General features: G+C 44.8%; 4 protein-coding genes across 4 annotated transcripts; 1 reads left to right on the top strand and 3 right to left on the bottom strand.

Moving 5' to 3' along the window:
- Nucleotides 1–31,621: 31,621 nt before the first annotated feature.
- Nucleotides 31,622–32,263, bottom strand: LOC134949925 (olfactory receptor 6C74-like). Its single transcript, XM_063938612.1, has one exon. The coding sequence runs from the start codon at nucleotides 32,261–32,263 to the stop codon at nucleotides 31,622–31,624; it is 642 nt and encodes a 213-aa protein (XP_063794682.1).
- A 40,988-nt stretch (nucleotides 32,264–73,251) lies between these two features.
- On the bottom strand, nucleotides 73,252–74,190 carry LOC134949924 (olfactory receptor 8D1-like). Its single transcript, XM_063938611.1, has one exon. It carries the CDS (start codon nucleotides 74,188–74,190, stop codon nucleotides 73,252–73,254), a length of 939 nt encoding a protein of 312 aa, XP_063794681.1.
- A 66,830-nt stretch (nucleotides 74,191–141,020) lies between these two features.
- LOC134949923 (olfactory receptor 6C74-like) lies at nucleotides 141,021–246,555 on the bottom strand. Its single transcript, XM_063938610.1, has 2 exons — nucleotides 246,046–246,555; nucleotides 141,021–141,980 (listed from the first exon to the last, which is right to left on the bottom strand). Exons 1-2 carry the CDS (start codon nucleotides 246,553–246,555, stop codon nucleotides 141,021–141,023), a joined length of 1,470 nt encoding a protein of 489 aa, XP_063794680.1.
- Nucleotides 246,556–266,527: 19,972 nt separating this feature from the next.
- Nucleotides 266,528–267,481, top strand: LOC134949921 (olfactory receptor 6C3-like). The gene has a single exon (XM_063938609.1). The coding sequence runs from the start codon at nucleotides 266,528–266,530 to the stop codon at nucleotides 267,479–267,481; it is 954 nt and encodes a 317-aa protein (XP_063794679.1).
- Nucleotides 267,482–288,358: the final 20,877 nt, after the last annotated feature.

Raw genomic sequence — 288,358 nt, 5'->3', positions numbered from 1 at the left:
GGGTGGCGAATGCTCCACGTTAAGACTACAGTGCTGAATACAATGCTGTGGCAGTAAGCAGTGATCTGTGAGAGGCTGGCCAATCACGTTCCTCCCTTTATGAAAAAAATCCCTTTCCACAAAATACAATGCCACGCTGCCGCCCTGTTCAGTCAATTAATTTTTTCGTTACGTTGTGTACACAATGCCGGGTAGCATTAATATGACTCCCAGATGGTCTCCAGCCATGCTGCTGCCCGTTCACGCTAGCTATTGATATTGTCGTTACAGTGTGTACAAAATGCCGTTTTTTTAAACCACTCAGATACAACACATCACATATACACCCGGAGGGCCTGCCTGTACCATGGTTGGCTGTAGCCTAACGAGTACAGTGTCCGCCTGTGATGCTTGCACTCCCGGGTTCAATACACAGTTCGGCGCCCAATTATTATTTTAATGTATTTATTTATTTATGTATTTATTCTTTTTTAATACAATAAAGTTATTTGGTGTGTTGCTACTTTTCTTTATATAAAAAACAGTCAGCTTCTACAAAATACAAGGCCACGCTGCCGCCCTGTTCACTCAATTCATCTAGTCATTACGTTGTGTACAAAATGCCGGTTAGCATTAGCATAAGCAGCATTCATATTTCGGACATCTTTTCCAGTTCTGTTGCTTCAAATGGGCAGATATATTGAATGCAAAGTGCAACTGGGTACCTACAGTATCTCATGAATGTATGACTACCAGAAGGTCTCCAGCCACACTGCCGCCCATTCACGCTAGCTATTGATAGTGTTGTTATGTTGTGTACAAAATGACGGTTAGCATTAGCATAAGCAGCATTCATATTTCGGACAGCTTTTCCAGTTCTGTTGCTTCAAATGGGCAGAAATATTGAATGAAAAGTGCGACTGGGTCCCTATCTCATGAATATATGACTACCAAATGGTCTCCAGCCATGCTGTCGTCCGTTCACGCTAGCTATTGATATTGTCGTTACAGTGTGTACAAAATGTCAGTAGCATTAGCATAAGCAGCATTCATATTTCGGACTAGCTTTCTGTTTCAGTTGCTTCAAATGGGCAGAAATATTGAATGCACAGTGCACTTGGTCCCTACTGTACCTCATGAATATGACTACCAGATGGTATCCATTGCTGGCGTATTCAATCCGTTTTTTTAAAGCACTCAGATACAACACATCACATATACACCGGGAGGGCCTGCCTATACCATGGTCGGCTGTGGCCTAACGAGTACAGTGTCTGCCTGTGATGCTTGCACTCCCGGGTTCGATACACAGTTCGGCGCACAATTATTATTTTAATGTATTTATTTATTTATTTATAAATTTTTAAAACAATAAAGTCATTTGGTGTGTTGCTACTTCTCTTTATATAAAAAAAGTCCGCTTCTACAAAATACAAGGCCATGCTGCCGCCCTGTTCACTCAATTCATCTAGTCGTTACGTTGTGTACAAAATGCCGGTTAGCATTAGCATAAGCAGCATTCATATTTCAGACAGCTTTTCCAGTTCTGTTGCTTCAAATGGGCAGAAATATTGAATGCAAAGTGCAACTGGGTCCTTATCTCATGAATGTATGACTACCAGATGGTCTCCAGCCACGCTTCCGCCCGTTCACACTAGGTATTGGTATTGTCGTTACAGTGTGTACAAAATGTCGGATAGCATTAGCATAAGCAGCATTCATATTTCGGACTAGCTTTCTGTTTCAGTTGCTTCAAATGGGCAGAAATATTGAATGCACAGTGCAATGGGTCCCTACCTCATGAATATGACTACCAGATGGTATCCATTGCTTTTCCGACACTGTAGGTGTATTCAATCAAGTTGTTTTTTTTAAAGCATTCAGATAATACACATCACATATATACCTGGAGGGCCGGCTTGTGTCATGGTCGGCTGTAGCCTAACAAGAACAGTGTCCGCTTGCAATGCTTGCACTCCTGAGTTCGATACCCATTTGTGCTTGATCATTGTTAGGGACAATGTTAAAGCTGTGGCCAGTTCGTCGACCAATTTTTATTTTAATGTATTTATATAGTCTTTTTTAATACAATAAAGTTTTTTGGGGTGTTGCTACTTCTCTAAATATAAAAAAAGCTTCTATAAAATACAAGACCACGCTGCCGCCATGTTCAGTCACTTCATTTTGTCCTTACGATGTGTACAAAATGCCAGAGAGCATTAGCATAAGCAGCATTCATATTTCAGACTGCCTTTCTGGTTCAGTTGTTTCAAATGGGCAGAAATATTGAATGCACAGTGCACTGGGTCCCCATCTCATGGATATGACTACCAGATGGTATCCATTGCTTTTCCGACACTGTAGGCATATTCAATCTGTTTATTTAAAAAAAAAAGCAATCAGATACAACACATCACATACAGTATACATCCGGAGTGTCTGCCTGTACCATGGTCGGCTGTGGCCTAATGAGTACAGTGTCCGCCTGTGTTGCCTGCGCTCCCAAGGTTGGCACCCAATTATTATTTTATTTTAATGTATTTATTTATTCTTTTTTTAATATAATAACGTTATTTGGTTTGTTGCTACTTCTCTTTATATAAAAAAAAAGTCTGCAGTGCCACTGGGTCCCTATCCCATTAATATGACTCCCAGATGGTCTCCATTGCTTTTCTGACACGGCTATTGGAAACAGGGGTTTGGAATAGTCGGATTCAATCTGACAGTCAGAATCTGACAAACTTTGGGGTGTATTCAATAGCTGTCGGAAATGGCACAGTTTCCGACAGCTTTCCATTCCGACAGGACCTGACAGGACCTGGCAGTCAGAATCAGTGACGTGGGGTATTGCATCATGTGTGGTTGGGGTGTTTGGTGCACTTTGGGGTACTTTGAATTTGTTTTGGGCGTGGTCTTTTCACAAAATACAGTAGAGGCTGATGGGTTCTTTCATGGATGTAGGGTTGCCTAATTTGAGATGGGGGTGTAATTTTTGAGTGTTTGTTTTTTTTCTTTATTTTTTTATTAAATTGTTTTTTTTACATTTATATATATATATATATATATATATATATTTATTTTTTCCGTCTTACAACAGAAATGTTCACAGACAAATGACCACGTGCTCCCCCTTCCCACCACTCCTCAGAAGAAATCGGCCACGTCCTCAACAAGCAAGGCCAAGTCAGGTACTTACAAAGTCACATTCTATACTTGCAGCCGGTCATAATAAATTACACTTTGTCACACCCACAGAAGTTTGCACACAGTCAGGCACACTCGCATACCAGTAGGCACACCCACAGGTCATTTTTTTATTTTTTTTATTTCCCCCCTAAAAGAGAAGTCGTCGAGAAGAACCATCCGATGATGATGGTACACCAGAAGAACCCGGAATAAAGACTCAGAAGATACCATGATACAGCGAATCGGAGAGCTGTGCCTTGGTCGAAGCTGTGAACAGATCATACGACGGGCTCTATGGACCAAGGGCACAGAGCACAGCACCCCATGTGAATAGGAAGATCTGGAACAAAATTGCCGACAGAGTGACTGCAGTTGCTGGAATACGTTGGGACTTCCGGAACTGCATGAAGAGATACAGCGACTGCAGAAGACAAGTCAAGAAAAAGATGGGAATGCAGCATTGCTATGAGATAGGAACCAGAGGTGGCCCCAAATTGAACCTCCTTTGGACATCCTGGGAGAACACAATCTGAAGAAGAATCAACCCCATCATGGTTCAAGGAACATCAAGAAATGTTGTGGAGGAGGAGCCAACAAGAAAGTTATCAAAGAAGACAGCACGAGCACAGAGGACAGGTACACAACCATCTGCCACCGAGGATCAAAGAGACACCAGGAGGGAACAGCATGTTTCCAAAGACCCTCCTGCAACAGCCCTGGATGAAATCGTGACACTGTTTGAGACCACAGGAGTCACGGAGGACACTTTCTAGGGATTTTAAGCCAGCCAAATGTATCCAGCTTCATTCCCTAGCAGAAGAGAATCTGTTTTGAACAGATGAAATGCCACAAAGCAGCTCCGGATTGGCATCAGGAATTGGACTGCACTTCAGACCAGACCTACTTCTGGAAGATTCGGATGAATCGGATGTGGACCCTCAGCCAACTGCTTCCACACCTCTTTGTGAGTAATTAGTATATAGACATGTACATGGACGGATTAAGCCGTGGGCATGCCCGGGGCACTTAAGACAGGGGGCACCGATGAAAGGTGGGAGATGTACAGTATATTAGATTGTGCATACTGTACCTCCCAACATGTCCCATTCCAGGAGGGTCAAAATGCTCTCTGCCTGGACTTCCCCAGGTGATTGGCATCACCTGTCTAAAACTTACAGTTATAATTGATAAGAAAAGTACAGTACTTTAACACAGGTGTTTGCAATCATAAATTAAGAAGGAAGTCCAGGATACAGTGCATTGTGTCCCTCCTTGAATGGGGTGTATCAGTTTAAACTAGAAATGTGTGTGTTTGGTTTTATGCGGATTTCCCGGGATCTCAAAATGGCATCTTATTGGCTCACAGATGTTATGTGTTTTGGATAGCCAATAAGAAAACTCAGCATTAAACCGAACTTCCGATAATTCTGGTGTTAAGAACCTGGTACTGTAAATACAAACCCGCTCATCTCTAGTTTGAACTAATAGTGTAATAATGCCTGAGTATCTCCGCCCTGGTGGTGGAACTATCAAAAGGTACAACTGAGAGAACAGAGTTGAAAAGGCCACCAAGGAAGGGGAGAAGGATTGACTGAATTTAAAAAAAAAAAAAAATGCAGGAAGTCAATCAGGAGTGTGAGCTGAAGTATTTTTTTAAAGAGTTGATAATCGATTCAATTTCCACAGAAGTAATTGGCTTTTAGGAATCATAATGGGACTGTTGGAGCTAGCAGGGAGGTCATAAAGACTTTGGTAAAAGTTTCTGAATCTACAGGCAATATTTGGAAGATCATAGGTTAGTTTCTATTGGGTATCTTTGATCCCCAAGATTCTGTTATGCTGTCTCTGGGCATGTAATCTGGAAGCTAACAGGGAGTCCGCCTTGTCACCTTTATCATAGAAGTAGTGCTGTAGCCAGCGAATAGTTTCAGCAGCTTCACTGATAAAATCTGATGAAGCTGACCCTTCAGAGATAAAAATTTCCTATAAACAGAGCAAGAGAAAAATGATGTATAACGGTCAAATCCTGCTACAGTATATTGTATTTTATGATGGGCACCACAAGGTTAACCTCTATTAACCTTGTGGTTTCCATCTTTATGGTCCTGTGGTTCACTCATTTTTCCCCTTGTATTTTTTAACCAGGACCGGCTCACACACTGATCTGTGCAGGCTTTTTGTGTTTTGGAAGTGTTTGGTTGACAGCAAACATGGCAGCCAAACATGAGCACATACAGTACACCATTGGAAAACATGGTTAACTAAAACATGGGAACATAAACGTAAACCTCCATGTTTTAGTTTGAAAAAATCACCAGTGTCCAATTAATCTCACCTGTGTTTAATCTCAGGCAAACACGGGAGAGATACGATTCTTAGTAAATTTACCTCTAAGTGCATGGTCAATAAGGATGGTCGCTTTTAAGCTGTAACATAGTCTCAGTCATAGAGTTGTCAATGCCTTTCCCTTACAAAAAATCTTGAGACCTGATAGGAGGCTAACCAGAATGGTATGTCAGCTGTAAAGTTGGTCATACACGTAAAGATTATCTTTCCTACCATGGAATGAAAATCTGGAAATGTATGGGATCAAATCACAATCTACCATTTTCTCCCAAATACCGTAAAATTGCTGGAAATAGTAGTTCAGACCAGTTGGTTAAATCAGGATGTAGTCATTAGGTCGACTTTAATAATGTTGACACCACAATGTCAGCAGTTATGATGTTGACATTGTTAAAATGTCAACAGGCAACATGTTTATATGTAAAATGTTGATATTAGGGTTAGGCTGGGTAATGGTTAGCCACTGGGAGAGGTTAGAGTTAGCCACTGGGAGAGGTTAGGGTTAGGCACTGGGGAGGTTATGGTTAGGCACTAGGAGAGGTTAGGGTTAGGCACTGGGAGAGGTTAGGTTCAGGTTGGAATTTACGGTTAGGCACTAGGAAGATGTTAGGGTTAAACTAGTGAGGGGAGGTTATTGTTAGGCAGTAGAGGGAAGGTTAGGGATAGGGATTAGTGATAGGTGGACTGTACTTTACAGAATGCAGCTACATCGGATCACTCCCTGGAACGGATGTTCACATAACCATCAGGACACGCAAGCCACCACTGTAGCCGTCTGCAGCAGTTAAGCAGTGATGTGCGGTCAAGTTAGGCAGAAGAGGCAGAGTGTCACTTGTCATACTCCAGTGTACTCCAGAGTTTTGACTAGAAAGTAGGGATGAGCGGGTTCGGTTCCTGAGGAACCGAACCACCCCGAACTTTGCAAGATCCGAGTCCGGCTCTGGACATCCTGCCTTACTGGGATCCCAAAACGAGGCAAAATAACATCATCCCGCTGTCGGATTCTCACTGGTTTTGGATTCTATACAAGTCCCCGGTGATCAGCGCCATCTTCACTCCAGCATTGAAGAGTGTACTGGATGGACGTACAGTGGGGATTGAAAGTTTGGGCACCCCAGGCAAAAATTTATTTTAATGTGCAAAAAGAAGCCAAGGAAAGATGGAAAAATCTCCAAAAGGCATCAAATTACAGATTAGACATTCTTATAACATGTCAAAAAAAGTTTGATTTTATTTCCATCATTTATACTTTCAAAAGAACAGAAAATAAAAAATGGCATCTGCAAAAGTTTGGGCATCCTGCAGAGTTAATATCTTGTACTGCCCCCTTTGGCAAGTATCATAGCTAGTAAACGCTTTTTGCAGCCAGCCAAGAGTCTTTCAATTCTTGTTTGAGGTATCTTCGCCAATTCTTCCTTACAAAAGTCTTCCGGTTCTTTGAGATTCCTAGGCTGTCTGTGATGCACTGCTCTTTTAAGGTCTATCCATAGATTCTCAATTATGTTGAGGTCAGGAGATTGTGAAGGCCATGGCAAAACCTTCAGTTTACGCCTCTTGATGTAATCCATCGTGGATTTTGAGGTTTAGGATCATTATCCATTTGTAGAAGCCAGCCTCTCTTTAACTTCATCTTTTTCACAGATGGCATCAAGTTAGCATCCAAAATTTGCTGGAATCTTATTGAATCCATTTTTCCTTCTACTCGTGAAATGTTGCCTGTGCCACTGGCTGCAATACAACCCCAAAGCATGATTGATCCACCCCCATGCTTAACAGTTGGACAGAGGTTCTTTTCATTAAATTCTGTGCCCTTCCTTCTCCAAACGTACCTTTGCTCATTCCGGCCAAAAAGTTATATTTTAACCTCATCGGTCCACAGAACTTTATTCCAAAATGCATCAGGCTTGTCTATATGTTCATTTGCAAAGTTCAAACGCTGATTGTTGTGGTGAAGACATAGAAGAGGTTTTCTTCTGATGACTCTTCCATGAAGACCATATTTGTACAAGTATCTCTTTATAGTGGAATAGTGTACCACAACTCCAGTGTCTGCCAGATCTTCCTGGAGGGATTGTGCAGTCAAACATGAATTTTGACTTGCTTTTCTCACAATCCTGCGAGCTGTTCTGTCTGATATTTTTCTTGGTCTTCCAGATCTTGCTTTAACTTCCACTGTTCCTGATGACTGCCATTTATTAATTACATTCCGAACAGAGGATATGGGCATCTGATAACGCTTTGCTATCTTCTTATAGCCTTCTCCTGCTTTGTGAGCATCAACTATTCTCAGTTTCAGTGTTCTACACAACTGCTTAGAGGAACCCATGGTGCTGATTGTTGGAGCAAGGTCAGATGAGTCTGGGCTTTTAAAACCTTTGAGATTGACATCACCTGGTCTTTCAAGACGATGATTAAGAACAATCCATGACACTGCCAGGTCTCAGCTGCCAAAGGGGGCAGTACAAGGTATTAACTCTGCAGGGTGCCCAAACTTTTGCAGATGCCATTTTTGTTTTCTGTTCTTTTGATAGTGTAAATGATGGAAATAAAATCAAACTTTTTTTGACATGTTATAAGAATGTCTAATCTGTAATTTGATGCCTTTTGGAGATTTTTCCATCTTTCCTTGGCTTCTTTTTTGCACATTAAGATGAATTTTTGCCTGGGGTGCCCAAACTTTCGATCCCCACTGTATCTGTCTCCAGTACTGTGCCTGGAGTGGTGTGGGGTCTGCTGTATCTGAAAGGGGTGCTCTGTCTGCTGTAAATGAAAGGGTGCCTTGTCTGCTCTATCTGAAAAATGGGTGCTCTCTCTGTCTGCTGTATCTGAAAAAGGGGTGCTCTCTCTGTCTGCTGTATCTGAAAAAGGGGTGCTCTCTGTCTGCTGTATCTGAAAGGGGTGATCTGTCCATCCATCCAGGGGCTCTGCCCCAGTGTAAAATTAAAATAATAAAAGCTAAAAACAAAAAGCACAAAATTATAATTACAGAAAATATATATTTTTTTGTTTGTACTATGCCCCAGTCTACTATACAATTTTTATTTTATTTTCATAAGTACTGTGACACTGATGGTCAGACCGTAGCATATTTTTTCCTACTCATAAAAGTATTGTGCGACGCTGTCAGTGTAGTCAACTGCAGTGTGTAATTATTATATATATTTTTGGCTCATTTGTGCAACACTGTAACCACAGTGTGTGATACAAAAAAATAATATATATGTATATATATATATTATATATATATATATATTATTTTTTTATTTCAATTTATATTTTGTGCCGTGTCACCCCAGTATACATCCAGGGACTGAAGTTGCTCCATCCATCTAGGGGTGTTTTGTCAATCCACCCAAAATTAAAGACATATTTTTTTTTTTTTATATTTTGTGCTGTATCCTCCCAGTATACATCCAGACGTGCTCTGTCCATTTCAGGGTGCTGTGTACGTAGCTCATATTCTTATGTTATACTTATTGTCCTATTTTCATAATTCTTCTTATCACCACATTGTGATTCATTCAAATTGATATTCTTATCATTAATAATAATTTTTGAAATACCGTATATACTCGAGTATAAGCCGACTTTTTCAGCACATTTTTCTATGCTGAAAAAGCCCCCCTCGGCTTATACTCGAGTCAATGGCTGCAGCAGACGCCGTGGGCTGTGTGGGCGTCCGCTGCAGCCGGCTCCAGGACAGACACTAGAGGTCATTATTGACCTCTAGTGTCTGTGCGCGTTGCTATGGGAGAGACGTCATGACGTCTCTCCCATAGAGATGATCGGGTGCCGGGGAGCGGGCGGCCGGACAGAGCGGCGGCCGGACGGAGCGGACGGACGGACGGAGCGAGCGGACGGACGGAGTGGAGCAGCGCAGCAGCAGAAGAAGCGGTCGGGAAGCAGGAGCGGGGCAGTGGTAAGTATTGTTTTTGTGTGTGTTTGTGTGTTTGTAAGCGGCGACGGGGGCACTGCAACAGGGGGCAAAGAAAGAAGGGGGCACTGCAACAGGGGGCAAAGAAAGAAGGGGCACTGCAACAGGGGGCAAAGAAAGAAGGGGGCACTGCAACAGGGGGCAAAGAAAGAAGGAGGCACAACTACTGGGGGCAATGAAAGGGGGCACAACTACTGGGGGCAATGAAAGGGGGCACAACTACTGGGGGCAATGAAAGGGGGCACAACTACTGGGGGCAATGAAAGGGGGCACAACTACTGGGGGCAAATAAAGAGGGCATAACTACTGGGGGCAATGAAAGAGGGGGCACAACTACTGGGGGCAAAGAAGGGGCATAACTACTGGGGGCAAAGCAACGGCGGCATGTTTTTATCTGGCACTGTGGGGGGATATCTGTTACTGGGGGTATATGTGGCACTGGGGGCACAACCCTAGCAACAAGCATTACCCCCTGGCAACAAGCATAACACCTACCGCATGAAACCCCTGGCAACGAGCATGACACCCTGAGCATGAAAACCCCTGGCACCGTACATTTCCCACCCTAGGCTTATACTCGAGTCAGTAATTTTTCCCAGTTTTTTGTGGTAAAATTAGGTATCTCGGCTTATATTCGGGTCGACTTATACTCGAGTATATACGGTACATTATTTTATTCAATGTTTTGTCCTCCCAGTATATACAGCCAAGGGCTGCTGCTGCTCGGTGCAACCTTTTGGCCTAAACTGGATAAAAACAATATTGTGAGCTGTGAGGTGTTCAGAATAGTCTGGAATAGAATGTTATTGAGGTTAATAATACTGTAGGAACAAAAACAACCCCAAATTCTGTTATTTTAGCTGTTTCTATGACTATTATTTTTTAAATCTAGATAAAAAACCAAAACCTGCAAGGGGCGGTTTTGGCACAACTAATACAGATCCAAAACCAGCACAAACCCCGAAAAATGGCCCTGCGCACACCCCTACTAGAAAATGATTAGAATAATACAAAGAGGATATTTATAACTTATATCTATGTATTATTCTATATAATACAATCATCTTTGCATTATTTGAATAATTTTCATAGTCCTACTAGTATTATTCTAATAATTTTTTTGTGTGTAAATATAGCTATGATACTAACCAGTGCCTCCCATGTCCTCACCACACATCACTTCAGGTAAGTTACCTCTAGACCAACGGGGATGAGATATCAACATTCTGACATAGGCATTCCCAAACCTCGGTCTTCAAGACACACTAAAAGTCCAGGTTTTAGCAATATCCTTGCTAGAACACAGGTGACTAAATTAGTACCTCAGTTATTTTGATTTAATGATCTGTGCTGAAGGCTTGATATCACAAATACCTGCCCTGTTAGTGAGCCTTGAGGACCGAGGTTGGAAATGCCTGTTCTAACATGTTGACATTTCTTTAGTATCTACATCAGAGGTTCCCAAACACGGTCCTCAAGGCACCCCAATAGTCCAGGTTTTAGGTATATCCATGGCTCAGCACAGATGGTTAAATCAAATTGACTAAAGTGCTAATTAAGTCACCTGTGGCCAAGCATGGATACATTTAAAACCAGGACCGTTGCGGTGCCTTGAGGACCGCGTTTGGGAACCTCTGATCTATATGATAAATGCTGACATTATAACCATGTTGACATTATGACTGTCTACATATCATTCCACACCCAGTTAAATCTGTTTGATTTACTCATTTTCAGTGTGCGGAAGGGAATTTGGGGGTGGGGATTTGCACCCCCTTCCTCTTTGTTTGTTGTTTGATTTACTAACTTGTCTGAAGGACAGTTTTTGGGAGCAAACGGCTGATTGTCACACAACCAGTTGCTCCACCTGTGAATCTTTTAAAATGTGTCAGTTAGTACTGAGTACACCTGTGCACCTGCTAGCAACCTGTAAAACATGCGCTGTTTGGGGTCCGGAGGACCGAATTTGAGAACCACAGGATTATGATATTACTGTAAGCACAATAATGTAAATGAGTTTATACTTTGGTACTTTCTGCTAATTTCCTGCTTATATTACAGCCATGTCAATGTCTGATACCTATTGTTTAGCTACAATATGATGTATAACCACTACTGTAAGCCAGGATGAATTTATGTGGCCGGCGGTCAGGAGACCGACGGTCACATAAGCTCCTCCAACATCCCGCTCTTTCACAATCCTGATGGTCGGCATGCAGACCAACAGGGACTTTTTCCACTTGATGGTGTCCATGACAACCATAGAGTGGGAATAGAATCAGTGGCAACCACAGGTCGCCACCAAGCCCGCAAGGTGCTTGCTGCACTCGCCCCCCCCCCCCTGCCGGGATTCCGCTGATGGGATCCCGGCGTCAGTATGCTGACCAGTGGTCTCCTGACTGCCGGTCAAGCATACCACACCCCTGTTAGCCAGGTAAACTAGTGAGACAAAGATAGTAATTCTGTTTAATATTTTTTGCCAGTTATTATACTGTATGTAAATATAGAATATCTGTATGGTACACTGCCAGTACCGTAGGATTTCTTTTAGTAGCCAGTAATACTATATAACAAATGGAAAAAAGAGGGAAAAAGGCGCCTCCCAGAGCTTATGTTGAAATGCTGCTCGCTGCTCTCAGGGGAATAGGGTATTAGCAATCCCTAAACAAGAGAAAACAGATAAATAGAGAAAAGAGAGCGCAAGCAGACTCCTAAAATTAACAGTTTTTAATCATAAAATATGCACAATCATCACATGGTAAAATGGTATAGATATACCTAAAAATACAAAATTGTAGCCAATGAATATTAGAACAGGATCCGTAATAAACTTCCTATACTTCCATAATACCAGTGCACTAATAGATCATAGATAGGAACCGATACAATGATAATCTTCTATAATGGAACCAGCATGTCCCTTGATTGATCCAAGAAATGACAGCTGACGGTTACTGCTGACAGTTTTGTGTTTTATCCACAGATCAGTCCCATAATAGAACGTATAACAAGTGCACTGTTATTTGTTTTTCGTGAAGTACCAAATACCGCACCAGTTCAATCTGTTATTCTGATTAATGTAGCAGCGTGTTGGGATGATCCCGCTTACCACTTCCTCGATGGATGTAACAACGGCACTGACAGGTGCTTAGATGCCGCTAACTCCAGAGGCTCAGTCTCACACTTTCTCCCTGCCACAGCGGGTCAGACCATTAGCCGCTTGTCGCCTCCAGAGAAGCATCCAACGGCGCTGTGAATGTCCAAAAACCCGCTGGCCTGGGGAGATGATTTTATAGCCACGGTCCCTGTATTGCAAATGGGACCAATGCAGGTGGCTTTACTTGGGCAAATTCAGCCCGACATTAGATGGAAGCTGAAGCAAGTGGAGATCGTGGATGGTGGAAGTAATCAGATGGAGATAGTCGGATCCTGAGTCCAGCCCTGATGCGTTTCTCGACCGGCAGTGTCTGGTCATTTCCTCAGAGGGTTAGAATGATCCCATCCTTCTAGTTCACCATATTTAAAGGGATCATGAAATACTCATTAGTACAGGCACCTGGATAGCACCTGTATGGCTCACTATTAAGAGTGTGTGCATATAGAGTAACAATCATCTCTATATTTAGATCCAGCAGTCTCAAGTATATATATATATATACACATTTACTGATAGCAGAGACGTTTCATTATCATACATAAACAATAAATACCACAAGATCATAAAATACCATAAACTCAAACTTATAAATATTGTTAATTCATCATCAGCATTGCTATTATTTGTGGAGAAGGAGACAGCAGTATAGAGATATGAAGGATGTATACATGTATGGTAGCATCATAATGTATGGTAGTATCATAAAGATTGGAAAAATATGTTTCAAAGTGTTCCAGGATACGTGATGTCACTGTGTCAATTGATGTCGAATTTGGGTCTTTAATAGCAGTAATCAATCTTTTTGGGGCATGTAATTTAGACATAGTGGCTAGTAAACGGCCAGTTTTGTTGCCCCATCGAAAGTACTTAGATTTTGAAAATGTCAGATCACGCTGTGCTTGAGATAATAGGAAATCGTCCAGTAATTGACGTGCTTGTGTGTATACAAACTGGGTATCTGGGGAAGGGGAGTTTATATAAGTACTTAAAGCAACCGTTAATGAGGCATGAAGAGTCTGATACTGTGCTGCGGCTTTTTTTTTCTGTTTGGAAACATACTCTATTATGCAACCTCTCATGGTAGCCTTAGAGGCTCCCCAAAATATGGACGGTTGCTCCCAGTAGTCGATATTATCATCAGTAAAAGTCATCCAGCTGTTCATAAGAAATAAACAAAATTCTTCTGAATTATATAGATAAGCCGGGAATCTCCATTGTTTGAAATTTCCAGCCGATGTAGATCTCGTGAGATGAAGTGTAATTGGGGCATGGTCAGAAACCAGAATAGTATGGATGTCTGTTTTTAAAACTTTTGAGACCAAAGAGTCACTTATGAGAAAAGAATCTATTCTAGACCAGGAGCCATGTACTGCTGAAAAGAAGGTGAAAGAGTGGTCAGTTGGGTTAAAAAGCCTCCAAATGTCACTAAGTTGTAGTGTTGTTCTTAAGAAGTGTCTTTGTTTGCAAGAAGACAATAAAGGATTTTGTGGAGTAGGCTGTTTATCAATCATGGGGTTATCGACTGAGTTAAAATCACCCGCAACAATTAGAAGACCGTTTTGCCGTTGTGCCAAGGTTTGTGTTAAAGTTTGTAAAAATTCAGCGGTTGAGACATTAGGTGCGTATATATTAACCAGGGTGTAGTTCATTCCCCATATAGTCGCATCTAAAATTATAAATCTTCCTTCTGAGTCAAGTATGGAGTTAGTGATAGAGTATTGGACATTTTTCTGAAACAGAATGGACACTCCCCTAGTTTTTCTATGAAATTTGGAGGAGACACATTCCCCTAACCATGGAGCCCGTAGTGTAGAGTCACCTTCCGCCTCCCAATGTGTCTCCTGTAAAAACATAACGTCTGGATGAAATTTACGCAAATGGTTCACCACCCTTTTTCTCTTGATGGGGGAATTGAGGCCCCCCACGTTCCAGGGTATTAATTTCAGAGGAGCTGCAGAAGCTGAAGGGGGAATAGGCTGAGAATTAGGATGCATTATCCAACACCCAATTTAGGGAACCAACCTGTCAAGATGTATGTGCAATTTGGAGGAACCCCCCCCGTCCCAGCCATCGGGAGGGATCCAGCACCCAGGGGGGCGGGGAGAGGACACAGGCACCGGCAACAGCGACATCACATACCAACAATGCTTCAATCCACTTTTTCTACATTTTCCATAACCAAACATTGTAAGGATGGTCAACACACTTAGAGTGGTGACACCCACGAACATATACCAAAGAAACATGAAAAAAATAAAAATAAAAAATAAAAAACAAAGAAGCAAAAAATACCACAAGAAAAAAGGAAAGAGAAGAAAAAAGACAGTCATATTGAGTAGCCTTATAACATCCAATGACATTACATCTCAGTGTGTATAAGTATATATAAGGATATGGATTTAGTGATTAAGGGGTCCCACTGCATTAAGCGCCCTGTTAAAGTGAGTTTTAGCAAGTATTGGATCAGAGAAAAAAATATCACGACCATTCTCCTGTACCCGCAGTTTAGCCGGATACAGTAGTTGGAAGCGTGTACCATTGTCATGGAGTAGTTTGCACACCTCCACAAATTCCTTTCTTTTTTGGGAGACCGAGGCCGAAAAATCCTGGAAGACTAAAATCTTCGACCCCTCCACCTCCAAGCGTGGGATCTTGCGATAAGCTCCCAGAATCGCCTCTTTCATACGGTAGTCCAAATACTTAGCTATAACAGGCCGTGGTCTAGTTGCAGAATCAGCCCTCTCCGGACCCAGCCTGTGTGCACGTTCAATATGTGATAAGAAGGGGGGATATTGGGCCCGTAATTCCCTAGGGAGGGCAGTTGTAAGGAATTCAAGGAGTTTAGGACCCCTTACTGTTTCGGGAATACCAATGAAACGGAGATTGTTTCGTTATGACGATTCTCCATGTCATCTACCTTGGCCTGGAGGTTTTGAATAGAGGTAGTTTGGGTATCGACTAACTGTTGTAATGCGTTAGTACGATCTTCGGAATCACTTGTCCTTTGTTCTAGAGAAGCGATTCGGGTAGTATTGGTGTCTATTTTAGTTAAAGCTGCATCAAATGCAGTTTGTAAGGTTTCCAGCTTTTTATCGATTAACGGCATAATGATTTTTGAAATTTCTTGAGCTGTCTCAGCGGCCGATGGAATTTTTGAGGCAATGATGGGAGAGGAAGGGGCACTTAAAGAATCTTCCTCTTCTGAATTGCGTACCGGGGAAGAGGGCGCAGTAGACCGTCCCTGGTTATTTTTAGATTTCCCCGCTCTCGTACTTGAGCTTTGGGACTTTTGGGAACTGGTTCTGTTGTAATATTTATCCATTTTCCCCCCCTTTCTCCTCTACCTTCTATTTTAGATCAGTAAATGCCTTTTGTTACAGCAAGGGCTTGCAGGTTTGGAAAAGGCTACTCAAAGAGATAGATTAAACCAACATTCAGTACAGTAATGCTACAAAGTACTCGGAACAGTCGTCAAAATTAACTTACAACGGCATCGGTAATTGTGTATTCAACAGTATACGTAGATATCCACTATTATATCAAGGAACGCTTAGTACCATTAAGAATAGTTTCCAGAGAGAGGAAAAAATAAATAAAAAAATAAAAATATATAATAACCAAACTTGCAGGCCTAGCCGGGTCATCCAATAGGTGAAATCAAGTATCTTCAAATATTATAGAATCGCAGGCCTAGCAAGGCCACTCCAGAGGTATAAACGCACCACGTGGGTGATTTAAAAGTGCAATATACTTATATTCAGTGTTTGAATTAATCCCCAGGTTGAGAGCACGCTCTGTGCAGCAAGAATGCAGGGCGCGTAAATGGTATAAAGTAAAACAAACAGGTACCAAGCTATCTTCACTTTCTTGTACTCTCTAGCCGATAAATTGTACAACAATGAAACAACAGCTGCCGTGTTATGCCTATAATACTGAAAACAGGGGCATAAACAATAGATGGGAACTGAAAAGATCTAAAGGTAATATTGTGCCCACGTCAGAGGATCATCAGTATTCTCCTCATAAAAAATAAAAGAAAAAAAACTAATACATTGAAATATCTGGGGAGGATTGCTCAAAACAAATGGAGCGAAAAATACCCTGCAATGTGAAAAATTAGGAAACGAAAGAGTCACAATGTAGAGGTTCAGACCCTTAATGAATCTAAAAAACACAATCAATTATTTAACCGAGTATGGTGTGTGAATACAAAGCTACCAGAAAGGCAGAAGTAACATTGGTTAGGAATTCAGAATATTAGCTGAACTGTAAAACTACAAGCCACTAGATGGCGCTGTTGCATAAGTTATAAGCACTTCTTATACCAGGGGTGGCCAACCAGTCAGAGACAAAGGGGTAAATTTACTAAGATTCGTATTTTCCAGATTCAGGTCAAAGTTCAATCACGAATGACATCGAAAGTGTAAAACTGCAACTTTTTGAATTGATTACGACTAATTTACTAAGCTGTCGTATTCGGGTTTTTCTTTTGTTCCGATGTCGATGTCATTCGTGGTTTTTTTTCTATTTTTACGGCAGTGATTAGCAAAACACTGCCGACTTTTTTTACAATCAATCTCGGCCGGATCTGTGTGATCCGTGCTGGGGTTTATTTTTTTTTTTTTTTTAATTAAACACTGTAAAATAATAAAAAAAAATGCGTGGGGTCCCCCCTCCTAAGCATAACCAGCCTCGGGCTCTTTGAGCCGATCCTGGTTGCAAAAATATGGGGAAAAAAATGACAGGGGTTCCCCCATATTTAAGCAACCAGCATCGGGCTCTGCGCCTGGTCCTGGTCCCAAAAATACGGGGGACAAAAAGAGTAGGGGTCCCCCGTATTTTTAAAACCAGCACCGGGCTCCACTAGCTGGACAGATAATGCCAAAGCCGGGGGTCACTTTTATATAGTGCCCTGCGGACGTGGCATCAAAAATCCAACTAGTCACCCCTGGCCGGGGTACCCTGGGGGAGTGGGGACCCCTTCAATCAAGGGGTCCCCCCCCCAGGGTACCCCGGCCAGGGGTGAAGCCCGAGGCTGTCCCCCCCCATCCAATGGGCTGCGGATGGGGGGGCTGATAGCCTTTGTTGTAAAAGAAAATATATTGTTTTTAGTAGCAGTACTACAAGTCCCAGCAAGCCTCCCCCGCATGCTGGTACTTGGAGAACCACAAGTACCAGCATGCGGCGGAAAAACTGGCCCGCTGGTACCTGTAGTACTACTACTAAAAAAATACCCAAAAAAAGACAAGACACACACACCGTGAAAGTATAATTTTATTACATACATACACACATACATACATACTTACCTTAAGTTCCCACGCAGGTCGGTCCTCTTCTCCAGTAGAATCCAAGGGGTACCTGTTGAAGAAATTATACTCACGAGATCCAGGGGTCCAGGCTCCTCGGGAAATCCAGGGGTAATCCACGTACTTGAAAAAAATAACAAAACGGTGTCCCGACCACGAACTGAAAGGGGACCCATGTTTGCACATGGGTCACCTTTCCACGAATGGCAGAAACCCACTCTGACTTCTGTCTAAGTGGGTTTCTTCAGCCAATCAGGGAGCGCCACGTTGTAGCACTCTCCTGATCAGCTGTGTGCTCCTGTCCTCACTGACAGGCAGCACACGGCAGTGTTACAATGTAGCGCCTATGCGCTACATTGTAACCAATGCTGGGAACTTTCTGCCCTGCGGTTGACCTAAAGTGACGTCACCGCTGAGCAGAAAGTTCCCATCATTGGTTACAATGTAGCGCATAGGCGCTACATTGTAACACTGCCGTGTGCTGCCTGTCAGTGAGGACAGGAGCACACAGCTGATCAGGAGAGTGCTACAACGTGGCGCTCCCTGATTGGCTGAAGAAACCCACTTAGACAGAAGTCAGAGTGGGTTTCTGGCATTCGTGGAAAGGTGACCCATGTGCAAACATGGGTCCCCTTTCAGTTCGTGGTCGGGACACCGTTTTGTTATTTTTTTCAAGTACGTGGATTACCCCTGGATTTCCCGAGGAGCCTGGACCCCTGGATCTCGTGAGTATAATTTCTTCAACAGGTACCCCTTGGATTCTACTGGAGAAGAGGACCGACCTGCGTGGGAACTTAAGGTAAGTATGTATGTATGTGTGTATGTATGTATGTAATAAAATTATACTTTCACGGTGTGTGTGTCTTGTCTTTTTTTGGGTATTTTTTTAGTAGTAGTACTACAGGTACCAGCGGGCCAGTTTTTCCGCCGCATGCTGGTACTTGTGGTTCTCCAAGTACCAGCATGCGGGGGAGGCTTGCTGGGACTTGTAGTACTGCTACTAAAAACAATATCTTTTCTTTTACAACAAAGGCTATCAGCCCCCCCATCCGCAGCCCATTGGATGGGGGGGGGGACAGCCTCGGGCTTCACCCCTGGCCCTTGGGTGGCTGGGGGGGGGACCCCTTGATTGAAGGGGTCCCCACTCCCCCAGGGTACCCCGGCCAGGGGTGACTAGTTGGATTTTTGATGCCACGGCCGCAGGGCACTATATAAAAGTGACCCCCGGCTGTGGCATTATCTGTCTAGCTAGTGGAGCCCGGTGCTGGTTTTAAAAATACGGGGGACCCCTACTCTTTTTGTCCCCCGTATTTTTGGGACCAGGACCAGGCGCAGAGCCCGATGCTGGTTGCTTAAATATGGGGGAACCCCTGTCATTTTTTTCCCCATATTTTTGCAACCAGGATCGGCTCAAAGAGCCCGAGGCTGGTTATGCTTAGGAGGGGGGACCCCACGCAATTTTTTTAGAAAAAATAAGCACTTTCCCACCCCTTCCCACTGATATACATGCACGGATCTCATGGATCCGTGCATGCCTATCTAATCACGGGGAAAAAAAAAAGGTCTGTTTTTTTTTAGCACTTTTTTACGAGTTGTAATTTTTCACGGCAGTGTTTGTTTTTTTTTTGCTTTGCACTTCTTAGTAAATGACCGAGATTCATACTTAAACAGCCGCGTTTTGACCGATGGTGTATTCATTCGTAATTTTTTACTTGGACTTGCAAAAAATTACGAATGCCCTCATCTCTGCCGTGATTAGTGTTTAGTAAATTACCGAGATGACACTTTGATGAAAAAACGGCATCTCGGTCAAAATCGGGAGCTTAGTAAATTTCCCCCAAAGAGCCAAGATATCTTGTTAGGTACATCAAAGAGCCGACTTCGAGCCGAAGGCACACTTGCAAAAATGGGGTGTGACCTTGTGCCTGCTAGGCCACGCCCCTGGTATAAAATACATTGAAAAAGCCATATCCAACATAAAATACAATGAAAAAGCCACTTCTACATCAAATAATTGAAAAGGCCAGATCTGCATAAAATATATTGAAAAGCCAGATTCACATAATGCACTTCCGTTCCCTCCTGTGTCACTCCAGCTAGCACCCTCCTGTGTCACGCCAGCCAGCACCCGCCTGTGTCACTCCAGCCAGCACCCTCCTGTGTCACTCCAGCCAGCACCCGCCTGTGTCACTCCAGCCAGCTCCAGCCAGCTCCCCCATGTGTCACTCCAGCCAGCACCCTCCTGTGTCACTCCAGCCGCCTGTGTCACTCCAGCCAGCTCCCCCATGTGTATTTGGCTCCCTCAGTTCTCAGTCTACGTAGTGCTGCTGCATGTCTGGCTGGAGTGCGGCAGTCTACATATCTCTAGTGGTGATGTGACTTTTAGTGTTGGGAGCCACATTTGAATACAGAAAGAGCCGCATGTGGCTCAAGAGCCACGCGTTGGCCACCACTGTCTTATACAATAAGCACAGCACCTGAGCATATAAAATTGATGCATGTAAAACATTTTTACCTCCAATGCCAGCTTATACCAATAAGTGAATTGATGTAATTTAGGACTCAAGACACATTTAAAGATCCGTTATGTACAACTCCCCAGAGAATTATGTCCACCATTAACTGCTGTGCATAAGTGAGTAAAGTCTAAGTCAAAAACATCCAGACTCAGGCAGCCTGGACCAACTCTTGTTAGTGAAGTTATATGTAGCTCAAGCTATTCCTAAAGTAAAGTCACCGAAAGATTATATGTTCAAGGACTAGCTGTGGGCACAGTTGTCTCCCTACAGAGGAGGAAGACCCAGTTGCCTGTCCCGGGGCGCCTAAAGTATTTTATTGGCTCAACAGTCAAAATGTGTCCAGGCACAGGCTCGAGCCAGGGAAGCAGATGTTTAAGTCCAGGAACCTGAGAAAGTGGGGAAGGCAGCAGGGAGGGAAGATAGAATATTTGGTAAGGGGGTGCAGGGTGGGATATGGAATACACAATAGGGGGGAGGTTCAAAGAAATGGGAAGGTTAAAGAAGGGATGTTAGTTAAGAAAAAAATGGGGATGTACAAACAATATTAGTACCCTTCGGGGGGAGGAATGCAGCCAGGTGACCAGGGTCCCTCTCGTGTTCAGCGGCACGGCTCCAGCTCCAAGTTCCAGCAAGAAGACACCGGAGGACGATTCAGATCCGGGCTAAGATGAAGGCAAACGGCTCATCCCCTCCACTTCAGCTCACGCTCAGCCCAAGGATCCCTACAGAAGCCGCTTGCGGGGTTACTATCCTGCACGGTGTGAGAGGAGATCCTCCAAGGCCACTCTCCGTCAATTGGCTTCTCCGTCCGTTCCGGGATCCACCGCCGCGCACCACTCCCACGGGGCCGCCCGGACAGAGCCGCTCAAGTGCGCCGCACCGTCAGTTCTCCCGGGGAGGAAGAACAGCAGACCCAGGACTCATGCGGCACAGACAGTGCGGGGAACCGCTCCGGCTGTATCTCCGACAAGGGCTCTCAGCGGCTCCAGCCAATTCACCACAGGAGAGGGGAGTCAGATCGCGGGCCACCCGTCACAAGGCGCCGACGACGATCAGCCCCACAAGTCCAGCCACTGATGCAGGCAGAACGCGGGAGGGCAAAGGGCTCGGTAAGTGGCTTAGGTAAAACTGATCTTTGGGCAATGGCGCGAGACCACGCCACCAGGGCCCGGGGAGGCCTGACTCTTTGCAGGCAGGATTCCGGCGTGAATAGAGCCCCAGACACCCCAATAGATAGCTCTTCAGGCAGAGCAAGACCCCCTCTATAAAGCTAAGATTCAGAGTCCGGTCCTACAGGGGTCTAGCCAGGTGATGGGGATGGATTTTACCTAGGGGAGACGGAGCCATCGTAAAATGCGGCCATCATGATGCGCCGCCCACCGGAAGTCGCCCGTGCCATCCTGTCTTGATTGACACTGCAGTGCCACTCCTAGATGGGCCAGGTGTTTGTGTCGGCCACTTGTGTCGCTTAGCTTAGTCACACAGCGACCTTTGTACGCCTCTTTTTTTCTTTGCATCATGTGCTGTTTGGGGACTATTTTTTTGAAGTGCCATCCTGTCTGACACTGCAATGCCACTCCTAGATGGGCCAGGTGTTTGTGTCGGCCACTTGTGTCGCTTAGCTTAGTCACACAGCCACCTTGGTGCGCCTCTTTTTTTCTTTGCATCATGTGCTGTTTGGGGACAATTTTTTTGAAGTGCCATCCTGTCTTGATTGACACTGCAGTGCCACTCCTAGATGGGCCAGGTGTTTGTGTCGGCCACTTGTGTCGCTTAGCTTAGTCACACAGCGACCTTGGTGCGCCTCTTTTTTCTTTGCATCATGTGCTGTTTGGGAACTATTTTTTTGAAGTGCCATCCTGTCTGACACTGCAATGCCACTCCTAGATGGGCCAGGTGTTTGTGTCGGCCACTTGTGTCGCTTAGCTTAGTCACACAGCCACCTTGGTGCGCCTCTTTTTTTCTTTGCATCATGTGCTGTTTGGGGACAATTTTTTTGAAGTGCCATCCTGTCTTGATTGACACTGCAGTGCCACTCCTAGATGGGCCAGGTGTTTGTGTCGGCCACTTGTGTCGCTTAGCTTAGTCACACAGCGACCTTGGTGCGCCTCTTTTTTTCTTTGCATCATGTGCTGTTTGGGAACTATTTTTTTGAAGTGCCATCCTGTCTGACACTGCAATGCCACTCCTAGATGGGCCAGGTGTTTGTGTCGGCCACTTGTGTCGCTTAGCTTAGTCACACAGCCACCTTGGTGCGCCTCTTTTTTTCTTTGCATCATGTGTTGTTTGGGGACAATTTTTTTGAAGTGCCATCCTGTCTTGATTGACACTGCAGTGCCACTCCTAGATGGGCCAGGTGTTTGTGTCGGCCACTTGTGTCGCTTAGCTTAGCCATCCAGCGACCTCGGTGCAAATTGTAGGACTAAAAATAATATTGTGAGGTGTGAGGTGTTCAGAATAGACTGGAAATGAGTGGAAATTATGGTAATTGAGGTTAATAATACTATGGGATCAAAATGACCCCCAAATTCTATGATTTAAGCTGTTTTTTAGGGTTTTTTGAAAAAAACACCCGAATCCAAAACACACCCGAATCCGACAAAAGAATTTCGGTGAGGTTTTGCCAAAACGCGTCCGAATCCAAAACACGGCCACGGAACCGAATCCAAAACCAAAACACAAAACCCGAAAAATGTCCGGTGCACATCACTAATATATATATACACATGTATATACATACATACATACATATAAACACACACAAATATGATATATATACATGTGTATATAAATATATATATATGTGTACTGTATATATATATATATATATATATATATATATATATGCATGTTTAATATGCTATGTATATGTGAATATATATATATATATATATATATATATATACATACACACACACACACACACACATATATATATATATATATATATAGGTGTATATACGGTATATATATGTGTAGATATGTGTGTATGTATATATATATATAGTTATACACATATATATACACACACACACACACACACACACACACACACACACACACACACGAGGTCATTCCGAGTTGTTCGCTCGCAAGCGGATTTTAGCAGATTTGCTCATGCTAAGCCGCCGCCTACTGGGAGTGAATCTTAGCATCTTAAAATTGCGAACGATGTATTCGCAATATTGCGATTACACACCTCGTAGCAGTTTCTGAGTAGCTCCAGACTTACTCGGCATCTGCGATCAGTTCAGTGCTTGTCGTTCCTGGTTTGACGTCACAAACACACCCAGCGTTCGCCCAGACACTCCTCCGTTCCTCCGGCCACTCCTGCGTTTTTTCCGGAAACGGTAGCGTTTTTTCCCACACGCCCATAAAACGGCCTGTTTCCGCCCAGTAACACCCATTTCCTGTCAATCACATTACGATCGCCAGAACAATGAAAAAGCCGTGAGTAAAATTACTAAGTGCATAGCAAATTTACTTGGCGCAGTCGCAGTGCAAACATTGCGCATGCGCATTAAGCGGAAAATCGCTGCGATGCGAAGATTTTTACCGAGCGAACAACTCGGAATGAGGGCCACAGACACACCTAGTTTTACGGACCCAGCATATACTGAGTCACCTTAGTTCCCACCCCCGTGATTGGCTCCACCCAGTTCTGTAAACCCCCCATGCAAATCCTGCGTTTGCCACTGGTATGCATGTCCTCTGTGTATGAATATTATGTATATGTATGGTGTGTGTGTATTTAAGATGTGTGTATGTGCTACTGTATGTGTGTTTATGTATGCCTCTGCATATGTATGTACAGATGTAATGTATGTACATGTCATGTGTGTATACACTGTGTGTGTGTGTGTGTGTGTGTATATATATATATATATATATATATATATACTGTATATTTATATAGCGTGTAGATAGAGGCGGCACTCATCAGACTTTTAATGCGGTGCAGAAAATGTAAGTTATTGGTCCAATAAACAACATCTTCTTCACCGCAGTATGATGAGTGCCGCCTCTATCTACACACTATATCGGGGTTGCCCGAGGAAGACACCGGAGATAGATATATATATATATATATATATATATACATACACACACACACACACACACACACACACACACACACACACACATCTCTGTACATCATACATACATGTATGGAAATCGCCCCATGAAAATCCTGCGTTTGCCACTGTGAATGGCTGCTTATCTATCGTATAAGTGGAATGTAACCATTTAGACAAGTATTTTTCAAACTTAGGGATTTCCTACTACCCTGCTGTAGACAAAACCTTCATGTGCTATAGAGGAATTGACTAAAACATTCCATTCATGCAGAGATGGAGAAGAGGAGCCACCCAATATCTAGCGACACACACCTTAGCCAGCATACTGTACATAAAAGTTTTACTTATATTAAGAGTGCAGTTGGCAGGGAAAAAAATACATGTCCCTGAGTTTATCAGAAGAAGCTGTATGTGTGTGTGTTTATTGTGCAGTTTGTGACAGTAGACCAAAATAAGGAGAGAGAAGGACAGGCCCAAAATAAGTGCTAGAAATAAGCTCCAAGGGCCCCACAATTAGGACAAGAAGTGAATGCACTGTACACCTGCCAATCTTTGAAAATCTAACCAGTGTCCAATAAACTCTGTGCAGAATGTAAATTTGTATCTGCTTAAACCTTGCAGAGAAAAAAACACATTTTGTTTCCCCCAGCACCCTGAATAATAGCAGTAACCAGATATAAATCCCATACAGTATCTTAGAATTCAGAGATCTTGGTTACAAATATCTACGCAAATGTATGTGTAAGCACCCAAGCCTCGTCAAGTCCTCTCTGTATATATATTGGGGGTCCCTATCGCTATATCTAGGTGCAGGGCGTGGCACCCAAAAAAAATCAGCATAAGCCAGACAGCCCAGGGCAGCATACCAGTTAAAAACTATAATGTTAATAGATTAGTGTTTAAGAAACCGAAGCTATAGAGAAAGTGATACAAAAATCAGATGTAATCAAGATAAGAAATAGTGTTCAAGAAATTAGTATGTAATAAGTGTTAATGTAAGGGTATGTCACACTAAAGCCATCCAGCTCTGCCAATTCAGGGGCACCACATCCCACACCTCCACAACCCCAATCTGGATCTATGTTTAACCAGCAAGGCGCCACATGATAAACCTTGCAGAGGAAGGAGCCCTTAGAGGTGACGCCAAAACAAGGCCCCAGTCACCATCAGTCAATGTTCCAAAATCATTTGCAAGCTACACAAAGACAATGCCATGCTTGTGGATTTGTCTGTACCTAGACTGTGTTGGGTGCCCGGAGTTGGGCTAAGAGCTACATGCAGGCAGATAGGTGGCTTAATTAGATTCCTTTGCATAGAGTGAAGGATTTGGTACTGGATAGGATTAGCTGAATGCAAAGGAGGTCTACAGGATGAGGATGTCACTTGAGATAGCTAGGTTAGTAGAGCAGCAAGTGGGTGGTCTGACTAAGCTTAGGTGACTAGGCTGGGACCAGTGATGCTGACGGGGCTAAACCTGAAATGCAGACCGGCTATTACCGATAATGTGGACAGGGCTAGGACCAGTGATGCGGATTATCACTGAAACCAGTAGAAAGAGCTTGACTGGTTGAAGTGATGCAGATAATACTGGAATACTGGAATTAGATTGCTGCACCAAACTAGCACAGTCCAAGGCTTAATGACAACCGCAAACAAGGTATAGGAAAGTGGCCACTCCCACCTAGTGGCCCTAATATGGGAGCAATAATTTGTGACAAAGCCGCTGTCATAGGCCCATGCTACTGGATTTGAATACAGCAATTTAATACACCAAAGAAAGGTTAGGCCATCACCAATTTACTGAAGCACTTCCCTAAAACAAATTAAGCTAACGTCATGCAACATCACCACCACAGCATCATTAAGTGGATATAGTAGCCAAGATTTTTGTAAATATTTTTTGCATGATTGTACAAAGTTCATAATTCATAATTCAAATATCTGTAATGTCTTCTGTGAACAAATTAACTTCTAAAATTTTATTTTTACAAACATTAGATTTAAATAAAAAACAACTTAATATTCATAAAACTTGTTGGATTATTTTTATTTTATCATTCATAAATAATTAGTTACCAGCCCGTCGAAATGATGGAACACATTTCCCTTTCTCACCTCTGTAGTAACATATCTCCCTCCACCTCTGTAGTAACCCATTTCCCTTTCTCACCTCTGTAGTAACATATCTTCCTCCACCTCTGTAGTAGCACATTTACCCCTCTCACCTCTGTAATAACATATCTCCCACCCCACCTCTGTAGTAACACATTTACCCCTCTCACCTCTGTAATAACATATCTCCCTCCCCACCTCTGTAGTAACACATTTACCCCTCTCACATCTGTAGTAACATATTCCCCTCCCCACCTCTGTAGTAACACATTTACCCCTCTCACCTCTGTAATAACATATCTCCCGCCCCACCTCTGTAGTAACACATTTACCCCTCTCACCTCTGTAATAACCTATCTCCCTCCCCACCTCTGTAGTAACGCATTTTCCCTTCTCACATCTGTAGTTACATATCTTCCTCCCCACCTCTGTAGTAACACATTTCCCCCTCTCACCTCTGTAGTAACATATCTCCCTCCCCACCTCTGTAGTAACGCATTTCCCCCTCTCACCTCTGTAGTAACATATCTCCCTCCCCACCTCTGTAGTAACGCATTTCCCCCTCTCACCTCTGTAATAACCTATCTCCCTCCCCACCTCTGTAGTAGCACATTTCCCCTTCTCACATCTGTAGTTACATATCTCCCTCCCCACCTCTGTAGTAACGCATTTCCCCCCTCTCACCTCTGTAGTAACATATCTCCCTCCCCACCTCTGTAGTAACGCATTTCCCCCTCTCACCTCTGTAATAACCTATCTCCCTCCCCACCTCTGTAGTAGCACATTTCCCCTTCTCACATCTGTAGTTACATATCTCCCTCCCCATCTCTGTAGTAACACATATCCCCCTCTCACCTCTGTAGTAACATATCTCCCTCCCCACCTCTGTAGTAACACATTTACCCCTCTCACCTCTGTAATAACATATCTCCTTTCCCACCTCTGTAGTAACATATCTCCCTCCCCATCTCTGTAGTAACACATTTCCCCCTCTCACCTCTGTAGTAAAATATCTCCCTCCCCATCTCTGTAGTAACACATTTCCCCCTCTCACCTCTGTAGTAACATATCTCCCTCCCCATCTCTATAGTAACACATTTACCCCTCTCACCTCTGTAGTAACATATCTGCCTCTCCATCTCTCTAGTAACACATTTCCCCTTCTCACATCTGTAGTTACATATCTCCCTCCCCACCTCTGTAGTAGCACATTTACCCCCTCACCTCTGTCGTAACATATCTCCCTCCCCACCTCTGTAGTAACACATTTCCCCCTCTCACCTCTGTAATAACATATCTCCCTTCCCACCTCTGTAGTAACATATCTCCCTCCCCATCTCTGTAGTAACACATTTCCCCCTCTCACCTCTGTAGTAACATATCTCCCTCCCCATCTCTGTAGTAACACATTTCCCCCTCTCACCTCTGTAGTAACATATCTCCCTCCCCATCTCTATAGTAACACATTTACCCCTCTCACCTCTGTAGTAACATATCTCCCTCTGCACCTCTGTAGTAACACATTTCCCCCTCTCACCTCTGTAGTAACATATCTCCCTCTGCACCTCTGTAGTAGCACATTTATCTCCTCACCTCTGTCATAACATATCTCCCTCCCCACCTCTGTAGTAACACATTTACCCCTCTCACCTCTGTAATAACATATCTCCCTCCCCACCTCTGTAGTAACACATTTACCCCTCTCACCTCTGTAGTAACATATCTCCCTCCCCACCTCTGTAGTAACACATTTACCCTTCTCATCTTTGTAGTAACATATCTGCCTCTCCATCTCTCTAGTAACACATTTCCCCTTCTCACATCTGTAGTTACATATCTCCCTCCCCACCTCTGTAGTAGCACAATTACCCCCTCACCTCTGTCGTAACATACTGTATCTCCCTCCCCACCTCTGTAGTAACACATTTACCCCTCTCACCTCTGTAGTAACATATCTCCCTCTGCACCTCTGTAGTAACACATTTACCCCTCTCACCTCTGTAGTTACATATCTCCCTCCCCATCTCTATAGTAACACATTTACCCCTCTCACCTCTGTAGTAACATATCTCCCTCCCCACCTCTGTAGTAGCACATTTACCCCCTCACCTGTCGTAACATACTGTATCTCCCTCCCCACCTCTGTAGTAACACATTTACCCCTCTCACCTCTGTAGTAACACATTTACCCCTCTCACCTCAGTAGTTACATATCTCCCTCCCCATCTCTATAGTAACACATTTACCCCTCTCACCTCTGTAGTAACATATCTCCCTCCCCATCTCTGTAGTAACACATTTACCCCTCTCACCTGTCGTAACATATCCCCCTCCCCTCTTCTGTAATAACCGTCTCCCTTTCACTTTTGAAGAAAAGATCCCCTACCCACCCCTTGTCCACATTTAGCAAAACTGTCTTCTATTTCTATCCTGTAGCAACTTATACCCCCTATACCCTCTGTAATAGCATACTGAACCCTCTCCAACCTATAGTGACATGTTCTCCTCTCTGTATTACCATATTCTCCTTTCTACCACCTGTAGTAGCATATCCTCCACTCTACAAACTACTGTATGGCAAACCCATTCTCCCCTCTGTAATAACTATTGTACATACTGTGCTTCTGTCTCCCTTGCTGTAACCCTTTGTACTCTCTCCCCATTACCAACACATTCTCCCCTGTAATAATGCCATAATCCTGTCTCCCCTTCTGTAATCCTTTCTCCCCTCTCCCAAATACTAAAACAGTTTCCCCTTTGTAGCAACTTCCTACTCATGTTTCCCTTGCTGTAACGCTTTTCCCCCTTTCCCCCATACCAACACATACTCTCCTCTGAAATACAGTAACTCCATATTCCTGTCTCCCTTGCTGTAGCCCTGTCTCACCTCTCCCCCATACTAAAACATTTTCTTCTTTGTAGCAACTCCATTTTCCTGTCTCCCTTTGCTATATAAACCTTTCTCCCCTCTGTAGCAACTCCATACTCCTGTCTCCCTTGCTATAACCCTTTCTCCCCTTTCTAGTAACTCCATACTCCTGTCTCCCTTGCTATAACTCTTTCTCCCCTTTCTAGTAACTCCATACTCCTGTCTCCCTTGCTAAGACCCTTTCTAGTAACTCCATACTCCTGTCTCCCTTGCTATAACTCTTTCTCCCCTTTCTAGTAACTCCATACTCTTGTCTCCCTTGCTAAGACCCTTTTTCCCCTCTGTAGTAAGTACTCCTGTCTCCCTTGCTATAACTCTTTCTCCCCTTACTAGTAATTCCATACTCCTGTCTCCCTTGCTATAACTCTTTCTCCCCTCTGTAGTAACTCCATAGTCCTGTCTCCCTTGCTATAACCCTTTTTCCCCTCTGTAGTAACTCCATAGTCCTGTCTCCCTTGCTATAACCCTTTCTCCCCTCTGTAGTAACTCCATACTCCTGTCTCCCTTGCTATAACCCTTTCTCCCCTCTGTAGTAACTCCATACTCATGTCTCCCTTGCTATAACCTTTTCTCCCCTCTGTAGTAACTCCATACTCCTGTCTCCCTTGCTAGAACCTTTTCTCCCCTTTCTAGTAACTCCATACTCCTGTCTCCCTTGCTATAACCCTTTCTCCCCTCTGTAGTAACTCCATACTCCTGTCTCCCTTGCTAGAACATTTTCTCCCCTTTCTAGTAACTCCATACTCCTGTCTCCCTTGCTATGACCCTTTCTCCCCTTTCTAGTAACTCCATAGTCCTCTCTCCCTTGCTATGACCCTTTCTCCCCTCTGTAGTAATTCCATACTCCTGTCTCCCTTGCTATGACTCTTTCTCCCCTTTCTAGTAACGCCATACTCCTGTCTCCCTTGCTATGACCCTTTCTCCCCTTTCTAGTAACTCCATAGTCCTCTCTCCCTTGCTATGACCCTTTCTCCCCTCTGTAGTAATTCCATACTCCTGTCTCCCTTGCTATAACTCTTTCTCCCCTTTCTAGTAATGCCATACTCCTGTCTCCCTTGCTATAACCCTTTTATCGACTCTCACCCATACCAACACATTCTCCCCTCTGTAGGGTATGCGGTCAATATGCCGGCTTCCGGGATTTCGGCAGTCGAAATACCAACGCCGGAATCCCGATACACATTTGAATACCAATGTCGGAACTCCAAAAGAGACAGAATCCCAACAGCTGGCATCCCGACCATAGCAACACACGTGGCGGATTAAGTTTATGGAAAGGTGGGGGGGGGTTAGATTTAGCTGCCACCCAGGGGTTAGGGTTAGGCTGCGGGGGGGGGGAGAAAGTTAGGGGTAGACTGCGGGGGAGGGTGGGCTAGGTTTAGGCTGCGGGGATGGGGGTTAGGTTTAGGCACCTAAGGGGGGGGGGGTGGTTAGGCTCAGGCACTAAAGGTGGCGGATAAGTTTAGGCTGTAGTCACAGAGGGTTAGGGTTAGGTGAGAGGAGGAAATACCCAGGATTCTGAAAATCGGAATACCAGCGTCAGTATTATGCACGCCAGGATCCCTAGTGCGGGCAGATCCTATTGAACCCCTCTGTAGTAACTCCATACTCATATCTCCCTTGCTGTAACCCTTTCTCCCCTCTCCCCTATACCAACACATCCTCCCCTCTGCAGTAACTCCATACTCCTGTCTCCCTTGCTGTAACCCTTTCTTCCCTCCCCCCCTACACCAACACATTCTCCCCTCTGTAGTAACTCCATACTCCTGTCTCTCTTGCTGCAACCCTTTCTCCCCTTCCCCCTCTATACCAACACATTCTCCCCTCTGTAGTAACTCCATACTCCTGTCTCTCTTGCTGTAACCCTTTCTCCCCTCCCCCCCTATACCAACACATTCTCCCCTCTGTAGTAACTCCATACTCCTGTCTCTCTTGCTGTAACCCTTTCTCCCCTCCCCCCTATACCAACACATTCTCCCCTCTGTAGTAAATGAAACACTTATGTAGAAGTGGAGGCATTGTCTCTGTACTGAAAAATGCTTCCCTAAAAAATAGTCTAGAACACAATGACTTATATGTCTTTTCTCCAGCTCCTTTTCAGAGCTTTTTTCACATCTTTGTTTTTTAAGCTGTAGATCAGTGGGTTGAGCATGGGGACAGCAGCTGTGTTGAATAATGCATAAAGTTTTGTGAACTCCAAGGTGCTACCGAGGTTTGGTGTCATGTACTGACTGAAAAGTGTTGTGTAGAGCAATATGACCACCGTGAGGTGTGAGGAGCACGTGTAGAAGGCTTTACGTCTGCCGATTCCAGATGGGATCTTCAGTATGGCAACTATAATTAAACTGTAAGGAACAAAAGTGAGAACAAATTGAGTGAGAATTGAAGGTAACAATCCTACTATGAAGAACAAAAGTTCCACAACAGAAGTGTCATCGCAGGAATTTTTCATCACCGGAACAATGTCACAGAAGTAGTGGTTGATTTCAATGGATAAATAACAAGAGAAGCTGCTTACAATAGCAGCAGGAGGAAGGTTTTGTAAAAACCCCAGCAGCCAGCAGGCAGAAGCCATTATAGCACATGTTCTAGTGTTCATAACCATGTGATAGCGCAAAGGCTTACAGATGGCCACATAGCGATCATAACTCATGGCTGTGAGTATTAACAGCTCAAGACCTCCTAGGGACCCAAACATGTACATTTGAGCCATGCAAGCAGAAAATTAAACGGTGTTATCACCGGTAATGAAATTGAGAAGAATTTTATGCAAAGTGACTGTAGAAGAACAGATATCTACTATGGACAAATTGCCCAGAAGAAGTACATGGGAGTATGGAGATGAGGGTCCCGGCAAGCAAGAAGAATGGTGATGTTTCCACAAAGGGTGATGAGATACATGAGAAGAACCAGAAGGAAAATGTCAATCTGCATTTTTGGGTCATCTGTTATCCCTTTAATGATGAAATATTTCACACCTGTGTGATTTGTGTGCATTCTCAAGACCAAACTCTGATATCTGATTTCTGAAAGAGAACCCACAAACATAATGTCAAATAATACAATTTATGTTCTTTTCCACGGTAAAGTACATTAAATCGATGAAAATGCAGAGCCAATTCTGACATGATAATTTTTCTTTCAATCGCAACCAATTTAAAAAAAAAAATCAAAATATCCTCTGGTAAGACAGAAATTTGTTGTGGACTGATAGAAATGCCAATAACCTCGTCAGTCTGTGCGTGAAGTCATCATTTTGGGAAATACTGTATACAGTGCAGCCCAATTGTTCAACAGTTTGGTCTTTATATATGTCTCACTTTTTGGCAGTATTGTTTAGAGATGTGAGGTTCAGTTCTACAGAAACCAGAATTTACACAAATTTTGTGGATCTGAACCAAGCCAAAACCCGGTACGGATCTCACGGGGAGATCTAATGCGAACGGAATTCTGGTTCAGACCTTCCCACGTTTGGAATTTGGATTATAAATCCTAATTTCAGGTTTTGTATTGCAATAATTACATGATTTTAGCTGTTTTTATCCATTTTTATTGATTTTATTATTAATGATTATCAATTTTTTTATTGATTTTATTTGTAACCAAACCGAACCAAAATACTTCAGGGTGGTTTTACCAAAACAAAACAGATAATATATTAGAAGCAAAAGCAAAACATGGGGGTCCACTTCTTTAGTATAGTTAGATATCCAGAGCAGTTCAAGCTTTAGATATAGTAGAATGGGCTGGAATCTTTCAACCCATCTAAAGGGGTTTATTTCTGTAACAGTGGCATGGAAAAGCTGCAGCTTCTCCACATATTTAATCCAGAAATGTAAATGATCAATGCTTTTACTAGCAAAGAATCATGTGTTTTGTTATTAAAAGCATTGTCTTTTTTATTGTTTTCAGTTTTGGAAGCCGTCACTAAGTAAATAAACCCCTATACATCAATCATATTGTCTAATAATGTTAGTGCATGCACAGTACAGTAGTCACTATTACAATAGTAGCTGATATGCTGGTTTGTAGTGGGTAGGTGTTTCACTACCATGCTAAGGGTTCTATTTATGAAACAGTGAAAAGAGTGGAGAAAAGGACCAGCTTTGACGGAAGTCTTTATCAAGTACATTCCATAAAATGTAAGGCAGATGCTGATTGGTTGCCATGGGTAACTTCACCACTTGTCTGTTTCTCCACTCTTTTCACTGCTTCATGAATAGACCCCTAAGGGTGAGAGAAATTGAGCTATATTTATGGGCCTATTTATAAAAAATAAACATTGTGGCATATAACCCAGAAATACATGTTTTTCAGAGATATCTGTTGTGATTCCCCATTTTTGATTGCAAAATTAGCCCCCATAGGTTTCTTAATTTCTGAATTTAACTACAGTATATAGCCTACACTCCACAATAGTTTCCGGGAGAGGTATCTGTAGGACCACTCCCTATGACACTCATATACAGTATGTGTGGTCAGTAGACGATGCATGCTCAGTAGTTTGGCTGGCACTGGTAACTGAAAGTAAAGTGATAGCATCTGCACATTGTAGGGACTGTGGGCCTAATTTATATTTGTATACTAATGCCTATGCAGCTGCAATTTTGCAGGCTATGGAATTGTTAATCATCGCAAGTGAAGCTGACTCCTAGAAAAGGAGATAGACGTCCAATAGAGCGATTGCAAAGTCCTCAGCAACTGCGTACACATAGGGCCATATTCAAGGTTGATTGCAAAATAACATTTTTCTCTAATGGGCAACACAATGGTGGTCATTCCGAGTTGTTCGCTCGTTGCCGTTTTTCACAACGCAGCGATTAGGTGAAAAATGCGCATGCACATTGTATGCAGCGCGCATGAGTTTAGCAATTTAACACAAAGCTTAGTAGATTAACACAAGCTCCAGGGACGTTTTTTCAATGCTCGAGTGATCGTAGTGTGATTGACAGGAAGTGGGTGTTTCTGGGCGGCAAGATGGCGTTTTCAGGGAGTGTGCTAAAAAACGCAGGCGTGCCAGGTAAAAACGCAGGAGTGGCTGAAGAAACGGGGGAGTGACTGGCCGAACGCAGGGCGTGTTTGTGACGTCAAACCAGGAACTAAATGGACTGAGGTGATCGCAATCTGTGAGTAGGTCTGGAGCTACTCAGAAACTGCAAAGAATTATTTAGTAGCAGTTTTTCTAATCTTTCGTTCGCAATTCTGCTAAACTAAGATACACTCCCAGAGGGCGGCGGCCTAGCGTGTGCAATGCTGCTAAAAGCAGCTAGCGAGCGAACAACTCGGAATGAGGGCCAATGTGCACTGCAGGGGAGGCAGATATAACATGTACAGAGAGAGTGATATTTGGGTGGCTTATATTGCTTCTGTGCAGGGTAAATTCTGACTGCTTTATTTTTTCACTGCAATTTAGATTTCAGTTTGAACACACCTCACCAAATCTAACTCTCTCAGCACTTGTTACATCTGCCCCACCTGCAGTGCACATGGTTTTGACCATTAGATTAAAATGTTGTTTTGCAACCAACCTTGAATTAGGCCCATAGGCTGCATCAACACAGTAACGAGAAACATCAACTCCCCCCGAGTGAGTCTATGGTCATGCCAGGGCCGTAACTAGGTATGTCTATATACATATGTCTATATTAGACAGGTGACAAGTGACTGTCAGCTCCGCCTCTCTCCTCCTCCTTCCCTCCTCCCAAGCTGGAGCTTTCAGTGCAGATGTGGGAGGCCGTGAGTAATGCCCGCCCCCTGCGTCTTGGTAACACTGAGTCATGATCATCTCCGCCTCCTCTCCCAGCCAAGCCGGAGCTTATAGTGCAGCAGCACAGGAAGCTGTGATTAATATCCGCCCCCCTTATCATGTTTACACTGAGCTGCGTGAGCTTATTGCCCGACCCGCCCACCCGCAGAAGCTTAAAGCAGTGCCGGGAGACTCCCTCTGTACAGAATGATGATCTGGATATTTTTTTGGGGGGGAGGGGGAGGTTATATATATACCGTAATGTGTAAAAGGGGACTCTTCTGCCGTAATGTGTCAGAGGGGATTCTACCTGCCGTAATGTGTCAGAGGGGATTCTACCTGCTGTAATTTGTAAATGGGGAGTCTACCTGCTGTAATGTGTAAATGGGGACTCTACCTGCTGTAATGTGTAAATGGGGACTCTACCTGCCGTAATGTATAAATGGGTACTCTACCTGCGATATTGTGTAAATGGGAACTCTACCTGCCATAATGTGTAAAAGGGGGACTCTGCCTGCCGTACTGTGTAAAAGGGGACTTTACCTGCCGTAGGGTGTAAAAGGGAGCTCTGCCTGCTGTGATGTATAAATGGGGACTCTGCTGCCATAATGTGTAAAAGGGGAATCTGCCTGGCATGATGTGTAAAAGGGGACTCTACCTGCCGTAGGGTGTAAAAGGGAGCTCTGCCTGCTGTGATGTGTAAAACGGAGCTCTGCTGCCATAATGTGTAAAAAGGGACTCTGTCTGGCGTAATGTGTAAAGGGTACTCTACCTGCCGTAATGTGTGATAGGGGCCTCTTCCTGGCATAATGTGTGATAGGTGGCGTAATGTGTAAGTGGCACTACTGTTTGGCGTAATTTGAATAATGGAGACTACTGTGCAGCGTAATATGAATTGGTATTATTTTGTGGTCACGCCCCTTCCCCATGAAGCCACACCCCTATATTTTTGGCACACACCTATGACGTGCACTGGCCCTGTTTTGAATATTGGGGGGGCGCTGATGCTGTTTCTTGCACACAGTGCTAAAATGTCTAGTTACAGCACTGGGTCATGCAGACTGGTTGTGGCAATAGTCAAGCCGGAAAGCCGGAGCCATGTTTTTCTGCGTACATGATCGCAACCGAGGGCAGATACATGCCCTGAAAACGGCCATGACACACCGGCATTTTTTTGCCACCACTCCCCTTTACCTTCCCCAAATGGCCCCTTCCTGTCAATCACTCTGTGTTCAAAATCTCATTGCGAGCACAGTCTGCCAATAATCTCTCATTGCGTGAACATTGGCATTGCATACAAACATGAATTAGGTTCTGTGTGTATATTATTATACATTCAGGTACTGTAGGTGGTACATATTATATTATATTATATTATTGCTGCAATAAGTGACAATAAGTATTTCCAATTATTTGGTGTAAAACGCAGAGAAATGGACCCCTTAGTAACACAGCAGCAGTCATGGTTGAAATTGACAAATACAGTAATCAACTTTCCAATATAGTCAAGGCTTTCAAACAGGGCAGTTATAGTTTGTGACAAAGGAAGAATAATTACTGTTGTGTCACAGTATGATCCATATTACCCCTATCACCTCTTTTCAAATGCAATGTGCCCAAATATTGTTCCAACGTAAGGAAATAACATTTAATGCTGTGCCCTTTTTTCAAATTCACTTCTTAACCACTTAATGACATTTTTTTCCTTCGAAACCGTTCATAACATTGTCATTTTTATTTTTATTTAATATTGATTAAAAAAAGTATTTTTTTTTCAAATATTTAAATATTATGTTATGCATATCTGCAGAATGGATCTCCTTGTCAAAAGCAGGGGGGGCAGTGGTCGCATGTGATCTGACTATGCCAGTTAAGTGGTTAATATGAGGGAGAGAGAAAAACCCACTAAAATTACATTTATTTGTACTTTTTATTGCAGAACAACTTCGCAGAACCCAACAGTGTGGTTCATTTCGAGTTGATCGCATGCTGCCAATTTTTGCTGTGCTGCGACCAGATCTCTACTGCGCATGGTTATGCACCGCAATGCGCACGCGCTTCGTACGGGTACAATGCAGATCGTTGCTGAACTATGGATTTAATGAAGGATCCATTTGCACAGATGATCGCAAGGAGATTGACAGAAAGAGGGCGTTTATGGGTGGCAACTGACTGTTTTCTGGAGTGGTAGGGAAAACGCAGGCGTGTCCGGGCGTTTGGAGGGCGGGTGTGTGATGTCCATTCCGGCACCAAAAAGGCTGAAGTGATTACAAGGGCTGAGTAAGTTCAGACCTACTCTGAAACTGCACAAAATGTTTTTGCAGAGCTCGGCTGCACAGGCATTCACACACTTGCAAAGCGAAAATACACTCCCCCGTGGGTGGCATTTGCCTGGCTGCTAAAAACGGCTAGTGAGCAATCAACTCGGAATGACCCCCAGTGTTCTTATATTATAGATATGGGTGGAAATAGATAATTAAAAAAATAAAAATTATATATATATATATATATATATATATCATACTTGCATACTTTTGAAAAAGGATTTCATGGAGATTGTGAAAGTAACACCTATCAGTGCAGGCGCGTACTCAGAGCCGGCCTTAGCTATAGGCAGGCTAGGCATTTGCCTAGGGCATCCAAGCATGTCTAGGGGCATCCAAGCATGTCCCTGCAGTATCTCATGCTGGGAAGGACAGTCTGCAAACTAACTGTTACTTTCCAAATGTATTCAATCAGTACTTGTATACACTGCTGTTTACATTTGTAAAAAAAAATGCACACTGTGCCTTAAACTTCCTCTGACATGCTTGAATGCCCCTGACTTGTGAGACCTCAGACAGACAGCAGAAGCCAAGTAAATGCAATTCCTGGACCTGTGACATTTTCACTGACTATATAAGGTTATTACTGGATGGCTTCTATAACACATGTGTATTTTGGAAGACTGCCATCACCTATACTGCTTGTGCACATGGGGGAGGGGGACCCTGCCATCCTGTGTGTGCCCCTTATCCCTGTGCAAACCCCAGGTGTCTGCAGGGACATAACATGGGCAATGTTCTCCCCACACTTTATTTCCTAGTCAGTCCATGCCGTAAAATTCCCCTGCCACCCAGCACTGTAACGTGGTCAGTAAGTTGCGTTGTGCTTTTCTATATGAAACATCAGTGCTGCATGATTTTCGGACACATCAGACTGGAGGGCAGAGCATATCACTCCCACAGTATAAAGTAAAGGGCATGCAGTAACAGACACCAGCAAACACACTGAATAGTGAAGAGAATGGACAGTTTCTACATGTTTGATACTGGTCTTTTTGTATAACCAGCAAGTGTGGCAGTATCTGTGGCAGTATATGTGTATTATGGGCATTACTAATGTGGGGCATATGTGTAAGGTGCATTACTGTGTGGCATTATGTGTATTATGGGCATTACTGATGTGGGGCATATGTGTAAGGTTCCTTTACTGTGTGGAATTATATGTATTATGGTCATTACTGTGTGGGATTGTGCAGAGTTGAACTGGCCCACAGGGTAACCCCCCGGTGGGCCCCACTACCTGAGCGTTGCAGGTACAGATGCAGAACTAGCGGCGGAGCTAGGGGGCACCAGACAAAATTTTGCCTAGGGCATCAAATTGGCTAGGGCCGGCTCTGCGCGTACTGCTACATCGGAGAGGCGTGTCATAAAAATCACTTACATCCAAATGTAAATGAGCCCCAAAGTTAATAAGATCTACTTGTTGAAGAAAAGACTTATATTTTGCAGGATTTGTTTGTGTATTGTGTTTTACAAGAGATTCCATATACTGTAAGTGGCCACAAGAAACCTTTAAAACGCATGTAGCCAAAAGGATCATTGTGCCTTATAACCAATATAGGGAAATGGCACTGATAATACCATTTAAATGTATATGTATCTATGAGTTCTTTTTTTCAGGGAGATTGGGGGACCATTCAGGGAGTGAGGGAGATTGCTACTATTTCAGGGAGTCTCCTGCAGAATGAGGGAGGGTAGGCAACTATGATATATATATATATATATATATATGTATATAAATGTTTTATTATGCTGGTCAAAGCTAAACAGGTAAAAAAAAATCAGAAGAACATTAGGCTGTAAAGGTTGTGCATCTGGGTCAGCAGCCACCTGATATCTGTGCAGAACAAGTCCCAATTATCCCAAGAAGTGAAGGTGTTGACAATTATTTTTTGAAGCATATTCCTTGTTTTTCGCTTAAATTATATGGACTCGAAAGATATGACAACATATTTAAAAAAAAAACATTTTTTTACATGTTAAAAATAATCAGTCCCTATACTAAAGTAATAACCAATACCAGTCCTCTCACATTCCAGTGTAATGGTAAAAGAAGTTTGGAAGTCTTTTGCCCAGGAGAATACACGCACAGAGAGCAGATCTCCTCCTCTTCTTATGTTACAAACTACTAGAAACAATTATAAGTTGGCTAGTGTGATTTCATGGAGACCTGCCACAAGATATCACCATGCATCATGGAAAGCATTCAGTAAATGTTTTTAATAAACTCAGTGTGTATTATGTACATTTTGCAGAATATGTCTCTACTAAACCAAAGACTATCAACTGTATAATTTAATATTTTAACGACTCTTGTGTCCATAGCTGCTGGGGAAATTTGTGAAGTCCCAGGAATTGGAATTTATAACAAAAATTATAATTAAATCTGCATAACATGTGATCACCCTTAAAATAGCAGCCAAACCAGGAGCCTTTGTGTTAGGCTGATTACTTGTACAGATGGGTCTATGTTTATCTTGACCTTTAATAGGATTAACTAAAGCAGGGCAGTTGGACTTAATCCCCTACTGTAATGATATAATCCCCTGCTGTATTGTTCTCTGTATTGTATTGCAGCTGAGAACAATAGATGAAGGATTTATGTTCATAAACCATGTTGTGCCTAGGCGCAGGAAACTAGCCAAGATAACTGTGGACCCATCTGTATTAGCAGCAATATTTTACTCCCACCACTTATCTCAAGGCATCAGTCATCAGGTGACAGAAAAGAGGCAGCCCCAAAAGGAGGCAACTACTCCCTCTCACTCTGTGATCCCTATTTCATGAAAAATGTAAATATTATATATTGTGCATAACCCAGTGTCCACTGTGATAGCCATCAAGAGTGTACCATGATTCTGAGTAAACCCCCATAATCACAGCAGTCATCTCCTGTGCTACTCACACAAGGAAGATTGCTTTCAGATGATTCTGTGAAACAAAAAGTTACAGTAACAGTCCCTCTTACTAATTATGATCTGCCCAAGAACTAAAAAACGATGTGGTGTTTCCTGGGCACCCTTATTAAGCCGTGGCTATAAAACCAAGAGGGACCCTTGAGATCAGTGGCGGTTCTTGCCACGGGAAAGCGGTACTTTTGCCCGGGGCGCCGCCTTCCGGAGGGCGCCGCACCAGGGCAAGATCCGCCACTGTTCCCCCCGCAGTGCCCTGCTGTGCCCCCCCGCTTTGATGGAACCAGACACGTAGCGTCTAGTTTCCCTTCATTGAGAGGACCTTAGTTGTGCGGTGCGCGATGACGTCATCGCGCACCGCACAGCAAAGGTCCTCTCCATGAAGGGAAACTAGACGTTACGGTCTAGTTTCCCTTCGTGTAGAGGACCTTTGCTGTGCGATGCGCGATGACGTCATCACGCACCGCACAGCATAGTGGCACAGACACTAGGGGTCATAATTGACCTCTAGTGTCTATGCTGTTCTATGGGAGAGACGTAATAACGTCTCTCCCATAGATCGAAGAGAAGAGAGAGGGGAGAAGAGCGGTGCCGCCGGCGGAGGGGGTCTGGATCAGGAACGGGGATGGTAAGTATTCTTTTTATTTATTTATTTTCTTACAGCGTCGTGACCACGCCCCCAATTGAAGCCACGCCCCCATATTTTGCCCGGGGCGCCACAACTTTTAGAATCGGCCCTGCTTGAGATGTAGCTTTCATGCCTCCTTACAAGGGATACACACATGGGTTTCTTGGAGTCTGTTATCCATTACATAGCAGCCCCTGCACTACGCAATCAGGGCTGCTGAACATGGGCCCTCATTCCGAGTTGTTCGCTCGTTATTTTTCATCGCATCGCAGTGAAATTTCGCTTAGTGCGCATGCGCAATATTCGCACTGCGACTGCGCCAAGTAACTTTGCTATGAAGATAGGATTTTTACTCACGGCTTTTTCTTCGCTCCGGCGATCGTAGTGTGATTGACAGGAAATGGGTGTTACTGGGCGGAAACACGGCGTTTTAGGGGCGTGTGGATGAAAACGCTACCGTTTCCGGAAAAAACGCAGGAGTGGCCGGAGAAACGGGGGAGTGTCTGAGCGAACGCTGGGTGTGTTTGTGACGTCAAACCAGGAACGACAAGCACTGAACTGATCGCACAGGCAGAGTAAGTGTGGAGCTACTCTAAAACTGCTAAGTAGTTTGTGATCGCAATATTGCGAATACATCGGTCGCAATTTTAGGATGCTAAGATACACTCCCAGTAGGCGTAGGCTTAGCGTGTGTAACTCTGCTAAATTCGCCTTGCGACCGATCAACTCGGAATGAGGGCCATGGTCTGTTCTAAACCACAACATGCAGTTACTATTTCATTCAAAGTACTTTTTCTGCTGCTTGCTGTTAAACTACATATTTTTATTGGATAGGGAGAAAAAAAAGCGAGTTCCCTTCTGCTAACTGCAACCTAGCACAGCTCTGAAATGTATCCTTCAGTGGTGCTATTTATAAAAAGAAATAAACCTTTAAACAATGTCTATTAAGCCACCTACAGATGGAGCCATGCCATGCTTATCTAGGCTTCTCTGCTGCAAATAGGTGCACCATTCATCTACTGTTCTCAGCTGCAATACAATACAGAGAGAACAATACATCAGGGGATTAAGTCATTACAGCAGGTGATTAAATCCAACTGCCATTGCTCAGTTAATCCTATTAAAGTCAAAGATGAGGAGGGTTCTGTATGTAGGCTACATAATCAATATTAATTATTGAGTCTATTGAAACAGATGCATCACGATGCAGCCTATGAGCTAACCAACCCGTTCTCACTACCATGATTTGGGGATGAAAAGAATTATTCATTTAATTTAATATTATTATTATTATTATTATTATTATTATTATTATTATTATTAGAGATGTGCACCGGAAATTTTTCGGGTTTTGTGTTTTGGTTTTGGATTCGGTTCCACGGCCGTGTTTTGGATTCGGACGCGTTTTGCCAAAACCTCCCTGAATTTTTTTGGGCGGATTCGGGTGTGTTTTGGATTCAGGTGTTTTTTTTTTTTTTCAAAAACCCTCAAAAACAGCTTAAATCATAGAATTTGGGGGTCATTTTGATCCCATGGTATTATTAACCTCAATAACCATAATTTCCACTCATTTCCAGTGTATTCTGAACACCTCACACCTCACAATATTATTTTTAGTCCTAAAATTTGCAACAAGGTCGCTGGATGACTAAGCTAAGCGACCCAAGTGGGCGGCACAAACACCTGGCCCATCTAGGAGTGGCACTGCAGTGTCAGACAGCATGGCACTTAAAAAAATTAGCCCCAAACATCAGATGATGCAGTGATAAATAAAAAAAATAAAAGAGGTGCAAGATGGAATTGTCTCCGACCCACCCTTATGTTGTATAAACAGGACATGCACACTTTAACAAACCCATCATTTCAGCCGCAGGGACTGGCAATTGCTGGTGAATGTCTCCACGGAGGAATTGATTATAATTAATTTTGATGAACATCATCTTCTCCACATTTTCCCGGCTGCACTAAACAGCAATTTAGGTAAAATAAAGCCAGTTTGTGCAAGTGCCTCCAAATTGCCTCTTTTTCCTGCCAGTATATGTACCACTTGGATGCGGTCACTCATATAATCCTCCACCATTCTTTCAATGGTGACAGAATCATATGCAGTGACAGTGGACGACATGTCAGTAATCGTTGGCAGGTCCTTCAGTCCGGACCAGATGTCAGCACTCGCTCCAGACTTCCCTGCATCACCACCAGTGGGTGGGCTCGGAATTGTTAGCCTTTTCCTCGCAGCCCCAGTTGCGGGAGAATGTGAAGAAGGAGCTGTTGATGGGTCACACTCCGCTTGACTTGACAAGTGTCTCACCAGCAGGTCTTTGAACATGTGCAAACTTGTGTCTGCCGGAAAGAGAGATCCAACGTAGGCTTTAGACCTAGGATCGAGCACAGTGGCCAAAATGTAGTGCTCTGATTTCAACAGATTGACCACCCGTGAATCCTGGTTAAGCGAATAAAGGGCTCCATCCACAAGTCCCACATGCCTAGCGGAATCGCTCCATTTTAGCTCCTCCTTCAATCTCTCCAGCTGCTTCTGCAAAAGCCTGATGAGGGAAATGACCTGACTCAGGCTGGCAGTGTCTGAACTGACTTTACGTGTGGCAAGTTCAAAGGGTTGCAGAACCTTGCACAATGTTGAAATCATTCTCCACTGCGCTTGAAGCAGGTGCATTCCCCCTCCTTTGCCTATATCGTAGGCAGATGTATAGGCTTGAATGGCCTTTTGCTGCTCCTTCATCCTCTGAAGCATATAGAGGGTTGAATTCCACCTCATTACCACCTCTTGCTTCAGATGATGGCGGGGCAGGTTCAGGAGTGTTTGCTGGTGCTCCAGTCTTCGACACGCGGTGGCTGAATACCGAAAGTGGCCCGCAAATCTTCAGGACACCGACAGCATCTCTTGCATGCCCCTGTCGTTTTTAAAAAAAATTCTGCACCACCAAATTCAATGCATGTGCAAAACATGGGATGTGCTGGAATTTGACCACATGTAATGCACGCACAATATTGGTGGCGTTGTCCGATGTCACAAATCCCCAGGAGAGTTCAATTGGGGTAAGCCATTCTGCGATGATGTTCCTCCGTTTCTGTAGGAGGTTGTCAGCAGTGTGCCTCTTATGGAAAGCAGGGATACAAAGCGTAGCCTGCCTATGAACGAGATGGCGTTTGCGAGATGCTGCTACTGGTGCCGCCGCTACTGTTCTTGCTGCGGGAGGCAATACATCTACCCAGTGGGCTGTCACAGTCATGTAGTCCTGAGTCTGCCCTGTTCCACTTGTCCACATGTCCGTGGTTAAGTTGACATTTGGTACAACTGCATTTTTAATGACACTGTTGAATCTTATTCTGACTTCTGTGTACATTCTCGGTATCGCCTGCCTAGAGAAGTGGAACCTAGATGGTATTTGGTACCGGGGACACACTACCTCAAGAAATTCACATGTTTAACACCAACACAGCTGCCAAGGCTGAGTTATCAGCTTTCCTCGCAAAGGACTGTTGGACAGTCAATTGCTTACTGGAAGTAGTACAAGTGGTCTTCCGACTTCTCCTCTGGGATGACAATTGACTCCCAGCAGCAACAACAGCAGTGCCAGCAGCAGTAGGCATTACATTCAAGGATCCATCGGAGGAATACCAGTTAGGGGAGGACTCATCAGACTTGCCAGTGATATGGGCTGCAGGACTATTGTCGTTCCTGTCTAAGGAGGAAATTGACACTGAGGGAGTTGGTGGTGTGGTTTGCAGGAGCTTGGGCACAAGAGGAAGGGATTTAGTGGTCAGTGGACTGCTTCCACTGTCACCCTAAATTTTTGAACTTGTCAATGACTTCTGATGAATGCGCTCCAGGTAACGTACAAGGGAGAAGGTTCCTAGGTGGTTAACGTTCTTACCCCTACTTATTACAGCTTGACAAAGGCAACACACGGGTTGACACCTGTTGTCCGCATTTCTATTAAAATATCTCCACACCGAAGAGGTGATTTTTTTTGTATTTTGACCAGGCATGTCAATGGCCATATTCCTCCCATGGACAACAGGTGTCTCCCCGGGTGCCTGACTTAAACAAACCACCTCACCATCAGAATCCTCCTTGTCAATTTCCTCCTCAGCACCAGCAACACCCATATCCTCATCCTGGTGTACTTCAACAGTGACATCCTCAATTTGACTATTAGGAACTGGACTGTGGGTGCTCCTTCCAGCACTTGCAGGGGGGGATGCAAATGGTGAAAGGCGCAACCTCTTCCCGTCCAGTGTTGGGAACGTCAGGCATCGCAACCGACATTCTCCTTGGGGATTTGTGATTTAGAAGAACGCACAGTTCTTTGCTGTGCTTTTGCCAGCTTAAGTCTTTTCATTTTTCTAGCGAGAGGATGAGTGCTTCCATCCTCATGGGAAGCTGAACCACTAGCCATGAACATAGGCCAGGGCCTCAGCCGTTCCTTGACACTCCGTGTCGTAATTGGCATATTGGCAAGTTTACGCTTCTCCTCAGATGCTTTTAATTTAGATTTTTGGGTCATTTTACTGAACTTTTTTGGGGGGAATTTTACATGCTCTCTACTATGACATTGGGCATCGGCCTTGGCAGACGACGTTGATGGCATTTCATCGTCTCAGCCATAACTAGTGGCAGCAACGTCAGCACGAGGTGGAAGTGCATCTTTATCTTTCACGTTTATCTGGCACTGTGGGGCAACGTGTATCTGGCACTGTGGGGCAATGTGTAGGCAACGTGTATCTGGCACTGTGGGGCAACGTGCATCTGGCACTGTGGGGGTCATATGTGTATCTGCCCCTCCCCCATATGTGTATCATGCCCACATTTTCATTGGCCACACCCCATATGGAATTTGACCACACCCGTTTTTTGGTTCACGCACACAGTACCTGTAAGACATTTTTTCTGCTTGCACCACTGACTGCTGGTCACCAAAATGTTGCACTGTCCTACTATATACTGCTCACAATAATGCAGCACAGAGATAGTATACTTGACACAGAGCTGCAAGATACAGCAATGGCCTACTGTACTGTACTATATATGTATACTACTTGTCACCAAAATGCTGCACTGTCCTACTATATACTGCTCAAAATAATGCAGCACATAGATAGTATACTTAACACAGAGCTGCAAGATACAGCAATGGCCTACTGTACTGTATATGTATACTGCTGGTCACCAAAATGCTGCACTGTCCTACTATATACTGCTCACAATAATGCAGCACAGAGATAGTATACTTGACACAGAGCTGCAAGATACAGCAATGGCCTACTGTACTGAACTACTATAATTATATATTGGTGGTCCCCAGTCCCCACAATGCAGCACACTGAGCACAGATATTTACAGCACACTGAGCACAGATATGGACCGTTTTCAGGCAGAGAACGTAGATATTTTCAGCACACTGAGCACAGGTTATTTGCAGCACACTGAGCACAGATATTTGCAGCACACTGAGCACAGATTACAGAGCTTTTCAGGGAGAGAACGCAGCCACGTCCTCTCCGTTCAATCTCCAATGCACGAGTGAAAATGGCGGCGACATGCAGCTCTTTATATAGAATACGACTCTCGCGAGAATCCGACAACGGGATGATGACGTTCGGGCACATTCGGGTTAACTGAGCAAGGCAGGAAGATCCGAGGCTGCCTCAGAACAGTGTAAAATAGGTGAAGTTCGTGAGGGTTTGGATCTCGGAGAACCGAACCCGCTCATCTCGAATTATTATTATTACTTATTATTATTTTTGTAAGTTCTGTACTAAACTTAAGCAAACCCATCAAATACATTATTTATACTCTCTCTCTCTCTCTCTATATATATATATATATATATATATATATATATAATATTTATATATGTAATTGATTTAGTTAAATAAGTTAAAAATGTGGGTGGAGCCCGCTGTAAAACGGTTACTTGAAATAAGGACTCGTAAGGTAGGCATCCGGTAAAACACAATGTCCTTTCTGGCATCAGAAACTGAATATAGCATACACAGGCTTAGAACTGGTCACACAGGTACATAACTTAAAATGAACAAACGAAAGAAAATGTCTTAGCACTCCCCATGCTCAAAAGTCATTCTGCTGCAATGACCTGCAGCCACCATCCACCATGCTCTTCCTGGCACAGCCAACATCCACAGTCCCTGGCACGATAAAACTGCCGCCTACTCGCTGGCACCTAACAGGCATCAGTGTAATCTGCAGTGGGTGTATGGGAGTTTTAAATAGCTCTCCTGCTTCTGACTTCCTGCTGGCTCTGGGTAAGCTGGAAAACACGGACTTCTATGTTTCCCCTTGGAGCTGTGCAATCCATAGTTCCAAATTACTACTGCAGGTGCAGAATGGGCAGGTCTTGTTTTCCTGTCTCTTGAAGGGAGCTGATACCACAGAAATGTTGTCAGTTGTGGTGAGACACAAGCCCTTTCGCCACATCGCCCACATCCCCCTGACGACCGATTGTAATGATACGTTGTCTAAAACCTGACTGGGTAAATTACCTATGTAATGGTGAAATCCGCATCGCAATTGGTTCAGGGGTTGCAGAATTTATTGTAATCAGAAAAACAAATAAACAGATGTTCTAATTTATAAGTGGAACACATTTTGCAGCGATTAATTCTATGATTAAAATTATTACAAGAACAGCTCTTGTAAATAAAAAAAGTTATGTGACATATTAATATGCAAATATACCACCTATATATACCAACTATGTAAATGTTCAGTTACCTGCAGTAAGTGATGAGGAAAGTGCAATTTACCTCTTAATATAATGACTCAAACCAGAAAAAACAATATAGCATCACTGCACTCAGTAATAAAAACAACAAAATAATCTGATGCTTATCATGCAAAACAAGTAAGCTTATAAATATGGTAACTATAACGTTAATATATGATGCGAATCCAAGACATATTACTAACAAGACAATAAAAATATATTATAAAATATTATTGATAATCCTGCACAACATCATATATACTGTAGTAGTCGGTACTGAAATAAATAAATAATGCCCTAAGATATCAAGATGAAGGTAATGAAAATAACAAGATGTTAGTAAAAAAAACAACAAGATGTTAGTAATAAAACAATGTTAATCATGCACATTTGACTGTTAGTTGCAGTTGTGAGTAACCCACAACTGTAACATAGAAACAACTTGGATTTAGGGAAAACACTTCCCAAGATTTTCACAGTTCCAATAAAAGCAATTGTTTATGAATATAGCAGAATAAGGCAAAATACCGGAATGGTGTAATAGAAGTCCCATACTATGAATGACAGTGGGATCAGCCAAAGGGGGTCATTCAGATCTGATCACTGCTGTGCGTTTTTGCACAGCGGCTGATCGGGTACTAACTGCGTATGCGTATGCACCGCAATGCACACGCGGGTTGGACAGCGATCAGATCTGAATGACCACCAAAGTAAACTTCCTCGTTATCAATTTTCCCTAATTCCAAGTTGATTCTATATCACAATTGCGAGTTTCTCATAACTGCAACTAACAGTCAAATGGTTACCAAATATTATATATCCTGCTGGGCAGGGCGATCAATAATATTTTATAATATATTTTCAATGTCTTTATAGTTATATGTATTGTGGACCTTATTCAGCTAGGATCGCTATTGAGACTGAAATTGCTATTTTCTCAATACTGCTTCTGGTAAAATCACATGTGAAGAGCCGCCCAGAAAGAAAAAAGATACCCACTGATGCTGTCGCAAAATTGAGTATGCAGTTGCAGAACTGCGATGCAAACGCAGAAATCAAGCACCATCGACAGTTGCGGATGACCCAGGGCTACTCAGAATACTGAGAATGCAGTTGTACCGTGCGCCATGTTTTTAATCGCAGCATTCGCAGCTGACATCAGATGCACGCTCTAAAAACGGTCATGAATGCCTGCATTTCCACAACCACTCCCTGCAAACGCCATGCGTACGCCCACCGCCTCTTAATCAAACTGCAATTACATCCCGGAAAGATGCGCAATCATACGATAATTGCCCGATTTGCGATTTAGCAAAATTGCAATGGAAGCTGAATAAGGCCCAGTGTTTGCAACATATACTTAATTTATACTGTAGTTACCATATTTGTAAGCCTTCTTGCTTCTCATGATAAGCTCCAAATGTTTGTTTTTATTACCATTAAGAGAAGTGGTGCTCTCTGCTTTTTACATATTAACGCATGCACATATTTATCACATACATGCAGTACCTGGTTATTGCTGTGTAACCACCTCTTTTTAATAATTTTCCTCCTCCTATGCTGGGTTTGGTTCTAATTAAGGCTTTCTTCTACACCTATATTGTTAATAATATTATTTTTTATTATTATTATTATTTATTAACAGTTATTTATATAGCGCACACATATTCCGCAGCGCTTTACAGAGAATATTTGGCAATTGACATCAGCCCCTGCCCCAGTGAAGCTTACAATCTACATCTCCTACCACATGTACACGCACACATATTCATGCTAGGGTTAATTTTGTTGGGATCTAATTAACCTACCTGTATATTTTTGGATTGTGGGTGGAAACCGGAGAACTCGGAGGAAACCCATGCAAGTACGGGGAGAATATACAAACTCCACACAGTTAGTGCCACGGTGGGAATCAAACCCATAACCTCAGTGCTGTGAGGAAGTAATGCTAACCATTACACCATCTGTCAACTTAAGGTATAGCAAAAAGTAATCACATACTGTACTTAAACACCGTAAGTACAGTATGTGATTACTTTTTGCTATACACACACAGTGCAATAGTCAAAATCGTAAGAAAAGTTAGCACATGTCGCGCCGTGTGTATACAGCTTGTTATTCAAATGCATGCTCTCGCTGGGTCGGTATCGCAAGAAAAAATGTGCAGGCAGGTAAATTTTGACTAGAAAGTGTACAATCTAGTTTCTAGTATAGTCAAAATTGTACATAGCCAAAATTGCAACGTGTGTACAGTCAATATCGGTGGTTCTGGGCTCCGTGGGAGTTCAAGGGAAATCGCAAAGTTAAAATCAGCCTTTAGCCAGAATCTCACCTTGTGTAGGCCCCTTTAGACCGTTGTTCTCCTACAGTAAACCAAAATCTTCCATCATAGGGAGAAAGCAGAAATCTTTGAATACATTTGATATCATATGCTACTCACATGCTACTCACCTGCCATTAATCATTTGGAATCCTCGTACAAAATGCGGTTCCTGATAAATATCATAATATATATAGTTTCCTACCTGCTAATTAATCCCCCATAGCTTTTGCTAATGGTGACAAGAGTGCCTTAATTGGTACCTAATACATGTTTGCATATTACATGTACACACAATTAGAGATGAGCGGGTTCGGTTCCTCGGAATCCGAACCCGCCCGAACTTCAGCTTTTTTTACACGGATCCGAGCGACTCGGATCTTCCCGCCTTGCTCGGTTAACCCGAGCGCGCCCGAACGTCATGACGCTGTCGGATTCTCGCGAGGCTCGGATTCTATCGCGAGACTCGGATTCTATATAAGGAGCCGCGCGTCGCCGCCATTTTACACGTGCATTGAGATTGATAGTGAGAGGACGTGGCTGGCGTCCTCTCCGTTTAGAGAAGAAATAGATAGGAGAGTGAGAGTGAGACAGTGACACTTCATTTACTGGAGCTTAGGAGGAGTACTCAGACAGAGAGTGCAGAATTTTGCTGATAGTATTAGTTAGTTATACTAGTGACAGAGTGAGACAGTGACACTTCATTTACTTGAGCTTAGGAGGAGTACTCAGACAGAGAGTGCAGAATTTTGCTGATAGTATTAGTTAGTTATACTAGTGACTGACCAGTGACCACCAGTGCAGTTTTATATTATTTAATATAATCCGTTCTCTGCCTGAAAAAACGATACACAGTGACTCAGTCACATACCATATCTGTGCTCAGCCCAGTGTGCTGCTGCATCATCTATGTATAATATCTGATTGTGCTCACACAGCTTAATTGTGGGGGAGACTGGGGAGCAGTTAGGTTATAGCAGGAGCCAGGAGTACATATTAAAAAATTAAACAGTGCACACTTTTTTTCTGCAGGAGTGCCACTGCCAGTGTGACTGACCAGTGACCTGACCACCAGTATATAGTATACTATATTGTATTGTGAATGTCTGCCTGTAAAAGTTAAACACACGTCGTGTGACTTGTGTGGTGTTTTTTTATTCTATAAAATAAAAAACTCATTCTGCTGACAGACAGTGTCCAGCAGGTCCGTCATTATATAATATATACCTGTCCGGCTGCAGTAGTGATATATATATATTTTTTATATCATTATTTATCATCCAGTCGCAGCAGACACAGTACGGTAGTTCACGGCTGTAGCTACCTCTGTGTCGGCACTCGGCAGTCCATCCATAATTGTATACCACCTACCCGTGGTTTTTTTTTCTTTCTTCTTTATACATACTACATCTCATTATCATCCAGTCTATATTAGCAGCAGACACAGTACAGTACGGTAGTCCACGGCTGTAGCTACCTCTGTGTCGGCACTCGGCAGTCCATCCATAATTGTATACCACCTACCCGTGGTTTTTTTTTCTTTCTTCTTTATACATACTGCATCTCATTATCATCCAGTCTATATTAGCAGCAGACACAGTACAGTACGGTAGTCCACGGCTGTAGCTACCTCTGTGTCGGCACTCGGCAGTCCATCCATAATTGTATACCACCTACCCGTGGTTTTTTTTTCTTTCTTCTTTATACATACTACATCTCATTATCATCCAGTCTATATTAGCAGCAGACACAGTACAGTACGGTAGTCCACGGCTGTAGCTACCTCTGTGTCGGCACTCGGCAGTCCATCCATAATTGTATACCACCTACCCGTGGTTTTTTTTTTCTTTCTTCTTTATACATACTACATCTCATTATCATCCAGTCTATATTAGCAGCAGACACAGTACAGTACGGTAGTCCACGGCTGTAGCTACCTCTGTGTCTGCACTCGGCAGTCCGTCCATAATTGTATACCACCTACCCGTGGTTTTTTTTTTCTTTCTTCTTTATACATACTACATCTCATTATCAACCAGTCTATATTAGCAGCAGACACAGTACGGTAGTCCACGGCTGTAGCTACCTCTGTGTCGGCACTCGGCAGTCCATCCATAATTGTATACCACCTACCCGTGGTTTTTTTTCTTTCTTCTTTATACATACTACATCTCATTATCATCCAGTCTATATTAGCAGCAGACACAGTACAGTACAATAGTCCACGGCTGTAGCTACCTCTGTGTCGGCACTCGGCAGTCCATTCATAATTGTATACTAGTATCCATCCATCTCCATTGTTTACCTGAGGTGCCTTTTAGTTGTGCCTATTAAAATATGGAGAACAAAAATGTTGAGGTTCCAAAATTAGGGAAAGATCAAGATCCACTTCCACCTCGTGCTGAAGCTGCTGCCACTAGTCATGGCCGAGACGATGAAATGCCAGCAACGTCGTCTGCCAAGGCCGATGCCCAATGTCATAGTACAGAGCATGTCAAATCCAAAACACCAAATATCAGTAAAAAAAGGACTCCAAAACCTAAAATAAAATTGTCGGAGGAGAAGCGTAAACTTGCCAATATGCCATTTACCACACGGAGTGGCAAGGAACGGCTGAGGCCCTGGCCTATGTTCATGGCTAGTGGTTTAGCTTCACATGAGGATGGAGGCACTCAGCCTCTCGCTAGAAAAATGAAAAGACTCAAGCTGGCAAAAGCAGTAGCACCGCAAAGAACTGTGCGTTCTTCAAAATCCCAAATCCACAAGGAGAGTCCAATTGTGTCGGTTGCGATGCCTGACCTTCCCAACACTGGACGTGAAGAGCATGCGCCTTCCACCATTTGCACGCCCCCTGCAAGTGCTGGAAGGAGCACCCGCAGTCCAGTTCCTGATAGTCAGATTGAAGATGTCAGTGTTGAAGTACACCAGGATGAGGAGGATATGGGTGTTGCTGGCGCTGGGGAGGAAATTGACCAGGAGGATTCTGATGGTGAGGTGGTTTGTTTAAGTCAGGCACCCGTGGAGACACCTGTTGTCCGTGGGAGGAATATGGCCGTTGACATGCCTGGTGAAAATACCAAATAAATCAGCTCTTCGGTGTGGAAGTATTTCACCAGAAATGCGGACAACAGGTGTCAAGCCGTGTGTTCCCTTTGTCAAGCTGTAATAAGTAGGGGTAAGGACGTTAACCACCTCGGAACATCCTCCCTTATACGTCACCTGCAGCGCATTCATAATAAGTCAGTGACAAGTTCAAAAACTTTGGGTGACAGCGGAAGCAGTCCACTGACCAGTAAATCCCTTCCTCTTGTGACCAAGCTCACGCAAACCACCCCACCAACTCCCTCAGTGTCAATTTCCTCCTTCCCCAGGAATGCCAATAGTCCTGCAGGCCATGTCACTGGCAATTCTGACGAGTCCTCTCCTGCCTGGGATTCCTCCGATGCATCCTTGCGTGTAACGCCTACTGCTGCTGGCGCTGCTGTTGTTGCTGCTGGGAGTCGATGGTCATCCCAGAGGGGAAGTCGTAAGACCACTTTTACTACTTCCACCAAGCAATTGACTGTCCAACAGTCCTTTGCGAGGAAGATGAAATATCACAGCAGTCATCCTACAGCAAAGCGGATAACTGAGGCCTTGGCATCCTGGGTGGTGAGAAACGTGAATCCGGTATCCATCATTACTGCAGAGCCAACTAGAGACTTGTTGGAGGTACTGTGTCCCCGGTACCAAATACCATCTAGGTTCCATTTCTCTAGGCAGGCGATACCGAAAATGTACACAGACCTCAGAAAAAGAGTCACCAGTGTCCTAAAAAATGCAGCTGTACCCAATGTCCACTTAACCACGGACATGTGGACAAGTGGAGCAGGGCAGGGTCAGGACTATATGACTGTGACAGCCCACTGGGTAGATGTATGGACTCCCGCCGCAAGAACAGCAGCGGCGGCACCAGTAACAGCATCTCGCAAACGCCAACTCTTTCCTAGGCAGGCTACGCTTTGTATCACCGGTTTCCAGAATACGCACACAGCTGAAAACCTCTTACGGCAACTGAGGAAGATCATCGCGGAATGGCTTACCCCAATTGGACTCTCCTGTGGATTTGTGGCATCGGACAACGCCAGCAATATTGTGTGTGCATTAAATATGGGCAAATTCCAGCACGTCCCATGTTTTGCACATACCTTGAATTTGGTGGTGCAGAATTTTTTAAAAAACGACAGGGGCGTGCAAGAGATGCTGTCGGTGGCCAGAAGAATTGCGGGACACTTTCGGCGTACAGGCACCACGTACAGAAGACTGGAGCACCACCAAAAGCTACTGAACCTGCCCTGCCATCATCTGAAGCAAGAAGTGGTAACGAGGTGGAATTCAACCCTCTATATGCTTCAGAGGTTGGAGGAGCAGCAAAAGGCCATTCAAGCCTATACAATTGAGCACGATATAGGAGGTGGAATGCACCTGTCTCAAGCGCAGTGGAGAATGATTTCAACGTTGTGCAAGGTTCTGATGCCCTTTGAACTTGCCACACGTGAAGTCAGTTCAGACACTGCCAGCCTGAGTCAGGTCATTCCCCTCATCAGGCTTTTGCAGAAGAAGCTGGAGACATTGAAGGAGGAGCTAAAACGGAGCGATTCCGCTAGGCATGTGGGACTTGTGGATGGAGCCCTTAATTCGCTTAACAAGGATTCACGGGTGGTCAATCTGTTGAAATCAGAGCACTACATTTTGGCCACCGTGCTCGATCCTAGATTTAAAGCCTACCTTGGATCTCTCTTTCCGGCAGACACAAGTCTGCTGGGGTTGAAAGACCTGCTGGTGAGAAAATTGTCAAGTCAAGCGGAACGCGACCTGTCAACATCTCCTCCTTCACATTCTCCCGCAACTGGGGGTGCGAGGAAAAGGCTCAGAATTCCGAGCCCACCCGCTGGCGGTGATGCAGGGCAGTCTGGAGCGACTGCTGATGTTGACATCTGGTCCGGACTGAAGGACCTGACAACGATTACGGACATGTCGTCTACTGTCACTGCATATGATTCTCTCAACATTGAAAGAATGGTGGAGGATTATATGAGTGACCGCATCCAAGTAGGCACGTCACACAGTCCGTACTTATACTGGCAGGAAAAAGAGGCAATTTGGAGGCCCTTGCACAAACTGGCTTTATTCTACCTAAGTTGCCCTCCCACAAGTGTGTACTCCGAAAGAGTGTTTAGTGCCGCCGCTCACCTTGTCAGCAATCGGCGTACGAGGTTACATCCAGAAAATGTGGAGAAGATGATGTTCATTAAAATGAATTATAATCAATTCCTCCGCGGAGACATTGACCAGCAGCAATTGCCTCCACAAAGTACACAGGGTGCTGAGATGGTGGATTCCAGTGGGGACGAATTGATAATCTGTGAGGAGGGGGATGTACACGGTGATATATCGGAGGATGATGATGAGGTGGACATCTTGCCTCTGTAGAGCCAGTTTGTGCAAGGAGAGATTAATTGCTTCTTTTTTTGGGGGGGTCCAAACCAACCCGTCATATCAGTCACAGTCGTGTGGCAGACCCTGTCACTGAAATGATGGGTTGGTTAAAGTGTGCATGTCCTGTTTTGTTTATACAACATAAGGGTGGGTGGGAGGGCCCAAGGACAATTCCATCTTGCACCTCTTTTTTCTTTTATTTTTCTTTGCGTCATGTGCTGTTTGGGGAGGGTTTTTTGGAAGGGCCATCCTGCGTGACACTGCAGTGCCACTCCTAGATGGGCCCGGTGTTTGTGTCGGCCACTAGGGTCGCTTATCTTACTCACACAGTCAGCTACCTCATTGCGCCTCTTTTTTTCTTTGCGTCATGTGCTGTTTGGGGAGGGTTTTTTGGAAGGGCCATCCTGCGTGACACTGCAGTGCCACTCCTAGATGGGCCCGGTGTTTGTGTCGGCCACTAGGGTCGCTTATCTTACTCACACAGTCAGCTACCTCATTGCGCCTCTTTTTTTCTTTGCGTCATGTGCTGTTTGGGAAGGGTTTTTTGGAAGGGCCATCCTGCGTGACACTGCAGTGCCACTCCTAGATGGGCCCGGTGTTTGTGTCGGCCACTGGGGTCGCTTATCTTACTCACACAGTCAGCTACCTCATTGCGCCTCTTTTTTTCTTTGCGTCATGTGCTGTTTGGGGAGGGTTTTTTGGAAGGGACATCCTGCGTGACACTGCAGTGCCACTCCTAGATGGGCCCGGTGTTTGTGTCGGCCACTAGGGTCGCTAATCTTACTCACACAGCTACCTCATTGCGCCTCTTTTTTTCTTTGCGTCATGTGCTGTTTGGGGAGGGTTTTTTGGAAGGGACATCCTGCGTGACACTGCAGTGCCACTCCTAGATGGGCCCGGTGTTTGTGTCGGCCACTAGGGTCGCTTATCTTACTCACACAGCGACCTCGGTGCAAATTTTAGGACTAAAAATAATATTGTGAGGTGTGAGGTATTCAGAATAGACTGAAAATGAGTGGAAATTATGGTTTTTGAGGTTAATAATACTTTGGGATCAAAATGACCCCCAAATTCTATGATTTAAGCTGTTTTTTAGGTTTTTTTGAAAAAAACACCCGAATCCAAAACACACCCGAATCCGACAAAAAAAATTCGGTGAGGTTTTGCCAAAACGCGGTCGAACCCAAAACACGGCCGCGGAACCGAACCCAAAACCAAAACACAAAACCCGAAAAATTTCAGGCGCTCATCTCTACACACAATCCATTACACCCATGGGATCATTAGACATTAATCATGTTATATAATAAACAAACTTTAATCAGGTTCAATCTGTATGTTTTTAAGCGAAATGTTTCACAAAAACTGATTAAAATTTTCATTGATTTGGCAATAGATACTGGATTGAAGATTGTAGATCTTTCGTAAATCATACTTTTGTTGATTCTTTAACATATCAAAACACAATGAAAATGGAAGAGTGAATTGTAACAGAGTAGATCAAATGTATTATATAAAGTGCGGGTGTTTTCTCTACAGTGGGCCCATTTAACTTAGGGGGAGATGTACTAAGCCCTGGAGAGTGATAAAATGGAGAGAGTTAAAGTGGAGAGAGGTAAATAGATATATTTACTAAGCCTTGCATGGAGGTAAAGTGGGCAGAGATAAAGTACTAGCCAATCAGGTCCTAACGGCCATGTTTCAGGCTGTGTTTGAAAAATGACAGTTAGGAGCTGATAGTTGGTAGTTTATCTCTCTCTCAGCCTTATCTCTCTCCAAGGCATAGAAAAATTTTCCCGTAGTTCGGTGGTTCTCAAACTGGGTGCTGTGGCACCTTGGGGTTCTTCAGGACACTTGCAGGGGTTCCTTGGATTGGTGTGCCAAATTATGTATGGTCAATGTAATAGGCAAAACAAGTGCTGGTGGCTGCCAATCATAAAATATGTGGACAAACAGAAGCTGATCTTGCCCTTTACCACATAACTGAACCTATGAATGACATATAATTATAAACACAATTTACTTCATTTAATATTTATATCTAAATTTGTCAATAAGAAACTTGTGACCTAGGGGTGCCGTGAAAAAAAAATCTGATAATCTATGGAGCAGTGATTAGAAAATGTTTAGGAACCACTGTTATAGTTTATTATTAGAATCCTTACACTTCAGCATTACACTAAAGATCACTTTAAACCTGCAAAGGCTGTTTTGTGATGTCAGACAGCAACTACACCCTTTGTTACCAGATAGTCTAAAGGGTTTTAAGTAGAGATGAGCGGGTTCGGTTCTCAGAGAACTGAACCCCCCCGGACTTCACGTCACAAGCCCGGATCCGAGTGAGGCTCGGGTTTTCGAGCATGACTCGGAAACCAGAACGAGGCAAAATGTCATCATACCGCTGTCAGATTCTCACTGGGTTTGGATTCCATATAAGGAGCCGCTCGTCCCTGCCATTTTCTTTCCGGCATTGGAGAGTGTAGCGAGAGGACATGTCTCCGTCCTCAGTGTCCTTAGTGGTAGTGTCTTGTGCTGCATCTGTCCAGTCACAGTGGTTGTGTCCTCTGCTGCCATATGTCCAGTGCTGCTGTATAGGGTGCTGTGTTGTGCTGCATCAGTCTAGCGGTGGTGTCTTGTGCTGCATCAGTCTAGCGGTGGTGTCTTGTGCTGCATCAGTCTAGCGGTGGTGTCTTGTGCTGCATAAGACCAGTCACAGTGGTGGTGTCCTCTGCTGCCATATGTCCAGTGCTGCTGTATAAGTCCAGTCCATTGCAGTGCTGCTGTGTTGTCCTGCATCAGTCCACTGGGGGTGTCCCTGTGCTGCTGTATATGTCCAGTGATACTGCAGTATATGTCCAGTGATCCTGCCGTATAAATCCAGTGGTACTGTGGTATAAGCCCAGTCCAGTGATACTGCCGTATATGTCCATTGATACTGCCGTATATGTCCAGCAGTACTGCCGTATAAATCCAGTGATCCTGCTGTATTTTTCCAGTGGTACTGGCCTATAAGTCCAGTCCAGTGATACTGCGGTATATGTCCAGTGATACTGCGGTATATGTCCATTGATACTGCCGTATATGTCCAGCGGTACTGCTGTATAAATCCAGTGATACTGCCATATTATTCCAGTGGTACTGGCATATAATTCCAGTGATCCTGCCGTATAATTCCAGTGATCCTGCAGTATAATTCCAGAAGTACTGGCGTATAAGTCCAGTCCAGTGATACTGCCGTATATGTTCATTGATACTGCCGTATATGTCCAGTGGTACTGCTGTTTATGTCCAGCGGTACTGCCGTATTATCCAGTGATCCTGACGTATAATTCCAGTGGTACTGTCGTGTGTATATATATATATATATATATATAGCCGGTTGCAAAGCGGATTACTGATGCCATAACAACTATGCTGGTGTTTGACGTGTGTCCGGTATCCGCCATAAGTGCAGTGGGACTGCAGTGCCAACCCTAGATGGGCCAGGTGTTTGTGTCACTTAGCTTAGTCATACAGCTACCTCACTGCACCTCTTTTACTACTTGGCATGATGTGCTGTTTGGGTACTATTTTTCTTTAAGTGCCATCCTGTCTGACACTGCAATGCCACTCCTAGATGGGCCAATTGTTTGTGTCGCTTAGCTTAGTGTGCAGCAGAGCGCCTGCAAACACATTTTGTGCAGAACAAGACCAGCCCTGTAGTTACTTATTCTGTGCGATGATTGCTGCGATTGAGTAATGCAGTAATGACGTCAGATACCCACCCAGCAAACGCCCGGCCACGCCTGCGTTTTTCCAAACACTCCCAGAAAACGCTCAGTTGCCACCCAGAAACTCCCACTTCCTGTCAATCTCCTTGCGTCTGCCAGTGCGACTGAAAGCGTCACTAGAACCTGTGCAAAACCACATCGCTCGATGCACATTGCGGTGCATATGTATGCGCAGTTTAGCCCCATTTTTCCATGATCGCTGCGCTGCGAAAATACCATAGCGAGCGAACAACTCAGAATAAGGGCCAATGTGCACTGCAGATATGGCAGATATAACAGGTGCAGAGAGAGTTAGATTTGGGTGGGTTATGTTGTTTCTGTGCAGGGTAAATACTGGCTGCTTTATTATTACACTGCAATTTAGATATCAGTTTGAACACATCCCACCCAAATCTAACTCTCTCTGCACATGTTATATCTGCCCCCCCCCTGCACTGCACATGGTTTTGCCCAACTGCTAACAAATTTGCTGCTGCGATCAACTCTGACTTAACCCCCATGTGTGGTTTTGTTTTATTCCTTATCCCTTATTGTTTTCTTTTTTTCGCTGATTAATTTTTTTTTACTACTTCTGGCTGTGTATTATGTTTATTTTTGGGTATACATGGAATTATTGATACATAGCACATACAGCCTCTGTGGTATACAGTTGCTATGACAACAACTCTTTTTTTCCATATAGGACGCTCTCATCCGGCACTTGGGAACTCTTATCCCGTCCCCTGCAACATGCTCTTGAATGCGGGGTCCAGCCTCTGACATCACGTCTGTGGCACTGCCACCACATCGGGACAATGGCGGCATAGCTGGAGGAGATCACAGTATTGCCGGAGGGTGACAGGGAACACTGAATCTGTACATGAGAGGATTGTCATCTTTTGTTTTATCCTATGCATATACTCTATTCATCATCTGTTATGCGCCTGTCAGGGTGATTTGGAGGAATGTTTCCCTCCCACGCTGCACTGTACTGCTGCCTGATGCATATAATGTATTCTGCCATATTCTACCTGACCTGAGCAATTTATAATGGCATACCCTTTTATGAACTATTAAATTGTCGCATTCTGGTTTTAACTATTTATACAGCAAAAGGAGAAATTCCTGTTTCTTAGGCGCACAAAGAAGAATACATTTTACTGTGCTGAAACTTAACTTTTAATACATTTGTTTAATAAAATATTGTTATTGTTACTTCTATGGGGGTAATTCCAAATTGATCGCAGCAGGATTTTTGATAGCAATTGGGCAAAACCATGTGCACTGCAGGGGAGGCAGATATAACATGTGCAGAGAGAGTTAGATTTGGGTGGGTTATTTTGTTTCTGTGCAGGGTAAATACTGGCTGCTTTATTTTTACACTGCAAATTAGATTGCAGATTGAACACACCCCACCCAAATCTAACTCTCTCTGCACATGTTATATCTGCCTCCAGGGACGGACTGGCCCACAGGGGTACCAGGGAAACCACCGGTAGGCCCCACTGCCTGAGGGTCCACTCCTTCCTCCTGGTAACAGGTTCCAGACTGTGCACTTGTATTATACATGGTACATGTTGCATTACACTGCACTAAACTATTGTGTATTTTAAGCCTCTGTGGAGGCTGGTCACACCCCCTTTGTAGGCTGGCCACACCCCTAAGTATGGCTCGCTATAACTGCATTTCCCCGGTGGGCCCTTCATGCCCCAGTCCGACCCTGTCTGCCTCCTCTGCAGTGCACATGGTTTTGCCCAATTGCTAAAAAAAAAATCCTGCTGCGATCAACTTGGAATTACCCCCTATATCAGTTGAGTGTTACAGTGAAAAATAGAGGTTAAAATCACTTGGACAATAACATACAAATGAGTGAAAATGAAAATTAAAGAGTATGAAATAAAGATTAAAAAATAGGTGTCCACTTGTTGTTACTATCATTGATATATCTTATAATTAGTCTCTGATTGGACGTACTGTATAGTCATGAGGTGGCTATGGCTATTGCCTTCTATGTGAGCAGTTGAGCGTCTGTGTATACAGCCACTTTCACCGAAGCACTTGCGTCACTCCCATAACGCTCCATTAATACATTCCATCTCCTTGTGTGTACTTGTTATGCACACCAGTGCCTGCAGGAAAGTACTGGTGTCAGAACTGTTATGCACTCCAGTGTCTGCAGGAATGTACTGGTGTTTGAACTGTTATGCAAAACAAATGGACTCACAGACAAACTGGGGAATATGACATAACGTACACAGAAGGTGATAGGGTAACAAAATACACACAAAGTGAACAGAGAAGCCCAGAGGCTAAGGAACTGGGTATCTCCCTTGTATTAGAACTGCTCAGATGGAAAAAGCGAGATGTTGTGTTTTAATACGTAGAGAACCCGAAATGCTGTTGCTAAGGGCAACAGCAAAACCCTAAAGGGTTACCAACGGGTGTGGCAGTAAACTCCTTGGTCAGAGATGGAATGATAGACACAAGGAGAGTCTCCACAATCCTAATTCTCACTTGCAGTGCACAGGTTTTAGCTTACTGCCACTAAACTGACCCCTGACACCTAGCACAGTGAGACAGGATTAGACAGGCAAGTCTTAGAATACAGCCGCAAACTTGCTAAGTTCACAGAGTAGTAACAGAACCCCAGCAAGCTAAACGACTGACTCCAGTCTTACTGCTAGGTCTGGATTGGCAGAGTGTAATACCAAATCCCCAGGCCTATTTGCAGTAAGCAACAAACAAATACAAAGCTACACAGTACTGGCTAACTTTCATGAACTGACTAACCAACAAAGATTCAGCAGCATCTGCTTACCCTGAAAAGAGGCCTTATAAAGCAGGTGCTGTCCACGCCCCACTCAGACCTCACAGACTGTGAGCACAAAAACCAGCACCGGATCCCCTGCCGTGCACAGAGCCTATAACCACTGCACAGCAAAAGACCCGAACCGGAGTATCAGCTGCGCTCAGGTTACTCCACTAGCACTTGTCTCCCGGTTGCCATGACGACGTGGCAGCACAGGGCAGGAGACCCTAACAGTACCCCCCCTCTGACGAGGGGTCAAAGAACCCCTACCACCGGGTTTATCGGGGAACTGCGAGAAGAAAGAGCGTATCAGTCTGGGGGCATGAAGATCACAACTGCGCACCCACGACCGCTCCTCCGGGCCATACCCCTTCCAGTGCACCAAAAATGACAGCCGACCCCGAACCACCTTGGAGTCAAGAATCCTTTCAACAACAAACTCCCTCTGGCCACGTATCAGAAGAGGGGAAGGTCTTCCACTGGAAGAAGGATTACTAATCGCCCGTTTTAAAAGGGAACAATGAAATGTTTTATTGATACCCAAAGAACGGGGCAGATCTAACTGAAATGCCACCGGATTGATAACCCTGGTGATCTTATAAGGGCCGATGAACCGGGGCCCTAACTTATGAGATGGCTGTCTCAACTTCAAATTCTTGGTAGACAACCAGACGAAGTCTCCTAATTTGAAGCTGCAGGGTCTTTTCCGCTTATCAAAAACCCTTTTGGTCACTAATGACACAGACACAAGGGCTTTCTTCACTTTCCGCCAAATACCTCTAAGGACCGAAACCACAGAGGAACCACCAGGCGTGGAGTCCAGGGGGTCAAAAGAATTGGCCTTAGGATGATGCCCATACACACAAAGGAAGGGAGAGATCCCTGTAGCAGAGTGAGCCGCGTTGTTATAGGCAAACTCCGCCATGGACAGATGAGCAACCCAGTCAGTCTGACACTTGGAGACATAACACCTGAGGAACTGCTCCAAGGACTGGTTCACCCTTTCAGTCTGCCCATTAGACTGCGGATGGTAGCCTGATGACAAGCTGACAGAAATCTGGAGATCGGAACAAAATGCCCTCCAGAATTTGGCCACAAACTGGGATCCGCGGTCAGAGACCACATCAAGTGGCAACCCGTGGAGACGCACAACATGCAGCATAAATAATTCAGACAGGCGTCTGGCTGATGGCAGCCCAACCAGTGGAACGAAGTGCGCCATCTTCGAAAACCTGTCAACGACAACCCAGATGGCTGTCATCCCCGAGGATTTGGGCAAGTCCACCACAAAATCCATTGAAATGTGGGTCCATGGCTTAGATGGGATAGAGAGTGGATGTAATGGGCCAACAGGAACCCCTCTAGGAGTCTTATTTCGGGCACAGATGTCACATGCCCGAACCCACTGATCCACATCCTTAGCCACCGAGGGCCACCACACCGCCCTAGATAGCAACTCCCGAGTTCTGGCAATACCCGGGTGACCTGCCGACTTCTTGGCATGGAATTCCAGGAACACTCGCTGTCTTAACCTAGGAGGCACAAACAAAAGACCTACCGGAAGGTCTGGAGGAGCCTGCTCCTGTGCTCTAAGGACTAATGATAAGAGGTCCTGGGTAATGCCCACTTTAATACATGATGGGGAAACAATGGGCAACGGCTCCTCGGTGGTCTCCTGAATTGGAGCAAAACTCCGCGAGAGCGCATCAGCCTTGATGTTTTTTGACCCAGGGCGATATGTTATCAAAAAATTAAAGCGAGCAAAAAACAAAGCCCATCGTGCCTGCCTGGCATTGAGACGCTTCGCTGACTCTAAATATGCCAGATTCTTATGGTCAGTGAGAATTGAGACCACAAACTTAGCCCCCTCAAGCCACTGTCTCCACTCCTCGAGTGCATCCTTAATAGCCAACAATTCCCGGTTACCCACGTCATAATTCATCTCGGCAGGCGAAAATTTACGGGAAAAGTAAGCACAGGGATGAAGGCGATTATCAGACACTCCCATCTGAGAAAGCACTGCCCCAATACCCATCTCAGAGGCATCCACCTCCACCACAAAAGGACGCTCTGGATCTGGGTGTCGCAGCACCTTGGCCGAAACAAATGCCCTTATGAGACGGGCAAAAGCCGCTTTAGCCTCACAAGACCAGTGAGCAACATCCGCCCCTTTCTTAGTGAGTGCCACCAAGGGCGCCACTATAGACGAAAATCCAGCGATAAATCGTCTAAAAAACGCTGAAGCGCCTTCAAACTAGTGGGCTGCACCCAATCCAGGACTGCCTGTACCTTGGAACCCTCCATTTGGAAACCTTCTGGGGAGATAATATATCCTAGAAATGCGATTTGCTGAACTTCAAATTCGCACTTCTCCAGCTTCGCCCCAAGCCGGTGGTCTCTGAGTTTCTGGAGGACTAAGCGTACATGCTTCCGATGTTCCTCCAGGGAATGGGAGAAGATTAGGATGTCATCTAAGTATACAACTAAGAATCTATCCAAATATTCCCTGAGCACATCATTCATGAAATCCTGGAAGACTGCCGGGGCATTACAGAGCCCAAAAGGCATCACCAAATATTCATAATGCCCTGAGTGGGTATTAAAGGCAGTCTTCCATTCATCCCCCTCTCTTATTCGGATTAGATTGTATGCACCGCGTAGGTCAATCTTAGAAAAAATGGTGGCAGTACGAAGCTGGTCAAACAAGACCGAAATGAGAGGCAGTGGGTATGAGTTTTTAATCGTGATACGGTTCAATTCCCTGAAATCGATGCAGGGTCGCAACGAACCGTCCTTTTACCCACGAAGAAGAACCCCGACCCAACTGGAGACTGTGAAGGTCTGATAAATCCCTTAGCCAAGTTCTCCTGAATGTACTCTGCCATAGCCTGAGTCTCAGGACGTGACAGGGAGTACAACCTGCTCTTGGGAAGCTTAGCATTTGGCAACAAATCAATGGCACAGTCATAGGGGCGATGGGGAGGTAGTACCTCTGCAACTTTTTTGGAGAACACGTCCGCAAAATCTGCATAACACCCTGGCAATCCTGGCAAACTTAGCTGCGAGAGCCTGACTGGAAGGCTCAAGCAACTCCTGAAACAATCAGTACCCCAACTAAGAATCTCCCCAGAGACCCAGTCAAATTGAGGATTGTGGGCCCTTAACCAGGGTAACCCCAACACCAATGGGGCAAAAGTACAGACAGTCACATAAAAGGACAATTTTTCAGAGTGTGTGGCTCCAATAAACAAAGAAATCTGGCTAGTGCAAGAGGTAATTTTACCTTGGGATAATGGTTCCCCGTTTAACCCACAAATCTCAATTTCCGATGCCAAGGGTACTAAGGGAACAGAGTGTTTCAGGGCGAATTGGCGGTCCATAAAAACCCCGTCGGCCCCACTGTCCACAAAGGCCTCAGTCTTGACAGTTTGACCGAGGATCTTCAAGGTCACCGGAATGATAAAAGTCTTCTTGGGAAATTCTGACTTCTGGCCTGACAGGATATTTCTAAGCAAGAAAAAAAGCCATTTGTTTCCCCCAGCACCCTGAATCATAACCGTAACTAGATATAAATTCCACATGATAACAGAATTCAGAGATCTTCGTTACACATATTTGCGCAAATGTGTGAATAAGCCCCAAAGCCGCATCAAGGCGTCTCTGTATATTTGGGGTCCCTAGCGCTACATCTAGGTGCATGGTGTGGCACCCCAAAACACCAGTATAAGCCACATGATAATGTTAGTAAGGAGACATTATCATGTGGCTCCTTGCTGGTTAATCCTAGACCCAGATTGGGGTAATGGAGGTGTGAGGTGTGGTGCCTCTGGACTGGCTGAGCTGGATGGCCTCAGTGTGGCATACCTTTACATTCTATTAACACTTTTCACTTATTAATTTCTTAACACTATTTCTCTATTTTAATTGCATTTCATTTTGTATCACTTTCTCTATAGCTTCGGCTTCCTAAATACTAATTTATTAACACTATAGTTTTTCACTGGTATGCTACGCTGTGCTTTCTGGCTTATGCTGGTGTTTTGGGGTGCCACACCATGCACCTAGATGTAGCGCTAGGGACCCCAAATATACAGAGACGCCTTGATGCGGCTTTGGGGCTTATTCACACATTTGCGCAAATATGTGTAACGAAGATCTCTGAATTCTGTTATCATGTGGAATTTATATCTAGTTACGGTTATGATTCAGGGTGCTGGGGGAAACAAATGGCTTTTTTTCTTGCTTAGAAATACCCCTCCCTTTCGAGCACCTGAATGATATCACTAAGCTAATTGAGCATCTACCAATATATCTGACAGGATATTTCCCATCACCCTCAGGCCCTGAAGTTTTCCGGCTTTTCTGGGCATGATACTACCACATGACCTTTATTCCCACAGTACAAACACAACCCCTGCTGTCTCCTCCGCGTCTTCTCACGCGAGGAGAGGCGGGTAGCCCCAATCTGCATAGGCTCCTCAGAAAATTCCTCAGAGTCTGAGGTTCCCTTGGGAAGGAAGAAAATCTCAGTCTCCCTTTCAAGCCTACGCTCTCTCAGCCGTCTATCCACCCGGATGGATAACTGCATGAGCTGATCCAAGCTATCAGGCAAGGGATATTGTACCAGTTGGTCCTTTATCTGGTTAGAAAGACCTCTTCGGTACTGGTGTCTCAGGGCTGGGTCATTCCACTGGGTATCATGGGCCAACATCCGAAACTCCGTACAGTAAACCTCAACTGGCCTTCGCCCTTGCTTAAGGATCGAAATCTGAGCCTCGGCTGAGGCCGTCTTGTCAGGGTCATCATACAACATGCCCAGTGCCGTAAAAAAAGCATCAGCACTTTTAAGCGACGGACAGTCAGGCTGCAACCCATATGCCCAGACCTGTGGGTCTCTTTGTAGCAAGGAAATCACTATGCCCACCCGCTGAATCTCCGACCCAGAAGACTGAGGCCTAAGCCGGAAGTATAGCTTGCAGCTCTCCTTGAAACAAAAGAACTGCGAGCGATCTCCAGAAAAACGATCCGGGAGATTTACTTTCGGCTCCTTAACCCCTGCAGGTGCTGCTGCTGCGGGAGCTCCGCCAGCAGCCTGGGAGGTGTGCATTTTAATGGACAAATCATTAAATTGTCGAGTCAGGACCTGCACCTGATCGACCACCTGTTGCAACGTATTTTGAGGGGTATGCTCCATATTCCGACAAAATTTCAACAGGAGTATTAGGCTGCTGAATATGTTATGCACACCAGTGCCTGCAGGAAAGTACTGGTGTCAGAACTGTTATGCACTCCAGTGTCTGCAGGAATGTACTGGTGTTTGAACTGTTATGCAAAACAAATGGACTCACAGACAAACTGGGGAATATGACATAACGTACACAGAAGGTGATAGGGTAACAAAATACACACAAAGTGAACAGAGAAGCCCAGAGGCTAAGGAACTGGGTATCTCCCTTGTATTAGAACTGCTCAGATGGAAAAAGCGAGATGTTGTGTTTTAATACGTAGAGAACCCGAAATGCTGTTGCTAAGGGCAACAGCAAAACCCTAAAGGGTTACCAACGGGTGTGGCAGTAAACTCCTTGGTCAGAGATGGAATGATAGACACAAGTAGAGTCTCCACAATCCTAATTCTCACTTGCAGTGCACAGGTTTTAGCTTACTGCCACTAAACTGACCCCTGACACCTAGCACAGTGAGACAGGATTAGACAGGCAAGTCTTAGAATACAGCCGCAAACTTGCTAAGTTCACAGAGTAGTAACAGAACCCCAGCAAGCTAAACGACTGACTCCAGTCTTACTGCTAGGTCTGGATTGGCAGAGTGTAATACCAAATCCCCAGGCCTATTTGCAGTAAGCAACAAACAAATACAAAGCTACACAGTACTGGCAAACTTTCATGAACTGACTAACCAACAAAGATTCAGCAGCATCTGCTTACCCTGAAAAGAGGCCTTATAAAGCAGGTGCTGTCCACGCCCCACTCAGACCTCACAGACTGTGAGCACAAAAACCAGCACCGGATCCCCTGCCGTGCACAGAGCCTATAACCACTGCACAGCAAAAGACCCGAACCGGAGTATCAGCTGCACTCAGGTTACTCCACTAGCACTTGTCTCCCGGTTGCCATGACGACGTGGCAGCACAGGGCAGGAGACCCTAACAGTACTCTAAGTCACATCCCTGTCCCTGGCCAGGAATACCCATTATATTTCCATAAAGTCAATTTCCCCCTTCTCCCTCTGACATCTGGCAGGGGAAGTCGCTGGTTAATCTCAGTCTGTGTGCTTCCACTCCAGCCGCGGTGCACTCTGTCTCCCTTCTCACAGGTTAGCTTGGAGAAGCAATGCCTCAGCAGCTGCTGCCCTTTCCCTATGTAGGGCCCTCATTCCGAGTCGTTCGCTCGGTATTTTTCATCGCATCGCAGTGAAAATCCGCTTAGTACGCATGCGCAATAGTTGCACTGCGACTGCGCCAAGTTATTTTGCTAAGAAGATAGTATTTTTACTCACGGCTTTTTCTTCGCTCCGGCGATCGTAGTGTGATTGACAGGAAATGGGTGTTACTGGGCGGAAACACGGCGTTTTAGGGGCGTGTGGATAAAAACGCTACCGTTTCCGGAAAAAACGCAGGAGTGGCCGGAGAAACGGGGGAGTGTCTGGGCGAACGCTGGGTGTGTTTATGACGTCAAACCAGGAACGACAAGCACTGAACTGATCGCAGATGCCGAGTAAGTCAGAAGCTACTCTGAAACTGCTAAGTAGTTTGTAATCGCAAAATTGCGAATACTTCGTTCGCAATTTTAAGATGCTAAGATTCACTCCCAGTAGGCGGCGGCTTAGCGTGAGCAACTCTGCTAAATTCGCCTTGCGACCGATCAACTCGGAATGAGGGCCTATATCCTTTGTGCTTCTTTCCTGCTCACCCCATGTGCTTCTCATCCATGTTCCTTGTGTGGGCCATCTTAAAGGTTCTTGCCTCATAGCACCTATAAAGTCTTTTCTTAAAGCCCCATGTGAGCAAAGCCTCACATTGGCCCTCATTCTGAGTTGATCACTCGCTAGCTACTTTTAGCAGCCGTGCAAATGCATAGTCGCTGCCCACGGGGGAGTATATTTTCGCTTTGCAAGTGTGCGAACGCCTGTGCAGCAGAGCGGCTGCAAACACATTTTGTGCAAAACAAGACCAGCCCTGCAGTTACTTAACCTGTGCGATTATTGCCGCGACGATTGACGCGGTAATGACGTCAGATACCTGCCCAGCAAACACCTGGCCATGCCTGCGTTTTTTCAAACACTTCCAGAAAACGGTCAGTGGCCACCCAGATGCTCCCACTTCCTGTCAATCTCCTTGCGTCCGCCAATGCGACTGAAAGCGTCGCTAGAACCTTTGCAAAGCCACGATGCTCATTGTACCTGTACACCGCGCATGCCCATTGCGGTGCATACGCATGCGCAGTTTTGCCGTTTTTTTAAATGATCGATACGCAGCGAACAACGGCAGCTAGCGATCAGCTCGGAATGAGGGCCATTATCTCACCACTTAGACATAATATTATTTGGTGTACCAATAACATTAACATGTTTGTTTACATAGCCAGATAATACATATTATTCTTATATATATTAACAGTAATACATTAACATTAATAGACAGGAATGAAAATAGTTTATTTGCACAGTCCATATTACATATTACATATATATTTCAACCCTACTGTTAACATAAATAAATGTAACCAAGGCACTGTTATTCTGAATAAACCTCCAAACCTGCTTAAGGATAAACTGCCTGGCCTAAATTTAATTTCACATTCCTGTGGTGCCTATTCTTCTACACCAATAGGACATAACATCAACACAGGAGGTTAATTAGACCTGAGGGGAGGGAAACCATAGCACACATTACAGCAGACAGAATCCCCCTTTTTAAACATTACGGCAGCCAGTCCCCCTTTTTACACATTACGGCAGACAGCATCCACTTTTTACAAATTACGGCAGACAGAGCACCCTTTTTTACACATTACGGCAGACAGCGTCCCATTTTTTCACATTACGGCAAACAGCGTCCCCTTTTTACACATTACGGCAGCCAGCCCCCGTTTTGACACATTACGGCAGCCAGTCCCCCTTTTTACACATTACGGCAGACAGAATAGATAGATAGGTTGATAGATATATACTGTAAATAGATAGATAGATAGATAGATAGATAGATAGATAGATAGATAGATAGATAGATAGACAGAAAGACAGAAAGATTAGATTATACTATCTCTCCGCTAGCTCAGGCAGTCAGGCTCCTCAGTGCAGGCAGTCAGGCAGATCCCGGGCAGGGGAGAAGGAGGAGGAAAGAGGAGGACTCGGGAGCCGCAGCAGCGCAAGGTAATTGGTGGCGGTGCCGCTGCAGCTGTCCCTCCTTCCACATAGGCTGCCCGCCGCCGCTGTGATGAGGGAAGCGCATCCCAGCATTCACAGCCGCGGCGGCCAGCCTATGTGGGTGGTACTTTATCTCCAGCGACTTTATCTCCATCCTAGGCTTATTAAATAGACCCCCTAAGTCTTGTGTGGGCCACAAGAAAAAGTCTTATATGCAATTTTGAAAGATTTATTAGAAAAACCAATAATAAAGTATAATCAAAGAGAGGTCAAGTATCGCAGAGAAAACAACTTAAATAGTGTGAGCTGGGAGCTGTGGTTTTCCCCCTCATATCTCACTGTGCAGTCCCCTTTCCTTTACATATTAATAATACCACATACTGTATCAGGGACATCTTAACAGCAGTGTAGGTCCCTGGGCAGAGCACTGCACTGGGCCTCTACCCATCCTCCAGCAGTAGAGATGGGGGGTGCTGTCAGCAGCAGCTTTGATGCCCCACAGGCGGTAGGGGGTGTTCTATCTTCCACTCAACATGTAGGACCTGGAGCAGTAATTTCTGCTAATTACTCCTTTACTGCACTGATGGTGGGAGATGGGACGGCAGGGAGTACACTAAGGTGTAAAAGAGGGTATTGGGCTGAATGAAGGGGCCAGGTAGATGGCTTCCAGGCTGGTGGTAGGAGATGTTTAATACGCAGGGTAGGGGTGGATAGTGGAGTGGGCTTAATATTCATCATTTTACAGTGGAAGGGCAGCTTGCGTGACTGCAGATATCTCCGGTTCCTGGAAACAGATTTCTTAGCTTTCAATTAGATAAAAACTAGAGAGTCCCCCCTTTCAGGAGGTTTCGGGGGCTTGGGGATCAGAGTTCAGGACCCAGAGCAATCCACTGACAAAAGTATAAAACTGCATACAAGTCGTGTGGAGCTGGAGCAATGACCAGCTGCTGGAAGGCTGATGTTCCTGGTTCTGGGCGTAGTAGAGACAACCTGCCAGGGTTCACAAAAAGATTAGAGTCCCAGCTTTTGGATTATACCCTCAGAAAAACTCTAAGTCAGACAGAACCCAAGATATCTGGCTGGGAAGAGCAATTAACAGGCTCATATGGGAACCACTGCTTTCCCGGTTCCCCAGGGCCGATTTTAAAAAATGTGTTACCCCCTGGAAAGAGGGGACCCTCAGCTATCAGAAAATATATATATATACACCTGGGGCCCTTGTGCAACTGCTCATTGACCCCATACAGAAAGAAGGCCCTGACACATATCAGTGTGATCTGGGAGCTGTGTTATTCCCCCTCATATATCACTGTGTGGTCCTCTCTCCTCTATAATACATATCAGTGTGAGCTAGTAAAATGTGTCACTTCCAGTTCCCCTCTGTCCCTCCAGTCTAGTCATATGCCCCCTGGTATCCCCTCTTATTCCTTGTGTCCCCTCCAGCCACAAGACCTCTGTGCCTCCTGTGTCTATACAGCCTCCAACCTCTGTGCCAGCCCACTCCAATTTACCTTCTTCATTGAGAGACATTTTTCTGTCCAGATTCTAGAGGAATCCTCCTGCAATTAGTGCAGCTGGATACACAGGGCAGTCAGGCACACACACCTACAGGGTGTGACAGCTACAGTGCTAATGGCGCTGAGCAGATGGGATGTGGCTGGGGCAGAGCTTTGCAAAGGCAGCCGTTCATGCACAGCAGCTCCCCCAGTGGACATTTTCCCCATCTCTATCACTATCTTCTCACGCATGTGCAGAATGGTAAATGCTGCCCGATCAGAGCTAAGCTCCAGTCATGGCAGATGGGGCAACAGTAACTCATCCAGCGGCCTCATTCCATTGATTTTAAAGAAGCTTGGGCCGCAAAAGTATGTGTTGTGGGCCGCAAGTTTCACATGTCTGCACCAGATGCTGCAGCTGAGGAGTAGACATAACTGGGGAGAGGGAGGGGGTGGGGCTTGGAAGGGGGCAAGGAACATGGGAAGGGGGTTGAGACTCTGGACTTGCTGATGGCAGCATATTGGTGGATGATGCTTCCAGGGGATAACCCAGCTCTCTGTATTGGTGGTGCTGACTATGAGTAAGAATAGGGTAAGAGACAACATGGAGAGAGAAGGACAGGTGTAATAATTATGTGAGAGCTACATACAGATGTAGCCATGCTCATCCAGCCTGCCACTTTTTGTATTCACCACAATCCAGGCGCGGCAAGCATGCGTCCTAATCTGCAGTTTGGCATACTAGGTCGCAAATGCCCCTCTACCAGTGTGGCTGGGCCGCAGGCTGGATGAGTGTGGCTACATCTGTTTGCATGATGCTGGCAGCCAGTACGCCCCCTTTCCCTGCAGGGGACGATGACGGATGACACACACCCACTACCAGCACCATCTACATATACCTCTCACATCCTTAAGGGTAGTGTATGGCTGACTGAGGGAGAGGGCCATCCCCAGAGGTGGCCTGGGTCCCATATCAGTTGCACCCTTTGCACCTACTGTAGCTATGTATATGTGCTGTACCATTATATATATACTGTATATATATATATATATATATATATACAGATTTGTAGTATTTACTTCTTGTAAAAGAGGAAATGCTGTCTTTTTAATTAACTTCGAGCTTCCTTAAGCCCTTTTTCAACACTTTTTTCACATCTTTGTTTTTCAGGCTGTAGATCAGTGGATTGAGCATGGGCACGGCAGCTGCGTTGAATAGAGCATACATTTTTGTGACGTGCAAGGTGCTGCTGACGTTTGGTGTAAGATATTGACTGAAAAGTGTTGAGTACAAAAGTACGACGACCATCAGGTGTGAGGAACACGTGTAGAAGGCTTTACGCCTGCCAAATCCAGAACGGATCTTCACTATGGCCACTATTATGAAAACGTAAGGAATGAAAGTCAGGACAGATTGAGTAAACATTGTAGGAAACAAAGCTTCTACGAAGAGCAGCATTTCTAGAAAAGACTTGTCGTCGCAGGAGATTTTCACTAAAGGGACAATGTCACAGAAGAAGTGGTCGACTTCATTTGATAAATAGCAAGAAAAGTTAAATACAATAACAACAGGAGGAAGGATTTGCATAAATCCCAGCACCCAGCAGACAGAAACCATTATAGCACATGTTCTAATATTCATTACCATGTGATAATGTAACGGCTTACAGATGGCCACATAGCGATCGTAACTCATGAATGTCAATAGCCACAGCTCAATACCTTGAAAGGAGCCAAACGAGTACATCTGCGCCATGCAAGCAAAAAATGAAGCAATGTTATTTCCAGTAATAAAGTTTATAAGAATCTTATGCAAAGTGACTGTAGAAGAACAGATGTCTACTATAGACAAGTTGCCCAGGAAGAAGTACATGGGAGTATGGAGAATGGGGTCACGGCAAGCGAGGAGAATAGTGAGGTTAGCACATAGGGTGATGAGATAAATCAGAAGAACCAGAAGGAAAATAGTAAACTGCAATTTGGGTTCATCTGATATCCCATTAATGATGAAATATTTCACATCTGTCTGGTTAGGATGTGTTGCCATGATCAAATTCTAATATCTGAAAGATAAGACACAGAAAATATGGTAAGATCAGGCAATTTGTGTTTTTTCCTTAGTAAAGTATAATGAAAAGAAAAGAGAAGAAAAGAAAAGAGAGGGCAGTATTGCATAATGGGACACTCATTACATAAAGTGATATTAAACTACATTTTTATCATAATTTACATAAAATACTAAATTCTAAAACGCTGATGATGTGAATTATAAGGGCTGATTTATGTGCGAGATTTATCATACGCAACAAGTTTCTTAAACTCATTGCGTATGATAAATGGTGCTTCAGCCAATCAGCTCCCAACTGTCATGTGTTTGAAAAATGAGCTGCTAATATAAATCTTAACTGTTATATATACTGAGGGGATAAATTCCAAATACCAGCAGCCGCGATCTTCACAGTCAGAAGACTGACAGAGGGATCCCAATGCCCATAATCCTGACATATGCTGTAAGTACAGGAGTTGGGGATAAGTTTAGGCACTAGGAGAGAGGGTTAGGGTTAGGCACTAGGGGGAGATAGAGGGCTAGGCTGTGAAGAGGTGGGGTAAGCAGGGCTGTCATCAGAAATTGTGTTGCCTGGGACTGATTAAATAAGCAGGGCCCCTCATATCTGTCTCCATCTCAAAAACTAATCTCGTACTACACAAACTACACTGGTGCAGGGATCCGATGGTCAGGACAATGTTTGCCACAATGTGTAACTCCCAATTACTTGGCATCTCCAGTATTATAATTAGAGATGAGCGGGTTCGGTTCTCAGAGAACCGAACCTTACCGGACTTTGCGTTCCGAGTCCGGATCCGAGCCAGGCTTGGATTTTCCCTCTTGACTCGGAAACCCGAACTCGGCAAAACGTCATCATCCCGCTGTCGGATTCTCGCGGGATTTGGATTCCATATAAGGAGCCACGCTTCCCCGCCATTTTCACTCTAGTCTCAGAGAGTGAATAGAGAGGACGTGTCCTCAGTGTTCAGTGTCTGTGTGTTAGGGCGGGAAAGTGCGGTGGCAAGTGTTGTGCTGCTCAGTCCAGTCCAGTGTAGTCACTCAGTGTATTGTGCTGCATCAGTCCAGCCAATCACAGTGTTGGTGTTCTCTGCTGCCATATATCCAGTGCAGCTGTAAAGTGGTGCTGTGTTGTGCAGGCCAGTGGTAGTGTCCTGTGTCATCAGTAATTCCAGTGACGATTAGAGATGAGCGGGTTCTGTTCATCGAGATCCAAACCCGCCCAAACTTCACATGGTTTATACGGGTCCGAGGCTGCCTCGGTACTTCCTGCCTAACACGCAAAACCAGAACGGGGGAAAATGTCATCATCCCGCTGTCTGATTCTCGCGAGATTCGGATTCCATATAAAGAGCCAGGCGTCATCGCCATTTTCACTCGTGCATTGTTGATTGAGCGGAGAGGACGTGGCTACGTTCTCTGCCTGAAAAGCTCAATATCTGTGCTCAGTGTGATGTATTGTCATGACCACCAGTACTATATAGTAGTACAGTACAGTAGGCCATTGCTGTATCTTGCAGCTCCGTGTCAGACTCAGTTCTAGTATCCTGATCAGTGCTCAATATCTGTGCTGCATTGTGGTGACCAGTATATAGTAGAGATGTGCACCGGACATTTTTCGGGTTTTGTGTTTTGGTTTTGGATTCGGTTCCGCGGCCGTGTTTTGAACTCGGACGCGTTTTGGCAAAACCTCCCTAAAAATTTTTTGTCGGATTCGGGTGTTTTTTTCCCAAAAACCCTCAAAAACATCTTAAATCAAAGAATTTGGGGGTAATTTTGAGCCCATAGTATTATTAACCTCAATAACCATAATTTCCACTCATTTCCAGTTTATTCTGAACACCTCACACCTCACAATATTATTTTTAGTCCTAAAATTTGCACCAAGGTCGCTGGATGATTAAGCTAAGCGAACCAAGTGGGCGTCACAAACACCTGGCCCATCTAGGAGTGGCACTGCAGTGTCAGACAGGATGGCACTTAAAAAAAAATTAGTGATGTGCACCGGACATTTTTCGGGTTTTGTGTTTTGGTTTTGGATTCTTTTCCGCGTCCGTGTTTTGGATTCGGACGCGTTTTGGCAAAACCTCCCTGAAATTTTTTGGGCGGATTCGGGTGTGTTTTGAATTCGGGTGTTTTTTTACAAAAACCCCTCAAAAACAGCTTAAATCATAGAATTTGGAGGTTATTTTGATCCCATAGTATTATTAACCTCAATAACCATAATTTCCACTAATTTTCAGTCTATTCTGAACACCTCACACCTCACAATATTATTTTTAGTCCTAAAATTTGCACGAGGTTGCTGGATGACTAAGCTAAGCGACCCAAGTGGCCGACACAAACACCTGGCCCATCTAGGATTGGCACTGCAGTGTCAGACAGGATGGCACTTCAAAAAAATAGTCCGATTGCTGACAAGGTGAGCGGCTGCACTAAACACTCTTTCGGAGTACACACTGGAGGGTGGGCAACTTAGGTAAAATAAAGCCAGTTTCTGCAAGGGCCTCCAAATTGCCTCTTTTTCCTGCCAGTATACGTACGGATTGTCTGACGTGCCTACTTGGATGCGGTCACTCATATAATCCTCCACTATTCTTTCAATGGTAAGAGAATCATATGCAGTGACAGTAGACGACATGTCAGTAATCGTTGGCAGGTCCTTCAGTCCGGACCAGATATCAGCATTCACTCCAGACTACCCTGCATCACCGCCAGCGGGTGGGCTCGGAATTCTTAGCCTTTTCCTCACACCCCCCAGTTGCGGGAGAATGTGAAGGAGGAGCTGTTGACGGGTCACGTTCCGCTTGACTTGACAATTTTCTCACCAGCAGGTCTTTGAACCTCTGCAGACTTGTGTCTGCCGGAAAGAGAGATACAACGTAGGTTTTAAATCTAGGATCGAGCACAGTGGCCAAAATGTAGTGCTCTGATTTCCACAGATTGACCACCCATGAATCCTGGTTAAGCGAATTAAGGGCTTCATCCACAAGTCCCACATGCGTAGCGGAATCGCTCTGTTTTAGCTCCTCCTTCAATGTCTCCAGCTTCTTCTGCAAAAGCCTGATGAGGGGAATGACCTGACTGGTAGTGTCTGAACTGACTTCACATGTGGCAAGTTCAAAGGGTTGCGGAACCTTGCACAACATTGAAATCATTCTCCACTGCGCTTGAGTCAGGTGCATTCCCCCTCCTTTGCCTATATCGTAGGCAGAAGTATAGGCTTGAATGGCCTTTTGCTGCTCCTCCATCCTCTGAAGCATATAGAGGGTTGAATTTCACCTCGTTACCACCTCTTGCTTCAGATGATGGCAGGGCAGGTTCAGGACTGTTTGCTGGTGCTCCAGCCTTCGGCATGCGGTGGCTGAATGCCGAAAGTGGCCCGCAATTCTTCGGGCCACCGACAGCATCTCTTGCACGCCCCTGTCGTTTTTTAAATAATTCTGCACCACCAAATTCAATTTATGTGCAAAACATGGGATGTGCTGGAATTTGCCCACATGTAATGCATGCACAATATTGCTGGCGTTGTCCGATGTCACAAATCCCCAGGAGAGTCCATTTGGGGTAAGCCATTCTGCGATGATGTTCCTCAGTTTCCATAAGAGGTTGTCAGCTGTGTGCCTCTTCTGGAAAGCGGTGATACAAAGCATAGCCTGCCTAGGAACGAGTTGGCGTTTGCGAGATGCTGCTACTGGTGCCGCCGCTGCTGTTCTTGCTGCGGGAGGCAATACATCTACCCAGTGGGCTGTCACAGTCATATAGTCCTGAGTCTGTCCTGCTCCACTTGTCCACATGTCCGTGGTTAAGTGGACATTGGGTACAACTGCATTTTTTAGGACACTGGTGAGTCTTTTTCTGAGGTCTGTGTACATTTTCGGTATCGCCTGCCTAGAGAAATGGAACCTAGATGGTATTTGGTACCGGGGACACAGTACCTCAATCAAGTCTGTAGTTGCCTGTGAATTAACGGTGGATAACGGAAACACGTTTCTCACCGCCCAGGCTGCCAAGGCCTGAGTTATCCGCTTTGCAGGAGGACGACTGTTGTGATATTTCATCTTCCTCGCAAAGGACTGTTGGACAGTCAATTGCTTACTGGAAGTAGTACAAGTGGTCTTCCGACTTCCCCTCTGGGATGACAATCGATTCCCAGCAGCAACAACACCAGCACCAGCAGCAGTAGGCGTTACACTCAAGGATGCATCAGAGGAATCCCAGGCGGGAGAGGACTCGTCAGACTTGACAGTGACATGGCCTGCAGGATTATTGGTTTTTCTGTGTAAGGAGGAGATTGACACTGAGGGAGTTGGTGGTGTGGTTTGCAGGAGCTTGCTTACAAGAGGAAGGGATTTAGTGGTCAGTGGACTGCTTCCGCTGTCATCCAAAGTTTTTGAAGTTGTCACTGACTTATGATGAATGCGCTGCAGGTGACGTTTAAGGGAGGATGTTCCGAGGTGGTTAACGTCTTTACCCCTACTTATTACAGCTTGACAAAGGCAACACATGGCTTGACACCTGTTGTCCGTATTTCTGTTAAAATAATTCCACACCGAAGAGGTGATATTTTTTGTAATTTGAGTCAAATTACAAAAAATATCACCTCTTCGGTGTGGAATTATTTTAACAGAAATACGGACAACAGGTGTCAAGCCATGTGTTGCCTTTGTCAAGCTGTAATAAGTAGGGGTAAAGACGTTAACCACCTCGGAACATCCTCCCTTAAACGTCACCTGCAGCGCATTCATCATAAGTCAGTGTCAAGGGCCATATTCGTCCCACGGAGAACAGGTGTCTCCCCGTGTAAACAAACCACATCACCATCAGAATCCTCCTTGTCAATTTCCTCCTCAGCGCCAGAAACACCCATATCCTCATCCTGGTGTACTTCAACAGTGACATCTTCAATTTGACTATCAGGAACTGGACTGTGGGTGCTCCTTCCAGCACTTGCAGGGGGCGTGCAAATGGTGGAAGGTGCCACCTCTTCCCGTCCAGTGTTGGGAAGGTCAGGCATCGCAGCTGACACAATTGGACTCTCCTTGGGGATATGTGATTTAGAAGAACGCACAGTTCTTTGCTGTGCTTTTGCCAGCTTAAGTATTTTCATTTTTCTAGCGAGAAGATGAGTGCTTCCATCCTCATGTGAAGCTGAACCACTAGCCATGAACATAATCCAGGACCTCAGCCGTTCCTTGCCACTCCATGTCGTAAATGGCATATTGGCAGGTTTACGCTTCTCCTCAGACGCTTTTAATTTTGATTTTTAGGTCATTTAACTGAACTTTTGTGTTTTGGATTTTACATGCTCTGTACTATGACATTGGGCATCGGCCTTGGCAGACAACGTTGATGGCATTTCATCGTCTCGGCCATGACCAGTGGCAGCAGCTTCAGCAGGAGGTAGGTAGAGCAGTGGCCTTCTGTACCGTACTCCTATATATTATATACTGGTGGTCAGCAAAATTTTGCACTGTACTCCAACTATATACTACAATGCAGCACAGATATGGAGCGTTTTTAAGGCAGAGAACGTATTATACTGGTGGTCACTGGTCAGCAAATCTCTGCACTGTACTCCTCCGTTATAATACTGCTGGTCCCCAGTCCCCACAATAAAGCAGTGGGAGCACAGATATATGCAGCACACTGAGCACAGATATGGAGCGTTTTTCAGGCAGAGAACGTATAATACTGGTGTTCACTGGTCAGCAAAATTCTGCACTGTACTCCTCCTATAATACTGCTGGTCCCCAGAATAAAGATATTTGCAGCCCCCTGAAACAAAGTGAGAGGACGCCAGCCACGTCCTCTCACTATCATTTCCAATGCACGAGTGAAAAATGGCGGGGATGCACGGCTCCTTATATAGAATCCGAATCTCACGAGAATCCGACAGCGGGATGATGACGTTCGGGTGCGCTCGGGTTAACCAAGCAATACTGGAGTATCCGAGTATGCCTCGGACCCGTGTAAAATGGGGGAAGTTTGGGGGGGTTCGGATTCCGAGGAACTGAACCCGCTCATCACTAAAAAAAATTGGCCCCAAACATAACATGGGCCCTCATTCCGAGTTGATCGCTCGCAAGGCGAATTTAGCAGAGTTGCTCACGCTAAGCCGCCGCCTACTGGGAGTGTATCTTAGCATCTTAAAATTGCGAACGATGTATTCGCAATATTGCGATTACAAACAACTTAGCAGTTTCAGAGTAGCTTCAGACTTACTCGGCATCTGCGATCAGTTCAGTGCTTGTCGTTCCTGGTTTGACGTCACAAACACACCCAGCGTTCGCCCAGACACTCCCCCGTTTCTCCAGCCACTCCTGCGATTTTTCCGGAAACGGTAGCGTTTTCATCCACACGCCCATAAAACGCTGTGTTTCCGCCCAGTAACACCCATTTCCTGTCAATCACACTACGATCGCCGGAGCGAAGGAAAAGCCGTGAGTAAAAATACTATCTACATAGCAAATTTACTTGGCGCAGTCGCAGTGCGAACATTGCGCATGCATACTAAGCAGAAAAACGCTGCGATGCGAAGAAATTTACCGAGCGAACAACTCGGAATGAGGGCCATGATGCAAAGATAAAAAAAAAAAAAAAAGATTTTACTCATCGGTAAATCTATTTCTCGTAGTCCGTAGTGGATGCTGGGGACTCCGTAAGGACCATGGGGAATAGACGAGCTCCGCAGGAGACAGGGCACTCTAAGAAAGAATTAGGACTACTGGTGTGCACTAGCTCCTCCCTCTATGCCCCTCCTCCAGACCTCAGTTAAGGAAACTGTGCCCGGAGGAGCTGACATTACAAGGAAAGGATTTTGGAATCCAGGTTAAGACTCATACCAGCCACACCAATCACACCGTATAACTTGTGATAACTTACCCAGTTAACAGTATGAACAACAACAGAGCATCAGACAATGTGATGCAAACATAACATAACCCTTAGTTAAGCAATAACTATATATAAGTATTGCAGAAGAAGTCCGCACTTGGGACGGGCGCCCAGCATCCACTACGGACTACGAGAAATAGATTTACAGATTAGTAAAATCTTATTTTCTCTAACGTCCTAGTGGATGCTGGGGACTCCGTAAGGAACATGGGGATTATACCAAAGCTCCCAAACGGGCGGGAAAGTGCGGATGACTCTGCAGCACCGAATGAGCAAACACAAGGTCCTCCTCAGCCAGGGTATCAAACTTGTAGAATTTTGCAAACGTGTTTGAACCTAACCAAGTAGCCGCTCGGCAAAAGGTGTAATGCCGAGACCCCTCGGGCAGCCGCCCAAGAAGAGCCCACCTTCCTTGTGGAATGGGCTCTTACAGATTTTGGATGCGGCAATCCAGCCACAGAATGAGCCTGCTGAATCGTGTTACAGATCCAGCAAGCAATAGTTTCCTTTGAAGCAGAAGCACCCAGCTTGTTGGATGCATACAGGATAAACAGCAAGTCAGTTTTGCTGACTCCAGCCGTTCTGTCTACATAAATCTTCAAGGCCCTGACTACATCTAGTAACTTGGAATCCTCCAAGTCACGAGTAGCCGCAGGCACCACAATAGGTAATTCTGCCCTGTCCATATGGAACACCAGATAGGGGCTTCTACATGACAAAGTCGCCAATTCTGACACACGCCTAGCCGAAGCTAAGGCCAATAGCATGACCACTTTCCACGTGAGATACTTTAACTCCATGGTCTTAAGTGGCTCAAACCAGTGAGATTTCAGGAAACTCAACACCACGTTAAGATCCCAAGGTGCCACTGGTGGCACAAAAGGGGGCTGAATATGCAGCACTCCCTTTACAAACGTCTGAACCTCAGGAAGAGAAGCCAGTTCCTTTTGAAAGAAAATGGATAGGGCCGAAATCTGGACCGTGATGGAACCTAATTTTAAGCCCATAGTCTCTCCCGACTGTAGGAAATGAAGGATGCCGCCCAGCTGGAATTCCTATGTAGGGGCCTTCCTGGTCTCACACCAAGCAACATATTTTCACCATATACGGTGGTAATGTTTTGCTGTCACGTCCTTCCTAGCCTTTATCAGCGTAGGAATAACTTCATCCAGAATGCCCTTTTATGCTAGGATCCTGCGTTCAACCGCCATGCCGTCAAACACAGCCTCAGTAAGTTTTGGAACAGACAGGGCCCCTGTTGCAACAGATCCTGTCTGAGAGGCAGAGGCCATGAGTCCTCTGTGAGCATTTCTTGCAGTTCCGTGTACCAAGTCCTTCTTGACCAATCTGGAACAATGAGTATTGTTCTAACTCCTCTTTTCCTTACGATTCTCAGCACCTTGAGTATGAGAGGAAGAGGAGGAAACACATAAACCGACTGGAACATCTACGGTGTCACCAGTGCGTCTACAGCTATCGCCTGAGGGTCTCTTGACTTGGCGCAACACTACTGTAGCTTTTTGTTGAGTTGGGATGCCATCATATCCACCTGTGGCAGTTCCCACCGCCCTACAATCTGCGCGAAGGCTTCTTGATGAAGTCCCCACTCTCCCGGGTGGAGGTCGTGCCTGCTGAGGAAGTCTGCTTCCCAGTTGTCCACTCCCGGAATGAACACTGTTGACAGTGCTCGTACGTGATTCTCCGCCCATCGAAGAATTCTGGTGGCTTCCGCCATCGCCACCCTGCTCCTTGTGCCGCCTTGGCGGTTTACATGAGCCACTGCGGTGATGTCGTTTGATTGAATCAGCACCGACTGGTTGCGAAGCAGGGTCTCCGCTTGACTTAGGGCATTGTATATGGCCCTTAGTTCCAGGATATTGTGGAAACTTCTTCCCTGAGTGACTGTCCCCCACCCTCAGAGGCTTGCATCCGTGGTCACCAGGACCCAGTCCTGAATGCCAAACTTGCGGCCCTCGAGAAGGTGAGTACTCTGCAACCACCACAGAAGAGACACCCTGGCCCTGGGGGACAGGGTGATCAGCCGATGCATCTGTAGATGCGATCCGGACCACTTGTCCAACAGATCCCCTTGAAAAGGTCCTCGCATGGAACCTGCCGAAGGGAATTGCCTTGTATGACGCCACCATCTTTCCCAGGACTCTCGTGCAGTGATGCACCGATACCTGTTTTGGTTTTAAGGGGTCACTGACCAGTGTCATGAGTTCCTGAGCCTTCTCCGTCGGGAGAAAAACCTTCTTCTGGTCTGCGTCCAGAATCATGCCCAGGAAGGGCAGATGCATCGTAGGAATCAGCTGCGACTTTGGAATATTCAGAATCCAGCCGTGCTGTTGTAGCACTTCCCGAGAGCGTGCTACACTAATCAGCAACTGCTCTCTGGACCTCGCCTTTATGAGGAGATCGTCCAAGTATGGGATAATTGTGACTCCTTGCTTTCGCAGAAGCACCATTATTTCTGCCATTACCTTGGTAAATATTCTCGGTGCCGTGGACAGACCAAACGGCAACGTCTGGAATGGGTAATGACAATCCTGTACCACAACTCTGAGGTACGCCTGATGAGGTGGATAAATTGTAACATGAAGGTATGCATCCTTTATGTCCAGAGACACCCTAAAATCCCCCCCTTCCAGGCTTGCGATGACCGCTCTGAGCGATTCCATCTTGAACTTGAACCTTTTCAGGTATATGTTCAGGGATTTTAAATTCAATATGGGTCTGACCGACCGTCCGGTTTCGGTACTACAACATGGTCGCATAATAACCCTTTCCTTGTTGAAGGAGGGGAACCTTGACCACCACCTGCTGAAGATACAATTTGTGAATTGCAGTTAACACTGTTTCCCTCTCTTGGGGGGGAAGTCGGCAGGGCCGTCGGCGAGGGGGCATCTTCTCAAAGTCCAGCTTGCATCCCTGAGACACAATATCTATTGCCCAGGGATCTAAAAGGGAGTGAACCCACTTGTGGCTGAACTTACGCAGGCGTGCCCTCACCGGGCCTAGCTCCGCCTGTGGAGCCCCAGCGACATGCGGTGGATTATTGTAGAGGCCAGGGAGGACTTCTGTTCCTGGGACCTAGCTGTGTTGTGCAGCTTCTTTCCTCTGCCCCCGCCTCTGGCAAGAAAGGACGCACCTCGGACTTTCTTGTTTCTTTGTTCTAAAGGCTGCATTTGATAATGTTGTGCTTTCCTAGGCTGTGCAGGAATATAAGGCAAAACATCAGAATTACCAGCTATAGCTGTGGAGACCAGGTCCGAGAACCCTTCTCCACACAATCCTCAGCCTTCCATATGCCCCTTAAGTCGGCATCATCTATCCATTGCATATTCTACAGGACACGTCAAGCAGAAATCGACATAGCTTTGTCTCTAGGACCCAGTATACTCATGTCTCCTTGGGCATGTTTTATATATATATATATATATATAAATCTCTTAAGACAGCATTAATATATATATATATATCTACAAATACAAACAGAGAACCCAGCACTCACCAAAGTAAACTCACTTATCCTCAACAATTCAATAAATAAATGATGGGGGTTTAGTTGGTGGATTGGCCAATGCACGGAAGCCTGTATACCGATTCAAGGTACCCCACCTTCATACAGGTCCTACACTATCACAGAGTCTTAAAACCTGACTACCATACATATATCTATATATCTACATACTAGGGTCTCAATCTCTGCTGATAAGGTACCTGTCCACGCTGCCCCAGTGCTATAAACCCATGCCGACACAATCGCCGGTCTGAATAGTGTACCAGAATGTGCACGCTATCTGCAGGATCCCTGAGAATAGCTATTACGACAGGTTACCTTTTGGGCAAACGTGACCCCCTAGGGGAAGAATCCCATCGTATCCTGGCCCTAGTGGGGAAAGGATACTGCCTGAGAATTCTTTGTGGGAAACTGCAGTCTCTTGTCTGGAGATTCCCGCTCTTTTTCCTCATGAGAGGAGGGAAATTTACCTCAGCTTTCTTCCCCTTAAACATGTGTACCATTGTGTCAGGGACAGATGAGTCAGTGATATGCAAATCATCTTTTATTACAATAATCATATATTGAATACCTTTCTGCCATTTTGGCTGTAACTTTGCATTATCGTAGTCGACACTGGAGTCAATCTCCGTGTCGACATCAGTGTTTATTATTTTGGATAGTGAGCATTAAGAGACACTGAAGGTCTCTGCGACAGAGTGACAGACATGGGTAGATTTCCTGTCTCTTCTCTAATCCTTTGTGCAATAAATTTATCTTAGCACTTAATTACACATATCCAACAGGTGTCGGCGTTGTCGACGGAGACACCCTCACACATACATATTTGCTCTATCTCCTCCTTAGGGGAGCCTTTTACCTCAGACATGTCGACACACACGTACTGACACACCACACACACAGGGGATGCTCTATTTGAAGACAGTTCCCCCACAAGGCCCTTTGGAGAGACAGAGAGTGAGTATGCCATCACACACCCCAGCGCTATATGACCCAGGAATCACACAGTAACGTATTGTTGACCCAGTAGCTGCTGTTTATATTGTTTTTACGCCAATTTATGTGCCCCCCTCTCTTTTCACCCTCTTCTATCATCCTTCTGCAGGGGAGAGCCTGGGGAGCTTCCTCTCAGCTGAGCTGTGGAGAGAAAATGGCGCTGGTGAGTGCTGAGGAAGAAGCCCTGCCCCCTCAGCGGCGGGCTTCTGTCCCGCGATTTTGTGTAAATTAATGGCGCGGGCTCATGCATATATACAGTGCCCAACTGTATATATGCTGCTTTTGCCAAGAGGTACCTACTTGCTGTCCAGGGCGCCCCCCATGCACCTTGCACCCTACGGTGACCGGAGTGTGTGGGTTAGTGTGGGAGCAATGGCGCACAGCTGCAGTGCTGTGCGCTACCTCATATGAAGAAAGGAGTCTTCTGCCACCGATTTTGACGTCTTCTTGCTTCACTCGCCAGCTTCTGTCTTCTGGCTCTGCGAGGGGGATGGCGGCGCGGCTCTGGGAACGGACGACCAAGGTTAAGTTCCTGTGTTCGAACCCTCTGGAGCTAATGGCGTCCAGTAGCCTAAGAAGCGCAACCTAGCCGCAGTTAGTAGGTTTGCTTCTCTCCCCTCAGTCCCACGTAGCAGAGAGTCTGTTGCCAGCAGAAGCTCTCTGAAAAAAAAAAAAACCTAACAAAAATACTTTCTTATTAGCAAGCTCAGGAGAGCTCACTAAAATACACCCAGCTCCGTCCGGGCACAGATTCTAACTGAGGTCTGGAGGAGGGGCCTAGAGGGAGGAGCCAGTGCACACCAGTAGTCCTAATTCTTTCTTAGAGTGCCCTGTCTACTGCGGAGCCCATCTATTCCCCATGGTCCTTACGGAGTCCCCAGCATCCACTAGGACGTTAGAGAAATAGGGGTTATGTTGTATAAACAGGACATGCACACTTTAACAAACCCATCATTTCAGCGACAGGGTCTGCCACATGACTGTGGCTGAAATGACTGGTTGGTTTGGGCCCCCACAAAAACAGAAGCAATCAATCTCTCCTTGCACAAACTGGCTCTACAGAGGCAAGATGTCCACCTCCTCCTCATCGTCCGATTCCTTACCCCTTTCACTGTGTACATCCCCCTCCTCACAGAGTATTAATTCGTCCCCACTGGAATCTATCATCACAGGTCCCTGTGTACTTTCTGGAGGCAATTGCTGGTAAATGTCTCCACGGAGGAATTGATATAATTAATTTTGATGAACATCATCTTCTCCACATTTTCTGGAGGCAATTGCTGGTAAATATCTACACGGAGGAATTGATTATAATTAATTTTGATGAACATCATCTTCTCCACATTTTCTGGAGGTAACCTCCTACGCCGATCGCTGACAAGGTGACCGGCTGAACTAAACACTCTTTCGGAGTACACACTGGAGGGGGGCCAACTTAGGTAAAATAAAGCCAGTTTGTGCAAGGGCCTCCAAATTGCCTCTTTTTCCTGCCAGTATATGAACGGACTGTCTGACATGCCTACTTGGATGCCGTCACTCATATAATCCTCCACCATTCTTTCAATGGTGACAGAATCATATGCAGTGACAGTAGACGACATGTCAGTAGTCGTTGGCAGGTCCTTCAGTCCGGACCAGATGTCAGCTATCACTCCTGACTGCCCTGCATCACCGCCAGTGGGTGGTTTTGAAAATTTTATCCTTTTCCTGGCAGCTCCAGTGGTGGGAGAAAATGAAGCAGACACCTCTTCCCATCCAGTGTTGGGAAGGTCAGGCATCGCAACCGACACAATTGGACTCTCCTCTGGGATTTGTGCTTTTGCCAGCTTAACTCTTTTCATTTTTCTAGCGGGAGGATGAGTGCTTCCATCCTCATGTGAAGCTGACCTACTAGTTATGAGGAACATAGTAGAGGGCCTTAGCCGTTCCTTGCCACTCCGTGTCGTAAATGGCATATTGGCAAGTTTACGCTTCTCCTCAGACGCTTTTCATTTAGATTTTTGGGTCATTTTACTGAACTTTTGTTTTTGGGATTTTAAATGCTATTTACTCTGACATTGGGCATCGGCCTTGGCAGACGACGTTGATGGCATTTCATAGTCTCTGTCATGACTAGTGGCAGCAGCTTCAGCACTAGGTGGAAGTGGATCTTGATCTTTCCCTATTTTACTCTCCACATTTTTGTTTGTAATGATGATGACCTATGCACAGAGACAGGACACTACCATAGCACCCTACAGCAGCAAGATGCAGCACAAGACACTGGACTTTAAGTCACCACAATGCAGCACTGACACTGAGCACAGATATTAAGCACTGTTCAAGATACTAGAAGTGACATGGAGCTGCAAGATACGGCAATGGACTACTGTACTGTACTACTATATACTGGTGGTCACCACAATGCAGCACTGTACTACTATATACTGGTCACCGCAATGCAGCACAGATATTGAGCACTGATCAGGAGAATAGAACTGAGTCTGACACGGAACTGCAAGATACAGCAATGGACTACTGTACTATACTACTATATACTGGTGGTCATCACAATGCAGTACTGTACTACTATATACTGGTATACACAATGCAGTACAGATATTGAGCACTGATCAGGAGAATAGAACTGAGTCTGACACGGAGCTGCAAAATACAGCAATGGCCTAAGGTACTGTACTACTATATACTGGTGGTCACCACAATGCAGCACTGTACTACTATATACTGGTCACACAACAATGCAGCAGATATTGAGCACTGATCAGGTGTTAGGGTAGCCTGCCCTGTGCTGCCACGTCGTCATGGCAACCGGGAGACAAGTGCTAGCGGAGTGGCCTGAGCGCAGCTGATACTCCGGTTCGGGTCTTTTGCTGTGCAGTGGTTACAGGCTTTGTGCACGGCAGGGGATCCGGTGCTGGTTTTTGTGCTCACAGTCTGTGAGGTCTGAGTGGGGCGTGGACAGCACCTGCTATATAAGGCCTCTTCTCAGGTTAAGCAGATGCTGCTGAATCTTTGTTGGTTAGTCAGTTCCTGAAAGTTAGCCAGTACTGTGTAGCTTTGTATTTGTTTGTTGCTTACTGCAAATAGGCCTTGGGATTTGGTACTACACTCTGCCAATCCAGACCTAGCAGTAAGACTGGAGTCAGTCGTTTAACTTGCTGGGGTTCTTTTGCTACTCTGTGAACTTAGCAAGTTTGCGGCTGTATTCTCAGACTTGCCTGCCAAAATCCTTTCTCACTGTGCAAGGTGTTCTGGTGTCAGTTTAGTGGCAGTAAGCTGAACCAGTGCACTGCAAGTGAGGACTAGGATTGTGGAGACTCTCCTTGTGTCTATTATTCCATCTCTGACCAAGGAGTTTACTGCAACACACGTTGGTAGCCCTTTAGGGTTTTGCTGTTGCCCTTAGCAACAGCATTTCGGGTTCTCTACGTATTAAAACACAACATCTTGCTTCTTTCCATCTGAGCACTCCTAATGCTAGGGAGACACCCAGTTTCTTAGCCTCTGGGCTTCTCTGTTCACTTTGTGTTTATTTTGTTACCCTATCACCTTCTGTGTACGTAATGTCATATTCCCCAGTCTGTCTGTGAGTTCATTTGTTTTGCATCCCTCTCCGTTCAGACACCAGTACATTCCTGCAGGCACTGGTGTGCATAACTTATTCAGCAGCCCAATACTCCTGTTGAAATTTTGTGGGAATATGGAGCATACCCCTCAAAATACTTTGCAACAGGTGGTCGATCAGGTGCAGGTCTTGACTCGACAATTTAATGATTTGTCCATTAAAATGCACACCTCCAAGGCCGCTGGCGGAGCTCCCGCAGCAGCAGCACCTTCAGGGGTTAATGAGCCAAAAGTAATCTCCCGGATCGTTTTTCTGGAGATCGCTCGCAGTTCTTTTGTTTCAAGGAGAGCTGCAAGCTATATTTCCAGCTTAGGCCTCAGTCTTCTGGGTCAGAGATTCAACGGGTGGGCATAGTGATTTCCTTGCTACAAGGAGACCCACAGGTCTGGGCATATGGGTTGCAGCCTGACTGTACGTCGCTTAAAAGTGTTGATGCTTTTTTTACGGCACTGGGCATGTTGTATGATGACCCTGACAAGACGGCCTCAGCCGAGGCTCAGATTTCGATCCTTAAGCAAGGGCGAAGGCCAGTTGAGGTTTACTGTACGGTGTTTCGGAGGTTGGCCCATGATACCCAGTGGAATGACCCAGCCCTGAGACACCAGTACCGAAGAGGTCTTTCTAACCAGATAAAAGACCAACTGGTACAATATCCCTTGCCTGATAGCTTGGATCAGCTCATGCAGTTATCGATCCGGGTGGATAGACGGCTGAGAGAGCGTAGGCTTGAAAGGGAGACCGAGGTTTCCTTCTTTCCCAAGGGAACCTCAGACTCTGAGGAATTTTCCGAGGAGCCTATGCAGATTTGGGCTACCCGCCTCTCCTCGCGTGAGAAGACGCGGAGGAGACAGCTGTTATGATTCCAGTACTCCTGACCAGAGGAGATCTCATGGCAATGGCCAGAGTACTGGAAGGGAATGCTGGTTACGGGAGCTGGAAAGACTAGTTGCCCCTGGCGCCATAACTCTATTGTCTCACCCGTGCTATCTGAAATCCCTTGCGAGACTATGGTTTCTTGAGCCCCTGGCAGCCACGTTTGAAAGGCGGATTATGTCTGCCCAACTCCGGTGCCCCCGGTCTTAGTGAGAGACAAAGGGAAATCCGAGGCAGGATGATGACAAGAGGACCTCTGACTGACAACAGGCCAGGGGCAACAAGCTAACTAACCAAACCAGAAGTATGCGCGGAAAAACCGCCAGATAAAAAGGACAACCAAAATCCACTAGTCCGTTACTCCTACCCAGCACCACTGGATACCAGAGTGGATCTGTGGGAGCGGAATCCTCCGCAAAAGCTCCGAAACACAAATAATAAATAATAAGTAAATAAAGCGGCCAAGCTGCAACACACGGCTACGCCGCGACTCACGAACACCACTGGATGTTTAAAGGTGCTCAGTCGGGACTCCAGAAACAGATGACGACTTCTGAGTACAGGACAACTGAGGACAGGAACGACCGGATAAAGCAGGACTGGAAACACTCTCAGCAAACAGATACAGCATGCAGGAAGCTATTACCGGCGTCTGTGAGAAGCCCTGGGAGTGTACTTAACAGGGAGTCCTCCAATCAGCTGATTAGAGGGTGATTGGACTAAATGCTGTGCAGCTGCCTTGCTGCACGGCAAGGGAAACAGGTGCCCTTACTGATCAGAATGGACCCAGCAACGGGGAACGCGGTCCGCCAGTGGCGTCCCCGTTGCTAGGGTCCGTGCGGCTCCGTGCGCCCGGCGTCTAGCGTTGCCAGGGAGCCGGCGGCTGTACGCACACAACGTCCCTGGTTGCAAGGCGCCGGGCCGCACCGACGAGCGGACCCCGGCGCCTAACAGTACCCCCCCCTTGAGGAGGGGTCAAGGAACCCCTAAAGCCAGGTTTCTGAGGAAATTCCCGAAAAAATGCCCTCTTGAGCCTCGGGGCATGAAGATCCTTATCCAGGACCCAAGACCTTTCCTCTGGACCATAGCCTTTCCAGTGCACCAGAAAATAAAGCCGACCCCGGGACAATTTGGAATCGAGAACCTTCTCCACCAAGAACTCCTGTTGTCCCTGTACATCTACTGGTGATTTCCCCTGAGAGATCTTCCGAGGAAATCTACTGGAAGAAACGTATGGTTTCAATAGGGAGCAATGGAACGTATTTCCGATCCGGAGAGCTCTTGGTAAACGTAACCGGAAAGCAACTGGGTTGATTTTTTTAATAATATGAAATGGTCCAATAAATTTGGGGCCCAATCTCGCTGAGGTTTGTCGAAGTCTAATGTTACGAGTCGACAACCATACCCTGTCTCCCACCTTAAAAGTGCAAGGACGCCGGAGCCTGTCAGAAATTTTTTTCTCTCGAAATGCCGCTTTTCTCTGAGCAAGGTGCACTTTTTTCCAAATGACTCTGAGATGAGAGGTTAAGGTTAGCGAGGAAACAGAAGAATGTTGAAAAAAAGAATTAGCTCTGGGGTGAAAACCAAAAACTGAAAAGAATGGAGACACATTAGTGGAGGAATGACAAGAATTGTTGTAAGCAAACTCCGCCAAAGGAAGAAACTCGGACCAATCATTCTGGAGTTTGGCTGAGTACAAACGCAAATACTGTTTTAATGATTGATTAACTCGCTCGGTCTGCCCGTTGGATTGGGGATGATAGCCGGATGTTAAAGACAATTTCATCTTTAATAAGGCACAAAAAGACTTCCAGAATTGTGCAATGAATTGTGTACCCCGATCAGAAACAATATCAGTGGGCAACCCATGAAGTCTGAAAACATGGCGGAGAAACAAAACAACCAATCCCTGGGCAGATGGCAGTCGGGGAAGAGCAATGAAATGGGCCATCTTGCTAAAACGGTCCACTACCACCCATATGACTCGGAATCCGGCCGACAGAGGGAGGTCTACCACAAAATCCATGGAAATATGAGACCATGGCCTGAGCGGAACATTTAAGGGCATAAGTTGCCCGATAGGCAAGGAACGGGGAACCTTATGCTGTGCACAGACCTGACAAGAAAAAACAAACTCCTTAATATCTTTAGAAAGACCAGGCCACCATACTGAGCGGGAGACTAATTCCAAAGTCTTAGAGATCCCCGGATGCCCGGCAACTTTGCTATCATGAAACTCAGTCAAAACAGTAGCTCTCAAAAACTCAGGGACGTAAAGACGACCAGCAGGAGTATTTCCAGGAGCTTGATGTTGAAGCTGCTTTAACTGGGTAAATAAATCTTGTGTGAGGCCTGCCCAAATGACTGAAGACGGAAGTATGGGAGTAACAGGACTGTTATTATGAACTGGAAGAAAACTGTGTGACAGGGCATCCGCCTTGGTATTCTTGGAACCTGGCCTAAAAGTGATAATAAACTGAAATAGAGTAAAAAATAAAGCCCAGCGAGCCTGCCGGGCATTCAGCCGCTTAGCTGATTCGATGTACTGCAGATTTTTGTGGTCAGTCAATACTGAAATGGTATGTGTTGCTCCCTCAAGCCAATGCCTCCACTCCTCGAAAGCCCATTTAATAGCCAGTAACTCCCGGTTACCAACATCGTAGTTGGATTCAGCGGATGAGAATTTCCTGGACATAAAGGCACAAGGATGTAGTTCCAGAGAGTCCGGATCCTTCTGAGATAGGATAGCCCCCACTCCAACCTCCGAGGCATCAACCTCAACAATGAAGGGCAATTCTGGGTTGGGATGTCTGAGGACTGGAGCTGAGACAAAAGCTTGTTTCAAGGCCTGAAAGGATAACTCGGCTTCACGTGACCAGCTGGTAGGATCTGCTCCCTTCTTAGTCAGTGCCACAATGGGAGCAACCAGGTCGGAAAAAGAATTAATAAATCTTCTGTAATAATTCGCAAACCCTAAAAAGCGCTGAATTGCTTTTAAGTTGGTGGGTTGCGCCCAACTAAGGATGGCTTGGAGCTTCTTAGGTTCCATGCAGAATCCCCGAGGGGAAATAATGTACCCTAAAAAGGATACCTCCGTGACATGAAACTCACACTTCTCCAGCTTGGCATATAGATGATTTTCACGTAATTTGTGAAGAACCTGACGCACCTGGGTAACATGTTGTTCAATTGAGTCAGAATAGATCAGGATGTCGTCTAAGTAAACGACCACGAATCTTCCAAGAAAATCACGGAGCACATCGTTAATGAGATCCTGGAAAACCGCCGGAGCGTTGGACAAGCCGAACGGCATCACCAGATACTCGTAGTGACCTGACTGAGTACTGAAAGCCGTCTTCCACTCATCTCCCGACTTGATTCGGATGAGGTTATACGCTCCCCTCAGGTCAATTTTAGAAAAAATCACAGCCGAACGCAGCTGATCAAAGAGGACAGAAATCAGCGGCAGAGGGTAAGTATTTTTAACTGAGATCTTATTCAGAGCTCTAAAGTCAATGCAAGGTCTGAGTGATCCATCTTTTTTCTCCACAAAGAAAAAGCCTGCACTTAAAGGGGATTTAGATGGCCTGATAAATCCTTTCCCTAGGCTCTCCTTAACATACTCATTCATGGCCGCAGTTTCTGGCCCGGATAATGCATACAACCTTCCCTTTGGCAATGTGGCACCAGGAATTAGCTCAATAGCACAATCATAAGGCCGATGGGGAGGCAGAATGTCCGCATTGCCCTTGGAAAACACATCAACAAAGTCCTGGTATTCCACGGGAATGAGTTCGGGAATGGCAGCAGCTATTCTGACGGGAAACGTAATACATTCCTTATTACAGATGGTACCCCATTGTGAAATCTCCCCCGACTGCCAATCAATGGTGGGATTATGAAAGGCCAGCCAAGGGTGACCCAGAACCTCTGGAACTGCTGGGCAATGGGTAAGGAAAAACTCGATCTTTTCGGAATGAAGAGCTCCTACCGTAAGTAGTACAGGGGGAGTACGGAGGGAAATAACCCCATTGGACAAGGGACTCCCATCTAAACCATGCATGGTGATACACCTACCCAAGGCTAACTGAGGAATACCTAAGGCCTTGGCCCAAGTTAAGTCCATAAAGTTCCCTGCAGCTCCACTGTCAACAAAAGCCGACACCGAAGAACTGAGGCTGCCAAAGGAAACTTTAGCTGGGACTAAAAGGGAGTTATTCGAGGATATAAGCTGCAGACCAAAGTGAACCCCCTCACAATTCACTTGGTCGAGGCGTTTTCCCGACTTGATCGGACAATTACGGGCAAAATGTCCCTTACTCCCACAGTACAAACAAAGACCAGAGTTTTGCCTTCTGGCTCTTTCTTCTGGAGACAGCCGGGAGAGACCCATCTGCATGGGCTCCTCTACGTCCTCAGGAATAGAAAATACACATGGAGTAGACCTGACAGATGCTCCTTTTTCAGCCCTCCGCTCTCTGAGACGACGATCAATCTTAATAGAAAGCTCCATGAGTTTATCGAGAGTCACAGGAGCGGGATACTGAAGGAGACTGTCTTTTATAGACTCTGATAAGCCGAGGCGAAACTGACTGCGCAGGGCTGGGTCATTCCAGCCACAGTCGTTCGACCAACGGCGAAACTCTGTACAAAAAACCTCTGTGGGATTTCTACCCTGTCTGAGAGCGCGTAACTGACTCTCAGCGGATGCCTCTCTATCAGGGTCATCATACAAAAGCCCTAAAGACCCAAAAAAGGCGTCTACTGATAACAACGCCGGATCCTCTGCTTTTAAACCGAATGCCCAGGTCTGAGGATCCCGCTGGAGCAAAGAAATAATAATTCCGACCTGCTGAGATTCAGTACCTGAGGAGATCGGTCTTAAACGAAAATAAAGTTTACAGGATTCTTTAAAATTAAAAAACTCCTTCCTATTACCAGAAAAACGGTCAGGCAAGTGCATTTTTGGTTCAGGGACTACCCTCGGGGAAGTTCGTAAAAGATCTTCCTGCGACTTCACCTGAAGGGAAAGATCCTGAACCATCTGAGTAAGTTCTTGAATCTGGCTGATTAGGAGCTGACCAGGATTTGGCCCTAAACCTGTGGGATTCATGAGGCCGATAACTCTTACAAAACTAAATAAGGAAAAAATTAAACCCTGTTTAATTTTAAGTTTTGGTATGGCCGGTAATAATGTTATGATTCCAGTACTCCTGACCGGAGGAGATCTCATGGCAATGGCCAGAGTACTGGAAGGGAATGCTGGTTACGGGAGCTGGAAAGACTAGTTGCCCCTGGCGCCCTAACTCTATTGTCTCACCCGTGCTATCTGAAATCCCTTGCGAGACTATGGTTTCTTGAGCCCCTGGCAGCCACGTTTGAAAGGCGGATTATGTCTGCCCAACTCCGGTGCCCCCCGGTCTTAGTGAGAGACAAAGGGAAATCCGAGGCAGGATGATGACAAGAGGACCTCTGACTGACAACAGGCCAGGGGCAACAAGCTAACTAACCAAACCAGAAGTATGCGCGGAAAAACTGCCAGATAAAAAGGACAACCAAAATCCACTAGTCCGTTACTCCTACCCAGCACCGCTGGATACCAGAGTGGATCTGTGGGAGCGGAATCCTCCGCAAAAGCTCCGAAACACAAATAATAAATAATAAGTAAATAAAGCGGCCAAGCCGCAACACACAGCTACGCCGCGACTCACGAACACCACTGGATGTTTAAAGGTGCTCAGTCGGGACTCCAGAAACAGATGACGACTTCTGAGTACAAGACAACTGAGGACAGGAACGACCGGATAAAGCAGGACTGGAAACACTCTCAGCAAACAGATACAGCATGCAGGAAGCTATTACCGGCGTCTGTGAGAAGCCCTGGGAGTGTACTTAACAGGGAGTCCTCCAATCAGCTGATTAGAGGCTGATTGGACTAAATGCCGTGCAGCTGCCTTGCTGCACGGCCAGGGAAATGATCAGAATGGACCCAGCAACGGGGAACGCGGTCCGCCAGTGGCGTCCCCGTTGCTAGGGTCCGTGCGGCTCCGTGCGGCTCCGTGCGCCCGGCGTCTAGCGTTGCCAGGGAGCCGGCGGCTGTACGCGCACGGCGTCCCTGGTTGCTAGGCGCCGGGCCGCACCGACGAGCGGACCCCGGCGCCTAACAACAGCAGGGGTTGTGTTTGTACTGTGGGAATAAAGGTCATGTGGTAGTATCATGCCCACAAAAGCCTGAAAACTTCAGGGCCTGAGGATGATGGGAAATATCCTGTCAGGCCAGAAGTCAGAATTTCCCAAGAAGACTTTTATCATTCCGGTGATCTTGAAGATCCTCGGTCAAACTGTCAAGACTGAGGCCTTTGTGGACAGTGGGGCCGACGGGGTTTTTATGGACCGCCAATTCGCCCTGAAACACTCTGTTCCCTTAGTACCCTTGGCATCGGAAATTGAGATCTGTGGGTTAAACGGAGAACCATTATCCCAGGGTAAAATTACTTCTTGCACTAGCCAGATTTCTTTGTTTATTGGAGCCACACACTGAAAAATTGTCCTTTTATGTGACTGTCTGTACTTTTGCCCCATTGGTGTTGGGGTTACCCTGGTTAAGGGCCCACAATCCTCAATTTGACTGGGTCTCTGGGGAGATTCTTAGTTGGGGTACTGATTGTTTCAGGAGTTGCTTGAGCCTTCCAGTCAGGCTTTCGCAGCTAAGTTTGCCAGGATTGCCAGGATGTTTTGCAGATTTTGCGGACGTGTTCTCCAAAAAAGTTGCAGAGGTACTACCTCCCCATCGCCCCTATGACTGTGCCATTGATTTGTTGCCGAATGCTAAGCTTCCCAAGAGCAGGTTGTACTCCCTGTCACGTCCTGAGACTCAGGCTATGGCAGAGTACATTCAGGAGAACTTGGCTAAGGGATTTATCAGACCTTCACAGTCTCCAGTTGGGTCGGGGTTTTTCTTCGTAGGTAAAAAGGACGGTTCGTTGCGACCCTGCATCGACTTCAGGGAATTGAACCGTATCACGATTAAAAACTCGTACCCACTGCCTCTCATTTCGGTCTTGTTTGACCAGCTTCGTACTGCCACCATTTTTTCTAAGATTGACCTACGCGGTGCATACAATCTAATCCGAATAAGAGAGGGGGATGAATGGAAGACTGCCTTTAATACCCACTCAGGGCATTATGAATATTTGGTGATGCCTTTTGGGCTCTGTAATGCCCCGGCAGTCTTCCGGGATTTCATGAACGATGTGCTCAGGGAATATTTGGATAGATTCTTAGTTGTATACTTAGATGACATCCTAATCTTCTCCCATTCCCTGGAGGAACATCGGAAGCATGTACGCTTAGTCCTCCAGAAACTCAGAGACCACCGGCTTGGGGCGAAGCTGGAGAAGTGCAAATTTGAAGTTCAGCAAATCGCATTTCTAGGATATATTATCTCCCAAGAAGGTTTCCAAATGGAGGGTTCCAAGGTACAGGCAGTCCTGGATTGGGTGCAGCCCACTAGTTTGAAAGCGCTTCAGCGTTTCCTGGGCTTTGCAAATTTTTATAGACGATTTATCGCTGGATTTTCGTCTATAGTGGCGCCCTTGGTGGCACTCACTAAGAAAGGGGCGGATGTTGCTCACTGGTCTTGTGAGGCCAAAGCGGCTTTTGCCCGTCTCAAAAGGGCATTTGTCTCGGCCAAGGTGCTGCGACACCCAGATCCAGAGCGTCCTTTTGTGGTGGAGGTGGATGCCTCTGAGATGGGTATTGGGGCAGTGCTCTCTCAGATGGGAATGTCTGATAATCGCCTTCATCCTTGTGCTTACTTTTCCCATAAATTTTTGCCTGCCGAGATGAATTATGACGTGGGTAACCGGGAATTGTTGGCTATTAAGGATGCACTCGAGGAGTGGAGACACTGGCTTGAGGGGGCTAAGTTTGTGGTCTCAATTCTCACCGACCATAAGAATTTGGCATATTTAGAGTCAGCGAAGCGTCTCAATGCCAGGCAGGCACGATGGGCTTTGTTTTTTGCTCGCTTTAATTTTTTGATAACATATCGCCCTGGGTCAAAAAACATCAAGGCTGATGCGCTCTCGCTGAGTTTTGCTCCTATCCAGGAGACCACCGAGGAGCCATTGCCCATTGTGTCCCCATCATGTATTAAAGTGGGCATTACCCAGGACCTCTTGTAATTAGTCCTTAGAGCACAGGAGCAGGCTCCTCCAGACCTTCCGGTAGGTCTTTTGTTTGTGCCTCCTAGGTTAAGACAGCGAGTGTTCCTGGAATTCCATGCCAAGAAGTCGGCAGGTCACCCGGGTATTGCCAGAACTCGGGAGTTGCTATCTAGGGCGGTGTGGTGGCCCTCGGTGGCTAAGGATGTGGATCAGTGGGTTCGGGCATGTGACATCTGTGCCCGAAATAAGACTCCTAGAGGGGTTCCTGTTGGCCCATTACATCCACTCTCTATTCCATCTAAGCCATGGACCCACATTTCAATGGATTTTGTGGTGGACTTGCCCAAATCCTAGGGGATGACAGCCATCTGGGTTGTCGTTGACAGGTTTTCTAAGATGGCGCACTTCGTTCCACTGGTTGGGCTGCCATCGGCCAGACGCCTGTCTGAATTATTTATGCTGCATGTTGTGCGCCTCCACGGGTTGCCACTTGATGTGGTCTCTGACCGCGGATCCCAGTTTGTGGCCAAATTCTGGAGGGCATTTTGTTCCGATCTCAAAATTTCTGTCAGCTTGTCGTCAGGCTACCATCCGCAGTCTAATGGGCAGACTGAAAGGGTGAACCAGTCCTTGGAGCAGTTCCTCAGGTGTTATGTCTCCAAGTGTCAGACTGACTGGGTTGCTCATCTGTCCATGGCGGAGTTTGCCTATAACAACGCGGCTCACTCTGCTACAGGGATCTCTCCCTTCCTTTGTGTGTATGGGCATCATCCTAAGGCCAATTCTTTTGACCCCCTGGACTCCACGCCTGGTGGTTCCTCTGTGGTTTCAGTCCTTAGGGGTATTTGGAGGAAAGTGAAGAAAGCCCTTTTCGTCTGTGTCATTAGTGACCAAAAGGGTTTTTGATAAGCGGAAAAGACCCTGCAGCTTCAAATTAGGAGACTTCGTCTGGTTGTCTACCAAGAATTTGAAGTTGAGACAGCCATCTTATAAGTTAGGCCCCCGGTTCATCGGCCCTTATAAGATCACTAGGGTTATCAATCCGGTGGCATTTCAGTTAGATCTGCCCCGTTCTTTGGGTATCAATAAAACATTTCATTGTTCCCTTTTAAAACGGGCGATTAGTAATCCTTCTTCCAGTGGAAGACCTTCTCCTCTTCTGATACGTGGCCAGAGGGAGTTTGTTGTTGAAAGGATTCTTGACTACAAGATGGTTCGGGGTCGGCTGTCATTTTTGGTGCACTGGAAGGGGTATGGCCCGGAGGAGCGGTCGTGGGTGCGCAGTTGTGATCTTCATGCCCCCAGACTGATACACTCTTTCTTCTCGCAGTTCCCCGATAAACCCGGTGGTAGGGGTTCTTTGACCCCTCGTCAGAGGGGGGGTACTGTTAGGGTAGCCTGCCCTGTGCTGCCATGTCGTCATGGCAACTGGGAGACAAGTGCTAGCGGAGTGGCCTGAGCGCAGCTGATATTCCGGTTCGGGTCTTTTGCTGTGCAGTGGTTACAGGCTTTGTGCACGGCAGGGGATCTGGTGCTGGTTTTTGTGCTCACAGTCTGTGAGGTCTGAGTGGGGCGTGGACAGCACCTGCTATATAAGGCCTCTTCTCAGGCTAAGCAGATGCTGCTGAATCTTTGTTGGTTAGTCAGTTCCTGAAAGTTAGCCAGTACTGTGTAGCTTTGTATTTGTTTGTTGCTTACTGCAAATAGGCCTTGGGATTTGGTACTACACTCTGCCAATCCAGACCTAGCAGTAAGACTGGAGTCAGTCGTTTAACTTGCTGGGGTTCTTTTGCTATTCTGTGAACTTAGCAAGTTTGCGGCTGTATTCTCAGACTTGCCTGCCAAAATCCTTCCTCACTGTGCAAGGTGTTCTGGTGTCAGTTTAGTAGCAGTAAGCTGAACCAGTGCACTGCAAGTGAGGACTAGGATTGTGGAGACTCTCCTTGTGTCTATTATTCCATCTCTGACCAAGGAGTTTACTGCCACACCCGTTGGTAACCCTTTAGGGTTTTGCTGTTGCCCTTAGCAACAGCATTTCGGGTTCTCTACGTATTAAAACACAACATCTTGCTTCTTTCCATCTGAGCACTCCTAATACTAGGGAGACACCCAGTTTCTTAGCCTCTGGGCTTCTCTGTTCACTTTGTGTTTATTTTGTTACCCTATCACCTTCTGTGTACGTAATGTCATATTCCCCAGTCTGTCTGTGAGTTCATTTGTTTTGCATCCCTCTCCGTTCAGACACCAGTACATTCCTGCAGGCACTGGTGTGCATAACATATTCAGCAGCCCAATACTCCTGTTGAAATTTTGTGGGAATATGGAGCATACCCCTCAAAATACTTTGCAACAGGTGGTCGATCAGGTGCAGGTCTTGACTCGACAATTTAATGATTTGTCCATTAAAATGCACATTTCCAAGGCCGCTGGCGGAGCTCCCGCAGCAGCAGCACCTTCAGGGGTTAAGGAGCCGAAAGTAATCTCCCGGATTGTTTTTTTGGAGATCGCTCGCAGTTCTTTTGTTTCAAGGAGAGCTGCAAGCTATATTTCCAGCTTAGGCCTCAGTCTTCTGGGTCAGAGATTCAGCGGGTGGGCATAGTGATTTCCTTGCTACAAGGAGACCCACAGGTCTGGGCATATGGGTTGCAGCCTGACTGTCCGTCGCTTAAAAGTGTTGATGCTTTTTTTACGGCACTGGGCATGTTGTATGATGACCCTGACAAGACGGCCTCAGCCGAGGCTCAGATTTCGATCCTTAAGCAAGGGCGAAGGCCAGTTGAGGTTTACTGTACGGAGTTTCAGAGGTTGGCCCATGATACCCAGTGGAATGACCCAGCCCTGAGACACCAGTACCGAAGAGGTCTTTCTAACCAGATAAAAGACCAACTGGTACAATATCCCTTGCCTGATAGCTTGGATCAGCTCATGCAGTTATCGATCCGGGTGGATAGACGGCTGAGAGAGCGTAGGCTTGAAAGGGAGACCGAGGTTTCCTTCTTTCCCAAGGGAACCTCAGACTCTGAGGAATTTTCAGAGGAGCCTATGCAGATTGGGGCTACCCGCCTCTCCTCGCGTGAGAAGACGCGGAGGAGACAGCAGGGGTTGTGTTTGTACTGTGGGAATAAAGGTCATATGGTAGTATCATGCCCAGAAAAGCCTGAAAACTTCAGGGCCTGAGGGTGATGGGAAATATCCTGTCAGGCCAGAAGTCAGAATTTCCCAAGAAGACTTTTATCATTCCGGTGACCTTGAAGATCCTCGGTCAAACTGTCAAGACTGAGGCCTTTGTGGACTGTGGGGCCGACGGGGTTTTTATGGACCGCCAATTTGCCCTGAAACACTCTGTTCCCTTAGTACCCTTGGCATCGGAAATTGAGATCTGTCTGTTAAACGGGGAACCATTATCCCAGGGTAAAATTACCTCTTGCACTAGCCAGATTTCTTTGTTTATTGGAGCCACACACTGAAAAATTGTCCTTTTATGTGACTGTCTGTACTTTTGCCCCATTGGTGTTGGGGTTACCCTGGTTAAGGGCCCACAATCCTCAATTTGACTGGGTCTCTGGGGAGATTCTTAGTTGGGGTACTGATTGTTTCAGGAGTTACTTGAGCCTTCCAGTCAGGCTTTCGCAGCTAAGTTTGCCAGGATTGCCAGGATGTTATGCAGATTTTGCGGACGTGTTCTCCCAAAAAGTTGCAGAGGTACTACCTCCCCATCGCCCCTATGACTGTGCCATTGATTTGTTGCCGAATGCTAAGCTTCCCAGGAGCAGGTTGTACTCCCTGTCACGTCCTAAGACTCAGGCTATGGCAGAGTACATTAAGGAGAACTTGGCTAAGGGATTTATCAGACCTTCACAGTCTCCAGTTGGGTCGGGGTTTTTCTTCGTAGGTAAAAAGGACGGTTCGTTGCGACCCTGCATCGACTTCAAGGAATTGAACCGTATCACGATTAAAAACTCATACCCACTGCCTCTCATTTCGGTCTTGTTTGACCAGCTTCGTACTGCCACCATTTTTTCTAAGATTGACCTACGCGGTGCATACAATCTAATCCGAATAAGAGAGGGGGATGAATGGAAGACTGCCTTTAATACCCACTCAGGGCATTATGAATATTTGGTGATGCCTTTTGGGCTCTGTAATGCCCCGGCAGTCTTCCAGGATTTCATGAACGATGTGCTCAGGGAATATTTGGATAGATTCTTAGTTGTATACTTAGATGACATCCTAATCTTCTCCCATTCCCTGGAGGAACATCGGAAGCATGTACGCTTAGTCCTCCAGAAACTCAGAGACCACCGGCTTGGGGCGAAGCTGGAGAAGTGCGAATTTGAAGTTCAGCAAATCGCATTTCTAGGATATATTATCTCCCCAGAAGGTTTCTGAATGGAGGGTTCCAAGGTACAGGCAGTCCTGGATTGGGTGCAGCCCACTAGTTTGAAAGCGCTTCAGCGTTTCCTGGGCTTTGCAAATTTTTATAGACGATTTATCGCTGGATTTTCGTCTATAGTGGCGCCCTTGGTGGCACTCACTAAGAAAGGGGCGGATGTTGCTCACTGGTCTTGTGAGGCCAAAGCGGCTTTTGCCCGTCTCAAAAGGGCATTTGTCTCGGCCAAGGTGCTGCGACACCCAGATCCAGAGCGTCCTTTTGTGGTGGAGGTGGATGCCTCTGAGATGGGTATTGGGGCAGTGCTCTCTCAGATGGGAATGTCTGATAATCGCCTTCATCCTTGTGCTTACTTTTCCCGTAAATTTTCGCCTGCCGAGATTAATTATGACGTGGGTAACCGGGAATTGTTGGCTATTAAGGATGCACTTGAGGAGTGGAGACACTGCCTTGAGGGGGCTAAGTTTGTGGTCTCAATTCTCACCGACCATAAGAATTTGGCATATTTAGAGTCAGCGAAGCGTCTCAATGCCAGGCAGGCACGATGGGCTTTGTTTTTTGCTCACTTTAATTTTTTGATAACATATCGCCCTGGGTCAAAAAACATCAAGGCTGATGCGCTCTTGCGGAGTTTTGCTCCAATGCAGGAGACCACCGAGGAGCCATTGCCCATTGTGTCCCCATCATGTATTAAAGTGGGCATTACCCAGGACCTCTTGTCATTAGTCCTTAGATCACAGGAGCAGGCTCCTCCAGACCTTTCGGTAGGTCTTTTGTTTGTGCCTCCTAGGTTAAGACAGCGAGTGTTCCTGGAATTCCATGCCAAGAAGTCGGCAGGTCACCCGGGTATAGCCAGAACTCGGGAGTTGCTATCTAGGGCGGTGTGGTGGCCCTTGGTGGCTAAGGATGTGGATCAGTGGGTTCGGGCATGTGACATCTGTGCCCAAAATAAGACTCCTAGAGGGGTTCCTGTTGGCCCATTACATCCACTCTCTATTCCATCTAAGCCATGGACCCACATTTCAATGGATTTTGTGGTGGACTTGCCCAAATCCTCGGGGATGACAGCCATCTGGGTTGTCGTTGACAGGTTTTCTAAGATGGCGCACTTCGTTCCACTGGTTGGGCTGCCATCGGCCAGATGCCTGTCTGAAATATTTATGCTGCATGTTGTGCGCCTCCACGGGTTGCCACTTGATGTGGTCTCTGACCGCGGATCCCAGTTTGTGGCCAAATTCTGGAGGGCATTTTGTTCCGATCTCTAGATTTCTGTCAGCTTGTCGTCAGGCTACCATCCGCAGTCTAATGGGCAGACTGAAAGGGTGAACCAGTCCTTGGAGCAGTTCCTCAGGTGTTATGTCTCCAAGTGTCAGACTGACTGGGTTGCTCATCTGTCCATGGCGAAGTTTGCCTATAACAAAGCGGCTCACTCTGCTACAGGGATCTCTCCCTTCCTTTGTGTGTATGGGCATCATCCTAAGGCCAATTCTTTTGACCCCCTGGACTCCACGCCTGGTGGTTCCTCTGTGGTTTCGGTCCTTAGGGGTATTTGGAGGAAAGTGAAGAAAGCCCTTGTGTCTGTGTCATTAGTGACCAAAAGGGTTTTTGATAAGCGGAAAAGACCCTGCAGCTTCAAATTAGGAGACTTCGTCTGGTTTTCTACCAAGAATTTGAAGTTGAGACAGCCATCTTATAAGTTAGGCCCCCGGTTCATCGGCCCTTATAAGATCACTAGGGTTATCAATCCAGTGGCATTTCAGTTAGATCTGCCCCGTTCTTTGGGTATCAATAAAACATTTCATTGTTCCCTTTTAAAACGGGCGATTAGTAATCCTTCTTCCAGTGGAAGACCTTCTCCTCTTCTGATACGTGGCCAGAGGGAGTTTGTTGTTGAAATGATTCTTGACTCCAAGATGGTTCGGGGTCGGCTGTCATTTTTGGTGCACTGGAAGGGGTATGGCCCGGAGGAGCGGTCGTGGGTGCGCAGTTGTGATCTTCATGCCCCCAGACTGATACGCTCTTTCTTCTCGCAGTTCCCCGATAAACCCGGTGGTAGGGGTTCTTTGACCCCTCGTCAGAGGGGGGGTACTGTTAGGGTAGCTTGCCCTGTGCTGCCACGTCGTCATGGCAACCGGGAGACAAGTGCTAGCGGAGTTGCCTGAGCGCAGCTGATATTCCGGTTCGGGTCTTTTGCTGTGCAGTGGTTATAGGCTTTGTGCACGGCAGGGGATCCGGTGCTGGTTTTTGTGCTCACAGTCTGTGAAGTCTGAGTGGGGCGTGGACAGCACCTGCTATATAAGGCCTCTTCTCAGGTTAAGCAGATGCTGCTGAATCTTTGTTGGTTAGTCAGTTCCTGAAAGTTAGCCAGTACTGTGTAGCTTTGTATTTGTTTGTTGCTTACTGCAAATAGGCCTTGGGATTTGGTACTACACTCTGCCAATCCAGACCTAGCAGTAAGACTGGAGTCAGTCGTTTAACTTGCTGGGGTTCTTTTGCTATTCTGTGAATTTAGCAAGTTTGCGGCTGTATTCTCAGACTTGCCTGCCAAAATCCATCCTCACTGTGCAAGGTGTTCTGGTGTCAGTTTAGTGGCAGTAAGCTGAACCAGTGCACTGCAAGTGAGGACTAGGATTGTGGAGACTCTCCTTGTGTCTATTATTCCATCTCTGACCAAGGAGTTTACTGCCACACCCGTTGGTATCCCTTTAGGGTTTTGCTGTTGCCCTTAGCAACAGCATTTTGGGTTCTCTACGTATTAAAACACAACATCTTGCTTCTTTCCATCTTAGCACTCCTAATACTAGGGAGACACCCAGTTTCTTAGCCTCTGGGCTTCTCTGTTCACTTTGTATTTATTTTGTTACCCTATCACCTTCTGTGTACGTAATGTCATACTCCCCAGTCTGTCTGTGAGTTCATTTATTTTGCATCCCTCTCCGTTCAGACACCAGTACATTCCTGAAGGCACTGGTGTGCATAACATCAGGATACTAGAACTGAGTCTGACACAGAGCTGCAAGATACAGCAATGGACTTCTGTACTGTACTACTATATACAGGTGGTCACCACAATGCAGCACTGTACAACTATATACCGGTCACCACAATGGAGCACAGATATTGAGCACTGATCAGGAGAATAGAACTGAGTCTGACACGGAGCTGCAAGATACACTAATTGACTATTGTAGTGTACTACTATATACTGGTGGTCACCACAATGCAGAACTGTACTACTGTATACTGGTCACCACAATGCAGCACAGATATTGAGCACTGATCAGGATACTAGAACTGAGTCTGACACGGAGCTGCAAGATCCAGCAATGGACTACTGTACTGTACTGTACTACTATATACTGGTGGTCACCACAATGCAGCACTGTACTACTATATACTGGTCAACACAATGCAGCACAGATATTGAAAACTGATCAGGAGAATGCAAGGAAGTCAGGAGTGAAAGCTGACATCTGGTCTGGACTGAAGGACCTGCCAACGATTACTGACATGTCTACCGTCACTGCATATGATTCTGTCACCATTGAAAGAATGGTGGAGGATTATATGAGTGACAGCATAAAAGTAGGCATGTCAGACAGTCCGTACATATACTGGCAGGAAAAAGAGGCAATTTGGAGGCCCTTGCAAAAACTGGCTTTATTTTACCTAACTTCCCCCCCCCCCCTCCAGTGTGTACTCTGAAAGAGTACTTAGTGCAGCCGGTAACCTTGTCAGCGACTGGCGTAGGAGGTTACTTCCACTAAATGTGGAGAAGTTGATGTTCATCAAAATTAATTATAAAGTCCTCCGGGAAGACCTTTACCAGCATTTCCCTCCAGAAAGTACACAGGGACCTGTGATGGTGGATTCCAGTGAGGACAAATTAATACTCAGTGAGGAGGATGTACACAGTGAAAGGGGTGAGGAATCGGAGGATGATGATGAGGTGGACATCTTGCCTCTGCAGAGCCAGTTTGTGCAAGGAGAGATTGATTGCTTCTTTTTTGGTGGGGGCCCAAACAAACCAGTAATTTCAGCCACAGTCGTGTGGCAGATTGCTGAAATGATTGGTTTGTTAAAGTGTGCATGTCCTGTTTATACAACATAAGGATGGGTGGGAGGGCAATTCCATCTTGCACCTCTTTTTCTTCTTTGCATCATGTGCTGTTTGGGGACTAGTTTTTTTAAGTGCCATCCTGTCTGTAACTGCAGTGCCACTCCTAGATGGGTCAGGTGTTTGTGCCGCACACTTGTGTCGCTTAGCTTGGCAATCCAGCTACCTCATGGCACCTCTTTTTCTTCTTTGCATCATGTGCTGTTTGGGGCCTATTTTTTTTAATCTGCCATCCTGTCTGCCAGGGCAGTGCCACTCCTAGATGGGCCAAGTGTTTGTCCCGCACACTTATATCGCTTAGCTTAGTCATACAGCCGCCTTGGTGCAACTTTTAGGCCTAAAAACAATATTGTGAGGTGTGAGGTGTGAGGTGTTCAGAATAGACTGGAAATGAGTGGAAATTATTGCTATTGAGGTTAGTAATACCGTAGGAGCAAAATTGCCCCTAAATTCTGTGATTTTAGCTGTTTTTATGATTTTTTCCAAAAATCATCCAGATCCAAAACCAAAACCAAAACACGAAAATGGAATTAGAACGAAAACCAAAACACAAAACACAAAAAGTGCCCGCCGCACACCTCTAATTATAATAATGCCAAATTAACTTGGTTAATAATAAACTAATTTATATAGCTGCTCCAGTTAGTTGATACTAATAAAATGGCTATGCATTAACTGAAGTGTGCTAGATAAATCACCCTGCTGGCTTGCTTCTTCAACGTTAGTCACTACCAAGTGACCCTGTGTCCTATAACCAGGCTTGGACTGGCCCACAGGGGTACAGGGGAATCCACCGGTGGGCCCCACCTCCTGCTCTAAGGATCAGGTTCCAGACTATGTACTTGAATTATACATTATACATAGGTTCAGGGGTTAAAGTGAGCCGAATCGGGGCGGAACTGCATTCCGTCAGTTCAATTTGGAGATGGAACGCAGTTCTGCCTCCTCCGGCTCAACTCACCCCATGTGTCCCCGGCTCCGCAGCGCAGGCAGATGACGGGCACCCGCTGAGATTGTGTTACCAGCGGGCGCCCGTCTCCCTTTACAGCGGCAGCCAGAGGCAGGAGCTCAGTACTGAGCTCCGGCTTCCGGCTCTGTCATTGCGCGCTATGGGAGAGACGTCATGTTTCTCCCATAGTGCCGAGGAGCGGACGCTCAGAAGACGGCAGCGGCTGGACACGGAGCGGGGCTTGGTAAGTATGGTGTGTGTTGTGTTTGTCTTTTTTTTATGTGTGTAGCAGCGCATCGGGGGGGGGGGGGGGGGCAAACTACTGAGGGGGCATTACTACTGGGGGGGCAAACTACTGAGGGGCATCTGCTGGGGGCAAACAACTGGGGGGGGCATTACTACTGGGGGGGCATCATCTGAGGGCAAACTACTGGGGGGGGCATTACTACTGGGGCAAACTACTGAGGGGCATTTACTGGGGGCAAACAACTGGGGGGGGGGCATTACTACTGGGGGCAATCTACTGGGGGCATTACTACTGGGGGCAAACTACAGGAGGGCATTACTACTGGGGGCAAACTACTGAGGGGCATCTACTGGGGGCAAACTACTGGGGCGGCATAACTACTGGGGGCATTACTACTGGGGGCATCCTACAGGGGGCAAACTACTGGGGGCAAGCTACTGGGGGCAAATTACAGGAGGGCATTACTACTGGGGGCATAACTATGGGGGCATTACTACTGGGGGTGTAACTACAGGGGCTAAACTACTGGGGGCATTACTACTTGGAGGCATTACTACTGGGGGCTGAACTACAAGGGGGCATAACTACAGGGGCTAAACGACTGGGGGCATTACTACAGGTAACATTACTACTGGGGCAATATTACACAGGGGCATTACCATTAAGGGCATTACTACTGGGGGCACTACTAATGAGGGCATTGTAAAGGGGGCACTTCATAAGCGGCATCACTCCTGGAACATAAGGGGCACTGCTATTGTGGGCATTGCATAAGGGGCACCACTACTATGGGCTCTATATAAGGGGCACTACCACTGTGGGCATTGTATAAGAGGCGCTACTGCTGTGGGCATTATGTGTATTATGGGGTGCTACTACTGTGGGCATTATTACTATTGTGTAACACGTCCCTTTTGAGACCAGTCCCCCTTTTGTCGACATGCGCCTACTGCGCACGCAATACCTTTGTTACATTGGCGCCATGGGGGTGAGTTCCACCACCTCTCTAGGACCACTTTAAGCACTGCATAGGTTACCATATTTTGGACTATGGTGTATTTTCTACAGTGCATTGCTGTTATTAATCTGTTATTAATCTGGTACATTATCATGCATGCAGCAGCTGAATATACTGTATATATTTATGAAGGGGCCCAGACGTTGCACTCTCTAATGGTTAGTCAAACCAATGAGGTGGAAGGCCACACCCCCTCTGCAGTCTGGCCACGCACCTACATGGGCCCCTAACACTGCATTCCCCCGGTGGGCCCTACATACCCCAGTCCGACACTGCCTATAATCACAATACACCATTGATCCATACCATCGATCTGATCGATTAACTAATGAGTTATCAAATCTGGGTTATCTAGTGGATATTGAAATCATAATATCCAGTTGTAACCACCATATAATGGAACGCTGGTCTGACAATAAGTATGCACATGACAGAAGCTTTGTTCTTATACTTTATAAATAACCAGGAGAAAACTGATACAGTGTCCAGTTTGCTTAGATGAGGATAGCTGATGGAAGGCAGTGATACCTTCACTATCTATTTTTCTGCTAACACTCTGCCACATTTCACTACGCTTGGCGTCATAGATCCTGCTGAGATCTGATCACAATTCTCTAGACCAGCGGTGGCCAACCCGCGGCTCTTTCATCCGCCGCATGCGGCTCGGTCAGCTACTGGCCACCGCTGCTCCCTGCCCGAGACACATGCACGCCTCTCAGGCGGCGGTGTCTCTCTTCATTCGGCGCCGGCCCGTGAGCCAATCAGAGCTTGTGGACCAACAGCTAAGGCTCCTGATTGGCTGTCGGACTGAGAGCTTTGATTGGCTCACGGACCGGCGCCTAATTCAAGTGAGACACCGCTGCCCAAGAGTGAGCAGCAGCAGCGCGGTGAGCAGAGAAGAGGAGGAAGAGAGGGGCGCACTGTGGGGACACGTATCTACACTGAGGGCATAGCTGTCACTGGGGGCATAGCTGGCACTGGGGGGGACATGTGTATCTGCACTGGGGACATATCCGGCACTGGGGGCATAGCTGGCACTGTCGGGACTTATGTATCTGCACTGGGGGCATGTCTGGCACTGGGGTATATCTGGCAATGGGGTACATGTGTTTCTGGCACTGGGGGCATAGCTGGCACTGTGGGGACATATGTATCTGCACTGGAGCCTTATCTGGCACTGGAGGCATAGCTGGCACTGGGGGGACATGTGTATCTGCACTGGGGACATATCCGGCACTGGGGGCATAGCTGACACTGTGGTGACATATGTATCTGCACTGGGGGCATGTCTGGCACTGGGGTATATCTGGCAATGGGGGACATGTGTTTCTGGAACTGGGGGCATAGCTGGCACTGTGGGGACATGTGTATCTGCACTAGGAGCATAGCTGGCACTGTGGGGACATATGTATCTGCACTGGAGACTTATCTGGCACTGTGGGAACATGTGTATCTGGCACTAGGGGCATAGCTGGCACTGTGGGGATATATGTATCTGCACTGGGGGCATATGTGGCACTGTGGGGACATGTGTATCTGGCACTGGGGCATAGCTGGCACTGTGGGGACATGTGTATCTGGCACTGGGGGCGTATCTGCACTGGGGGCATAGCTGGCACTCAGGGACGTGCCTCCCCTGTGATTAATTATTAAAATAATAAAAAGAAGATACTTATGACACATATTCTGTGTCATAAGTATCTTCTTTATTGAATCCTAATATTTTTTCTGCTTTAAAGTAGTTTGGGAGTTACTGATAGCAGTGCCTCCCGTGGATAATGGGAACGGGGACAGTGCGGGGGGGGGGGGGGGGGGGGGGGGAGCCTAGCACTGGGCTGTAAAGGCCCATGAAAAAAGATAGGGAAAGTGGCACATATCCAAGTGACACCACCCCCATGTCAGCGAGGCACCTGTGATTGGACAGCGGATCCAGGGCTGGATCCGCTTGTCCAATCACCCACATGCGGCACTAAAGGCGACGGGTCCCAGCGTTGATGATAGCCGGGAGTAGCGGTGGGCCTTTAGTCTGTGCGGCTCCCCCCCCCCCCTTCCTCCTCCGCCGGCTCCCGACGCTCACCTCACTACCAGCAGCGGTGCTCTTGCAGAGCGTGCAGCTCTCCCCCCGTTCTCCCCCGGTGGCTTCGTCCTCCCGGCTCTCACTCAACTGACAGGCAGCTGCGTTGGCCGTGCAGTATGTGCAGCTGTCCTCCTCCGCCGGCTCCAGCTGCAGCAGGTTAGTTCGCGTGTCTGTTTCTGTCTCTCTCTCTCCTTTCCTCCTCCTGTGGATATGTCAGTATCATTTTCATTTTTACAGGTACCCCTTTTGGATTCTACTGGACAAGTGGATGTGATCGGCGTGGGATGTAGGTAAGTAATCTCTCTCTCATTTTTATAGGTACCGCCCTATTGGATTCTACTGGACAAGTCGACGTGACCGGCGTGGGATGTAGGTAAGTATGTGAGAGTGTTTAAATGTGTTTTAATAAAATTTTACTGTCACGGTGTGTGTGTTGTGTTTTTATTTGGGTATTTTTTTGTTGTAGAACTACAGATACCAGCAGGCCCTTTATTTCCCCGCATGCTGGTACTTGAGGTTCTCCAAGTACCAGCAAGCGGGGAGGCTTGCTGGGCCTTGTAGTTCCACAACAAAAAACAATATTATTTTTTTACACACATGGCTATCAGCCTTGTACCCCCGCCCAGGGGTGCTGGGGACAGCCTCGGGCTTCACCCATGGCCCTTGGGTGCCTGGATGGGGGGACTCCTTAATTTAAGGGGTTCCCACTCATCCAGGAAACCCTGGCCAGAGGTGACTAGTTGGGGGGGTAATGCCACGGCCGCAGGGACCTACATAAAAGTGTCCCCCGGCTTTGGCATTATCTCCCTGGCTAGTGGAGCCTTGTGCTGGTTGTCTAAATATGGGGAACCCCTGTACAATTTTTTCCCCAGTATTTAGTCAACCAGGACTGGCTCCAAGAGCCCGAGGCTGGTTATACTTAGGAGGGGGGACCTCACGCATTTATTTATTTTTTAACCCATTCAGACCCTTCTCCATTAAGTTAATGGAAGCCCTGGACAACAAAATTGCATTCATGTCCTCCTCCCACTCCCTTCCCAGTCCCAAACACTAATTTTAATTTTTCTATAAAAATGTACAATATATCACAAGTATGATAAGCAGGCAGGAAGCGGGCATTGGCAGCATCAGACTGAGATAGAAATTAGTGGCGGAGGGCTGGGTCAGTTGATTGTGGGCGAGTTTGTAAGTCATTGGCGGTGGTAGCGGGTATCGGCTCAGAGGCAGTAGCAGGCATTGGCTAGGGGACATCGGCAGGATTTGGTGGACATTATGGATGTGGTGCCTCACCAGCCACTGACCTCACCGCACGCCACTGCTGGCACTGTGGGGACATCTATATCTGCACTGGAGGCATATCTGCCACTGGGGGCATAGCTGGAACTGTGGGGACATATTTATCTGGCACTAGGGGCATAGCTGGCACTGTGGGGACATGTGTATATGGCACTGGGGGCATAGCTGGCACTGTGGGGACATATGTATCTGCACTGGGGGCATATCTGGCACTGGGGCATAGCTGCACTGTGGGGACATGTGTATCTGGCACTGGGGGCATAGCTGGCACTGTGGGGACATATGTATCTGCACTGGGGGCATATATGGCACTGGGGGCATAGCAGGCACTGTGGGGACATATGTATCTGCATTGGGGACATATAAGTATCTGGCACTGTGGGGACATGTGTATCTGGCACTGTGGGGGCATATATGTATCTGGCACTGTGGAGGCACCCATTTTTTGGCATTTTTATATGTACTGTTCTGGGGCATTATATGTATGTGGCACTGTACAACATGACGAAAAAACGGGGTTATGATATGAGGTCTAACTCCTACAAACATCATACCGAAAGGTGTACGCACAAAAATGGGGTGTGGCTTTGTGACAACTATGCCACGCCCCCATTTTTGTGCGTGCTATGGCGCGCGCATGATAGTGGCTCTTGCTCTTGACTACAGATCTTTTCTGGCTCTTTGCTTCTGACTGGTTGGCCACACAGACAGAGACAGCACAAATGTATAGCATAAAATAAACAATGATTTGCAAACTGCCTACATACAATCAAATTCATGCACAATTTAGTTAATATTGGCCCAAATGTATTAAGCCTTCACAAGAGGTAAACTGGAGTCGGATAAAGAGATATAAAGGACCAGCCAATCAGCTCCTAACTGCCATGTCACAGACTGTGTTTGAAAAATGACAGTTAGGAAGCTGATTGGCTTGTCATTTATCGCTCTATGGGGGTCATTTCAACCTGATCGCACGCTGGCTATTTTTTTGCAGCGCTGCGATCAGGTCAAAACTCTGCAAAACTGCGCATGCATATGCACCGCAGTGTGCAGGCGCGTCGTACGGGTACAAAGCGGATCGGTGCTGGGCGATGGATTTTATGATGAATCCATTCGCATAGCCGATCGGAAGGAGATTGACAGGAAGAAGGCATTTGTAGGTGTCAACTGACCGTTTCCTGGGAGTGTTTGGAAAATCGCAGGCGTTTGCAGGGCAGGTGTTTGACGTCAATTCCGGACAAGAACATGCTGAAGTGATCACAGCGGCCGAGTAAGTTCTGAGCTACTCAGAAACTGCACAAAACTTTTTGTACCGCTCGGCTGCACATGCGATCGCACGCTTGCAAAGCAAAAACACACTCCCCTATGGGCGGCGATTATCTGTACGCAGCGCTGCAAAAATAGCTAGCGAGCGATCAACTCGGAATGACTCCCCTTTATCCGTCTCCACTTTATCTCTTGTTAAAACTTAATACATTTGGGCCATTGAGAGACATGTCACTCCCCATCTAGGGAGACTTATGCACGTTTTGCATTGGATGTGCCGCACTTACTCGCAAGTGTGATATAATCACACCTAATTGAATCCCGCCAAAGACTTATTACTGCATGGCCTAGCATCCAAAGGATTAAAACAGTGGTTTACAAGAGTATTCAATCTCCTTAAAAGTCAAGAGGTTTGTATTACAAAATGACCTTTACGCTTTGTCCTAGGCAGTATTTTTATTGTGACCCGTAGGCTCCTACAGCAAAATTTGAAACTTATATCTCATCTGACTGAATATTTTATATAAATATGAATAAAACGAAAAGATGCTGATTGCGTAAGTATTGACTTTGGGGGTAATTCCAAGTTGATCGCAGCAGGAAATTTTGTAGCAGTTGGGCAAAACCATGTGCACTGCAGGGGAGGCAGATGTAACATGTGCAGAGAGAGTTAGATTTGGGTGGGGTCTGTTCAATCTGCAATCTAAATTGCAGTGTAAAAAAAAGCAGCCAGTATTTACCCTGCACAGAAACAAAATAACCCACCCAAATCTAACTCTCTCTGCAAATGTTATATCTGTCTCCCCTGCAGTGCACATGGTTTTGCCCAACTGGTAAAAAATGTCCTGCTGCGATCAACTTGGAATTGCCCCCTTTGTGCAGACCAGAACCCCATTTTGCGGCAAATAAGAGCTTTTGTGGAGAGTGCATGCGCCCCCCGGGAGCCCAGTGAGATGCTAAAAGCATCTCAGGGCTGCGATCGTCTCTGCCTGATTGACAGGCATTAGAACACCGTCGGCGGGGGATGGTCCGTACAACGCAGGTGTGTCCGGACCGTTGGGGGCGGGCCACAGAGGCTGTGTGACATCACACGCAGCCTCTGCGACCCGGAACAGTGGGTAGCTCCCTGCCAGAGCGCAGGAGCTGCTCAGGCAGGGAGCTACTCGCCGGGTGCAAAAACATCACTGTCGTGCATTGCTTTTGCACCACTGCGGGGGTGGGGGCAGACACCCGCATGTCAGAGAAAATGATCGGAGATGTGCTAGATATAGCACATCTATGATCAGATCTGAATTAGGCCCTAATGCCCACTACACATTCGGCGATATGCCGCCAAGCTGCCCGACGGCATATATGGCCGACGGGCGACCCGGCGGCAGTGAAGTTCTTCACTCACCCAGTCACCCAGCTCTATAGCAGTGCATGCTAATATGGACAATCTCGTCCATATTGGCCTGCATGCATAAGCGACTGGGCACCAACGATGAACGAGCGCGGGGCCGCGCATCATTCATCATTGGTTTATTAATGAACGAGAACGTTCATATCGTTTAGTAAAATCTATTAGTGTGTAGGGCCCTTTTGTCTGTTGGGGTAAGTTTCTGCCAGGTTTTCACTCTTGTGTCCCCCGGAAATGTTTTGGGTTTTGTGTTTTGGTTTTGGATTCGGTTCCGCGGCCGTGTTTTGGATTCGAACGCGTTTTGGCAAAACCTCCCTGAAAATTTTTTGTCGGATTCGGGTGTGTTTTGGATTCGGGTGTTTTTTTACAAAAAAAACCTCAAAAACAGCTTAAATCATAGAATTTGGGGGTCATTTTGATCCCATAGTATTATTAACCTCAATAACCATAATTTACACTCATTTTCAGTCTATTCTGAACACCTCACACCTCACAATATTATTTTTAGTCCTAAAATTTGCACCGAGCTCGCTGGATGGCTAAGCTAAACGACACCAGTGGCCGACACAAACACCTGGCCCATCTAGGAGTGGCACTGCAGTGTCAGACAGGATGGCACTTCAAAAAAATAGTCCCCAAACAGCACATGATGCAAAGATAAAAAGAGGCGCACCAAGGTTGTTGTGTGACTAAGCTAAGCGACACAAGTGGCCGACACAAACACCTGGCCCATCTAGGAGTGGCACTGCAGTGTCAGACAGGATGGCACTTCAAAAAAATAGTCCCCAAACAGCACATGATGCAAAGAAAAAAAGAGGTGCAATGAGGTCGCTGTTTGACTAAGCTAAGCGACACAAGTGGCCGACACAAACACCTGGCCCATCTAGGAGTGGCACTGCAGTGTCAGACAGGATGGCAGATTTAAAAAAATAGTCCCCAAACAGCACATGATGCGAAGAAAAAAAGAGGTGCAATGAGGTAGCTGTGTGACTAAGCTAAGCGACCCAAGTGGCCGACACAAACACCTGGCCCAACTTGGAGTGACACTGCAGTTCTCTAGCGAGAGGATGAGTGATTCCATCCTCATGTGAATCTGAACCACTAGCCATGAACATAGGCCAAGGCCTCAGCCATTCCTTGCCACTCCGTGTCGTAAATGGCATATTGGCAAGTTTACGCTTCTCATCAGACGCTTTAAATTTTGATATTTGGGTCATTTAACTGAACTTTTGTTTTTTGGATTTTACATGCTCTCTACTATGAAATTGGACATCGGCCTTGGCAGACGACGTTGATGGCATTTCATTGTCTCGGCCATGACTAGTGGCAGCAGCTTCAGTACGAGGTGGAAGTGGATCTTGATCTTTCCCGATTTTAACCTCCCCATTTTTGTTCTCCATTTTTTAATGTGTGGAATTATATACCAGTATCAATAGCAATGGCCTACTACTATATATACTGCGCACAACTGAAATGCACCACAGGTATGGATGGATAGAATACTTGACGACACAGTGGTAGGTAGAGCATTGGCCTTCCATACCGTACTGCTATATATACTGGTGGTCACTGTCAGTAAACTGCAAAACTAAAATGCACCACAGGTATAGAATCTAGGTGGATAGTATACTTGACGACACAGAGGTAGGTAGAACAGTGGCCTTCCGTACCGTACTGCTATATATACTGGTGGTCACTGTCAGCAAACTGCAAAACTAAAATGCACCACAGGTATAGAATCTAGATGGATAGTATACTTGACGACACAGAGGTAGGTAGAGCAGTGGCCTTCCGTTCCGTACTGCTATATATACTGGTGGTCACTGTCAGCAAACTGCAGAACTAAAATGCACCACAGGTATAGAATCTGGATGGATAGTATACTTGACGACACAGAGGTAGGTAGAGCAGTGGCCTTCCGTACCGTACTGCTATATATATTGGTGGTCACTGTCAGCAAACTGCAAAACTAAAATGCACCACAGGTATAGAATCTAGATGGATAGTATACTTGACGACACAGAGGTAAGTAGAGCAGTGGCCTTCTGTACCGTACTGCTATATACAGGTGGTCACTGTCAGGAAACTGCAAAACTAAAATGCACCACAGGTATATAATCTAGATGGATAGTATACTTGACGACACAGAGGTAGGTAGAGCAGTGGCCTTCCGTACCGTACTGCTATATATACTGGTGGTCACTGTCAGCAAACTTTAAAACTAAAATGCACCACAGGTATAGCATTTAGATGGATAGTATACTTGATGACACAGAGGTAGGTAGAGCAGTGGCCTTCCGTACCGTACTGCTATATATACTGGTGGTCACTGTCAGCAAACTGCAAAACAAAATGCACCACAGGTATAGAATATAGATGGATAGTATACTTGACGACACAGAGGTAGGTAGAGCAGTGGCCTTCCGTACCGTACTGCTATATATACTGGTGGTCACTGTCAGCAAACTGCAAAACTAAAATGCACCACAGGTATAGAATCTGGATGGATAGTATACTTGACGACACAGAGGTAGGTAGAGCAGTGGCCTTCCGTACCGTACTGCTATATATATTGGTGGTCACTGTCAGCAAACTGCAAAACTAAAATGCACCACAGATATAGAATCTAGATGGATAGTACTCTTGATGACACAGAGGTAGGTAGAGCAGTGGCCTTCCATACCGTACTGCTATATATACTGGTGGTCACTGTCAGCAAACTGCAAAACTAAAATGCACCACAGGTATAGAATCTAGATGGATAGTATACTTGACGACACAGAGGTAAGTAGAGCAGTGGCCTTCTGTACCGTACTGCTATATACTGGTGGTCACTGTCAGCAAACTGCAAAACTAAAATGCACCACAGGTATATAATCTAGATGGATAGTATACTTGACGACACAGAGGTAGGTAGAGCAGTGGCCTTCCGTACCGTACTGCTATATATACTGGTGGTCACTGTCAGCAAACTGCAGAACTAAAATGCACCACAGGTATAGAATCTGGATGGATAGTATACTTGACGACACAGAGGTAGGTAGAGCAGTGGCCTTCCGTACCGTACTGCTATATATATTGGTGGTCACTGTCAGCAAACTGCAAAACTAAAATGCACCACAGGTATAGAATCTAGATGGATAGTATACTTGACGACACAGAGGTAAGTAGAGCAGTGGCCTTCTGTACCGTACTGCTATATACTGGTGGTCACTGTCAGGAAACTGCAAAACTAAAATGCACCACAGGTATTTAATCTAGATGGATAGTATACTTGACGACACAGAGGTAGGTAGAGCAGTGGCCTTCCGTACCGTACTGCTATATATACTGGTGGTCACTGTCAGCAAACTTTAATACTAAAATGCACCACAGGTATAGCATTTAGATGGATAGTATACTTGATGATACAGAGGTAGGTAGAGCAGTGGCCTTCCGTACCGTACTGCTATATATACTGGTGGTCACTGTCAGCAAACTGCAAAACTAAAATGCACCACAGGTATAGAATATAGATGGATAGTATACTTAACGACACAGAGGTAGGTAGAGCAGTGGCCTTCCGTACCGTACTGCTATATATACTGGTGGTCACTGTCAGCAAACTGCAAAACTAAAATGCACCACAGGTATAGAATCTGGATGGATAGTATACTTGACGACACAGAGGTAGGTAGAGCAGTGGCCTTCCGTACCGTACTGCTATATATATTAGTGGTCACTGTCAGCAAACTGGAAAACTAAAATGCACCACAGATATAGAATCTAGATGGATAGTACTCTTGATGAGACAGAGGTAGGTAGAGCAGTGGCCTTCCATACCGTACTGCTATATATACTGGTGGTCACTGTCAGCAAACTGCAAAACTAAAATGCACCACAGGTATAGAATCTAGATGGATAGTATACTTGATGACACAGAGGTAGGTAGAACAGTGGCCTTCCGTACTGTACTGCTATATATACTGGTGGTCACTGTCAGCAAACTGCAAAACTAAAATGCACCACAGGTATAGAATCTAGATGGATAGTACTCTTGATGACACAGAGGTAGGTAGAGCAGTGGCCTTCCCTACCGTACTGCTATATATACTGGTGGTCACTGTCAGCAAACTGCAAAACTAAAATGCACCACAGGTATAGAATCTAGATGGATAGTATACTTGATGACACAGAGGTAAGTAGAGCAGTGGCCTTCTGTACCGTACTGCTATATACTGTGGGTCACTGTCATCAAACTGCAAAACTAAAATGCACCACAGGTATATAATCTAGATGGATAGTATACTTAACGACACAGAGGTAGGTAGAGCAGTGGCCTTCCGTACCGTACTGCTATATATACTGGTGGTCACTGTCAGCAAACTGCAGAACTAAAATGCACCACAGGTATAGAATCTGGATGGATAGTATACTTGACGACACAGAGGTAGGTAGAGCAGTGGCCTTCCGTACCGTACTGCTATATATATTGGTGGTCACTGTCAGCAAACTGCAAAACTAAAATGCACCACAGGTATAGAATCTAGATGGATAGTATACTTGACGACACAGAGGTAAGTAGAGCAGTGGCCTTCTGTACCATACTGCTATATACTGGTGGTCACTGTCAGCAAACTGCAAAACTAAAATGCACCACAGGTATATAATCTAGATGGATAGTATACTTGACGACACAGAGGTAGGTAGAGCAGTGGCCTTCCGTTCCGTACTGCTATATATACTGGTGGTCACTGTCAGCAAACTTTAATACTAAAATGCACCACAGGTATAGCATTTAGATGGATAGTATACTTGATGACACAGAGGTAGGTAGAGCAGTGGCCTTCCGTACCGTACTGCTATATATACTGGTGGTCGCTGTCAGCAAACTGCAAAACTAAAATGCACCACAGGTATAGAATATAGATGGATAGTATACTTAACGACACAGAGGTAGGTAGAGCAGTGGCCTTCCGTACCGTACTGCTATATATACTGGTGGTCACTGTCAGCAAACTGCAAAACTAAATGCACCACAGGTATAGAATCTGGATGGATAGTATACTTGACGACACAGAGGTAGGTAGAGCAGTGGCCTTCCGTACCGTACTGCTATATATATTGGTGGTCACTGTCAGCAAACTGCAAAACTAAAATGCACCACAGATATAGAATCTAGATGGATAGTATACTTGACGACACAGAGGTAGGTAGAGCAGTGGCCTTCCGTACCGTACTGCTATATATATTGGTGGTCACTGTCAGCAAACTGCAAAACTAAAATGCACCACAGATATAGAATCTAGATGGATAGTACTCTTGATGACACAGAGGTAGGTAGAGCAGTGGCCTTCCGTACCGTACTGCTATATATACTGGTGGTCACTGTCAGCAAACTGCAAAACTAAAATGCACCACAGGTATAGAATATAGATGGATAGTATACTTAACGACACAGAGGTAGGTAGAGCAGTGGCCTTCCGTACCGTACTGCTATATATACTGGTGGTCACTGTCAGCAAACTGCAAAACTAAAATGCACCACAGGTATAGAATCTGGATGGATAGTATACTTGACGACACAGAGGTAGGTAGAGCAGTGGCCTTCCGTACCGTACTGCTATATATATTGGTGGTCACTGTCAGCAAACTGCAAAACTAAAATGCACCACAGATATAGAATCTAGATGGATAGTACTCTTGATGACACAGAGGTAGGTAGAGCAGTGGCCTTCCATACCGTACTGCTATATATACTGGTGGTCACTGTCAGCAAACTGCAAAACTAAAATGCACCACAGGTATAGAATCTAGATGGATAGTATACTTGATGACACAGAGGTAGGTAGAACAGTGGCCTTCCGTACTGTACTGCTATATATACTGGTGGTCACTGTCAGCAAACTGCAAAACTAAAATGCACCACAGGTATAGAATCTAGATGGATAGTATACTTGACGACACAGAGGTAGGTAGAGCAGTGGCCTTCCATACCGTACTGCTATATATACTGGTGGTCACTGTCAGCAAACTGCAAAACTAAAATGCACCACAGGTATAGAATCTAGATGGATAGTACTCTTGATGACACAGAGGTAGGTAGAGCAGTGGCCTTCCATACCGTACTGCTATATATACTGGTGGTCACTGTCAGCAAACTGCAAAACTAAAATGCACCACAGGTATAGAATCTGGATGGATAGTATACTTGATGACACAGAGGTAGGTAGAACAGTGGCCTTCCGTACTGTACTGCTATATATACTGGTGGTCACTGTCAGCAAACTGCAAAACTAAAATGCACCACAGGTATAGAATCTAGATGGATAGTATACTTGACGACACAGAGGTAGGTAGAGCAGTGGCCTTCCATACCGTACTGCTATATATACTGGTGGTCACTGTCAGCAAACTGCAAAACTAAAATGCACCACAGGTATAGAATCTAGATGGATAGTATACTTGACGACACAGAGGTAGGTAGAGCAGTGGCCTTCCGTACCGTACTGCTATATATACTGGTGGTCACTGTCAGCAAACTGCAAAACTAAAATGCACCACAGGTATAGAATCTAGATGGATAGTATACTTGACGACACAGAGGTAGGTAGAGCAGTGGCCTTCCGTACCGTACTGCTGTATATACTGGTGGTCACTGTCAGCAACACTCTGCACTGTACTCCTCCTATATAATACTGCTGGTCCCCAGTCCCCACAATAAAGCAGTGTGAGCACAGATATATGCAGCACACTGAGCACAGATATGGAGCGTTTTTCAGGCAGACAACGTATAATACTGGTTGTCATTGGTCGGCAAAACTCTGCACTGTACTCCTCCTTTATAATACTGCTAGTCCCCAGTCCCCACAATAAAGCAGTGTGAGCACAGATATATGCAGCACACTGAGCACATATATGGAGTGTTTTTCAGGCAGACAACGTATAATACTGGTGGTCACTGGTCAGCAAAACTCTGCACTGTACTCCTCCTATATAATACTGCTGGTTCACAGTCCCCACAATAAAGCAGTGTGAGCACAGATATATGCAGCACACTGAGCACAGATATGGAGCGTTTTTCAGGCAGAGAACGGAAAAAACTGGTGGTCACTGATCAGCAAAACTCTGCACTGTACTCCTCCTATATAATACAGCTGCTCCCCAGTCCCCACAATTAAGCAATAAGCACAAATATTTGCAGCAACATTAATAAACGTAGAGGACGCAAGCCACGTCCTCTCCCTAACATTTCCAATGCACGAGTGAAAATGGCGGCGACGCGCGGCTCCTTATATAGAATCCGAATCTCGCGAGAATCCGACAGCGGGATGATGACGTTCGGGCGCGCTCAGGTTAACCGAGCCATACGGGAGAATCCGAGTATGCCTCGGACCTGTGTAAAATGGGTGAAGTTCGGGGGGTTCGGTTTCCGAGGAACCGAACCCGCTCATCACTACTTTTTATGTGTTGTCAGTGAACATTCCTCCTTGCAGATTTGCTTCATGTTGTACAGGTTGGTTGGATGACGGTTGTGGACTGCTATTATCAAAAAATGCCACAGATTCTCAATTGAATTGAGATCTGTGCCATGGGGTCTATTTACTAAGACTTGGAGAGAGACAAAGTGGATGGAGATAAAGGGGGATATTTACTAAGCAGTGATAAGAGCGGAGAAGTGAGCTAGTATAGTATGCAAATCTATCATTTGCATACTATAAAATTATACAGAGCTGCTGATTGGTTGATGGGGCAACTTCTCCACTGGCTCGCTTCTCCGCTCTTATCACTGCTTAGTACATGTCCCCCAAAGTACCAATCAACCAGCTCCTGTCATTTTTCAAACACAGCCTGTGACATGGCAGTTAAGAGCTGATTGGCTGGTACTTTATCTCCATCCACCTTATCTCTCTCTGAGGCTTACAGTAGTACATAGACCCTTTTGGCCTGACCTTCCAGTGTTTCTTTTGCCTTCTGCTTGGGAATATGGGCCCTCATTCCGAGTTGTTCGCTCGCTAGCTGCTTTTAGCAGCATTGCACACGCTAAGCCGCCGCCCTCTGGGAGTGTATCTTAGCTTAGCAGAATAGCGAACGAAAGATAAGCAGAACTGCCACTAAATAATTCCTTGCAGTTTCTGAGTAGCTCCAGATCTACTCCTAGATTGCGATCACCTCGGTCCGTTTAGTTCCTGGTTTGACGTCACAAACACGTCCTGCGTTCGGCCAGCCACTCCCCCGTTTCTCCAGCCACTCCTGTGTTTTTACCTGGCACGCCTGTGTTTTTTAGCACACTCCCTGAAAACGCAGAGTTGCCACCCAGAAACAACCACTTCCTGTCAATCACACTACGATCACTCAATCGTTGAAAAAACGTTGCTCGAGCTTGTGTAAATCTACAAAGTTTTGTGTTAAATTACTTAGCGCATGCGTGCTGCGTACTATGCGCATGCGCATTTTCCACCTAATCACTGCTTTGCGAAAAACGGCAACGATCGAACAACTCGGAATTACCATCATTGTCCTTCTGAAAGGTAAACCTTCTCCCAAGTTTTAGTTTTCTAGCAGACTGAAGCAGGTAATCTTGCTGTATCGCCAGCAATGTTCTTTTATGTGGTTTAACTTCAGTAATGGCTTATTTTTAGGCACCATCCCATACAGGTAAAGTTATATGCAGAGCCCTTGATATTATTGTCTTCTTGCTCTGATACTGTGTTTTGAAGGGCAGCCTCATCTAAATCGATAATACTTGAGTGGTATTATACAGCTTCCATTAGCTCGCAATTGATCCAACATTGCTTAATGGGAAATAAAAACACTCCCGTCTGGATGTAATGGTGCAGGATGTTGGGTGAACTCAGACATTTTTTTTAAAGGGGCAGTCACTTACAAGCCAAAACCATGCCTCGGAAGTGATTGCTCCTTTAAAAAAATGTCCGAGATTGTCCGACATCCCGCACGGCCGCCGAACTCAAGCTTTATTACATCTGGCCCCTGGATATGATTTTGGGGGATTTTTCTGTCATGTCTACGACTTTAATTTTTTTTTTTACGTTGTTTGTTCTTTTTTTCACAGCTTCTCCTGAATTATGGAGTCTTTTATCTATAAAAGCTGACATATTTTATAATGATTGGCAGGATAATTGAAAGTCAATTGTTAGGGCAATGGGAGTGATTTAGAGGTGATCGTAGCTGTGCTAAATTTATCACAGCTACGATCAGTCACACTGACATGCGGGGGGACGCCCAGCACAGGGCTAATCCGCCCCGCATGTCAGTCACTGCCCCGTCGCTGAAGTACAAAAGCATCACTCAGCGGCGATGCTTTTGCACTTCAGGAGTAGCTCCCGGCCAGCGCAGCTTTTGCGTGCTGGCTCGGAGCTACTCGTCGCTGCCCGGGTCGCAGCGGCTGTGGGTGATGTCACGCTGCCGCTGCGGCATGCCCCCCGCACGGTCCGGCCAACGCACCCACAAAATGGTAGCCAAACGCCACTGTGCCACCCCCTCCCGCCCAGCGTCCGCCTGTCTGTCAATAAGGCAGAGGGGATAGCTAGGCAATGACAGCCATTGGCTGTCAACCATGCGCCGGTGCATGAACGGCAGGGTGCAATCAGGTCAGAATGACCCCCCCCCCCAATATCTTCCCTCTGTTTATACTTGGAGCTACACAACAGAGGAGTTGCATACCTATTCAAGCAGCATTTTTTTTAACAAATGTATATATTTAAAAAAAAAAAATCTACATGCAAATGAATTATGACTTTAAAAAATGTACTTTAAGAGACTGCTTGTTCACATTAAAATACTGTCTGGAACAATCCGTGTAAGTGCCATTTTGAATACAAATTTGTTGATTATTTAGGGCAGAGGTTCTCAAACTCGGTCCTCGGGGGCCCACACAGTGCGTGTTTTGCCGGTCTCCTCACAGAATTGCAAGTGAAATAATTAGCTCCACCTGTGGACCTTTTAAAATGTGTCAGTTAGTAATTAATATACCTGTGCACCTGCTGGGTTACCTGCAAAACATGCACTGTGTGGGGTCCTGAGAACCGAGTTTGAGAACCTCTGATTTAGGGGGATGAATACTTTTGCAAGCCACTATATATCACACTCTAGCAGTAGAAGGTTTTAGAAATGAATTAACGCTTCTCTTCATAAAAGTCTTTAATAGAGAAACTTATTATATTTCAGATTTAATATTAAAAAATATAGTGCCTTTATATACAATATTACAAAATATAAGACAAACGGATATACAAATTGAAACAATAATAGATACAATATAATAGATATAAAAATATAGATACATTACAGACAATAGAACATTTATTGTACATATAACTGTGTCATCTCTATACCAAGTAATGACAAAGTAGACAGATGACACTTCGATTAATCTCCGCAAGACTGGCCTTTAATCATTATTTAAAATAGATTTTTAAGAAACTATCCTGCATTAGCCATCTGTGATATATTTGTAGGCTACTATTATGTTAATAAAATTTGGACCACACTTTATAGTCAAAGGCTGTGTAGACATACTGTGTCGTTATCGTTAACTGAAAGCCTTATTCCCTACATCATCTTGCCAAGTGATACAAATATCCTTAACAAAACATTAACTTATATCAGGGATGGCCAAAGTGTCGATCGTGGTGGACTTTCTGCAGGAGCCAACAAGGATCAGGCTGCTTCGTATTGGTTAGCTGCGCCAAACTGAAGCCACAGCCGGTTGAAGCTGCAGCTAGCTGAAGCCATGGCTAGCTCTGTATCTTGTCACTGTGACAGCAATAGCCAACAGGTATCTGACTGTGGGTGTCATTCAGATCTGATCGCTGCTGTGCATTTTCGCACAGCGGGCGATCAGATCCGAACTGCGCATGCATATGCACCGCTATGCGCAGACGCATTGGATGGCTACAACGTGCATCGGTTGTTAGCGACAGGATGGTGCAAAGAATCCATTTGCACGGGCGTTTGCAAGGTGATTGACAGGAAGAGGACATTTGTGGGTGGCAACTGACCGTTTTCAGGAAGTGTCCGGAAAAACGCAGGCGGGCTCAAGCGTTTTGAAGGAGGGTGTCGGACATCAGCTCCGGCCCCGATCAGCAGGATTCTATCACACTGGAAGAGTAAGTCCTGGGCTGCGCAGAGACTGCACAAGCAGCTCAGCTACACATGCGATCGCACACTTTCACAGCGAAAATACACTCCCCCTGCAGGCGGCGACTATCTGATCGCAGGGCAGCAACAAACGCAGCACAGCGATCAGATCTGAATTAGGCCCAATGACAGTCCTATCCACCTGTTCTACAGCCAGTGGGACGGGTTAAGGGGGCAGCATAGGGGCAAGTGCAGTGTAGCTGATGTCAGGGCCCTGGACCAAAACTGACAGCATCATGGTAACCGCCGGAGCCCCACCTGAACAGTGTTCTGGAGTCTGCCCTGAGGCTGCTGTTGAACTGCCATGGCTGAGTGCAATACCCGTTTTATACCAAGCAAAAAACACGGGTTATTCCTGTGTCGACTTGGGTTGGCCGTCAGTGTAAACGGGTCCCCAAAACAAAATAATCATCCAACCCGGGACTCAACCCAGGTTGAACATGGGTAGGTCCCGGGTCATCACTAGCGGTTCTTGCCACGGGCAAGTAAGCTTTTTGCCCGGCGTCACCGCTGTCCCCAGGGCGCCGCCGCAGTGGCAAGAGCCGCTACTGATCCCCGCTCCCCGGCTGCAACAGGCGCCGTGGACTGTGTAGGCGCCCGCTGCAGCCGGCTCCACTGACAGACTCTAGAGGTCATAATTGACCTCCAGTGTCTGTGCGGCGCTGCTATGGGAGAGACGTCATGACATCTCTCCCATAGAGAGGAGCCGGCGGCCGGAGACGGAGGGCAGCGCAGCAGCGGTTCATAAGCAGGAAGAGTGGCTGGTAAGTATTGTGTAGTTGTTTTTTTTTTATTGTGTGTGTTTGTAAGCGGTGCTACTGGGGCACAGCTACAGGGGTCACAACTACTGGGGGCAAAGCTACTGGGGGCACATCTACAAGGGGCACAACTACTGGGGGCACTACTATTGGGGGCACAGCTACAGGGGCAGAACTACTGGGGCACAGCTACAGGGGACACATCTACTGGGGGCAATGCTACTGGGGGCAAATCTACTGGGGGCACTACTACTGAGGGCACAGCTGGGGGGCACAGCTACAAGGGGCAAATCCACTGAGGGCACAGCTACAGGGGGGCATAACTAATGGGAGCACAGTTACAGGGGACACAGCTACAGGGGTCACAGCTACAGGGGGTACAGCTACAAGGGCACAACTACTGGGGCACAGCTACAGGGTGCACAGCTACAGGGGGGCACAAGTACAAGGGGATAACTGTGGCCACACCCCTATTTTTGGCACGCACCAGCTCTATTTAACTAGGGAGTGGGGGGGGGTGGCACCACAGGAAACTTTCACCCTGGGCGCCACAAGGTCTACAACCGGCCCTGCGGGTCATGCAGCTGTGTAAATGGAAGCGTGACCCAGGTTAGGTGGCGAGAGTCACACTTCTACATGGTGATTGGAGCTTCTGGGACACTGGCAGGTGAGGAAGAGAGAGGAGAGAGATGCATGGGATATCAGAACGGCGCTGACACTGGGCACAGACAGCCTGAAGCACTCACAGCTGGCACCCAGCCTTTCTTGCACAGGCTGCCAACACCCTGTTCATCGCCTGCAGTGCAGCCCAGGCAGAAAGGCAGCCACAAACATCCCTTTTATTGCCTTTTGTGACCTCATCATTGTCAGCCCCTAAACAAGTACATTTTTAATGACATCCATAGGGAAAAGGAGGACTGACCTGAGTTCAGTATAAACGGTGTCGAGTCGGGAACAACCGGGGTTGACGTGCAGTGTAATCGGGGTCTCCATCTTTAAGTATTGCTCAGTGTTAGCAGAACTAGTGTACAGTATGAACATGACCAATACTACATAGAATATTATTAATTTACTTTACAAAATTAAAGAATATATCTAATGCTTGGTTCAGTTGAAGAAACTCAGCCTAAACATGAATGCACAATACACAAAACAGATATAAGCCACCAAAAAGAAAGGATTAGTATAATTCTGAATGAACGTACATAATCTAGATAAAAATACGACAGACAGAGGTCCTATACGAGTGACTCTTGCCAGGCATTATGCTTATTTTGCTACTTTATACCAATTCCTTTGCCGCAAAATATAGTAATCCTAAATACAGTCCTTAGGGGTCTATGTACTAAGATTTGGAGAGAGATAAAGTAGATGGAGCTCAAGTACCAACCATCTCCTATGTGTCACTTTTCACACCCAGCCTGTAACACGGCAGTTAGGAGCTGGATGGCTGGTTTATCTCTGTCCACTTTATCTCTCTCCAAGGCTTAGTACATAGACCCCTTGGTACACTATGGGGGAGATGTACTAAGTTTTGGAAAGGGATATAGTAGAAAGATATGGGCCCAGATTTATCAAGCCTTGGAAAGTGATAATTAGCACGGGGATAAAGTACCAACCAATCAGCTCCTAACTGTCATTTTTCAAACACAGCCTGTTTAGGAGATGGTTGGTTAGTACTTTATCCCCATACAATTTATCACTTTCCAAGGCTTGATCAATCTGGGCCATCGTGTACCAACCAATCAGTTCCTAACTGCCATGTTACAGGCTGGGTTTGAACAACAACCTTTAGGAGCTGATTGCTTATTGCTTTATCTCTCTCTCCGCACTTTCTTAAATAGTTTATCTCTCTCCACGTTATCACTCTCCAAGGCTTAGTACATCTGCCCCAATTAGCGAATTCAGATGCAAAATTTGCAAAAAATGACTTAAACAAACAAATCACTGCCTGTGGCGGAGCGTCTAAGCCGTGCCAGAGGTCTCACGTCGTACTGCGCACAAAGGATAGGTGTATAAGGATTAAGGACGCATGTGTGAGTCATGCCGCTTAAAGAAACCTGCGCATTACAGAACATTTTCTTATTCAAAATTCTGGGACGCATATTTCTAAAGATATCAATTTAATTTAGATTATTTGGAACTTGTAAATTTGTTCAATTTAATTATCAGTATACAGGTTGAGTATCCCATATCCAAATATTCCGAAATACGGAATATTCCGAAATACAGACTTTTTTGAGTGAGAGTGAGATAGTGAAACCTTTATTTTTTGATGGCTCAATGTACACAAACTTTGTTTAATACACAAAGTTATTACAAATATTGTAATAAATGACCTTCAGGCTGTGTGTATAAGGTGTATATGAAACATAAATGAATTGTGTAAATGTAGACACACTTTGTTTAATGCACAAAGTTATTAAAAAATATTGGCTAAAATGACCTTCAGGCTGTGTGTATAAGGTGTATATGTAACATAAATGCTTTCTGTGCTTAGACTTAGGTCCCATCACCATGACATCTCATTATGGGATGCAATTATTCCAAAATATGGAAAAATCCCATATCCAAAAATACCTCTGGTCCCAAGCATTTTGGATAAGGGATACTCAACCTGTATAATAAACACATTTATTATCTACATGCCTAGTCTGCAGCTGTATACCCACCTCTTACAGTTATTTACCCGTGCTGCTCTTGGTTTATAATGAAGATTGTTCCACTACTAATTGGCTGCAATAAACATACTGTACAATGGATAAGATGTCCTCTTCAAATGAAGTAGAAAGTAATCACCTACTGCACTTTAGTTAAATTCTATTCTTCGAAATCAAAGACTTCAATCATTCCGTGAAAGCAAAAATCTTCATGCCTAATGCATTTCCTCGCTCGTCAGCATATATATAGATTCCTATCTGGTAATTAATCCCTGTAGTAGTAGTTATTATTAGTAGCCTTACCAGTGTATTTTAATTGGTAATTAAGGCATGTTTACATATTATAGATACACATATTTTAATTAGTTATTGTGAATGGTACACATGTTTTTTTTTTAATTAGGTTATACAAACTCTTGGTGGTTATAAAAGAAATCATCAGAGAATAAATCATCTTCAGAAGAAGGGATTAAGAGACAATGAAGTTTGAAGCTACAAATTAATTTTAATGTGTTTTATAGAAAGAAAAAATCATTTCTCACATTGGGGCTGATTCAGGGGAGGAGGCAGAAGCATCTGCAGCTGTATCTAGTGGCGGTCCCCTGTCTGCGATATTATGCAACTGCAGCTGCAAAGCTTCTTTTTTGTACATCCATGCGTTAGAATGTGATGGTTTCTTACCATTTTATCTTGATTCCGGGGGCCTCATTTAGCGTAGAATTCATTTGTGCTCTGACCAAGGGTGTAGCTACCATAGGTGCAGGGAGTCCAGCTGCTGTGGGGCCCAGAGCTGAGAGGGGTCACCTTCCCTGTCACAGTCACATGTGTTATATACAAGGGCGTAGCTACCATAGGTGCAAAGGAGTGCAGCTGCTATGGGGCCCAGAGCTGAGAGGGGTCACCTTCCCTGTCACAGTCACATGTGTTATATACAAGGGCGTAGCTACCATAGGTGCAAAGGAGTGCAGCTGCTATGGGGCCCAGAGCTGAGAGGGGCCACCTTCCCTGTCACAGTCACATGTGTTATATACAAGGGCGTAGCTACCATAGGTGCAGGGAGTGCAGCTGCCATGGGGCCCAGAGCTGAGAGGGGCCACCTTCCCTGTCACAGTTACATGTGTTATATACAAGTGTGTAGCTACCGTAGGTGCAGGGAGTGCAGCTGCTATGGGGCCCAGAGCTCAGAGGGGCCCACTTTCCCTGTCACAGTTACATGTGATATATACAAGTGTGTAGCTACCATAGGTGCAAAGGATCGCAGCTGCTATGGGGCCCAGAGCTGAGAGGGGCCACCTTCCCCATCACAGTCACATGTGTTATATACAAGGGCGTAGCTACCATAGGTGCAGGGAGTGCAGCTGCTATGGGGCCCAGAGCTGAGAGGGGCCTGCTTTCCTTATCACAGTTACATGTGTTATATACAAGGGTGTAGCTACCATAGGTTCAGGGAGTGCAGCTGCTATGGGACCCAGAGCCGGATTAAGGGGGGGGGGGGGTCCCGGGTATACGTACCCCGGGCCCCCCTTTCCAAAAGGGCCCCCTGCCACACCACAGATCGGATCTTTCTTCAATCCGATCTGCGGTGCAGCGCTCACGAGCCCCGGCTCCCCGCTGCCCTGTCCCTCCTCCTCCTTCAGTACAGCGTGCGGCCAGTGCCGTTTAGCGGCGAGCGGCTCACTTTGTGACTACTTATCTCCTCCCTCTCTCTCCCCCCGAGCGCTCTTGCTCGGGGGGCGGGGCTTCGCGAAATGACGCGTTTGCGTCGTGACGTCACGACGCAAACGCGTCATTCCGCGAAGCCCCGCCCCCCGAGCAGGAGCGCTCGCGGTGGGAGAGAGAGGGAGGAGAGGAGATAAGCATCGAAGGAGGAGGCGGCCGGCGCGAGGGACGTGAGTCGGCGGGACCCGAAGAGCGGGAAGATGTAAGTATTTTTTTTCTCTCTCTTTCTCTCTCTCTCTTCCTCCCTTCCTCCTCCCCACTTGACACCTGCCTGCCGCACTATGTAAAATGAGGATACCTTCCGCACTGTGTAAAATGGGGGCACCTGCCGCACTGTGTAAAATGGGGATACCTTCCGCACTGTGTAAAATGGGGATACCTGCCGCACTGTGTAAAATGGGGATGCCTGCCGCACTGTGTAAAATGGGGATACCTGCCGCACTGTGTAAAATGGGGGCACCTGCCGCACTGTGTAAAATGGGGATACCTGCCGCACTGTGTAAAATGGGGGCACCTGCCGCACTGTGTAAAATGGGGGCACCTGCCGCACTGTGTAAAATGGGGACACCTGCCTGCGTACTGTGTAAAATGGGGACACCTGCCTGCGTGCTGTGTAAAATGGGGACACCTGCCTGCGTACTGTGTAAAATGGGGATACCTGCCGCACTGTGCAAAATGGGGATACCTACCGCACTGTGTAAAATGGGGACACCTGCCTGCGTACTGTGTAAAATGGGGACACCTGCCTGCGTACTGTGTAAAATGGGGACACCTGCCTGCGTACTGTGTAAAATGGGGATATCTGCCTACCGTACTGTGTAAAATGGGAACACCTGCCTGCGTACTGTGTAATATGGGGACACTTGCCTGGTGTAATGTGTAAAAAGGGGACTTTTTTATTTTTATTTTTTCCCCCTGTGGTGGGTGTGATGATATCAGACAAGGCCGCGCCCACTTTAATGAGACCACGCCCATTTTAATCAGGCCACACACCCTTGTCGGGAGCGCGCGCGCATGCTTTTTATTTTTCTGGCTATATGGGGGGGGGGCTCGCAAATTTTTTTTATAGCAAGGGGGGGGGGGGGGCGCATTTTGAAATCTCGCACTGGGAGCCAAATTGTCTAGAAACGGCCCTGCGTGCGGCGCACTAATGACGGAGCCGCAGGCTTGCTGAGCCGGACAGCAATTGGACAACTGAGCCGTCGCTCAGCTGCGCTGACTACAGCTCTAAGAAGAGTGCTCTAACAGCTGTAGTCAGGGCAGCTGAGCGACGGCTCAGCTGTCCAATTGCTGTCCGGCTCAGCAAGCCTGCGGCTCAGTCATTGGCGCGCCGCACGCTGAACTGAAGGAGGAGGGATTCTTAGATAAATTATATATATATATATATATATATAAATCCCTCCTCCTTCAGTGGACTAAAAAACTAATAAAAAAAAATAATAATAATAATAATAAAAAAAAATATATATATATATATATATATATATTTTTTTTATTAGTTTTTTAGTCCATGGGGGCCCCCTGCAATTTAGTACCCCAGGCCTCCCGGGGCCTTAATCCGGCTCTGATGGGACCCAGAGCTGAGTGGGGCCACCATCCTTGTCACAGTTAAGATGGATACACACTATTAGATTATCTGTCCAATCTTTCTGGTTGGAACAAATATCTGGTAATGTACGGGAGCAATTGACTATCAACTATTTGCTCCCAAAAGCCAGAAAATGGGCGAAAATGGTCATTCGGATAAATTGGTTAAATCAAATGGATTTATTCAATTTGTCTAAACATCCATTTTTGTCTTTTTTCCAATGTTTGGGAGCAAATGGTCAATTGTCATTTGCCCCCAGACATTACCAGATTTTTGTCCCAACCAGAAATGGGGCCCAGAGCTGAGAGGGGCCGACCTTCCCTGTCACAGTTACATGTGTTATGTTCAAGGGCGTAGCTACCATAGTGCATGGAGTGCAGCTGCTATGGGGCCCAGATCTTAGAGGGGCCCACCTTCGCTGCCAAAGTTACATGTGTTGTATACAGTTTTCATCATTGGATGGTACATAGAGGCCCGTGCAAACGTTTTCTTTGGGGACTGCAATATATCTAGTTACGCACCTGGTACTACTCATTGTAGTGTGGTATAAAATTAACTGGTGGGCCTTATAATGTTGCATTATATGAATTGGGACACTACAATGTGGCACAGTATGAAGTGGAGGCACTGTAATGTGGCCTAATATGAACTGGAGGCACTGCAATGTGACAAAATATGAACTGGGCATATTGTATGTCATAATGTGAATTGAGAGAACTGTGTTGCATACTGGGGGTGATTCCGAGTTGTTCGCTCGCTAGCAGATTTTAGCAGCATTGCACACGCTAAGCCGCCGCCCTCTGGGAGTGAATCTTAGCTTAGCAGAATTGCGAACGAAAGATTAGCAAAATTGCGAATAGAAATTTCTTAGCAGTTTCTGAGTAGCTCCAGACCTACTCACAAATAGCGATCAGTTCAGTCAGTTTCGTTCCTGGTTTGACGTCACACACACGCCCAGCGTTCGCCCAGCCACTCCCCCGTTTCTCCAGACACTCCCGCGTTTTTCCCTGAAACGCCTGCGTTTTTCCACACACTCCCAGAAAACGGCCAGTTTCCGCCCAGAAACACCCACTTCCTGTCAATCACACTACGATCAGCAAAACGATGAAAAAACTTTGTTAGGCCGTGAGTAAAATACCAAACTTTTGTGCTAATTTACTTGGCGCAGGCGCGCTGCGTACATTGCGCATGCACAGTTTGTGACTAATCGCTCCGTAGCAAAAAAAAATAACGAGCGAACAACTCGGAATGACCCCCACTGTGTAGTGGCTGCCCTACAATAAGACATAAAGTGAACTAGTGCAATACTATGGTTGATAAAATAACTAGGACACTAATATGCGGAATTACATTAACTAAGGTATTACTATGTTTTAAAAAATAAACTAGGGCACTATTATGGTGCATAAAATAACAACTGCTGTGGAGAGGTGTCTCTCTAGAAACATTGGGACCGGGGGCACCTTCAGTATGTTACTATGGGGCCCACAAAGTTCTGGCTACACCCCTGGCTCTGAACATACTCATAAAAACACGTGTGCACTAAAACAAAAACAAAAAATATAAATGGGTAAATTGAGCTGAATGTACAGTATCTTAAGACACTTTCAACTCAAACCAGCTGTATTTGAAATTGTGATAGGCTTAAAAGTTTGATTTCTTATGCTTAGTAATAAGAAAACTGACCTAACATACTGAAGAAACTGGTTTAGAAAGTGATTTCCTAATTATTAGCTTAACAATTCATTCAGTCGATAGTCAGCATCAGAGAAAACTTTGTTTAACTTTCTTTTTAAACTTTGTAAGGCAATGATTGCCTAAAGGGTGCACCAACATGTGTAAATGGATGAATAATTGGGGCAGATGGTTTGTGTGTAAGGCAATGATTGACTAAAGGTTGCACCAACATGTGTAAATGGATGAATCATTGGGGCAGATGGTTTGTTTGTATAGTCCCAGTCATTTTCTTTGTATCTCTTTCACATCTATGGAAGCAGGGTCAGACTGGCCCATAAGGCTACAAGGGAAGCCTCCGGTGGGCCCTGCTCCCTGAGGGTCCAGCCCTTCCGCTAGGGATTAGGTTCCAGACTGTGCATTTGAATTATAAATATACATATTTTACATTATACTGCACAGGACTATGATGTATTCTCTACAGTAGATTGTTGTTTTTAATCTGGTACATTATAATGCATGCACTAGCAGTATTTTCTATATCTATAAAGGGGCTTAGATCATGCACTATCTAATGGTTAACCAATCCTCTGTGGTGGCTGACCACACACCCTCTAGAGGCTGGCCACACCCCTAAACATGGTCCCCTTCCACTGCAGTCCCCCGGTGGGCCCTTCACTGTGTGGAAGTCATAAAATAGTCAGGTAATCTCTATGAGCACAGTAGGCTGCCAAAGGTCCCATAATAGGCTCAGTCTTGGGTCCTCTGCTTTTCTCTATCTATACCTCATCTCTTGGTAAACTAATCAGCTCTTTTGGTTTTCAGTATCATCTGTACGCAGATGATACTCAAATCTACCTATCCTCCCCTGACTTGTCCCTATCTGTACTGGACCGTGTCACTGAATGCCTTTCTGCCATCTCATCCTGGATGACATCTCGCCACCTCAAACTTAATATTTCAAAGACAGAGTTAATTATATTTCCACCGGCCAATAGTAGGTACCAACCTGATATCTATATCACTGTTGAAAACTCGACTATCTACCCTACCCCACAAGCTCGCTGCCTAGGTGTCATCCTTGACTCTGATCTGTCCTTTGTTCCCCACATTCAATCTGTCTCAAGATCATGTTACATACATCTAAGAAACATATCCAAAATACGACCATACCTTACACAAGACACTGCTAAAACTCTAATCCACGCTCTCATTATCTCCCGCATTGATTATTGCAATAGTCTCCTAACTGGTCTTCCCAAAACAAGACTCTCACCACTACAATCCATTCTGAATGCAGCGGCGAGGCTTATCTTCCTCGCTAGACGTTCATCGTCTGCAGATCCACTCTGTCAGTCCCTCCATTGGTTACCTGTACTCTACCGCATTCAATATAAAATACTTTTACTCACACACAAGGCCATTAACCAAACTACACCAACGTACATCACTTCGCTTATCACAAAATATCTCCCAACCCGACCTCTTCGCTCTTCACAAGATCTGCGTCTCTCATCCACACTCATTACTTGCTCCCACTCACGACTGCAGGACTTTCATTGGGCTGCACCCACCCTGTGGAATGCCCTACCACACACAATAAGACTCTCCTCTAGTCTCCAAACCTTCAAGCGTTCCCTCAAAACTCACCTCTTTAGGCGAGCGTATCAAATTCCTGAACCGCCCACATAACTTTCATAAACCTTCCTATCAAATTACATCCACTCTTTACAGTCCACACATATCCTCACATATCTTCTCATTCTATGCAATAGATAGCACCTTTCCTTGTGTACATATGCCTATTTCCCTATAGATTGTAAGCTTGCGAGCAGGGCCTTCCTACCTCTATGACTGTTATCACCCAGTTTGTTATTGTTATTTCATATTGTAAAGCGCAACGGAATTTGCTGCGCTATATAAGAAACTGTTAATAATAATAATAATAATAATAATAGGTGAATATTGTCCAAACACATTATCAGGAGGATTTTAACTGACTGTGAATGTTGTAAAGTCCATTTATCTGACAGTATTAAATCCGTACGTGTACAAAGTTGACATTGGTACCCACAGAATTTGATGCACTTTCCCTTGAGATCTCCTCCCACCAGTAATGATCTGGTAATGCAATGCGGATCCTACTGACACCAAGATGTTTCCCTAGATGTAACAGAAATAGTATGTAGGTTTTGGTTCTGATTTGTCTGCCGGTTTTGGTTTTGGAAATATGCTGTACCTGGTTTTGGTTTTGTATTTTTATTTTTGAAAATTGACAACAAAAACTAAAATTGCATAATTTGGGCCCTTTTTTGTTCCTACAGTATTATTAACCTCAATAACATTAATTTCAAGTAATTTCCAGTCAATTTTGACCACTTCATAGCTCACAATATTGTTTTCATCTAGTTTAGGTTAAAGGCTGAAGTCATCTTGCTGGCTACCAAGCGACAGAGCAGCGGCACAAACACACAGCAATTTATAGCACATCTGGGAAACATTACCACACAGCAGTGTCAGAAATTAAAAGTGGTGCAAGTTGGAATTGTCTTGGGCCTTTCCACCCACCCTTATGTTAGATATTAAAAAGGACATGCACAGTTTAACAAATCAAGAACTTTAGTGACAGGGACTGACACTTTTGTGGCTGAAGTGCTTGGTTTGTTTGGGCTCCCACAAAACAAGCTACCAATGGACTTAAGGCAGCTAAGATAACAGCTCTGCAGTGGCAATATGTCATCATCACTACCATCCTTATCCTAACCCTCATCAGTGTGTATATCATCCTGACACAATGTTAATTCATCCCCGCTGGAATCCACCATTACAGAAGTTTCTGTACTTTGATGTAATGGACGGTAAAGGTCTTTCTCATGGAATTTGTAGTTCATTTTGATTAATTCAAAGGGCTTTTATATGTACATGAATAATAAATGCATATGGGTACAGTACATCAGAACAGAACAAACAATAGAACAATATACTGTGGCAATTCAAAAGACTTCCTTTAATATGTACATGAATAATAAATGCACAGGGCTACAGTGCATACAGGTTGTACAAACTTAAAAGAATACTTTTTTTTACTTTTTAATTTTTTAGCTTGTTTTTTACTTATTTTTTTTACTTTTTTTCGTAACTGGCAACAATACACACTATAGTGCTGCTTATATGTGAATGCACAGCCACTTAGATGGACAAAGCACAGTCAATTGCATGGAGTCTGGAGTCCACAGCACAGAAACTTGTATAAGCAGCACAACCACTATGAGTCTGGATGCAGCACAGCCACTTGTTTGGAGTCTGGAGTCCACAGAACAGCCACTTGTATATGCAGCACAGCCACTATGACTCTGGACACAGCACAGTCACTTGCATACTATGGCACAGCCACTCATATGAGTCTGGAGTCCACAGTACAGCCACTATGAAGGTTAGCCGGATAGCCACTATATATATATATATATATATATATATATAAAACAGAAGATCTAGCACTCACTGCTTAGTCAGTAACTGAACCCCATTGCCATCTATACACACAGAGCAGACGTGCCACTCCAATTGATACACAAGCCAGACTGGTGGCACTCTGAAATAATTAAGATACTTGGATCACCAGAGTGATTCCAACATTTCAAAGTTGAGGCTTTTTCATCAGGGCCCTGTATATATATGGAGTTGGGTTCATGTGACGGTTCACCATACCGCCATGGACACCCACGAGTGGGAATAGTCCCTATTGGTCGGCAGGCTATTCAGCATTTGGGATCCCGGCATCGGTATTGTGACCAGTGGTCTCCCGACAGCCGTTCCCATACCGCATCTCAACACATATTTGTCGAAGGACAAATTGTCTTTTTTCAACCTCAGAAACTATGTTACTACTGTATGTGTTTTATATATATATATATATATATATATATATATACACTGCTCAAAAAAATAAAGGGAACACTTAAACAACACATCCTAGATCTGAATTAATGAAATATTCTTATTAAATACTTTGTTCCTTACATAGTTGAATGTGCTGACAACAAAATCACACAAAAATTATCAATGGAAATCAAATTTGTTAACCCATGGAGGTCTGGATTTGCAGTCACACTCAAAATTAAAGTGGAAAAACACACTACAGGCTGATCCAACTTTGATGTAATGTCCTTAAAATGAGTCAAAATGAGGCTCAGCAGTGTGTGTGGCCTCCACGTGCCTGTATGACCTCCCTACAACGCCTGGGCATGCTCCTGATGAGGTGGCAGATGGTCTCCTGAGGGATCTCCTCCCAGACCTGGACTAAAGCATCCGCCAACTCCTGGACAGTCTGTGGTGCAACGTGGCTTTGGTGGATGGAGCGAGACATGATGTCCCAGATGTGCTCAATTGGATTCAGGTCTGGGGAACGGGCGGGCCAGTCCATAGCATTAATGCCTTCGTCTTGCAGGAACTGCTGACACACTCCAGCCACATGAGGTCTAGCATTGTCTTGCATTAGGAGGAACCCAGGGCCAACGGCACCAGCATATGGTCTCACAAGGGGTCTGAGGATCTCATCTCGGTACATAATGGCAGTCAGGCTACCTCTGTCGAGCACATGGAGGGCTGTGCGGCCCCCCAAAGAAATGCCACCCCACACAATTACTGACCCACTGCCAAACCGGTCATGCTGGAGGATGTTGCAGGCAGCAGAACGTTCTCCTTGGCGTCTCCAGACTCTGTCACGTCTGTCACATGTGCTCAGTGAGTACCTGCTTTCATCTGTAAAGAGCACAGGGCGCCAGTGGCGAATTTGCCAATCTTTGTGTTCTCTGGCAAATGCCAAACGTCCTGCACGGTGTTGGGCTGTAAGCACAACCCCCACCTGTGGACATCGGGCCCTCATACCACCCTCATGGAGTCTGTTTCTGATCGTTGGAGTAGACACATGCACATTTCTGGCTTGCTGGAGGTCATTTTGCAGGGCTCTGGCAGTGCTCCTCCTGCACAAAGGTGGAGGTAGCGGTCCTGCTGCTGGGTTGTTGCCCTCCTACAGCCTCCTCCACGTCTCCTGATGTACTGGCCTGTCTCCTGATAGCGCCTCCATGCTCTGGACACTACGCTGACAGACACAGCAAACGTTCTTGCCACAGCTCGCATTGATGTGCCATCCTGGATGAGCTGCGCTACCTGAGCCACTTGTGTGGGTTGTAGACTCCATCTCATGCTACTACTAGAGTGAAAGCACCGCCAGCTTTCAAAAGTGACCAAAACATCAGCCAGAAAGCATAGGAGCTGAGAAGTGGTCTGTGGTCACCACCTGCAGAACAACTCCTTTATTGGGGGTGTCTTGCTAATTGCCTATAATTTCCACCTGTTGTCTAATCCATTTGCACAACAGCATGTGAAATTGATTGTCAATCAGTGTTGCTTCCTAAGTGGACAGTTTGATTTCACAGAAGTGTGATTGACTTGGAGTTACATTGTGTTGTTTAAGTGTTCCGTTTATTTTTTTGAGCAGTGTGTATATATATATATATATAAAACATAGTAACATAGTAATATCATATTTGTTTTCCATTTTTTTTAAAGGGGCGGGGGTACACCAAACTCTAGCTTCCCTCTGGGCGACTGGGGTAAACTTAGGCCACTGCTTCCACCTACACTATTCCCATTGCTAGATCTTCACTGTAGGCTCAAGCTCCATTTTGAGTCACAATCGTAGCTCTTGTCTCATACAGTATATGCCATTTTCTCTAGATTGCAAGCTCACATAATCAGAGACCTCCCTACACTTTCTTTTAACACATGCACTTATTTTATAAGTTTATATTTCATCCATGCTTGTTTTCCTCACTCTCCAGGGTATGCGGTCAACATGCCAGCTGTCGGAATACTGGCAGCCGAAAATACAGACACTGGAATCCAGACACCCGTTGGAATCCCGACGTCGGAACTCTGAAAGGGTCAAAAGACCAAATCCAGAATTCCAACAGTTGGCATCCCAACCATAGAATCAGCCACGGCGGGTTAGGCTTAGGGACAGGAAGGGGGGTTAGGTTTAGGTGCCACCCGGGCGGTTAGGGTTAGGCTGCAGGGGAAGGCGGGGTTAGGGTTAGGCTGAGGGGAGGGAGGGTTAGGTTTAGGCACCCCCGGGGGAGGTTAGGTTTAAGCTGCAGGGGAAGGGGGTTAGGTTTAGGCACCTTTGGAGGGGTGTTTAGGGTCAAGCACTAAAGAGGGAGGTTAGGTTTAGGCTGCGGGCCCAGAGTGTTAGGGGGTAGAGGAGAGGGGGGAATTCCATTTATTCACACCTGTCAGGCTTAACACCATCAGGATTCCAGCATTGGTAATATGAGCGCTGGGATCCCGTGCACCGGTAATATGTACTGAATCCCTTTCTCGGCAGTGTGGAGTGCTATGGAGCCTTACAAATTAATGAAGATAAGGAGAAATGTTAAGAAATTGCTCTAATCTTCCCTAGTCTCCATCGGAGAGATGTTATAACAGATTTATTTTTCAAACTGTAAATTAGTGGATTGAGCATGGGGACAGCAGTTGTGTTAAAGAGAGCGAAAAGTTTCTTGGAGTCCAAGTTGCTTCTTAGGTTTGGTGTCAGATACTGACTGGCAAGAGTTGTGTAGAGCAATATGACAACTGTGAGGTGTGAGGAACATGTGTAGAAGGCCTTACGCTGGCCAATAGAAGATGGGATCTTTAGTATGGTGCTTATTATAAAAATATAGGGAATAAAGGTGAGCACAAATGGGGTTAGGGTAAAAAGACACAATCCTTCCATAAAAAACAACATTTCTAAAGTCGATGTATCATCACAATACATTTTTATCAGGGGAACAATATCACAGAAGAAGTGGTTAATTTCAATAGATGTATAACAAGAAAAGCTGCATAGTATTACAAAAGGAGGAATGATCTGCAAAAATCCCAACAACCAGCAAGCAGAGGCCATCAGACAACATGTTCTAGCACTCATTATCATGTGATAATGTAATGGCTTACAGATGGCTACATAGCGATCATAACTCATGGCTGTCAGTATCAATAGCTCGTGACCGGTTAACGATCCAAAAATGTACATCTGTATCATACAAGAAATGTAAGATACCGTATTATCATGAGTAATGAAACTCATAAGGACCTTATGCAGACTAATAGTGCAACATGCCATATCAACTGTGGATAAGTTTGCTAGGAAGAAATACATAGGAGTGTGGAGATGATGATCCAAACAGACCAGTAGAAAAATGGTCACATTACCACCAAGAGTGATGAGATAAATCAGCAGAACCAGGAAGAAAATTGGACCCTGCAGCTCTGGGTCATCTGAGATTCCCTTTATGATGAAGTATTTTACATTGGTTTGGTTTGTATAGATTTGTTGACCTTGATCTAAGACCTGAAAGAGAGAATGGATGTACACATTAAAATTCGGGTTGGTCAGTCACCATCCTGACAAACAGAATGCCGGCAGAGGAATCTTAATATTCAAAATACCAATGGATTTTGATGAGTATTCAAACCCTAATCATAACCCTAACCCACCCCTCCTGCAGCCTAACCCTAACCCACCCTTCCCACAGGCTAACCCTAACAATCCCCTTTGGCAGCCTAACCCTAACCATAATACTCATCTTCGGGATTCTTCTGTATTTTGACTATCAGTATTACACTGCTGGCATTGTGATAGTCGTGATGGTGAGTGCAGGGATCCTGACTACATCCCTAATAATCAACCAGTGATTGATTTAATATTGTAGCAGTCAGTGCTCTGCTTTTTTATGCAAAATTCCACTAAATTGTCCTACTGATAGGAATAATAAAAAAAAAAGTTCAACTGTAAACATGAAATACCTATCAGAAATTAAAAACTATAATAGACTGTATGATTAACTGTACAACTAAGGTTATGATATTCTCCCCATACTTGCGTGGGTTTCCTCTGGGTACTCCGGTTTCCTCCCACAATCCAAAAATATACTGATAGGTCAATTTGATCCCAACACAAATTAACCCTAGTATGAATGTGTGCGTGTGTACATGTATATGTATGTATATGTATGAATATAGATTGTAAGCTCCACTGGAGCAGGGACCGATGTGAATGGGCAAATAGTCTCTGTAAAGCGCTGCAGAATATGTGTGCGCTATATAAATAACTGGTAATAAATAAATAATGTTGTTCTTGTTTTAAAAATACACATAAAAAGGGTCTCCAGTTATGGTATAAAATAATAACAAAATGTGTAACACAAGTTTAATCATCACTATGATTATTTAATATTTATTATTAGTAAACATATATGAGAAGTAATAGGATTAATTTAACAAAGTACGGTACTTCTTCTGACTGCATACAAATAATAAGTGGTGAAGGCATAAATAAGGGATAATGATAAATGGATTATATAAAAATAGTCCTATAGTTTGAACATTTTGCACCATCCGAAGTCCACGTGATTTGGTGCTTCCAAACTCAGTGACCCAGAATATGGTCAAATAATATTACTTTCAAACAAAGGGAACCCACGAGAACTTCTCCAGATAAATGGAAACAATATTATTTTTATAAATCCGGCACAGCACAGGAAAAAATAAATTTGATTTTAGAAATATTGGGGGTTATTCAGGTCACGTCGTTAAGTGATGCGACCGCAATATCCCCGCTGTCATCTTCACTGCGCACATGCAGGTTCTGTCCTGCGTGTGCATGGTCACCGAATGCATTCAGGCCGCAATGGGTGCAAACACCTCTGCCAGATTGACAGACAGAGGCGCTCACGGGGCGGCGACAGACCATGGTGGGGGGCGGCGCTGGGAAAACAGGAGAGGGTCAGCTGTGTTTTCTGGGTGGCTGCATGACATCACATGCAGACGCTCCGATGGGAAAAATGGCGGCGGACCACTTCCATACGCAGCCTAGTTGTGGCTGCAGGGCACTGGTATAGCTATAATGGGTGCAGTGTGTGCGGTGCACACGGGGGCCCCTGAGTCCAGAGGGGCCCCCACCGCAAATGCTGCACCCATTTTTTAAATACTCACCCTTCCGGAGTCCCACGCTGACATCAGCGCCAGTGTTAAACACTGTGAAAATGGAGCAGCGGCCATTTTCACGGAGTTCTGCGCATGCGCAGTGCAAAAAACACTGGGAAAATGCCTGCCGCGCCATTTTCCCGGAGATCTGCGCAGTAGATTCTGAGCCCTCTAGTGCTTAGACTCTCAGCGCTGCCGGCAGAGAGGAGGGACCCGAATGGAGGAGGTTGCACCTGGGCCTCCTCTTCTCTTAAAGCGCCCCTGCTGCAGGGGGTCTACCCTAGTTGCTGCTACCGCAATTAAATTGCAGTCGCAGCCGCTGGGCTGACCATTCTGCATGCTGGGCGGCCTTGCCCTATGATGGGTGGCCCCCAACATGTGATAGAAAGGATTGCAGATTCTGCAATCCTTACTGAATAACCCACATAGTATAAATAAATCAGTAGTAATAGAAAATAGAAATTTGCACAAAAATAAAGCACTATTTTTTTCAGGTGAAGTAACCATCAAATAATACATCTCAATTTACTTTGAGATCACAGAAAATCCTTTCTAGTTAATGTCCACTTGTAGTTATGATATCATTGAATAAATCTGAATAAAACATACTGTACCCCATTGTGATTATAAATATGTATTACTTTCTAATTAACCACTCACCTGATTTACTGTGTGTGACATCTGTGCCTTTCTAGATAAACGCGGCCCTGCTTATTCCAAACCGACTGTCTCATTTGTGAATGTAAAGCCTTCATAGGAAAAAAGTTATGAAATAGTAAGTTCAGCACAAGAATCGCATAGAATAAGAGGTGATACATGAACAATTACTACCTACAGCATGTACCTACGGTGAACAATTACTCTATGTTCTTAATGTATCTCAAAATAAAAGGGGATCTGGTCTCTAGGTCGACAGTAACTAGGTCGACACTATCTAGGTCGACCACTATTGGTTGACAGTAACTAGGTCGGCAGGGTTTCTAGGTCGACAGAGTCTCTAGGTCGACAAGTTTCTAGGTCGACAGGTCAAAAGGTCGACATGAGTTTTTCACAATTTTTTTCTTTCTTTTGAACTTTTTCATACTTAATGATCCACGTGGACTACGATTGGAACGGTAATCTGTGTCGAGCGCAGCGAGGCACCTTGCCCGAAGCATGGCGAGCGAAGCGAGCCATGCAAGGGGACACGGTGCACTAATTGGGGTTCCCGGTCACTCTACGAAGAAAACGACATCGAAAAAACATAAAAACCTCATGTCGACCTTTTGACCTGTCGACCTAAAGACCCTGTCGACCTAGAGACCCTGTCGACCTAGTTACTGTCGACCAATAGTGGTCGACCTAGACACTGTCAACCTAGTTACTATCTACCTTCCATACCACACCCGAATAAAAGAACAATTACATTTTTATAAATCTACAAAGGATTGATGTTCAGTGAGAAACGCTTAGGCACAGATTTATCAAGCCTCGGGGAGTGATAAATTGCACGGTGATAAAGTGCCAACCAATCAGCTCCTAACTGTCATTTTTCAAAGACAGACTGTAACATGGCAGTTAGGAGCTGGTTGGTTGGTTCTTTATCACTGTGCAATTTATCACTCTCCAAGGCTTAATAAATCTGGGCATTAGTTTGGAATAAGCAGGATTAATGTTTTGTAAAGCACAGATTTTACGTAAGATGAGTGTTTAGTTGATCAAAATGGGGGTGGGGGGCAATAAGAAGCTATTGGGCTCATTTATCAATGAGTGATACATTTCACTGTGAGTGATAAATTGCACCAACGAAGCAGCTCCTAACTGTCACTTTTCAAACACAGCCATGTAACATGGCAGTTAGAAGCTGATTGGCTGGTGCACTTTATAATTTACATCAAAATATATCGCTCATTGATAAATGAGCCCATATGTTTCATGATGTATGCACCATTTATAGCACAAACCTATATCACTACAAGTCTCAGCACACATTTAAACCCATGTGCATTGTTAGCACTTGTAGAAATAAATGATTATTGCCCCTTAATGAAGGTATAAATTAATTTTTCCTACTTCAGAAGTAGAAATGTATCCTGATACCATGATAAAGGTATACTGTATATTTATTTTGCTTCCTTAATACAGTACAAGTATACATTTTGCCTCCTTAATAAATAAATGATCATTGCCCCCACAATTAATAAGTCAATGTTCTCTGGCTTTTGTCCTGTATTGGCAGATAGCTGAAATCGCATGCAGTTTTGTGCTACTGTATCTTATCGGGATGCGGTTAATTTACCGGCTGTTGGGATCCCGGCTGTCAGAATCCCGACGACAGAATCCCAACACCTGTCACAATGCTGGCAGCGGCGCCGGAATCCCAAAATGGTAAGGACACTTGGGCCTTTTGTAATCACCTGCAAGATGCAGACTCTGGTAAGATTCAAGCTAGTCTACCAATTTTTTTTAAAATGGCAATCAATTAAAAGGCAACACCTACCTGGTTTTGCCTTGCAAATTATTGCCACTTTCAAAACACAAACAGACTCACCGGAATTTCATAAGCCCTATTGTTCCTTCTTTTTATTCCTTTTCCTAACTGCAGATTGCTAAATGAGGCAGATGTACTAAGCCTTAGAGAGTGATAAAGTGTAGAGAGGTAAATGGACAGATTTATCAACAGGTGATATTCTTGTTATCACTCGTTACGAATAATAAATGGTACTGCAGCCAATCATCTCCCTACTGTCATGTGTGTGAAAAATAACAATTAGGAGCTGATTGGCTGGAGAAATATTTATCATTCGGAATGAGTGAAAAAAAGAATATCACTTGTTGATAAATCTGTCAACCAAAGTACCAATCAATCAGTTACTAACTGTAATTTTTCAAACACAGCCTGTAACATGGCAGTTAGTAGCCGATTGGCTGGTACTTTATCTCTCTCTAGTTTATTACTCTCCAAGGCTTAGTACATCTTTACCTTAAATTACTAAGTTTTGTATAAACAATTATGTGCCATCAGTGCATTTGCTCACCTATACAGTATGTATTTACTTACATGTTCCGGTCACACCTGGTGTCTCCAACTAAACTCAAAGACAACTGTGTAACATTCACACACTGGAAGTGGCTTTTATACACTCTGCGGAATGCGATTACAAATTAATGTGTCTATATATAATAATAGATTGTGCTATTTTGTACGTGTGCACACATACAGGAAAAGAACCTGCTATTGGTAATTAATCCCATTGGTACCCTTTACAATGATCTAATTAGTTAGACTTTGTCAAAAACTATGTGTACATACATAATTAGTTTGATTGCAAGTGTCACAGTAATATATCATTGGATAAATAATGCTGTGAGTAAATAATAACAAATAAAGTAACATTTTCATAATTTCCTTTTATAGATCTAACAACATATTACGGCTGACCCTGCTGTTTGGCGCATGCACTGAGTGATGGGGTAATATTTAATTCAGATCATTTGTGGAGTCAGAGAACGACTGTGCATATGCTGATACAGGTCATCTGCTGTCTAGCCACTAGTATGCCCACCTACTGTATAATCCACTGGTTTTTTTTAGTGGTTATCACTAGAGATGAGCGGGTTCGGTTCCTCGGAATCCGTACCCGCCCGAACTTCATGTTTTTTTACACGGGTCCGAGCGACTCGGATCTTCCCGCCTTGCTCGGTTAACCCGAACGCGCCCGAACGTCATCATCCCGCTGTCGGATTCTCGCGAGGCTCGGATTCTATCGCGAGACTCGGATTCTATATAAGGAGCCGCGCGTCGCCGCCATTTTCACACGTGCATTGAGATTGATAGGGAGAGGACGTGGCTGGCGTCCTCTCCGTTTATAGAGAAGAGAGTGAGACTAGAGTAGAGAGAGACACAGTATTTACTTTAGTAATTTTGGGGAGCATTAGGAGGAGTACTACTACTTGCTGAAGTGATAGTGTGACTGTATATCTGACTTGTGGGGGAGACAGTGGGGAGCAGTTAGAGTCTGAGAGCAGGAGTACATATTTTAACGTACAGTGCACACTTTTGCTGCCAGAGTGCCACACTGCCATTGTGACCACACTGACCACCAGTATAATATATATTGTGATTGTCTGCTTAGGAGTACTACTTGCAAGTTGCTGATAGTGTGACCAGTGACCTGACCACCAGTTTAATTAATCACCACCAGTTTAATATATATATATATATATATATATAATTGTATATAATATACATATAATTGTATACCACCTACCCGTGTTTTTTTTTTTTTTTTTCTTTCTTCTTGATACATACTACTATAGTAGCTTACTGTAGCAGTCTGCGGTGCTGCTGAGCTGACAGTGTCCAGCAGGTCCGTCATCAGTCATTACATAATAAATATATATACCTGTCCGGCTGCAGTACTAGTGATATTATATATATATATATATATTAATTTCATCTCATTATCATCCAGTCTATATTAGCAGCAGACACAGTATGGTAGTCCACGGCTGTAGCTACCTCTGTGTCGGCAGTCGCTGGTCCATCCATAATTGTATACCACCTACCCGTGTTTTTTTTTTTTTCTTTCTTCTTGATACATACTACTATAGTAGCTTACTGTAGCAGTCTGCGGTGCTGCTGAGCTGACAGTGTCCAGCAGGTCCGTCATCAGTCATTACATAATAAATATATATACCTGTCCGGCTGCAGTACTAGTGATATTATATATATATATATTAATTTCATCTCATTATCATCCAGTCTATATTAGCAGCAGACACAGTACGGTAGTCCACGGCTGTAGCTACCTCTGTGTCGGCAGTCGCTGGTCCATCCATAATTGTATACCACCTACCCGTGTTTTTTTTTTCTTTCTTCTTGATACATACTACTATAGTAGCTTACTGTAGCAGTCTGCGGTGCTGCTGAGCTGACAGTGTCCAGCAGGTCCGTCATCAGTCATTACATAATAAATATATATACCTGTCCGGCTGCAGTACTAGTGATATTATATATATATATATTAATTTGATCTCATTATCATCCAGTCTATATTAGCAGCAGACACAGTACGGTAGTCCACGCCTGTAGCTACCTCTGTGTCGGCAGTCGCTGGTCCATCCATAATTGTATACCACCTACCCGTGGTTTTTTTTTTCTTCTTGATACATACTACTATAGTAGCTTACTGTAGCAGTCTGCGGTGCTGCTGAGCTGACAGTGTCCAGCAGGTCCGTCATCAGTCATTACATAATAAATATATATACCTGTCCGGCTGCAGTACTAGTGATATTATATATATATATAAATTTCATCTCATTATCATCCAGTCTATATTAGCAGCAGACACAGTACGGTAGTCCACGGCTGTAGCTACCTCTGTGTCGGCAGTCGCTGGTCCATCCATAATTGTATACCACCTCCCCCTGGTTTTTTTTTTCTTTCTTCTTGATACATACTACTATAGTAGCTTACTGTAGCAGTCTGCGGTGCTGCTGAGCTGACAGTGTCCAGCAGGTCCGTCATCAGTCATTACATAATAAATATATATACCTGTCCGGCTGCAGTACTAGTGATATTATATATATATATATATATATTAATTTCATCTCATTATCATCCAGTCTATATTAGCAGCAGACACAGTACGGTAGTCCACGGCTGTAGCTACCTCTGTGTCGGCAGTCGCTGGTCCATCCATAAGTATACTAGTATCAATCCATCTCCATTGTTTACCTGAGGTGCCTTTTAGCTGTGCCTATTAAAATATGGAGAACAAAAATGTTGAGGTTCCAAAATTAGGGAAAGATCAAGATCCACTTCCACCTCGTGCTGAAGCTGCTGCCACTAGTCATGGCCGAGACGATGAAATGCCAGCAACTTCGTCTGCCAAGGCCGATGCCCAATGTCATAGTACAGAGCATGTAAAATCCAAAACACCAAATATCAGTAAAAAAAGGACTCCAAAATCTAAAATAAAATTGTCGGAGGAGAAGCGTAAACTTGCCAATATGCCATTTACCACACGGAGTGGCAAGGAACGGCTGAGGCCCTGGCCTATGTTCATGGCTAGTGGTTCAGCTTCACATGAGGATGGAAGCACTCAGCCTCTCGCTAGAAAACTGAAAAGACTCAAGCTGGCAAAAGTACCGCAAAGAACTGTGCGTTCTTCGAAATCCCAAATCCACAAGGAGAGTCCAATTGTGTCGGTTGCGATGCCTGACCTTCCCAACACTGGACGTGAAGAGCATGCGCCTTCCACCATTTGCACGCCCCCTGCAAGTGCTGGAAGGAGCACCCGCAGTCCAGTTCCTGATAGTCAGATTGAAGATGTCAGTGTTGAAGTACACCAGGATGAGGAGGATATGGGTGTTGCTGGCGCTGGGGAGGAAATTGACAAGGAGGATTCTGATGGTGAGGTGATTTGTTTAAGTCAGGCACCCGGGGAGACACCTGTTGTCCGTGGGAGGAATAGGGCCGTTGACATGCCTGGTGAAAATACCAAAAAAATCAGCTCTTCGGTGTGGAAGTATTTCACCAGAAATGCGGACAACATTTGTCAAGCCGTGTGTTGCCTTTGTCAAGCTGTAATAAGTAGGGGTAAGGACGTTAACCACCTCGGAACATCCTCCCTTATACGTCACCTGCAGCGCATTCATAATAAGTCAGTGACAAGTTCAAAAACTTTGGGCGACAGCGGAAGCAGTCCACTGACCAGTAAATCCCTTCCTCTTGTAACCAAGCTCACGCAAACCACCCCACCAACTCCCTCAGTGTCAATTTCCTCCTTCCCCAGGAATGCCAATAGTCCTGCAGGCCATGTCACTGGCAATTCTGACGAGTCCTCTCCAGCCTGGGATTCCTCCGATGCATCCTTGCGTGTAACGCCTACTGCTGCTGGCGCTGCTGTTGTTGCTGCTGGGAGTCGATGGTCATCCCAGAGGGGAAGTCGTAAGCCCACTTTTACTACTTCCACCAAGCAATTAACTGTCCAACAGTCCTTTGCGAGGAAGATGAAATATCACAGCAGTCATCCTGTTGCAAAGCGGATAACTGAGGCCTTGACAACTATGTTGGTGTTAGACGTGCGTCCGGTATCCGCCGTTAGTTCACAGGGAACTGACAATTTCTTGAGGTAGTGTGCCCCCGTTACCAAATACCATCTAGGTTCCACTTCTCTAGGCAGGCGATACCGAGAATGTACACGGACGTCAGAAAAAGACTCACCAGTGTCCTAAAAAATGCAGTTGTACCCAATGTCCACTTAACCACGGACATGTGGACAAGTGGAGCAGGGTAGGGTCAGGACTATATGACTGTGACAGCCCACTGGGTAGATGTATGGACTCCCGCCGCAAGAACAGCAGCGGCGGCACCAGTAGCAGCATCTCGCAAACGCCAACTCTTTCCTAGGCAGGCTACGCTTTGTATCACCGGTTTCCAGAATACGCACACAGCTGAAAACCTCTTACGGCAACTGAGGAAGATCATCGCAGAATGGCTTACCCCAATTGGACTCTCCTGTGGATTTGTGGCATCGGACAACGCCAGCAATATTGTGTGTGCATTAAATATGGGCAAATTCCAGCACGTCCCATGTTTTGCACATACCTTGAATTTAGTGGTGCAGAATTTTTTAAAAAACGACAGGGGCGTGCAAGAGATGCTGTCGGTGGCCAGAAGAATTGCGGGACACTTTCGGCGTACAGGCACCACGTACAGAAGACTGGAGCACCACCAAAAACGCCTGAACCTGCCCTGCCATCATCTGAAGCAAGAAGTGGTAACGAGGTGGAATTCAACCCTATATATGCTTCAGAGGATGGAGGAGCAGCAAAAGGCCATTCAAGCCTATACAATTGAGCACGATATAGGAGGTGGAATGTACCTGTCTCAAGCGCAGTGGAGAATGATTTCAACGTTGTGCAAGGTTCTGCAACCTTTTGAACTTGCCACACGTGAAGTCAGTTCAGACACTGCCAGCCTGAGTCAGGTCATTCCCCTCATCAGGCTTTTGCAGAAGAAGCTGGAGGCATTGAAGGAGGAGCTAAAAGGGAGCGATTCCGTTAGGCATGTGGGACTTGTGGATGGAGCCCTTAATTCGCTTAACAAGGATTCACGGGTGGTCAATCTGTTGAAATCAGAGCACTACATTTTGGCCACCGTGCTCGATCCTAGATTTAAAACCTACGTTGGATCTCTCTTTCCGGCAGACACAAGTCTGCTGGGGTTCAAAGACCTGCTGGTGACAAAATTGTCAAGTCAAGCGGAACGCGACCTGTCAACATCTCCTCCTTCACATTCTCCCGCAACTGGGGGTGCGAGGAAAAGGCTCAAAATTCCGAGCCCACCCGCTGGCGGTGATGCAGGGCAGTCTGGAGCGACTGCTGATGCTGACATCTGGTCCGGACTGAAGGACCTGACAATGATTACGGACATGTCGTCTACTGTCACTGCATATGATTCTCTCCCCATTGAAAGAATGGTGGAGGATTATATGAGTGACCGCATCCAAGTAGGCACGTCAGACAGTCCGTACTTATACTGGCAGGAAAAAGAGGCAATTTGGAGGCCCTTGCACAAACTGGCTTTATTCTACCTAAGTTGCCCTCCCACAAGTGTGTACTCCGAAAGAGTGTTTAGTGCCGCCGCTCACCTTGTCAGCAATCGGCATACGAGGTTACTTCCAGAAAATGTGGAGAAGATGATGTTCATTAAAATGAATTATAATCAATTCCTCCGTGGAGACATTGACCAGCAGCAATTGCCTCCACAAAGTACACAGGGAGCTGAGATGGTGGATTCCAGTGGGGACGAATTGATAATCTGTGAGGAGCGGGATGTACACGGTGATATATCGGAGGATGATGATGAGGTGGACATCTTGCCTCTGTAGAGCCAGTTTGTGCAAGGAGAGATTAATTGCTTCTTTTTCGGTGGGGGTCCAAACCAACCCGTCATTTCAGTCACAGTCGCGTGGCAGACCCTGTCACTGAAATGATGGGTTGGTTAAAGTGTGCATGTCCTGTTTATACAACATAAGGGTGGGTGGGAGGGCCCAAGGACAATTCCATCTTGCACCTCTTTTTTCTTTCATTTTTATTTGCGTCATGTGCTGTTTGGGGAGTGTTTTTTGGAAGGGCCATCCTGCGTGACACTGCAGTACCACTCCTAGATGGGCCAGGTGTTTGTGTCGGCCACTAGGGTCGCTTATCTTACTCACACAGCTACCTCATTGCGCCTCTTTTTTTCTTTGCGTCATGTGCTGTTTGGGGAGTGTTTTTTGGAAGGGCCATCCTGCGTGACACTGCAGTGCCACTCCTAGATGGGCCAGATGTTTGTGTCGGCCACTAGGGTCGCTTAGCTTACTCACACAGCTACCTCATTGCGCCTCTTTTTTTCTTCTTTGCGTCATGTGCTGTTTGGGGAGTGTTTTTTGGAAGGGCCATCCTGCGTGACACTGCAGTGCCACTCCTAGATGGGCCAGGTGTTTGTGTCGGCCACTAGGGTCGCTTATCTTACTCACACAGCTACCTCATTGCGCCTCTTTTTTTCTTTGCGTCATGTGCTGTTTGGGGAGTGTTTTTTGGAAGGGCCATCCTGCGTGACACTGCAGTGCCACTCCTAGATGGGCCAGGTGTTTGTGTCGGCCACTAGGGTCGCTTATCTTACTCACACAGCTACCTCATTGCGCCTCTTTTTTTCTTTGCGTCATGTGCTGTTTGGGGAGTGTTTTTTGGAAGGGCCATCCTGCGTGACACTGCAGTGCCACTCCTAGATGGGCAAGGTGTTTGTGTCGGCCACTAGGGTCGCTTATCTTACTCACACAGCTACCTCATTGCGCCTCTTTTTTTCTTTGCGTCATGTACGGTTTGGGGAGTGTTTTTTGGAAGGGCCATCCTGCGTGACACTGCAGTGCCACTCCTAGATGGGCCAGGTGTTTGTGTCGGCCACTAGGGTCGCTTATCTTACTCACACGGGTGGTCTTCTGTATGCCGGCGGTCGGCCTCCCGGCGCTCAGTATACCGGCGCCGGGAGCCCGACAACCGGCATACCGACACTTATTTTCCCTCGTGGGGTCCACGACCACCATAGAGGGAGAATAAAATAGTGTGGAGCGCGTAGCGCGCCACCGTGCCCGTAGCGTGGCGAGCGCAGCGAGCCCGCAAGGGGCTCATTTGCGCTCGCCACGCTGTCGGTAAGCCGGCGGTCGGGCTCCCGGCGCCGGGATGCTGGTCGCCGGGAGCCCGACCGCCGGCCAGCCGTAGTGAACCCTACTCACACAGCTACCTCATTGCGCCTCTTTTTTTCTTTGCGTCATGTGCTGTTTGGGGAGTGTTTTTTGGAAGGGCCATCCTGCGTGACACTGCAGTGCCACTCCTAGATGGGCCAGGGTGTTTGTGTCGGCCACTAGGGTCGCTTAACTTAGTCATCCAGCGACCTCGGTGCAAATTTTAGGACTAAAAATAATATTGTGAGGTGTGAGGTATTCAGAATAGACTGAAAATGAGTGGAAATTATGGTTTTTGAGGTTAATAATACTTTGGGATCAAAATGACCCCCAAATTCTATGATTTAAGCAGTTTTTTAGTGTTTTTTGAAAAAAACACCAGATTCCAAAACACACCCGAATCCGACAAAAAAAATTCGGTGAGGTTTTGCCAAAACGCGGTCGAACCCAAAACACGGCTGCGGAACCGAACCCAAAACCAAAACACAAAACCCGAAAAATTTCAAGTGCACATCTCTAGTTATCACATCAGCATTGATGTCATTTTCAGGCCACAATAAATTTTTGGCAAATTGTTCAAAATTCAGACTGTGATGTCACAGAATGAGTGCCCAGCATATATTTATATAATCCCTAAGGCAGGGTCGGACTGTCCCAGAGGGGTAGAGGGGAAATAGCTGGTGGGTCCCATTGCCTGAGGGTCCCACCCCTTTCTCTAATGCCAGGTTCTAGACAGTGCAGTCAAATTATACATTGTTACTCTATTAGGGAGTCAGATAAATGGGGCCTTATGTAATGACGTCCGAGTTGTCCGGAAGTGTGGGTTTCCGGAAGAACGAGGATGTTTTTTAAAGCGACAATCATTTACAATGCATGGTTTTGTCTTGTAAATGATTGGCACTTAAAAAAAAGTCAGTCCGGACGGTAACCCACACGTCTAGCCAACTTGGACGTCATTACATCCGGCCCATGGTCTGTATGGCTGTCCAAGTCTCTGTGTGGCTGGTCTCTCTCCATAGTAACTGACCACACCCCTTAAGCATGGGCCTCTACCACTGCATTCCGCCAGCAGGCCCTTTATGCTCCAGTCTGACATTGGGGGTCATTCTGCTAGCTGCCGTTGTTCGCTGCGTAGCGATCAGTGAAAAAATGGCTAATCTGTGCATGCGTATGCACCGCAATGCGCATGCGCGTCGTACGGATATGAAGTCCATTGTGGTTTTGCACTGGTTCTAGCGACGATTCCAATCGCACAGCCAAACACAAGGAGATTGACAGAAAGAGGGCGTTTATCGGTGTCAACTGACCGTTTTCTGGGAGTGTTTGGAAAAATGCAGACGTGGTCGGGCATTTGCTGGGCGGATATCTGACGTCATAACTGTGTCAGTCATCGCAGCAATCATCGCACAGGATAAGTAACTACAGGGCTGGTCTTGTTTTGCACAAAATGTGTTTGCAGGCGCTCGGCTGCACAGGCGTTTGCACTCCTGCAGAGTGAAAATACACTCCCCCGTGGGCGGCGACTATGCATTTGCACGGCTGCTAAAAACTGCTAGCGAGCGATCAACTCGAAATGACCCCCATTGCCCCTTAGCTGACAATAAAAAAATAAAATTATAGAGAGATAAAATAGAAGAAGAGTTACAAGGGCATGCAGTCAACATGTAGACAATCACAACATCAAAACCACAATGCCGACATCTGCAAAAATGTTGACATGTTTGCAATGTCAACATCTGATATGTTGACATTCTGCAGAATGCTGACATTAGAGCTAGGCTGCGGGACTGGAAGGTTAGGGTTACTCTGTGGGATGGAGGGGTAGGCTGCAGTGAGATAGTGTTAGGGGTGGTGATAGGAATAGAGGTAACACACTGACGCCACTAAAACTCAGCGTCAACTGGCTGACAGTGCACATAACACCACCGGAGTCACCTGGACAGGTAAATGAAGCTGTAGTACTGCTGGGACTGTTTATCGACATTCTAATCATGTTGACATTTCTTCAGTTTTGAGATGATGAATGTCAACATGGTCAAAATGGTGATATTCTTTTTTTTTGTTTAATCAGATTTTTATTAAGGATTTTCAGTGTATAAACAGAAAGAGGGAAAACACCCATACATATACAGGTAGAAAAACATCAATATCAACAGTGTGTAGTGATAAATACAAATCGAGTTGTACAGATGTCAAAGGGAAAATAAACAACCCCATGGAGGCGATTGGGTGCATTAGGGGTAGAATATACCAAGTGATGTAGAAGATGGAGTTGTACTGCATTAGGTAAAAGTGTTTTCACATTTAATACATATATAGATTAATTGAATAAGAGAGTAAAAGAATAGGAGCGCCCGAAGGCAATAAGATAGAAGTAGGGAGAAGTGTGAGGTAGGAAAGGGAGAGAGTAAGAGAAGGAAAGCGGGGGTTGGAGAGGTTGGGGGGGGGGGGGGGGGTTTACCACTTAACAAGTTAATGGGATGTAGAGAATAAAGATTTCAGTTATCATCCAAGGGAGTGGCTAAGTAGGCCCGGGAGGTCTTGTATTCCAACCAGGGGGACCATGTGGAATCGAATTCACGAGATTTGCCTATCGATGCGAGGAACAAGTCCTCCATTCTCATAAAATAATTCAGTTTAGTGAACCATGCACGACTCGTAGGAGGATTGTGGGATCTCCACCTGGCCGGGATAACCGCACGTACTGCATTGCTTAAGTGTCGTAGCAGGGAGTGTTTGTGTTGAGACATTGGGATTGTAGAATGGTTGATAAGCCAGAATGCTGGGTCATGTGGGATTTGGGTTTTAAGGATAATCTGAGAGATGCGTATAACTTCCCGCCAGAAGGGTTGGATTAGTGAGCATGTCCACCAGATATGTAAAAGGGTGCCAGATGAGGAGGAGCAGCGCCAACAGATAGCCGACGAGGATGGGTACATAGCATGGAGGAGGGAGGGGTGTCTGTACCATCTCGTCATAACTTTATATTGAGTCTCTCTTACTTGGACGCAAACAGAGCTTGTATGGGTTTTTAAGCATATCTTTTCCCAGTCTCTACACGACAGAGAGATGCCCAGGTCTCTCTCCCATGCCACAGCAAAGGATGGGGTGTCGGAAGGTTGGGAGTGGCAGACAATCTTGTAAAGCGTGGAAATAGTGTGGGTCGGGTCATGGACAGCAACGCAAAGTTTCTCAAAAAGAGTCATCTCTCTGGCGGCGTTCTGGAGTCTAGAGCTAGATATCAAAAAGTGTCTTATTTGCAGGAATTTCCAAAAGTCCTGTTGGGGGATGTCCCACTTTGCCCTGAGTTCTGAGAATTGTTTGACTACAGTTGATGACACCATCTGGCCGACTCTGAACAAACCTGTTGATGCCCAATGTGAGAAGTGGGCTGGATTGATTCCCGGTGCAAATTCAGGGTTGGCCAGAAAGGACGTCAAAGGGCTGAATTTAGAAGAGATGTAAGGTAATGTGCGCAGTGATTTCCACGTAGTAAGTGTAGGAGTAATGGTAGGATGGGGGAGGAGCAGTTTGGGGGGGGAGGGGAGCCAGGGAAATATTTCTGGGAATTGTTGTACATACAGGCCCTCCAACTGCACCCATTGTTTAAGCTCTCGGTATCTTGTCCAATCTAAGATTCTATTCAGAAGGATGGCATGATAGTAGTTTTTTATATCAGGAAGCTGAAGGCCGCCACTTACAATCGGTTTTGTCATTTGGGAGCAACTAATCCTAGGTCTCCTCCGTTGCCAGACAAATTGTCGAATCAAGAGTGAGATTGATCGAAACCATGTCTCCGGGATACGGATCGGGAGGGTCTGCATCAAATATAATAATTTAGGGAGGGTGTTCATCTTGACTACAAAATGGTGATATTCTAATGTGGACATTATGAATGCAGATATGATGAATGTCGGCAAAACAAATTAAACCCTACACACACACAAACACACACACACACACACACACACACACACACACACACACACACACACACACACACACACACAATGCAAGTATCTTATGTTTTTGCCTTTGGCAAGCCTAAATCACACACTATACAATTATCAAGCCTATCAGTCAATAATTGTATAATCTAGTAGAAAAATTGATAGTGCATATGCACGTACGACACGAGAACCAGTTATCTGTTCGGATTGAATGATTGGGTCATCCAGCCTGCTAAAAAGATGAGACAATTGTTGTGCTGCGACCTTGCAAATTGTGTAGTGTGTATGCAGTTCTGATCATCTGTCTGTCATTTGGCAATGTGGAATCATGTTTATCTGGTGTGTATACAGAGACACAGATAATCTTTAGGATAGATACAGTATTTGTATGAAGGTTAATTATACACTCCACATCGGATATTCCCAGGATCATTTCTTAGTTCAGAAAATCATCTAGGCAGTCGGATTGTGACAGAAATCTTTCCAGTGTGTAGATCACTTTCTCCAATATCTGGTGTCTGGGGAGGTATCATGAGATGTAGGATCTATGAAGGAGGCACAGTATACATGGGATGCATATGGCTGTAAATACTATACTGGTGCAACTCAAAAAGTTGAATTGGAACCTATAGACTTTTTATGTTGGTAATTGTGGTCAGATTGTACAAGAAGTAAATTTTGGTCAGATTTCTGGAGTTAACTGTTGTGCTCTGATTCGCTCTCCCCGTATTCTCTACTTTTCTAGACTATAATTTAGCAGGTGAACACATCTACTGTTATGCTGTCCATACATTAAGCTGCATGTGTGGGCCAAGACACCTGCCCATCCCAAACACAGGGGGTAATTCCGAGTTGATCGCAGCAGCAAATTTGTTAGCAGTTGGGCTAGACCATGGTGGTCATTCCGAGTTGATCGCTCGCTTGCTGTTTATAGCAGCCATGCAAACATTATGCCGCCTCCCACTGGGAGTGTATTTTAGCTTAGCAGAAGTGCGAACGAAAGGATCGCAGAGCGGCTACAAAGTTTTTTTGTGCAGTTTTAGAGTAGCTCAAAACCTACTCAGCGCTTGCGATCATTTCAGACTCTTCAGTTCCTGTTTTGACGTCACAAACACGCCCTGCGTTCGCCCAGCCACTCCTGCATTTTTCCTAGCATGCCTGCGTTTTTTTCAACACTCCCGGAAAACGGTCAGTTGACACCCAGAAACGCCCTCTTCATGTAAACCACTCTGCGGCCAGCAGTGCGACTGAAAAGCTTCGCTAGACCCTGTGTGAAACTACATAGTTCGTTGTAATAGTACAGCATTGCGCCACATACGCATGCGCAGAAGTGCCGATTTTGTGCCTCATCGCTGCACAGCGAACGAATGCAGCTAGCGATCAACTCGGAATGACCACCTATGTGCAGTGCAGGGGGGGGGGGGTGGCAGATATAGCATGTGCAGAGAGAGTTAGATATGGGTGGGGTGGGTTCAATCTGAAATCTAAATTGCAGTGTAAAAATAAAGCAGCAAGTATTTACCCTGCACAGAAACAATATAACCCACCCAAATCTAACTCTCTCTTCACATGTTACATCTGCCCCCCCCCCCCCCCCCTGCAGTGCACATGGTTTTGCCCAACTGCTAACAAATTTGCTGCTGCAATCAACTCTGAATTACCCCCACAGTCTGATTAGGAATAGGATATATCAAATGTTGATTGGAATGGGAGCAAAACCTTGCACACAATAGAAGAGTGCAGTCATTGAGATAAATAATAATAAATAATAACAAGAATCTTGTTTTGCATAATTCAGACCTGATTTTTTTGCAGAGCTGCGATCAGGTCAGAACTGCGCATGCATATGCTCCACAATGCGCAGGTGCATTGCCCCCTGGCGACGGAGATCGCCAGACAGCGACAGGTTTAACGAAGAAAGTGATCACATTGGCGAATGCAAGAAGATTGACAGGAAGTAGGCGTTTGTGGGTGTCAACTGACCGTCTCTAGGGAGTGGCCGTAAAAACACAGGCGTGTCCATTAGAGATGAGCGGGTTCGGTTTCTCTGAATCCGAACCCGCCCGAACTTCATGGTTTTTTTCACGGGTCCGAGCAGACTCGGATCCTCCCGCCTTGCTCGGTTAACCCGAGCGCGCCCGAACGTCATCATGACGCTGTCGGATTCTCGCGAGACTCGGATTCTATATAAGGAGCCGCGCGTCGCCGCCATTTTCACACGTGCATTGAGATTGATAGTGAGAGGACGTGGCTGGCGTCCTCTCCATTTAGATTATAAGAGAGAGAGATTTACTGGAGCTTAGGACTAGGAGGAGTACTGTAGAAGTGTAGAGAGTGCAGAGAGTTTACTAGTGAGTGACCACCAGACAGTGCAGTTTATTTAATATATCCGTTCTCTGCCTGAAAAAAGCGATACACACAGTGACTCAGTCACATACCATATCTGTGTGCACTGCTCAGGCTCAGCCCAGTGTGCTGCATCATCTATATATATTATATATCTGTCTGACTGCTCAGCTCACACAGCTTATAATTGTGGGGGAGACTGGGGAGCACTGCAGTGCCAGTTATAGGTTATAGCAGGAGCCAGGAGTACATAATATTATATAGTGAGTGACCACCAGACAGTGCAGTTTATTTAATATATCCGTTCTCTGCCTGAAAAAAGCGATACACACAGTGACTCAGTCACATACCATATCTGTGTGCACTGCTCAGGCTCAGCCCAGTGTGCTGCATCATCTATATATATTATATATCTGTCTGACTGCTCAGCTCACACAGCTTATAATTGTGGGGGAGACTGGGGAGCACTGCAGTGCCAGTTATAGGTTATAGCAGGAGCCAGGAGTACATAATATTATATTAAAATTAAACAGTGCACACTTTTGCTGCAGGAGTGCCACTGCCAGTGTGACTGACCAGTGACCTGACCACACTGACCACCAGTATAGTTAGTAGTATACTTATATTGTGATTGCCTGAAAAAGTTAAACACTCGTCGTGTGACTTCACTTGTGTGTTGTTGTTTTTTTTATTCTATAAAAATAAAACTCATTCTGCTGACAGACAGTGTCCAGCAGGTCCGTCATTATATAATATATAATATATACCTGTCCGGCTGCAGTAGTGATATATATATATTTTTTATATCATTTATCATCCAGTCGCAGCAGACACAGTACGGTAGTTCACGGCTGTGGCTACCTCTGTGTCTGCACTCGGCAGGCAGTCCGTCCATAATTGTATACCACCTAACCGTGGTTTTTTTTTCTTCTTTATACATACATACTACTATGACATCTCTTTATCAACCAGTCTATATTAGCAGCAGACACAGTACAGTACGGTAGTTCACGGCTGTGGCTACCTCTGTGTCTGCACTCGGCAGGCAGTCCGTCCATAATTGTATACCACCTAACCTTTTTCTTTGCATCATGTGCTGATTGGGGAGGGTTTTTTGGAAGGGACATCCTGCGTGACACTGCAGTGCCACTCCTAAATGGGCCCGGTGTTTGTGTCGGCCACTAGGGTCGCTAATCTTACTCACACAGTCAGCTACCTCATTGCGCCTCTTTTTTTCTTTGCGTCATGTGCTGTTTGGGGAGGGTTTTTTGGAAGGGACATCCTGCGTGACACTGCAGTGCCACTCCTAGATGGGCCCGGTGTTTGTGTCGGCCACTAGGGTCGCTAATCTTACTCACACAGCTACCTCATTGCGCCTCTTTTTTTCTTTGCGTCATGTGCTGTTTGGGGAGGGTTTTTTGGAAGGGACATCCTGCGTGACACTGCAGTGCCACTCCTAGATGGGCCCGGTGTTTGTGTCGGCCACTAGGGTCGCTAATCTTACTCACACAGCTACCTCATTGCGCCTCTTTTTTTCTTTGCGTCATGTGCTGTTTGGGGAGGGTTTTTTGGAAGGGCCATCCTGCGTGACACTGCAGTGCCACTCCTAGATGGGCCCGGTGTTTGTGTCGGCCACTAGGGTCGCTAATCTTACTCACACAGCTACCTCATTGCGCCTCTTTTTTTCTTTGCGTCATGTGCTGTTTGGGGAGGGTTTTTTGGAAGGGACATCCTGCGTGACACTGCAGTGCCACTCCTAGATGGGCCCGGTGTTTGTGTCGGCCACTAGGGTCGCTTATCTTACTCACACAGCGACCTCGGTGCAAATTTTAGGACTAAAAATAATATTGTGAGGTGTGAGGTATTCAGAATAGACTGAAAATGAGTGTAAATTATGGTTTTTGAGGTTAATAATACTTTGGGATCAAAATGACCCCCAAATTCTATGATATAAGCTGTTTTTTAGTGTTTTTTGAAAAAAACACCCGAATCCAAAACACACCCGAATCCGACAAAAAAAATTCGGTGAGGTTTTGCCAAAACGCGTTCGAACCCAAAACACGGCCGCGGAACCGAACCCAAAACCAAAACACAAAACCCGAAAAATTTCAGGCGCTCATCTCTAGTGTCCATCCATTTGGAGGGAGGATTCCTGATGTCAGCTCCTGGCCGGATCATCACATTTGCTGAGTATTGGGGTCATTCCGAGTTGATCGCTCGCTGGCTAGTTTTAGCAGCCATGCAAACTCTTTGTCGCCACCCACTGGGGAGTGTATTTTAGCTTAGCAGAAGAGCGAACGCCTGTGCAGCCGAGCTCTGCAAAAACAGTTTGTGCAGTTTCTGAGTAGCTCTGAACCTACTCAGCGCTTGCGATCACTTTAGCCTATTCGTGACCGTATTTGACATCATACACCCAACCAGCGAATGCCCAGCCACGCCTGCGTTTTTTCAGACACGCCTGCGTTTTTGCAAACCCTCCGTGAAAATGGACAGTTGACACCCAGAAACGCCCCCTTTCTGTCAATCTTCTTGCAGCCGTCAGTGTGACTGAAAACTTTGGTAGAACCTGTGCACAACCACAACGGGCTTTGTACCCGTACGTCCCGTGTGCACATTGCGGTGCATACGCATGCGCAGAAATGCCATTTTTTTGCCTGATCGCTGCGCTACGACCAACAGCAGCTAGCGATCGACTCGGAATGAACCCCTAAGTCCTGAGCTGTGTAGAGACCCCTCCCCCTATAGGCGGCGACTACCTGATCGCAGCACTGCAAAAAAACACCTGCATGTGATCAGGTCTGAATCACCCCTATAGTTACTATCCCGGCGGTCAGAATACAGACGCCGGGATCCCGACCTCCGAGAATGCCAACAGCTGCGCCAGGGCAATTCCCACTCGTGGGTGTCCACGACCCCCGTAGTGTGGGACTAGAACCTGTGGTGAGCGCAGCAAGCCACCGAGCCTGCAAGGGGCTTTCAAGCGCTCACCCCCTGCCGGCATTCTGGTGCCTGGGATCCCGGTGTCGGTATTCCATACCCAACCCCAGTCATTTACCAATTATGCAAAACAAGATTCTTGTTATTATTTACTGTGGGATGATAATTAATAGATGCTTCTGCACAAATGGGTGAGTATCGGTTAAAATGCTCAAGTGCGTAATATCCAGGGGCGAAGCATCAACAGTACTTATGCACAGTACATCATGGGCAGTACGGATGGGGTAACGGTTAGCATTACTGCCTCACAGCACTGAGGTCATGGGGATAAGTGATAAAGGGCTTTTTACATCTTTATAAAGGGATCCCCAACTCACACAGCCCACTGCAGACTTATCAAACCATCCAATTTACATTTAAGGATCCAGCTGTCTACCTACAATATAGTAACAGAGAATATTGTTTCAGCAGTAAACATTTCTACATTACATTTAAAAAAAATAATTTTACTTAAAACATTTGTAGGTCACTACAGTTATCTGTGGACTTTATGTTTCCAAATGATTTTCAGTCTCCTCTGCAGTGCCGTTTCTAGCGACGGGCAAGCCGTGCAACCGCACGGGGCGCCTGTCGCGGCACTTTGCGTGTCCTTGTCTTCCCCTCCTCCCTCTTTCAGAGCACTCCTGCTCAGGGGGTGGAGTTTTGCGGAATGACGGGGTTGCGTTGTGACGTCACAACGCAATCGCATTATTCCGCAAAACCCCGCTCCCCGAGCAGGAGAACTCGGGAAGAGGGAGGAGGAGCAGACAAGCTGGAAGGAGGAGGCGGCCGGCGCGAGGGAGGTGAGGTGGCCTGACCCGAAGAGCGGGAAGATCCTCTATATGTAAGTAGTCTCTCACTCTCTCCCCCCCCCCCCCCTATCACTTCCTTCCCCCCCACTTGACACTTGCCTGCCGTACTGTGTAAAATGTGGACACCTGCCTGCCGCACTGTGTAAAATGGGGACACCTGCCTGCCGCAATGTGTAAAATGGGGACACCTGCCTGCCGCACTGTGTAAAATGGGGACACCTGCCTGCCGCACTGTGTAAAATGGGGACACCTGCCTGCTGTACTGTATAAAATGGGGATACTTGCCTGCCGTACTGTGTAAAATGGGGACACCTGCCTGCCGTAATGTGTAAAATGGGGACACCTGCCTGCTGTACTGTGTAAAATGGGGACACCTGCCTGCTGTACTGTGTAAAATGGGGACTCTTGCCTGCCGTACTGTGTAAAATTCGGACACGTGCCTGCCGTAATGTGTAAAATGGGGACATCTGCTTGCCGTACTGTGTAAAATGGGGACACTTGCCTGCTGTACTGTATAAAATGGGGACACTTGCCTGCCATACTGTGTAAAATGGGGACACTTGCCTGCCGTAATGTGTAAAATGGGGACACTTGCCTGCCTTACTGTGTAAATTGGGGACTCTTGCCTGCCGTACTGTGTAAAATGGGGACACGTGCCTGCCGTAATGTGTAAAATGGGGACACCTGCCTGCTGTACTGTGTAAAATGGGGACATTTGCCTGCCGTACTGTGTAAAATGGGGACACTTTCCTGCTGCACTGTGTAAAATGGGGACACGTGCCTCCTGTAATGTGTAAAATGGGGAGTCTTGCCTGCCGTACTGTGTAAAATGGGGACACTTACCTGCCGTACTGTGTAAAATGGGGACACTTGCCTGCTGTACTATGTAAAATGGGGACTCTTGCCTGCCATACTGTGTAAAATGGGGACACCTGCCTGTCGTACTGTGTAAAATGGGGACACTTGCCTGCCATACTGTGTAAAATGGGGACACTTGCCTGCCATACAGTGTAAAATGGGGACACTTGCCTGCCGCACTGTGTAAAATGGGGACACTTGCCTGCCATAATGTGTAAAATGGGGACACCTGCCTGCCGTACTGTGTAAAATGGGGACACTTGCCTGCCATACTGTGTAAAATGGGGACACTTGCCTGCCATACTGTGTAAAATGGGGCACCTACCTGCCGTACTGTGTAAAATGGGGACACTTGCCTGCCATACTGTGTAAAATGGGGACACCTGCCTGCCGCACTGTGTAAAATGGGGACACCTGCCTGCTGTACTGTATAAAATGGGGATACTTGCCTGCCGTACTGTGTAAAATGGGGACACCTGCCTGCCGTAATGTGTAAAATGGGGACACCTGCCTGCTGTAATGTGTAAAATGGGGACTCTTGCCTGCCGTACTGTGTAAAATTCGGACACGTGCCTGCCGTACTGTGCACAATGGGGACACCTGCCTGCCATAACGTGTAAAATGGGGATACGAGCTTGCTCTAATGTGTAAAATGGGGACACTTGCCTGCTATACTGTGTAAAAGGGGTACTCTTGCCTGCCGTCATGTGTAAAATGGGGACACTTGCCTGCCTTACTGTGTAAATTGGGGACTCTTGCCTGCCTTACTGTGTAAAATGGGGACACGTGCCTGCCGTAATGTGTAAAATGGGGACACCTGCCTGCTGTACTGTGTAAAATGGGGACATTTGCCTGCCGTACTGTGTAAAATGGGGACACTTGCCTGCCGCACTGTGTAAAATGGGGACACGTGCCTCCTGTAATGTGTAAAATGGGGAGTCTTGCCTGCCGTACTGTGTAAAATGGGGACACTTACCTGCCGTACTGTGTAAAATGGGGACACTTGCCTGACGTACTATATAAAATGGGGACTCTTGCCTGCCATACTGTGTAAAATAGGGACACGTGCCTGCCATAATGTGTAAAATGGGGACACCTGCCTGCCGTACTGTGTAAAATGGGGATACTTGCCTGCCATACTGTGTAAAATGGGGACACTTGCCTGCCGCACTGTGTAAAATGGGGACACGTGCCTCCTGTAATGTGTAAAATTGGGAGTCTTGCCTGCCGTACTGTATAAAATGGGGACCAATTAACAAAAAGTGAAGACGTATAGTGCGCTAATAGCTGCCTATTGACTACTCAGTGAAAAAGGTGTCACCACACACCCACAGAACAATTTAAAAGAAAGAATATCACCAAGTTGTCTTCAGGCGCTGATACAATTCTTGGGGGTACTTCTAGATGACCTGTTTATCATCAATTTTTGCCCTCAAACCAAAGATATAAAGTACAAATAGTGTAATACTGATAACATATAAACAATAAAAACGAATGTGTGTAGGTAGAATCCGTACCATATGGTAATGTCTAAAGAATAGACAATGGAGGTCAGAGCCGGCCCTAACCAATATGATGCAGTCACACATAGAATATAGGCATGCTGCATATCATTTTAATCAGCAGAAGCTGCTGGTGCCCCTAAGCATACCAAATGCCCTAGGCATTTGCCTAGTTTGCCTATGCCTAAGGCCGGCTCTGATGGAGGTAATTCCAAGTTGATCGCAGCAGGAATTCAGTTAGCAAATGGGCAAAACCATGTGCACTGCAGGGGAGGCAGATATAACATGTGCAGAGAGGGTTAGATTTGGGTGGGGTGTGTTCAATCTGCAATCTAAATTGCAGTGTAAAAATAAAGCCGCCAGTATCCCTGCACAGAAACAAAATAACCCACCCAAATCTAACTCTCTCTGCACATGTTATATCTGCCCCCCCACCCCCCCCCCCTGCAGTGCACATGGTTTTGCCCAATTGCTAACTAAATTCCTGCTGCGATCAACTTGGAATTACCCCCAATATGCGCATTGGAAGGGAGAGGATATAATTTCCTTAATGTAATTCCAAATTTTCATCCATACATCACTCCATTCATAGAAATCTCATGAAAAGGATAAAAGCAAACATAGTATAATATTGCTTTAATAATATTTAAAAAGCCAGATTAGATGACTGGACTCTCACCATAAGACAAAATTAACAAGGCAGATAGAAATTCATACCAGGCGTCCCCAGCACCTCGCAAGTCCTCCTATGTATCCGTTCCAGACTCCAAACGACCATAAGCCAACGCGTTTCAATACTTCACAGTATCTTTTTCAAGGCATGTGTTCTTCCCTCCCAAAGGATATACTATTTATACCCCCTTAATGACATCATATCCTATATGAAAAAAACCTATTTCCAGACATGGATACAACTATCTTCTAAACATCCTATACATAACAACCTTGTACATCCAATCCCCTTTTCCTGTTCGGGTATTCATGCATCCTTTCTTAGGCGCCAAAAAGTTTCCCTTCATTATACCACACCAGGGTCTACTTCCTGTGTTCCTGGCTCACTGGTATACATCATATCCGCCCGTTGGCCCGCACATGCGTTCCGCCGCTATTTCCGGAAATGACGTTCTCCCGTATACGTCACTTCCGGCCGCGGCAAGTTTTGCGTTCCACCTCTAGTTCCGGACTTATCGTTACCGCTGCATAACTCCACATCATCTCTTTTTCACTGTCCATAGAAGACACTGTGCCAAACAAAACGTCCTTTGGTGTTTAGTGATCATTTTCGGAGGGATGACTTCAAACTCAGTGTAATATCCGGAATATAAAAATAAATAACAAACTCATTAAACACTTAGAACTGTTAAAAAAAAACATAAAATTCATAAACCCTCCAACATAAAACTTATAAAAACCATTTCAATTCAAAGTCTTTATTAATGCCATTCGGGGCTAATGTACTATAGTTAAATATTAAGGTCATTTCACTTTTAGCTAATTTGACTGCAATATCTCCCCCTCTGGCATCTGAAAAGACCTTTTTCAATATATAAAAATTCTTAATGTGTTTGGTATCACAATCATGGGTTTCTTTGAAATGTTTGGAAAGTGCATGCATGTCTAGGCCTTAATGAATATTCCTTAAATGTTCCCCCAATACGACCTTAAAGGCCCTACTCATCCTACCTATATAAAATTTCCCACATGAACACTCAATAGCATAAATAACGTTAAAAGAATGACATGTTAAAAATTTATTCATTTGGAATTTCTTCTTATTTATCTCAACCTCAACCAATTTGTTGCCAAAAGTGTTGGGTATTTGTTTACAGCCAACACAACTCCCACAACGAAAAAAGCCCTTTGTTAACACATTCCCCTGTTTAGGGGAGGGTGGGCAAAGGCTCTTCACCAGTTTGGTTTTAAGATTGGGGGCTCTTTTAAAAATACAATTCGAATTTGTCCGGTAATTCCTTTCCTATCACTGGATCCTTTTTCAATATTTTCCAGTGTTTCTTTTAACACTCTTCTCACCTGATGGTGTTGAGAAGTGTAATTGGTGATAAAAGACCATTTAAAAACATCATTATTTTTATCCTCTTTCCTTCTTTCTGCTTTCTTCAACAGATCCTCCCTATCTGTAGCATCTACTTTTCAAGGGAATCTATAATGGCCTGGTCTTTGTATCCACTACCCTTAAAGTTCAAAGACATTTCATTTGCGTGGGTTAAAAACACGTCTCTATCTGTACAATTTCTTTTTAGTCTCTTAAATTGACTAATTGGTATAGTATTCAGCCACCTTCTATGGTGGCAACTGTCTATGTCAATATAGGTATTGGAATCTGTCGGTTTCACAAAGTTTTTAGTCTTCATTATTCATTGTTCTATATAAATAGTCAAATCTAAGAAATTAACTGAAGATTGACTTTTTTCAAAAGTTAATGAAATGTTGGAGTCGTTATTATTCAAATATGAGCAGAAACTTTCTAAATCTTCCATACTCCCCCCCATATAAAAATAACGTCATCTATATATCTCCGCCATGACACCAGGCTCGCCTCGAATGGGTTGTTTTTCCATATTCTTGCCTGCCGTACTGTGTAAAATGGGGACACTTGCCTGCCGCACTGTGCAAAATGGGGACTGTTGCCTGCCGTACTGTGCAAAATGGGGACTCTTGCCTGCCGTACGGTGCACAATGGGGACTCTTGCCTGCCGTACTGTGCACAATGGGGACTCTTGCCTGCCGTACTGTGTAAAAGAGGGACTCTTGCCTGCCGTACTGTGTAAAATGGGGACTCTTGCCTGCCATACTGTGCACAATGGGGACTCTTGCCTGCCGTACTGTGTAAAATGGGGACTTTTGCCTGCCGTAATTTGTAAAATGGGGAGTCTTGTCTGCGTAATGTGTAATATGGGGACATGTGCCTGCCATACTGTGTAAAATGGGGACTTTTGATTTTTTTTTCCCCCTGTGGTGGCCGTGATTATATCAGATGAGACCACGCCCACTTTAATGAGACCACACCCATTTTAAAGAGGCCATGCCCCCTTGCTAGGTGCGCGCCAATCTCCCAGTCCCAACCCCATAGTTAATTGGTCTTAAGTGGCTGCATAATAAAAGAATAACAAGTAAGATTATCTGTAGAAATTCTGTGGATGATGAAACTCCTTACGTGTACAGATGCTGTGGTTGTGAATTTCTTGGCAGCTGAGACCCCATACAGTTACAGTTGTCAACAGAACATTACCAAATAACATGAGCATATTATACATGTGTTATTGCTCATTCAGTTAATATAAGCAACAATAAATGCATGTACATAATGGTTCTTAAAAATAGTTTACCCATAATGAAGGTGTCTAAAAGGTCAAAGAACAAAACTAATCCAACTGCCCCTGGTTGAAGCTGATGCCCATTAGTTGACAATAAATATCTGCCCCCCTGAGCTTAAGGAATACTATTGTTCCTAATGGTAGATAGGACCTCAATCAGCACATTTGTCCAACACAATGGATTTACTGTAGTTTGGGAATAGGTCTATGAGGGTAATTCTGAGTTGATCGCAGCAGGAACTTTTTTAGCAGTTGAGCAAAACCATGTGCACTGCAGGGGAGGCAGATATAACATTTGCAGAGAGAGTTAGATTTGGGTGCGGTGAGTTCAATCTGCAATCTAAATTGCAGTGTAAAAATAAAGCAACCAGTATTTACCCTGCACAGAAACAAAATAACCCACCCAAATCTAACTCTCTCTACAAATGTTATATCTGCCCCCCCTGCAGTGCACATGGTTTTGCCCAACTGCTAAAAAATGTCCTGCTGCGATCAACTTGGAATTACCCCCTATGTTCACTATGGTGTAGTGGATGCAGGAGCTTCCGGTGTATGTAGAAAATCAAGGATTGTTGTTTTAGGATAGCAGAGGGTGTGATTTACGGTAGCAAAGAAGCGATTGCCATGTCCCTTGGTATCACTTTTACAAATGAATGTGCGTGCTCACGCACCCAATCCACCATATAACTAAAAATGCCATACACAGGGTTCATTGATATACCCATAGTACCTACAGCATACAAAGAGCTAGTTACTATAGCCAAACCCACTATGGCCTGGACATGCCTATATAGTGACGTGGTCAAGTCAACTTCTTAAACATATTAACATACACATAGTGGACAAATTCTATAACTGCAAATAACAGAATTTTATACCTACCGGTAAATCCTTTTCTCCTAGTCCGTAGAGGATGCTGGGGTCCACTTTAGCACCATGGGATATAGACGGTTCCGCAGGAGCCATGGGCACTTTAAGACTTTTTCAGAGTGTGAACTGGCTCCTCTCTCTATGCCCCTCCTCCAGACCTCAGTATAGGAACTGTGCCCAGGGAGACGGACAATTCAAGAAAAAGATTTACTTTAAAGTTAATGGTGAGATTCATACCAGCTCACATTTCAACCATGCCGCACAACATGGCATTCAACAAAACACATGCCAACAAGCATGAACATTACAGCAAACGTGCTGAAACAATTTTAACAAATTAACAACTGCAGGTAAAGTACGCACTAGGCTGGATGCCCAGCATACTCTACGGACTAGGAGAAAAGGATTTACCGGTAGGTATAAAAACCCTGTTTTCTCATACGTCCTAGAGGATGCTGGGGTCCACTTTAGTACCATGGGGTTATAACAAAGCTCCAGTACGGGCGGGAGAGTGTGGATGTCCCTGCAGCACCGATTGACCAAACTGTAGGTCATCAGCGGCAAAGGTGTCAAACTTGTAAAACTTAGAAAAACGTGTTTGTCCCTGATCAAGTAGCTGCTCGGCAAAGCTGTAATGCCGAGACCCCCCGGGCAGCCAACCAGGATGAGCCCACCTTTCTTGTAGAATGGGCATTTACCGAATTCGGCATCGGCAATCCTGCCGTGGAATGAGCGTGTTGAATCGTACCTGTGATCCAACACGCAGTAGTCTGCTTAGAAGCAGGACACCCAATCTTGTTGGGAGCATACAGGACAAACAGAGCCTCTGTTTTCCGTATCCTAGCTGTTCTTGCAACATAAATTCTCAAAGCTCTGACCACATCCAGAGACTTCGAACCAGCGAAGGTGTCAGTAGCCACTGGCACCACAATAGGTTGGTTTACATAGAAAGAAGTAACCACCTTTGGAAGAAATTGCTGACGATCTTAGCTCAGCACTATCCTCATGGAATATCAAGTAAGGGCTCTTGTGAGACAAGGCCCCTAACTCAGACACCCTCCTTGCAGATGCCAAGGCCAACAGCATGACCACTTTCCAAGTGAGAAACTTCAACTCTACCTCCTGGAGAGGTTCAAACCAATCTAATTGAAGGAACTGCAACACCACATTAAGATCCCACGGTGCCGCATGAGGCACAAATGGAGGTTGGATGTGCAGAACCCCTTTCACGAACATCTGAACTTCTGGAACGGAGGCCAATTGTTTCTGAAAGAAAATGGACAAGGTTGAAATCTGGACCTTGATTGAACCCAATCATAGGCCAGCATCCACACCCGCCTGAAGAAAATGGAGAAAACGTCCTAACTGAAACTCTTCCGTTGGAGCCTTCTTGGTTTCACACCAAGACAAATATTTATTCTTTGGGAATACCCTTTTGGGCTAGGATCCGGTGCTCAACAGCCATGCCGTAAAACGTAGCCACGGTAAGTCTTGATACACGCACGGCCCCTGCTGCAGCAGGTCCTCGCGAAGAGGAAGAGGCCGAGGATCTTCTATGAGTAACTCCTGAAGATCTGGATACCAAGCCCTCCTTGGCCAGTCTGGGACAATGAGGATCGCTCGAACCCCTGTTCTTCTTATGATTATCAGAACTTTTGGTATCAGTGGAAGTGGAGGGAAGACAAAAACCGACCGAAACACCCACTGGGTCACTAGTACATCCACTGCTATTGCTTGAGGGTCTCTCGACCTGGAACAATATCTCTGAAGCTTCTTGTTGAGACGAGATGCCATCATGTCTACTTGAGGAACTACCCAAAGACCTGTCACCTCTGCAAAGACTTCTTGGTGGAGGCCCAATTCTCCTGGGTGGAGATCATGTCTGCTGAGGAAGTCTGCTTCCCAGTTGTCCACTCCTGGAATGAAAATTGCCGACAGAGCTCTTGCATGTCTTTCTGCCAAGAGGAGGATCTTTGTCACCTCTGCCATTGCCGTTCTGCTTTTCGTTCCACCCTGATGGTTTATGTACGCTACTGCTGTTACATTGTCTGACTGGATCTGTATGGGTTGATCTTCAAGAAGATGCACCGCTTGTAGAAGGCCATTGTAAATGGCTCTCAACTCCAGAACGTTTATGTGAAGACAGGTTTCTTGACTTGACCATCTTCCTTGGAAGCTTTCCCCCTGTGTGACTACTCCCCAGCCTCGGAGACTTGCATCCATGGTTACTAGGACCCAGTCCTGAATCTCGAACCTGCGTCCTTCCAGGAGGTGAGAACTGTGCAGCCACCACAGGAGCGAAATTCTGGCTTTGGATGACAGGATTATCCTCTGATGCATGTGTAGATGGGATCCGGACCACTTGTCCAATAGGTCCCACTGGAATACTCTGGCATGGAATCGGCCAATCTGTATGGTCTAGTAGGCCGCTACCATCTTCCCCAACAACCAAATGCATTGATGAATCGACACTCTTCTTGGTTTCAGAATTTGTTTGACCATTCTCTGGATTTCCAGAGCCTTTTCTACTGGAAGAAATACCCTCTGTACTTCTGTGTCCAGTATCATCCCCAGAAACGATAATCTTGTCATCAGTTCCAACTGTGACTTTGGAAAATTTACGATCCAACCGTGTTTTTGAAGTACTGTCAGGGAGAGTGCAATGTTCTGCACAAACCTTTCCCTGGACCTCGCTTTTATCAGGAGATCGTCCATGTAAAGAATTATATTGACTCCTTGCTGTCGAAGGAGGACCGTCATCTCTGCCATCACCTTGGTGAACACCCTCGGTGCCGTGGAGAGTCCGTACGGCAACGTCTGAAATTGGTAATAACAATCCTGCACTGCAAATCTCAGATAAGCTTGGTGTGGAGGATAGATAGGAACATGTAAGTAGGCATCTTTTATGTCCACTGGCACCATGAAGACCCTTTCTTCCAGACTGGAAATCACTACCCTTAGAGATTCCATCTTGAATTTGAACCTTTTTAGGTAGAGATTCAGTGTTTTCAGATTTAGAATCGGTCTGACCGAGCCGTCCGGCTTCGGAACTACGAACAGGCTTGAATAAAACCCTTCTCCTTGTTGTGACAAGGGAACCAGGACAATCACTTGATCCTGACACAATTTTTGTATTGCTGCTGATACCACTTCCCTGTCTGGGATAGAAACTGGTAAGGCTGATTTGAAAAATCAGTATGGGGGAATGTCTTGAAACGCCGGTTTGTAAGACCCACGGATCCAGGCCAGATTGAACCCAAATTTGACTGAAGAGATTCAGACGTGCCCCCACTTGAGCGGACTCCCACAAGGGAGCCCCAGCGTCTTGCTGAAGATTTGGCAGAAGCAGTTGTTGATTTCTGCTCCTGTGATCCTAGAGACGCTGTGGACTTTTTACCTTTTCCCCTTCCTTTACCCACAAAGAAAGGGGAACCTTTACCCTTTTTGTATTTATTGGGCCGAAAGGACTGCATCTGAGAGTGATGTGTCATTTTCGCTGGCGCAGGAGCATTAGGCAAGAGTGCGGACTTACCTGCGGTAGCCGCAGAAACTAAAGCATCCAGCCCATCTCCAAACAAGGCTTCGCCTTTACACGGGAGAGCCTCCATATTCCTTTTGGAATCTGCGTCAGCATTCCATTGGCGAATCCACAACACCCTCCGTGCTGAGATTGCCATGGTAGCGGCTCTTGATCCCAAGAGATCAATATATTTCATGGCTTCTAGCATGTACGCAGCAGCGTCTTTGATATGACCTAGCGTTAGGAGTATCTCGTCTCTATCTATTGTGTCAATGTCTGATGACAAGTTTTCTGACCACTATTCAATAGCACTACTCACCCACACACAGGCAATGGAAGGCCTGAGTAGTGTCCCATTGGCCACATAAATAGATTTCAACGTAGTCTCTATCTTGCGGTCTGCCAGCTCCTTTAGTGAAGCCGTCCCAGGCGCAGGGAGAATCACCTTTTTTGTTAACCGTGACAGGGCACTGTCTAAAATGGGGGGTGATTCCCACCTTTTCCTGTCCTCTGCAGGAAAAGGGTAAGCTGCCTGAATTCTTTTTGGAATCTGAAATTTCTTTTCAGGGTTAGTCCAGACTCCCTCAAAGAGACTGTTCAGCTCATGAGATGGATGAAAAGTTACATTAATTTTCTTTATTAAAGTAAGCCTTCTCCTGTGGTAAAGGAGGGGGCTCCGTAACTTCTAACACCTCCTTTATAGCAACAATCATGTATTTAATGTTTTTCGCTAACTTTGGATCTATTCCCCTGGAATCACTAGTGTCGACACAGGAATCAGAGTCCGTGTCGGTATCACTTTGTACTACTTGTGCAATGACCTTTTTTGTGAACCAGAGGAGTCCCCTGTGTATGAAAAGGCAGAACTATTAAAAATCACATCTTCCATGGATTTTCTCCAGTTTTCTGCATGAGACTCAGATTTATCCAATCTCTTACTGATATGATTCACACTATCACGTAATTCTTTCACCCATTTAGGCTCGTGGTGCGACGGCAGCACCACCACATTACAACTCTGTGTCCCTAAAATGGCTCCCTCAGGGGAAGAGCTCCCTGCCTCAGACATGTCACACACGTGCACAATCACACCACAGACACTCTGGGGCTTCTGGGGACAGACCCACAGTAAAATCTGTCAGAGGGACACAGAAAGGAATCACCAGTCCACAACTCAGCGCCTAAAGAAAAAATCCCTGTGTCACGTACTTTGTACACAGAGACTTTCAAGCGCTTTATGTTGCGAATAATAGGTTCTAGCACCAAAATATTACCCCCCCTTTTTTTTGCACCCTGATACTTGTTTTCAGTAGTGGAGAGGAGGATCAGCGTTTCTTGCCCTGCAGCTGCTGGGAGAAAATGGCTCTGAGCAGTGTGCTGGCTGCCTGAGGAAGAAGCCCTGCCCCCTGTAATGGCGCATTTTTCCTCAGTTTATACAATAGATATTTATACTGGCGGGGGTGTAGGACAGTGTAAAAACAAGTATGCTACCATTTGCCAGTGAGAGTAGGGTTCATGCTGCCCAGGGTGCCCCCCACCCCCAGCCCGTGCCCTGCGCCCTGCTGGGCTCTGTGTGTAATGAGAGCATGCTCGCGCAGCGTTCCCGCTCGCTGCACGGTACCTTAAGCCGTCATGATGACCAGAGGTCCCTCTCTGCAGATCTCCGGTAATACTACTCACCAGTCTTCTGACTTCTGGCTCTGTTAGGGGGGTGACAGCGTGCTGTGGGAGTGAGCGCATAGCCGCAGATAGTCTTCAGTACCCTTCAGGAGCTAATGGTGTCCCATCAGCAGAAGCAGAGCCATGAAACTATATAGGAAGTTGGTTCCTACTTCTTCCCCCTAAGTCCCATGAAGCAGGGAGACTGTTGCCAGCAGTCTCCCTGTAAAATAAAAAACCTAACAAAGTCTTTTAGTAGGACTCAGTAGAGCTCCACTAGAGTGCAACCAGTCTGCCTGGGCACATTTTCTAAACTGAGGTCTGGAGGAAGGGCATAGAGGGAGGAGCCAGTTCACACTCTGAAAAAGTCTTAAAGTGCCCATGGCTCCTGCAGAACTGTCTATACCCCATGGTACTAAAGTGGACCCCAGCATCCTCTAGGACGTATGAGAAAATAAGGTGTTAGAAGCACAGTCCCAAACAACATGACTCCTCTAGGGACACTTCATTCCTTAACCAAGATGGCCACCGATAGTACACCATCTTGTCACTGTATATGAGCGACATGATGGAGGACGGCCCATAGCTCCTGAGACCACCAAATTTACCCTGCTATTACTGCTGTTCCAGAGCCCTGCACTGCTACCTGAGAGAAGTGACAGTCATCAGCTGGTGAGCCATCTACACCCTTGCTCCACTACAAGCTCCGCTCTGTCTGATAACCTAGCAGTGTGGCAGTGACTACAGCTGTACCTTCACTTGTACTGGACAGGTCATTGGCTGAATTATAACTTCTGGTTTGTATAAAACTCTGCTGAACCCTGAATCTTCACACACATGATTTACACCATAAGGCAGTAAAGGTTTTTTTTCACTTTTAACAATTGCTTCTCTTATTGTACTTTGCTGTGTACATACCAGGCTGCTGATATTATACCAAATGTCTATTATGTTTTTAGCAATAAAAAAGAGTTTTGATACTGTAGGGGACAACCTGTAAGTGGCCTGTTGGATTCCCCGGGGAGTGCATTATGAAATAAACACATGTATCGCTACTAAAAAGAAACTTTATACAACTGGAAATGTCCCAGACTGTTTTTATTATTATTAAATTATATTAATAAATCTTGCTATACTACATTCTCCTCTGCCTTGTCTATGATCTGTTGGTAACTGTGAATATAAGGGACATTACCTTCTCAGAGATGACCAAGTGTTCCGTCCACACATTTAGAATGTTGAGGTACAAACAGTAGCATTTATGGGATGGTATGGGCATCCAAGCACTTGGGATGACAGCATAATATGGACAGCGGCATCCCAACGCTCAGGATCCTGACACCTAGTAGGTAAGTATTCTATCCCTAATACCCGAACCCCCTAACACTAACCTCCCCCCCTCCCCCGCAGCCTAACCCTATCCCTCCATCTCCTGCAGGCCAACCCTCCCTGGGGGTGCCTAACCCTAAGTGCCCCTCCCCGCAGCCTAACCCTAACCCCCTGTCCCCCCCCCCGCAGCCTATCCTCAACCCTCCATTTCCTGCAGCCCAACCCTCCCCGGAGGTGCCTAACCCTAAGTGCCCCTCCCAGGTGCCTAACCCCAATCCTCCCCCTTCCCCCGCAGCCTAACCCTAACCCTGCAACCTAAACCTAACCCCCCCCCCCTCCCGCAGATTAACCTCTCAGCTGGCCCATCAAACCCTCATTCTGTATCCTGGCGCTAGGATTGTGATCCATGTCGGCATTCCGAGTGCTGGCATTCTGAGCAGTGTCAGGATTCCAGCGTCGGTATTTCGACTGCCGGCATCCCAAATGCCGAGTTCCTGACCGGATTCTGCATTTACTACAGATAAGTTTACTTTATTTTGTTTGTTTATGAAACATTTCTATTTACAGATTGTTTTGATGTTGTTGTTGAAGATTTTGCCAAATAAGATGGCTACCACCCTGAACACTTATAGTCAGTATGATTATTGTAAATATACAAATATTGTATTCCAGTTATTTATTTTAGTGAGACTGCGCTTTATTTCACATTGAGCTAGTGCCTTATTGTTTAACGTTACGATATCATAAACATTTGTATGACTTGCATGCACATCTTAGCGTAAACATCAACATTTTCAAACACTGATTGCCCGAGATGAGAATGAGGCAGGGGCATAACTACAATGTGGTTAGATGGGCAAATGTCCAGGGGCCTAAAAGGTGAGCTGGGCCAATCAAGATCTGACGCCCGTAGCTATGGCATCTGGAAAGGCATGAAGCCACAGCCTGGATTTCTGGACTCTTGGATAATTGACTGCCACAACCACGATGACACTGCTGACTGCTGGGCCCGTATGACCTCCTGCTGGCCAGTTAGCGGAGGAGGCTTTCCTGGCATTGGTGTGTCTGTCCCCTGGGAGTACCTCTGACCAGCATTCTGTACAGCTTTCTCCTCATCTGCCGGGTCCCTGTTGGGCTCTGTTGGTCCTACAGATGCTCACCTTGAGAGTTTGCCAGGGGTCATCAAGCCTCTACTTACGACACTGGAATCAGGATGCCAAATCTTAGGAATCCCAATTTAGTTAGTAAATAGAGCAGTTTTTTTATAAGGTTACGGATTTACTTTTCTGGATCACAGAATTAATGTGTACAGTAATTAAGGGAACTGGCGTTATCTTTTGCTAATTTCTATCTATAAGGTCAATTATTAAAGTCAACAACTATCACAACATATTATCAAGGTTAAATGTTCACAAGAAAGGATTTGCACAACAATGTTTTTTTAAAGTAATTGTATCAATATTTAAAAGACGCAGGAAAATAATAATAAAAAAGGGCTAATGAAATAAAATCTATTTATTACAATAACAGCAATTTACCACTTACCAGTATTATTATAATTGTAATCATTATTATTGTCATTGACATTTAAATTGCGACAAGAAAGAACTAAATTGAAAGTGCTGTCCACAATAAAGGATAGATAAAATTGTATTTATTTTGTATTGATAATTGCTAATATAAACACTTAAAAAGCTAAAACATAATATGTATATCTACAAAGCCTATTTCTTCAGTGATCCTTATCACAAGTACCTTGTGATTGCACTGGTAATGAATACTAGATTGCTGATTAGAACAATATAGCATGCAATAGGTGCTCTAATTAGCTTCACAGTGAACAATTCTTAGTAGCAAATTATATTATTCAGCCTCCTAAATACTTAAGTACACTTATATGGAACACTTATTTTCACAGCCCAAACATATCTAGAGGAAATGCATACAGTTGATAAATGCTTTTTTACTTCCCGCTGGGACAGCGTAGTGATACAATGGGGTAAATTTACTAAGGTCCCGATTTTGACCGAGATGCCGTTTTTTCATCAAAGTGTCATCTCGCTAATTTACTAAACTCAAATCACGGCAGTGATGAGTGCATTCGTAATTTTTTGGAAGTCCTACAAAAAAAATACAAATGAATACACCATCGGTCAAAACGCGGCTGTTTAAGTATGAATCTCGGTAATTTACTAAGAAGTGCAAAGCAAAAAACAAACAAACACTGCCGTGAAAAATTACAACTCGTAAAAAAGTGCTAAAAAAAAACAGACCTGCTTTTTTAATCCGTGATTGTATAGGCATGCACGGATCCATGAGATCCGTGCATATATCAGTGGGAAGGGGTGGGAAAGTGGTTATTTTCTTAAAAAAAATTGCGTGGGGTCCCCCCTCCTAAGCATAACCAGCCTCGGGCTCTTTGAGCCGATCCTGGTTGCAGAAATATGGGGAAAAAATTGACAGGGGTTCCCCCATATTTAAGCAACCAGCATCGGGCTCTGCGCCTGGTCCTGGTTCCAAAAATACGGGGGACAAAAAGAGTAGGGGTCCCCCGTATTTTTAAAACCAGCACCGGGCTCCACTAGCTGGACAGATAATGCCACAGCCGGGGGTCACTTTTATATAGTGCCCTGCGGCCGTGGCATCAAAAATCCAACTAGTCACCCCTGGCCGGGGTACCCTGGGGGAGTGGGGACCCCTTCAATCAAGGGGTCCCCCCCCCAGCCACCCAAGGGCCAGGGGTGAAGCCCGAGGCTGTCCCCCCCATCCAATGGGCTGCGGATGGGGGGGCTGATAGCCTTTTGTGATAATGAAAAGATATTGTTTTTAGTAGCAGTACTACAAGGCCCAGCAAGCCTCCCCCGCATGCTGGTACTTGGAGAACCACAAGTACCAGCATGCGGCGGAAAAATGGGCCCGCTGGTACCTGTAGTACTACTACTAAAAAAATACCCCAAAAAAGACAAGACACACACACCGTGAAAGTAAAGATTTATTACATACATGCACACAAACATACATACATACTTACCTTATGTTCACACGAGGGTCTGTCCTCTTCTCCAGTAGAATCCAAGGGGTACCTGTTGAATAAATTCTACTCACCAGATCCCGGGTCCCAGGGTCCTCGGGGCAACCATTTGTAATCCAGGTACTTGAATAAAATAACAAAACGGAAAGCCGAGCCACGAACTGAAAGGGGCCCCATGTTTTCACATGGGACTCCTTTCCCCGAATGCCAGAAACCCACTCTGACTGATGTCTAAGTGGGTTTCTTCAGCCAATCAGGGAGCGCTACGTTGTAGCACCCTCCTGATCGGCTGTGTGCTCCTGTACTGTCTGACAGGCGGCACACGGCAGTGTTACAATGTAGCGTCACTTTAGGTCAACCGCAGGGCAGAAAGTTCCCACCATTGGTTACAATGGAGCGCATAGGCGCTACATTGTAACACTGCCGTGTGCCGCCTGTCAGACAGTACAGGAGCACACAGCCGATCAGGAGGGTGCTACAACGTAGCGCTCCCTGATTGGCTGAAGAAACCCACTTAGACATCAGTCAGAGTGGGTTTCTGGCATTCGGGGAAAGGAGTCCCATGTGAAAACATGGGGCCCCTTTCAGTTCGTGGCTCGGCTTTCCGTTTTGTTATTTTATTCAAGTACCTGGATTACAAATGGTTGCCCCGAGGACCCGGGATCTGGTGAGTAGAATTTATTCAACAGGTACCCCTTGGATTCTACTGGAGAAGAGGACAGACCCTCGTGTGAACATAAGGTAAGTATGTATGTATGTTTGTGTGCATGTATGTAATAAATCTTTACTTTCACGGTGTGTGTGTCTTGTCTTTTTTGGGGTATTTTTTTAGTAGTAGTACTACAGGTACCAGCGGGCCCGTTTTTCCGCCGCATGCTGGTACTTGTGGTTCTCCAAGTACCAGCATGCGGGGGAGGCTTGCTGGGCCTTGTAGTACTGCTACTAAAAACAATATCTTTTCATTATCACTAAAGGCTATCAGCCCCCCCATCCGCAGCCCATTGGATGGGGGGGGACAGCCTCGGGCTTCACCCCTGGCCCTTGGGTGGCTGGGGGGGGACCCCTTGATTGAAGGGGTCCCCACTCCCCCAGGGTACCCCGGCCAGGGGTGACTAGTTGGATTTTTGATGCCACGGCCGCAGGGCACTATATAAAAGTGACCCCCGGCTGTGGCATTATCTGTCCAGCTAGTGGAGCCCGGTGCTGGTTTTAAAAATACGGGGGACCCCTACTCTTTTTGTCCCCCGTATTTTTGGAACCAGGACCAGGCGCAGAGCCCGATGCTGGTTGCTTAAATATGGGGGAACCCCTGTCAATTTTTTTCCCATATTTTTGCAACCAGGATCGGCTCAAAGAGCCCGAGGCTGGTTATGCTTAGGAGAGGGGACCCCACGCAATTTTTTTTTTTTGATTTTACAGTGTTTAATTTAAAAAAAAAAAAAAAATGAACCCCAGCACGGATCACACAGATCCGGCCGAGATTCATTGTAAAAAAAGTCGGCAGTGTTTTGCTAATCACTGCCGTAAAAATTAAAAAAAAAACACGAATGACATCGACATCTGAACAAAAGAAAAACCCGAATACGACAGCTTAGTAAATCCGTCGTAACAAATTCAAAAAGTTGCAGTTTTACACTTTCGATGTCATTCGTGATTATTCTCCCACCAAATCGGGAGAATTACGAATGTTAGTAAATATACCCCAATGTGTCCAAAGTGTCTCTGCCTTAAAATCAGGCTGAATATGTAACAAAGAATCAAGTCTCCTATGGAAGCTTTCCAGCTGATTAGCTTCTGACAGGCGTCCCCGTCTAAGCATAAAATAATTATGGATGAGATTCTTATGAAATAAACTGATTGCACAGTAACTTGAATGTCCACTGCAGGTGAACTGTAGAGATGGCTTATCTCACTGGTTTGTGCAGCTACCACATCTCCCGCCGGGCTCCGTCTCTGCCGCACATAGCGCTCAGCGGCTCTATCCCTGACGTCAGTGCTGTATTCCTCCCATTGGTGTGGGTTGGATGCAAGCGTACAAACAGCTTGGAGCGCAGAGATCCTCCGGCCAGTGGTTCAGAACTGCATCAGCTGTTATGCGCTTGGCCCGTAATGGCAGGGCGGCACAAGTTCTCACCGGCACCGGCGTTAGGAGAAGTGATGTCGGCTTTGTAGAAGCTCAAGTCCACATACAGGGGTAAAAATTTAACATGTTTTTCAGCCTGTTACCCGTGGCTGTTTCCTCAGAAGTTTCACAATTCTAAAGCCTACCAGTAAGTTCACTGTGTGGCTCCAGCGGCGGCAGGAACCGGGTGCACCGTGCACCCCATGTGAGAGCCCAGCGGCGGCAGGAACCGGGTGCACCGTGCACCCCATGTGAGAGCCCTGCGGCGGCAGGAACCGGGTGCACCGTGCACCCCATGTGAGAGCCCGGCGGCAGGAAAAAGAACAAGGAGCACCATGGGAGTCCGGCAGCAGCTGGGACGAGTGCCGGGCGCATCGCACGTGGGCACCCGGCGGGGCTACAGCAGGGACAGGAGCAGCATCTATAAGTGCAGCAGGCTAGCCATTTCCTCCACCTCCTGCTGCACTCAGCTGTCCTGTCCTGGCTTCTATGCGGCTACGAGTATGCCTGCCAGTGCCGAGGGGATCCTGGAGCGCTGCAGATCAGATCGGTAAAGATCCGACCTGTGGCGGATGGCAGGGGGCCCTTTTAGAAAGGGGGGCCCTGGGTACTTACCCCCAGGAAACCGGCTCTGTTTACAACAATCCTTTGCCTTTAAGTGACATCCCTCACATTTAAAGTATCTGGGAGTGCTTCTTCCCAGGGATTTCTCTAGGGTGCACTCACTTATACCCCTTTCACACCGCACAAATAACCCGGTATCGACCTGGCATATTGCCGGGTCGACACGGGTCAGCGTGCGGTGTGAAAGGGGCATAGCCGAAATCCCGGGTCGCCTGACCCGGCAATTCAACCCGGGAATAAAGCAGTGTTATACCCGTGTTGAATACCGGGTCAGTGGCTGCGTAAACGGGCTCCCGGGTCAATGCGTCCCGGGACCCATTTACTACAGCAGGGAGAGGCGGCACAGAGATGATCTCTTCTCCCAGCGCCGCCCCCACCGCCGGCTCCGCCCCTCACTGCTATGACAACCCGCCCGGCATATTGCCGGGTCAGGGAAGCCTGCAGCAGCGGCCAATGCCGGATCCCACCCGGGAAGGACCTGTTTCCAATTTCCGGGTGGGATCCGTCATTGGCAGTGTGAAAGGGGTACAAATTATGTTCCTATACTTATGAAAATCCGATAGGAACTTACTTTGTGGACACATAGGGGCATTTCATGGATTGGGAGGATTATTATGATAAAGATGAACATATTACCTTGTGCACTCTATAACAAGCACACAGAATATAGGTGAGTCTGCTTGTGCGTCATATTCATATAGTGATGCAAATAAGACTAATTTTGGCAAAAATAAATGCCTGACGTTAACATGGGACCAGTTTCATGGGACCTGTCAGCTCACTCATGTCAGGCATCTCCCACTACTGTACGTGGCGTATTGAGGCAAGATGTATGAGGACACATCTGTACATATCCCTAGCCTCTTTCTGCTGCCTGAACAGATTTTCCATAATATGCGCCCGTAGGACCGCCTTTGACACCCCCAAAAAACCATGGGAGTGTCCCACACTCTTCTTAATTGTCATCCAAGTAATTGTGAGGTGGATATACCGCCAATTCTCCTGGCGCATTAATCAAAAATTTGTTTATTTTCACTTTTGTTCACAAGTCACCAGCTGCACAAACAGAAGCTTTGCAAGAGCCTTAAATTATAAACACTATTATAACACAGAGAGTAAATGCGCTAAGTGAATCAGACCAAAGTAAATGGTTAACAGGTGTTTGCTTTCACTCATAAAATCCAAGAGACTTGATGAAGATACAAATATTTACTAAAACACATATACGTAGTTAAAATTAAAAAATACTGAAACAATTGTAGCAGCCACAGTTAACACACACAGATCAAGAGCATATATTAATATGAATATGCCATAAAAGACTCCATAAAATACCAATATTTTTGGTGGATGATTTAACCAATAATATTCAATTTATAAAAGTAGTATTCTCTCACTATAAACGCTCAAGTGGGATTTATGTTGTAATCGATATTTACCCCCTCAGAGTGTATATTTCCACCGCCGGCACTTTAGCACTAGTGCGGGGATCGTTATCCTGGCGGACACCATTGTGAGCTTCCGACTGGCAGGCAGTACGGCAGTAGAAGCGGCTGGAGACCACAGTAGATGGCTCGACAGCAGTCTACTGTGGTCCCGAGAATTGACGGGACGAAACGCGTTGACGTCACCTCTTGTTGGAGTACCGCCCAATTCAAACACTTCAACCTGATCGCTCCTACTGCCGTACTGCCTGCCAGAGGGGGTAAATATCGATTACAAACATAAATAAAAATCACAGCGAGAACTCACCCTGCACTGGGACGCCAGTGACAGGAAGATTGGAGACTCTATATCCCCTCTGTAGCTGTGAGACCATATTGTTCTTTATTGCAGGCACGCATTTAAACGCTGCGGGTTATTAGCGGCTGTTCTGAGCGACATAGAGCATTATAGTGAGAGAATACTACTTTTATAAACTGAATATTATTGGTTAAATCATCCACCAGAAATATTGGTATTTTATGGAGTCTTTTATGGCATATTCATATTAATATATGCTCTTGATCTGTGTGTGTTAACTGTAGTTGCTACAATTGTTTCAGCATTTTTTAATTGTAACTACGTATGTGTTTTAGTAAATATTTGTATCTTAAACAAGTCTCTTGGATTTTATGAGTGAGAGCAAACACCTGTTAACAATTTACTTTGGTATGATTCACTTAGCGCACTTACTCATTGTCATCCAAGTAATTCATCTGTTGAGTATCCAAGAAATCATTACATTTGTCAGACTTATACAAGTATGCTGGAAAGCGCCAAAGACCGGGGCCACTAGCTACATGTTTCAACGTTAGAGTCCTGGACACTGGGGCATGGTCAGACACCAGTATTGTGTGGATCCCACAATCTTGCACTGAAATGACCAATGCGTCAGAGACAAAGACCAAATCAATTCATTTTATCAGTTGCGTTAAGCAGTCTCCAAACATAAGGGAGCTGGAGGGTTGTTGTAAGATTTTGAAATTGCTGTTATATTAACTGTGATCGGGACAACGGAGCTGGTTTTCTATCTATAGAAGGGTTCTCCACCCAATTAAATTCATCCACCAGGATCAATGGAAAATTGACACATTGAGACAGAATTTGAATTACTGTATAATGGCCAGTAAACTTATGTGGGGCAGTACTGGGAACATAAATGTTTACCAAGGTATATTTTGTTCCCCAAATCTCCACGTCCAAGATGAGATACCTGCCATCTGGATCTGCAACAGTAGTTAAAATGGAGTAATGCAGATTTCTGTGAAAAAGAGTAGCCACACCAATGGACTTTCTACAATAACTAGTGACCACACAATCCCCTATCCATTGACCCTTCGATGTGGAACAATTTCACTCTACCCAGCGGGTCTCTTGTACAAAAAAAAAAAATGTCTGGATGAAATTTTTTAAGTGGTTGGTTACCCATTTCCTCTTTATGGGTGAATATAAGCTGCCCCAATTCCAGTAGAGCAATTTTAATTTAGATGTTTGAGCAGCCCTGGCTTGCAACTATTAGCATCCACCATGCCAACAAATACCCAATTATGGGAAATATCTCATTAGAGAAAGAAATTCAGGTGTGAGTAATTCTTCAGAGGCCCTACAGAATAGATGCTGACTAGGCTATATGGCGTGATGTATCAATTCCCAGAGAGCGTTCTGTTACTTTCTCTTCTTTATAACTACTGCGCACTGTGAGGGACTCTCATTGTGTGGCATCCCCCCCCCCTCTTCTCTGCGCTGATATATCCAACAGGGTTGGGAGGGGAATTGCCAAAAAAAGCAGATCTGCAATTCCCTCATCCCTGACCTTTCCTTGTGCACCCTCACCTTCCTGTCCAGTGCAAAGGGTGATCTGATGTCATATAGCTATGCTGTTCTCCATCCCAGCCTGTGTAGAAAGCATCTACCCTTTACCATGGGGGAATGATCGGAATACATATGATTTACCAGCGGACAGGATGCTGGCTGTCAATATCCCGACAGCAGCATCCTGTCCGCCAGAATGCCGGCAGCAGGGCGAGCGCTAAGAGTGCCCTTGTCATGGACACCCACGAGTGAGACTAGTCCATGTGTGCCTGGATTCCGGCTGTCAGTATTGTCGGTTGTCAGGTTTCGGCATCGGTATCCTAAACACCGGGATCCCAACAGCCAGCATTTTAACTGCAAACCGCAGGATCAACCCCTAGGGGGGAGGGACAGGGAGCAAGAGAGAGAGAGAGAGAGAGAGAGAAGAAGAAAAATAAAGTAAATGGAAAAAACAAAAATACACAATGCTTCAAACTCCGGTTTTTAAAGTAATTAAATGAACCATACAATGTCAATCAGAAGTATAGTACCTACTAAATACACTGTTCAGAACATATTATATCAAAATTCTATATAAAATAGAGGGTAAAAGAAGCAGTAGCAAATAGGTGTGTCGTTATTCATAAAAGAACATAGTAAACCATAATAAGACATATAAAGCTTTAAGTTCAAAAGGCCGTAAGCACCCATTAATGTCCATGGGGAGTGGGGATAGACAGCAACAACATTCTCATTTGACCCCCATCAAGGGGAACTAAAGGACAATAGCTGCTAAGGTACCAGCGTTCCCAGCAATAGCTAAGAGAAACTAGGTTTGCACCTTCCTCCTACCCTACCCAAGGAGGACCAGAGGTTTTAACACCAGTGCAGTCCAGAAACCCCAGTTTTATCCAATATGGATCAGAGACAACAGTAGTGACAATGACCTGTATAGTCCCACCTCAACAAGTTGAACTAATCATGAGGAGGTGAATGAGATGGTGAATGACTAGACATGAGCTTCCGTTTGGCCCTCATGGGGTTGTCAAAGAGTAAAGGATGTCCATTTTCATTACCCTAAGTTTGGGAAGATAAAGGAGTATGGAACAATGGTTATTGTCAAGCAATTAGCGTCAAAACTCAGAAAATGCCCTATGTTTCTGAGATACAGCCGCCGAAAAGTCTTGGAAGATAAGGACTTTATCATGAAGGATTGTGCCCTACAGTACTGGTAGTGAATATTCTCCTTTGCCCTATAATCTAAAACATTTGCGCTCATGGGACATTATCTTCCCTGTACCAGGCGACTGTCCAGTGCCAGTCTGTGCGCCCTCTCAATTTGTGGTGTTGAGAATTCCCCTGCGATACCTAAGGCATCTTTACTGCTCACATTGTTATATCTTCACTGAAGATTCAAGCTCCATTTTGAGTCCCAATCATACCTCTTGCCTCAGACATGCCATTTTCCCACTAGAATGCAAGCTCTCAAGATCAGAGCCCTTCCTACACTTTCTTTTAACATATGCTCATATTTTTGTCTACTATGTACAAGAGATGAGCGCCTGAAATTTTTCGGGTTTTGTGTTTTGGTTTTGGGTTCGGTTCCGCGGCCGTGTTTTGGGTTCGAACGCGTTTTGGCAAAACCTCACCGAATTATTTTTGTCGGATTCGGGTGTGTTTTGGATTCGGGTGTTTTTTTCAAAAAACCCTAAAAAACAGCTTAAATCATAGAATTTGGGGGTAATTTTGATCCCAAAGTATTATTAACCTCAAAAAACATAATTTACACTCATTTTCAGCCTATTCTGAACACATCACACCTCACAATATTATTTTTAGTCCTAAAATTTGCACCGAGGTCGCTGTGTGAGTAAGATAAGCGACCCTAGTGGCCGACACAAACACCGGGCCCATCTAGGAGTGGCACTGCAGTGTCACGCAGGATGTCCCTTCCAAAAAACCCTCCCCAAACAGCACATGACGCAAAGAAAAAAAGAGGCGCAATGAGGTAGCTGTGTGAGTAAGATTAGCGACCCTAGTGGCCGACACAAACACCGGGCCCATCTAGGAGTGGCACTGCAGTGTCACGCAGGATGTCCCTTCCAAAAAACCCTCCCCAAACAGCACATGACGCAAAGAAAAAAAGAGGCGCAATGAGGTAGCTGACTGTGTGAGAAAGATAAGCGACCCTAGTGGCCGACACAAACACCGGGCCCATCTAGGAGTGGCACTGCAGTGTCACGCAGGATGGCCCTTCCAAAAAACCCTCCCCAAACAGCACATGACGCAAAGAAAAAAAGAGGCGCAATGAGGTAGCTGACTGTGTGAGTAAGATTAGCGACCCTAGTGGCCGACACAAACACCGGGCACATCTAGGAGTGGCACTGCAGTGTCACGCAGGATGTCCCTTCCAAAAAACCCTCCCCAAACAGCACATGACGCAAAGAAAAAAAGAGGCGCAATGAGGTAGCTGTGTGAGTAAGATTAGCGACCCTAGTGGCCGACACAAACACCGGGCCCATCTAGGAGTGGCACTGCAGTGTCACGCAGGATGTCCCTTCCAAAAAACCCTCCCCAATCAGCACATGATGCAAAGAAAAAGAAAAGAAAAAAGAGGTGCAAGATGGAATTATCCTTGGGCCCTCCCACCCACCCTTATGTTGTATAAACAAAACAGGACATGCACACTTTAACCAACCCATCATTTCAGTGACAGGGTCTGCCACACGACTGTGACTGATATGACGGGTTGGTTTGGACCCCCCCCAAAAAAGAAGCAATTAATCTCTCCTTGCACAAACTGGCTCTACAGAGGCAAGATGTCCACCTCATCTTCACCCTCCGATATATCACCGTGTACATCCCCCTCCTCACAGATTATCAATTCGTCCCCACTGGAATCCACCATCTCAGCTCCCTGTGTACTTTGTGGAGGCAATTGCTGCTGGTCAATGTCTCCGCGGAGGAATTGATTATAATTCATTTTAATGAACATCATCTTCTCCACATTTTCTGGATGTAACCTCGTACGCCGATTGCTGACAAGGTGAGCGGCGGCACTAAACACTCTTTCGGAGTACACACTTGTGGGAGGGCAACTTAGGTAGAATAAAGCCAGTTTGTGCAAGGGCCTCCAAATTGCCTCTTTTTCCTGCCAGTATAAGTACGGACTGTGTGACGTGCCTACTTGGATGCGGTCACTCATATAATCCTCCACCATTCTATCAATGTTGAGAGAATCATATGCAGTGACAGTAGACGACATGTCCGTAATCGTTGTCAGGTCCTTCAGTCCGGACCAGATGTCAGCATCAGCAGTCGCTCCAGACTGCCCTGCATCACCGCCAGCGGGTGGGCTCGGAATTCTGAGCCTTTTCCTCGCACCCCCAGTTGCGGGAGAATGTGAAGGAGGAGATGTTGACAGGTCGCGTTCCGCTTGACTTGACAATTTTGTCACCAGCAGGTCTTTCAACCCCAGCAGACCTGTGTCTGCCGGAAAGAGAGATCCAAGGTAGGCTTTAAATCTAGGATCGAGCACGGTGGCCAAAATGTAGTGCTCTGATTTCAACAGATTGACCACCCGTGAATCCTTGTTAAGCGAATTAAGGGCTGCATCCACAAGTCCCACATGCCTAGCGGAATCGCTCCGTGTTAGCTCCTTCTTCAATGCCTCCAGCTTCTTCTGCAAAAGCCTGATGAGGGGAATGACCTGACTCAGGCTGGCAGTGTCTGAACTGACTTCACGTGTGGCAAGTTCAAAGGGCATCAGAACCTTGCACAACGTTGAAATCATTCTCCACTGCACTTGAGACAGGTGCATTCCACCTACTATATCGTGCTCAATTGTATAGGCTTGAATGGCCTTTTGCTGCTCCTCCAACCTCTGAAGCATATAGAGGGTTGAATTCCACCTCGTTACCACTTCTTGCTTCAGATGATGGCAGGGCAGGTTCAGTAGTTTTTGGTGGTGCTCCAGTTTTCTGTACGTGGTGCCTGTACGCCGAAAGTGTCCCGCAATTCTTCTGGCCACCGACAGCATCTCTTGCACGCCCCTGTCGTTTTTTAAAAAATTCTGCACCACCAAATTCAAGGTATGTGCAAAACATGGGACGTGCTGGAATTGGCCCAGATTTAATGCACACACAATATTGCTGGCGTTGTCCGATGCCACAAATCCACAGGAGAGTCCAATTGGGGTAAGCCATTCCGCGATGATCTTCCTCAGTTGCCGTAAGAGGTTTTCAGCTGTGTGCGTATTCTGGAAAGCGGTGATACAAAGCGTAGCCTGCCTAGGAAAGAGTTGGCGTTTGCGAGATGCTGCTACTGGTGCCGCCGCTGCTGTTCTTGCGGCGGGAGTCCATACATCTACCCAGTGGGCTGTCACAGTCATATAGTCCTGACCCTGCCCTGCTCCACTTGTCCACATGTCCGTGGTTAAGTGGACATTGGGTACAGCTGCATTTTTTAGGACACTGGTGAGTCTTTTTCTGAGGTCTGTGTACATTTTCGGTATCGCCTGCCTAGAGAAATGGAACCTAGATGGTATTTGGTACCGGGGACACAGTACCTCCAACAAGTCTCTAGTTGGCTCTGCAGTAATGATGGATACCGGAACCACGTTTCTCACCACCCAGGATGCCAAGGCCTCAGTTATCCGCTTTGCAGTAGGATGACTGCTGTGATATTTCATCTTCCTCGCAAAGGACTGTTGAACAGTCAATTGCTTACTGGAAGTAGTACAAGTGGGCTTACGACTTCCCCTCTGGGATGACCATCGACTCCCAGCGGCAACAACAGCAGCGCCAGCAGCAGTAGGCGTTACACGCAAGGATGCATCGGAGGAATCCCAGGCAGGAGAGGACTCGTCAGACTTGCCAGTGACATGGCCTGCAGGACTATTGGCATTCCTGGGGAAGGAGGAAATTGACACTGAGGGAGTTGGTGGGGTGGTTTGCGTGAGCTTGGTTACAAGAGGAAGGGATTTACTGGTCAGTGGACTGCTTCCGCTGTCACCCAAAGTTTTTGAACTTGTCACTGACTTATTATGAATGCGCTGCAGGTGACGTATAAGGGAGGATGTTCCGAGGTGGTTAACGTCCTTACCCCTACTTATTACAGCTTGACAAAGGGAACACACGGCTTGACACCTGTTGTCCGCATTTCTGGTGAAATACCTCCACACCGAAGAGCTGATTTTTTTGGTATTTTCACCTGGCATGTCAACGGCCATATTCCTCCCACGGACAACAGGTGTCTCCCCGGGTGCCTGACTTAAACAAACCACCTCACCATCAGAATCCTCCTGGTCAATTTCCTCCCCAGCGCCAGCAACACCCATATCCTCCTCATCCTGGTGTACTTCAACACTGACATCTTCAATCTGACTATCAGGAACTGGACTGCGGGTGCTCCTTCCAGCACTTGCAGGGGGCGTGCAAATGGTGGAAGGCGCATGCTCTTCACCTCCAGTGTTGGGAAGGTCAGGCATCGCAACCGACACAATTGGACTCTCCTTGTGGATTTGGGATTTCGAAGAACGCACAGTTCTTTGCGGTGCTTTTGCCAGCTTGAGTCTTTTCAGTTTTCTAGCGAGAGGCTGAGTGCTTCCATCCTCATGTGAAGCTGAACCACTAGCCATGAACATAGGCCAGGGCCTCAGCCGTTCCTTGCCACTCCGTGTGGTAAATGGCATATTGGCAAGTTTACGCTTCTCCTCCGACAATTTTATTTTAGGTTTTGGAGTCCTTTTTTTTCTGATATTTGGTGTTTTGGATTTGACATGCTCTGTACTATGACATTGGGCATCGGCCTTGGCAGACGACGTTGCTGGCATTTCATCGTCTCGGCCATGACTAGTGGCAGCAGCTTCAGCACGAGGTGGAAGTGGATCTTGATCTTTCCCTAATTTTGGAACCTCAACTTTTTTGTTCTCCATATTTTATAGGCAGAACTAAAAGGCACCTCAGGTAAACAATGGAGATGGATGGATTGGATACTAGTATTGGATACCTGCCGACTGCCGACACAGAGGTAGCCACAGCCGTGAACTACCGCACTGTACACTGGTTGATAAAGAGATAGTAGTATACTCGTAACAACTAGTATGACACTATGACGACGGTATAAAGAATGAAAAAAAAACCACGGTTAGGTGGTATATATTATAATAATAATACAATTATGGATGGACGGACTGCCTGCCGACTGCCGACACAGAGGTAGCCACAGCCGTGAACTACCGCACTGTACACTGGTTGATAAAGAGATAGTAGTATACTCGTAACAACTAGTATGACACTATGACGACGGTATAAAGAATGAAAAAAAAACCACGGTTAGGTGGTATATATTATAATAATAATACAATTATGGATGGACGGACTGCCTGCCGACTGCCGACACAGAGGTAGCCACAGCCGTGAACTACCGCACTGTACACTGGTTGATAAAGAGATAGTAGTATACTCGTAACAACTAGTATGACACTATGACGACGGTATAAAGAAAGAAAAAAAAATACCACGGTTAGGTGGTATATATTATAATAATAATACAATTATGGATGGACGGACTGCCTGCCGACTGCCGACACAGAGGTAGCCACAGCCGTGAACTACTGCACTGTACACTGGTTGATAAAGAGATAGTAGTATACTCGTAACAACTAGTATGACACTATGACGACGGTATAAAGAATGAAAAAAAAACCACGGTTAGGTGGTATATATTATAATAATAATACAATTATGGATGGACGGACTGCCTGCCGACTGCCGACACAGAGGTAGCCACAGCCGTGAACTACCGCACTGTACACTGGTTGATAAAGAGATAGTAGTATACTCGTAACAACTAGTATAACACTATGACGACGGTATAAAGAATGAAAAAAAAACCACGGTTAGGTGGTATATATTATAATAATAATACAATTATGGATGGACGGACTGCCTGCCGACTGCCGACACAGAGGTAGCCACAGCCGTGAACTACCGCACTGTACACTGGTTGATAAAGAGATAGTAGTATACTCGTAACAACTAGTATGACACTATGACGACGGTATAAAGAATGAAAAAAAAACCACGGTTAGGTGGTATATATTATAATAATAATACAATTATGGATGGACGGACTGCCTGCCGACTGCCGACACAGAGGTAGCCACAGCCGTGAACTACCGCACTGTACACTGGTTGATAAAGAGATAGTAGTATATTCGTAACAACTAGTATGACACTATGACGGTATAAAGAATGAAAAAAAAACCACGGTTAGGTGGTATATATTATAATAATAATACAATTATGGATGGACGGACTGCCTGCCGACTGCCGACACAGAGGTAGCCACAGCCGTGAACTACCGCACTGTACACTGGTTGATAAAGAGATAGTAGTATACTCGTAACAACTAGTATGACACTATGACGGTATAAAGAATGAAAAAAAAACCACGGTTAGGTGGTATATATTATAATAATAATACAATTATGGATGGACGGACTGCCTGCCGACTGCCGACACAGAGGTAGCCACAGCCGTGAACTACCGCACTGTACACTGGTTGATAAAGAGATAGTAGTATACTCGTAACAACTAGTATGACACTATGACGACGGTATAAAGAAAGAAAAAAAAATACCACGGTTAGGTGGTATATATTGTAATACAATTATGGATGGACGGACTGCCTGCCGAGTTCCGACTGCCGACACAGAGGTAGCCACAGCCGTGAACTACCGCACTGTACTGTGTCTGCTGCTAATATAGACTGGTTGATAAAGAGATAGTATACAATACATACAACAATATACTACTATACTGGTGGTCAGGCACTGGTCACCACTAGTCACACTGGCAGTGGCACTCCTGCAGCAAAAGTGTGCACTGTTTAATTTTAAATTAATATAATATTATGTACTCCTGGGGGCTCCTGCTATAACAACCTGCAGTGCTCCCCAGTCTCCCCCACAATTATTATAAGCTTTGCCTTTTATACATTGATGTGCAGCACACTGGGCTGAGCTGAGTGCACACAGACTGAGTCACACTGTGTGACTGGCTGCTGCTGTGTATCGTTTTTTTTCAGGCAGAGAACGGATATAGCAGAGAACGGATATATTAAAATAAATAAAAGTTAACTAACAACAACTGCACTGGTCACTGTGGTAAACTCTGTCTGACTCTGCACAATCTCTCTCTCTCTTCTAATCTAATTTCTAATGGAGAGGACGCCAGCCACGTCCTCTCCCTATCAATCTCAATGCACGTGTGAAAATGGCGGCGACGCGCGGCTCCTTATATAGAATCCGAGTCTCGCGAGAATCCGACAGCGTCATGATGACGTTCGGGCGCGCTCGGGTTAACCGAGCAAGGCGGGAGGATCCGAGTCTGCTCGGACCCGTGAAAAAAACATGAAGTTCGTGCGGGTTCGGTTTCAGAGAAACCGAACCCGCTCATCTCTACTATGTACAGTATGTCCCTGTTTTATACAAACCTTGTTTTCCTAACTGTCCACAGTAGTGTAGAGTACTATGGATCCTTAAAAATGAATGACAATTATAATGAGAAATATTAAGAGATTGTTCTAATCTTCCCTATAATCCATCTGAGATATGTTATAACAGATTTAATTTTCAAACTATAAATTAGTGGATTGAGCATGGGGACAGCAGTTGTGTTAAAAAGAGCAAAGAGTTTTTTGGAGTCGCATTACCACCAAGAGTGATGAGATAAATCGGCAAAACCAGGAAGAAAATTGGACCCTGCAGCACTGGGTCATCTGAGATCCCCTTTATGATAAAGTATTTTACATTGGTGTGGTTTGTATACATTTGTTGACCTTGTACTAAGACCTGAAAGAGAGACAGAATGCTTAAAAAGTAAGAATAATTAATGTAATACTGTACTTGACTATGATCTGCTTTTCTATGCAAAAATCCACTAAAGTGTACAACTACTATAGCAGAAATAAAACAAAAAACAAATTTCACGATAAACAAGAAATAAATATCATAAAGTAAAAACTATAATATATAATTAACTGTGCAACTAAGGTTAATGGCGGTATACTATTAGCAGCAGTAATTTACCCCTGCTATTAGATTCACTGAGGGCTATCCAATTAGCCCCAATAATGGGCATTTATAGGGGATTATGCTTTGGCTGCCTTAGGCACCCGAAGCATAATCCGCAATAAGCAGTCCTCTGAGCCACTATAACACATGGGATTGGTAATTTATCCTGTATCCCATGTGTTATCGTACGATGGCATGTCTTTTTTCAGCCGATAAAAATGGTCTATTATTGGATAACCCGATAATGACCGTTGGTCAAAAATTGTTCTGTTTTTAGTGGCCGAAAAATGATCGCAGCTAATTGGATAGCCCTCTATGTGTTAACTTGTATATATTTATTAGCAGTATTTAAAACACAGCCACTGTAGTCTTTGTTCTAAATTGCAACTAAAACAATAAAATAAAAAGGGTCTCCAGTTAAAGATATAAATAATAATTCAATTTGTGAGAAGAGGAAATCCCTCACCATATTGATTTAATATTTATATTTACACTTATTATTAGATTGCGAGCAGGGCCATCTTACCTCTTTATCTGTCTGCTGTTACCAAGTCTTGTATTATTACTATTTTGTTCCCAATTGTAAAGCACAAAAGAATATGCTGATGCTATTAAGCAGAATGAGAAGAAGGAAAAGGAGAAGAATCATAGGTTTCATTTAACAAAATATTTCTACCAACAGCATACAAATAATATTTGGAGAAATCATGAATAAGGTTGCTCGGAAATCCCCCTCCTCTTGGCCAGCAGCTCAAATTATGACCACAATAGCAACAGTATTTCTCATACGTCCTAGAGGATGCCGGGGTCCACTTTAGTACCATGGGGTATAGACGGTTCCGCAGGAGCCATGGGCACTTTAAGACTTTTCAAGGGTGTGAACTGGCTCCTCCCTCTATGCCCCTCCTCCAGACCTCAGTTTAGAAAATGTGCCCAGGCAGACTGGATGCACTCCAGGGAAGCTCTACTGAGTTTCTCTGAAAAGACTTATGTTAGGTTTTTTATTTTCAGGGAGAACTGCTGGCAACAGTCTCCCTGCTTCGTGGGACTTAGGGGGCAGAAGTAGGAACCAACTTCCTGAATACTGTAGTTTCATTGCTCTGCTTCTGGCTGACAGGACACCATTGGCTCCTGAAGGGTACTGAACGCGAGCTGCGGCTATGTGCTCACTCCCACAGCACGCCGTCACCCCCCTTGCAGAGCCAGAAATCAGAAGACAGGTGAGTGTTAGAAGAAAGGATCTGCAATCAAAGTGACGACTAAAGGTACCGCGTGGCTGGCGGGAGCGCAGTGCGCCATGTTGCCCACACATACACAGGCACTGCAGGATGCAGGGCACGGGGGGGGGGGCACCCTGGGCAGCATGAAACCTATTGAAACTGGCATAAATAAGAGGCATAAGTTGCTGAGGCACAGTCCTACCCCCGCCAGTACAAAAAATTACCTCATAAAAGCTGAGGAAAAACACGCCATTGATGGAGTGGAGCTTCCTCCTCAGTCAGCCAACACACTGCTCGGCGCCATTTTCTCTCCTTCCAGGCTGCAGAGAAGAATGCTGGTCCTTCTCCACTGCTGAACAAGTATCAGGGTGCAAAACAAGGGGGGCCACAGTGAATTTGGTGCTATATAATTGTGTGATTAATATTACAAAAGCGCTGCATGTCAGTGGGCATTTTGTGTTCACAGACATTGTGTTACTGGCACTGGGTTGTGAACTGGCAAATCCTATCTGCGTCCTTCTAACAGATTTTACTGTGGGTCTGTCCCCTATAAGTCCCGGAGTGTCTGTGGTGTGGTTGTGCACGTGTGTGACATGTCTGAGGCAGGGAGCTCTTCCCCTGAGGGAGCCATGTTAGGGACACAGAGTTGTAATATGACACTAAGAGCCTGACTGGGTGAAAGGTTACATGATATTGTGAATCATATCAGTAAGAGGTTGGACTGAATCTCATGCAGAAAACTGAAAATAATCTGTTGAAGATGTGATTTTTAATAGCGGATATGCGACATCCAACCTGGACCTATTTTATCACCCCATGAACTGAATTGTTTATCCTCAGAGTGTAAAACTCGACAGGCCGGATATGCGACATCCGCCCTGGACCCCTTTTCACACCCCACGGACTGAATTGTTTAACCTATGAGTCAAAAACTCGATAGGCCATATTTACAACATTTGCCCAGGACCAAAATTCTCACCCTGTGGACTGGATTTTTTAAACTCAAAGTCTAAAACTCAACAGACAGGTTAATCTATATCCACCCAGGACCAGTTTTCTCTCCCCACGGAATGGATTGTTGAACCTCAGAGTCTAAAACTCGACAGGCCGGATATGCAACATCCTCCCAGGACCAATTTTCTCACCCCTAGGACTGAATTGTTTAACCTCAGAGATGATAACTTAACAGGCTAGATATACGACATCCACCCAGGGCCAACTTTCTCACCCCGTGGACTGGTTTGTTTAACCTCAGAGTCTAAAACTCCACATGCCGGTTATGTGACATCCGCCCTGAACCAATTATCTCACCTCACGGACTGAATTGTTTAACATCAGAGTCTAAATCTCGACAGGACGGATATGTGACATCGCCCAGGACTAATTTATTTACCCAGTTGACTGGATTATTTAATGTCTGCATCTTAAACTCTAAAGGTTGGATGTATGTCTGCCGGCCAGGACCAATTTCCTCACCCCGTGGACTAGATTTTTTTAACCTCAGAGTCTAAAACTCAACAAGTCAGATATATGACAACCACCCTGGACCAATTTTCTCACCCCACAGACTGGATTGTTTAGTCGTATATATCTAGCCTGCTAAGTTATCGTCTCTGAGGTTAAACAATTCAGTCCTAGGGGTGAGAAAATTGGTCCTGGGAGGAGTCTAAATCTTGACCGGCCGGATATTTTACATCTGCCCAGAATAAATTTTCTCACCTTGTGGACTGGATTATCTAACGTCAGTATTTTAAAGTCTAAAGGTTGTATGTATGTCTTCTGGAAAGGACCAATTTCCTCACCCCGTGGACTAGATTTTTTTAACCTCAGAGTCTAAAACTCAACAAGTCGGATATATGACAACCACCCTGGACCAATTTTCTCACCCCACAGACTGGATTGTTTAACCTCAGAGTCTAAAACTCGACAGGCCGGATATGCAATATCGGCCTAGTACCAATTTTCTCACCCCGCTGACTAGATTGTGTAACCTCAGAGTCTAAAACTCGACATGCCAGATATGGGACATCTACCCAGGACCAATTGTCTCACCCTATGGACTGGATTGTTCAACTTCAGAGTCTAAAATTCGACAGGCCAGATATGTAACATCTGACCTGGACCAAATTTCTCACTCCCCGAACTGGATTGTTTAGCCTCACAGTCTAAATCTTGACATGCCAGAAATGTGTCTTCCACCCAGGACCAATTATCTCACCCCATGGACTGGCTTGTTTAACCTCAGTGTCTAAACCTAGACTGGCTAGATATGCCACATTTGCCCTGCACCAATTTTCGCACCCCACGGACTGGATTGTTTAACCTCAGAGTCTAAAACTTTACAGGCCAGATATGTGACTTCCGCCCCCTTGATCATTTTTCTTACTCTACAGACTGGATTGTTTAACCTCAGCATCTAAAACTCGAAAGTCCAGATATGTGACGTCGGCCTAGGACCAATTTTTTCACCCCGCTGACTAGATTGTTTAACCTCAGAGTCTAAAACTCAACATGCCAGATATGGGTCATCCACCAAGGACCAATTTTCTCACCCTATAGACTGGATTGTTCAACTTCAATGTCTAAAATTCGACATGTCGGATATGCGACATCCGCCCTGAAACAATTTTCTTACCCCGCAAAATGGATTGCTTAACCTAAGAGTCTAAAACTCGACAGGCCGGGTATGTGTCATTGACCTAGGACAAATCTTCTCACCCCATGTACTGGATTGTTTAACCTCAGAGTCTAAAACTCGACAAGCCGTATATGCAACATCCTCCCAGGACCAATTTTCTCACCCCTAGGACTGAATTGTTTAACCTCAGAGACGATAACTTAACAGGCTAGATATATACGACATCCACCCAGGGCCAACTTTCTCACCCCGTGGACTAGTTTGTTTAACCTCAGAGTCTAAAACTCCACATGCGGGTTATGTGGCATCTGCCCTGAACCAATTATCTCACCTCACGGACTGAATTGTTTAACGTCAGAGTCTAAATCTCGACAGGACGGATATGTGACATGTGATAATAAATAGGCCCTTAGTCTGGAGCCCGATATACAACTTACAGATTCGGCAGCACTCAGATAGAATGAAAGACCCACACAGGTAAACTTCACAGTTTCGCTGATTTATTTCATTTTATCCTGATGACGCTGAAATAAATCAACGAAATGTTGAAGTTTACCTGTGTGGGTCTTTCATTCTATCTGAGTGCTGCCGAATCTGTAAGTTGTATATCGGGCTCCAGACTAGGGAGCTTCCACGGAGGGAACTGGACTACAGATAATATGTTTGTAGGGGTTCATGGTTTGCCTTGTCAGTGATTGCCCATTTAAAAAAAACGCACGAGTTCGGCCGGCATCCTGCTCAGCCGCCGAACTCAGGCATCATTACATCCAGCTTGATGTGTTGGAAGTAGGAAAATAGGCAAGCGACTTAGCAACTCAGGTATCAGGAAACAGGAAAATAGGCCAGCGACTTGGTGACTCAGGTATCAGGAAACAGGAAAATGGGCCAGCGACTTAGCGATTCAGGTATCAGGAAACAGGAAAATGGGCCAGCGACTTAGCGCCTCAGGTATCAGGAAACAGGAAAATGGGCCAGCGACTTAGTGACTCAGGTATCAGGAAACAGGAAAATGGGCCAGCGACTTAGCGCCTCAGGTATCAGGAAACAGGAAAATGGGCCAGCGACTTAGCGCCTCAGGTATCAGGAAACAGGAAAATGGGCCAGTGACTTAGCAACTCAGGTATCAGGAAACAGGAAAATGAGCCAGCGACTTAGTGACTTTGACTAGGGCCAAATTGGGATGGCTAGATGACTGTGTCAGAGCATCTCCTAAACAGCAGGTCTTGTGGGGTGTTCCCAGTATGCAGTGAAAAGTACTACCAAAAGTGGTCCAAGAAAGGACAAATGGTGAACCGGCAACAGGTTCATGGGTGACCAAGCCTCATTGATGCACGTAGGGAGCAAAGGCTAGCCCATCAGGTCCAATCCCATTCCTGCCTCCACCATCCCATCTTCTGTCCAACCTCCATTCTTTGGCTGACTTCTATTCAGCCTCATTCACAGACACATGACACACTGCTGACTCAATTATTATATATGTATGCATGAATGCGTGTATATAGATAGGTATATTAGAATTGCATGTCACTGTTGCAAGCAAGATAAGACCTTAGCGGCTCCCCTGTCTTAAGCGACCCTGGCCCGCCAATGCCTTAATCCGGCTCTGCCCCCCGACGCTGTTATTTCACGGTGCCGGCATCTAGGAGCAGAGAGGTGACTTCCCCCATGCTGTGGGCTCCCAGGAAGAATGGTGGCTCCCCCGACGGCAGGCAAGTCTCTCCCTCCCCCCTCCCTTTCTCTTTCTCTCTCCCCCCCCACACACACTCTCTCTCTCTCCTTCTCTCCCTCTGCCTGTGTAAAAAAAAGGGGGACTGCCTGTCTAATGTGTAAAAAAAGAAGAAGGGGGGACTGCCTGTCTGTGTAAAAAAAAAAAAAAAAAAAAAAAGGGGGGGACTGCCTGTCTAATGTGTAAAAATGGGGGACTGCCTTTCTAATGTGTAAAAATGGGGGACTCTGCCTGTCTAATGTGCAAGAAAAGGGGGACTGCCTGCCTAATATGTAAAAAGGGGGAATGCCTTTCTAATGTGTAAAAATGAGGACTCTTCCTGTCTAATGTGTAAAAATGAGGACTCTTCCTGTCTAATGTGTAAAAATGGGAATTCTGCGAGTCTAATGTATAAAAATGGGGATTCTGCCTGTCTACAGTGTAAATAGGGGGACTGCCTGCCTACCGTGTAAAAAGGGGGACTCTGCCTGCCTACAGCACGCACTGGCACCATTTTGTATAGGGTGGGGGGGGGAACGCTGATGCTGTGTCTTGCACACAGCGCTAAAATGTCTAGTTATGGCACTGAGCCAAACAATACCCAATGTACACTAAAGACGGTATTGAAACCAAAACTAAAAAAAACAGCAGTCCCGTTTTTTTGTTTGATGTGTAGGAGACCTGCTCAGTAATAAAATAAATGCAACAAATTAATTTAAATACATCAATACTGAAGTTGAAATGTAACACTAGCGCATAACAATCTCTAGTGGTCATAATAGTAACAGGTATATGGTAGCCACACACACAAATACTGCCCCAACATAAAGACTAGTGATGTGCACTGGAAATTTTTCGGGTTTTGTGTTTTGGTTTTGGATTCGATTCCGCAGCCGTGTTTTGGATTCGGACGTGTTTTGGCAAAACCTCCCTGAAATTTTTTTGTCGGATTCGGGTGTGTTTTGGATTCTGGTGTTTTTTTACATAAAACCCTCAAAAACAGCTTAAATCATAGAATTTGGGGGTCATTTTGATCCCATAGTATTATTAACCTCAATAACCAAAATTTCCACTCACTTTCAGTCTATTCTGAACACCTCACACCTCACAATATTATTTTTAGTCCTAAAATTTGCACCGAGGTCGCTGGATGGCTAAGCTAAGCGACACAAGTGGCCGACACAAACACCTGGCCCATCTAGGAGTGGCACTGCAGTGTCACGCAGGATGGCACTTCAAAAAAATTGTCCGCAAACAGCACATGATGCAAAGAAAAAAAAGAGGCGCACCAAGGTCGCTGTGTGACTAAGCTAAGCGACACAAGTGGCCGACACAAACACCTGGCCCATCTAGGAGTGGCACTGCAGTGTCAGGCAGGATGGCAGTTCAAAAAAATTGTCCCCAAACAGCACATGATGCAAAGAAAAAAAGAGGCGCACCAAGGTCGCTGTGTGACTAAGCTAAGCGACACAAGTGGCCGATACAAACACCTGGCCCATCTAAGAGTGGCACTGCAGTGTCAGACAGGATGTCACTTCAAAAAAAATTGTCCCCAAACAGCACATGATGCAAAGAAAAAAAGAGGCGCAGCAAGGTCGCTGTGTGACTAAGCTAAGCGACACAAGTGGCCGACACAAACACCTGGCCCATCTAGGAGTGGCACTGCAGTGTCAGACAGGATGGCACTTCAAAAAAATTGTCCCCAAACAGCACATGATGCAAAGAAAAAAAGAGGCGCACCAAGGTCGCTGTGTGACTAAGCTAAGCGACACAATTGGACTCTCCTTGGGGATTTGTGATTTAGAAGAACGCACAGTTCTTTGCTGTGCTTTTGCCATCTTAAGTCTTTTCATTTTTCTAGCGAGAGGATGAGTGCTTCCATCCTCATGTGAATCTGAACCACTAACCATGAGCATAGGCCAGGGCCTCAGCCGTTCCTTGCCACTCCGTGTCGTAAATGGCATATTGGCAAGTTTACGCTTCTCATCAGACGCTTTCAATTTAGATTTTTGGGTCATTTTACTGAACTTTTGTTTTTTGGATTTTACATGCTCTCTACTATGACATTGGGCATCGGCCTTGGCAGACGATGTTGATGGCATTTCATTGTCTCGACCATGACTAGTGGCAGCAGCTTCAGCACGAGGTGGAAGTGGATCTTGATCTTTCCCTATTATAACCTCCACATTTTTGTTTTCCATTTTTTAATGTGTGGAATTATATGCCAGTATCAATAGCAATGGCCTACTACTATATATACTGCGCAAAACTGAAATGCACCACAGGTATGGATGTATAGTATACTTGGCGACACAGAGGTAGGTAGAGCAGTGGCCTTCCGTACCGTACTGCTATATATACTGGTGGTCACTGGTCAGCAAAACTCTGCACTGTACTCCTCCTATATAATATACTGGTGGTCCCCAGTCCCCACAATAAAGCAGTGTGAGCACAGATATATGCCGCACACTGAGCACAGATATGGAGTGTTTTTCAGGCAGACAACGTATACTGGTGGTCACTGTCAGCAAAACTCTGCACTGTACTCCTCCTATATAATACAGCTGCTCCCCAGTCCCCACAATTAAGCAGTGTGAGCACAGATATATGCAGCACACTGAGCACAGATATGGAGTGTTTTTCAGGCAGACAACGTATACTGGTGGTCACTGGTCAGCAAAACTCTGCACTGTACTCCTCCTGTACATACCTCCCAACTGTCCCGATTTTCGCGGGACAGTCCCATTTTTTGGGGATGGTCCCGCTGTCCCATCTGCGGGCTGCAGTGTCCCGCGGTGGGGGGAGCAGTTGGGAGGCTCCGTCTCTTGCTGCCCTGCTTAGCAGAACAGCGTCTATTCAGTGCAGACAGAGGGAGAGGACGCATGCCAGCGGCTCACAGAGCGCTGGGCATGCCCCCTCAGTGACGAAAATGGGGGCGTGGCTCGCGATTGCGGGTCCTCCCATGAAGCCACGCCCCCTTTCCATAGACCATGCCCCTTCTCTATAGGCCACCCCCCCTTTTCAGGAGTGCACACGATTTCGCCGCGCGTGTGTCCCTCTTCAGGTAGGGTAAAAGTTGGGAGGTATGCCTATATAATATACTGGTGGTCCCCAGTGCCCACAATAAAGCAGTGTGAGCACAGATAATAGGATTTTGGTACTTACCAGGTAAATCCTTTTCTTTGAATCCATAGGGGGCACTGGAGTACTCTTGGGATATGGACGGTGCGTAGCAAAGGAAGGCACATTTAAATATTTAAATGAGCAACCCTCCACCTCCCTCCTCCATACTCCCAGGACCTTCAGTGTTTTTTACTGAGCCGAATAGGAGCGACAGAGAAGTGAACAAAGGAGAATTACTTACATTATAAAATAACTGACAACAATAGAGTTGACACATAACGTTACTGACAACTAAACAGTTGACACTATAACCGATAGAACTTGAAAGTTTAAACCAGTCGGTGAGAGTGTGTTACCATAAGATCCCCTGAACTTACCACAAACCAGGTAAAACTGCTCTGGGTGGGCGTCCAGTGCCCCCTATGGATTCAAAGAAAAGGATTTACCTGGTAAGTACCAAAATCCTATTTTCTTTTTCATCCACTAGGGGTCACTGGAGTACTCTTGGGACGTACCAAAGCTTCCCCCGTGGGCGGGAGAGCTGTTTGGCACCTGTAACAGTAGGCGGCCAAAGCTATAAGCTGATGCCGCAACGTATCAAACTTGTAAAAGCGCACAAACGTGTGCACTGCTGGCCATGTAGGCGCACAACAAAACTGCGTCGTAGAAGCCCCACGACCAGCTGCCCATGAAGTTCCCACAGAACGTGTGGAATGAGCTGTTACTAATGGAAACAGCTGTAACCTAGCATGAAGTTAAGCTTGACGTATGGTCAGTTTAATCTATATGAATAAGATCTGCTTAGAAGCTGGCCAACCCAGCTTGGCCGCATCAACGTATTCGTCTTACGAAATGTAGACGTTCGGGATACATAAACCCGTAATGCGCGTACCACAACCAAAGTTTCATTATTTCCTGTTAACACAGGACCTACTATTGGTTGATTGAACTACTATTGGTTAATTGATGTGAAAAGATGACACTATTTTTGGCAAGAAAGCGGGATTGGTCCGAAGATCCGCTCTGTCATCATGAAACATTAAATACGACTTGCTGAAGCTAGGGCTAGAAGAAAAAATAGTTTTCCAAGTGAAAAACGTAATATTCACTTGTTGTAAGGGTTCAAAATATGAAAACTGTAAGAAATCTAAAACCAGCTTCAAGCCCCATGGCGCTGTAGGTGGAATGAATGGAGGCTGTACTCTGAGGACACCTTGGAGAAAAGTGCGTATAGACGGCAATAGAGCCAAACGTTTTTGAAATTGAATTGACAAAGCAGATACCTGCACCTTTAGTGTAGATAAACGCAGTCCTCCATCTAACCCCGTCTGTAGAAACAACAAAAGACGGAATAACTTGAAAGATGTCGGAAACTTCCGAGCTTCACACCAACCTATATAGGCACGCCATATTCTGTAATAATGAGCTGCCGTAACCGGCTTCCTAGCTCGTAACATGGTTGGTATAAATTTTCCTAAGAGTGCGGTCTCAATAGCCGCCCCGTTAAACGCCGCCACGCTAACTCGGGGAGCGGACAAACACCTCGGGCGGCAGCGGAAGCTGGCCGCCCCGCTCACATACCTGCACGTAGTAGCTGCTGGCCCTGGTATGGTTAAGTTGTTTGGTCCTGAATTGGACGCATGGATTGCTGAGGCTACGAGATGAAAGTCTGTTTCCTTACCATTGCCTCTACCGGTAGCAAGACGGAGGTACGCTGGACCTGCGAGTAGTCTGCGGAGATCCGAGAACCAAGCTCTCAGAGACCAATGAGGCGCTACTAGTATGACTGTGGCGGACCTTCTTGTGATCCCAAGGGGGGGAGTGGAAACGGTGGAAATAGATACACGAGGCTGTACAGCCACGCGATTGTGAGCATCCGCCGCCACTGCCGTTGGATCTTGCGTTGTGGACACATACTGGGCGTTTGGTGATTGTGGCGAGATGCCATCAGATCCACTTGAGGGTAACCCCACCTCTGGAATAACATGTGAAACACCTTTGGATTTAATGCCCATTCTCCTGGATGAAAATCCCGACGGCTGAGATAATCTGCCTCCCAGTTGCCCACTGCCGTAATGAACACTGCCGACAATATCACTTGGTGATGCTCGGGCCAAATGAGGATTCGAGCTACTTTCCGCATTGCCATGCGGCTTCTCGTTCCTCCTTGTTTGTTGTATGCGACCGTCGTCGCGTTGTCTGACTGCACCTGGACAGACTGAGACCGAAGCCTGTGCACTGCTTGTCGGAGCACATTGTAAATTGCCCGTAGTTTCAGGACATTTATAGACAGCAATCTTTTGTGATCCGCACAGAGACTCTGGAGCTGATCATTTTGAACTACAGCTCCCCAACCTCTGAGTCTAGAGTCCGTCATTAGAATTATCCAATGACCGGCGCTGAATTGTTTTCCTGCGGTTAGATTGTGTACTTTGAGCCACCAGATTAGAGATGCTCTGGCCCGTGGCGACAACCTCACCCTGTGGTGAATCTGCAGATGCGAGCCCAACCACTGTGCGAGCACATCCAGTTGAAAAGAACGTGAGTGAAATCTTCCGAACTGAATCGCTTCGAAAGCTGTCACCCTTGTGCCTAAGAGGCGAATGCACAAATGTACCGAGACTGTGCGTGCTTGAGCACGAATTGTCTGTACTTTATGTTTTGGTAGGTAATTTCTTTGATCTACCGTATCGAGAATCATTCCTAGGAATTTAATTGATTGAAACGAATTCAGAAGTGATATCTTGAATCTGACAATTCCACCGTGTTGAACTAGGTCATTGTACGTTAGTAATGTATTTTGAAGGAGTATTTGTTGAACTAGAGCTGTGATGAGAAGGTTATCTAAGCACAGAACCATTATCACCAGCCGGGATCTGAGAATAACTTATCCCAGACATCACCCCTGTGACAACCCGAGGCGCTGATGAGAAACCAAACAGGAGAGTTTGAATGATGGACTGCCAACGTCTAAGTATGCCAGATGTAGTGGCAAAATTTTGAACACGCAAAAACGCATTCTTGACTTCTAGGGATATGATTTCAATGGTTGTAAACCTGCAATCACTGACCGCATGAATTCCACTGATTGAGCCACCTTTGGTATATAACAGTCGGCCGGGTGCGGTACTACAAACAAAATTGTAATACCTTGAATCTAGGAGACACTGAATTGCGGTCTACAGAACTGCCTTTTTGTCTTCTGACACAGGCCGGCTAGTCTTGGATGTAGCCTTGACAAACCACAACAAAGGTGGTAGACAATGGAACTCAATGTGTGATTGAACACTAATTATGTAACCGCAGATCTGTAACCGCAGATCTGTGGATTTCAGTAATAATGTCAAATGAGACATCCGAAGAATTGCTTGCCCAAAAGACGAAACAAGACAATTAAAAACCTTGCCATGCCATTGGCTTGTCAGCAGCCGTTGTGTCCGAACGACGGTTAAACCACCTTCTCGACCACGTGTAGTCGTGTTGTAGGACAACTGGAAAAGACTGAGGTTTAAAAGATTTGAACCCTGGTGCAGTTTTCCTTGTAAGAACTGGTGTGGCAATGGCTGTAAATAGACTCTCACACCGGAGCGTAAGAACTGAAACGTTCTAATTTAGGAGTAAAGAACACATTTCCGTGTAAGGCCACACAAAGCGTCTGTCAACCACAAAGAGTGATGATGGACTACGAGAACTAACATGGCTGACAGCTATAGCAGACATGCGTAAATTCTCAGGCGATATACCAATGTAAGTAACAAGCCGTCGAAACTGATTTAAGGCCAGAACTGGCTATTAACTACGTCTGCGACTATAATGTCGGTAACCCAAACCCCAACTACAGCATAACCATTGTCTTTAGCATAGGTGGAATGTCCACACTGACTAGTTATTAAGTGTAGGTGCAGGCGGGACCAAGACAGTTTTGACACCAAGAAATGCTGTCATAGCCTCTGGTATATTGAATGGCTTAATCACTATGAACACACACACACACACACACACACACACCCGCACAGGTGCTCGCTGCGTTCTATCCTATAGGAACACTTGCATCTGAACTAGGTTCCTTAGTGGCATTAAAAACTCAGAACCTTGCGTCTGGCATTGAATCTTTTTGTACCACACAGCCGATGTTAACATGCGCCCTTGATAGGTACTGTTTTCTTATTATATATTATCAGTTACTTAAATAGCGCACACATATTCCGCAGCGCTCTCACAGATAATACATAACCCTCCAGATGAGCATGTGACTACGTTATAAACAGTTAGATGTAGCCGCTCAAAAAGGATTAGGATATATATCCGGATGCTTACTGGTATTCCCACTGTGCACGTGGACCCTTAGATAAGTAACGTGTACATAAACTAGAGATGAGCGGATTCGGTTTTACTCGGTTTTACTCGGTTCTCAAAACCGAATCTTATTGGCTCACGGATGTCACGTGTTTTGGATAGCCAATAAGATTCGGTTTTGAGAACCGAGTAAAACCGAATCCGCTCATCTCTAACATAAACTAGAAAAATATTGCTGCACACTTTCTTGTGACAGAAAATTCCTAACACCACCCCTGCTCCTCTAGTGGGGAAGTGTTGTAAGACAGCAGAAAAAAATTCCTGGACAAAGAACCAGGAAATGGAGTTAAAATGGTGTCCAGCCATGTGCTTAGTGCCATGTGCTTTCACCATATGTTAAGCATAAGAAAAAATAAACAATATTGAGCATTTCAATTTACAGTAATATTAGTTTCAACAGATCATATTACCGCCTATATACATATGTAGTATACTTCCTATACTACAATATCCATAGTGAATCCCTATGCATATTTTAGTTCTAACATAATATGCATATTCTTGATAACATTGCACCTCGTGCTTGTTGCGGTATATCATCCCCCCTTGTGTCCCGCGATCTCCCTGTGCAGCCGTAGTGCTGTTCCCTTCTCCCACCGCCATAGCTAGCAGAGGAGAGCCGGGGAGCCGGAGAGCAGCGGGGAACGGATGTAGAAACCCAGCGGCGGCAGCCTGTCTGTCCGCGGCTGGGCTGAATAGCGGGCAGCGGGAGTGCACTGTGATCAGTGTGTTCCCGCTGAGATAATCATCCCCCCTTGCAACGTGTGTCCAGAGCACCGAGCGGACAGTTAGGCACGGGCGTCTAGGTAGCGGCGGCCAGCGGGGTGCTGTAGCGGCGGCCAGCGGGGAACATGGAACGGGCGGCCAGCAGGGTGTATGTAGCGGCGTCCCGCGGGGTCTGTAGCGGCGGCCAGCGGGGAGCATGGAGCGTGCGGCCAGCGGCGGAAGACCACGCTCCCAGCACCTGCTGTGTGTCTGGGAGCGTGCAGTACTGGGGGAGTACACTAACCTTGCGGAAGCTGTGGAAGCTAACCGCACGATGCAGTCTCTCCTTCGTCTTGTGGCAGCAGCGCTGAAAGCGCCTGTGAAAAAAATTACGACTCCTCTGAAATCTCCTCCACCAAGCTGGAGGAGATGGCCGCTCAATCCTGGACCCTCACTTCTCTGTAAGTGGGGAAAGGACCGCATGCTGCCTGGCTGACACGGCCGTGCTTCTCCTGCAAGCGCCCACGTGTCAGCAGCGGCTGGAGGCAGTACAATTCCGGACCCACACTTCTTAGTAAGTGGGGAAGGTATTGTCTGAAAAATCAAAAATGAAATAAAAAAGTAAAATCAAACGTGAGCTTTCAGCTCATGATGTGCTTCCTTGAGGCACATAAAAACACTGAAGGTCCTGGGAGTATGGAGGAGGGAGGTGGAGGGTTGCTCATTTAAATATTTAAATGTGCCTTCCTTTGCTACGCACCGTCCATATCCCAAGAGTACTCCAGTGACCCCTAGTGGATGAAAGAGAAATATGCAGTACACTGAGCACAGATATGGAGTGTTTTTCAGGCAGACAACGTATACTGGTGGTCACTGTCAGCAAAACTCTGCACTGTACTCCTCCTATATAATACAGCTGCTCCCCAGTCCCCACAATTAAGTAATAAGCACAAATATTTTTGCATCAAGAATTTGAGATTAATAAACGGAGAGGACGCCAGCCACGTCCTCTCCCTAACATTTCCAATGCACGAGTGAAAATGGCGGCGACGCGCGGCTCCTTATATAGAATCCGAATCTCACGAGAATCCGACAGCGGGATGATGACGTTCGGGCGCGCTCGGGTTAACCGGTGGTGGGAATCGAACCCATGACCTCAGTGCTGTGAGGCAGTAATGCTAACCATTACACCATCTGTACTGCCCCGTCAAGTATTTTATGGTGTTGATTACCTTTTTCTTTAGTTAAAACATGAGGAATGTGACTTAAGGAAAGAAATAATAAAGAAGAAATGTTTTCCCCCTTGTGTGTATACTTGTTTATAGGTTGTTACAAGTTGAAAGGACATTTAAGGAAATTAACAACTAACACGTTTCAATTCCAGACTGCTACACCTGTAACATTGTACTGTATGTAACAGTGGGGGTAATTCGCATAGCATCTAGTTCCCTTTGTGGAGAGGACCCTTGCTGTGCGGTGCGCACCGCACAGTAAAGGACCTCTCCACGAAGGGAAACTCTAGTTTCCCTTCACAGCGGCCAGCGGCAGCGGGGGGTAGCGGGGGGCACAGCAGCAACGGATCTTGCCCTGGTGCGGCGCCCTCCGGAAGGCGGTGCCCCGGCCAAAACTCCTGCTTGCCCGTGGCAAGATCCGCTACTGCCCCCAGTATCTGTTCTGATACATTCTGTTCCCAATGTAATGAAACTACTGGGGAAGGCACAACCTCTGACATTAACCAACACAAATTCTCTCCTCTTCAACAGCAATATAGAGACAAATAGTGACATTAAAGAAATTGTATACATGGACATGGGACAGCTAGTGTTTTCTTTCTGTCTTTTTGATAAAATTGCACTTTATTTCAATCTTTACACACTTCTATCTATTTTTACTATATTTCACCTAATTTATGTTTGAATCACAATCTTTTTATCAACAAAATAAATGAAAGGTTATGTTTTAAGTTGGGAAAAGGAACGTTCCTCTAATACAGGCATATAATGAACCTGACAGTATCAGATTTCTGAAGGGGGCGAGGACATGTAATACAGAGGGAGCAATAAGCGCGCTGGGACTGTCTGTGACTGAGGGATGACGTCACAGAAGGATGACGTCACAGTGACAGAGGTGGCAATGGCAGCAGTGGGTATCAGAGGAGGGCAGGCAGCAGAGCAGAACGGAGGAGCCGAGAGAAGGAAGCAGGTGAGGAGGACGGAGGAGCGGTGGGAAGGAGACGGAATGGTGAGGAGAGGAGCGGGGACTGGAGAGGAGATGATTGGGGACGGGTGATGATGAGGGGACAGGAGAGGAGATGGAGAGAGGAGGACTGAGGAGCTGAGAGGAGGAGAGAGAATGGTGAGGAGAGCAGCAGGACGGGTGAGGAGGCGTCGGTGACGGGTGAGTAGGAGCGGGTCAGGCGAGGAGAAAGGACGAGCTAAGAGGAGGAGCGGGTCACTGACCGGAAACACCGGGACAGCAGCAGCACGAACAGGACACTGGCGCCCAGCATTAGAGACATGTGACAGACAGCACGGGGTATGAGCGGCGTCTGCCTCCCCAGGGCTTGCGTCATAGGGGCATTATTAGGTCATATGCGTGCCATGGGCATTATTACGTCATACATGGGCCATGGGCATTATTAGGTCATATGCGGAGCGGGCATACACATACCTCCCAACATGACCCTCTCCAGGAAGGACAGAATGCTCTGCTCCTGGACTTTTAATGTATGATTGCCATCACCTGTGCTGAAACACCATTCTTATCTATTAACCTGTTCTACACAGGTGATGGCAATCATACAGTAAGAGAAAAGTCCAGAAGCAGAGCATTGTGTCCATCCTGGAGAGGGTCATGTTGGGAGGTATGCATACCTCTTACACTGAATTCTCTTGCGGTAGAGTTTGCGGTACGTACATGTGATAGTTGCAGCTTCTTGAATACACAGGTGAATGGTTATTGCTCTGAGGTACTGCAATGCGTATGTAATTGTAAGTCACTGGATACATTTTACATACCCTCCAACATGACCCGCCCCACTACAGTAGGTACAAAATGCTCTGTTTCAGGACTTCCCTCTTAATTTATTATTGCCATCACCTGTGAAGAAACAGCTTTCTTATCATCTAACTAGTTCAACACAGGTGAAGGAAATCATAAATTAAGAGGGAAGTCCAGAAACAGAGCATTTTGTACCTAGTGGGGCGGATCATGTTGGAGGGTCTGATTTTATTGTGCAAATATGAGTCTATAATATAACAACTTGCAGGTATTTTATGTGAAGCTACGTTGTAGGCAGAGCAGCACATGATTTTTATTTTTATTTTTTAGCATTCTTCATATTACAGTCTTCAGATTGTATATCAGAAGATTCTGTTAAGTGTGAAACGGGATCCCAGCTGATGAAATACTGATGCCAGAATGCAGACACTACTCAGAAGGCCAGTGCCGGCATTCCAACACGGATCACATTCCTGGTGCCGGCATCCTGCCCATTGGAATCCCGAACAAGACTTTGCCGAGGCTGAGGTAAATTGTGGGCGGGGTTGTTAGGTTTAGGCCGCAGGGAGAGGATTAGGCTCTGGGGTGGGGGTTAGGCGCTACTGGGGAGCCTTAGGGTTAGGCTGCTGGAGGGTGGGGATTAGCGTCAGGGTGCGGAAGAGGAGTGTTAGGGGGTTTGAGGATTAGGGATAGAATACTTACCTACTAGGTGTCAATATCCTGAGCGTCGGGATGCCGCTGTCAGTATTATGACGGCCATCATCCCAAGCGCCAGGATTCCCATGCCGTGTGACAGAACTACTGGTCTGCAGCGGAACAATTTGATTCCTATTTTGAGTGCATAGACTAGGGGGGGGTTATCAATTTACCAGCTGTAATTCACTGCTGCTAATGGACTTCCCCGCATTCCGCTGCTGTTATCCTCCAATGCCAGCACATATCGGGGATTATGTTCAAGGTTCTCAGGCACCCCAAGCAGAAACCTGATAAGCATCCCTTCAGAGCCGTGATAATATATAGGATTGGTTACTTATCCCGTATCCCATGTATTATTGTCCGAAACAGGAATTTTTCAGCCACAAAAAGAGGGCTAGAATAGGATAGTATACTCACCATATGTTAAAATCCTGAAATGAGCCCATTTTTTGCGCCCGTAATGTTAATTAGACTAATTCGATATCCCTCTATGTACATTGGGGGTCATTCTGACATATTTGCACGCAGCAGTTCTTTGCTGCGGTGCGAATGGGTCAGGACTGCGGCTGCGCGGCGCATGCATGTCGTTGCTCGACGGGCAGAGACGCCGCCAGCACAGAAAGTGATTGCAGCGGCGATCGCATGAAGACTGACAGGCGTGAGGCGTTCTAGGCGTCTAGGCGTCAAGGCGTGATGAGGCGAACGCAGGCGGATCCAGGCATTTGGAGGGCAGATGTCTGACGTCAATCCCGGGACCTTCGTGGCTGGATCCGTCGCACAGGGTAAGTAACGCTTACCCTGGTCTTGTTTTGCAGGAAACTTTTTAAGCATAACAGGGCTGCACAAACGATCACAGCCTTGCTATGCTAAAATACACTCCCCCATAGGTGGCGTCAAGTTGATCGCATGAGCAGCAAAAAGTTGCTACGTGCGATCAACTCGGAATGAGGGCACTTGTCTCATAAACTGCTAAATATGTACCAATAATCTTGGTAGGTACAAAACCATATTTTTTATTCCTTTGTAAAAAAAATAACATATAGGCAATATCAAGGTTAACTTTACCCACATTGATTTATTTTATCTGATAGGCCTATTTTTATTCCTCTCTGTGGAATGAGATTGATTACGTTTAAGGTTTACTTATGTTTGTTTTGATATGAAATGCGCAATATTCTTATTTGCTTATAGAGAAGAACTTTATGTATTAAAGAATGATTTAATTGTTACATTTATGATTTGTTTTCATTTGTAAAAAATGCCAGTGCTCACCTTGGTATATCTTTTTGACCACAACGTCTCAAACTCTACAGGGCGGATCTGTGACATCTACGCAGCATGAACTTTCTTGCCCCATCTACTGGATTTATTTATTTTTTCTGCATTTTTAACTCTACAAGCCGGATGTGTGACTGTCACACAGGATTAATTTTCTTACCAAGCTTATTTTCTTTCTCCGCATACTAGATTTTTTACCTCTGCATCTTAAACTCTACAGGATTGATACGTGACATTCGGTATCCGGACTCCAGGTCGACAGCACAAAGGTCGACACACTTTAGGTCGACACCAATTGGTCGACACACATTAGGTCGACAGGGTCAAAAGGTCGACAGGAACAAGGTCGACATGGAAAAAGGTCGACATGAGTTTTTCATGATTTTTTTCTTTTTTTGAACCTTTTCATACTTAACGATCCACGTGGACTACGATTGGAACGGTAAAGTGTGCCGAGCGAAGCGGTAGCGGAGCGAAGGCACCATGCGAGGGGACGCGGTGCACTAATTCGGGTTCCCGGTCACTCTACGAAGAAAACGACACCAAAAAAACATAAAAAACTCATGTCAACCTTTTACCATGTCGACCTTGTTCCTGTCGACCTTTTGACCCTGTCGATCTTTTGACCCTGTCGACCTAATGTGTGTCAACCAATTGGTGTCGACCTAAAGTGTGTCGACCTTTGTGCTGTCGACCCTGAGTCCCAGACCCGTGACATTCGCCTAGGACCGATTTTCTCACCTCACCAATTCTCTCACCCCGCAGACTGGATTTTTTTTTACCTCTGTGTTAATCTCCACATGTCAGAAGTTTGACATTCACCCACAAACAATTTTTTCACCCTGCTTAATGTATTGTTTAACCTCAGCTTCTAAATCTCGACAGGCGTCATCCATTCAGGACCAATATGCTCATGGACGAACTGAATTTTTTAACCACGCAAATTAAACTCTAAAGGTTGGATGTGTGATGTCTGCTCAGAACCAATGTTATCACCCCGTGGACTGGATTGTTTAACATTAAAGTCTAAAACTTAACAGGCCGGATATGTGACATCCGCCAAGGATGAATTTTCTCACCCTCTGAACTGGATTACTAAACCTCAGAGTCTATAAATCGACAGGACGGATATGTGACATATGACAAGGACCAATATTCTCACCCCGTGGACTGCATTATATAATGTCAGCATTTTAAACATTACAAATTGGATTTATGTCTTCCGGCCAGGACCAATTTACTCACTCAGTGGAAAAGATTGTTTAACCTCAGAGTCTAAAAGTTAGGCCGGATATGTTACATCCACCCATGACCAATTTTCTCAACCTGCGGACTGGATTATTTAACGCTGGCATCTTAAACTCTAAAGGTTGGATGTATGTCTTCCGGCCAGGACCAATTTTTTCACCCCTCGGACTGGATTGTAGAACCACAGACTCTAAAATTTAACAATCCTGATATGTTACATCTGCCTAGGACCAATTTTCTCACACTGCGGACTGGATTATTTTATGTCTGCATTTTAAACTCTAGAGGTTGGATGTATCGCTTCCGGCCAGAACCAATTTTCTCACCCCGTGGACTGGATTTTTTTACCTCAGAGTCTAAAACTTGACAGACCAGATATTTGACATAGACCCAGGACCAATTTTCCCACTCCCCGGACCGGATTGTTAAACCTCATAATCTAAAACTCAACAGGACGGATATGTGACATCCACCTAAGATTAATTTTCGCCCCCAAAGGACTGGACTGTTTAACCTCAGAGTCTAAAACTCAACAGGACGGATATGTGACATCCGCCCAAGACTAATTTTCTCACCCCGTGGACTGCATTATTTAATGTCAGCATCATAAATTTAAAAGGTTGGATGCTTTTCTTCTGTCCAGGACTACATTTTCTCACCCCGTGGACTGAATTTTTTTACCTCAGAGTCTAAAACTCGATTGAATGGATATGTGACATCCACCTAGAACCAATTTTCTCACCCTGCGGACTGGATAATTTAATATCAGAATTTTAAATGCTAAAGGTTTAATGTTTGTCTTCCAGCCAGGACCAGTTTTCTCACCCCAGGACTGGATTGTTTAACCTCATAGTCTAAAACTGGAAAGGCCTGATATGTGACATCCGCCCAGAAACAATTTTCTTAACCTCCGGACTGGATTATTTAACTTCAGAGTCTAAAACTTGACAGGCCGGATATGTGACATCCGCCCAAGATTAATTTTCTCCCCAAAGGACTGTACTGTATAACCTCAGAGTCTAAAACTCGATTGAATGGATATGTGACATCCACATAAGACCAATTTTCTCACCCTGTGGACTGGAATATTTAATATCCGCATTTTAAATGCTAAAGGTTTAATGTTTGTCTTTCAGCCAGGACCAGTTTTCTCACCCCCAGGATTGGATTGTTTAACCTCATAGTCTAAAACTGGAAAGGCCTGATATGTGACATCCGCCCACGAACAATTTTCTTAACCTCCGGACTGTATTATTAAACCTCAGAGTCTAAAACTTAACAGGACGGATATGTGACATCCGCCCAAGACTAATTTTCTCACCCCGTGGACTGCATTATTTAATGTCAGAATCATAAATTTAAAAGGTTGGATGATTTTCGTCTGTCCAGGACTACATTTTCTCACCCTACGGACAGGTTTTATTTACCTCAGAGTCTAAAACTTGACAGAACAGATAATTGACATAGACCCAGGACCAATTTTCCCACCCCCCGGAACGGATTGTAAATCCTCATAGTCTAAAACTCAACAGGACGGATATGTGACATCCACCCAAGATTAATTTTCTCCCCCAAAGGTTTAACCTCAGAGTCTAAAACTCAACAGGACGGATATGTGACATCCACCCAAGATTTATTTTCTCACCCCGGGGACTGCATTATATAATGTCAGCATCATAAATTTAAAAGGTTGGATGCTTTTCTTCTGGCCAGGACTACATTTTCTCAGAACGTGCACTGGATTTTTTTACCTCAGAGTCTAAAACTTGACAGACCAGATATTTGACATAGACCCAGGACCAATTTTCCCACTCCCCGGACCGGATTGTTAAACCTCATAGTCTAAAACTCAACAGGACAGATATGTGACATCCGCACAAGACTAATTTTCTCACCCTGTGAACTGCATTATTTAATGTCAGCATTTTAAACCATAAAAATTGGATTTATGTCTTCCGCCTAGAACCAATTTTCTAACCCCGTGGACTGGATTATTTAATTTCAGAGTCTAAAACTTGACAGGAAGGATATGTGACATCCACCCAATACTAATTTTCTCACCCCGAGGACTGGATTATTTATCTTTAGAGTCTAAAAGTCGAATGAATGGATAAGTGACATCCATCCAGGACCAATTTTCTCAACCCGTGGACTGCATTATTTAATGTCAGCATTCTAAATTCTAAAGGTTGAATGTTTGTCTTCCATCCAGGACCAGTTTTCTCACCCCCAGGACTGGATTGTTTAACCTCATAGTCTAAAACTGGAAAGGCCTGATATGTGACATCCGCCCAGAAACAATTTTCTTAACCTCCGGACTGTATTATTAAACCTCAGAGTCTAAAACTCAACAGGACGGAAATGTGACATCCGCCCAAGACTAATTTTCCTACCCCATGGACTGCATTATTTAATGTCAGCATCATACATTTAAAACGCTGGATGCTTTTCTTCTGTCCAGGACTACATTTTCTTACCCTACGGACTTGATTTTTTTTTCTTCAGAGTCTAAAACTTGACAGACCAGATATTCAACATAGACCCAGGACCAATTTTCCCACCCCCCGGACCGGATTGTTAAACCTCGTAGTCTAAAACTCAACAAGACGGATATGTGACATCGACCCAAGATTTTTTTTCTCACCCCGTGGACTGCATTATATAACGTCAGCATCATAAATCGACCCAGGACCAATTATCCCACCCCCGGGACCGGATTGTTAAACCTCAGAGTCTGAAATTTAAAAGGCCGGATATGTTACATCTGCCCAGGACCAATTTTCTCACCCTGCAGACTGGATTATTTACCGTCGGAATCTTAAACTCTAAAGGATGGATGTGTGTCTTCCGCCTAGGACCAATTTTCACACCTCGTGGACTGCACTGTTTACCTCAGAGTCTAAAACTCCACAGGCCAGATATGTAACATCCTCCCAAGACCAATTTTCCCAACCCTCACACTAGATTGTTTAATCTCAAAGTTGAACACTTAACGGGCCGGATATGTTACATCTTCTCAGGACCAATTTTATCACCCTGGGAACTGGATTATTAATGTTGGCATCTTAAACTATAAAGGTTGGATGTATGTTTTCTGGCCTGGACCAATTTTCTCACCCCCAGGACTGGATTATTTAATCTCAGAGTCTAAAACTCGACCGAATGGCTATGTGACATCCACCCAGGACCAATTTTCTCACCCTGTGGACTGGATTATTTAATGTCAGCATCTTAAACGATAAAGGTTGAATGTATGGCTTCCGGCCAGGACTAACTTTCTCACCCCCAGGACAGGACTGTTTAACCTCAGAGTCTAAAACTCGAACAAATGGATATATTACATCTGCCCAGGAACAATTTTCTTACCCTCCAGACTGGATTATTAAACCTCAAAGTCTATTAATCGACAGGACGGATATGTGACATCCGCCCAGGACTAATTTCCTCACCCTGTGGACTGCATTATTTAATGTCAGCATCTTAAACACTTACGGTTGGATGTGTTTCTTCAAGCCAGGACCAATTTTATCACCCCGCAGACTGGATTATTTAACTTCAGAGTCTAAAACTTGACAGGATGGATATGTGACATCCGCCCAAGACTAATTTTCTCCCCCAAAGAACTGGACTGTTTAACCTCAGAGACTAAAACTCGATTGAATGGATATGTGACATCCACCTAGGACCAATTTTCTCACCCTGCGGAATGGATTATTTAATGTCAGCATTTTAAACCATAAAAATTGGATTTATGTCTTCCGCTTTGGACCAATTTTCTAAACCCATGGAATGGATTGTTTAACCTCAGAGTTTAAAACTCCACTAAATGGATATGTGACATCTGCCCAGGAACAATTTTCTTACCTTCCGGACTGTATTATTAAACCTCAGAGTCTATTAATTGACAGGACGGATATGTGACATCCTCCCAAGATTAATTTTCTCACCCCGGGCACTGGATTATTTATCTTTAGAGTCTAAAAGTCGAATGAATGGAGATGTGACATCCACCTAGGACCAATTTTCTCACCCTGCGGACTGGATTATTTAATATCAGCATTTTAAATGCTAAAGGTTGGATGTATGTCTTCCAGCCAGGACCAGTTTTCTCACCACCAGGACTGGATTGTTTAACCTCATAGTCTAAAACTGGAAAGGCCTTATATGTGACATCCGCCCAGGAACAAGTTTCTTAACCTCCGGACTGTATTATTAAACCTCAGAGTCTATTATTCGACAGGACGGATATGTGACACCCACCAAGTACTAATTTTCTCACCATCTGGACTGCATTATTTAACGTCAGCATCATAAATTTAAAAGGTTGGATGCTTTTTTTCTGGCCAGGACTAAATTTTCTCACCCTGCGGACTGGATTTTTTACCTCGGAGTCTAAAACTCGACAGACCAGATTTTCGACATCGTCCCAGGACCAATTTTCCCACCCCCCGGACCGGATTGTTTAACGTCAGAGTCTGAAACTTAAAAGGCCGTATATGTTACATCTGCCCAGGACCAATTTTCTCACCCTGTGGACTGGATTATTTAATGTCAGCATCTTAAACGCTTAAGGTTGGATGTATGTCTTAAAGCCAGCAACAATTTTCTAACCCCATGGATTGCACTGTTTAACCTCAGAGTCTAAAACTTGACAGGCCGGATTGGACTTTTTAACTTTGGCATCTTAAACTCAAAAGGATGGATGTGTGTCTTCCGTCCAGGACAAATTTTCACACCTCGTGAACTGGACTGTTTACGTCAGAGTCTATAACTCCACAGGCCAGATATGCAACATCGTTCCAGGACAAATTTTCCCACCCCTCACGCTAGATTGTTTAACCTCAAACTTGAACACTTAACGGTCCGGATATGTTAAATCTTCTCAGGACCAATTTTATCACCCTGGGAACTGAGTTATTAACATTGGCAACTTAAACTATAAAAGTTGGATGTATGTTTTCTGTCCAGGACCAATTTTCTCACCCCCAGGACTAGATTATTTAACCTCAGAGTCTACAACTCGACCGAATGGATATGTGACATCCGCCTAGGACCAATTTTCTCACTCTGTGGTCTGGATTATTTAATGTCAGCATCTTAAATGCTAAAGGTTGGATGTATGTCTTCTGGCCAGGACTAACTTTCTCACCAGCAGGACAGGACTGTTTAACCTCAGAGTCTAAAACTCGACCAAATGGATATGTACCATCTGCCCAAGAACAATTTTCTTACCCTCCAGACTGGATTATTAAACCTCAGAATCTATAAATCGACAGGACGGATATGTTATATCAGCCCAGGACTAATTTTCTCACCCTGTGGACTGCATTATTTAATGTCAGCATTTTAAACTATTAAAATTGGATTTATTTTTTCCACCTAGGACCAATTTTTTAACCCCGTGGACTGGATAATTTAACTTCAGAGTCTAAAACTCGTCAAAACGGAAATGTGACATCCACCCAAGACTAATTTTCTCACCATGGGGACTGGATTATTTATCTTTAGAGTCTAGAATTCGAATGAATGGATATGTGACATCCACCCAGGACCAATTTTCTTACCCTGCGGACTGGATTATTTAATGTCAGCATCTTAAACACTAAAGGTTGGATGTGTTTATTCCGGCCAGGACTAAATTTCCCACCCCCTGGACAGGAGTGTTTAACGTCAGAGTCTAAAACTCGACCAAATGGATATGTGACATCTGCCCAGGAACAATTTTCTTACCCTCCGGACTGGATTATTAAACCTCCTAGTCTATAAATCGATGTGACAGATAATGTGACATCTGCCCAGGACTAATTTTCTCACCCTGTGGACTGTATTATTTAATGTCATAATTTTAAACTATAAAAATTGGATTTATGTCTTCCGCTTAGGACCGATTTTCTAAACCCATGGAATGGATAGTTTAACCTCAGAGTCTAAAACTCCACAAAATGGATAAGTGACATCTGCCCAGGAATAATTTTCTTACCCTCCGGAATGTATTATTAAACCTCAGAGTCTATTAATCGACAGGACGGATATGTGACATCCGCCAAGGACTAATTTTCTCACCCTGTGGACTACATTATTTAATGTCAGCATTTTAAGCTATAAAATTGGATTTAAGTCTTCCGCCTTTGACCAATTTTCTAACCCCGTGGACTGGATTATTTAACTTCAGAGTCTACAACTCGACAGGACGGATATGTGACATCCGCCCAAGATTAATTTTCTCACCATGGGGACTGTATTATTTATCTTTAGAGTCTAAAAGTCGAATAAATGGATATGTGACATCCACCCAGGACCAATTTTCTCACCCTGCGGACTGGATTATTTAATGTCAGCATCTTAAACACTAAAGGATGGATGTGTTTCTTCCAGCCAGGACCAATTTTATCGCCCCGCGGACTGGATTATTTAACTTCGGAGTTTAAAACTCGACAGGACGGATATGTGACATCTGCCCATGACTAATTTTCTCACCTAAAGGACTGGACTGTTTAACCTCGGAGTCTAAAATTCGATTGAATGGATATGTGACATCCACCTAGGACCAATTGTCTCACCCTGTGGACTGGGTTATGTAATATCAGCATTTTAAATGCTAAAGGTTGTATGTATGTCTTCCAGCCAGGACCAGTTTTCTCACCCCCAGGACTGGATTGTTTAACCTCATAGTCTATTAATCGACAGGACGGATATGTGACATCTGCCCAAGACTCATTTTCTCACCCAAAGGACTGGACTGTTTAACCTCGGAGTCTAAAACTCGATTGAATGGATATGTGACATCCGCCCAAGACAAATTTTCTCACCCTGTGGACTGCATTATTTAATGTTATCATTTTAATCTATAAAAAATGGATTTATGTCTTCCGCTTAGGACTGATTTTCTAAACCCATGGAATGGATTGTTTAACCTCAGAGTCTAAAACTCCACTAAATGGATATGTGACATCTGCCCAGGAACAATTTTCTTACCCTCCTGACTGTATTATTAAACCTCAGAGTCTATTAATCGACAGGACGGATATGTGACATCCGCCAAGTACTAATTTTTTCACCATGTGGACTATTTTTAATGTCATAGTGGCATTATTAATGTCAGCATTTTAAACTATAAAAATTGGATTTAAGTCTTCCGCCTAGGACCAATTTTCTAACCCCGTGGACCAGATCGTTTAACTTCAGTCTAAAACTCGACAGGATGGATATGTGACCTCCGCCCAAGATTAATTTTCTCACCCCGGGCACTGGATTATTTATCTTTAGAGTCTAAAAGTCGAATGAATGGATATGTGACATCCACCTAGGACCAATTTTCTCACCCTGCGGACTGGATTATTTAATATCAGCATTTTAAATGCTAAAGGTTGGATGTTTGTCTTCCAGCCAGGACCAGTATTCTCACCCCCAGGACTGGATTGTTTAACCTCTAAAACTGGAAAGGCCTGATATGTGATATCCACCCAGGAACAATTTTCTTAACCTCCGGACTGTATTATTAAACCTCAGAGTCTTAAACTCAACAGGACGGATATGTGACATCCGCCCAAGACTCATTTTATCACCCTGTGGACTGCATTATTTAATGTCAACATCATACATTTAAAAGGTTGGATGCTTTTCTTCTGGCCAGGAGTACATTTTCTCACTACGCTTACTGGATTTTTTTACCTCAGAGTCTAAAACTTGACAGATCAGATATTCAACATCGACCCAGGACCAAGTTTCCCACCCCCCGGACCGGATTGTTAAACCTCAGAGTCTGAAACTTAAAAGGCCGGATATGTTACATCTGCCCCGGATCAATTTTCTCACCCTGCAGACTGGATTATTTAATATCAGCATTTTAAATGACAAAGGTTGTATGTAAGTCTTCCAGCCAGGACCAGTTTTCTCAACCCCAGGACTGGATTGTTTAACCTCATAGTCTAAAACTGGAAAGGTCTTATATGTGACATCCGCCCAGGAACAATTTTCTTAACCTACGGACTGTATTATTAAACCTCAGAGTCTAAACTCAACAGGACAGTTATGTGACATCCGCTCAGGACTAATTTTCTCACCCTGTGGGCTGCATTATTTAATGTCATAATTTTAAACTATAAAAATTGGATTTAAGTCTTCCGCTTAGGACCGATTTTCTAAACCCATGGAATAGATTGTTTAACCTCAGAGTCTAAAACTCCACTAAATGGATATGTGACATCTCCCCAGGACCAATTTTCTTACCCTCCGGACTGTATTATTAAACTTTAGAGTCTATTAATCGACAGGACGGATATGTGACATCCGCCAAGGACTAATTTTCTCACCCTGTGGACTGCATTATTTAATATCAGCATTTTAAACTATTAAAATTGGATTTAAGTCTTCCGCCTAGGAACAATTTTCTAACCCCGTGGACTGGATTATTTAACTTCAGAGTCTAAATTTAGTCAGAACGGAAATATGACATCCGCCCAAGACTCATTTTCGCATCATGGGGACTGGATTATTTATCTTTAGAGTCTAGAATTCGAATGAATGGATATGTGACATCCACCCAGGACCAATTTTCTCACCCTGTGGACTGGATTATTTAATGTCAGCATCTTAAACGCTAAAATTTGGATGCGTTTCCTCCGGCCAGGACCAATTTTATCGCCCCGCGGACTGGATTATTTAACTTCAGAGTTTAAAACTCGACAGGTTGGATATGTGACATCTGCCCAAGACTCATTTTCTCTCCCAAAGGACTGGACTGTTTAACCTCGGAGTCTAAAACTCGATTGAATGGATATGTGACATCCACTCAGGACCAATTTTCTCAGCCTGCGGACTGGATTATTTAATGTCAGCATCTTAAACACTAAAGGTTGGATGTGTTTCTTCAGGCCAGGGCCAATTTTATCACCCCGCGGACTGGATTATTTAACTTCAGTGTCTAAAACTCGACAGGATGGATATGTGACATCCGCCCAAGACTAATTTTCTCACCCAAAGGACTGGACTGTTTAACCTCAGAGTCTAAAACTCGATTGAATGGATATGTTACATCCACCTAGAACCAATTTTCTCACCCTGCGGACTGCATTATTTAATATCAGCATTGTAAATGCTAAATGTTGGATGTTTGTCTTCCACCCAGGACCAGTATTCTCACCCCCAGGACTGGATTGTTTAACCTCATAGTCTAAAACTGGAAAGGCCTGATATGTGATATCCGCCTTGGAACAATTTTCTTAACCTCCGGACTGTATTATTAAACCTCACAGTCTTAAACTCAACAGGACGTATATGTGACATCCGCCCAAGACTAATTTTCTCACCCGTGGACTGCATTATTTAATGTCAGCATCATAAATTTAAAACGTTGGATGCTTTTCTTCTGGCCAGGACTACATTTTCTCACCACGCGTACTGGATTTTTTTGCCTCAGAGTCTAAAACTTGACAGACCAGATATTCGACATAGACCCACGACCAATTTTCCCACTCCCTGGACCGGATTATTAAACATCAGAGTCTGAAACTTAAAAGGCCGAATATGTTACATCTGCCGAGGACCAATTTTCTCACCCTGCAGACGGGATTATTTAACGTCGGAATCTTAATCTCTAAAGGTTGGATGTATGTCTTAAAGCCAGCACCAATTTTCTCACCCCATGGACTGCACTGTTTAACCTCAGAGTCTAAAACTTGACAGGCCAGATTGGACTTTTTAACCCGGGCAACTTAAACTCTAAAGGATGAATGTGTGTCTACCGCCTAGGACCAATTTTCACAACTCGTGGACTGGACTGTTTACCTCAGAGTCTAAAACTCCACAGGCCAGATATGCAACATCCTCCCAGGACCAATTTTCCCACCCCTCACGCTAGATTGTTTAACCTCAAAGTTGAACACTTAACGGGCCGGATATGTTACATCTTCTCAGGACCAATTTTAACTCCATGGGAACTGGATTATTAACGTTGGCATCTTAAATTATAAAGGTTGGATGTATGTTTTCTGGCCAGGACCAATTTTCTCACCCCCAGGACTGGATTATTTAACCTCAAAGTCTAAAACTCGACCGAATGAATATGTGACATCCGCCCAGGACCAATTTTCTCACCCTGTGGACTGGATTATTTAATGTCAGCATTTTAAATGTTAAAGGTTGTATGTATGTCTTCCAGCCAGGACCAGTTTTCTCACCCCCAGGACTTGATTGTTTAACCTCATAGTCTATTAATCGACAGGACGGATATGTGACATCTGCCCAAGACTAATTTTCTCACCCAAAGGACTGGACTGTTTAACCTCAGAGTCCAAAACTCGAATGGATATGTGACATCCACCTAGGACCAATTTTCTCACCCTGCGGACTGGATTATTTAATATCAGCATTTTAAATGCTAAAGGTTGTATGTATGTCTTCCAGCCAGGACCAGTTTTCTCACCCCCAGGACTGGATTGTTTAACCTCATAGTCTAAAACTGGAAAGGCCTTATATGTGACATCCGCCCAGGAACAAGTTTCTTAACCTCCGGACTGTATTATTAAACCTCAAAGTCTAAAACTCAACAGGACGGATATGTGACATCCGCCCAAGACTAATTTTTTCACCCCGTGGACTGCGTTATTTAACGTCGGCATCATAACTGTAAATGGTTGGATACTTTTCTTCTGACCAGGACTAAATTTTCTGACCACGCAGACTGGATTTTTTTACCTCAGTGTCTAAAACTCGACAGACCAGATATTCAACATCGACCCAGGACCAATTTTCCAACCCCCCGGACCGGATTGTTAAAACTCAGAGTCTGAAACTTAAAAAGCCGGATATGTTACATCTGCCCCTGATCAATTTTCTCACCCTGCAGACTGGATTATTTAATATCAGCATTTTAAATGCTAAAGGTTGTATGTAAATCTTCCAGCCAGGACCAGTTTTCTCACCCCCAGGACTGGATTGTTTAACCTCATAGTCTAAAACTGGAAAGGCCTTATATGTGATATCCGCCCAGGAACAATTTTCTTAACCTCCGGACTGTATTATTAAACCTCAGAGTCTAAACTCAACAGGACGGATATGTGACATCCACCCAAGACTAATTTTCTCACCCTATGGACTGCATTATTTAATGTCATCATTTTAAACTATAAAAATTGGATTTAAGTCTTCCGCCTAGGACCAATTTTCTAACCCCGTGGACTGGATTATTTAACTTCAGAGACTAAAACTCGACAGGACGGATATGTGACATCCACCCAAGATTAATTTTCTCACCCCGGGCACTGGATTATTTATCTTTAGAGTCTAAAAGTCGAATGAATGGATATGTGACATCCACCTAGGACCAATTTTCTTACCCTCCGGACTGTGTTATTAAACCTCAGAGTCTATTAATCGACAGGACGGATATGTGACATCCGCCAAGTACTAATTTTCTCACCATGTGGACTGCATTATTAATGTCAGCATTTTAAACTATAAAAATTGGATTTAAGTCTTCCGCCTAGGACCAATTTTCTAACCCCATGGGCCGGATTGTTTAACTTCAGAGTCTAAAACTCGACAGGATGGATATGTGACATCCGCCCAAGATTAATTTTCTCACCCCGGGCACTGGATTATTTATTTTTAGAGTCTAAAAGTCGAATGAATGGATATGTGACATCCACCTAGGACCAATTTTCTCACCCTGCAGATTGGATTATTTAATATCAGCATTTTAAATGCTAAAGGTTGTATGTAAGTCTTCCAGCCAGGACCAGTTTTCTCAACCCCAGGACTGGATTGTTTAACCTCATAGTCTAAAACTGGAAAGGATTTATATGTGACATTCCGCCCAGGAACAATTTTCTTAACCTACGGACTGGATTATTAAACCTCAGAGTCTATACTCAACAGGACAGATATGTGACATCCGCCCAGGACTAATTTTCTCACCCTGTGGACTGCATTATTTAATGTCATCATTTTAAACTATAAAAATTGGATTTAAGTCTTCCGCCTAGGAACAATTTTCTAACCCCGTGGACTGGATTATTTAACTTCAGAGTCTAAAACTCGACAGGACGGATATGTGACATCCGCCCAAGATTAATTTTCTCACCCAAAGGACTGGATTATTTATCTTTAGAGTCTAAAAGTCGAAATGAATGGATATGTGACATCCACCTAGGACCAATTTTCTCACCCTGCGGACTGGATTATTTAATATCAGCATTTTAAATGCTAAAGGTTGGATGTTTGTCTTCCAGCCAGGACCAGTATTCTCACCCCCAGGACTGGATTGTTTAACCTCTAAAACTGGAAATGCATGATATGTGATATCCACCCAGGAACAATTTTCTTAACCTCCGGACTGTATTATTAAACCTCAGAGTCTTAAACTCAACAGGACGGATATGTGACATCCGCCCAAGACTCATTTTCTCACACTGTGGACTGCATTATTTAATGTCAGCATCATACATTTAAAAGGTTGGATGCTTTTCTTCTGGCCAGGAGTACATTTTCTCACCACGCGTACTGGATTTTTTTACCTCAGAGTCTAAAACTTGACAGATCAGATATTCAACATCGACCCAGGACCAATTTTCCCACCCCCCCGAACTAGTTTGTTAAACCTCAGAGTCTGAAACTTAAAAGGCCGGATGTATTACATCTGCCCCGGATCAATTTTCTCACCCTGCAGACTGGATTATTTAATATCAGCATTTTAAATGACAAAGGTTGTATGTAAGTCTTCCAGCCAGGACCAGTTTTCTCACCCGCAGGACTGACTTGTTTAACCTCATAGTCTAAAACTGGAAAGGCCTTATATGTGACATCCGCCCAGGAACAATTTTCTTAACCTCCGGACTGTATTATTAAACCTCAGAGTCTAAACTCAACAGGACGGATATGTGACATCCGCCCAAGACTAATTTTCTCACCTTGTGGAGTGCATTATTTAATGTCAGCATTTTTAACTATAAAAATTGGATTTATGTCTTCCGCTTAGGACCGATTTTCTAAACCCATGGAATGGATTGTTTAACCTCAGAGTCTAAAACTCCACTAAATGGATATGTGACATCTCCCCAGGAACAATTTTCTTACCCTCCGGACTGTATTATTAAACCTTAGAGTCTATTAATCGACAGGACGGATATGTGACATCCACCAAGGACTAATTTTCTAACCATGTGGACTGCATTATTTAATGTCAGCATTTTAAAATATAAAAATTGTATTTAAGTCTTCCACCTAGGACCAATTTTCTAACCCCGTGGACTGGATTGTTTAACTTCAGAGTCTAAAACTAAACAGGACGGATATGTGACATCCGCCCAAGATTAATTTTTTCACCCCGGGCACTGGATGTCACAAACCTGACTGTAGGTTTCATATTTGGTGACTTACCCCTTCTTTCTGTCCCGGATCCTGTGTCTTTTTACTCACTGAGTTAAACAGCTTGTCAGCACTATGAGTTTTCCTGAGTTCTCTGCCTCAAAGGTAATAGTTAATTAGCTCCACCTGTGGTGATCTCCTGTGTGAGGCTGAATTCAGTAATCTGAAGTTCAGGCTTCAGTGTTCTCTTGGCCTGCTAGGCCTCATTCTACATCACAGCCTAGTCTGGAGTAGTCACATGACAGTGACTATTCACCTGACCCAGAGTTGTCCAATCCTCTGCCAGCCTGAGACTCTCTGCCACGCCTAATCCTGCTCACCAATCACCAAGAACCAGGAAGTATAAATCGGGAGGCTGAGTTAGAAACTGGGCCGGTTCCTCGTGTTACACACAGCTATGTGTGAGCCTTAAAGCTGAGCTCCCTAAAGTTGTGATCTCCAGAGCTCCCGTATCCCTGTGGCCTCCATGCCTCTGCACCTCTGTGCCTCAGAATCTCCGTGCCTCTGCGCCTCCGTGCCTCTGCACCTCCGTGCCTCAGCACCTCTGAGCTTCCAGCATCTCCGTACCTCAGCACCTCATGCCTCTAGTACCTCCGTGCCTCCAGTACCTCCGTTCCTCCAGTACCTCCGTGCCTCAGAATCTCCATGCCTCAGAATCTCCGTGCCTCTGCACCTCCGTGCCGCAGCACCTCCGTGCCTCAGCACCTCTGTGCTTCCAGCATCTCCGTGTCTCTACGCACCTCAGTGCCTCTACGCACCTCAGTGCCTCTACGCACCCCAGTGTCTCTATGCACCCCAGTGTCTCTATGCACCCCAGTGTCTCTATGCACCCCAGTGTCTCAACGCACCTCAGTGTCTCTACGCACCCCAGTGTCTCTACGCACTCCAGTGTCTCTGCGCACCTCAGTGCCTCCAAGCACTTCCGTGCCTCCTAGCACCTCAGTGTATCCAAGCATCCAGTGCACTTTTGCGCAGTTGTACCTGGTATTCTTCACTGATTCATCAGCGCCATTCCAGTTCTGTCTTTCAGGAGACCTTCAGCGTTCACACGTGCCTCCTATCTGCCGACCTAATCCTGCATGAGGAGAACCTAGATTTGGCCATCTCTGCTGCGGTTCCTCTTCCCAGTCACCGGAAGAAACCCCGAGTCCACAACACTCCCAAACCAGGTCAATGGTAGTATTCATATAATTCTCCAGTCGCCCGTACAGACTTCACTAACACCGGGTTCACAAAACCACAGTCATGACACTGGATTATTTATCTTTAGAGTCTAAAAGGCGAATGAATGGATATGTGACATCCACCTAGGACCAATTTTCTCACCCTGCGGACTGGATTATTTAATATCAGCATTTTAAATGCTAAAGGTTGTATGTATGTCTTCCAGCCAGGACCAGTTTTCTCACCCCCAGGACTGGATTGTTTAACCTCATAGTCTAAAACTGGAAAGGCCTTATATGTGACATCCGCCCAGGAACAATTTTCTTACCCTCCGGACTGTATTATTAAACCTCAGAGTCTAAAACTTGACCGAATGGGTATGTGACATCCACCCAGGACCAATTTTCTCACCCTGCGGACTGGATTATTTAATGTCAGCATCTTAAACGCTAAAGGTTGGATGTATGTCTTCCGGCCAGGACTAACTTTCTCACCACCAGGACAGGACTGTTTAACCTCAGAGTCTAAAGCTCGACCAAATGGATATGTGACATCTGCCCAGGAACAATTTTCTTACCCTCCAGACTGGATTATTAAACCTCAGAGTCTAAAACTCAACAGGACGGATATGTGACATCCGCCCAAGACTAATTTTCTCACCCTGTGGACTGCATTATTTAATGTCATCATTTTAAACTATAAAAGTTGGATTAATGTCTTCCGCTTAGGACCGATTTTCTAAACCCATGGAATGGATTGTTTAACCTCAGAGTCTATAACTCCACTAAATGGATATGTGACATCTGCCCTGGAACAATTTTCTTACCCTCCGTACTGTATTATTAAACCTCAGAGTCTATTAATCGACAGGATGGATATGTGACATCCGCCAAGGACTAATTTTCTCACCATGTGGACTGCATTATTTAATGTCAGCATTTTAAACCATAAAAATTGGATTTATGTCTTCCACCTAGGACCAATTTTCTAAGTCCGTTGACTGGATTATTTAATTTCAGAGTCTAAAACTCGACAGGACGGATATGTGACATCCGCCCAATACTAATTTTCTCACCCCGAGGACTGCATTATTTAATATTAGCATTTTAAATGCTAAAGGTTGAATGTTTGTCTTCCAGCCAGGACCAGTTTTCTCATCCCCAGGACTGGATTGTTTAACCTCATAGTCTAAAACTGGAAAGGCCTGATATGTAACATCTACCCAGGAACAATTTTCTTAACCTCCGGACTGTATTATTAAACCTCAGAGTCTAAACTCAACAGTACATATATGTGACATCCGCCCAGGACTAATTTTCTCACCCTGTGGACTGCATTATTTAATGTCAGCATTTTAAACCATAAAAATTGGATTTATGTCTTCCACCTAGGACCAATTTTCTAACTCCGTGGACTGGATTATTTAATTTCAGCATCTAAAACTCGACAGGACGGATATGTGACATCCGCCCAATACTCATTTTCTCACCCCGAGTACTGGATTATTTATCTTTAGAGTCTAAAAGTCGAATGAATGGATATGTTACATCCACCCAGGACCAATTTTCTCACCCTGCGGACTGGATTATTTAATATCAGCATTTTAAATGCTAAAGGTTGAATTTTTGTCTTCCAGCCAGGACCAGTTTTCTAACCCCCAGGACTGGATTGTTTAACCTCATAGTCTAAAACTGGAAAGGCCTGATATGTGACATCCACCCAGGAACAATTTTCTTAACCTCCGGACTATATTATTAAACCTCAGAGTCTAAAACTCAACAGGACGGATATGAGACATCTGCCCAAGACTAATTTTCTCTCCCCGTGTACTGCATTATTTAATGTCAGCATCATAAATTTAAAAGGCTGGATGCTTGTCTTCTGGACAGGACTAAATTTTCTAACCACGCGTACTGGATTTTTTTTACCTCAGAGTCTAAAACTTGACAGACCAGATATTCGACATCGGACCCAGGACCAATTATCCCACTCCCCGTACCGGAATGTTAAACCTCAGAGTCTGAAACTTAAAAGGCCGGATATGTTACATCTGCCGAGGACCAATTTTCTCACCCTGCAGACTGGATTATTTAATGTCTAAAACTTGACAGACCAGATATTCGACATCGACCCAGGACCAATTATCCCACTCCCCGTACCGGATTGTTAAACCTCAGATTCTAAATCTCAACAGGACGGATATGTGACATCCACCCAAGACTAATTTTCTCACCCCGTGGACTGCATTATATAACGTCAGCCTCATAAATCGACCCAGTATCAATCCCCCCCCCCCCGACCGGATTCTTAAACCTCAGAGTCTGAAATTTAAAAGGCTGGATATGTTACATCTGCCCAGGACCTATTTTCTCACCATACAGACTGGATTATTTAGCGTAGAATCTTAAACTCTAAAGGTTGGATGTATGTCTTAAAGCCAGCACCAATTTTCTCACCCCATGCACTGCATAGTTTAACCTCAGAGTCTAAAACTTGACAGGCCGGATTGGACTTTTTAACCTTGGCATCTTAAACTCTAAAAGATGGATGTGTGTCTTCCGCCTAGGACCAATTTTCACACCTCGTGGACTGCACTAGTTACCTCAGAGTCTAAAACTCCACAGGGCAGATATGTAACAATCCTCCCAGGACCAATTTTCCCACCCCTCACGCTAGATTGTTTAACCTCAAAAGTTGAACACTTAACAAGCCGGATATGTTACATCTTCTCAGGACCAATTTTATCACCCTGGGAACTGAATTATTAACGTTGGCATCTTAAACTATAAAGGTTGGATGTATGTTTTCTGGCCAGGACCAATTTTCTCACCCCCAGGACTGGATTATTTAACCTCAGAGTCTAAAACTCGACCGAATGGATATGTGACATCCGCCCAGGACTAATTTTCTCACCCTGTGGACTGCATTATTTAATGTCAGCATTTTAAACCATAAAAATTGGATTTATGTCTTTCGCCTAGGACCAATTTTCTAACCCCGTGGACTGGATTATTTAATTTCAGAGTCTAAAATTTGACAGGACAGATATGTGACATCCCCCCTATACTAATTTTCTCACCCCGAAGACTGGATTATTTATCTTTAGAGTCTAAAAGTCGAATGAATGGATATGTGACATCCACCCAGGACCAATTTTCTCACCCTGCAGACTGGATTATTTAATGCCAGCACCTTAAAACTCTAAAGGTTGGATGTGTTGCTTCCAGCCAGGACCAATTTTATCACCCCGTGGACTGGATTATTTAACTTCAGAGTCTAAAACCTAACAGTCCAGATATGTTACATCTGCCCAGGACCAATTTTCACACCCCGATGACTGGATTATTTAACGATGGCAATTTAACTCTAAAGGTTGGATGTATGTTTTCTAGACAGGATACATTTTTTCACCCCCGGACTTGATTGTTTAGCCTCAGAGTATAAAATTTAACAATCCTCATATGTCAGCATTTTAAACTCTAAAGGTTGGATGTATGTCTTCTGGTCAGGACCAATTTTTCCACCTCGCGCACTGGATTATTTAACCTCAGAGTCTAAAACTGGACAGGACAGATAAGCAACATTTGCCTAGGACCAAATATCTCACCCCGCAGAATTAATTGATTAATCTCAGAGTTTTAAGCTTGACAGGATGGATTGGATTTTTTAATCTTGGCATTTTAAACTCTAAAGATTGGATGTATGTCTTCCAGCCAGGACCAATTTTCTCACCCTGCGGAGTGGATTATTTAACATTAGAGTCTAAAACTCAACAGGATGGATATGTGACACCTGCCCAGTACTCATTTTTTCAGCCCACGGACTGCATTATTTAATGTCAGCATCTTAAACTTTAAAGGCAGCAAATATGTCTTCTGGCCAGGACCAATTTTCTCAACTCTCGGATTGATTTGTTTAACATCAGAGTTTAAAATTTAACAGGCCGGATATGTTGCATCTGCCCAGGACCAATTTTCTCACCCTGCGGACTGGATTATTAAATGACAGCATCTCAAAATATAAATGTTGGATTTTATCTTCTGGCTAAACCCAATGTTCTCACCCTACAGACTGGATTATTTAACCTGAGAGTCTAAAAATCAAAAGGATGGATATTCGACAATCGCCTAGTACCACCTCATGGAATGGACTGTTTAACTTCAAAGAATTAAACCTGACAGGCCGGATATGTTACATCTTCTCAGGATCAATTTTCTCACCCTGCGGATTGGAATTTTTAATGTTGGCATCTTAAACTCTAAAGTTTGGATGTATGTTTTCCGACCAGGACCAATTTTCTCACCCCCCCCCCCCCATACTGGTTTATTAAACCTCAAAGTCTGAAACTTTAAAGTCCAGATATGTTACATCTGCCAAGGACCAATTTTCTTACCCTGGGGACTGGATTATCTAATGTCAGCATTTTAAAATCTAAAGGTTGGATGTATGTTTTATGGTAAGGACCAAATTTCTCACTCCCCAGACTAGAATGTTTAATCTCATAGTCTAATACTGGACAGGCCTGACATGAGACAATCACCCAGGACTAATTTTTTCACCCCAGAGTCTAAAATTTAACAGTCTGTTTACGTTACATCCGCCCTGGACTAGTTTTCTCACCCTGTGGACTTGTTTAATGTCGACAACTTAAACTCTAAATGTTGGATGTATGTTTTCCAGCCAGGACCAATTTTATCACTACCCGGAACGGATTGTTTAACTTCAGAGTCTGAAACTCAACAGGACTGATATGCGACATCTGCTTAAGACCATTTTTCTAACCTAGTGGACTAGATTGTTTAACCACAGAGTCTAAAACTTGACATGCCGGTTATGTGACATCCACCCTGGACCAATTTTCTCAGCCCACTGACTAGATTGTTTACCTCAGGATCTAAAACTCAACAGGCTAGATATGCAACATCCACCCAGGACCAATTTTCTCACCCCCCGGACTGGATTGTTTAACCTCAGAGTCTAAAACTCGAAAGGCCGCATATGCTACATTCATCTAGGACAACTTTACTCACCCCGCGGAATGGATTGTTTAACCTCAGAGTTGAAAACTCGACAGGCCGAGTATGCAAAATAATCCCTTTACCTATTTTCTCACCCCGCAGACTGGATTGTTTAACCTCAGAGTCTAAAACTCGAAAGGCCAAATAGGCTACATTCATCTAGGAAAAATTTACTCATCCCGCAAAATGAATTGTTTAATCTCAGAGTCTAAATCTCGACAGGCCGGATATTCAACATCTGCCTAAAACCAATTTTCTCACTCCACGGACTGGATTATTTACCTCAGAGTTTATGCGATATTCACCCTCGATCAATTTTCTCACCCTACGGACTGGATTGTTTAACCTCAGAGTCTAAAACTCGAAAAGCCGAATATGCTACATTCGTCTAGGAAAAATGTACTCACCCCGCGGAATGGATTGTTTAACCTCAGAGTCTAAATCTCGACAGGCAGGATATTCAAAATCTGCCTAAAACCAATTTTCTCACTCCACGGACTGGATTATGTACCTCAGATTGTAAAACTTGACAGGCCAGATATACGGCATCCACCCAGGACCAATTTTCTGACCCCCCCCGGACTGGATTGTTTAACCTCAAAATCTAAAACCTGACAGGCCAGATATGTTACATCTGCCCAGGACCAGTTTTATCACCCTGCGGATTGGATTATTTAATGTCAGCATCTTAAACTCTAAAGGTTGGATGTATGTCTTCCTTCCGGGACCAATGTTCTCACCCCGCTGATTGGACTATTTAAATTTATAGTCTAAAACCTGACAGTATGATTATTCAACATCTGCCCATGATTTTATTTCTCACCCCTTGTGAACTGTATTATTTAACGTCCGCATCTTAAACTCTAAAGGCTAGTTGAATGTCTTCCAGCCAGGACCTATTTTATCACCCCATAGACTGGATTGTTTAACTTTAGAGTCTAAAATTTACCAGTCCGGATTGGATTTTTTAATCTTGGTGTTTTAAACTCTAAAAGATGGATGTATGTTTTCTGCCCAAGACCAATTTTCTCACCTCGTGGACTGGATTGTTTAACTTCAGAGTCTAAAACTCAACATGCCAGATATCTGACATCCGCCCTGGACCTATTTTCTCACCCATGGACTGAATTGTTTGACCTCATAGTCTAAAACTTGACAGGAAGGATATGTGATATCCGCCTCAGACCAATTTCTTGCTCCATAGAATAGATTGTTTAAACTCAGAGTCTAAAATTCGACAGGCCAGATGTGCGACATCCACCCTGTACCAATTTTCTTACCCCATGGTCTGGATTGTTAATCCTCCGAGTCTAAAACTTGACAAGCTGGATATGTGTCTTTCACCCAGGACCAATTTTCTGACCCCGCTGACTGGATTGTTAAACCTCAGAGTTTAAAACTCAAAAGGACGGATATGCAACATCCGCCCATGACCAATTTTCTCACATCATGGATAGTTTTGTTTAAATCAGAGTCTAAATCTTGACAGGCCATACATATGACATCTGTCTATTATCAATTTTCCCACCCTGCGTACTGGATTGTTTAACCTCAGTCTAAAACTCGACAGGCCGGATATGCAACATCCTCATAGGACCAATTTTTTCAATCCTTTGACTGGATTGTTTAACGTAAGAGTCCCTGGACCAAATTTTATCACTCCATGGACTCAATTGTTTAACCTCAGAGTCTAATACTTGACAGGTGAGTTATGCAACATCCTTATAAGACAATTATCTCACCCTGCGGAATGCAATGTTCAACCTCAGAGTCTAAAACTCGACATGCCGGATATATGACATCCGTCCTGGACCATTTTTTTCTCACCCTGCGGAATGGATTGTTTAACCTCAGAGTCTAAAACTCGATGGGCCCACTATGCGACATCCTCCTAGGACAATTTTTCTCACCCCATTGAGTGAATTGTTTTACCTCAGAGTCGATAACTCAACAGGATGGATATTCTATATACGCCTAGGACCAAATATTCCACCCCCAAAACTGGATTGTTTAATCTCAGACTGTCTGGATTTGTTATATCTTCTCAGGACCAATTTTCTCATCCTGCGGACTGGAATATTTAATATCAGCATCTTAAAACTGTAAAGATTGGATGTATGTCTTCCGGCCTGAACCATTTTTCTAACCCACTGGACTGGATTGTTTAACCTCAGAGGCTAAAACTTACCAGGCCGGATATGTTTCATTTTCCCAGGAAATTTTTTCTCACCCTGTAGACTTTGGTTATTTAATGTTGGCATCTTAAAACTATAAAGGTTGGATGTATGTCTTCTGGCCAGGACCAATTTTCTCATCCACCGGACTAGATTGTTTGACCTCAGAGTCTAACATTCCACAGGCTGGATATGCAACATCCTCCCGGGACCAATTTACTCACCCCCCAGACTGGATTGTTTATGCTCAGAATCTGAAACGTGACATGTTGGATATGCAACATAGTCCCTGGGCCAATTTTTTCACCCCATGAACTAGATTGTTTAACCTCAGAGTCTAAAACTCGACAGGCCAGATATAAAACACCCCCCCCCCCCAGGACCAATTTTATCATCCCACGGACTGGATTGTTTAACCTCAGAGTGTAAAACTTGACTGGCTGAATATGTGTCCTCCACCCAGGACAAAATATATCATCCCACTGACTGGATTGTTAAATCTCAGAGTCTAAAACTTGACAGGACATATATGCTACATCCGCCCAGTACCAATTTTCTCATGTCGTGGACGGAATTTATTAACCTCAGAATCTAAAACTCGTCAGACCGGATATGCCACATCCTCATAGGACCATTTTTATCACCCATTGACTGAATTGTTTAACCTCAGAGTCGATAACTCAACAGGATGGATATTCTACATATGCCTAGGACCAATTTTCTCAACTGGTGGAATGGATTGTTTAACCTCAGAGTCTGAAACTCCACAGGCTGGATATGCGACATTCATCCTAGATAATTTTTCTCACCCCTTGTACTGGATTCTTTACCTCAGAGTGTTAAACTTGACAGACCAGATATGTGAAATCCACCCAGGACCAATTTTCTGACCTTCTGGACTGGATTGTTTAATCTCAGAGTCTAAAACTTGACAGGCCGGATATGTTACATCTTCCCAGGACCAATTTTCTCACCCTGCAGATTTGTGGTCAATTGTTCAGTTGGGATTTGATGTGATTCTATCTCAAATATATTGCCAAGGCTGCACAGCAATAGAGCACAGAGATACATCAATCTTTTTCCTACATTTGTTTAACCTTATAGTCTAAAACTTGACAGGCTGGATTGTATTTTTTAACTCTGGCATCTCCAACTTTGAAGGTTGGATGTATGTCTTCCTGCCAGGACCAATTTTTTCACCCCCACCCCGTACTGGATTGTAGAACCTCAGAGTTTAAAACTTAACAGACATTAGATGTTACATCTGCCCAGGATCGATTTTCTCATCCTGCGAACTGTATTTTTTACTGTCGACATCTTAAGCTCTAAAGGGTGGATATATGTATTCCGGCCAGGAAAATTTTTCTCACCCCTTGGAGTGGATTTTTCTAACCCCAGAGTCGACAACTCAACAAGCTGGATATACGAGATATACCCAGGGTGTATTTTCTCACCTTGCGGACTGTATTGTTTAACCTCAGAGTCTAAAACTTTTTCTTTATAGTCTACAACTTGACCAGCTGGATATGTGTCTTCCACTCAGGACTAATTTTCTCATCCCGCTGACTGGATTGTTATACCACAGAGTCTAAAACTCTACAGGCCGTATATGCGACATCCTCCTTGGGCCAATTTTTTCACCCCATGAACTAGATTGTTTAACCTCAGAGTCTAAAACTCGACAGGCCAGATATAAAACACCCCCCCCCCAGGACCAATTTTATCATCCCACGGACTGGATTGTTTAACCTCAGAGTGTAAAACTTGACTGGCTGAATATGTGTCCTCCACCCAGGACAAAATATATCATCCCACTGACTGGATTGTTAAATCTCAGAGTCTAAAACTTGACAGGACATATATGCTACATCCGCCCAGTACCAATTTTCTCATGTCGTGGACGGAATTTATTAACCTCAGAATCTAAAACTCGTCAGACCGGATATGCCACATCCTCATAGGACCATTTTTATCACCCATTGACTGAATTGTTTAACCTCAGAGTCGATAACTCAACAGGATGGATATTCTACATATGCCTAGGACCAATTTTCTCAACTGGTGGAATGGATTGTTTAACCTCAGAGTCTGAAACTCCACAGGCTGGATATGCGACATTCATCCTAGATAATTTTTCTCACCCCTTGTACTGGATTCTTTACCTCAGAGTGTTAAACTTGACAGACCAGATATGTGAAATCCACCCAGGACCAATTTTCTGACCTTCTGGACTGGATTGTTTAATCTCAGAGTCTAAAACTTGACAGGCCGGATATGTTACATCTTCCCAGGACCAATTTTCTCACCCTGCAGATTTGTGGTCAATTGTTCAGTTGGGATTTGATGTGATTCTATCTCAAATATATTGCCAAGGCTGCACAGCAATAGAGCACAGAGATACATCAATCTTTTTCCTACATTTGTTTAACCTTATAGTCTAAAACTTGACAGGCTGGATTGTATTTTTTAACTCTGGCATCTCCAACTTTGAAGGTTGGATGTATGTCTTCCTGCCAGGACCAATTTTTTCACCCCCACCCCGTACTGGATTGTAGAACCTCAGAGTTTAAAACTTAACAGACATTAGATGTTACATCTGCCCAGGATCGATTTTCTCATCCTGCGAACTGTATTTTTTACTGTCGACATCTTAAGCTCTAAAGGGTGGATATATGTATTCCGGCCAGGAAAAATTTTCTCACCCCTTGGAGTGGATTTTTCTAACCCCAGAGTCGACAACTCAACAAGCTGGATATACGAGATATACCCAGGGTGTATTTTCTCACCTTGCGGACTGTATTGTTTAACCTCAGAGTCTAAAACTTTTTCTTTATAGTCTACAACTTGACCAGCTGGATATGTGTCTTCCACTCAGGACTAATTTTCTCATCCCGCTGACTGGATTGTTATACCACAGAGTCTAAAACTCTACAGGCCGTATATGCGACATCCTCCTTGGGCTAATTTTATCACCCCACAGATTAGATTGTTTGACCTCAGAGTCTAAAACTTGACAGGCCGGATATGCAACATTCTCCCAGGACCAATTTTTTCACCCCACTGACTGGATTGCTTACCTCAGGGTCTGAAACTCGACAGGCCAGATATGCGACATCCACCCAGGACCAATTTTATCACCCCCCGGGCTGGATTGTTTATCCTCAGAGTCTAAAACTCGACAGTCCGGATATGTGACATCTATCCTGGACCAATATTCTCACCATACTGACTGGATTGTTTACCTCAGCGTCTAAAACTCGATAGGTCAGATATGCGACATCCACCCAGGACCAATTTTCTCACCTCCTGGACTGGATTGTTTAACCTCAAAGTCTTGAACTCGACATGCTGGATATGCGACATCCTCCCTGGAACAATTTTATCACCTTGTGGATGGGATTGTTTAACTGTAAAGTAATCCGAATATGCAACATTCTACTAGGACCAATTTTCTCACCCCACTGACTGGATTATTTACCTCATGGTCTGAAACTCGACAGGCCAGATACTGTATGCGACATCCACCCAGGACCAATTTTCTCACCCCCCGGACTGGATTGTTTACCTCAGAATATATAACTCAACAGGCCAGATATGTGACATCCACACAGGGCCAATTTTTTCATTCCCCCAGACTGGATTGTTTAACCTCAGAGTCTAAAACTCTACAGGCCGGATATATGACATCCACCCAGGACTATTTTTCTCACCCCATTGACTGCATTATTTAATGTCAGCATCTTAATCTTTAAAGGTTGGATTTACATCTTCCGGCCAGGACCAATTTTCTCGCTCCCAGGACTGGATTGTTTAACCTCAGAGTTTATATCTTGACAGGCCTGATATGTGACATCCACCCGGGACCAATTTTCTCTCACTTCGGACTGGATTGTTTAACCTTAGAGTCCAAAACTTGACAGACCTGATATGTGACTTCCACACAGGACCAATTTTCTCACCCCGCTGACTGGATTGTTTAACCTCAGACTCTAAAATTCGACATGCCGTATATATGCAACATTCTCCCAGGACCAATGTTCTCACCCTCTGGACTGGACTGTTAACCTCAGGGTCTAAAACTCGATAGGCCTGATATGCAGCATTCTCCCTTGACCAATTTTATCACCCCACAAACTATATTTTTTTACCTCAGAGTATAAAACTTGACAGCCTGGATATGAACATCCTCATAGGACCAATTTTCTCACCCCATTGACTAAATTATTTAACCTCAGAGTCGATAATTCAACAGACCTGATATGTGACATCTGCCTAGGATCAATTTTCTCACCCCAATCAAAGTGCGCAGGTACTCGTCACTATCGCATGGAGCTGAGGAGACATGTTTGAGCAGATGGCCCACTGCCTGCCTCCCTGTTGCTGCTATCTCAAGCTCCCAGAGGAGGTCATTTCATCTTTAGTATAAAAAGTAAATACCTAAACTCACAAAAATTAATACTACAGAAGCTATGGGATAAATAAAAGGTGTCATCCAAACTCCAAAACTAAACACAGATAAAAGAGTATTATCCATATATAGTGGGTACCACTCTTTATGGATATCACCAATAGAGTGGTACCCAGTCTATTCAAAGTCCTTCATTAATCTAGTCCCAAAACAGATACTCCTTTGATGTTCTGTAGTCTACTGTAGATTGAATCCTCAGATCACACATAGGAAACATTTAAAATGAGTATTTACTGTACTGTATGCAGGTACTTTAGTACACTCAGTTGAAATCCAATAACAATAGGAACATTAGCAAGGTATTTGCATAAGTGCAGAAATGACTACCCTTCTCCAAAACTCCTCACTCTTTACAACAAAAAAAGACTAAACACTCCATAGTGTAAACCAGGGGTTTGGATTGTCCAGCCAACAGGCTATTAAAGGCCCACTAAGTAATGTGGTCTAGCTTGGTCGAGACATCAAGGCAACCGCAGGCAGGAATAGGAGGAGGCATAACCTGGCTATCTTCAGTCATGAGTAATGTGAAGCTGCAGTGGCATCCTTTCCAACTGGGCATAAATGGGAGGTCAAGTCGTGGCCTAATTTGGGAATCCCTTTCCAGCTGTTTACCCACTTGTTGCCAGCAATCACCGCATCTCTGTCCCTGGGCCTCTGAGGTCAGCATTGTTGCCCGCTGCCGTCCCATTCCTCCATCCAGTAGATCAGCTGTTCCCTGCAGCTGGGGAACGGAGTTCTGAACCCGTCCACCATTTTGGGTCTCCCAGCAGCAACATAAACACTGATTAGAGAGGGTGGTGGTGGGTTCTGTAGGCCAGAAAGTGTGGATGGACAGTGACTTTGGTCTTTGCACTCTGGTCCACACACCTACATTAAAATTGAGCCTGACCAAAGATATGCTGTTCCATTTTTTACCAAACATGGCAGGCTAATTTTTAAGTTGATAATTTTATGATGGCCAATGTAGGATTTTTTTTCCCCAAACTATTTTTATTACAATCTCACACCATATAGAATAGAGATACAACATTTTGAACATAGAATATACAGTTAGCATTGTATAACAGGATATTCATAAAGTCATCCTGTCGAAAGACAGGAAGACAACAATTATTTAGTCTCATATTATATCAGGTAGAGATCAAAACATATTTTCAAACTTTTCCTCACATAAAACCTTTATACATTCCAAGAAAGGGAACGTATATATAACTAGTGGAATCAGGGAATTTATAATATGGTTTAATTGCCGAAGTGGAGAAAACTAAAGATAAAAAGGGATAGATCAAACATTGGTTCTCCAACAGCAAAGGCATATTACCTTAAAAGTCCCTAAATATAAACACAATACCTAAAACATAATAAAACAAAATAACATGTAGTGCCTGCCGTGGGTCACGAGCCATCGATCCATCCACAGAACAATCTCTAAAATCGGGGGTCCATATCCCCAATCAACCCGGCAGACAACAGAATATAGAAAGGAGTGGAGGAGGGATCTAGAGAAAAAGGAAGGTGGTAAAGTAATCAAATGTCCAAGGGGTTAGGGTGGTCTATAGTGTGAAGGAGATACCATGAAGTAGATTGGAGGCATTTTTTGATGGCTTGTTTAGTATGTAGGGGAAGTGTCAAAATGTAGGTGTCCCAACACTGGAACAAAGCAGGGGTGAGCCTTTCCTTATGGATAGAGGCCTCCAACCAGTCCATGGTAAATAAAAAAAATAGTCTAGAGGTCACCATCGAAAGATTGGGAGGTATGTTGTGGATCCACTGCTGTAAGATTGCTTTCCTTCCAGCCGCTGATAATATCATAAGCAGTTTTGTGTTAGACCTAGGGATGTTCCGGCTGGTCAGTCAAACATCCAAACAATGCCCAAGAAATAGTGCAATGAAAAGATATGCCTAAGGACGTAGTTCCATAATGATGTATCTCATGCCAAAACCGTGACACCAAAGCGCAGTCCCAGAAGCAGTGGAAGAGATCGGCCCCATCCATTGTGCATTTAGTGTCTTCCGAGATGCCCATTAAAAATCGGCGTTTAGGTGAGATATATGCCCTATGGAGCATTTTATATGCCATTTCTTGGTAAGAGCTTGCAGGAATAAGCTTCAGGGTCAGCTGAAAGTGATTTAGGAGGGAGTCAGGGGTGACCGTTGAGATGTGGGAGGACCATTTGGACAGTTCTGGAAGGTCCGTGTCTGGAATAATTTCAATACGAATACGTGTATACATGGTTGATATAGAGTAGCAGGCTGATTGGAGAAGTGTGTCTAGAGAATTAAGAAAGTCGACACCCGTCAGTTTAGATAATACAGTTTTAAGAAATAGGCAAACTCGTGGTGAGGAGGCAAACCGTATTTCTCCCTTGCCTCCGCGAAAGACAGCGGGATGCGAGAGGAGTTAAGCAGGCTGCGCAGGTTGTGGATACCAAGGGAGTACCAGGCAGTGAAGGGCTCCCTCCTGAAACTCCAGGTTACCGATAAAGGGCAGCGAAAGTGAATAGAGATATTGAAGTTTGAGAGATTTCCTCACCATTTTCCATTGTATTATGGGAAGTAACAACAAATTAGTAGTAACATGTAAGGCCAATTTGGAGGGTTTGGCATGGAGAAGATAACTGAGGGACAAGGGAGCGCAAAGCTGAGAATCTAGACTGGAATCCGTGTAATAATTATTGTCTCCAAGCCAATCCATAGCAATGCGGAGGAGGCACGCAAGATTGTACTGTTTAATATCAGGTAGGTTAATTCCACCTCTAGGTATCGTCTGGGATAATTTTTTAATGCTAATCCATGGGCGCTTGCCAGCCCAGATGAATCTGGAGATAAAGGCATTCAGAGAAGATAAATTCGACTTAGACAGTAATAAAGGGGTCATCTGTAAAACATAAAGAAGCTTCGGAAAGCTGGCCATTTTAAACAGGTTGCATCTCCCCAGCAAATTAAGAGGGAGGGATTGCCAAAGATCAAGTTCGGTTCTAATCCTGCGCAGGACCTGGGTGATGTTAAGCCTATATAGGTGGCAAGGATGAGCAGGGAGTGCGACACCTAAATAAGCAATATGGGTATTCGCCCATTTAAAGGGAAAGGTGTTCTCCCAACCCAGTCTCGCCTGTCCATACATGGCCAGCGCCTCCGACTTACCATAATTAATAGAAAATCCTGCGAAAGAGGAAAAACGATCAATCATGGCAATTAGCTGCAGGATTGAGTGGTGAGGGTCTGACATAAAAAGGAGGAGGTCGTCAGCGAATGCCACCACTTTTAATTCCTGTGTGCCTACAGTAATGTCCCTATAGTTCTTATGTGACAGGATATGGCGTATAAGGGGTTCCAGTGCTAAATCAAAAAGAAGGGGAGATAAAGGGTATCCTTGCCTAGTGCCTCTTTCCAATGTAAAGGAGGGAGATGTCACATTGTTGACTAAGACCTGCGCCACTGGGTTAGTATATAAGGTCTTTACCAAGTTACAGAACGCTGCGCCAAAACCCTGGTGGGCGAGTACTCTAGACAGATGAGGCCAGGCAATCTTATCAAATGCCTTCTCCACGTCTAAATTTATAATGATGTTATTTTTGGCCTGACTGAAGCGAGTGTAAGATATCGCAGCTAGGGCCGCCCGCACTCCCTGTGTGGATTGTCTACCCTTGACAAATCCAATCTGCACGGGTGAGATAAGACGGGGTAGGCAGGCTTGCAGCCTATTAGCTATGATTTTAGTCAAGATTTTAAAGTCCTGATTGAGGAGTGAGATGGGGCGGTATGATCCTACCTGGGTAGGATCTTTACCAGGTTTCGCAAGCACAATGAGCTTTGCTTCATTAAAACGAAGGGGAGTCTCCCCTGTTGTAAGGATATGATTATATAATCGCTTTAATATAGGGAGGACATCAGCATCCAGCATCTTATAGAATTCGGCACTAAAGCCGTCATGGCCAGGGCTTTTTTCCATTGGGGAGGGACTTAATAGTGGCCCGAACCTCATCATCAGTTATAGGAGCGTCCAACAAGTCTCTCTCCTCCGACACAAGCCTCGGCAACTGCGCCTCATCCAGGAATAATTGACCATCAGTCGCGTTATCAATGTCTGCAGTATATAAGGACTAGTAGAAACGCATAAAAGCCAAGCATATGTCAGTGGGATCAGAAAGAACAACTCCAGAACTGTGCAACGAATCAATCCACGGTTTGTTCCGGGGCCCCCTGACCAAGTTGGCCAAGAGTTTACCGGACTTATTCCCCCACCTATTGTTTGTAGGTGCGATAAGCAAGTGTAAGAGCTGCACTAAGTTCCTGCAATTTTGTGTTAAATTTCTTACGCTTAGACTTAACATAGGAAATAAGGAAATAATATGGCCTCGAAAGACCGCCTTAGAGGCCCCCCAAAAAAGCGGAGTGTTAGATTCCTGATCCAGGTTATCAGTAATATAATTATGCCAGGTGTGTCTAAGATGTAATAAGAAATCCTCAGAGTGCATGAGATATGCTGGGCATCTCCAACATTTGGATATACTCTGGGGCAGGGCCAAATGTAGAGACAAGGTTATGGGGGCGTGGTCCGAGATAATGATATCCTTAATTGAGGTGTGGGAGACTTTAAAAAATAGGTGTTTAGATAAAAAGAGATAATCAATGCGAGAGTGAGTGGAGTGTGGGTGTGAGTAAAAAGAGTAATCTCGTTGAAGGGGATGATGTATACGCCAAGGGTCTAGTAAAGTAAGTTGAGAACAAAGAGAGAAGAGTAGAAGAGGGCCCAGGTCTTTTGGTACTCACCCCCGACCTATCCATGGATGGATCAACGACCATGTTGAAATCTCCCCCTAAGATTAAGTTTTGGCCACCCCAGGACAAAACTCTCTGAAGGACATCTGCAAAAAAGAGATTGTTAGATCCAGTAGATGCATATAGATTCAAAAAGGCATATACCATATTATCAAAAGAGACGTCTAGGAGTATAAATCTGCCCTCGGGATCAATATACTTTTTAAGGATTGAGAATTGAAGATTCCTATCAAAGAGAATGGCGACACCTCTGGTTTTATTGGTGTAAGGAGCAGATACGCATTCCCCAATCCAATTAGCTTTCAATGACATAGGGGAGTTATGCATCCAGTGTGTCTCCTGTAGGAACACGACTTGAGGGGATAGGCAAAAGAGATGGGCGACCACCTTCTTGTGTTTAATGGGACTATTAAGACCCTCCACATTCCAAGAAACTATATTAAAATCAAAAAGTGGGGCGACCACCGGGGTTGAGGGTTGAGAAACAGCACGGTCAGCCATGCTATCCCACCCCCGCATAGAGAATAGAATATCAAAATCGTATAGGTAAAACGGTGCCCCCCCCCTGTCCCAGTGAGCAAGGAGGGGCCAACCCATGGAGGACCGAGACACACCATCCCAGCAGGCAGAACAAACAAACAAACAGACAAACAAAAACATCAAACTAGCAAACATGAAATAATGAGAGGCGGAGCCTCCAGCATGCATAGATAGCATGCCAATGTCATATCCCGAACACTGGGTGACCTGCAAATAATAGCAATTGTAAAGACAGGCAAACTTTAAGTAAGGGTGAACAGTCAAATGTCAGGGTGAGCAAAATGGGTCTTTGCTTCCAACAGATCATCAAAGAAGCATGGTTTTCCATTGACAAAGACTCGAAGACGAGCCGAGTATAACAGTGAGAACTTGACGTTGTCTTCAAACAGCCATTTGCATATCGGAGCGAACTCTCTGCGTCTGTTGGCGACATGGGTGGAGAAGTCCTGGAAAATAAGCAACCTTTCTCCCTTGTAGAGGAGATTATCCAACTTTCGGTAGTGGTCCAAGAGCTTGGCTTTATCCGCGTAGTTTAGAATCCGCATAATAACAGGCCTAGGACGTCCAGCAGAGTCTTTGCGTTCAGAGCCAATCCTATGAGCCCTTTCAATGGCCAACGGTGAGCCCTGAGGCCCATATCTAGCTTTTCAGGCAGCCAGGTGGAGAGAAGGTCTAGCAACGCGTGGCCCCTCACCGACTTCGGGATGCCCACCACCCTCAGGTTGTTTCCACTGCTCCGATTCTCTATGTCGTCAAGCTTATCAGTAAGGCCTTTAATTTCTGTTGTCTGGGCCTTTATAGTGGACTGTGCAGCTTGTAAATCATCCTCCAACGTTGAAACCCTCTGTTCGACTTCATCTAAACGCCCATTATGTTGGGTCAGCTGGGTCAAGGTGGAATCAATGGCCTCTTTAATGCCCGCCAGCTTTTAATCTAGGAGAGGCCCAAGAACTGCAGCAATGTCAGAAGGTTTCATTTTAGGCTGCTTAGTAGCTGTAGCGTTAGTACGTTTCCTTTGGGATCGAGACTGGGTGGTGGAGCAATCGGAATCAGAAGAATTTCTATGGGATGTGTCTTCACGTGCGCCTGAAGCAAGGCCAGAGGAGGACATTGGGGTGGACACCAGGAACTTTTCCATATGAGGTCACTAGAGATAGATATGTAGAGCAAGAAATAGTAAAGGGCGCAGGGAGTAGTTTAATGAGGGTCACATCAGCGTAGGGGAGAGATTGGAAAGTTAGTTAGTAGTGACCCTCCTCCGGCTGCCAAGCATCCAGAATACATTTGGCAGGAAACATGAAGAAAGGTAGGCTTATAGAAATAAATGTGCAGCAGCTGCCAGCCCTCTGGGTAACGCACATCCAGTGGGATATGTAGGACAAAGCTCCGTTAGATGGAGCGGCCAGCAACACTGGGGATGAGGGTAGCCATACCTGTTCGTGAGGAGCTTAGAAGTCCGATGGCCCGGTCGCCTAATTGAGGACCCGGCAGCGGTACGTGGAGCAGGCCGCAATCCGCGGGAACATCCACGTTGTTCCCCGACTCCGTGGCCCCACTCCGGTCACAACAGGAGGTAATTGGAAGGTTATGCGGGGGATGACAGGCCCAGGTCTCTGGCGAGGGAAGCGCTGCACACGACGCGACCCGATCGCGGGTCACTTCCGGTCCGGGCCTCCTCTCAGCCCTAGGTCCCTGCCTACCCCTCCCCGACTCTGCGGCTCCACTCCGCTCACTGCGAGGGGTGGCTGGAAAGGTATGCGGTGGGTGACAGGCCTAGGCGCCCGGCGAGGGAAGCGCCAGACACGACGCGAGCCGATCGCGAGCCACTTCCGGTCCGGGCCTCTTCTCAGCTCGAAGGACCCAGCTTCCCCCCCCGGCAACCCGCACAGACCTGTAAAAGGCCCGCCGGCTCCGCAGCAGGTACCATGGGGGTCCACACTGCAGCAGGGGTGGTGGTGGAGTCTGAATAGTGCTGAGTAGGAGACAGTGAAGCCCAGATTTATAGCGGCGGCCAGGATCTCTAAAATGGCACGTCTTCCCTGGTCCCCATGTAGGATTTTATAATTATCCAAATGGCCCTTGGCAGAAAAAGTTCCCCACCCCTGGTGTAAACAATTCTTAAAAGGTTTATTGAATAAAATATATATGACATAATGAAGAAAGTGGGAGTGAACCATGGTCCAAAACAGGAACTCATTCAGGTTATTTAATTTATAAAAAAATAATTCATATTTTTACTACAGGTTTTTCTTTAGCCACTATATGTATGTATATATATATATATATATATACATATATATATATACTCTCCCAATCAAAGAGTCACTCCTGGGCTGCCAATACGGTGAAATAATAAGGTGCTTTATTCAACGTTTTGGGGTACTGCCCCTCGTCATCAGGACACACAACACACATAGTGCAAACAACAGTGCTTATATACAATAAGTGTAACAACTTACAGGTCCCCAGGTGCCATACGCCGCCTCCCCTCGTGTGTCCCAGCGTTTTCCGCCATACTTCCGGTTTCGACTGTGACGTCCCGCCAGAAGTGACGTGCGCCGGCCCTCCACAATGGAGCTGCAGTGGTTGCCATAGCGATGCGGCTACACGCGTCACATCGCTATGGAACCTTAAAAAAAAATCAAAACTATTGTTTTTTAAGGTTCCATAGCGATGTGACGCGTGTAGCCGCATCGCTATGGCAACCGCTGCAGCTACATCGTGGAGGGCCGGCGCACGTCACTTCCGGCGGGACGTCACAGTCGAAACCGGAAGTATGGCGGAAAACGCTGGGACACATGAGGGGAGGCGGCGTATGGCACCTGGGGACCTGTAAGTTGTTACACTTATTGTATATAAGCACTGTTGTTTGCACTATGTGTGTTGTGTGTCGTGATGACGGGGGGCAGTACCCCGAAACGTTGAATAAAGCACCTTATTATTTCACCGTATTGGCAGCCCAGGAGTGACTCTTTGATTGGGAGAGCATGTGTGAGGTTGGCAAACCTCTGGAGCGCACCCTGGCAAGTTACTGAATTATCCTGTGGAGTGCCGGCTGTGCAAGTTGGGTATATATATATATATATATATATATATATATATACATATACATATACATATACACACACATATATATATATATATATACTGTATATATATATATATGTATTAGATAGATAGATCGATAGACAGATAGATTGTTGTTTAATATTGTTTTTGCCATCAGATTCATTCATCGGTTCACTATACTGCGCTATCTTCCTTCTCCATATATGTAATAATGAAAATCCTAAAGTAGTTGTGATTGCCTGTACCTTATAGAGATGAATAAATAGTGTTGAAGTATTATTTTCTCCAGAAAGGAAACTGGGCTCACTAGAAAAGAATGACAGTCACAATCCAACCAGAGAGAGGGTCAAATGGAACACAGGAAAAAAAAACCTACATTCTGATGTTTTTCAAACTGTTTGGTTCATTTTCAAGGCAGGTTAATACAGTATGTTGGGGTTTTTTTTGCAGGCTTTCAAGACAAAGAATAAGTAGCATTTCTAGTACAGTGGCGCACGCAGGGGGGGGGGGGGGTGTTTCTGAGCACCCAGAAATGTGCTTAAATACCTTATTTAAATTATAGTACATATTAAATTATAGTACATATATATCCATGTACATACATATATACACATGTATATACATACATATAAACACACACACATATGATATATATATACATGCGTATATATACGTGTACTGTATGTATATATATATATATATGTATATATATGCATGTTAAATATGCTATGTGTATATGTATGTGTGTATATATATATATATTTATATGTGTGTGTACTGTATATACGGTATATATATATGTGTAGATATATATATATATATATATATACACACACACACACACACAGACACACTAGTTTTACGGACCAAGCATATACTAGGTCACCTCAGTCCCCACCCTCGTGCTTGGCTCCACCCATTTCTGGAACCCCCCCCCCATGCAAATCCTGCATTTGCCACTGCTAGTAGACTCTGGACCTTATTCAGCTTCAGTTGCAAAATCGCAAATTGGGCAATTATCGTCAGACTGTGCATGTGCTGTGAGTGCATTGCACATGCGTGAAGGCTAAAATGCGATCGCAATATGATTGACAGGAAGTGACCATTCGTGAGTGTTAACATGGCGTTTGTGGGGAGTGGTTGGAAAAATGCAGGTGGTTCATGCTCATTTCTGGGCGTGTATCTTACATCATTTGCAATAAATTGCTACTAAAAACATGGTGCAGGTGAGGCTGCATTCTTCTTATTTTAAGTAGCCCTGGGTCAACCGCAATTGTTGATGTTACTCGATTTCTGCGTAAGCATTGCAATTTTTATGGTTGCAACAGTGGGTCTCTTTTTCCTTTCTGGGCGGCTGTTCACTTGTGATTTTTAGCAGAAGCAGGATTGAGAAAATTGCAATTTCTGTCTCAATAGCGATCCTATCCAGCCCTTGGAATACATAGCTCTCTATTACCTGCAATGGCCATGGTTGTCTACATTTAAGCAGGTGGAACTTGGGACAGTGTTTTTGGGATGATTCTCCTCAGATACAGCTGTTACAAAGAATCTTTTACCCTACTGTATGTACAGTATACAAAAGATTACAGTATATATAAAAGTTCATATTCAGATGTGTCCTCATACATCTAGCCTCAATACGCTATGCAGTGCAAGATGCCTGGTGTGATTGAGCCGCCAGGTCCAATGCAACTCTGCTCGCTGCCGTTTTTCGCAGCGCAGCGAACAGGTTACTACTGCGCATGCATATGCACCGCAATGCACAGGCACATCTTACGGGTACAAAGCGTATCATTACTAGGTGGTGGATTTAATGAAGAATCCAATCACACAGTCAATCGCAAGGAGATTGGCAGGAAGAGGGCATTTGTGGGTGGCAACTGACCGTTTTCAGGGAGTGTTTGGAAAAATGCAGGCATGTCCAAGCGTTTGCAGGGCTGGTGTCTGACGTCAATTCCGGAACCAAAAATACTGAAGTGATCACAAGGGCTGAGTAAGTCCAGAGCTACTCAGAAACTGCAAAAAAAAAAAAATCCGTCCCGCTCAGCTGCACACGCGTTTGCACACTTGCAAAGTGAAAATACACTCCTACATGGGTGGTGACTATGCATTTGCACGGCTGAAATGACCCCCTTAGTCTCAACACAATGCAACTAGGATGCACGAGGAGTCTGTGCTTATTAATTTGATATATGACACTTGTATATTGTGTAACTGTGTCTGTAAATGGAGCACAAAGGAACTTGTATTGGGAAAAAAGCTGTGGCTGCTACATTGATTGTAGCACTTTGTGTACGGATTCAGAGACTCAGTCGCACACAGATATACAAGTGTCACATATCAAATTAATCAGCACATACTCCTAGTGCGCCAAGAGGGACTTTTTGGCATGACTACAGCTAAGATAAGTGAGGGCAGATCTGTACACATAAAAGTGTTATGAGCTGTTGTGCTATGGGGGTCATACCGAGTTCGCTCGCAAGCTGCTTTTAGCAGCCGTGCAAACGCTAAGCTGACTCCCTCTGGGAGTGTATCTTAGCTTAGCAGAAGTGCAAACGAAAGGATCGCAGAACAGCACCAAAATATTTTCGAGCAGTTTCTGAGTAGCTCCAGACCTACTCCTAGCCTGCGATCACTTCAGACTATTTAGTTCCTGTTTTGACGTCACAAACACGCCCTGCGTTCGGCTAGCCACACCTGCATTTTCCCAGGCACGCCTGCATTTGTATCTGATACGCCTGCGTTTTTCAGCACACTCCCTGAAAATGGTCAGTTACCTCCCAGAAACGCCCCATTACTGTCAATCACTCAGCGGCCAGCAGTGCGACTGAAAAACGTCGCTATACCGTATGTGAAACTACATCGGCCGTTGTGAAATTAAGTTGCGCATGCACAGAAGTGCCGCTTTTTTACCTAATCACCGCTCTGTGACCAAAAACAGCTAGCAAACAACTCGGAATGACCTCCTATATGCGATGGCTCACACTACTGCTCTAGATCCAGCCATTGATAAGCAGCCAGATACTGTATCTGCAGTGGCCACACTGGCTGATGGTCCCGGCTATTACTAAGAAGCTGTTGATTGACAGCCAACCCACTCATAGCTCTCACAGTAGCAGCCGCTGACTGGCTGGCAGCCCTGCAAATGATGGAAACCACAAGGGTTCCGGCATTTGTTGATAGGGGCTTCATATGTATACACTTCTCTAGATCCTGCTGGTTTAGGTGTTTTGTTTTTTTAATTTTTTAATGCCCCTTAATGCTAGTGGGGAAGAGGACCAATCCTCTGCAAATGGTGGGTGTTTATGTTTTTGTCCTCATCCATGTTGCTGATTCTACTTGGAGAAGGTGAGTATATATGAGTGTGAGTTTATGTAATAAAGTTGTATTGTCTGTGGTGTGTGTGTCTTGTTATCTTAACATTCATTTTTTTACGGGTATCGATGCAAGGGATGAGACTATTATACTCCCATTATATAAAGGGGATCGGTATGACATACCTCCAATCAAAATCCCGACGGTCGAAATCCCGACAGCAATTGACCGACGGTCAAAATCCCGACATGGACAAAATCCCGACATTTTAAATACCGAAAAGGTCACAATACCGACATGTAAAATGCTGACAGGTCAAAATACAGACATGCGGTTTTCATCGTTTTTGTGTGTGTATGTCGACATAGGTCGACATGGACGCCATATAAATGTACTGTGTCCCTTCGCATGGCTCACTACGCTTGCCATGCTTCGGGCACGGTGCCTTGTTGTGCTCGGCACACTATTATATTCTCCCTCCAGGTCCGCTGGGATGGTAAAGTATGAACAAGTCGGTTTCAATGAAAAAATAATTAAAACCTCATCTCGGCATTTTGACCTGTCGGCATTTTACATGTCGGTATTTTGACCTTATCGATATTTTAAACGTCGATATTTTGTCCATGTCAGGATTTTGACCGTCGGTCAATTGCTTTCAGGATTTCGACCATCTGGATTTTGATTGGAGGTAAACTGCATCCCATATAAAGCCTTAGTGAGGCCCCATCTGGAATACTGCGCACAATTTTGGGCTCCCAACTACAAAAAGGATATCCTGGAACTAGAATATGTTCAGAGCCGGGCAAACAAAAATTAGGGGGATAGATACGCTGGAATACCAGAAAAGACTTGCAAGGCTTGCCATGTTCACACTAGAAAAGAGGAGATTAAGAGGGGACATGATCAACATTTATAAATATTTAAGGAGACAATACACAGAGCTTTTGGGGATCTGTTTTTGTTAAGACCAGCACAGAAAACACATTGGCACCCACTTAGGTTAGAGGAGAGGAGATGCCGCACACAGAGGCGGAAAGGTTTTTTCACAGTAAGGACAATACGAGTTTGTAATTCCCTGCCTGAGAAAGTAGTAATGACAGACTCAGTCTATACTTTTAAGAATGGCATAGATAAATTACTAATGGATAAGGATATACAGGTTTATAGTGGATAGATCACGTACCATAGTTATAATAAAATGATGGAATACACCACAACAGCCAACTTTATCATTAGGTAAAATTAAAACTGAATATAATACAGAGTAGGAGAACACAAATAGGTTGAAATCGGTGGACAGATGTCTTTTTTCAATCTCACAAACTATGTAACTATGTTATTTACAATGGGACAATAGGTACTAGCGGGCCCTTAATGCACTGCATGCTGGTACATGTGGTTCTCCAAGTACCGACTTTCAGGGTAGGCTTGTTGGAACCTGTAGTCCTCCTGTAAATGGCTATATTATTCTAACTTTAACTTAACTGTTATCAACTCAGCACCTACAACCCAGGGGTGCCGGGGATAGCCCCGGACTTCATCCAGTCCTGGGGTATACTCAAGAGGGGGATCCCTTTATTGGGTGTTCCACACTTCCCGAAGATTTCCCAGTCTGGGCTGACTAGTTAGAGTGGAGCATGTTTCGGCTGGGGATACCAATGAACTGTGTCACCTATCTGGCATTACTGCCCTGCTAGTGGAGCCTGGTGCTGGTTCTAAAATACAGGTGACCCCTATCTAATTTCTCCCCCATAATTTTAGACCTAGGGCCTGCTCCAAGAGCCTTGAGCTGCTTATGCTTTGGGGGTGACCAAAAGCCATTTTAGTTCCAATTTTACACCTTATTCCATGCTGTAGGCATACAGAGAAGCCTACATGGATCTCACTGATCTGTGCAGGATACATGTTCGTGTTTGGCTGCCACAACACACAGCAAACACAGCTGCCAAACATGACTGCATACACCATCTGAAAACACAATCACAGAAAGCATATTAACATAAAAAATACTGATCACCACTGTGTTTAAACCAGGGCAATCATAAGTCAAATACGGACCTTAGTAAATTTACCCCCTTGTGCCCAAAAAAGCGCACTGCTTTCTAACATTTTCACCTCTTGCATTGCAACATGATCTATTCCAGGTACAGTACAAAGTTAAGTTTTTTTTTGTTTTGTACCAAAATCAGAATCAACCCCTTAGGCATGAAAGACGTATACCATCTGTATTAAAAATGTAGATTGTGATAAATATAAATATGATTTTTTTATATTGTTATGTAATATTACAGCACTTCTGTAATCAACACAATAATGTATGTATACAGTATGTAAACAAGTCATAACTACTAATTTGTGTTTCTGAATTAGATCATTGTACAGTGTGTCAAGGGGATTGTCAACAACAAGTTCTATTCCTGTATGTATACGCACATAAAAATAACATGTTAAATTATATATAGAACATTAATTGGGAACCATATTCCATAACGTATATAAAAGCTGCTTCCAGGATCTAAACAGTTATCTAGGATTAGTAGAAGACACCAGTTGTGACTGGAACAGTGAAACCTACCTGCATATGTAAGTAAAAACATTTAGCTTAAGTTGGGAAAAGCACTGAAGGAACATAGGCCCTCATTCCGAGTTGTTCGCTCGGTAAATTTATTCGCATCGCAGCAATTTTCCGCTTAGTGCGCATGCGCAATGTTCGCACTGCGACTGCGCCAAGTAAATTTGCTATGCAGTTAGGAATTTTACTCACGGCTTTTTCTTCGCTCAGGCGATCGGAGTGTGATTGACAGGAAGTGTGTGTTTCTGGGCGGAAACAGGCCGTTTTAGGGGCGTGTGGGAAAAAACGCTACCGTTTCTGGGAAAAACGTGGGAGTGGCTGGAGAAATGGAGGAGTGTCTGGGCGAACGCTGGTTGTGTTTATGACGTCAAACCAGGAACGACAAGCATTGAACTGATCGCAGATGCCGAGTAAGTCTGGAGCTACTCTGAAACTGCTAAGAGGTGTGTAATCGCAATTTTGAGAATCTTTCGTTCGCAATTTTAAGATGCTAAGATTCACTCCCAGTAGCCGGCGGCTTAGCGTGTGCAATGCTGCTAAAAGCAGCTTGCGAGCGAACAACTCGGAATGAGGGCCATAATTAATTTTTATGATGTAGATATGTTATCATTCAGCTAAGCTTCTCATTATTATACAGTATTTATAAATAGCAGATATGGAGAGGGAAAGTGGGAACTGTGCTTTGTATAGCAATGGCCCACATTCTGAGTTGATCGATCGCTCGCTAGCTACTTTTAGCAGCCATGCAAATGCAATGTCGCTGTCCACGGGGGAGTGTATTTTTGCTTTGCAAGTGTGCGAACGCCTTTGCAGCCTAGTGGTACAAAAACATTTTGTGCAAAACAAGACCAGCCCTGTAGTTACTTATCCTGTGCGATGAATCCAGCAACAGAGATCCCGGAATTGATGTGAGACACCCGCCCTGCTAACGCCTGGACTGCGTTTTGCCAACCACTCCCAGAAAATGATCAGTTGACACCCATAAACGCCCTCTTCCTGACAATCTCCTTGCAAATGGATTCTTCGCTAGAATCATTGCATATCAACAATGCTCTTTGTACCTGTACGACACGCGTGTGCATTGCGGTGCATTTGCATGCACAGTTTTGCCATATTTTTACCTGATCGCTGTGCTGCGAAAATAGGCAGCGAGTGATCAACTCGGAATGACCCCCAATGTCTCCATCCATAAGGAAGTATTGGCCTATTTAATTGCAGCTTGTTAGTAATCATATTAGGATGGATGAGAAATCCAAGAATTAATAAGTCATCTAAATGATATTACATTTTAAGAGAAGACTGAAAACATGTTTTCAAGCTACAAAAGTTTTACGTTCAATCAACATATATCATGTATGTTACTATAACTTAACTACAATAAAAATAGGACCGTACTGTATATTTTTATGATAGATAATGAAAGGGACCGATATAAATTAGCATGACATAACTACAGCACACTGAGAAAAACAGTCGCTGTAGCATCAGGGTTGGTTCTAGACCTTGTGGCGTCCAGGGCAAATGTTTACTTTCAAAGCAGGGACAGCGCGCGATGAAGGCGCATGCCAAAAATATAGGGGCGTGGGTTTATGTGGAAGTATGGAAGTACATGGCCACAGAATAGTTCCAATTTACATTACACTGCACAGTAGTGTCCGTCAGTCACATTATACACACCAGGCCTCTTTAAGCTAGGTAGAGCCCCTTTTATACATTTTATGGCAGTTAGAGCCCCTTATACATGTTACACTAGGTAAAGCCTCTTATACATGTTGCACCAGGTAGACCACCTTACACATGTTACACCTGGTAGTGCCCCTTTTATACATGTTATGCTAGGTAGAAGTCCTTACACACCTTTGCTCCAGGTTGAATCCCTTACACACATTGCATCAGGAAGAGCCCTTATACATGCCATGCCAGGTAGAGCTCCTTATACACACCATGCAAGGTAGAGCCCCTTATACACATTGCATCAGGTAGCCCCTTATACACATTGTGCCAGGTAGAGCCTCTTACATACATTGCACCAGGTAACCCCTTAAACACATTACACCAGGTAGCCCCTTACACACATTACACCAGGTAGCCACATATACACATTGTACCAAGTAGAGCCTGTTATACACACTGCGCTAGGTAGCCCCTTATACACTTATAGACATTGGACCAGAGAGCCCCTTACACACATTGCACTAAGTAGATCCCAGAGAGAGAGTGTGTGTGAGTAAGTGTGTGTATTTATGTATACAGTATGTGTACATGTGTGTGTTTGTGAGCTGCTGTGTCCCCAACTCCCTTATCGCACTTTTGCTCAGCCTCACATGCAAAGCAGCCAGCTGGTGGTGGGATGTGGGCAGCAGATCATGGGGGGGGGGCTGGAAGGCAGTGGGCATGAAGCGGGAGGTCAGGGGCAAGCAGCAAGATGCAGCCAGCAATGGTGTGGGCAGGCACACTTAACTTATGGCGCTGGGCCCTCAGGCTGCAGTGTCCTGGGCGCCCACCCTGCAAGCCCACACACAAAACTGCTACTGAGCATGCCACTCAGAATCAGCTTCTATATGTTTAACATATTAATTCCAAATAAAACTGAATTTTCAGTTTTAGATAACATTGTCCTTCATTTTATTTACTGTCCTATATAAATGATACAATGAACAGGTAACTAGATGGCATTCACTGTAATATATTAGTAGCAGACATTAGCTCCAACCACTCTCCATTTGTGACACACAAAGGATACTGTAACTAGTAAACAGTGTACAAAACAGTAGAATACACAATGAGGCTCATTCTGAGCAAAAAGCAAAGCAAAACAAAAAGAAGCAAGTAACTTTGCACCTGGGCAAACCATGTTGCAATCGAGGGTTGCAAACACATGTTTTATCTTTTTACAGGTCATGTAAATACAAGTTGCTTCTGCACATTGGTGTTTCTATCATGGGTGCAATGTGTGCAGTGCACACGGGCCCCTGGGTCCAGGGTGGCCCACACCACACACATTGCACCACTGTGGAGTCCAGCGTCGGGCGCTACAGCCACATCCGTCATGCAAAAAATCCCTTTCAAAACGGTCGCCAAGCATGCACAGTTTGAATTTTGTCTCCGGAACATGGCCGGCACCATGTTTCTGGAGACCTATGCATGCACAGTAGGCTCTGGCACAATGTTGGAGCCTACGGCACCGTGGAGAGGAGGGGGCTCATCCAGACCCTGAACATGGGCCCCCGCCTCGCTTAAGACGCCCCTGCTTCTGTATGTGACCCACGAATGCTGGGAAACTATTATTTAAATATAATATTACATTTGAGCTTGTATATGTCACTCCATTATAAATCTATCTGCACATTTTAAATCTACCCCACCTGTAGTGAAACATGGTTTTGTTTATGTGCAAAGTTACGTACGTGCTCTTTGAGTACAAATTTCACATTAGCTTAGATTTTGTATTATGCTAAATTTAAGATTGTCTTTTTACTGAACCATATTTTCTATCCTTTGTGTTTCAAGTAGATATTAACAGTAAATTATGATTTATTGTGTTGTTTGTTTTCAGGAACCCTGTGTGCAGGGCCGGTGCTAGGGGGTTCGGCGCCCTCCTGCAAACTATCAATTTTATGCCTGTCTACAAATACAAATGTGACTGTTCTCATCATCATAGCTGTAACTAGACATTTTGGTGCCCCCACCCCAACATCTATAACATGGTCAGTGCGTGCACAAAGGCATGGCACAAAAATATAGAGGCGTTAAGTAATGATGCACAGTAGTCTCCCTTATTCAAAATTATGCCACACAGTAGTACCACTTATATACATTACGCCAGGTAGAGACCCCTTTTACATATTGCACCAGGTAGAGCCAGTCACACATTATTCCTTGTAAATCCCCCTTTAACACGTTGTGCAACGTATAGTCTCCTTTTCCAATGCCAGATAGAGCCCATTTTACACATAGCCAGGTAAATTTCCCTTTTACACTTTGCACCAGGTATAGCACCCTTTTACACATGCCATTTCCCCCAGCACACATTACTATGACCCCCCTTCCCAGCACACATTAATATGACCCCCCCCTTCGCAGCACTCATAATTAGGCACACATTGTTAATTTGCCACTCCTCAGCACATTAATATGACACAACCCCCAGCACACACACACCCTCCCCAGCACACATTAATAACCCCCTCCCCAGCACACATTAATGACCCCATCCCCAGCACACATTAATGATCCCCCCTCCCCAGCACACATAAATGACCCCCTCCCCAGCATACATTAATGATCCCCCCTCCCCAGCACACATAAATGACCCCCTCCTCAGCACACAATAATGACACCCCCCACCCCAGCACACATTAATGATCCCCACTCCCCAGCTCACATTAATGACACCGCCACCACCCCAGAACACATTAATGACCCCCCCACTCCCCAGCTCTCATTAATGATCCCCCTGCCCAGCACACATTAATGATCCCCCCTCCCCAGCACACATAAATGACCCCCCTCCCCAGCACACATTACTGATTCCCCCTCCCCACCACACATAAATGACCCCCTCCTCAGCACACAATAATGACACCCCCTCCCCAGCACATATTAATGATCCCCCTCCCCAGCACACATTAATGATCCCCACTCCCCAGCACACATTAATGACACCGCCACCACCCCAGAACACATTAATGACCCCCACTCCCCAGCTCACATTAATGATTCCCCCTCCCCAGCACACATTAATAATCCCCCCTCCCCAGCTCAAATTAATGACCCCCCTCCCCAGCACACATTAATAATCCCCCCTCCCCAGCACACATTAATGACACCCTCCTCCCAAGCACACAGTAATGATCCCCCTCCCCAGCTCACATTAATGACACCCCCCTCCCCAGCACACATTAATGACCCCCCTCCCCAGCACAAATAAATTAACACCCCTCCCAGCACACATAAATGACCCCCCCTCCCCAGCACACATTAATGATCCCCCAGCACAAGTAAATTAACACCCCTCCCAGCACACATAACTGATCCCCCCTCCCCAGCACACATTAATGACACCCCCCTCCCCAGCACACATTAATGATCCCCACTCCCCAGCACACATTAATGACACCGCCACCACCCCAGAACACATTAATGACCCCCACTCCCCAGCTCACATTAATGATTCCCACTCCCCAGCACACATTAATAATCCCCCCTCCCCAGCTCAAATGAATGACCCCCCCTCCCCAGCACACATCAATAATCCCCCCTCCGCAGCACACATTAATGACACCCTCCTCCCAAGCACACAGTAATGATCCCCCTCCCCAGCTCACATTAATGACACCCCCCTCCCCAGCACACATTAATGACCCCCCTCCCCAGCACAAATAAATTAACACCCCTCCCAGCACACATAAATGACCCCCCCTCCCCAGCACACATTAATGATCCCCCAGCACAAGTAAATTAACACCCCTCCCAGCACACATAAATGATCCCCCCTCCCCAGCACACATTAATGACACCCCCCTCCCCAGCACACATTAATGATCCCCCTCCTCAGCACAAATAAATGAACACCCCTCCCAACACACATTAACTACACACACCCCCAGCACACATTAATGACACCCCCCTCCCCAGCACACATAAATGACCCCCCTCCCCAGCACACACAAATGACCCCCCTCCCCAGCACACATTAATGACCCCCCCTTCTCAGCACACATTAATGACCTGCCACAGCAGACATTAATTTAGTCCACTTTCAGACATGTGACAGCGGAATTTGCTCGTTTTAGCAAATCAGCAACTTTCTGGATCTCAGGGTCGTGGATCCTTCACTTAGTCTTGGGTTATTCCCTTTCACACATGCAGAAATCCCTGCTTGATGCACATTAACATGCAAAAACATGGAGTATAAGGCCTAATTCAGACCTGATTGCAACAGCAAAAGTTTTTTCTAATGGGCAAAACCATGTGCATTGCAGGTGGGGCAGATATAACATGTGCAAAGATTTGGGTGGGGTGTTCAAACTGAAATCTTAACTGCAGTATAAAAGTAAAGCAACCAGTATTTACTCTGCACAGAAACAAAATACTGTAACCCACCCAAATCTAACTCTCTCTGCACATGTTATATCTGCCCCCCTGCAGTGAACATGGTTTTGCCCATTAGAAAAAGATTTTGCTTGGCGATCAGGCCTGAATTAGGCCCACGGCTGCATGTGGGAAAGGGGTATTGGTGCCACTGATCACCCCCATTTAATAGTGTAGACTACACTACTGGTGTTGCAGGTAATAAAATCTCGTATTTTGAGTATGATGTTATTAATGGTTACCGCCGTAATTTTACTCCCGACCCCTTTGATGACCCTACACCCTAGGCACACTCCGCATCTGAAAAAACCTTTTGACTTAATTGTGTTAATAGTTTTGGTACATGGTTGTGTACTTTTTAATAGATTAAGTCTAAGGTTGGGTGCCTTCTTATAGATGCACTTTGGTTTAGCAGGGAGAAGGTGTCCTATTACTGTGTCTTTCTGTAGAATCTTGCAGTGTTTGGTTAGCGTGCCTTCCAAATTATTATACTGGCTACTGCAAGATGTAACAAAAGCGCAGTCATAATCTGTTTTTTTAGGAGTATTTTTGATAGTGGTTTTTAATAAAGCTTTTCTATCTGATTCTGATGCCATGGTGCGGGATTTCTGAACTTTATTCTTATTTTATCCTGGGGCTTCAAACCTCTGTTGAAGAGCCTCCACCTGTTCTTCAAAAACCTTGGATTCAGTACAGTTACGTTTAAGCCATTTGAATTGCTGTCCGGTATTGACCTTAACCAATTAGGATGGTGACAACTTGTGGCATTTATATAGGCCCCAGAGTTTGTCGGCTTAATGTAATTGTTTGTATGTAAATTATTCTCTTCCACAAATACTGTTACATGCAAGAAATTTAGTGTGTGTTTACTACTCTCAAATGTGAAAGCAATATTGATACCGTTTGAGTTCAAATGTTTGTAGAAATCCTCTAAAAGTTCCTCACTCCCTTTCCAAATAAAAAAGACATCATCAATGTACCTTTTCCAGGACACCAGGTTCTCCCCAAAGGACAGTTGGTCCATATGTTCTCATGTTCCCATTGTCCCATAAAAATATTAGCGTAGCTTGGGGTGAACCTGGTACCCATGGCGGTACCTATGTTTTGAAGATAAAACACCCCATTAACACAGAAATAATTGTTTTCTAAAATAAACAACACCACTTCCTTAATAAAATTTCGTAAATTGGTGTAAAGTGCTTTTTATAATACTTCAGTTAGAGCTTTCAAACCATCTTTGTGGTCTATAATGGGATAAAGTGACCTTACGTCTGCTGCCACCATTATAAGGCCATCCTCCCACTGAAAGTCATCTCTTATTTGTAAAAAGTCCTGTGTATCTTTCAAATGTGAAGGATATTGTGTGACTAGAGGTTGTAAATGATAGTCTATGTATTCAGACAGGTTAGATGTTACTGAACCTATGCCTGATACGATTGGCCTGCCCGGTGGTTTTACTGGGCCTTTATGTACTGTAGGTAGTACATAAAATACTGGGACTATTGTATCTTTATTATACAAAAATTTGATTCAATTATCTTCTAGGGTCCCTCTATTTCCATACTTTTTTAATAGTTCGTCCAATTTTTCTACTATACTTGTAGTAGGATCCTTTCTCAATTTCACATAGGTAAGGCCATCATTCAGTTGTCTATAAATCTCCTGGTCATAGTCATCTTTAGTCATGACTACGACTCCTTCACCCTTGTCGGTGGGTTTGATTACTAGATTTTCATTGTCTCTCAACCTCTTAAGGGCTTCACATTCTTTATACGTAATATTATATTTAGCTAGTTTGGTTTCTGCCTCTTTGAAGTTGTCCGACACCAATTTTAAAAATGTCTCAATAAAATTACCCCTCATATGAGTAGGGTTAAAGACAGACTTGGGTCTGAATGGGGTTTCCTGTCTGTCGCCTTCTGTTGTAGGGTTGTTAATAAAAAAACTTTTTAATACTTAACTTCCGGACAAATTTGTTCAAATCTACATAAGTGTTAAATTTGTTAAGGGGCAGGGAGGGTGCAAATGTTAAGCCTTTTTCAAGGAGGGAAATTTCTTCCCTTTCCAAAAGAGGATTACTTAGGTTAAAGATCTTTATCTTTCCTTCTGTTGTAACCTCTTTAACCCCTTCACCTCCCACTCCTCCATGTTGAGCTTATTTTTGTTCTTTTTTCTTCTCTTTGTTTTGGATCTTTTTGGTGGCTTACCTCCTCGAGAGCCTCTAGTTTTTATCTTCTGGGGCTTTTTCTGCATTCTCTGGATAAAAAAGTAGATGGGGAGTTTTCAATAAGATTTTTCAAGGGTCTGTACTGTTATGCGTATATGTGGTGTTTCTAACTTCCTGTCCATCCATCCCTCTATTTCTATATCTATGATCCCCGGGTTTAATCCTCCATGTGGCCTCGTCTATATGTCACCTTCTTATATCAATATTTCTGGATTGGAAATGCCTCCTATTTGCTACCCATCTGAGGGGTCTCAATAGCGGATTGGTGTAATTATCCCTACTTGGGGTATTATATACCGTTCTGCCCCTTCTAAAACTTGGGCTTTACATCCTTTCTTGTGGGAGTACAGGACTCCAAGCTTCCTTACTATATGACTCAATATGTATTGGTGTTATACACTCGTAGTCACTCACATCTTCCACCTCCTCGTTGTTATCTACTTGTAGATCTAATTCATATGATCCTTTTTTATCCCTTGTGTATTTTCTTCCTTTTTCGTTCTATAATTATCTTTTAGTTTTTCTTAAGATTAGTTTACACTCTCTTTTCCAAATATTTGAATTCAGGTAGGTCAACGAAAGGGTGGATAAGTGTTCTATAATTTGATATTTCAGCCTCTAATTTTACCAGTTCCTGTTTTCTGTCCAGGATAATTAGATTGATTAATTCCAAGGAACATGTGTCAAAAGTTTTTTTCCACTCTAGGTTGAAATCTTCATTTGATGAAAGAAAGGATACAGTTTTGTGTAGTGACAATCCCTTTGGGATAATTTTGTTGGAGTGGTATTTTTCTAATGTTACCATCTCCCACCAGAGTCTGTTCTCTTTAAAGAGAACTTTCTCAATTGTTTTCATTATACTGTCCAAACTTTCATCAACCAAGGTAACTGAATCACCATTATCTCTGAACACATATTCAAACATTGATTTACGAGTTTCCCTTATTTTGAACATTCTGCAGCACAATGTTAATTCCTAAATGGAAAACAAAAATGTAATAGAAAGATGCAGAAAAGACTTTGTGCGCATGAAGAGCAGCTGGATATACACATTCTCTCAGAAGGTCTGTACTTGTTATGACCTTCACCACTAATGAATAATAAAGTGTAAATTGAAAGAGTGGTTTACAGGGTATGCGTACTATGTGCTTTTATTAGCAGTGTGAAAAAGGGAGGGTAATGTAGTTTTAGGCTGCAGGAAAGGGTTAGGGTTAGGCTGCGGGGCTGGAGGGTTAAGGTTAGTCTGCAGGGAGGGAGGGATGGTTAGGGTTAGGCACCACTGTGGAGGGTTAGGACTAGTCTGCAGGAAAGGGAGGGTTAGGTATGGGCTTCAGATAGGGGGGGCTAGGGTTAGGGAACACCGGCGTGGGTTAGGCTGCGGGGAGGGCGGTAATAGTCAGACCGTGGGAGAGGAGAGTTATGGATATGAGGGTAGGGGGAGAGGGATAGCACAATTAGTAGGTTTCAGGATCCTGAGCATCAGAATGCTGGTGTCGGTATTCTGACTGCCGACATCCCAAGCACCAGGATACCAATATTACCACATAAGGTGAAGATACCATATTATTATTATTATTATTATTATTATTATTATCATCAATAATAATATTAATAATAAGAAGAATTCTGTCTGAATAATTTTCATACACATTGAGAGGAATTCAATTGTTTGAAAACTCAGTTGGGTGTTTATTAGATAGGAAGGAAAAAACAGACACCCAACTGACTTTTCAAACAAGTGAATACTCCCCATTCTCTCAAAGGGAAATCAAAACATGTTACTTTATTAAAACTATTTGGTATTATACAATTTTCACTGGGCCATTACATCTATAGACATAAGGCTGAAAATAGGGTTTACTGGTTGCAAAGGTATTAGCCGGCACAATGAATACTGCATGTACCAAACACAATTAAGGGTAATCTGATCTTCATTTTTTTTATACTTATTTTTTTCTGCAATTTTTTGCTAATACAATTCTTTTTCATTTTCATTTATTTCAGCAAACATGAATTTAAAAACTGCAGCAATTTACAGTAGATCTTACACTGTAATAGATAAGAGATTAATTTAAAAGCATGTCGAATTTCATACAAACAAAATCCTAGCAGTAATTTTAAGAGAGTCCATCTCCAAGTAAAGCAGGAGTATTTTATATTTTATTTTAAATTTGCATGTGAGAAGGAGCAAAAATCCAATTGTTATTTTATGTCATCTTGGTAGATATACTTTGTTACGTTTGTTTTATGACTGATAACTTTCCTATCATGCATTTAAGAATTTTATGTTTCATCATAAAATTTTTATATAAATATTTATCTTTTTTCAAAATCTGTTTATTTTTTTTAACTCTTAAAAGGGACTTTTTATTTTATTGTATTGAAGTATTTTCTTATAAAATTATTAGTTTTGTAACTGGTGTGATAGGAGAAACTAATCATATATGAGAGTTTTTATTTTATATTTATCCTTTAAATCTTACATTGTAACATGTGACTTGTGTGTTTTAAATAATTAATTGAACTGTACACTTTAGTGGAGTTTTGCATAAAATTAACAGAAAATTAACAGGCAGCAGAATATTACACAAATTACTGGTTAGTTATTGATTGGAACATTTGGTTTCTCTTTCAGGTCTTAAAATAAGGTCATAAAAATGTCTACAAATCAGACAATCATTAGATACTTCATCATAAAAGGGATCTCAAGTGATCCACAACTGCAAGCTCCAATCTTTGTTCTGGTTCTGCTTATTTATCTCTTCATTCTTGGTGGTAACATAATAATATTTTTACTGATCTGTCTGGATCATCATCTTCACACTCCGATGTACTTCTTCCTAGCGAACTTGTCCATAGTGGATATTTCATATTCAACCATAGCGCTGCATAACATCCTTACGTTTTTCATTACTCAAAACAATAGAGTATCTTTCCTTTCTTATATGATGCAGATATATATATTTGGATCACTAACAGGTCATGAGCTATTGATACTGACAGCCATGAGTTATGATCGCTATGTAGCCATTTGTAAGCCTTTACATTATCACATGGTAATGAGTGGTAGAACATGTTCACTGATGGCTTCTGCCTGCTGGTCATTGGGTTTTTTGCAGATCATTCCTCCTTTTGTAATATTGTGCAGCTTTACATGCTATTCATCAATTGAAGTCAATCAATTCTTCTGTGATTTTTTTCCATTGTTAAAAAATTCTTGTAATGATACATCAACTTTAGAAATGTTGTTTTTTATAGAAGGGTTGTTTCTTTTTTGCTTACCCCCTTTTGTGCTCACTTTTGTTTCCTATATATTTATAGTAAGAGCCATACTGAAGGTACCTTCTGCTATTGGTCGGCGTAAAGCTTTCTACACATGTTCCTCACACCTCACCATTGTCATATTGCTCTACACAACTCTTGCCACTCAGTATCTGACACCAAACCTAGGTAGCACTTTGGACTTTAAGAAACTTTTTGCTCTGGTTAACACAACTGCTGTTCCCATGTTCAATCCACTAATTTATAGCTTGAAAAACAAATCTGTTAAAACTGCTCTCAGACGGAGAATATTGAAGCTTAAAATGATCACTTACTATTTTTGGTTTTAATTTCTGTTCATTTGGATGGATCCATTGTAATCCTCACTTCTGGAAAAAAAAACTACAGTGTATATAAAACATGGGGATTCAAGTCATAAAAAGAAAAAGGTACAGTAGGTAGAGATCTGCTCTCCAGAGTTTACAACAAAGTGGGAAATTGGCAGATATTGGAAAAGATGTGAAGGGAGATTGGGCCTGCTATTAAGTAAAGATATACCAATGTTAGTGGTATATTTGGGAATAGGTAGGTTCACTTTCAGTAAGTATTTAAAAATTAAAAGCCGTGAGAGTTCTTATCAGACATACATACTTCCATAATTACAATATAGATGAGACCAATTTGTTTTGCCAATTATACAGTATGTCTAAAAAAAAAAGATTTTCAATTTAGCATTAATAATGGGAATTGTGAATAAATTACAAGGTATATGAAATTATCTATATACTGTTATTATTCACATTGATTAATATTTTTAATTAGCAGAGAGTATGTCTATGATAAAATAATTTAGATGCTGCACTACTTATGTCCCTAATACTTAAGTGGTACAATTTTGTAAAGCTAACATAAATCGCTCAACCTAGATTTGTCCCCATTACCATATCTTTTTTACAATTGCTGCTCCTTTGGCACTGTGCATTCACACTGAGTATTAAAGAGGTGATGCTCTAGGTTATGCTACAATGGTCAGTCTGTAAAATCTAGTTTTGTTTCAGTAATAAGGAATTTGAAATGTTGAGCAAAGGTGATTATTATGGATGGGTTAGGTACGGGATACCAACAGTCGGGACGTCGGCAGCAGAATACTGACACCGGCCTCCTGACAGCTTGAAATGCTGATAGGGGTGCTGTTGTAAAATAACCCTAATCCTATCACTCTGCATAACCTTGGCTCTCCCCCCCGCAGTCTAACCCTTACCCCCCCCTTGTAGCCTAACCCTCCCTCTGCGTAGACTAACCCTCACACCACAGCCTAATCATATCCCTCCCTAGCATACTTACATTCGGGATTCTGGCTGTCTGGTTCCAGAATCTGCTTTCTGACAGCTGTCAGGATTCAGGCAATGGTATTCTGACTGCTACGATCCCATATGCCAGCAAGCCAACAACATCCCTTACGGACATGTATGCAGTTACAAAGACTCAGGCCAGTTGGAGGGTCCTGAGTCCAGCTGATCCCCTTCCCTGTTGCAGACAGCAACACTTTGGCAGGGAGAGAGAACAGACATGATTCACCCCCTTCCCTGTTGCAGACAGTAGCACTTGGCGCAGGGAGAGAGAACCGCCTGCTTCTGCAGCCGCCTCACTCCACACCCTAGCACATGGCACACACTAGTGTATGCCAGGCAGGGGAGAGAGGCAGCTTCAGAAGCAGTCAGTCTTCTTGCTCCCTGCATGATGTGTGGGAGGAGCAATCAAACCTGCCCCTTTGTCACAGCTGCCCACCAGATCTGACACTGGCACAGCCATGTGTGGCTTAGTAGGCCACACATAAAAAAATATTTAAAATATTTTCTAAAGAGGGGTTCTGGTCACACCTCCACACATTGGCCATGCCCACTCACAGTTCTGGGACCCTGCAGAACTGTTGGTATACTTTATATGTTATGTCCAGCTTCTGAAGCTTCAAAACACTATTTTAAAAATCAAAATCAAATTATATACTTTGTGACAGTAAATAGTGTGGAGACTTTATGGGTAGAAATTGCATGCAGGAAAAGGGAACTAAAAAGATACTTAAAGGGATATGCTACAAGCCTCCTGATATTAATGTGTCTGATGAGGAATTGTTACTTAAGCAAATCGAATAAGGGGCAGGATTAGGAGACATAATAGTTTTGGGAGATTTTAACTATCCATAGATAAATTGGACAAATGATTCATGTGATACTGCTAGGGGTAATAGGTTTTTAAATACACTAAATGATAATTACTTACTTCAACTAATCGGGGAACCAACTAGGTACAATGCAATCTTGGACCTGGTATTGAAAACCAGTGGGGGTTTGATACCAAATATTATAGTAGGGAGCCCATGGGAAACAGCGACCACAATATGGTCACATTCAATATCAGTTTTCACAAACAGCCCTACATAGGCTGTTAACTTTAGCTAAGTCAACTTTGGCAGGATGAGGGAAATTTTGTTTCAAGGCAAAATTGCTACAGAGAAATGGGATGCACTAAAAACATTGCTCAATAGTTATACTCCTTAATTCATTCCCATGGGCAGCAAACGAAGGAGTAATAATTCTAAACCAATGTGGCTTAACAAAAAGATTAAGGAATTAATGGTCAAAAAGAGGTGATCATTCAAAAAGTATAAATCGGACGGGAAGGTGGAGTCATTCCAGTACTATAAGGATTGTAACAAAATATGCAAAAAAGGAACCAGAACGTCTAAAATAGAAACAGAAAAGCTAATAGCAAAGGAAAGTAAATCAAACCCCCAAAAAAGTTTTTTAAATACATCAACAGTAAAATATTAAAGAAAGAGAGTATAGGCCCTTTAAAAGGCAATAAGGGCATCATAATCAAAGACAATAAGGACATAGCGGAAAGATTAAATGGGCTTTTCTCATCTGTATTCACAAGAGAAGACCAGATGGCGGGATTGACGCAAAACCTCAGCAACAATATTGTCCCACTGCTTAATGCCTATTTAAATTAGGAAGTGGTCTGTAATTGATTAAAAAAATTAAGATTAATAAATCACCTGGTCCTGACAGAATTTACCCAAGGGTTCGCATGGAGCTACACTCCGAACTAGCAAGACCCCTGTATTTAATTTTCAATGACTCAGTTACATCAGCCATGGTCCCCAAATACTGGCGTATAGCGGAATTAGTGCCGATATTTAAAAAGGGTAAATCTGAAGTAGGTAATTATAGACCAGTAAGTCTTACATCTATGGTGGGGAAAGTACTGGAAGGTATTTTAAGGGATAGAATAAAGGAGTTCCTTGAAACCAATAAGATTATTAATAGGAACCAACATTGATTTGTGAAGGATAGATCATGTCAAACTAACTTAATAGGCTTCTATGAAACAGTTAGTGTGAACCTACAGTAGATCAGGGTAGAGAGGTGGATGTAATATTTTTAGACTTAGCTAAAACTTTCCATACTGTACCTCACATGAGATTTATCTACAAATTAAAAGAACTTGGGCTAGGTAGCAAAATATTTGGGTTAGTAATTGGTAGGACCAAAGAAAGCAGCATGTGGTGTGCCACAGGGGTCTGTACTTGGACCAGTATTGTTCAACATCTTCATAAATGATCTAGAAGTAGATCTAGAGAGTACAGTGTCAATTTTTGCAAGCGATACCAAACTGTGTAAGGTTATAAATTTGGAGGGGGATGCTGAGTACTTCAGCACGACTTATTTAAACTGGAAACATAGGCAGCAAATGGAAAATGAGGTTCAATATAGATAAATGTAAGGTAATGCACTTTGGTATCAAGAACAGAAACACTACCTACATACTAAATGGGGAAAAACTAGGGGATTCTGTACTGGAAAAATATGAAGGTGTTCACATAGATAACAAACTTAGCAGTAGTACCCAAAGTAGGAATTCAGCAAAAAAAGGCAAACAAAGTATTAGCATGCATAAAGCGGGGAATTGATGCAAGGGATGAGAGCGTTATACTCCCACTATATAAATCACTAGTGAGGCCACATTTCGAATACTGTGCACAACTATGGGCACCATTTTGCAATAAGGATAGCCTGGAACTAGAAAAGGTTCTGAGACGGGCGACCAAATTGATTAAGGGGATGGAGATGCTAGAATACAGGAAAGGCTTGCTAGGCTATGCATGTTTAACAAAGGAGATTAAGACGGGATATGATTAGCATTTACTAATATATAAGGGGTCAATACACAGAGCTAGCGGTGGATTTGTTTTTGGTAAAATCATCACAAAGGACACTGGAAACTCACTTAGATTAGACAGAGGAGATTTTCCACACTGAGACAGAAAGGTTTCTTCACAGTAAGGACAATATGTATTTGGAATTCCCTGCCTGAGGGAGTAGTAACGGCAGATTCGGGCACTACTTTTAAGAATGGGCTAGATAAATTCCTAATGGATAAGGATATACAGGGTTATGGTGGGTATATCATGCACTATAGTTATAAAATTAAATTAAAAAAAAGGAGGAATTGGCATAACAGCTAAATATTCAACACAGTTAGTATTAGTCTTAAAAATATTACAGTGTAGGAGATCACTAGCAGGTTGAACTCGATGGACAAATTGTCTTTTTTCAACATCAGAAACTATGTTATTAATAAATATCTGGGGGATTTCAGCATTATATAAAACAAATACTGTAACTTTGATTGTGAACACATGAGGCCAGGTATAACTTTTTTTTTAAAGCAGCAACCAATTACAAGGCATGGTTTTGCCTTGTAAATGATTGGTGCTTTTAAAAAAGTCTGAGTTCGACCGACAACCCACACCTTCGGCCAACTCATACGGCATTACATCTGGCTCTAATATATACACTATACAATTACTTGTTTTTTGCTTATAAGTTGACATCTTTCTTGTTGAATATATTGGGGGTACATTACTGCGGGTAATGATATCACCCGGGGCTATCCTATTAGCCCCAATAAGCTGGCACAAGTGCGGCTTAATGGAGATTGCATCACCTACTCTGCAATGGAGATCCGGGTTCCACTCCCCCGTCACTTGATGGGAAAGAGGTGAGTGCAGGGTCATGGGGCTGATTGCCGGCTTATCGGGATTTTGTATAAACTGCCTCAGGTAGGCCAAAAAAAATCCCTGATAAGTGCTGGCTTTTCTAGGTTGTTGCGATGAAAACATACAGGTTTCACTGAACCTGTGTGTTTTCAGATGAAAATTATTTTTTTTTTAATGGGAGATCTAATTGGAATACTGGGAAAAATCGCAAAAAAATCCAGTTTGTGTTACAGTAGCATGTTTAGTGAATAGTTTAGTAAAAAAATATTTACATATTACAGATCAAAAGCAGCATAAGTACAATATCTGAGAGATGAAGCTATAAAGTATAATAAAAAGGTTACGTATGCCTTTATCTGTTTCCATGCAGCAGTTATCTTGGGTTTTATGTTTACTAGGTGATTCATCACGCCTTATGGGCGCTCTTCACACCGTCGTAAGGGGCTATGCCCCCTTAACCCTAGCACGCCCTTGTGGCATGCAATATTTGTATTATATTGAGTATTACCTCCAATCATAATTGTGTGAGTGGTTAAATATTGCACAGACAAAGGGCGTGCGATGGTTAAGGGGATGTAGCCCCTTGCAACGGCGTGAACAGCGCACGCAGGGCCTGGTGAATCACCTAGTAGGTGCTGTGGTTGGGTGAGTGGCGGGTGTGGGGAAGACACGGATGGGGAGGGGGTCATGGGGTGCTGTGGGAGGGGGAGGGGCAAATGTGGGGGTGCAATGGGTGGGGCTGGTGCAGGGGTGATGCAAGTGGGGGAGGAATGGGGGCCGTGGGTGGGGGGCTGAGTCAAGGCTAGAAATATATAGTACTACCTCCAGTATATTAGAAAGGAAGTGTGATGTGATCTCATGATATTACCGTTGCGCTCCCTGTAGCCCTGACAAAGTGGGAGGTGCTGTAATGCTGCCGAACACCATGGTCTTGTTGCTCATAGGGGGTGATTCCAAGTTGTTTGCTCGCTAGCTGCTTTTAGCAGCATTGCACACGCTAAGCCACCGCCCTCTGGGAGTGAATCTTAGCTTCACAGAATTGCGAACGAAAGATTAGCAGAATTGCGATTATAAATTTCTTAGCAGTTTCTGAGTAGCTCGTGACTTACTCCTACACTGCGATCAGTTCAGTCAGTTTTGTTCCTGGTTTGACGTCATTCACACGCCCAGCGTTCGCCCAGCCACTCCCCCGTTTCTCATGACACTCCTGCGTTTTTCCCTGACACGCCTGCGTTTTTCCGCACACTCCCAGAAAACACCCACTTCCTGTCAATCACACTACGATCAGCAGAACGATAAAAAAAACTTTGTTACGCCGTGAGTAAAATACCAAACTTTTGTGCTAATTTACTTGGCGCAGGTGCGCTGCGTACATTGCGCATGCGCAGTTTGCGACTAATCACTCCGTAGCGGAAAAAATAATGAGCGAACAACTCGGAATGACCCCCATAATGCATTATAATTGTGGTAATGGTGGTCACAGGTGCAAAGTGTGAAGTGGGTGGTACTACTTACATGCTGCCAAATTCTTAAGGTTACTCCATACCTGAGCATACCTGCATACTTGCAGCACTGGTTAGCTCTAACACATGCACTGTAGAGGTTTACAGAGATTTTAGCGAATGTGCAGTTGAAAAAAATCACTCAACTACTTAAACATCAGCATTGTGTGTGAATTATGGGCCTGATTCAGACGTGGTTGGAGGGTGCATTGCTGCCATTTACTTGGAAGGAGCAGCGATGAACAGATATATTAATACAGCAGGTGGCATCTGGTACAAGTCATCACCTCCTGCATGCTTTGTGATCCATTGCTGCATCTTAGGATCACTTGTGACTCCATCGGCCGGCTGAGTGACCCATGCAGCTATTACCAAAAGGCCAGGAAATCTCCATCAGAACTAGGTCCTGTACACGCACAAAGTACCAAACATCAGTGCATTGCTACATGTACAGCAAGAGCGTCAGGTTCCACGTGGGAATCAGGCCATTCTCTTGTCTTCACAGGATCTCTTCATAAATTATGTTTTTGGGATCTTTCATTATTAATTAAAATAATAAAGATTGTTTTATTATATAACGTTTTCCTCTTGTCTACGACTTATAAAATGTCATTCCTGAGCTTGGAAAATGGACCATATAGTTTTTGGAATTTTAGCTGGTTTAAAAAGTGCTTTATACTACAAATTGTATGAACCACAAGCAAATGTAGAAGTTCAAGAGATGGGTTCCAAATGCTTGATTTTTAAACAAAGCAAAAAAATATTTTATACAGTGAGTGACAGATATCTCTGATGGGTCTGTCTTGTCATCATGCATGAGAGGTAGCTTGCAGCTCTACAGTGTGAAATCAGGGATGATGCTGAGGACACGGCCTGTTTCCATGTGAAGAGAAAGAACAGCCCTGATATACCTCCTTTGTGGTAGAACCCAGTCCTTGTACTTACTTATTCAAAGTACTGTACTTCAAGTAAGGCTATGGTCAGTCCCTGGGGTAAGAAAAGGTAACTGGAGCTCAACATTTGAGGTGCTCTAATGTTTGATTTTGCAGGTCTTTGCATTCTTCCTGCTTCCACCACTTTATAAAACACTAGCTGAATACCCATGCTTCGCTACGGATTTTAAAGAATAATGCCAATTTTTGTCAGGACGCACCTCTGGGCTACCCCGGATTGATGCTTTCAAAATGCTGTTGCTGAGGAGATTAATCTGCCTCCTTTGCTGCCCCGTCCCGCCTCTGATGCTGCCCTGCTCAGTGCTGTAAATGCTGGGACGACAGGCCAAGCTCCACCCGCTGTATGTTAAATATGTAAGGTTTGCAGGCTGACTCCATTTCAAAGGGCCCTAGGTCTCCTTGCTTAGCTTCTCGCTTTCCTTAGGGCTCCTCCTTTTGAGGTAAAAAGGTGTAAGATTCTGCACAACACTTAAGGGAGAGCTGTTGGCAGGGCCGGATTAAGGGCCACATGGGCCTGGAGCTGAATATTGTCAAGGGCCTACACTGAGATGGAGAGGTGTTGTGACCAGTGCTGTGTGGGTGTGGCCCGAGTCACGTGTGGATACTATGTGCCCCAATGTCTCCCTAAATACATAAACATAGGAAAATTGGATCATTTTGTGAGAAAGCTACAAAACCGATTTTAATACTTAGGATTTATGATTGGGTAGCTGTCATAATCCTACTATCAGCATGATGGGCCTATTTTTATGTGACGACCTGGAGCTGCAGCTCCATCTGCTGGCTGTTGGTATTCTTTACACAGCAGATAAGCAGTTGCTGATTATCAAGCTTTCCAGGAACAGAGCATTGTGTCCTCTCCTCCTCCCCCCCCCCCACCCCGTGACTTGGTATAGCCGTTACCATGACTCTACTCTGTGAGGGGGGAATTTCCAATAATCTCACCACTTTCAACCCCTATGTGGGTGGAATTTTTAAAAATCCCTTCTTAGTGGCAGGCAGGCTACTGTCCAAATGTCCTTATGGTTCAGTAGATTTTGTGATAGTGACCCCGAGAAATCTGGATTTGACACTAATGTCGGTCATTTTGAACATTTTATTTTTCACCTCTTCTCACCCCCCCATGGTGATGGGGGATGAGCTTGGACTTAAACAACATAAAGAGTGTCACTATGCACCTCAGCGACCCAGAAAACTATGGAGTTTTACATGTCTTCCCCTACCCACCCCCACCCCTAGGGGTGCTATTGCACCTATCTTCAAGTTTAAGTTCACTATCCCTACTCACCCTCCATGCTGATGGGGCTGAACTTGGTCTGAAACGTCATCGGGAGTGTCACTATCCATCTCAGTGATCCCCAAAACTATGGATATTTACATGTCATTCCCCACCCACCTCCACCCTAGGAGTGCTAGGAGTGTATTACCCCATCATATTTTTTTCCAGATTATAAGTCATATGTGTACCAAGTTTGGTGTAAATTGCTTCAGGCATTCCAGAGTTATGCTGGAACATATATACACACATACACACATACATACCTCCCTTTTTATATACTGTACAGTATATAGATTAACCTAACCGCCACCTCCCACACCCATAGGATCCACATATAAAACATTTAAAATCTTTAATTTTCATTATACTATAAGTAGGGATGTGCGGCCGGCACTTTTCGTGTTTTGGTATTGTCTCTGGTTCCATGCTCGTGTTTTGGATCTGATTTGGTTTTGCCAAAACCACCCTTTCGTGTTTTGGTTTTAGTTTTGGTTTTGGATCTGGATGATTTTTTTTTAAAACAGCTAAAATCACTTAATTTGGTGTTAATTTCAATCCTACGGTATTATTAACCTCAATAACAACATAATTTTCACTAATTTCCAGTCTATTCTGAACACCTCACACCTCACAATATTGTTTTTAGGCAAAAAGGTTGCACCGAGGTGGCTTGATGACTAAGCTAAGCGACACAAGTGTGTGGCACAAACACCTGGTCCATCTAGTAGTGGCACTGCAATGGCAGACAGAATGACACTTAAAAAAACTAAGCCCCAAACAGCACATCATGCAAAGAAGAAAAAGAGGTGCAATGAGGTAGCTGTATGACTAAGATAAGCGACACAAACAACATGGGACGTGATGGAATTTGCCCAGATGTAATACACGCACAATATTGTGGAAGCGTCGCTGCCCAGTGACGGCCGTCTCTGGGCAATGATGCACCTGCGAAAAGTGCAGCGTGCGATTGGGTCGAAATGACCCCTTAGGAACGAGTTGGCGCTTGCGAGATGCTGCTACTGGTGCTGTTGCTGTTGTTGCTGCGGGAGGCAATACATCTACCCAGTGGGCTGTCACAGTCATATAGTCCTTAGTCTGCCCTGTTCCACTTGTCCACATGTCCGTGGTTAAGTGGACAGTAGGTACAACTGCATTTTTTAGGACACTGAGGACACTTTTTCTGATGTCTCTGTACATTTTCAGTATCGCCTGCCTAGTGAAGTGGAACCTAGATGGGATTTGGTGCCGGGGACAAACTACCTCAAACAATTCTCTAAGCCCCATTGAACTAATGGCGGATACCGGATGCACGTCTAACACCAACATAGCTGTCAAGGCCTCAGTTATCCGCTTTGCAACAGGATGACTGCTGTCATATTTCATCTTCCTCACAAAGGACTGTTGGACAGTCAATTGCTTAATTGAAGTAGTACAAGTGGTCTTCCGACTCCCCTCTGGGATGACGATCGACTCCCAGCAGCAACAGCAGCAGTAGGCGTACCTCTCAAGGATCCTCTGGAGGAATCCTGGTTAGGAGAGGACTCCTCAGTCTTGCCAGTGACATGGCCTGCAGGACTACTGACATTCCTGACTGAGGAGGAAGCTGACGTTGAGGGAGTTGGTGGTGTGGCTTGCAGTAGCTTGGGGACAAGAGGAAGAAGGTATTTAGTTGTCAGTGGAGTGCTTACACTCTTACACAAAGTTTCACAACTTGACACTGACTTCTGATGAATGCGCAGCAGTTGACGTATAAGGGAGGATGTTCCTAGGTTATTACAGATTGACAGAGGCAACATATGGCTTGACACCTGTTGTCCGGATTTGTGTAGAAATAATTCCCCACCGAAGAGGTGGCTTTTTTGGGTATTTTGCTCATGCATCACAATGGGCTAATTCATCCCATGGACAACAGGGTGCCTGATTTAAACAAACCACATCACCATCAGAATCCTCCTCAGCGCCAGCAACCCCCATATCCTCATCCTGGTGTACTTCAACAGTGATATCTTCAATTTGAATATCAGAAACTGGACTGGGGGTGCTCCTTCCAGCACATGCAGAAGGCATGCAAATGGTAGAAGGAGCCACTTCTTCCCATCCAGTGTTGGAAAGGTCAGGCATCGCAACCGCCGACACACTTGGACTCTCCTGGGAGATTTGTGATACCATCTTAGAACGCAGTTTTTTGCTGTGCTTTTGTCAGCTTAACTCTTATCATTTTTCTAGTGGGAGGATGAGGGCTTCCATCGTCATGTGAAGCTGAACATCTAGTCATGAACATAGGCCAGGGCATTAGCCGTTCCTTGCCACTTCGCTTTGTAAATGGCATATTGGCAAGTTTACGTTTCTCCTCAGACAATTTAAATTTATTTTTTGGGTCATTTTACTGAACTTTTGCATTTTAGATTTGACATACCCCCTACTATGACATTGGGCATCGGCCTTGGCAGACGACGTTGATGGCATTTCATTGTCTATGTCATGACTAGTGGCAGAAGCTTCAGGACTAGGAGGAGGTGTTTCTTGATCTTTCCCTATTTATCCTCCAAGTTTTTGTTTTCAATTATTTTTCTGGAGTTTTATAACACAATATGCAGAACAGGAGAGCGTACCCCTACACCACACAGGGCAAACCCTGTAAAAAATATATTTGGATTTAATGTTAATAACTCCTTTATTTGGAGTAAATAATATACAGCACAGGACACTGTAAGGGACTTATTATACAGCAGCACTGGACATATGGCAGCAGAGGACACCACCACTGTGACTGGTCACTGTAATGACTGATGCACAGGACACTACCACTGGTCTGATGCAGGACAACACAGATAATTATACAGCAGCACTGGGCATATGGCAGCAGAGGACACCACCACTGTGACTGGTCACTGGACTGACTGATGCACAGCAAAGAGATAATAACCTTCCCATCCATCATTAAGATCCATCAGTAATATATCACTATACACTCTATTCCAGACTAATGGCCAATTCAGACCTGATCGCTGTGCTGCAAATTACACTGTCCTGTGATCAGATAGTCGCCCAGGGGGAGTGAAAATTTGCCCCGTGCAAGTGTGCGATTGCATGTGTACGCTGTGCGAAAATTCCCCTCAGTCAGCGGACAGCACAAAACTGTTTTTCCCAGTCTGTGCAGTGTGTGCGTAGCTCAATACTTACTCCTCCAGTGTGAAGAAATCAGGCTGATCGGGAACGGAGCTGACGTCATACACCCTCCCTGAAAACCATTAGGAACACCTGCATTTTTCCAGACACTCCCAGAAAACGCCCAGTTACCACCCACAAATGTCCTCTTCCTATCAATCACCTTGCGTACAGCCGTGCAATCAAAATATTCACACCATTCTGTCGCTGTTTGGCAATGCGAAAATGCACAGCAGTGATCAGGTCTGAATTGGGCCCTAAATACGGAAGCCCTTATGCAAATAAACTATTACATTTTGTTTGATCATTAACATGTGCTCTTATATGAGATCTGGTCAGCGTACCGGCATTCGGCATGCTGGCTGTGGAAATCCCGACGCCGGAAAGCTCGACAATGGTCAGATGACAATGCCAGTGCCATAATCCTAATTGTTGGCATCCCGATCACATGTATGCTGGGGAGGGAAAGGGTTAGGCTGCGGGGGTGGGGGGATTAGGTTTAGGCTCTAGAGGGAGGGTTAGGCTGCGGGAGGAGGGAAGGTTACGGTTAGACTGTGGGGAGGGAGGGTTAGGCACTAAAAAGGGAGGGTTAGGGTTAGGCACTAAGGGTGGAGGGTTAGGCTGTGAGGAGGGAGGGTTAGGGTTAGGCACTAAGGGTGGAGGGTTAGGCTGTGGTGGCGGATGGTGTTGGGGTTAGGCTGCACTATGAGATCAATTTTTTCTATCTAAAAACACATCCTTTGGCTTCAATTTTCATCCTATTTTCAGGATGTTTTTATTTCTGCCATTTATTTGCAGCTGTAATCACCTCAGAGCTTACACAACCAGAGGCGGATTTAGGGGTCTGTCCACACTTAGGCACAACATTATTGGCCGCCCCCCACCTCCAAAAAACAACAATTTTTTGTGCCCCCCTCCTCATAGTATAGAATATAACTTGCCTCCCCTTCCCGATAGTATAGAGTATCATTTGCCCCGCCCGCCCCCATAGCATAGAATATAATGAGCCTCCCCCACTGTGATTGAGAATAGCCTGGTATATGCAGAATAGATGCACTGCAGCTATTACTGCCACATAAGGACTTTTCATGTCGCTATAGTGACTTCAAAGCCTCTAGCGGCAGATGCAGCAGTTTATGGCCGGAGTTGCCCGGCATCTTTGGGTTCCCAATCCATGCTCTGTAACCATCATCAGGGCCCTGTCCCCCGCTGCCTGTAATCCCTGCTGTGTGACCTGCTGCTGCCACCCCACATTCACTGTCTCCCTGCATCTCTCCCCGGACCGCAGGGGTGATAGGGAGATAGTGGGTTACTGGTGAGCAAGGCCGTTTCTTGGGGCAGGCGAGCAGTGCAACCGCACTGGGCGCCTGCCGTGGCACTAACTGTGGACCCCTGCTTCCCCCTCCTATTTCTTCCCGAGTAACCCTGCTCGGGGGGCGGAGTTTCATGGAATGACGCGTTTTCATCGTTACGTCACGACGCAACCCCGTCACTCCACTAAACTCCCCCCCTTCCCCGAGCGGAGTACAGAGGGGGATCCAAGTTAGGAAGAGGGAAAGGCCAGCACGAGGAGCGACTGGTGAGGAGCGGTAATCACCTCTGTAAGTATTCTCTCTCTCTTTCTCTCAATGTGTAAAATGGGGACTCTTGCCTGCCGTAGTGTGGGTATTTAATGTATCAAGGGCATTGCGGTGTATGGCATAATATGGTGCATTACTGTGTGGGGCTTAATATGGTAGAATTTTTTTTTCCTGTGGTGGTTGTGATCTGTTGGAGCAGGGTCAAAAACTGGATTGTGAGGTAGACGAGGCCATGCCCATTTAAATGAGGCCACAACCATTTAGATGAGGCCATGCCCCCTTGCTGGGTGCGCACACAAGGTTTTTTTTAAATGTAGGTGGGGGGGCGCATTTTTAAATCTCGCACTGGGAGCCAAATTGTCTAGAAACAGCCCTGCTGGTGAGGCAGGGTTGACATGCCGATAGTGGATTAAAGGGAGACAGGGATGACAGCTCCCATTCACAGTATATACGGCATGTCAGCTCTCATAGCATATAGAGCTCACACTCATATAGTAGTATATAAACAGCACACCCTCACACCACATACAGCATGCTCAGCACACACAGTACATACAGCACACACTTACACTCACAGAGTACAGACAAAGTACTAGAGATGTGCGGCGGGCACTTTTCACGTTTTGTGTTTTGGTTTTGGTTCTGGTTCCATGCTCGTGTTTTGGATCTGGATTGGTTTTGCCAAAACCACCCTTTCGTGTTTTGGTTTTGGTTTTAGATCTGGATGATTGTTGACAAAAAACATAAAAACAGCTAAAATCACATAATTTGGGGGTAATTTTGAGCCTACAGTATTATTAACCTCAACAACATTCATTTCCACTCATTTACAGTCTATTCTGAACACCTCACACCTCCTTCTCACCATCCATGCTGATGGGGCTGAATTTGGTCTGAAACGGCATCGGGAGTGTCACTATCCATCTCAGTGATCATGAAAACTATGGATTTTTACATGTCATTCCCCACCCACCCCCACCGTAGGGGTGCTAGGGGTGTATTACCCCCATAGTATTTTTATCAAGATTATAAGTCATATGTGTACCAAGTTTGGTGTAAATTGCTCCAGGCATTCCAGAGTTATGCTGGAACATATATACACACAGAAAATCCCTTTTTATATACTGTATATAGATTAGAGATGAGCGGGTTCGGTTCGTCGAGATTCGAAACCCCCGAACTTCACCTATTTTACACGGGTCCGAGGCATCCTCGGATCTTCCCGCCTTGCTCGGTTAATCCGAACACGGACGAACGTCATCATCCCGCTGTCGGATTCTCGCAAGATTCGTATCCTATATAAAGAGCCACGCGTCGCCGCCATTTTCACTCGTGCATTGGAGATTGAATGGAGAGGACGTGGCTACGTTCTCTGCCTGAAAAGCTCCATATCTGTGCTCTGTGTGCTGCAAATATCTGTGCACAGTGTGCTACAAATATCTGTGTTCAGTGTGCTGCAAATATCTACGTTCTCTGCCTGAAAAGCTCCATATCTGTGCTCAGTGTGCTGCAAATATCTGTGCTCAGTGTGCCTCATTTTGGTGACCAACAGTATATAGTTGTACAGTACAGTAGTCCATTGCTGTATCTTGCAGCTCTGTGTCACTGCAAGTATCCATTCTATATATGTGCTGCATTTTTGTGAGCAGTATATATAGTAGTACAGTGCAGCATGTTGGTGACCAACAGTATATAGTTGCACAGTAAAGTAGGCCATTGCTGTATCTTGCAGCTCTGTGTCACTGCAAATATCAATTCCATAACTGTGCTGCATTTTTGTGAGCATAGTAGTACAGTGCAGCATTTTGGTGACCAACAGTATATAGTTGTACAGTACAGTAGGCCATTGCTGTATCTTGCAGCTCTGTGTCACTGCAAGTATCCATTCCATATTTGTGCTGCATTTTTGTGAGCAGTATATATAGTAGTACAGTGCAGCATTTTGGTGACCAACAGTATATAGTTGTACAGTATAGTAGGCCATTGCTGTATCTTGCAGCTCCATGCCACTGCAAGTATCCATTCCATATCTATGCTGCATTTTTGTGAGCAGTATATATAGTAGTACAGTACAGTAGGCCATTGCTATTGATATAATAATATTACTGGCATATAATTCCACACATTAAAAAATGGAGAACAAAAATGTGGAGGGTAAAATAGGGAAAGACCAAGATCCACTTCCACCTCGTGCTGAAGTTGCTGCCACTAGTCATGGCAGAGGCGATGAAATGCCATATCAACGTCGTCTGCCAAGGCCGATGCCCAATGTCATAGTAGAGAGCATGTAAAATCCAAAAAGCAAAGTTCAGTAAAATGATGACCCAAAAAATCTGAATTCAAAGTTTCTGAAGAGAAGCGTAAACTTGCCAATGTGCCATTTACGACACGGAGTGGCAAGTAATGGCTGAGGCCCTGGCCTGCGTTCATGGCTAGTGGTTCAGCTTCACATGACGATGGAAGCACTCATCCTCCAGCTAGAAAAATTAAAAGAGTGTAGCTGGCAAAAGCACAGCAAAGTACTGTGCGTTCTTCTAAATCACAAATCCCCAAGGAGAGTCCAATTGTGTCGGTTGCGATGCTTGACCTTCCCAACACTGGACGGGAAGAGGTGGTTCCTTCCACCAATTGCACACCCCCTGCAAGTGCTGGAAGGAGCACCCACAGTCCAGTTCCTGATAGTCAAATTGAAGATGTCACTGTTGAAGTACACCAGGATGAGGATATCGGTGTTGCTGGCGCTGAGGAGGAAATTGACAAGGAGGATTCTGATGGTGAGGTGGTTTGTTTAAGTCAGGCACCCTGGGAGACACCTGTTGTCCGTGGGATGAATAAGGCCATTGACATACCTGGTCAAAATACAAAAAAAATCACCTATTCAGTGTGGAATTATTTAAACAGAAATGCGGACAACTGGTGTCAAGCCATGTGTTGCCTTTGTCAAGCTGTAATAAGTAGGAGTAAGGACGTTAACCACATAGGAACATTCTCCTTTAAACGTCTCCTGGAGCATATTCATCAGAAGTCAGTGACAAGTTCAAAAACTTTGGGTGACAGCGGAAGCAGTCCACTGACAACTAAATCCCTTCCTCTTGTACCCAAGCTGTTGCAAACCACACCACCAACTCCCTCAGTGTCAATTTCCTCCTTATACAGGAAAGCCAATAGTCCTGCAGGCCATGTCACTGGCAAGTCTGATGAGTCCTCTCCTAACTGGGATTCCTCTGATGGATCCTTGAGTGTAACGTCTACTGCTGCTGGTGCTGCTGTTGTTGCTGCTGGGAGTCGATCATCATCCCAGAGGAGAAGTCGGAAGAACACTTGTACTACTTCCAGTAAGCAATTGACTGTCCAACAGTCCTTTGAGAGGACGATGAAATATCACAGCAGTCATCTTGTTGCAAAGCAGATAACTCAGGCCTTGGCAGTTGTGTTGGTGTTAGACGTGCGTCCGGTATCCAGTGTTAGTTCACAAGGACTTTGAGAATTTATTGAGGTAGTGTGTCCCCAGTACCAAATACTATCTAGGTTCCACTTCTCTAGACAGGCGATACCGAAAATGTACACAGACATCATAAAAAGACTCACCAGTGTCCTAAAAAATGCAGTTGTACCCAATGTCCACTTAACCACGGACATGTGGACAAGTGGAGCAGGGCAGACTCAGGACTATATGACTGTGATAGCCCACTGGGTAGATGTATTGCCTCCCGCAGCAAGAACAGCAGCGGCGGCACCAGTAGCAGCATGTCGCAAATGCCAACTCGTTCCCAAGCACGCTATGCTTTCTATCACCGCTTTCCATAAGTAGCACACAGCTGACAACCTCTTACAGAAACCGAGGAACATCATCGCAGAATGGCTTACCCCAATTAAACTCTCCTGGGAATTTGTGACATCGGACAACGCAACCAATATTGTGCGTGCATTACATCTGGGCAAACTCCAGGATGTCCCATGTTTTGCACATACACTGAATTTGGTGGTGCAGAATTTTTTTTAAAAATTACAGGGTCGTGCAAGAGATGCTGTCGGTGTCCCGAAGAATTGCAGCCACTTATGGCATTCAGCCACCGCGTGCCGAAGACTGGAGCACCAGCAAACACTCCTGAATCGGTGCCGCCATCATCTGAAGCAAGAGGTGGTAGCAAGCTGAAATTCAACCTTCTATATGCTTCAGAGGATGGAGGAGCAGCAAAAGGCCATTCAAGCCTATTCATCTGCCTATGATATAGGTACAGGAGGGGGAATGCACCTGACTCAAGTGCAGTGGAGAATGATTTCAACATTGTGCAAGGTTCTGCAACCCTTTGAACTTGCCACACGTGAAGTCAGTTCAGACACTGCCAGCCTGAGTCAGGTCATTCCCCTCATCAGGCTTTTGCAGAAGCAGCTGGAGAGATTGAAGGAGGAGCTAAAATGGAGCGATTCCGCTAGGCATGTGGGACTTGTGGATGGAGCCCTTCATTCGCTTTGCCAGGATTCACGGGTGGTCAATCTGTTGAAATCAGAGCACTACATTTTTGCCACCGTGCTCGATCCTAGGTTTAAAGCCTACGTTGTCTCTTTCTTTCCGGCAGACACAAATCTGCACATGTTCAAAAACCTGCTGGTGTTAAACTTAATAACAAACACAATGAAGCGCTGTCATAAACGATGTTATTATTTATTTAAAAAAATTCAGAATGTATTAATAGATGAAAATAGACATCCTGTAACTAAAAACATGTAAACCTTCTTAGTAACATGCACAAAACACTGTAACAATTTAATATATCTCACTAGAAAAATGCTCCTAAGAACAATATATCCATTAATGTTTGGAATGATGTAATGTGACACTCTGCAATTGACCAGATTACTTTGTATGAAACTCCACACGTGAATTCACTGGACAGAAGGGTCCATGGGATAATTCTAAAAATATATATAAAAATCCATCAATGATATGGAATGAAATAAAGTTTACAGTTAAAAGTTCCACTCCGTTCTTTATGTGGATCATTAGCACCTCCAATGCTCCAGTGATGTTAAACAGAACTTTAGAGGCTTAGCAGGGGGTAATTTGTTTTGTATATTTATTATATGAGGCACAACAACAGTTTTAAGCAAGAACGCTATTTGGCAGTCTGTTAATTATGCTTACCCAAGCCTCAGACAGGTCAAGTACGTATACTGGCAGGAAAAAGAGGCAATTTGGAGGCCATTGCACAAACTGGCTTTATTTTACCTATGTTGCCCCCTCTCCAATGTGTACTCCGTAAGAGTATTTAGAGCAGCCGGTCACCTTGTCAGCGGCATACAAGGTTACTTCCAGAAAATGTGGAGAAGATGATGTTTATCAAAATTAATTATAATCAATTCCTCAGTGGAGACATTCACCAGCAATTGCCTCCAGAAAGTACACAGGGACCTGAGATGATGTATTCCAGTGGGGATGAATTAATACTCTGTGAGGAGGAGGATGTACACAGTGAAATGGGTGAGGAATTGGAGGATGATGATGAGGTGGACATTTTGCCTCTGTAGAGCCAGTTTAAGCAAGGAGAGATTGATTGCTTCTTTTTTGGTGGGGCCCAAACCAACCAGTCATTTCAGCCACAGTCGTGTGGCAGACCCTGTGGCTGAAATGATGGGTTTGTTAAAGTGTGCATGTCCTGTTTATACAAAATAAGGGTGGGTGGGAGAGCACAAGGACAATTCCATCTTGCACCTCTTTTTTTATTTATCTTTGCATCATGTGATGTTTGGGGCCAATTTTTTTAAGTGCCATCCTGTCTGACACTGCAGTGCCACTCCTAGATGGGCCAGGTGTTTGTGCCGCCCACTTTGGTCGCTTAGCGTAGTCATCCAGCGACCTCAGTGAAAATTTTAGGACTAAAAATATTGAGAGTTGTGAGGTGTTCAGAATAGACTGGAAATTAGTGAAAATTATGGTTATTGAGGATAATAATACTATAGGATCAAAATGACCCCCAAATTCTATGATTTAAGCTGTTTTTGAGGGTTTTTTGAAAAAAAACACCCAAATCCAAAACAAACCCGAATCCGACAAAACATTTTCAGGGAGGTTTTACAAAACGCGTCCGAATCCAAGAGATGGCCGCGGAACCGAATCCAAACACAAAACACAAATAATTTCCGGTGCACATCTCTAATATAGATTACCCTAACCGCCACCTCCCAAACCCATTGGAGCCACATACAAAACATTTAAATCTTTAATTTCCATAATATTATAAGTAGAGATGTGAGGCGGGCAATTTTTCGTGTTTGTGTATTGGTTTTGGTTCCGGTGCCATGCTCTTGTTTTGGATCTAGATTGGTATTGACAAAACCACCCTTTCGTGTTTTGGTTTTGGATCTGGCTGATTTAAAAAAAAAACATAAAAACAGCTAAAATCACATAATTTGGGGGTAATTTTGATCCTACTGTATTATTAACCTCAATAGCACTCATTTCCACTCATTTCCAGTCTATTCTGAACACCTCACGCCTCACAATCTTGTTTTTAGGCCACAAGGTTGCACCGAGGTGGCTGGATGACTAAACTAAGCGACACAAGTGTGCGGCACAAACACCTGGCCCATCTAGGAGTGGCACTGCAGTGGCAGACAGGATGGCAGATTTAAAAAATAGGCCCCCAAACAGCACATGAAGCAAAGAAGAAAAGAGGTGCAATTAGGTAGCTGGATGGCTAAGCTAAGTGACACAAGTGTGCAGCACAAACACATGGCCCATCTAGATGTTGCACTGCAGTGGCATACAGGATGGCACTTAAAAAAACTAGGCCCCAAACAGCACATCATGCAAAGAAGAAAATGAGGTGCAATGAAGTAGCTGTATGACTAAGCTAAGCGACACAAGTGTGCGGCACAAACACCTGGCCTATCTAGGTGTGGCATTGCAGTTGCAGACAGGATGGCAATTAAAAAAACTAGGTCCCAAACAGCACATCATGCAAAGAAGAAAAATAGGTTCAATGAGGTAGCTGTATGTCTAAGCTAAGCGACACAAGTGTGCAGCATAAACATCATGGGACATGCTGGAATTTGCCCAGATGTAATACACGCACAATATTGGTGGCACAAGAGAGCATACCCCTAAACCACACACACACACACACACACACACACACACACACACACACACACACACACACACACAGAGCAAAGCCTGTAAAATTAATTTGGATAATAACCCTTTTATTTGGAGCTATTATAATAATATGCAGCACAGGCGAACGTACCCCTACATCACACAGGGCAAACCCTGTAAAAATTATTTGGATAATAATATAAGTAATGTATATAACACTTTTATTTGGAGTAAATAATATACAGCACAGGACACCACCACTGGACTTATGGCAGCTCAAGACACCACCACTTGACTGATGCAGCACAAGACAGCACCACTGGACTGGATTTATACGGCAGTATCACTGGACTTATAAGGCAGTATCACTGGACTGGATTTATATGCCAGTACTGCTGGAATTATACAGCAGTACCACTGGAATTATACGGCAGTACCACTGGACATATACGGCAGCATCACTGGACTGGATTTATACGCCAGTACCATTGGAATTATATGCCAGTACCACTGGAATTATATGGCAGTACCACTGGACATATACAGCAGTATCAGTGGACTGGATTTAGATGCCAGTACCACTA

Source organism: Pseudophryne corroboree, chromosome 8 (genome assembly GCF_028390025.1).
Source record: "Pseudophryne corroboree isolate aPseCor3 chromosome 8, aPseCor3.hap2, whole genome shotgun sequence".
NCBI lineage: Eukaryota > Metazoa > Chordata > Amphibia > Anura > Myobatrachidae > Pseudophryne > Pseudophryne corroboree.
This window is presented reverse-complemented; position numbering and strand designations above follow the sequence as displayed.

Coding starts and splice junctions, on each gene's coding strand:
- LOC134949924 (XM_063938611.1), bottom strand. CDS start 74,190: ATGGCAACACATCCTAACCAGACAGATGTGAAATATTTCATCATTAAT.
- LOC134949923 (XM_063938610.1), bottom strand. CDS start 246,555: ATGGCTGACCGTGCTGTTTCTCAACCCTCAACCCCGGTGGTCGCCCCA. Junction 141,981..246,045: donor CATCCATGGATAGGTCGGGG/GTGAGTACCAAA, acceptor TCTCTCTTTCAG/GTCTTAGATCAAGGTCAACA.
- LOC134949921 (XM_063938609.1), top strand. CDS start 266,528: ATGTCTACAAATCAGACAATCATTAGATACTTCATCATAAAAGGGATC.
- LOC134949925 (XM_063938612.1), bottom strand. CDS start 32,263: ATGGCTCAAATGTACATGTTTGGGTCCCTAGGAGGTCTTGAGCTGTTA.